The sequence below is a fragment of the Engystomops pustulosus genome, chromosome 3 (genome assembly GCF_040894005.1).
Source record: "Engystomops pustulosus chromosome 3, aEngPut4.maternal, whole genome shotgun sequence".
NCBI lineage: Eukaryota > Metazoa > Chordata > Amphibia > Anura > Leptodactylidae > Engystomops > Engystomops pustulosus.
In genome coordinates this window covers 187,654,797-187,943,154 of record NC_092413.1, presented here as the reverse complement: position 1 = coordinate 187,943,154, position 288,358 = coordinate 187,654,797, and the positions used below count along the sequence as shown (strand labels likewise).

At 42.3% G+C, this 288,358-nt stretch overlaps 4 protein-coding genes across 16 annotated transcripts in view; 3 read left to right on the top strand and 1 right to left on the bottom strand.

Moving 5' to 3' along the window:
* Positions 1-8,035, top strand: part of SLC16A14 (solute carrier family 16 member 14) — a 25,492-nt gene extending 17,457 nt beyond the window's left edge. For all 4 annotated transcript variants that reach the window (XM_072143376.1, XM_072143373.1, XM_072143374.1 and 1 more), the window contains exons 5-6: positions 595-1,569; positions 6,462-8,035. In XM_072143376.1, the coding sequence (XP_071999477.1) occupies positions 595-1,569; positions 6,462-6,613 (1,127 nt within the window). In that variant the 3' untranslated portion in view covers positions 6,614-8,035. The remainder of the gene's footprint in view (positions 1-594; positions 1,570-6,461) is intronic.
* An 11,291-nt stretch (positions 8,036-19,326) lies between these two features.
* FBXO36 (F-box protein 36) lies at positions 19,327-43,701 on the bottom strand. 3 transcript variants are annotated; one of them, XM_072143371.1, is made up of 4 exons: positions 43,566-43,701; positions 36,134-36,242; positions 27,194-27,366; positions 19,327-20,787 (listed from the first exon to the last, which is right to left on the bottom strand). In XM_072143371.1, exons 1-4 carry the CDS (start codon positions 43,575-43,577, stop codon positions 20,599-20,601), a joined length of 483 nt encoding a protein of 160 aa, XP_071999472.1. In that variant the 5' UTR covers positions 43,578-43,701; the 3' UTR covers positions 19,327-20,598. The 3 variants fall into 3 exon arrangements, with proteins under 3 accessions (XP_071999472.1, XP_071999471.1, XP_071999473.1); XM_072143370.1 differs by lacking the exon at positions 43,566-43,701 and adding an exon at positions 43,300-43,519; XM_072143372.1 differs by lacking the exons at positions 36,134-36,242; positions 43,566-43,701 and adding an exon at positions 28,636-28,816.
* TRIP12 (thyroid hormone receptor interactor 12) lies at positions 35,931-100,224 on the top strand. Of its 8 annotated transcripts, none has more exons than XM_072143363.1 (42): positions 35,931-36,098; positions 61,167-61,313; positions 61,741-61,872; positions 63,798-64,594; positions 73,052-73,157; positions 75,118-75,251; positions 76,935-77,060; positions 78,189-78,284; positions 78,458-78,606; positions 78,729-78,764; positions 79,483-79,578; positions 79,688-79,780; positions 79,876-80,037; positions 80,191-80,259; positions 81,004-81,169; positions 81,547-81,664; positions 82,114-82,270; positions 84,095-84,248; positions 84,545-84,773; positions 85,169-85,287; positions 85,443-85,647; positions 85,819-85,919; positions 86,462-86,636; positions 86,761-86,902; positions 87,049-87,240; positions 88,571-88,722; positions 89,071-89,228; positions 89,642-89,715; positions 90,208-90,407; positions 90,515-90,642; positions 91,980-92,131; positions 92,368-92,510; positions 93,140-93,296; positions 93,499-93,597; positions 94,634-94,748; positions 94,939-95,093; positions 95,288-95,452; positions 95,993-96,157; positions 97,229-97,342; positions 97,566-97,660; positions 97,768-97,871; positions 98,827-100,224. In XM_072143363.1, exons 2-42 carry the CDS (start codon positions 61,216-61,218, stop codon positions 99,021-99,023), a joined length of 6,225 nt encoding a protein of 2,074 aa, XP_071999464.1. In that variant the 5' UTR covers positions 35,931-36,098; positions 61,167-61,215; the 3' UTR covers positions 99,024-100,224. The 8 variants fall into 8 exon arrangements, with proteins under 8 accessions (XP_071999464.1, XP_071999467.1, XP_071999465.1 ...); XM_072143366.1 differs by lacking the exon at positions 35,931-36,098 and adding an exon at positions 43,931-44,071 and having other exon boundaries at positions 76,977-77,060; positions 84,176-84,248; XM_072143364.1 differs by lacking the exon at positions 35,931-36,098 and adding an exon at positions 43,931-44,071 and having other exon boundaries at positions 76,977-77,060.
* Positions 100,225-116,674: 16,450 nt separating this feature from the next.
* On the top strand, positions 116,675-287,906 carry DNER (delta/notch like EGF repeat containing). Its single transcript, XM_072143361.1, has 13 exons — positions 116,675-116,929; positions 211,017-211,295; positions 214,225-214,319; positions 216,301-216,467; positions 217,975-218,120; positions 243,778-243,931; positions 244,037-244,150; positions 246,475-246,699; positions 265,971-266,093; positions 274,647-274,760; positions 275,741-275,872; positions 278,624-278,870; positions 286,934-287,906. The coding sequence occupies exons 1-13, from the start codon at positions 116,807-116,809 to the stop codon at positions 287,043-287,045; spliced, it is 2,031 nt and encodes a 676-aa protein (XP_071999462.1). The 5' UTR covers positions 116,675-116,806; the 3' UTR covers positions 287,046-287,906.
* The last annotated feature ends 452 nt before the right edge of the window (positions 287,907-288,358 follow it).

Below are 288,358 nucleotides of genomic sequence, written 5' to 3'. Positions count from 1 at the left end.
ATCACGAAAATATAGAGTTATAGAAGGTATGCAAATTACCCTGGGGCGCTCAGGCTATGTCACCCGAGCTCCTTAGGGAGCCTCATATTTAAATTTATACAACACCGCCCCGTCCCCCCCCCCCTTAGCGCTACCGGTCCTAACCTTCACCTGTTTATGCGCTGTGTTGGGGGAGGTGTATAAATTAAATTACAAGGCTCTCTCAGGCACCCGGGTAATTTTCATAACTTTTATAACTCTATATTTACTGATTGCGGCATATAGAGTTATAATAAAAGAAGTTCCTTAAAAACTTCTTATTAGGAAACATCTACCATCAGTGTAAAATGTCCTATAAATTGAAATGTCATAGCACCATGGCTGAAGCTGTGAGGTCAAGTTGGCAATCTTAATTGGTGTTGCCCCGTGAAACTGAGCAAGAGGGGATTTTCATGTGCATAAACACTGGTAAATAAAAACCCAAGATTTCTCATGATTTAGGCCTTATATTATGCTAAGAAAGACAAGTTTATGACGCAGGACACCTCATTTATTTAGCTTATGTGTGATCTGGGAGCTGGCGGATGTTGACACATATTTTATGCCCCTTTTTAGGTATTGGAAGTGGCATGGTGTATCTCCCCGCAGTGGTGATAGTAGGCCAGTATTTTCAAAAGCGCCGTGCGCTGGCCCAAGGACTTAGCACCACAGGTACTGGGTTTGGGACATTCCTTATTACCGTCCTCTTGAAGTACTTGTGTGCAGAGTTTGGCTGGAGAAATGCCATGATAATCCAGGGAGCAGTCACCCTCAACCTGTGTGTATGTGGAGCACTCATGAGGCCCCTGGAGTCCAGAATGCAATGCAGTGCGGAGACTACAAGAGATCACCAAAATATGAAAGAAGCCTCGCTGCTAGATACTGATACTGTGAAACCCAATAATGTGCTGCACGACGGAGAAGATGGCGAGTTCAGAACGGACAATGGAACATCATGGACTAAGGAGGACACAAGTAACGAGATTGTCATAAAGGACATTAGCAGACTGGGAATCCTGAAGTCCCTGACCCGGATGACTGTGTCCGTGAGATCCGGCTTCTGGACCTGGTATTCGAGTTACTTTGGGGCAGCCTCTCTATTCACTAACAAGGTGTTTGTAGCGTTTGTCCTGTGGGCATTGCTAGCCTACTGCAGCTTTGTCATTCCCTTTATACACCTCCCCGAGATTGTAGAGCTGTATGGGATGTCAGAACAGAACAACATCTTTCCTCTGACCTCAATTATTGCTATCGTGCATATTTTTGGAAAGATTATCTTAGGTTTTCTTGGAGACCTGTCCTGTGTCAGTGCCTGGAATGTCTTTATCGCTTCCAACTTTACCCTCGGTATCTGCATCCTTATTCTCCCTCTTATGCAAGTATATGCCGCCCTGGCCGTGGTCTGTGCACTTATAGGGTTCTCTAGCGGCTACTTCTCTCTCATGCCTGTTGTGACTGAAGATTTGGTGGGCATCAAGCAACTGGCAAATGCCTATGGGATTATCATTTGTGCCAATGGGATATCAGCACTTTTGGGGCCTCCATTTGCAGGTAATTACACAATTTTTGTCACACACAATTCATGTTTACATGTTCATTACATCTAAGATTATGGGGCAGATTTATCAAGCAGTCTGAAAGTCAGAATATTTCTAGTTGCCCATGGCAACCAATCACAGCTCAGCTTTCATTTTTACAGTGTTCATGAATATTTTAAAGGGGAGCTGTGATTGGTTGTCATGGGCAACTAGAAATATTCTGACTTTCAGACACTTGATAAATCTGCCCCTATGTGTAAGTTCTTATTGGTTCAGGGAAGTAAGAAGACTTCTTAGGGACACTTTGCAGTTAAAGGTCGACTTGCAGGCATGTGTAAATTTACAGACATTGATGCTCCACTGGGGGATTCTGGGAAATAGGCATATTCCAGGACTAAGGAAAACATTGCCTCTTGGCTAACTTGTAACTTAATTACACATGCTTCATGACCAGCACAGAGAAGACTATGTTACTTTGACTTGGGGTGTGCATCATTGAGCAGTGACAATACTTACACGATCATAAGGAATTTATAAGTATTACTTGAAGTGTGTGTGGTTCAATTTCCTAGAAAGCAAGTGAAGAAGGCAATAGAAAGCAATGTAGGTAACGTAGGGCAAAATATTAACCCCTACGCGCACAACGACATAATAGTATGTCCTTGCAGGAAAATACTTCCCACACCGGGACCTGGTATTACGTCCAGCTTCTGGCACCGGCTCACACCACATTCTAACACCGAGTGTTAACATGCCGTGGTCAAGTTAGGGTGTTTCCCCTAAGGATCGGACCCCGGGTGCCGCTTACCGGGGATCCGACCCTCTTCAGGTCTGTCAAGTGCCCCGGTCTGGCATCTGAGCATGCGTCAGCCTGTAAAATTTGACAATGCAAATCTGTTCTGATTGACTCTCCTTCCATTTTATGTCCGGCCATGAACCCTTACAGTATCTTACCACCACACATGGGGTATCGGTAAACTCGGGAGAAATTGGGTATCAAACTTTGCAGAGCTTTTTGTCATTTAATCCATTGTGAATATATAATTTTCCGCCCAAAATGAATGTATTATCCAAAAATATTACAATTTGTAGAATGCACCTCTATTTTGTTTTAACCCCTATAAAACACCTAAAGGGTTAGCAAACTTATTAACAGTTCTTAGTTGTATGACAAGGGGCATAGTTTCCATAATGGGGTAATTTACATGTCTTGCTATTATTTAGGCCTCTCGCAGTCAATTTAAAGTTGAGCAGGTCCATCTTAAAAAAATGGCACCCAGATTCTAAGCCTCATAACATTTACTAAATATGTGGAATCTTATAAAAACCAGGCTAACATAGAGCAGACATTTGGGGAATGTAGCTTATGAGTTAATTTGGATGCTATGACTGCTTCAAAAGTATAAAATTTAGAATTTTGAAAATGAGGAATTTTTAAAAATTTTTGTCAAATTTCTTTTTTTCATAACTAAACACAAAAGATATCCAAAATTTTAAACTAATTGTAAGAACAATGGGGGGGATTTACTAATTCTGGCACAAGCATGACTGTCAGCCTCGGAGATCAGTCTCTGGAAAGCACAGACCGACGTATTAAAGTGGTGCACGGCTGTAAGTAAATAATGGGTAAACAGTAATAATCAGTCGTGCGCCATAAAAATGCCGACATCAATGAGATGTGCGCCAAAATCTTACATGGACTGCGCCTTAATTTTACTCTCTTGCACCTAAAAATGCTGACAAAGTACGGACGGATAATCTGGAAAAGTTAGGCCACACCCACTTCCGCCAAAAAAAGACAAAAGAGTCAGGATAGTCAGAAACATCTGTTCTTTATGGCACAAACTCATTATAAATGATCCACAACAGTTCTGCGCCCAAAAAAACTAAAGATTCTGGCATTTTTTAGGTGCAGATACGAAAATACATGCCCCCCAATGTGTCACAAGAAACCATTCTCAAATCCCCTGGATATGCTAAAGCGTTCCAGAGCTATAACCACTTATAGTGACAAGGGGCAGATTTAAAAAATGGGGCTGTGTCCTTGAGGCCATAATAGACCAAATCAGAGTTTTTTTCTCTAGTCTCTGCCTGAACTCCGGCGGAGATTTTAGTAAATGAGGTGAGCCGAATGTTCCTGCCCTGCTCCCGCCCACTCTCTGCACCGACATGCCCATAGTGGTGCGCAGGTCCTGAAGTGATTTATATGGTATGGTAAATCCCGGCCAATGTTTGGTCTGGAAGCTATGGCCTACATACAGTCTGTTTTTTTTTATGGACCTAAAGTCAGGTCAGGTGTGAAACCAAGGGTTTTCCTCTTTAAAATTACTTATGGATTTTTTGTAATAAAACACACAGCTGTATAATCTCCCTATGTGTGTGAGAGGTCAGCTGAATCGTGTTGTATGATGAAAGACATTTTCCAAGGGATTGAGTCACTAACCGTATTAAGATATTATTTAGTAGAACTATGAACCAGTCAGCTATTGAGCTCCCGGCACAGACTTTAATTAGATTTAGAGAAAAAAATCTGAATAAAAGAAAGTGTTATAATGAATCAAGGCCAGGCACAATGTGTACCTGCAGACATTGAACTAGTATCCCATTTAATAGAGACTTCTGGGGTTATTAATCATAGGTTGGCACTCGTGTGCTGGTGTATGGTAGCCCTGCCGAGCATCCGACACAGCCGGACAGATCAAGAGACTCCGGACTCTGAATGTATCTGGTGAGGGCCTGGCATAGGTATAACCATAACTGGTGAATTTTCACCTATGAAAATTCGCCAGCTGCAGCGAGTGCGCAGGTGCCGCTACAGGAACGTCCCACCCCACAATGGCCTCTCCCACTTCTTTACGCCCCACTGGCATTGGAGGTGGTGAAAAGGGGAAAATAATTGCAGGTGCTAGTAGTAAGCCACTGGCGTGGTGCAGAAGCCGTTATAAGTACCACCTTTCAGGGTGATATGATATATGGGCACTGGCTGAAGCTAAAAAATCCTTATTTAGGATTTTTTTTTCAGTATGCTCAACTCACCTAATTATTTCCAGGAACTTCATACTGGCCCTTTTTAGTCTATTGGGGGAATTTAAAGTCCTGTGCAGCCAAACAATTCTACATCAGATCCTGCCTCCCGTAAAATTTTGCTATAACCTGTGCAACGGGTACAGCGAACTCTGCTGCCTATCAACATATACTATACGGACATTTAAACTCTATGTAGAAACCAAACGAAAGAAAACAGAAACGAAACATACCAGTTTTTAATGGACCTGCAGGCCTGTGTGAATGAGCCTCGGGGTGCAGCCACATGTGACATTTGTATTGCGTTTGTAATGCAAACGCTCAGGGCAAACGCATGTGATCAACAACCAGCAACCAGTGGTTCCACTAGGGTAACTTGTTTCTTAGAAGAAATTTTCGGACCCCTTCCCGCAGCTGGGCTGAATGTAAAGTTAGATAAACACTTACCATTAAAGTCTATAAGAGCAACGAAAATAGGTGCGCTTATAGACCTGACTATTTTCGGTGCTCCAATAGACACACTGGGGGTCATTTACAAAGGGCCCGATTCGCGGTTTCCCGACGTGTTACCCGAATATTTCCGATTTGCGCCGATTTACCCTGTATTGCCCTGGGATTTTGCCGCATGCGATCGGATTGTGGCGCATCGGCGCTGGCATGTACGCGACGGAAAACGGGGGGAGTGGCCAATACGAAAACCTGACTGATTCAGAAAAACCGCTGCATTAAAAAAAAAGTGTCGCGGGACTCGCGCTTACCTTCACCAGGAATAGGCCGGTGAACTACCTTAGTGAATCCCGGCCGGACCCGAATCCACCACAGAGAACGCACCGCTGGATCGCGAATGGACCGGGTAAGTAAATCTGCCCCATTGCATGCACAGCAAACTCTGTGGACAGCGGGGGGAGGTGGGACCCGCCTCTTTCATGTCATAAAAAATCTGTGGATATCTCATAAATATTAAAATGAGCATATCCCTTTAAGGCTGATTCAGTAGGAAGTATGAATATAAGTCATTCCTATACATATATCCCATTCCTTTTGAGCACATTTCACCCTCATGTCTTGTTTAAATCCTATAAGAAAGATAAGAATTCCAAAATTTGGCAATTAAAACTGCTATTTGTCCCACAGAAACAAGCCCCGTTTTAGAATTTTTTTTTGAACGGTTAGGACTCTTAAGAGGGGAAAATATAAAGATATTGCATGGTAAGAAATTCCCCCTATTTAGATAAAACATAGTGGGGCACATTTACTTACCCGATCCTGCCGCAGTCCCCGCTGTGTGTTGTCCGATGATTATGCACACGGTCGCGATTCACAAAGATTGTGCGGCCGATTTCCTGCTTGTGTCGCTTCCCCGCTCAGGTCCGCTGGAGTTCACCTTCTTCTTCCCAGTGTATGTAAGTGCATTGTCTTGCGACACAATTTCAGTCCAAATCAGTTGGATCGTCCGACGGCCCGCCCCCTGAAAGTCGGCATGATTGCACCAAAATCCGATCGCGTGCGCCACAATCCCCTTCTCAATAGCTGTCACAGCTGTGCAAATCCCGAATATTTCTAAAAGCCGACGAAAGTGCAGCCGCGGGACCCTTAGGAAATAAGCCCCAGTGGGTCATATTGTGAGGAATTTTACAAGGGGCTCATTCTTAGTTTTGCTGTGGAGCTATATATTTGTACCAGTATGTGAATGGTCCGGCCAATCACTGCAACAGCAGAAAATGAAAAAGTGATCATGCATATTTTTTTATATGTATGAGAGTTTGTTTCTACTGTAGAGCTGATGATTTTTGACTATTCAAAAGCATTTGGATCATGAATATGTATTTATTAGGATACAATTTGATGACAATGACCATAGTTTTTACTTGCCTCCTTTAGGTTGGATATTTGACATAACACAGAAATACGACTACTCTTTCTACGTATGCGGCTTGCTCTACATGCTGGGAATTATCTGTTTGCTGCTGGAGCCTTGCCTACAACCAAAGGAGAAAAATCGTGAAAAACCTGTTGAGAATCGTGAAGTCTGAAACCAAGGAACAGGAAACCTTCATATTTGTAATTCTTATTGAGCTACAAGGCCACAGGAGGTCATATGATGTCTTTATTATGTCTTATATTCTTGGGTTTACATGGGCCGTGGACATTATATATCATCTGAAAAAAAAGACATAATATAAACTATTCAGTGCACTTATAAACTCTGTCTACTCAGATATTCAGAAACCACTTACAATATGCAGATATTTGCAGTCCAAGCCAAATCTAGAACTGTAAGATCCTCCCAGAACCTCGGGGAGGAGATCATAGGGTCGCAGGACAAGTCTGGGTATTTATGACTGGGATGTGTCTGGGTGATACAATGTGGGGAACAGAGATTTACTGCAAATTAATATTGCATATTTTTCTATAATAATGGACACATTTTTATTTCTAAGATAATGGGGCTCATTTACTTACCTGTCCGAGTCACGATCCCCGAGGTGCGTTCCCCGACGATCCTGCACTGTGCCGCGATCCACGTAGATCCTGCACCCAATTTCCTGCATGTGTCGCTCCCCGTTCAGTTCCGCCGGAGTTCACCTTCTTCCCGGTGCATGTAAGTGCTTGGCTTGCGACACAAATTTGAATGTTAAATCCTGTGCTTAGTCCGAATCCATCGGATCGTCTGACTGCCGACCCCCGGATTTCTGTTGCATGAAAGACGCCACTGATGCGCCAAAATCCATTCGCGTGCGCCAAAAAACCCTTCTTAATGCGGAGCACATCGGAAATCGTCGGATATTCTGATCCACGGTCCGCGGACCCTTAGTAAATGAGCCCCATTGTCTCACTGTAATCATTGGCGGTTATTCTGAAAGTCATTGCACAATATAAGTGGCTGCCATTACCAATATGGACTCCATAGACGCTCTACTGAGATATTTATAAAAACTTCCTCCAAAATCAGAATAAAGTGATAATGGGGATAATTAGGAAAGTCGCACCACTTTGTCTTCTGTTAGGACCATCTAGCTGTCCCTGTGCAGACACATGGCTACTCATAGATCAAACGGGGGACATCACTTTGTTTTAAGTATTGGCAGATATCAAAGTGATTAGATTTCCAGCCATTGGAGACATTTACTAGTGACATGTCATCAGTGTCTCTCCAGAGGCAGCTCCGCTAGAGGTTCAGAGGATGAGGGCCAGGGGTGTCTTTATGTGACACCTCTGGCAGGCACAATCCTTGAGTAGACTCTGTGTAGAATATATTTGATGGTGCTGTTTTCAAGCCACGTAAAATTTTTCCCAAACTAAGGGCTCATCTTAAAATAGTTGTCACATGGATGGCTATTACTGTTACCATATTACAAGATATATTGTTCTTAAAGGGACGGGACACATGACTAGAAAGATGCAATCAAGATCATCAATGATCATTTGTGGAATTTAATAGTAACTATCAATAAGAACCTTGGGTCTGGACCCATAGGTCAGCAGAATTTATTATTGGTATTGCTCATTATTCACACCAAAGTATCAGTTCCGCCTAGAACTTAGGTTAAATGGGTATTCCTATCATTGATATTCATATTAAATATCTTTTAAAGGGAACCTGTCATCAGAAATTGGCCTAATAAACCACTAGCAGTATGTTGTTAAGCGGCTGAGCAGCTTCTAGATCATATTTCTTTCAAGGCCTTGTATGGTGACAAAATCCAGAAAATTAACTTTGAAGTGAGATGTTACTTGGTTTTATGAAGTCAAGGAGGCGGAGAGTTTAACACTGAAGTCAAGTTCTCTCTGTCTTAAAATGCCCCTTTCACTGTAGCTGATGGCCCTGCATTTAAGGACATCATTGAGCAGATCTCCTGAAGTCTGGTGCATGATGTCAATCACTTTGGTGGAGGTGTTCAGAGGCAGGGAGAGCTTGACTTCAGTGTTAAACTCTCCTCCTCTCTGATTTTATACTACCAATTAACATCTCATTTAAAGTTCATTTTCTGGATGATGCCACCACCGTGCGTCATGAAAGAAACATGATCTATAAACTGTTCAGCTGCTTGACAACATAATAGTAGTGGATTATTAGGCCTATTTCTGATGACAGGTTCCCTTTAAAATGATGTTGGTCTTTTGACACATGTTTGCCAAATCATAGAGGGATTCAGACAGCTCCTCCATGAAATTACAGGGAAGCTATAGGATAACACCTCTAAGTTTCAACAGAGGGAGACCCTAGCTGTGGATATACCATAATATCATTATGGGAATACATTATCACGGCAATATATAGATAACCCACATGTTATATTCCCGCTAGAAGCAATATTCTTGATGACAATGCTTCCATAATATGACAATTGAAAATTTGGGGACTTCTAGTGGTATAAGTAGGTGTAGTGGTCCTTACAATAAGCAGTGCCAATCAGTGCCATTGGAGAAGACCTGTAAAGGTCATAGCCTCCGCATCCAGAAAGATAACAAGGCAGTTTGTGAGCATGACTGAATCTTGGAGAACAATCAATAATATTGGACCAAATTTTTTGTTTCAATGTGTTTTTTATTTAATTTTAGAATGTGTATTTTTTCCAAAGAATGTGTTTGCTGAGATATTGTTATTTGTAAACCCAACTAGTTCTGCAATCTTCTAGACTGTACTTGTCTTATATTATGCAATACAAGTACTTTGCTCTTCTTATAGGTTTTTCTTGTAAAAGAAAAAAAAACTGACAAGACAATAAACCAGAGGATAACACAGACTGGCCACAATTGTGTGAGTGTTGTGTCAGTTCTGATGGGGTCTTACGTGTCCACATAGATAAGCAGAGATCTTAACCTTTTGTTGTTGTTTTTTTTCTCTATTTATTTATAGTAAACATTTTTATTGATTTTTTTTTCACCTTGTGTTTTACAAACTTTTCAGTTTATTTTCTAATAACTGGGAAAATTGTAGAAAAGAGATTTGAAAATTATTATTATTATTTAACCCCTTTGTCACCCAAACGAATCGCATTAATGTAAGCAGCTCCTATTGCTACCCCATTTTTAGCAGTGATGAACTGCTAGCTTCATGGACCCCTCCGATAAAGCTAGCAGACACTGCAGTGCCATAGCCTCTGAAAACTTGGTCCGGCGTATTCATGAGGGGGCGCTGCTGGGCTTCATGCTGCAGTCAACGCCTCCTCAGACTGCCCCCTCATGAATACACCGGACCGCTGTGAGCTCGGTCTGGCATTCTGAGAGTATGGCGAATCATGAGATGGGGAACCAATAAAACATACTCAACACTGCTATTCAAACACCCCCCCCCCCCTGGATCAAAACGCTTACCTTGTTTGTAGAGCTGGAGAGGAAGTGCCTCTGGCTCTAGTGATCTCTGCTGCCTCCGCCTGCAGTACAGGAGATGTCCTTTCAGTGGTAGAACGTGTGTTTTGTGTTGTTAGTGGGGAAGGAGGGTGAGTGACAGCAGGAGAAGGGGTATATGTGTGGTATATGGAAGTGTGTATTGTCAGCGAGGGGAAGCTTTTGTGTTGTCAGTGGAGGAGGGGGCAGTTTGAATGTTGGCAGCGGGGAGTGGTGTCTTTTGTCAGTAAGGATGGACTTGCGTGTTGTCAGTGGTAGTGATGCTTGGATGTTGGCATTGGGGGATGTAGTCAATGAGGGAGGGGTGTGTGATATAGGCCACATGCACATGACGGTGCACTTTGTGGGCGGCAAACAGGGAAATGTGATCCCTATTTTGCAGCCCATTAGACCATGGTGGATGAGTGCAGCTCACAGTGCTGATTTAAATAGGAAATGCCTGTCCATGTGGTAAATCTGGGCATGTGCAGTACATGCATTAGCCGTGTATATGAGTCCATAGCAGAGCATTTGTCATCTTGTTGTCACTTTTCTTAAAGGCATTCATTTTTTCTTTATATATAGCTCCAGGAGGTATGAAAATAACAAACAACAGATACTCGCGTCTCTGCAGCTCTCATTCACCTGCAGTGCCTCCCTTCACCACCGATCGCTGTATGTATATACTGACTGGCAGTGATGCCACACACCTAATAGAGCAGAAGGTCATGTGTCATGACCGCCGGCCTCTGTATGCAGACAGTGCCGAGTGTTGACAGGTGGTTGAGTGGGAGCATCGTTGTAGGTTAGAATGTGTGATTATTATTTTCTTACTCCCTGTAGCCATATATATATAAAACCCTGGTGCTCAGCAATTTCCATCGACTCCATTGAGATGTATGGAGCAGAGTGGTCAGCGCGGCCGTCTGCTCTAGTGCTCTCCCGGAGTGCCAAGGGGTCCGACTGAGGTAACTGGGACCCCATCAGACCCCTCCGTTTTCGTGATCTGTGGATAGGCCTGAACTTTTTTGTGATGGAAAACCCCTTTAAGGATATAGAGGATATAGAGTGGTAATTAAGTTCTAACATCTGGGCACATGTTGGTTTGGATGCTGGGGGCCCTAGTCATGTGAACAGCCCAGGGCCACTGCCTGCAAACCACCCCCTTTTCTCATTAGTTGGAGTGGAAATAAGCTGCTCATTAATGAATGATCTATCCAGACCCTGTTCACATATGAAATCTTTTACTCTGGAGGGGCAAACAATGGTGCCTTATTTTCTATACAACAAGGTCAAGAATTATTTCTTAGAAAAAAATTTGCCTGCAGAAAACAGCTTCACCACACACCCTTGTGTGAACAAGGCCTCATCCCTGAGTATGAAGCTACATGCCTGGACTAGTCCTCTATAAACTGTGCCACGTAAGTGACATAAGATTGCTCAGGTTGCACAGTGACATCAAGTGACTTGTGTTTTACTCCTATGAGCTGAGATTGGAAGAACCTTCTGCCAGGCTCCTTGGTGGCAGCTTATTTCCTGATTGAACACACAATTGGGTATGTTAAAATAGAATACGCTGATTTCTTATTCTCCAAGACGTCTGCCATTGGTTTGCCACCATACATCATACACATTGAGGAACATTTGCCAAGAGTAGTTGCCAAGTTTAGTACACCGGTCACGATAACAATTTCCTCAGTGGAGCCATGAGGTGCAAGCCTCTTCATTACCTAGGTTCATAGGACGGATATCCATGGACCTTTTGAAACTTCCCGTGATTCGGTGATTTCAATGATAAATCTTTTAACCCATGCAGGACATTCACTGTCCCACACTTAAGTGTTTCCACCAGTTTTCTGTCTGACTTTGCACTAAAAAGAATGTGCAAACTGCTTGCACATGTGTTTATAAAGTGTCTGAGCCCGTTTTCTCTGTGTCCGACAAGACAGAAAAATGTGCACTTAAAGGGGCAAGTTACTGCTTTGTTGGAGATTGCATCACATTTATAACTGACATGCGCCACATTTCTGTCTCTGCCGTAATTCTGCGGAATGAACAAAGCGCACAAAGAAAAAATGATGCATACTTACCCAGTAATGCAGGGGGCGCCATATTCATGAAGACTATGCGCCAGTTATGATGAATCTGGCGCACCCTGCAAGCGGCACCTAGTACAGACTGCACTAGTTTTGATAAATGTGGCCCACGGTGTCTGGACCCACGCTTTCATGTAGCTGTCTCTCTAGCTACATTGCTGGAGGAAGAACCAGAGCTATAGAATGTAGTTTTGTTACATTATGTTTTACCATGATGGGCGCAGCCTGGATGTAGCCCCTACTATTTACCCTCTTAAGACATACTTGTGCAGAACATTCAGATGGCTCCCAATAAAGGGAGGACCTCCCATCATACAATGATTCAACAAATAAGAGGGTTCTCCAGCAATTCCAATCCAGGGGTTGAGAATCTCTGCCAATGAAAGACATAGAACAAAACTTTATATTTGTTTTATGTGGTCAAAACTAAATTAGACTAATTGAAGTTTAAGCAGACCAGTGTTCATGAAGACTAATGTTATTGTGTCCGATATTAGTACCGCTCAATTCACATTGTCATGACGGTAAAAGGAACAGTGACGTGTGCCGCACATCTAAAGAGGATGTGGTGATAGAACAAGGCCCACACACAACAACCCACAACCCACTCTCGCACTGGTTTCCTGAACACCTGCTTTAAAACATGCCCAATGCTGGAGGAGAGGCTACCTGAGCACTTGTGCCCTGTGAAGTCCTTGTGGAACCCTGATTCTAGAATAAGGGTCTCCAGGTTCCAACAGTAAAGAGTTGAAGCTATCACAAAGGTTTTTTCTTATAGGATTATTTACAAAACACTTTATTCCTCAAATTCTGATAAATCACATGATGTCACATTAGGATAGGTGGCTGTAATATAGGGTGACGTTAATGACTGGAGGAGGATACGCATTTTGGATCATATTTAGTAATTATATATTGATTGTACTTATTTTTCTGTATGTGTCTCAAAGGCCATACTAGACCTTTGAGAACTTTATTTTTTTAATTATTTTATTTTTTATAACACTTTTTTCCACTGTAACTGGGGTCACTGTGTATTCCCAGTTACATATAAAAATGGGCATGTGCATACAATAAAATACGAGGCTCCCTGAGGCACTCATGTGACGCGGCCTGAGCCCCCCAGGGTAATTTGCATTCTCTTTATAATTCAATATTTCCGCAATCACAGCATGTAGAGTTATAATAAAAGAAGTCACTCCTCTGGAACTTCTTACTAGGACACATCTACCATCACTTAACTGATAGTAGATGTCTCTTAATGAAAAAAATTAAAAATTAGCGGGACCATAGGCCCAGCCTATCACAAAAGTCATCAACATGATACATAACTTTATCACTCTACCTGCAAAATTTAGGGTTGCCGCCGGAGTAATAACCCCCTCCATTTTCCAGAAGCCACACAGGTCATGTCACCCAGCTGTTCCAGGCGACTTTACAGAAACTTTACCAGGGTAAGTACAATATGGGTGACACTATTGAGTCTTACCCTCTTGTATTTACCCTGTTAAAGCTTTGTGATAGTGGTGCCAAAGTGCAGATGAAAAATCCTGATTGAAGCATTTTTTCTTCCTGTAAAATAAGGGATCATTATGATCCGGAGGAGAGTTTTTCCAATTTTCTGTTCCTATAAAATAATAAACAGAAATGATCTTATCCTTATCTGTATATAAATTATGACCATATTATACTTTTGATATTTTTCTCAACAAAAGTACAAAGAGTGAACTTTGACTAAAACAGTACACAAAGAGTATGCAAAATACTTGATAGGAATTATCTTTAATACCAAAGGTGAACTAAAATGAGGACAGGAAGTCATACAGTCCCAAAGGGCTAAGGAAGAAGAGAGGAGTGGGGACAGAATTGGTGGACGGTTTTTCGTTGCTTGTCTCAGATGTTCTCTAGGCCAGTTCAATACTAACCCAATAACGGAGAGAATGGCTCATGTGCATAACAACAAGAGAAGTCAACCTCGCTCCCAACAAGTTTGCAGATAATGAGGATGCCCGGGTAACACAGAAAGATGTTGATAGGGAGGATTTAATTATTAAGGGAACAGAGTTATCTGTGACACAGACATCTTCTCTGTCACCTTCTGCGGTGCCTACAACGGATTGGGTTAGTAGCTTTCTTGGAATGGCTTGGGGAGGACTTATCGTTCAGGCTACACATTACCACCAATAACAAAGTTAGGGGTAGGTGGAAAGTACTCAATAATGATTTCAGGGGTTGAGGCTGTAAGTCCAGGGAAAGCATTGTTTTCTGAAATACTACTTCTAAGACCTCTCGGACAAGAAAAGGCACAAATATGGTTGTGTGTATGAGGTCTGATAAAATCCATAGCACAGTGGAGGGGAGCGAGCCAGGAGCTGGGACGGGGCGCTGGCGGGGGCAGAGGAGCACGAGTGAGCCCGCGACCTGCGATAATTCTTCCTCGTTTGTTTGTCTTGTTATGTGTTTCACATAAGGTGAGGCTGTCGCTCAGTCACTGGACACCTTTTAGGGTGGTTTCTAGTAACCAGGTAGGGTATTTTGGGGCTCGCCATCCTGTTTTGTCTTCCCTGAACTTAGTCCCTCCCTTTACACTTCTAGTATCCTGAAGATCCAACAATGATTTTAAAACAGCAACGTATATGTCAGGATTCGGGATCAGTGGATCTTTTGGACCACCGCGGGAGGTGGTACTGGCCAACACCTGGGACCGGAAACTAAGTAGCATCTGGTCTTCACCAGAGCCCACTGCAAAGCAGGATGGACTTGCTGTGGCGGGGTACGACCAGGTCATTCCGCGGTGGCAACCAAGGTCGAGGTAACTTAACAGAAGACAGTCTCGTGGTCAGATTCAGGGTCAGGGCAGGAAGCAGAGATGCAAGGTCAAGTCTGCATCTGGGAGGGGTCAGCAATGGGAGGTCCAGGCAGACGGGAAACTAGGAACGGACAGGAACACACTCGAGCATGGGAACAGGAACGCTGGAATACTCAGGAATGTCGCAGGGAAGCTTTCTCAATTGCATAGGCACAAAAATCCAGCAAGGAACACAGGAAGGGGCTATGAATTTATTAGGAAGGGCAGCTGGTCAGCGCCAAATATCGGTGCACTGGCCCTATAAATCTAACAGAGCCGGCGAGGTGAGCAGCGCAGCGAGTGCAGCGCCCCACACGGAGGTACACGGGTGCCCCTGCGACCAGAGAGCAGGGTCGCAGGCACACCCGTGACAGTATATACAACAACCTATTAGTAATGACTCACTCCATTGTGCACCTTCATCACTACTGACTTACTGTATACTATGTGGGTTCTGCACCAACTACCGATTCATAGATCCTGATTGAATTCTGTGCATTTATTCTTTTACATTTCAGGTACAAAATCAGACACATTATACTGAATAATCATTTAAATAATATTGAGGTCCATATATCTCCTGACCACACAAAATTATAGCTGCCTTGAAGAGCCGGTGCCTCCCTGGCATCCCTCCCAGCATGCGAAACCCTGACCTGCTACCTTGGCTGGCGGTCACTGCAGATGTCTAGATGCTCAGCAGCCAGATTATTGACCTTGGTGAATGCAAGACATTAACCCTTTATAGAAAAGGCACATTAAATATGAAAATTAAGGCTTCAAAAGTCATGGGAACAGAAAGCCACGGTAGATTAACGTGCAACAACATCAGATTAATAAATTACTAAGTAAAAGTTAAAATTAGTATATGAGCGTTAAAAAAAAAAAGTTATTCCAGCAATTTAATAAGTAAATATCCAGACTATATACAGGCGGTCTCCGACTTACAGACAACCCCTAGTTACAGACAGACATCTCTGCCCCATGTGACCTCTATGCTATTACTTTAGTCCCAGACTGCAATGATCAGCTGTAAGGTGTCTGTAAAGAAGCTTTATTGATAATCCTTGTTCCCATGACAGCACATTTGTCTCAAACTACAATTATTAAATAGACCAGTTCCGACATACATACAAATTCAACTTAAGTACAAACCTAAAGAACCAATCTCATCCGTAGCCTGGGGACTGCCTGTACAGTACAAATTAAAAGCACAATTGTATTTTCCCATTTCCATAATATAACAGAACTATGGAATATAGGAAACGTTGTAATGGATATCTTAGGGAAAACTTCTTCTCTACTTCCCCTAACTAACCGTTCTCTATATCATTTGCTTCACTGATGGAAAGTAGCATACAAGTCATAAAGACTTAAAGTAGTGCATTTTCCCTATATTTTGCATCTGAACATGCGATCGTTTGATATAATACAATGCTTCTTCATCCACACTAAAAATAATTGAGTACAATATAATATAATACTTCTGTAATACATTATACAGTAGATTTACTGGTGTTAAATGATATGCAGCTTAGGTCAGAGACTGTGGGGGGAACTTATTAAGTGCTGGCGCATTGTGCGTCACCTCTGGATGTTCCCTGTGCCGTGCAGGTTGCTTCGGATATATACCAAGAGGAAGGGATCTTTAATTGTACACAAGGTCTTGTGTGCCACAGAATAACGCTATAATCTGTGCCAGGAGATTGTAATCCTGGAGCAGAAATCATCCCTCCCTAAGGGAAGATACAATGTAAGGACAGGCCTTGGGGCTTTCTATAGCCTCCTGACAACAGGATGGTGCCCCCCCAATGACCACTCTTATACCATAGGATTTAGTGCACAGCCACAATTAAGCTTCATCCTCAGAAAGCAAACTCCGTACATGAAATATACACTCATCGGCCACTTTATTAGGTACACCTGTCCAACTGCTCGTTAACACTTAATTTCTAATCAGCCAATCACATGGCGGCAACTCAGTGCATTTAGGCATGTAGACATGGTCAAGACAAACCCCTGCAGTTCAAACCGAGCATCAGTATGGGGAAGAAAGGTGATTTGAGGCCTTTGAACGTGGCATGGTTGTTGGTGCCAGAAGGGCTGGTCTGAGTATTTCACAAACTGCTGATCTACTGGGATTTTCACGCACAACCATCTCTAGGGTTTACAGAGAATGGTCCGAAAAAGAAAAAACTTCCAGTGAGCGGCAGTTCTGTGGGCGGAAATGCCTTGTTGATGCCAGAGGTCAGAAGAGAATGGGCAGACTGGTTCGAGCTGATAGAAAGGCAACAGTGACTCAAATCGCCACCCGTTACAACCAAGGTAGGCAGAAGAGCATCTCTGAACGCACAGTAAGTCGAACTTTGAGGCAAATGGGCTACAGCAGCAGAAGACCACACCGGGTGCCACTCCTTTCAGCTAAGGAAACTGAGGCTACAATTTGCACAAGCTCATCGAAATTGGACAGTAGAAGATTGGAAAAAACGTTGCCTGGTCTGATGAGTCTCGATTTCTGCTGCGACATTCGGATGGTAGGGTCAGAATTTGGCGTCAACAACATGAAAGCATGGATCCATCCTGCCTTGTATCAACGGTTCAGGCTGGTGGTGGTGGTGTCATGGTGTGGGGAATATTTTCTTGGCACTCTTTGGGCCCCTTGGTACCAATTGAGCATCGTTGCAATGCCACAGCCTACCTGAGTATTGTTACTGACCATGTCCATCCCTTTATGACCACAATGTACCCAACATCTGATGGCTACTTTCAGCAGGATAATGCGCCATGTCATAAAGCTGGAATCATCTCAGACTGGTTTCTTGAACATGACAATGAGTTCACTGGACTCAAATGGCCTCCACAGTCACCAGATCTCAATCCATTAGAGCATCTTTAGGATGTGGTGGAACGGGAGATTCGCATCATGGATGTGCAGCCGACAAATCTGCGGCAACTGTGTGATGCCATCATGTCAATATGGACCAAAATCTCTGAGGAATGCTTCCAGCACCTTGTTGTATCTATGCCACGAAGAATTGAGGCAGTTCTGAAGGCAAAAGGGGGTCCAACCCGTTACTAGCATGGTGTACCTAATAAAGTGGCCAGTGAGTGTAGATCAGAATTAAAGGGGTATTCGGGAATATGAACGTCTGACACAAAAACCAGTGATGATATAAATAAATGAATGTAACAATACTCAATTTCATTAGTCACAAAATGGAGCTCAAATAGTTTGATTTTATGATTTACAAAATGTTATGGCCTCTCTAAAGTAGGTGGAGTTATCACTAAGATGGCCGCCACTGGAAACTACATGTTCCATGATCCTTTAGTTCTCAGTAACTCCTCCTCCCTCTTATGCTCTGCTCCCAGTGATAATGTAACAGACTTTCCTGCTCTGTTACCATAGTAATGATGTATAACTGCCATCTCCACAACACTGGCCATACTGGATGCACTGCAACCAACCAACTACAGGCAGTCCCCGGGTAACATACAAGATAGGTTCTGTAGGTTTGTTCTTAAGTTGAGTTTGTATGTAAGTCGGAACTGGGTTGATTTTGGGTTGTCATAAGAATCAATATTAACACTAAAGCTTAATTACAGACACCTGTGATATATGTTACAGCTGATCATTGTAGCCTAGGACTAAAGTACAATAAATTACCAACATCCAGAGGTCCGTTTGTAACTTACGTATGTAAGTCGAGTGTTCTTAAAGGAAACCTACCACTTGGGATAGGGCTTATAAGCTGGACATGCCGTGCACCAGCTCAGGGTGAGCTGGTGCCGGCGCTTATCTCCGTTATGTTTTTAAACAGTTTTAAAGTGTTTTTACAGTTTATTAATGTTTATATCCTTACTAGCTTTCCCGCACCGGGGTCCGCACTCGGCACACCATACGCGCGACCACTTCCTATTCAGATGCACGCACGGTCGCGCGCATGGTGCGCCGAGCACGGACCCCAGTGCGGGAAAGCCAGTAAGGATATAAACATTAATAAACTGTAAAAACACTTTAAAACTGTTTAAAAACATAACGGAGATAAGCGCCGGCACCAGCTCACCCTGAGCTGGTGCACGGCATGTCCAGCTTATAAGCCCTATCCCAAGTGGTAGGTTTCCTTTAAGTAGGGGACCGCCTGTACAGCCAAACTTAGTGGTGATCACATGACCTGTCCAGGCAGATGCAGGACATGTGATGTGGACATGTGACCAGCGGCCATCTTCTCTCCTGTGTCTGCTCTGCAATGGACCACGCGGAGGAAATTAATGGACTGATTAAAGGGCCAGTAACATTTTAATTCTTCATTACATTGTATGTCACCAGCATTTTCTGCTAAGGGGAGCAAAATTTTAAATAACAACTAATTACACATTAGCTTATATTTTAATGACCGATTTCTATATGAATTACGCTGATTCCTGGAATACCCCTTTAATATCTTCAAGTAAAAAATACAAATGAAAATGTTGCTCAAGTATTTTTTTATTTAGACATTTTTCATCATATTGGCATTTATCACTTACTGAAATATAAAAGATATGCAAAATAAAACTTTTTTTTATTTTTTATATTTTTTTTGTGAAATTTTGGCACGATAAGCAAAGGTGCCTTATAGAGATCGAGAATGTAAACTGCTGGTCACTAACAGCAAAAGTGAAACAAAATGAAATATTATACTTATTTTACATTTATCAAAAGTAGAAAACTTTTAGCCAAAGAAAAACAATAAACCATTTTGAACATTTTTCTCTGAATCCACCGTCAGAGCAGATTTGTAATGTGTCTGTCTCTTTCTCTTTGTCAAGGGGGACATGGCTTATAAGGTAATGGGGATCAATGAGGAGAGGCTGAGGGGTTGTCACATCTAAAGGAACAGTGATGAACATGTGGAGGTGAGCTCCAGTCTATTGGCCTCTGTCTATCGGACCTGTGGATGGTTTAGTAACGCCTGACAGGTTCCCTTTTAAAGGAATTCTACCATCAAAATCCATCATGATAAGCCAGGGACACTTACTCATAGACCCAGGTACCATGACTGTGATAATCTTCTTATAATATTTGTTATCCATGGCCTCTTTCCTTCTAAAATCAGCTTTTAGTATTATGCTAATGAGACAGAAGATCTACCAAAGCCCTTCTGTGCTGTAGCTTTACAGGCTGTTACACTGCGCATGAGCACGTCTCACCCTCCCACTGTGTGAGAATACATCAGGTAGAGGGGGAGTAGGAGACAGTAACAGCCTGTGAAGTTACAGCAAGGAGGGGCTTTAGTAACGCCCCCTAGAGCCCTTCTGGCTCAGCATAATTCTAAAAGTTGATTTTAGAGGGAAGGAGGCCATGGATAACATATATAAGTAGATTAACACTCACAGTGCCTGGATTTATGAGTAAGTGTCCCTGGTTTATCATGATGGATTTTGATGATAAATTTCCTTACAGTTCTAGGGTGTCCCATCACCACATGGAGGATGTATATGACTCTTGATGAAACACATCAGTCCCTTAATTTTGGCAACAGCTTGTTTAAAAGCAATGGTCAGGAAAATTTAAGAAAAAAACAACAAAAACTCCATTTATGTTATGCAGAGGGTTACTTACAAAATAAAACAAAAACCTAGCACCCGAGTTCCAGACAGATGCAGGGTCTGCAAACGGCTCCATCCAGCAGTGGGAACTAGTGCACAGCCTCTGAGCATGAATGGAAGAGCATCCTATCAGTAACATGTGACTCCCCTGCTAGTCCAGGAACACATCCTGCTCCTCCTGCCTCTTCCTTCGTCTCCGGAGCTGGAGCTGAAGTTGTAGTTTGTTAGTGAAGAAGAACTGCTTCCAACCCACGTCATCTGCTAGAGACCTCATCTCCGGAGTAACCCGGTCACAAGACCTCTCCACAATGTGCTCCCACAGCTTGTTCGAATTGCAGATCTGTTAAAGGAAAAATTGGATAATTAGACATTTCTTCAATCTAATTTCTGGGAATAAAATGTAACCATGGAGGGATGTATAATAATGATCATCCATGTCTATTCCTGGACAGACGTTTTTAAACTGGAATCATTCATTTTTGGTTCCAGTTTTTGGTGCAGCATTATTCTACAAATATAATCTTCCATCTTTCTGGATCTGCTAAACAAGCCCCCTTAACCCTTGCATGACCAAGGGTCATTGGTACCTGGAGGTTCAGGCCATATTTTGCAGCTCTGTTCTGCCCTTCTGTAAATTATGATATAATATGTAAAGCGGTTTCAAGGATAACAAGTTTTACTTAGTTTTTTTTTCATGACACGTGACACTCTAGTTACCACGGTTCAGAAGATACGGTCGTTTGAAGTGGGCCAACTGTGATGCCATCTATTCACATGCTATCTGTACGTGGTATATGTTATGTCATATGGCAGTTGTGAAGGGGTTAATGTCCGTATATATGAGGTTACTATTTCTTTGTAAATGGTGTTTAATAATCATTGATGAACATATTCTTCATGAAGACAACAATTAGTCAAAAAAGAAAAATTACAACAGCTGAAGAATCGGTTCCTGACAAAATCCTGGAGCAGGGTGGAGATATAGGGAGGTTTTCTGAACACAGTAACTTTCCATGATAATGATAGAAAATCATGCAGCGATGATGCAATCCTCCAGCTGGACGGAGAGGAAAACATGTAATATTTCTGGAACAACATGCACACTGTATCAGAGATATAGACTGGATGCCAAGGTCAGAGTGATATGATGTAAGGGGGAGAGCGCCCAGCGCCTGGCATTACCAGCATTCACCAGTCTCCCTGCCTGCTCCTTACTTGTAGTAGACACAACCTATATGGGTCCAAGGGCCACATTGTCATACTGCTCAACTTCAAGGGACTGCACCAATAACAAGAACCCTAGATGCGCCAAAAGCCACAGTACAGCACAAATAGCACCCCAGGAAACCAAATACAGACCCCAGAGCAGACTACAGATACAGGGCACAAACCAGATGATAATAATACAGGAGCATGCATGCATAATATTGGAGACTCAATGCAGAACTTTTATACAGGAGACCCCCAGAGCAGATGTATGATACTGCAGACGTATAGTACTGGAGCCAGGGCAGAAGCAGATACCTTTGAGCAGTGGGCTCTAAACCAAAAGAACTCTAAGCCCCTCCCCTCTGCCGTAATATCTCAATGTAGATTTTTTGCATTCACAGTCCTGCTGCTACTAACTACACACACAAGTATGGATGGTTACTTTGGAGGCACCTGGTCAGACAGCAGACAGGTGCACAGCTCGTTATATCACACAGCTCTGATTAACCTCTATGTTACTAACGAGCCGTGCACCTGTGGTCACCTTGGTCGCCTTGGTGGTCAGATTTCTACCCACTGGTAGTAAACATAGAAGCTTTCCATAGCAGGACAGCAAGCAGAGATCTTGAAATCTGTGAGGAATTGATACAGTAAGTATAACAGAAAATTGTATAACTTTTTATGAGGTTTCACTGTAGGTACAAATATCTATAAAACACAAAATGCTGAACATTATACCAGCTCACACAATAGAGAGACCTCCAAACATTCCCATATAATAGGATCCTATTGTATTTGTTCTGGGATAAAGTATAGAGGTGGGGAAAATGATTTTCTTTTTGGGAAATGTATCCTTAAAAATAGATGGGTAAACATCTGCCAACAATAGGAGCGCAGATACAATATGCTGGGCGGGGGATGTCAGTAGATCCACTCTTTTATCTTTCTCAGTTGTCTCTGATTTGGAAATTGGTTATTATTTGGCAACTGATATTAAAAAGGTTATCTGGGTATAAAAAATTACTTATGCCCTGGATGGGGCTATTTAAAAATAATAAACGTGTACTTACCTCCTCTGTCGCCGCTGATGTCCCGCGCTGCGGTCGGTTTGATCTGTGCTGTTTGTTTACAGGGGCACAGAAGCCGCGCTCAGGGAACTTCCGGTCCGCGATGTGGCCGGCTCCTCCCATCCGTCCCTATCTATCAGCATTGTAAGTGCTGGGAGATGGTGTCGGATGGGAGCTTTCGGCCAGCAGGAAGCTCCCTGTGCACCCTTGTAAACAAACCGGCGCACAGAGGAGACGACAGTGGCGCGGGACAACAGCAGCGCCGGATGAGGTAAGTACACGTTTATTATTTGTAAATAGCCCTCCCCAGCCCTAAGTAAATTTTTACACCCGGATAACCCATTCTACTAGTATCTGACAATTAGAGAGAGGCGATAGATCACGAGATGGACATAAGACACAATAACACACTAAGCTCTGCTGCCTCTCCTAATCAATAAAACACATCATAGTATCATAGTTTATACGGTTGAAAAAAAGACACTTGTCCATCAAGTTCAACAAAGGAAACCAACATCAGCTCTGCTATGTCACCCCATTTGGATCCAGAACTTATCTTGTCTGTAGAACTGATGCGGTCTCCTCTGCACACTGCTTCTGGACAGTACAAGAGAAGCTACTCATGCCAGAGGAATCTGCCAACCATATTCAGGAGTTTATGGTAATATTCGGGGACAACCAAAATATAAAAACCAGGATAGAGGCAACTTGGAATTATATCTGTGAAATGCTGTATCTTTGTTAATAACATTGAATTACAGAATGTGTTATTTTGTTATCCTCAGTATAATTAAGAATCTTCTCCTTGTGGGAACACCCTTTTAATGGAGTGGAATACAAGATGGGCATTCACCTTAAGGAGCACTGGCTATAATGAAAATGCAGGCATCATGTGTCAGAGTGATATAGAATACAATACACTAAGTACAATTTGCTCAGCTCCTCCTGCATTATACCAGGCCACCTGTAGACAGGCTCTAGAACAGTGGTGGCTAACCTTTGGCACGGGTGGCAGCGGTGGCACTCGGAGCCCTTTCTGTGGGCACTCAGGCCATCACCAGAGATGACTCCATGTATCTTCCTGCAGTCTCAGACAGCCCAGGACTTGCTGTGGACAGAGCTATTTTAAAGTGACAGTGCTACCTGGGACTACTGGAGGAGTGGGAAGGTGTGGACAGATCTGGATTATCATTGTAGCTCCTGCTCTGGCCGTGACAATTCTTCCTGTTTATGGGATCCTGGAGGGAAGCTACAATAATCATCCAAATTTCTTCAATTTTCTGCTTTGTTGGTGTCCTAAGGGTGCTGATATGAATGAAAGCTGTGACAGAACAGGGAGTATAAATCACATATTAAATTTTTGTGTTGGCACTTTGTGATAAATGAGTGGGTCTTGGTTGTAGTTTGGGCACTCGGTCTCTAAAAGGTTCGCCATCACTGCTCTAGAACATCCTTCATGCATGAAGGACACTATGTACAATCTTCTCAGCTCCTCCTCCTCTATAACATGTCATCTGCAGATAGGACTCTATGTACAATCTGTTCAGCTCCTCCTGCTCTATAACATGCTGCCTGTTGATAGGACACTATTCAATCTGTTCAAATCCTTCTGCTATATAACATGCTGCCCGCAGATAGGACACTATATACAATTTGTTCAGCTCATTCTGCTCTATAACATGCTGCCTACAGATAGGACACTATGTACAATCTGCTCAGCTCCTTTTGCTCTATAACAAGCTGTCTGCAGATAGGACACTATGTACAATCTTCTCAGTTCCTTCTGCTCTATAACACGCTGCCTGTTGATAGGATATTATGTAGAATCTGCTCAGCTCCTCCTGCTCTATTACATGCTGCCTCCAGATAGGACACTATGTACAATCTGCTCAGCTGTTTCTGCTCTATAACATGCTGCCTGTAGATAAGGACTGTACGTTCAACATGTCATTTTTTTGTCAAATTGATGAGTAGCCGTACAAAGAAGCAGCTGTCATGACATGTAACACAGCTGCCTCGCACGCATGCTGCTTGGCCCACAAAAAATAATGTATTATTAATGGCCAGTGAATGTTTGAATTTTACCTGTGTGTTCAGGTAAGTACAAAACTGACACCTGGTTTATAGAGGTAAGTACCTGGTCATTCCCAAATAATAAAAACCTGTCTTTCTGAAAACTGCAGATCTTACAATCTATTACTAAGATAATAGTCCAAAGAAATCTTAGCTCACTCACTCCCCTCAGGACTACACCATGTGATGTCATGGATTTCTGAGCTACAGGAGGATTTGAATAAATCTTTTACCATTTCCTGAGCCAAAACCTCCTGCCAATATGGAAGTTTCTTTTATGTGTACGTTGCTCTCCGCCGATGTAGAAAAAAAAATGAAAAAAAAGTTTTGGCTGGTGCAACAGAGGACAATGCTGCAACCAAGTCATCACTTTACCCCAAATAACCTGGCGTCAGGTAATGGAACGGGCAGATAGCGGAGAGCTGCGCCCTCTGCTGGCTAACTGAACAATTGGCCTCCATTCAATGATTATAACATTATTCTGATATTCTAAAATGATTTAGGATAAAAAATTGAGTACCTGATAGGGCCCAGGTGCTGTCACCTTCATAAACTACTAGAACAAAAAGGCCACAGGAGTCCTAAAAGGAACTTTTAGGGCAATCTTTACGCCCTAAACTGACCCCATTAATGTGACAATACTGAGAGTGTCTATGCAAAGACTGGCACTGATAAGAGCCACACACAAGTGCAAAGCGAAGAAGAGAAGTAAGTACATTTTGTTGGTTTTAAAATATCACTTTGCTAATGGGCTAGTATTTGATAATCCCTGACAACCCCTTGATAGGGGGTCTTACAGACCTTAAATATTAACCCCTTCACAACTGCCATAGGGCTATATACATCCTAACTGAACATATCCCATGCAAATGGAACATGTATGGCCGTCACTTCAAATGGCTATATCATGTGAACAGGTCTGGTGTCATTTTGGAGAATCTCCCCTTTGTATTGCACCATTTGTGTTTCTAGCTGCCACATAACCAGAGATATCGGGAATGTGATTTTCAAATACAGCTCCCACTCCCGACTTTACCTGTGGATATCTCTGTGTCTGTGACACCTGGAAACACAATCTTTATGCAACATTAAAGAGGAGATTCTCCTATTTAAATTACACCAAAACTTGTGCCGTGGTTCAGAAGTTATAACTGACTGAAATGTGTCTGAAAGGATCATGATGGAGGAGGAGGAGGGAGCTGCAGGGAGACAGAACTGACAGTTTGCACAAGCACATGCACTCTCTACATCTGTAACTGCACCTGGGAAACAGTTTGACACCGCACATACTTTGGTAGAGTTTTTTCAATTTACCTGCTTACTAAAAAAACTTTAATGGAAAAAATGTCAAAAAGCGTATATTTTCACATTCTTTAATAATTTCTATAAACAAAGACACATTTAATGGAAAAAAAACTATCCCATAAAGTTAAGGTATTACATGTCATGTAATAATATAAGTAAAACATTGTTGTGATATGTAAAGTGTATACACTTCCTGATGCCTCCTGCACAGTTGAGGCTGTAATTCCTTAGGGTGGATGGATGCATTGTATTGCATCCATCCCCGGCCACCGCTGATCATGGGCTCTGGAAGGTCCCCAGTGATGTAACTTAGGATAGTGACACTGGGGAAACAGGAGCAGCTGATGTTCACTCCTCCTCCCGCATTCAGGAGTTTAGGGGTGGAACAGGACGATGTATCTCACTATATGATCATACATTTAGATACGTCCTAGCCCTCCGTTGTATGGACAAATTGTGAATCCACCCGACATATCCTTACAATGCAGGGAAAAAACATGGTATGAATGTAGTGTTATAGATAAAACTCTGTTAAAATTGCAAGTACAAAATCTGCATGCAATATTTTTTTCTGTTTAGTGCGATGTTCTGCCACTTGCAGACCATAACTGGTATCCTCTGCATCACAAGAGGTCATAGTTTTAAGTTCTTAGACTCTTAATGTGCCTATATTAACATTGGAAGTTCTCCCCAATAATGACCCTTGTATATAACAAATATCAGCTGTTGTCTACAGTGCAAACCCGAAACGTATACAGTGTGGTGTGCGTTGCACAGTGACCCAGTATAAAGGAAAGCACCCTCCTTGCAGTTTTAGGGCGCATTCACATGATGCGTTGCGTCGCGGTTTTTTATACGTTTTTGACGCAATAAAAAGGCTACAGCTTTGATCACAAGCTGAGGTTACATTGTGTTTCCACTGCATCTGCTAAACCGCATTGTAACCGTAGCATGTGATCAAGGCTGAAACCTTTGGAATACGTCAAAAAAGCATCAAAAAAGGTGACGCAACACATCGTGCGAATGCGCCCTGAGTGTGGTTTTGGTGCAAATGATGCACTGTGTGAATGCAACCAAAATAAAAAACTGTACCTTCTGAAATGTATGAGATACTTGGGAGAGTTGGGCAACGTCTTCTAAGTCCAGGAAAGTCAGGATATACAATATCAGTGGCTCGGGAAGACGCTCCAGGAAGTCATACTGTCCACGGCAAAGGTTCATGACATGGCTGAGGGTTTTCTGCCCGAAGATTACACCAATCTGAGCTGCAGAGAGAAAAGTGGAATTACTAATGTATAAATCAGCGACAACACAGAAACCCTAGAAAATGCACAGGTTACAATGATACAGAGGCAGTTCTCACATACATGGAGTGACCTATATATATATGTATATATATATATATATATATATATATATATATATATATATATATATACACACACAGAAAGATCACAGATTCTGAAAACATGAGGAGACAATTTTCTGGTATCAGTCAAGTCTGAACATGTTCAGTAACAGGTCTGGACTAGTCCGGTCTTGTTGCACCCTCCATCTATAAGGGTATATATTTATGGGTGACTATTGAGCTGCGCAGTCAAACAGTGTTGCATTTCTTCAGATTTTTAATGTGAAATACAGAAAGCACATCCCCATGCCATCCATAGCAAGGACATCCACTACGTACAAACTATAGGGGTCCTGTTCATTGTCTGGAAGGAAAAGTATGAATCTGCAACATTTAGAGGGGATTTTGAAAAATAGAAGTAAAAATACATTTAACTGTAAAGCAGCTTCGTTTTTTAATCAATAACATTATAGAAAATCCTGAGAGAAACAGAGAGAAAAATTATATCACTTTGTCGTTGGTGAGAGACAGAAAGCCGCCTATGCAAAAGCAGCCCCTCAGCTAAAGCTCCTTTAGGGCGCCTTCACACGGTGCGTTTTGGTTGCATTTTCATTGCGTTTTGAAACGCATTCGCTGAGGAAAGGTGATTTGCCTAATTACATTATTGTTAACACTTGCATGTACAAAACGCATGCGTTAACATCATGTTTACAATGCTTGTTAACAATAATGTAATTGGGCAAATCACCTCTCCTCAGCTGTTCTAATGTTTTACACGCAGTTGTTACACATAGAGACAGGCTTAACGTTACAGTTACCTACATACACTATTAGAGGCGCATTCTTACATGTTGCTTGTTCCTTAGTTGTAAACATATAGTTACAGGACAGTACAGGTTAACAAGACATTACATTACAGAAGGTGAAACAATTACAGTACGAAATACACTAGTGACAATAACAGATAGACACATGCTAGACAGACATGCATACGGTGTACTACAGAAGGGGTGCCAGTGTGGCGCTAACGATGTTGGGGTGAAACAGTACTGTGCTGCAATTGGTTTGGCAGAAGAGACATTGCCCGTAGCCAAGAACAGGCACTTAAGCTGCCTGGTGCTGGCTACCACTGAAGCCGTGGTGTAGTGTTCCCCCGGACTTGCGATAAGGCATTGGTTGTGATTACATTTCAGGTACTCCGATGACGCCATAACTGGTTCTCTTGGCTGCCAGGATCCAGTTCCGGCACTCTGTTGTACCAAGTCATGCGGCATGCAGCCCATGCTACTGATGATCGTCTGGGTACTGAAAGCGGGGTCACAAGCTAAGTGCCAAGATGGTGCCTCAGAAAATTACATCCTAATCAAGGGTTTCCTAGAATGCAGAAGCAGCAATAAGGAAAAAAATAAACTTATTTTAGCAGCTCAAATATTCATAGATCTGCAATTGTAACAGCCTAATGATAATGCAGGGGAAGAATTAAATAAGGTTTTATCCCCCCTTAAACCAGGTGTCCTGGAGCCTGGAGACAAGAAAGGCTTAAAGGGAACCTGTCACCACATTTTCACATACACAGCTAGTGACAGGTTCCTATAGAGCTCTAATAACTAACTGACACCCTTCTTTTATCTAAAAATTGTTTCCCTTACATCCACATAAACCATCTTTATATTATATTCCCTAGCATCAGAGAAGGCGTGTCCTGATTGTCTACCGCTCTACATGCCCCATGCCTCTTCTCAGCATGTCATGTGACCAGGGTAACATCATCACATCACCTTTAGCTTCCTAACATTAGCAAACTGTACAACATGCATATATCTGATCACATAAAATCACAGCAGACTCCATGGACTCTTACTCCTCCACATCCTCCATGGAGGCTGCTGTGATTTCATGTGGTCAGATATATACATGGGGTAGATGTTGCAGATGTAAGAAGACCTTAGATGATGTCATCCAGGTCCCTTGATTTTAAGTGCCGAATTTGCTCTCTCTCAATGTTCCATACAACAGAATGTCATAGCCCTGAGACCTGTCAATCAGGAGCAAGGAGGCAGAACAACGCAAGTAATTCATGAATATGTAGAGCTTCATAGGACTAACATCAAGTGAGTTGCATATAACTTTACAATCAGAATTTGTAACATTGCAGACATGGAAATAAACCATTTAGGGATAAGGGCAACACTTTTTTAAACATAGTTTTTAATAAAGTCTTTATATTGGGTGGGTTAATTTGCATGATAGGTTCTTTTTAAGGGATGACAATTTAATTTGGGGTTCCCCTACAGGAGTAAGGTTGGGATCATTGAATCATACTTTGTATAATTGGATTCTCGCTGCTCACTAGCACCATCTATTGGCTTCTTCTGATATCTGTAGTTGGCCATTGCTTCCTTTTACTCCTTCAAAACTTTCTCTGTTTTAGTCTTGTATCCTTTTTTATGTACATGCAACCATATTGGATACATTTCAGGTTTCAGGTGAAGAAAAGAAAAATTGTCATATGCAATATTAGAGAATTACAGTATGCTATAAATGAATAAATATAAAATATTATATAATACTGTAGATGAAGAAGTCCAATGGAATTATTTCTGTTCAAAATATTTTTAGGCAATACACAAGCAAACTCATGGACTGGTAGAGACCACCAATTCAGGATATCTTACTCCTAGTTTTGCCAGAAGATGAAGTATAGGTTGCTGTGCCCCAACTATTGCCACCGCTCAATAGCCAAGACTTGCAACGTTAATGATATATGCTCAAAGATTTGCAGTGTAAAATCTACATGCGTACATATGAGATATCATATCTCCCACCATGTGTGTTCTGCACTATGTACCCTGCATCTAATGTAAACAAAGATTGTAAACAAACCTGCAATCCATATATGTGGAGATTTGGGGAACCAAACATATTCCTTTACAAGCCTAAGGGTGAAGACACACGTGGCGTTTTTAAGCCGTTTTTGGGCCATTTTTAGTTTTTGGGTTCCTTTGAAAACGCATGCGTTTTTGACAGGTTTGACCAATTATCTTAATTCAAACTGGTCAAAAGCGCATGCTTTTTTTCTGATCTGAAAATGCTCTACTAAAAACGGCCCAAAAACGGCCTAAAAACGCCACGCGTCTTCACCCTAAAGCCTTCTTAATCCTTTAGATCACAACTTGCAAAGAATAGTGAGTTAAAAGGACTCCCTAGTTCCATATCAGTCCCTAAATCAAAATCTGTGATTCTGCAGAACTTTCTCGCTCTTTCGCTGCACCTCAAGCTGTGTCATAGACTTCTCCCTCCCCTGCCACTGCTCTCCAGACACTATCCTCACAGCAGGGAAGCTGTCAACTATTAATGCTCTCACTATATACATCATGTAACTATTACACTGCTGGTCTCTATTACTTATTCCATGCTCAACACTCCTCCATGTGATGAAAGCCATTGTATGGAATCATGGATAACAAATATAAGAAGATTATCACATTTATGGTGCCTAAATCTAAGTAAGTGCCCCTGGTTTATCATGCTGGATTTTGATGGTTGATATTCTTTAAGGAATGCTGATTGTATATTGTTATTAAACTCAATAGTAACAGTATATTTTTACATAATGACAACAGACTTACAGAGGGACTCCTCTGACCACTGTGACCACTGGTGAAGCTCTCTGGATGCTATTCGTATAGTCCCAGGCTGCAATGATCAGCTGTAAAGTGTCTGCAATGAAGCTTTATTGAAAATCCTTGTTCCCATTACAGCAAAAAATTTTGCCTGTAGCTCCAGACAAATTTTTTTGTCCCAGTTATAAAATATACAGTTCCGACTTACATACAAATTTATAACAAACCCACGGAACCTATCTTGTACGTAACCCGGGGACTGCCTGTACATCTATTAATGTCTGGTTAATGAGGTAAAAGACGGGAGGCTCCATGTAAAAAAAATCAAGAAACAGGTGCAGAACTATTAACCGCGTGTGGCCGAAGCACTTTTTTGTTTTTGCATTTCCATTTTTCACTACTCACCTTCAGACCTTCAAAAATCTATAACTTTTTTATTTTTCCATGTAAAGAGTTTAATGGAAGAATTTAATATTCCATGCCGTGTACTGGGAAGCGGGAAAAACATTTCAAATGCAATGAAATTGGTGAAAAAATATTGTATGTATGTATGTATGTATACAACCTCCAGCCCCCTTATGTATACAGCCTCCAGCCCCCTTATGTATACAGCCTCCAGCCCCCTTAAGTATACAGCCTCCAGCCCCCTTAAGTATACAGCCTCCAGCCCCCTTAAGTATACAGCCTCCAGCCCCCTTATGTATACAGCCTCCAGCCCCCTTATGTATACAGCCTCCAGCCCCCTTATGTATACAGCCTCCAGCCCCCTTATGTATACAGCCTCCAGCCCCCTTATGTATACAGCCTGCAGCCCCGTTATGTATACAGCCTGCAGCCCCCTTATGTATACAGCTTCCAGCCCCCTTATGTATACAGCTTCCAGCCCCCTTATGTATACAGCTTCCAGCCCCCTTATGTATACAGCTTCCAGCCCCGTTCGCCAAGCGGCTTCCTGATGCTCCGTTCCGCGTGGCTGGTCTTCGGTCTCCGGTCTTCTCTGTGTTGTATCAGCCGGCAGATACGCGTACATGCGATCTGCCGGTTGGTGCACAATATCACGTGGGGGTGTCGCCACTGATGACGTCTTCTGAATGATACAACACAGAGAAGACCGGAGACCGAAGACCAGCTGCGGGGAAGACAGAAGCGGAGCCGCTGAACATTGGGAGCCACGCGGACCGTCGGGCCTCCGGAGGGTGAGTATGGAAGTTTTTTGTTTTTTATTGACTCGTGTATAAGCCAAGGAGAGGTTTTTCAGCACATTTTTTCTTTCGGTACATTTTTTAAACTATTTTTCAGACCCCCTAGGGCAGGGGTGGCGAACCTATGGCACTGGTGCCAAAGGCGGCACTCTGAGCCCTTTCTGTGGGCACCCAGGCCTTCACCAGAATGAAGTTCACCAGATAGAACTCAAAGAATCTGCCTGCAGAATCTTCCTACAATTATAGGCAAATTTGCCCTCCTCCTTTCAGCTGCATTGGTGTCTTTAGAAGGCTGAACGATTGAAAGTTGTCAATGAACAAGGAGAAATAAATTACTACTTAAATTGCTGCGCTGGCACTTTGCAATAAATAAGTGGCTTTTGGTTGAAGTTTGGGCACTCAGGCTTTAAAAGGTTCGCCATCACTACCCTAGGGTATTACTGGTGGGTGTTTGCTGTAATATTTGCTGCAGTGAGCATTCTCCATACAGCAGGAGCCAACGTTTGAGGTACAGATATGTTACACGTTGGTAAAGGGTTAGATGTATATTGGTAAATTGCCTTATATCCTGCCCCCCACATTCCAAAACAGGAGGTTAAGTGGCCAACCCCTTAAGACATCTATATAAATTCTGTGAGAATGTGAGAACTAAGGATCTGACATCCTATTTTGTTTTTTAACTAAGTTTACTGTTGACAATACAGGCAGTCCCCGTGTTTCATACAAGATCGGTTCCATAGGTTTGTTCTTAAGATGAATTTGTATGTAAGTCGAAACTGTATATTTTATAATTATAGTTCAAGACCAAAAAATTTTTTGCCCCAGTGACAACTGGAGTTTCAAAATTTTTAGCTGTAATTGGACCAAGGATTATCAATAAAACTTCATTACAGACACCTTACAGCTGATTATTGCAGTCTGGGAATATAGTAACATCCACAGAGCTTCACCAGAGGTCACAGTGGGCAGAGGGGTCCGTCTTTAACTAGGGGTTGTCTGTAGGTTGGGTGTCCTTAAGTAGGGGACCGCCTGTATATCCTGCACAATATATACAATGTACAGAATGTATGTTTATGTTCTTTATACAGCAGCGTAAGACTAGTAATTCTATATAGTTAATAATAATAGTTGCTTCATTAATATGATCAAATTATTGGCAATAATATACGTTCTTAGAAAAAAATCTTTATTTTTCTTGAGCAGCTTTGATAGACAGAATGATCTAACTAGTGGCTATAAGGAATGACATGTTTTACACCAGAGGCCGTCTACCTGATCCACACTAAGACTCTGTTCACATGTACACTGTGTTCTTTTTAATGCTGCTGCCGTTTCCACAATGTTGTCTTCTTCTGATGTGCTGTATGAGGGTAGGTCACTGCTGCAGCCAATCACTGGCCTCAGTAGTGGGGTCCTGTTTATGTAATGGCCCTCAAATAGCACCTCAAAGGATAACAACAACAATAAGGACTGCTCCTATAGACTATTATAATTGTTTATTGACAGTTCCGTACCATTTACAGATTATACAGAGCTGTAACATGTTGCATATGAATGGTGTTCATTCTTTCGGCCTCGTATGTACACTCACCGGCCACTTTATTAGGTACACCATGCTAGTAACGGGTTGGACCCCCTTTTGCCTTCAGAACTGCCTCAATTCTTTGTGGCATAGATTCAACAAGGTGCTGGAAGCATTCCTCAGAGATTTTGGTCCATATTGACATGATGGCATCACACAGTTGCCGCAGATTTGTCGGCTGCACATCCATGATGCGAATCTCCCGTTCCACCACATCCAAAAGATGCTCTATTGGATTGAGGTCTGGTGACTGTGGAGGCCATTTGAGTACAGTGAACTCATTGTCATGTTCAAGAAACCAGTCTGAGATGATTCCAGCTTTATGACATGGCGCATTATCCTGCTGAAAGTAGCCATCAGATGTTGGGTACATTGTGGTCATAAAGGGATGAACATGGTCAGCAACAATACTCAGGTAGGCTGTGGCGTTGCAACGATGCTCAATTGGTACCAAGGGGCCCAAAGAGTGCCAAGAAAATATTCCCCACACCATGACACCATCACCACCAGCCTGAACCGTTGATACAAGGCAGGATGGATCCATGCTTTCATGTTGTTGACGCCAAATTCTGACCCTACCATCCGAATGTCGCAGTAGAAATCGAGACTCATCAGACCAGGCAACGTTTTTCCAATCTTCTACTGTCCAATTTCGATGAGCTTGTGCAAATTGTAGCCTCAGTTTCCTGTTCTTAGCTGAAAGTGGCACCCGGTGTGGTCTTCTGCTGCTGTAGCCCATCTGCCTCAAAGTTCGACGTACTGTGCGTTCAGAGAAGCTCTTCTGCCTACCTTGGTTGTAACGGGTGGCGATTTGAGTCACTGTTGCCTTTTTATCAGCTCGGACCAGTCTGCCCATTCTCTGACCTCTGGCATCAACAAGGCATTTCCGCCCACAGAACTGCTGCTCACTGGATGTTTTTTCTTTTTCGGACCATTCTCTGTAAACCCTAGAGATGGTTGTGCGTGAAAATCCCAGTAGATCAGCAGTTTCTGAAATACTCAGACCAGCCCTTCTGGCACCAACAACCATGCCACGTTCAAAGGCCTCAAATCACCTTTCTTCCCCATACTGATGCTCGGTTTGAACTGCAGGAGATTGTCTTGACCATGTCTACATGCCTAAATGCACTGAGTTGCCGCCATGTGATTGGCTGATTATAAATTAAGTGTTAACAAGTAGTTGGACAGGTGTACCTAATAAAGTGGCCGATGAGTGCACAACTAAAAAAAACAGAGTGAACAAAAGAGGGCTGAACAGTGTCTGAACAACTCTAATCACTACAATGGGGTAACTATTATTTTTTTATAACAAAAAAAGTCCTGCCTAAACTTTTTAACAATATTTGTGACATATTATCCAAAGAAAGGCTCAGTTCCCATATGCAAAATAAAAACCATGATGCGGTACTGGATCTGTTGCTCAATGGATACTACCAGTACCTAAAAATAATAATAATTCCTTTATTTATATAGCGCATACAGATTACGCAGAGCTGCACAGAGCTTTTTTTTTTTGCCAAATCGGTCCCTGACCCCAACCAATGGGGTTCACAATCCAATCAACCTATCAATATGTTTTGGAGTGTGGGAGGAAACCAGAGGACCCTGAGGAAACCCACGCAAACATGGAGAGAACATACAAACTATGAGTTATACTGGGGTCCAACAGGTTCTTGATAAACATTTCTTATCTCGAACCTGAAAGAACATGTTTCGAGGTAATAATAAAAATATAAATAACGTCATATAGTACTGTATACATCCTGAAACTTTCTCCGACATAGTGCTGCCACATCGACACAAAATAACATTGCACTAATTCTTCCATATAGAGTTAATAGAATAATAATAAGGGCTTCTGTTTATTTGTGCAACAGAGAAGCGGAGGTATTTCTGGCACCGCTCCCGTGAAAATAGGGTTTCTGTGATTTTGTCGCTATAAGTTAGACAGACAGAGTGCTTTTCATTCTGAGTGTTAGGGTTTGTTGTGATGTCAGGGAGGTGGAGCCACGTGGAGGAGGGACCATGGGGGAGTTTAGACTGAAAACAAAAAAAAAAAAATCAAGGAAGTTGGTTTGACTACTTCCATGCAAGCGGAATATGAATCAGAGGCTGCACATGAGACGTATTCTACAGACTGCAGGGAAGGGAAGCCTTTCACAACGTGTACACTACGGCTGAAAGAGGAAATCACAAGGACTACACTGTCTCACAACCACTGTGAAGTTTCTCCCGGCAGCAGGTAAGTGACCACCTGGTTACTCATTCTCTACTTACCGTGTAATGTTGAGTCATCCACAAAGTCTTCATGAGATTCTTTCAGCTCCCCCGGTCTTGCTTCACGAAATTCACTTCTAAGGGAGATTTTCCACCATCGCAAAGTAACCTTATAGTCAGAAGGAGAAAACTATGAGACACACCTTACAAATGGGTCACGTGGAAGCTCTCCAACTATATAAAAGACAAATTTACTATGGGTAGGCGGGTGGGCTAGGTTCAGCATCACAGATCTATTACAGTATTATAGATCTATGAGTAGGGGGCGTAATTTAGGATCTATGAATAGGAGGTCAGTTTAGGTTCAGTATCTGAGATCTACAAATAAATGGGTAGTTTAGGTTCAGGATCATTGATCTATGGAGAGGCGGGTGGTTTAGGTTTACTATTACAGATCTACTATAGCATCATAGATCTATTGGTTGGGGGTAGTTTAGGTTAGATATAATAGGTCTGTGGATAAGTTGGGCGGGTTAGTTTCAGTATGATAGATCTATGGGTAGGGGGGTGGTTTAGGTTCATCATTAAAGATCTATTAGAGTTTCATAGATCTATGGGTAGGCGGGTAGTTTAGGTTTGTTATTAAAGATGTATTACAATATGACAAATCTATGGGTAGGTGGGTTATATAATTTAGGGATCATAGATCTATGAGTATGCGGTTAGTATCGGTTAGGTCATGGATCAATGGGTAGTCGGGTATTATAGATTAGGGATCATAGATCTATGGGCAGTCGGGTATTATAGGTTAGGGATCATAGATCAATGGGTAGGCGGGTAGTATAGATTAGGGATCATAGATCTATGGGTAGTCGGGTATTATAGGTTAGAGATCATAGATCAATGGGTAGGCGGGTAGTATAGGTTAGGGATCATAGATCAATGGGCAGTCGGGTATTATAGGTTAGGGATCATAGATCAATGGGTAGGCGGGTATTATAGATTAGGGATCATAGATCAATGGGTAGGCGGGTAGTATAGATTAGGGATCATAGATCTATGGGTAGGCGGGTATTATAGGTTAGGGATCATAGATCAATGGGTAGGCGGGTAGTATAGGTTAGGGATCATAGATCAATGGGCAGTCGGGTATTATAGGTTAGGGATCATAGATCAATGGGTAGGCGGGTATTATAGATTAGGGATCATAGATCTATGGGCAGTCGGGTATTATAGGTTAGGGATATAGATCAATGGGTAGGCGGGTAGTATAGGTTAGGGATCATAGATCAATGGGTAGGCGGGTAGTATAGGTTAGGGATCATAGATCTATGGGTAGTCGGGTATTATAGGTTAGGGATTATAGATCAATGGGTAGGCGGGTAGTATAGGTTAGGGGTCATAGATCTATGGATAGTTTGGGTTCGGTATCATAGATTTATGTATAGGCGAGTGGTTTATGTTAACCATCATCAAACAATAGATAGGCGGATGCTTTAAAATGAAATCTATTATTAAAATCAAGTTTGTTTTAACCAGGGGCACTTACCCATAGATCCATGCACCATGATTTTGGTAATCAAGGCCTCCTTCCTTCTAACATCAACTTTTAAAATTATGATAATGAGTTTATAGGGCTCCTGGGGGTGTTATCAGAGCCCCTCCATACTAAAGTAGACCATGGATAACAAATATACTGTTCCCTTATAAAGAATGGCCGGACCACTATACCTCTCTTCTCAGCACCTTAATCCTCATAGACTGTAAGCTCTTTCGGGCAGGGCCCTCACTCCAATTGTTCCATATGACTGCGTGTCCTGTGCAATATTCACTACTAAGGGACCTACAGGCAGGTGTGTCCACACAGGATGGTGGTAAATCTGCTGATTATCTGCATTGACAAAATTAAAAGGGTTGTCCAAAACATAAAATAGTGAGGTGGCCGGAGTGGAACAGCTTGAAAAAAATAAACCCTCCTGTCCCTCCCGGTGTCCTGCGCCGTGCCCCAGTTTGTTTACAAGGGCACGGAAGCTCCGCTCTTGTAGCTTCTGGATGGCCAAGCACGCCTACCCGTCACCATGTCCCTGCACCTGATACAGCACTGGGAATGGTGTAGGGTGGGCCAGAAGCGGCAGGGGCAGAGCTTCCCTGTTTGTTTACAGGGGCACTGGGTGGGACCAAGGAGGTAAGTATATGTTTAGTTTTTTATGCAGCCCCCCCCTCACTATTTTTTGTTAGTCTCAGATAACCTTTATTAAAATTTTAGACATTCCCAGAGCTAAAACATACAATTATGCTTAGTTTATGCCTCACAAACTTTTTGGTACCCAGTTTTCACAGAACACTGTGCCATGCCGTAATCATGATTTCAGTATTTGGATGCTCGGGAATCCTACCTACAGCACTGGGGTCTGTCTGAGAAATCCGGCCACCACAGAATATGTGATTGATGGACTGAGCATGATTGCGTTTTTTGGGCCCTAAAAGGAATTGTAAATCAAATGGTGCAAGTGTAGCCTTTAGAACAGTGGTTCTCAACCTGGGGGTCGAACGACCAAAACTGGGGGTCACCTAAAGCCATCGAAGCCGCAATTTTATTGTGTTTTTACTGCGAGTTGCATGGTTTGGGGTCACCACAGCATGAGGAACTGTATTGCGGGGTCACAGCATTAGAAAGGTTGAGAACCACTGCTTTAGAAGAACAAATTAAGTACTGCAGTAATTCTGATGTACAAACCGGCCCTTTTCTTTTTTGCAAAGGTGGCAATACGTGCAAATGATCAGGAGGCCCAGACCTTGCTGGTACTCGAACAACTGTGTAAACATTGGAGCTCAGGCTGTGTTCACACCTGCGATTTACATTGCCTTTTGATATGCAATGCGAGGGCTGTGTTGCGGAGATTTGCCTAATTGCATTGTGTTAACATCCCACTAACATATATACAATGCAATTAGGGGAATCTCTCCAAAACCCTGTTTCAATACGCAATGTAAATGTCACGTGTGAACACGGCCTCAGTATTGGTCTTCCTGCACGCGAAGGCCACAAACAACTGATCTGCAGTCCGTATAACCTGCATGCATTGTACATGCTCTAAAATTTGCTCTATTTTTTACGTCAATATTGATTTTGGTGATTTTTGTACCATATGTTTATAACTATGCAGTTTCTTTATCTGCAAATATCTAGTTTTTCTGCAGATAGGACCTTCACTGCATTACAGCTGTGTGTAAGATCTCTGATACACAGAACATAAAATGGCGACTATAGAGATACTATATTCCTAGTTTTATATGGATCAAGATGTTTTTTTTGGATTTATATGGAAACTGATTATAACAAAATGGTATGCGTCATAGTTTGAGGTGTTATATGGGTATTTTTACCAAGGAGTTCTAGGAAAGGTCTGGGAACATGGGCCACAAGCAGATTTGTACCAATAATTGGCTACTGCTCCTTCACTTCACGACACATTTAGATGGCAGTGAACCATCGGAGATACCTGGTCCAAATGGTGCAAGCAGTTTCTGGACAAACTCTGACTGGATGATGCACGAAGGTTGATGCAGCAAGTTCAGCTCAGCCGAAATACAGTGGGTTTAGCACTGTGTCTGTCCCACAGAGTGTTTCCAAAATCCCTCAAGGCCATCTACATGGTCCTCTAAATGACCATGACAGGCTACACGCACGTGAACATTATACATTAATTTACTTTTCTATGGCCTTAGACACGACTGTGGCCCCTTGTGTGAGCCATCTACCAATTGGGCGTGAGCATACATCACACGCTAAACGCCACACGTAGCCGAGAACAGAGCGTATTCATATTTAGGAAGCCTTACAGCCATCATAGATCCCCCAATGGCCTTTATGCTAACAACTTAAGGCCAGTTACCATATGCATTTTGGCTTGCGTTTTGCAGTTTCCACTTAAAAAAAGGATATTAATTTAAACAGATGTCTGGACAGATAAATTAAAGGGGTTATCCGGGTTTAAAAAATTTCTTATGGCCGGGCTGGGGAGGGCTATTTAAACATGTACTTACCTCCTCCGGTGCTGCCGATGTCCCGCGCCGCGGCCCGTCTTCTCTGTGCGCCGGTTTCATTACAAGTGCGCACAGGGAGCTTCCGGACGGCCGGAAGCTCCCATGCGCACCATCTCCCAGCGCTTACAACGCTGAGAGATAGGGAAGGATGGGAGGAGCCGTCCACATCGCGGACCGGAAGCTCCCTGTGTGCGGCTTCCGTGCCTTTGTAAACAAACAGGGACACGGATCGAAGTGACCGCGGCGCGGAAGGTAAGTCCATGTTTATTATGTTTAACTAGCCCTCCCCAGCCCGGCCATAAGAAATTTTTTAAACCCGGATAACCCCTTTAATAGAAAAATATTTTTTTTTTTACGGATACCTTGAACGGATCCATTTGTCATCCACCAAAAACGTGCGATAAACAAGGGATTACGGGCACTCGTTTGCAACTGCAAAAAAACCCAGAGGACCTATGTTTGCATGTGACATATGGCAGTGGTAAAAATCATGCCAGATGTTACATATGTGGTAGAAAGGCTCTGGTTCTGCCTTCTCCATCTAAGGAGGCTCTTAAGGCTCCTTGTAGACGGCCAGATGCAGGAGAGAAGAGAGGTAAGCGCTACTAACTAGAAATAAGCAGAACCAATGTTTGCATTTTTGTTCTGCCCGCACCACATGGACATATTGCCAGATATTTGCAGCCGAACAGAAGCCAACTGGCCAATCAAAGCCATGACTAGTTGTCAGGGACATCGATTTGTTGCATTGGCAGTTTGGCCGCAAAGTGTCCAGGTCATGTGGGCTGAAAACCCAACGGAAACATGAGCCCACCTTATCTGTACTCCCCACCCTTCCCCTCCCCATAGAAAGCTGTAAAATGTAGAACATGTCCCATACTGTGCACGGCAGCCGCCCAGCTCGGTCACTGTACCATAACCAGGTGCCATAGACGTCTATGGGGGCCGTAATCTGGCTGCAAATTTTGCCTCCATATTGATTGCGTGCATGAGGTCTAAAAAAAGGTAAATGGTAAAAAACCTGATAATTAACTGATCATAACTGAAGACAGAGTGTCCGCTAATGCCTTAGTTTTTAATAGTTAAAATACCAGACACTTTGCTTTCAGTAACGTCAGTTATTTGCCGTTCATTAGGAATCTATAGATCTACCTCTCCTATCCATCTAGAAAAATAACACTAGCACTTGTAACTTTGCCTGAGAAAGGCCACCACATTTTTGGTTTAGGTGTGCTGCCTTCTCTCGGGATATCTATCTGTCTCTCCATCTATCTGACAAGTGTATATGCTAACACCTCTATGTTCCTGCCACAAAAAAACCACACAAACATCTTAATTTATATCTATCTATCTATCTATATATATATATAGAGAGAGAGATATTAACTAACATTGCCCATGTATATCTATCTCTCTAGCCATCTGTCTTTCTCTGTAGCTATCTTAAAGGGAACCTGTCAGCAGAAATTGACCTAATAACCACTACCGGTATGTTGTCAAGCAGCTGAACAGCTTCCAGATCATGTTTCTTACATCACCTAATATGCTGGAATCATTGAGAAAATCTGCTTTGACGCAAGATGTAAATCGGTCGTTTAAAGGCAAAGAGGCAGAGGCAAAGAGGCACCAGATACACGATCCGACCTCGTATTTAGTAAGAGGTTGGATCGGTTTAAATTAATTTACTGCACATAAATAAAAAAAAAAATGGCTGGGGGGAGGATTAAGGGGGGGCACATTTGGTGAGTGGGGTTTCCAGGGTGACAGGTCCTCTTTAATGGCCGATCCTCATGTCCCTCCAATCTTTTAATAACTTTTAATTCCCTAACATGCAGATTTTCTAAAGAGACTACTGGGGCATGGAGCAGCCGGAGCGGAGGCTACACGGCGCGGCTACTCCACGCCCCAGTAGCCTCTTTGATCCTCCTACCAGATAGGAGGATGCGTAGAACAGCAGGCCCGCGGCTGTGCAGTCACTGCTCTGAAGCCGGAGATGTGCAGCCGCAGGCCTGCTGTTCTGTGCATGCGCAGATGGCAGGCTTGGCGGACGAGGGCGCGCAGCTACAAAATATCTGGTAGGAGGGTCAAACTACTCCACGCCCCAGTAGCCTAGCCTGCATATTAGGGAATTAAAAGTTATTAACTAGATTGTGGGAGCGTGAGGTTTAGCCCTTAAAAGAGCTATCCTTACATCCTATAGATGCACCTACCACCTAATCTACCTTTAAAGGTAGATCAGTGGTGGGAGGTTTCCTTTAAATGCTGATGACAGGTTCCCTTTAAGAAAAAAAGGATGTAATAACTGACTATAAAAACTGATACTTTTTCTAACTATCCATATCCCATGGACTTTAATGTAAAATTCGTTACACATGTGTGATTTCAAACAGAAAAAAAGGATTTCAGACGCCGTAATTTGCTCCTTCAAAAACCATGTAAACGGATGACGTGATGCTTACATTGATAGCAGTGGGATTTGTAAGCGAAGCCTTAAACCTCCATTCTGTATTTTTTTTTTTAGTGGAGGTGAGGCCGCGATCACACATTCTGCTAGCCAAGTCCCGTCCCCCCCTTGTGTTGCGTTATTAACACAGATCGTGCCTAAGGAATGAATGTTTAAACAGTAGTGTGAACTTGGCCTTAGTGGATCTAGCAGATCTACACACAGAAATGTGCTTTTCTCACACCTCAAACAACTGCTCTGTTGTTGTTTTTTTGGGGTCCATGGGTCCACTTTTGTGGATCTGTAGCCCTTGTAATAATAAAGCTTTATTTATATAGCACCATCATATTCCAGAGTGCTGTACAGCTCATGGGATATAAATACAACAAGACATTACAGTAATAACATCATCAGATAAAACCACAGGATCGAGGGCCCTGCTCTGAAGAGCTTACAATCTATGTGTGTATAGGATAGGGATCCTGATGAGATCTGTACCACCACCTCCATGTCTGATCCTTTGTCACCCAAAATGTCTGCTGTGTTTTAGTCCCCAGCACAGGATCAGATAGGGCTGTTTTCCCCAGAATCTCCTGTGTGTGCACTTTTGCTTGCAGCACTTATTATCAGATGCAGCCCAGTCCCCTCCTCTCCCTCCGCCCCCACTATGTCTCTATATACGCACACACAACTATTCCCTTATCCCTTGCACATACCGCTGCGGTACCGCACTGACCTCGCTGCGGCTGACAATCAGCTGATAGAAATCCTTGTTGGGGGACGGCGCCTGCCCGTTACACTCGTACAAGATCTCCGGCAAGAGAGCCGCCATCTTTAGACGCTGAAGCGGTAACTAGGGTAACAGGGGGGCGGATTACTCCTGCCTATCCACAGGGATCCCTGCGCTGAGAGGCGGAGAACATATGTCCAGATCCCTCCGCCTCGCATACATCCCCCGAACAATAAGCACTGGACACATAACACTTCGTCTTGGGAACTCACAGAGCGACACATCGTGTGTAGTAACCGCCCGCTCGGCAAGGGTGACCCTGGCGGAAATAAACCGAATTCCCCTCCCAGCGGAGGGACATCAGTGAGGAAAAACCAAGTCTGCCGCCACGAAATCCTGTTTTATCTGATGAAAATCGACGGAAATAAAAGACCGAGCTATAAAAGAAATCCTTAAAAAATCCCCACCCCCCCGAGTGAGCGGACGGCAGGGTATTACTCCCAGCAGCCAGAGAGTGAGGAAGCCATTGTTACTAGCATACACCGCACCGGGCACGGTACTCCTCCCGGGAGCTGCGTTTAAAAGTAGTTCGCGGAGGGATCCCGGCTTAGGCCCACCGTGTTATGGGTATTATGAAGTAGTGCGGTTGCTGTTTGCGGAAGGATCCAGAGCTGTAAAGTAGTGCGCGGAGGGATCTGGGCCTCGCGTCCTCAGCTGATCGGTGAGAAGGAGCCGGAGAGCAGCGGAGACATCTGGGGGGAGTGCGGCGGAGACAGAGGTACCCGAGCTGGGCCTTCCAGGGCTCCCCATGTCACTGCTAATGGTGTGAGACATGTAGCAGCCATTGTACACTGTGTTGCCATACTTGAGGACATGGCACCTCCAGCACTGGGGCCTGCCAGGAGGTCATAGCTTGTCTGTAGGCCCCAGTGCACACTAGCAGGATGATCCCAGCCATGCCCTGTATCAGCTCTGTGTATTATGTCTATGACTGCACCTGTGGAGGGTCCTGCCTGTGCCCATTGTGATGCCCCCCATTGGCACTCTAAGGCTTTGTTTATGTCCTGTGCTGTGCCTAGTATTAACCCCTTGCCTGCCAGCTGTCAGCATGTGATAGATGTGGTATGGATGCAGAAAGAACCCCCCTCCTGCATTATGTTTGTGCCCCCCTTGTCCTGTATAATAGGGTCTATATTAATACAATGGTAGTGATATAATAAAATACCGCCCCTCCCCCTATATATATGACACTGTGTGTATATAGGGTTATGTATATTTTAGCTTGCTTGTCTTTGTCACATACAGCTTCCTGTTATTGTTCTTCTAGGAGGATTTGGCCTAGTGACGTTGTAGGTGCTCTCCCTGATCAGATCCCAGGTCACGGTGTGTATGGGAGGCAGTACCTGGCGTGTCACCCGGGTCATGCATTGGCTGATGACTGAATTAGTGCTATTGGGGGGGTTGATGAGAATGGAAATGATTATAATTCTGGAATAGTAGAGAGGAGGAGGCTGCAGTCCCTAAGACGGTGACAGAATGGGATGTGGAGAAGGGGGACAAAGCTCTGCATCTTCCTCTTGTTTTCCTAAGGAGCAATACTGCACTCAGACAGGCCCGGCAGTGATGGATGGAATGACCCTGGTGGGGTCAGGGTCATTGTGCTAGAGAGCTTAAAGGACAGGTCTATCCGAGATACTAACACGGCAGTGAGGAATCTGCATCACCAGAGTCCTACTAGAATATCACTGATGGAGGACTATTACATCACCGATGAGAAAGCCTTGGCCTTGCCAGTCCCTCTACACAACACATTTAGGGTCACGAGCAGAGCACCAGTCATCCTACATATTCTAGAATGTTATGTCTTTATTTGGGTATAATGTAGTTTTTACACTTAAGCAATTCAAATCCAGCTACTGTAAATTTTGGTTCACTCATGTAGTAGGCCTTGAAGATCACATTGTGTGTCTAGAAGGAGATTTGATGCTGTTGTTCAGTGACTTTTTGCTTTGTGTGTTTTGATGCAATTGGATTGGCATGTCCTATGCATAGAGGTGATGAAAATGTTTTAGGCTTTTTATTGTTTGTTTTTTGTCTTTTTTTGTATGTTAAATGTGCACAATATGGACCTTACCCACTGCAGTATGTGTTGTCTATTGTGAATTATACAAAGCAAAGTGAAAAAGTACAGGCAGACCCCAAGTTACATACAAGATAGGTTCCATAGGTTTGTTCTTAAGTTGAATTTGTATGTAAGTAGAAAATGTATATTTTATAATTGTAGTTGTAGGCCCCATTGACAATTGTAGTTTAAAAATTTTAGCTGTAATGGGACCAAGAATTATCAATAAAGCTTCATTACAGACACCTTACAGCTGATCATTGCAGTCTGGGACTATAGTAACATCCAGAGAGCTTCACCAGAGGCCACAGTGGGCAGAGGGGTTCGTCTGTAACTAGGGGTCATCTGTATATCTGGTAGTAGGGACCACCTGTATACTAAAATTAGAAATGAATTGATTATAACAATCTTTATAGCGCCATCACGTTCTGCAGAGCTGTACAGATCATGGGGTTCAAATACGTCCCCAGACGTAAGACATTACAGAGTAATAACTTGGTCATAAGAAACAATGGCAGTGAGGGCCCTGATCACAAGAGCTTACACTCTGAGGGATGTATGCATTGAAACCTCTGAGATGATTGCTGCACATATCTTTGAACGTAGTGTAAACTTGTGGAAAGATGTGTATAAACCATAATAATGTTTATATAGCCCCATCATAATACACAGTGCTATATAGATCATGGCGTTTGTCCATGAAAAAAAAAATATAATATAATATGCAGTCCCCGGGTTACGTACAAGATAGGGTCTGTAGATTTGTTCTTAAGTTGAATTTGTATGTAAGTCGGAACTGTATATTTTATAATTGTAGTTCCAAACAAAAAAAAAAAAAATTTGCCCCAGTGACAATTGGATTTTGAAAATTTTTTGCTGAAATGGGACCAAAGATTATCAATAAAACTTAATAACAGACACCTTACAGCTGATCATTACAGTCCTGAGACTAAAGTAACATCCAGAGACTTCACCAGAGGTCACAGTGGGCAGAGGGGTCCGTCTGTAACTAGGGGTCATCTGTAAGTTGGGTGCACTTAAGTAGGGGACCGCCTGTATATGTCTTTAAAATATATTTTAGTGAAACTGATAATCTGTTCCAGGTAAGGGTCTTGTCTTTGTACAGAGGTGGTAAGTATGTGGATTTAGAGTTGATTATCGGCTTTAGTTTTTTGGTATACAGTTTACAGAACTGCAAAATTTCAGAGGGCTATGAGGTGAATGATATATAGAATATAATTGATTTTACATTTTTATAGCCTGTACACGGTTTCCCTATGCGTATGTCTCCCTTTTTCTCAATTTTTATTCTTAATTTTTTTTTTTCCTCTCGTTCCCCTTGCACCACATTTACATGGGGGTTTCCTGCTTTTTAGAAATGCCACAGAGGAACCCATCAGCAAAGTGGCACAAAAGGATTGGGGACAAAGGATTTTAGGGAGGCACCAGCCAGAAAAAAGGCCTGAAACCATTTTATATTTAAAGGAAACCTCTGAATCCTGCATGAAAAATCGGGACACTCGCTCCTAGATCCAGTGACTGTGGTAACCTTTTTATATTTGTTTAAATTATGCTTATGAGCCTAAAGTGCTGCTACACTGTGAATGAGCACTTCCCCCTCCTACTGCGTGAGATTACAGCTGGGAGGGGAAAAGTGGTGAGGAGGGGGGGACCGTGTAACAGCCTGTGAAGCTACATCACGTGGGGGCACTGGTAACAACCCAAGAGCATGGTTGGCATTCGCATAATTTTAAAAGTTGATAGTAGAAGGAAGGAGGCCATGGATAAGAAGTATAAGATTATCACAGTCACAGTGCCTGGATCTATGAGTAAGTGTCCCTGGTTTATCATGAGGTTGATGGTAGATTTCCTTTTCCTTCTTCTTCTTTTTTTTCTTTCAAATTTATTATAATCTAGTAGTTGTGAGCTCCAATGTTTTTTTTTTTTTTTTTTTTTTTTTTTAGGGTGTGTATGTGTGTATATATTTAGTATAAAACCCGGCACAGACTTTGGTGGCTTTACTTATAGGCAAGCATAAGCAACCAATCAGAGTCCATGTTTCACTTCTCCACAGCAGTTTAGACAATAGCAGCTGTGCTGTGATTGGTACAGTGTAGGATGAGGTCTTTCATTTTCCATGATGTACAGAGGACTTTCAGGTTTGAGGTAAAAGTTTGCTTAAATTTAAGGAAAGACACATTCTTTAGTTTCCTTACGACATTAGGAATTTATGTGACATTGTTAAACAATGCAGGTTACTGACAAAGGAATATGAAAGATGGGAGTTTCAGGTGAGGTCATTTAGGGTATTTTACCTCAGGTAAATCAGGCTCTGCTAGAGAACATAAAGTCCAAGGCCTGAGTATTGATTTTATTTTTGTTATTATTATTATTTTATAAAAAATGTCTGAGAAAAGAACTGTTCTAGCTGCTCATGATGACCAATCAGAGCTGAGCTTTCATTTCCGCACAACGGTTAATAAAATGAAAGCTGTGCTCTAATTTGTTGTCATGAGCAACTAGAACAGTAGAAGCAAGAAGTGCATAAAAATGAAAAAAAAAAAGATGGGTACAGTATTCTACTCCCTAATTTTTTTTCTTTATTTTTTTTTTTCCTAGTTTTCCTTTCGCAAACTTCATCTAGAAACTTGAATATACCCTTACCTTAAGGGCTTATTCACATTTCTATTATTCATATCCTCATGCCATCACATGTCTGTTTTTATCTTCGTAGACCCACGGTCTGCAGAACTTCTTTTTTTATGTTGGCAGAGCATGGAAGTCAATGGGTCAGTAAAAAAAAAAAAAAAATGACCGCCAGCCACACAGTTATTATTTGAGTGTGGTCTTATTTATTCTTAGATGAGAATCTAATCTAGATGCAATCTAATTTTTGCAAACCATCAGTTTTATTTTGCGGACGTGAAAAAAAAAAAGTGGTAAAACAGACGTGGATACAGCATGGACTGCAAATGGACGCACAGAGAGAATGGTCACTTGGAAAAAGTGGGGTTTTCTAAAGCTGATTGTTTGTGTTTTCAAACTTAACAACTTAAGACCTGGCATCATTTCTGGGGAATTTGGCACGAAATCAGCTTTATTTCCAATTTTTTTTTTTAAAGGGGAAGTCCACGTTAAAAAAAAAAAAAAAAAAATTTTAAATGCACAAATCTGTCACACAAGCTTAATTTTTTTTCCCGTATATTGCTTATACATTATTGCTTGCAAAAAAAAAATTTATTTTTCCAATTCTCATTCATTTTTGTGCTACTGAAATACGCAATAGTTTCCAAATGAAGCATCCGGCACGGGGGGCTTGGTGACTATCGCAAGCGTTTCAGTTACAGCCTCCCCCCGCTGCCTTTGAATCATATTGCTAATTTAACGCTGCGTGTGGCCTAACGGTATTTCTCACTTTTGCAGAATTTTTGCTATGTTATTTTTGTTTTCAAGAGTAACTGTAAAGTTGCTCCATAATACCTGTATCATGCTTCTTCCTATTTGATAAAGGGCTAATGGCCATCTTTAAAAGCCTCTCAGCTTTTCCTGAAGTGGGCGGGACTTCCCCGTTGTGACATCAGCTGTGGGCAGCCAGTCGGGACACAGAATCTAGGGTAGAGCAAGGCAGGGAAGATACAGAGCACTGGAGCTCTGTGCTCCTAGTAAGAAATGATCTTACAGTAACACCACAAAGAAATATAAATATTAAAATATGTCCAACTACACCATAAAACACATACATACAAATAAAAAGATAAACACATGTTACATACACATAAATATATACAATAAAATCTATCCAGGAGACCACCTCTCTGGGAGGACCCCCTATTTAAAAGACTGAATTAAAATATACACAACAATCGCCCACCCCTAACGTCTACAATCGGTGCCAAACCCCTGTTTGCCGGCGTTTTGATTGTCACTTCCAGTGATGTCATTGGGGAGTTCTGTTGCCATGACAGATCATACAGAGCCCCGAGGCTGTCTTGTTTTAACCCATGTATTACAATGTGCGATTTGCACATTATAACAGATGGTATGGAAAATCCCCATATACTGCTATGACCTTAGTGAGTCTATAAAATAGTGAAAAAAAAAAAATAATAATAATTAAACCTAAAAGTTCAAATCACCCCCCCCCCCTTTCCTTAGAACTAATATAAAAATAAGGGTAAAAATCATAGACTTGTAAGTTATCTTCGCGTCCCATAATCATGGTTATTCCTGACGTTGAACCCCGTAACGGAAAATGACACCGAAATGTCCAAAATGACTCTTTTTCGCCATTTTGCAACATCTAAAAAATGTAACAAAAAGTGAACAAAAGGTTCACAAAAGTCTGCTCATCTTGCATCATACACAACCCCGTACACCGAAGTGTGGAAAACTTATTAGCGTCAGAAGATGGCGAAATTCCAAATTTTTTTTTTTTCGTACACAAGTTTTTCATTTTTTAAAATGTATTAAAACACAATAAAACCTGTATAAATTTGGCATCCCTGTAATCGCACCGAACCAAAGAATAAAGTAGAGGTGTTATTTGGAGTGCCCTGTGAAAGTCGTAAAAACCAAGGCCACAAGACAGTGGCGCAAATCCTTTTTTTTTTTTTTTTTTTCCCCTACAGATTTCACCACATTTTGGAATTTTTTTTTTTTTTTTTTTCCTCCTTCCCAGTACAGGCGGTCCCCTACTTAAGAACACCCAACTTGCATACGATCCCTAATTACAAATGTATACAATCCTAGTTCTTATGACATTACTACATGTGTAAAATCCAATTGTCACAGAGACCAAAAAAAAAAAATTTGTCGGGAGCTACAATTATAAAATATACAGTTCCGACTTGCATACAAATTCAACTTAAGAACAAACCTACAGAACCTATCCTATACGTAACCCAGGGACTAGCTGTACAAGGCATGGAATAATACATACCATCACTGCGAAGTGCAATTTGTTACGCAGAAATGCACAGAAAAATGAAAAGTTATATTTTATTTTTATTTTTTTTAAGGTGGGGAGCGAAAATTTAAACAAAGGCCGCAGTATTTTCCCTTGGACACTGTAACCCTGCTTCATACGTATTTACTACATATAATAGACCTAGTAGGGATAACCTGACGGAGAATGGACAATTATTCCTGCCTCTGGTACCATGTGATGATCTCATTAGAAGCAGTTTTCATTCCCAATGAGGAGAATTGAAGGCCAGAACACCCTACTTTATTTTCTATTCCTGTCTCTGAAGTTCTCTGGAGAGATTTTCCCAGTAGCTTCTACTATTGCCTTGTGATTTTCTTTCATATCAGTGCCAGGCATGCACAGAAGATATTCTGTAAATAGCACTTCCTGTTTTGCTTTATTGATAAGTGGTATTTCCCTAGTGCTGCTGCTATCAGTGTTTTGACCATTTAGATCTATTATATACAAAGGTGATTTCTGATAGTTTGGCTTTCTAACTTCTTTTCACACCGTATAATATAATGTAATGGTAATATAGGAAATATATAGAGGCGTCGAGGACCTGCACTGATGTATGGTATTTACAGCTTTTGTGCAGGGATGTACAGGTATTTGTAAGTGGGAAAACTTGCCTGGGATCAAAGGATGGAGAGGTCTGTAATTTTTTTATTGAGAGGCGGAATGTAAAAATCCAGAAAATCCGTTTTTATGACTTTATTTAAATAGCTTTTTATTGCATGAAATAAATATTTGATAAATAGAAAAACATTACATAATATTTGTTACAAAAACAAATTACAGGGGTCAGACCTGTATTTTATGACCAAGTTTGCACACATTGCAGCAGGGATTTTAGCCCAGTCTTCCATACAGATCCTCTCCAAAACTTTCAGGTTTTGAGCCTGTTGCTGGACGTGGAGATTTTATTAGTGAAGTTCACAGATGAAAAAAGTGTGCACAAAAAAAAAATGCTAGTGATTTCCCTCTCGATTTACCTCCTGGACACAGGTTGTATCTGGCTAAGGCAGAATTCTCTCTATTTGTCTGCAGTGGTGAACAAAATTTTTTTTTTAACCAAACCCTTTTAGCCAAGTCCTTTCACTCTCCTGGTGAAAATAAAACCCTGGTAGGAGAGAAGCCCATGTGTTCTCTGCCCAAGATTTTATATTAAAGGGGTTCTCAGGAGGTGGAAAAACATGGCTGCAGTCTTCCAAAAACAGCACCACACCGGACCATGGTTACTGCCAGTACTGCAGCTCAGCGCTATAGAAATGAATGGAGCTTAGTTGCAATACCACACACTACCCATGGTCAGGTGAGGCGCTGTTTTTGGAAGCCTGCAGCCATGTTTTTCCACCTCCAGAGAACCCCTTTAAAAGCTCATGGGAAGACCTTACACCAGGCAGCACCATGATCCGCTCCAGGCCTGTGAGGTTGTGTTCATCAGTCACTTTGCCTCTTTATGGCATTCAAGTAAATGGTAGTGTGCGTTATGGATGGAAAAGAAGAACAAGCTATTGTCCAAATGCTGCAGTTTCTTCTAAAACCTTATCAGGGTTCAGGTAGTAAATCCTAGAATACCCCTTTAGCCGCTTGGCAATGTCGGCTTATATATTTATGTTTCTGCATCCAGGGGTATAACTTGTATGGCACAAAATAGATTTCGCAGTTGAATGATAAAGGATGCACTTAGGCCAAGAAAACAAAAGTTTAAAAATAATATATATATTTTTTTTTGTACAATTCAGGTTAAATCCATATTGCTCTAGACAGGTTGGTAGAGTTTTTTAGGGCTGAATTTCTGCAGTCTTCCAGTCATCAATTGACTTCTGAAATGGAAATCTGCGTAAAATTGGCAGCAGAAAATTAACAAAATAAAGTGTAATGTACATAAGTTTTTCCATAATCTCTTTGGCGTGGATGGTACTAGGGTGAGTGTATTATGTGTAACAGACCACGTGTATTCACTTTGTGAAACTGTGTGGCACCAGATGGAAACCAGTGAACAATACTCGGCATGTTATTTCAGATGATTTTTGAGAGCTAAGACGAGGCCAGAATTTCATACTGTGAACTCTGTGTGAAATGGTCCTTAATCACAGATTTTCTGTGCTTATTTTCTTGTGAAAATTCCACCATATAATAAAATAGTTTTCAAGTGAACGTGTTTTTGGCAAAGTAATGTAGACTGTTCTGTGCACATTTTACATACAGAATTCCTGCAGCATTTACCACCGAGGTAATTCTTCTGCCATTCTACCAGCATAAGAAACGAGGTGGAATCAGATGGCTCCTGATTCGTTTTTATGCATTGCAAAAGTTGAGTTCTGCTCCAAGATCTATAGCAAATAAATACCGTATATACTTGAGTATAAGCCGAGGCCTCTAATTTTACCACAAAAACCTGGTAAAACCTATTTCTTTTTTTCTTGAGTATAAGTTGAGTTTGGGTTTTCAGCACATTTTTTTTGTGCTGAAAAACTAGGCTTATACTCGAGTATATATGGTAAGTTGCCAGAAAGCATTTATAAATATTACACACTGCAGAAAAAAAATAAACTACATGTGCAGAAGGCCTCGGGCAGTGTTCACACGTTGCTTCAAATAAGCTTTTTGGTGCACCAGAGGAGTAGCCGTGGCTAGTGTGTTCTTGTTTTTCTTTGTATATTAAATTCATATTAAAATCTACCTACACAACAGTAATGCTGACCAAAAGAAAGATTAGAAAGATTATAAAAATTGGAAGTAAATTTTATGATGAAGGCCTAAAAACAAAATGGCCTATTAACTCTTTGTTCCTGGGACATCCAATCTGTAATCCCTTTGAAGCCCTTGGCGTTTGCGGTTAGCTGTTCTATTTTTAACGTTGCAATCTGCATTCAATATTTATGCTCCACGTGTGAACTTGCAGCAGGTCTGACGATGCATTGGATAGATGGGCTATGCTGCTGTGAATTAACCTGTGCCCTGCCTGGACAGGCTAAGTGATTTCTGATCTATGCCATAGTCTGTCTATATAGTATCAAATCATTTAAAAAGAGTTGCATCTTGACTGGTTTGTCTCGCTGTCTATGTTTTCCAGTTGGGGTCCATGCTTTATATTGCAATGAAACATTTTCTGAGCCAATGATCACCCCCTATGTTCTGTTTCTTGTGTGAGGCTTAATTGCCACAGAATTTTGGACTGAAACCTAAAACTGTAGTTAGTTGGGTCAGCGTGACATGGGTGCATATCTTTTATATGATGAAGCTGTCCTCTGTGGAGATGGTTAGGTTACTTCTACTGGCAAATGGATCCTGTACATCTAAACTTTGCATATACTCTCCATAGGCACTTTCCATCTCCAAAATGTATGGAAAACCGTGCTTTAACTCTGCCTCCTGTCGCAGAATAATTTTAATGGGACTATTAATATTAAAATATCATATTGTGTTGTGTTTGACATAAACTAAGTTTAATAATGTGGCATTGAATAAATAAAAATTCAGAAAGTCATAGGGGCTGTTTTTTACATAAATGTGATCAGGCTAAGATAATACACTTTGTGTATCAGCAGCAAAATTCTGGCCCTAGGTATGAACTGCAAAACTGTAAGCAGGTTTTGTTATTGGCTACTATTGGTTTTATTATTGGCTCTTGAGTGGACCCTGCAGACTGTGCATTATACATCTAATTTCCTGTTTGAGGATTTTCATACAAAAATTCAGCAGCATAATACAGTAACATCAAAGTGGATGTGATTTGAAATAAGTAATGTGTGAACGCATCGTGTGCAGATAGCCTAGCACAGTGCCGCATAGTAAGTGTGCTATGTATAAAAAAAGCGTGTGTTTTGTGCAGATTTACTTAAGTTTCCCTTAACCTCCTAAAGGGCATCCACCACCAGGATTAAGGACTGTATGCAAATAGGTGTTAATGGGGCCCGAGCTAATTTGCATACGTTTTTTTATCCTGGTGAAAGATGTCCTTTTAATGCTTCGCCATACTATTACGGTGTGAAGCTGGGCTTGGGGTGAACCCTTTGTCATACAGACATGGGGTTTGCTACACATATGACTATTTGTACTCTGTAAAGTAGTATTTTATTTGTATGTGTCCCCTATGATTTGTACAGCGCTACAGAATATGTTAGTGCTATATAAATAAAGATTCATTATTATATTGCTAGGACGACATATACTGCAATACTGTACAGGAGCGATCAGATTGTTTAAGGTTAAAAAAAATTATTTAAAATATTCTAATCCCCCCCCCCCCCATTTTTTTCCCCTAGAACTGATACGAAAAATAAACCGTAAAAATCAAACATTTCGATATTGCTGTGCCCCAAAATGCCTGATCTATCAATATAAAAACGGTTATATCCGGCGGTGAACCCCATAAGAAAAAATGGCGTCCAAATGTCTGAAACGCCATCACACAACCTACACAAATTTGGTATCGCCGTGCTTTTACCGACCTAATAAAGCTCACATATCATTTTGAGTGTTCAGTAAAAGTCGTAGAAACTGAGCCCACAAGACAGTGATGCAAATGTGTTGTTTCACCACATTTGGAAACTTTTTTTTTTTTCCAGTATACGGCATGGAACAATAAAGTCACTGAGAAATACAATTTGTAGCGCAAAAAAAGTAATCTCTCTCACATCTCTGTGCAAGGAAATGATCTTTGAAGGTGGGGAGGGAAAAATGAATGAAAAAAGGCTGCGCTGCAAATGGGGTTAAATCTGGGCTTTTGTTTACGAAAGCATTTTTGTTCTAGTTTTTGATTGCTGTATTGTTGTGAGGACCGTGTTTTATAATAAGAAACCTTGGCACCAATCCCATGAATGCGCTTTGTTGGTTGGTTAGACCTCAATGTGAATGTGCCAATTTGTATTTTTTTTATAGAATGGGGAGTTAACAAATTTACCAAGCATCTTTCATATCGAGACTGGAGCACCAGTTGGGCTTGTTTTTACCTCACTTTTTTTTTTTTTTTTCTTTCCCCTCTTGCTATTTACGGAACAGCACATATATGGGGGCACACATGGATAAAATCACCTGTATGTGGTCAGAGTTTGACTTTTGGCTTACCTCTCCCTGATTACATTGAGGCTACTCCCGATTTGTGCATATGTATTGACCTTAACCAATGCGATCAGGAACAACCTATATTGCACTTTACTGTTTGCATTCTTTACATGCGGTACTTGTTCCCCATCATATGGGATTGGAAGTAAATCCTCTCCGTTCCACGTGTGAATGTGGCCTTAATCTCCTTTAAGGCTGCGGTCACACATTGCGTTTTGGTTGTGTTTAACACATGCATTCTCAAACAGCTGAAGAGATTTGCCTAATTACCGTATATCCTTGTGTATAAGCCAAGTTTTTCAACACAAAAAAAAACTGCTGAAAAACCTCACCTTGGCTTATACACGAGTCTATTAAAAAAAAAACTTTGTATACTCCCCCCTCCGGCGGCCCGATGTCGGCTCGTCGTCTTTCTTCCATGCGGCTCCTCTTCTCTCTTCTTCAACAGGCGGCATGGAAGCGGTCATGTTATCTTCTGGCCGGTGCATACTATGACGTCAGCAGCAGCCGCATCATAGTATGCGCCTGCTGGAAGATAACATGGCCGCGTCCATACCGGCTGTTAAAGAAGACAGAAGAAAGAAGACGAGCTGTGCCAACATCGGGAATCCACGCTGATCATCGGAAGGTGAGTATATAAGTGTTTTTTTTTTTTTTGTTTAGTGCTGGGGGCGGGCTGGCTGTATACTAGGCGGGGCTGTGACCAATGCATTTCCCACCCTCGGCTTATACTCGAGTATATACGGTACATTGTTGTTAAAATTGCATTTACAAAACTTGTGTTAACGTTTTAATGCATGTGTTTTTTTAACACATGCATTAACATTACATTAACGCTTGCGTTTTGCGAACGCAGTGTTGACAATGTAATTGGGCAAATCTCCTCAGTGTGCTTCCGTTACAAAGCGAAATCAAATCGCTGACGTGTGACGCCACCCTAAGAGTGATATCACGCGTTGCGTTTATGGACTACTTTAAAGCAGGCGTTTTTGTTTGTTTATCATGTGTTTGGCTGGTTTGAATCTGTTTATCTTCATTTCTAGAAGTGTAGGCAGCTGTGAAATGGATTAAAACCTGCCAAATGCATGGAAAACGTACAGTCTGTCTAGAAAAAACAGACCAACGATGCGCCGTGTGACATCACCTTTAGGCTGGTGCCACGCGCACCGCTTTGTCTGCGTTTGAAAACGCAGACAAAGCCTCACCCACCGCATCGGCGCTTCTATGGAAACGCCTGCGATCGGGAACGAGCCGCCGGTGTTTTCCGTTAATTTAATGCAAACCGCCGGCGGCACACGTGTTTCAAAACGCCATGTGTGGCATCACCCTTAGCCTTCTTTAGGTACAACCTTGTCTGTGCACAGGTGTTGGCACTATTGTGATATGGCTGTTGTATCTATTGCTAAAACTTTCCTTGTAAAATGTATGCTCGTATATAATGTATACATATTTTACAAATGTATACACACACACACACAGCACGACTGACTTTGTTACAACCAGTCCCTGCTATTGTTGGCCGTGTTGTGTAATTGTTAGAGGAAGCTGCCATGAGTCAGCTTGGCAGGCGTGAACATTGTTGTGTAGCAGTAGACTCTCTTAATGACGTGGGGCTCATTGGGACCAATGGATAGATAGTAAGAAATCTGTGGCTTTTATACGTTATGGGTGTGACCGTTTTCCATTGTATTTGGCTATGAACGTAACAAAGTTTGTACAGCTCGCTGGCAGAACAAGTGTTCCCTGAATACTAACCTGACCAGATGTGTGCAACGTTGTACCATTAAATCAATTAAATCAGCTGTTCACCAAAGTTTTTTTTTTTTCAATAGATTTTTTTTTTTATTATAGAATATTTTTTCATGCCCTGTTTACACATTTATTTTAGTATGGGCTGTCTGTCTGACTAGTGTTCCCCAACCACCGGTCCGTAGATCAAGACCTGTCTGTGGGAAACCTGCTTCTGGTCCGCGGCTTACCTCTGTAAAAAGAAAAACTCCCCTTCCCTGTTCCCTTATAGCTTAATTTTCACATCTGTAGCATGCAAACCAAATGATATTTATGAACTGAAAAATGTTGCCAGAGTATTTTTTAATATTTCTTAGGTTCTTGTCTAATAGACAAATAAGTATCTGGGCTGTGATCACGAAGGGTGATGGCAGACGTGTCACCTTGGCTGCGTTTGCAAACGCAGCCAAGACGCACCTACCGGGGCGGGCCGCGGCCCGATTGCATTGGTGTTTCTATGGACCAAAATGCAACGTGTGAACATTAGACCTTGTTCATAGCTGTGTTCAGACCTCCACAATAACTTGTCACTTAAATAATAAAGGATCTAATAGACTCCAATTAAGATGCTTTTTGAGTCTCGTTGCATCTTCTATCCAATTTTCTGTCTCTGGTAACGCTGCATTCACATAACGTTCACGGGCATATAGAAATGCAAGTGAACTGGAGCAGGGAGGGACTTTGCCTGGTATGACAAAACTCAATGTCATTAGTCACAAAATGAAGCTTAAATAGTTTGATTTTATTATTCACAAAATGTTCTGGCCTCTCTAAAGTATAAAGAATTAAAGTTCTACTGGCCCTTTGTCTGTTGATTTTTCTCTGCGTGGAGCAGAGAGAAGATGGCCGCTGGTCAACTGCCTGGGCAGGTCATGTGACCACCACTATGTTTGGCTGTAGTCGGTTGGTTGCAGTACATCCACTATGACCAGTGTTGTGGTGAGACGTCATCTCAGTGCCGCAATGTGCTGTGATGGCAGTTACACGTTATTACTATGGTAAAAGAGCAGAGCATAAGAGGAAGGAGGAGTTACTGAAAACTAAAGGGTCATGGGACTTGTAGTTTCCAGTGGCGGCCATATTGGTGGAAAGTCCACGTTATAGTATATGTCAACAGCATTTTCTGCAAAATTTTAAATAACAACCAATTACATATTGATTTAAATTTTAATTACCCATTTGTATATGAATTATGCTGATTCCTGGAATACCCTATAGTACTATTGACTCGAGTATAAGCCGAGGGTGGGAAATGCATTGGTCCTGCCCCCCCCCCCCTGTAGTATATAGCCTGCCTAGCCCCTATGTGTGTTTTGTGTGTATGTGGGGTTTTTTTTTTTTTTGTAACCTAAATAAGGTTATCCCCACGATCTCCTCACCACTCACACGCAGCACATGTTCTAGGCCACAGGCTTTTGGCACCCGTTGTGTGCATATATTCAGTAATACATTGGGTGGTCTTTAACCAGCTATGTTGCTCCCCTTGCATGTATTGTTTTAGTTTCACTAAATCCTTCTAAAACTTGGAAATGTTAAATTCTTGTTTTTAATATATTGAAAACCATTGGAGCAATTGCAAAAAAAAAAAAAAGATCCCTGCACTGAATAATAATTTGTGCTGGGGGGGTTTTAGCGGTGTTTTTTAATGACTACGAAGTGGAAACTTGTTGTTTTTCTACTGCGTCCATAGTGGGTATTTCCTATAGCAAAACTTCCTGGAATACAGGAGCTTTAGGGCTATTCAATGCTTCAGTTCTGATGTCACCTTTCAGATTCAGCTTTTAGACCTAATTGTTACCAGTCCTGTCCTTGCTAGTTTTCTGCTGCAGGCTGCTCTCCTGAGGATGCGTTCACACTTTCAGGTTTTCAGATGCAGTTTTCTAAGCCAAAAGTAGGTGTGGATGATAATGAGTGAGATAATATCATTAAGAGAAGGTGCTCCTTTTTTTTTTTTTTCCCTTCTTCTTCTCTTCACTCCTGGTTTGAACGTAAGAGAACTGCACCTGAAAAAACGGAACGTATGAACGCACCTATAGGGGAACGTTCACACATTGCACTTTGGCCTATGTTTTTATTCCGATTGAAACGCATTACATCAGCTGAGGAGAGGGGTTTTGCTTAATTACATTACGGTTTACATTTGTCAACACAATGTTAACGTACATGCTAACAAAACACATACGTTGACGCATCGTTACCACCGCGTTTACAATACGTTTTGTAAATGCAAATGTTACCAGTAAATAGGCAAATCGCCTTTCTTCAAATGCAATGAAAACACAGGCCAAAATGCAACGTGTGAACGCGCGCCTTTAGGGTGGTGACACAAATGGTGTTTTTAGGCCGTTTTTGGGCCGTATTTAGTTAATGCGCTTTCAGATCATAAAAATTGCATGCGTTTTTAAAAACGTGTGCGTTTTTGATCAGTTTGAATTAAGATAATTGGTCAAACCTGTAAAAAATGCATGCGGTTTTTAACGCATGGGTATTTTACGATTTGAAAATGGCCTAAAAACGCCATGTTTGTCACCACTTTTAGGCTACTGGGTGCAAATAAATTGATATTAATAAAAACTTGATAGAAATCCCCATTGAGTGCTTTAGATAAATGCCATATATTTATCTCCCTTAGGCCGCCTGTATGGAATTCTATACAGCTAATCCGGAGAGTGTGTTCACACAGTGGATAGAAAAATTGACGCGCAAAAATCTGAGGCTGAGTCTCAAATTTCTACAGCATATTTCCAAACCAGTAGCCTCATTAATAAGTGACCGGTTTCTTCTATGTATACATCTCTTCACAAAAACCTCCACACCTTGTATGTGCTGTGCAGATTTCAATTGAATTTGAAGAGATGTGGATTTTGGGTCCATTTGAAAGTGAACAACATGAATCCTGCTTATAGTATTTTGGCTATCCCAAATTATGGGATGATTTATTTATTTTAAAAAGTTGGTATAGGAAACAATGTGGTAATAAATCTCCCCCAGTACTTATTTATTCTTGCTGCCTCATCTCTCAAATTGTTAATTGAAACAAAAGTATTTCTTGCGCTCTAAGGCTACATTCACACTACCGTATGGGGGAACGTATATACGTCCGCTATACGTCCCCCATAGACGGCAATGGGCACACGGCACCCAACAGGAGCGGCACCGTACCGCTCCGTACCCCGGAAAAAGATAGGACATGTCCTATCTTTCTCGGTAGTACGGCGCTGCTGCGCTCACATCCTCCTCCTCTCCCTGTGCGCTACCGTTGCCTGCCGTGCTACGGTACAGCGGGCAACGGCAGTGTGAATGCAGCCTAAGGCTTCATTCACACGATCGTATGGGAACGTATATACGGCCCCATACACGGCAATGGGCGCACGGCTCTCTACGGGAGCGATATGGTGCAGCACCGTACCGTTCGATAGCCGGGAGATAGATGGGATATGTCCTAACTTTCTCCGGAATGCAGTGCTGTGTGCCGTATATATTACTATGGAGAAGGAAGGGGTGAACAGCTCTCCTCCCCTGCTCCTCTCCCCGGCGCCGGAGTTTGCCTGCAATACTACAGAACGGCGGGGATACATCGTGTGAATGTAGCCTAAAGATAATCTGTGAACAGTGAGAGTTAAGATTCTCCCTTTCCCTTAATGGGTTAATTCCACTAGATTTAAAATACTAGAGACTAAAATCTTCTTTGTAACTTTGTAATTGTCTTTTGGGAATGAGTTCCTGGTTGCAGGGAACCTGTACCAGAAGCAGCACCGTGTAACATGATGACTCCTGTCCTGTCACTTGCAGCTTTCTGAAAAGAAATTTAATGTTTACTTATCCATTTGCTGTAACTGGAGTCAAAGTTGTGCATCTCTGTACTTTGTCTTTTTGTAGTGCTAAAATATATTGACCATTTTTTGTTTTCTTTCTCTTTTGCAGTGAATGGTAGTGTCTAGAAAGGGTATGTCCCTTCAGGAGAGAGGTGCCAATGTCCAGCCGGCCTAATAACAATCCAGGGGGGTCACTGCGACGTTCACAGAGGAACACTGCCGGGGCCCAGCCGCAAGAGGACACTGCAGGAGGAAGGTAAGTAAATGTCACAAAACTGCAGCATCATGGTGTCCCCTCCGGGAGCCTTTCTACCTAGCTTTATGTGATTGTCTAACGTGATGTACATACAAATACTTGGGCTTTTGGCTGAACGTTCTGTCGACATGCTTGCTCTGGATTTTTACAAACTGTTTAGGAGACTTTCTAACCTCTATCTTTTACCTGCTAAATATTCTAAAGATTATAACATTTGTGGGGAGAATAAACTGTAAGTCCAGGACAGTTGCACTTTTCTGTGATAAAGGGGGATTGTCATAGCCATAAACAAATATACATTTGCAGCACAGCCATGTTGCTAGAATTTTATCATGCACCATGGCTACTTCCAAGTCATGTTTCTACACTTGTAGGAGGGATCTGTGTTTCCTGTATCTTCTGATGCAGTTCTCTCTTGGTTTTCCAGCAACAGGTCCCAGTTAGAGCAGGCAGAACATAAGACCCCTAGCCTTCCTGAGAGCAGAAAGGCACTTTCTAAGACCCCCAAAGTGCAGTCTAATACAGCTACTGGCCAGTCCAGGGGAAACAGCTCTAAAAGGTAACTTTACTAACTACTTTATAAACTTGTATAGCATTGGTAGTGAAATGTCTTTGTAGTGATATTGGTGGAGAAATACACCAGGTTTTAGTAAAGGATTCATGCATGTATTTCCTTGTCAGGTCTCCAGTAAATGCTGCATGTTCTTAGGTTGTCTTATTTCAGGAATAGTAATGGCTTGCTCCTTTTTCCTGCTTGCTTTTTTTTCCTGCTAAATAATACACTAAACATTTTTCTTTTTCTGTCAAATGCTTAAAATGAATATATGATGCACCCCCAATGTGGAAACATTTTCTTTTAATGATGCACATAATAAAGTTACTTTAGAATGTAAAAACTACTTTTAGGGTGATGCCACACATGGCGTTTTTGGTCCATTTTTAAGCATGCTTTTTTTTACTGTTTACCATGTGTTTGGTTGTTTTGAAACGCATGGTAAAGCTGCCAATCGGCAATTGCATGCGTTTTTAAACAGATGCCATATTTGGCATCACCTTAAGGCTGCCTCCACAGGTGGCATTTACGCTTTGAAACGGCTGTGAAGATTTACAGAATTTCATTGCTGTTAACATTATGTGAATGCATTGTTATTGAATGTGTACATGTTATAAAACGCAATGTAAACGCCATGTATGAATGCAACATCAAATGAGGGCCGTTCACATCCTTTTCCTCTCCTACCATGTTTGTCTGCAGTTGGTGACATTTCTGCACCCATTGTTATTGAACTCTCATGTGGGATGTATCCCCTATTCAGTTTCTATGATTTGTGAAGGACTCTGAGCAGTGGAGACTTCCACCGAACGCTACACTGGCATTGGGTGCCGAAATTGGCAGCGGTGATTGTAGCTAAGCAGCGGAAGCTAGAAGAGGAAAAAGAAAATATTTCATGTTCCGTGATTATAAAGCTGCAAAGGTCTTGATAGGCCCTCTTTAAAGGGGTTGTCCACTTTAAACAAATTCTAGGCTAATAATTGATATTGTTTATGTAATGAAAAGTTGTACAATTTTTTCCAGTTTACTTTCTCTATCAATTCTTCATGGTTTTTTACATCTCTGCTTGCTGTTTAACAGGAACTTTTATTGTTTACTTCCTGTGGATAAACACAGGTCCCTGTTCATGTGATATCACACAGTTGCACCATTCGTTTGCATCACAAGAGTAATGAGTTGTTTGATATAAGAAGCCATGTACCAGTCAGGGAGTAATGCCTATAGTAAGAATATAGTAGGAATAAACTCCTGCCTAAAATCTATTTATTGTCCAGTTAAATCTTATTTAAAAAAAAAAAAACTGCACATTATTCAAATACCAATTGCTTTTGGTTACAAATTTAAGTTGGTGAATTAGAGTAAAATCTATACAAGTCTTTCTTATAAGATTTTGCTTTCTATTATAATTAATGAATTGTATCCTTAGGATCACAAGAAATTAATTTTCAATTATTACGGGTGCGTTTTAGATGTTAACACAAGGTTTTTAAAACGCGCTGCAACATTTAATTAGTCAAAACTCTGTCTTCTATCTGTTGCAGTCCACGGGTTACGTACAAGATAGGTTCTGTAGGTTTGTTCTTAAGTTGAATTTGTATGCAAGTCGAACTTGTATATTATATAACTGTAATCCCAGCCAAATTTTTTTTTGGTCTTTGTGACAAAAGGATTTTAAAAATGTTAGATTGTGTCACAAGAACCAGAATTAACAAGAAAGCTTCATTGCAGATAACTTTAATAACTATTATAGCAGTCTAAGGTTAAAGTACAATAAATTACCAACATCCAGAGGCCCGTTTGTAACTAGGGGTCGTCTGTAAGTCAGGGGTTCTTAAGTAGGGGACCGCCTGTATACAAATTACAATTGTAACTTCTTTCTGATATTATGAAAAAAACCCTGTATGTTAACTTGTCGTCTCTCCTCCCTGCAGGGGCTGTACCTCCTCTTCTGTTTTAATATCACAACCTGAAGATCCAGAACAAAGTAGCACATCAGAAATTCAAAGGCCTAAGAAAGAAACCTCTCGTGGGGTGAAGCGTAGCGCCAGCCCTGATTATAGCCGGACCAACTCCCCTAGCTCTGCTAAGAAACCCAAAGCACTTCAGCACGTCGAGCCCTCTGCTGGGACGCGGCGACCAAATAATAAACCTAAGAAGAGACAAATTGACCAGGAGCATTCGGCTCCACCTACATCATTGCCATCAACAAGCAAAGCATACGGCAGGAAGGGTGGAGCCCCCGGTACCGCCCCGCTGCACAAAAGAAAAAGGACAGATAATTCCTCTAGTGTGAAGAGCAGCAGTGCAGCCGTACTAGCGACTGGTGCAGAAGACAGGCCTCCTAAACCCACCAAGCTGGCTTCAAAATCGGCCACCTCAGCCAAAGCTGGGTGTAGCAATATTACTGATTCCTCATCTTCTGCTTCTACTTCCTCCTCTTCTTCCTCTGCCGTCGCCTCTGTCTCTTCTACTGCACCCCCAGGAGCCCGTGTTAAACAAGGGAAAGATCAGAACAAGGCCAGACGATCCCGCTCTGCCTCAAGTCCAAGCCCTCGGAGAAGCAGTCGAGAAAAAGAACAGGCCAAAGCCAGCAGCTCTTCAAAGTTTGATTGGACATCTCGATTCAGCCCAAAAGTCAGCCTTCCTAAAACAAAACTTTCCCTTCCGGGATCTTCCAAGGCTGAGACATCAAAACCTGGACCCTCCGGATTACAGGCAAAACTAGCAAGTAAGTTTTTGTCATGATCTCTCTTGCATTGTCATTCTGTGATGAGAGATTATAGGGGCTTTGCTATAAAGCCGTATAGAATTTGATGGTGAGTGACCTGATTGATGCAGAACACCAAGGTTTTATGTAATTTATGAGGCACTTATCTCGGCAATTTACTTGTTAATTTAGGCAAATTTTGATGGTAAATGTTACCAAATGTCGATTTTTGGTACTTTTTTGCTGAATATGCTTGGGTTTGATGTTTGATTTGAAGTGTAGGTTTTTAGACTTGATGAATAGTGGTGATTTGTGGAAAAATACAGGAATTTGTAATTGTTCCTGCAAGGATTTTAATTACATTCTTTCTATGCCCTTAGAAAACTAGTGAACTTTGTTTATGTTGGTTATATTATGTGCATAAAGTAGCTATATCTTATTGGCTATTGCTCCATAGTGGAATAGCTGGTTGTGATGTTCAGGTCTTCTGTCTTTGGCTCTTTGGACATAAATCTACAAGGCTATGTAATTGTCTGCTATTTAACCCACGTTATATACCTTGTTGGAGAATATTTGGTCCATTGATTTGCTGTGCGTTTCCAAAATTTTCTGAAGGTTTAACCCCTTCGGATGCTGACTTAGTGCTCAGCGTCAGATATATGGGACGCAGAGCCGATGCCGGTTCTGCTCAATATCTGAGCCGAACCGGCATCGGGAAATACGGGGTGCCGGCTATAACTAATAGCGGACACTCCAGTGTAACACCTGCGGTCGGAGTGGGCTCTGATAAATTCAATAAAAAATAAAGCAAGAAGTCAATAAAAAAGCCCATAATCCCCATAACACACAAAGAGACATACAACACAAAAAAGTCTAAATCATAACACAAACCCCACATATATGGTATCACCGCGTCCGTAACAACCCATAGAATAACAGTAAATAATTATTGAACCTGCACGATGAACGCTGTGCAAAAAAACTGTTATAAACCCTCCAAAAATAATGATTTTTACCTTTTCAATCTCACAAAAAATGCAATAAGAAAGGGATAAAAAAAAACATGTACTCCAGAATGATACTAATGCAAAGTACAACATGTCCCGCAAAAAAAAGCCATCAACCAGCTCTGTAGCCAAAAAAGTTAAAATTTTATGCCACTTGGAAGACGGCGATGCAAAAATGATAGATTTGTTTTATTTGACAAATTTAGTAAAACTTAAGAAAAAATATTCATGTCTTGTTTCCCTGTATTTGTATCATCCCATAGAATAAAGATAACATGATTATTAAGCTATATGGTGAACACCAAAAAAAGTAAAAAATCCAGTACAGAATTTATGCTTTTCTACTCCTGCCCTAAAAAAAAAAAAAGTTCCCAAATTTTCAACAATAAGGGATACCAACCCCAAAATGGTAACACTGGAAAAAGCATCTCATCCTGCAAAAAAAAAAAATGCCATCACATGGCCCCAATAACGAAAAACTAAAATTTTATAGCCTACAAAAGGGGCCACAATGAGGAAACTAAAATCCTTGCAGCTACAGTCTCTGTACTCGGGAGAAATTGCAGAACAAATTGCATGGTGGGTTTTATCTTTTGGAAATGTGTAAATTTTAGGGCTAAATGAACATATAACCATCTAAATTTCACCATTCTAAATTTCGCCTCCATTTTGATTCAATTACTATGGAGATCTCAAGGGGTTAACAATCTTTGTAAAAGCTGTTTCTGATAGGTTGAGAAAATGGGTTGGATATATGGGGGGTTTTGATGCTAAATATGTAAAATTTCATTCAAAACTGTATTTATCCCCAAAATAGTAAATTCTGAAAATATGGAAAACGATAATCTATTTGTAAGCCGCGTGACATAAAAATAAATTATCCAGACATTTCAAAAATTATGAAAATGTAAAGTAGACATTATGGGAAATGTTATTAAGCAATTTATTTAGGTGGTAAATCTATGTGCCTGAAAACCCAATGATTTCGAAAATGGCACATTTTTTTAAAATACATTTTTTTTTATTTTTTTGTAAATAAACGCAAAACTTATGAGCCAAAATTTACAACTAAAATGAAGTACAACATGTGCGGAAAAACAATCTCAGAATCACTTTGATAAGTAACAGTGTTCAAAAGTTATAACCATATAAAGCGACGCAAGTCAGAATCCAAAAAATGGGACTGAGCCTTAATCTACAAAATGGCTGCGTCCTCAAGGGGTTAAAGTGCTATTCCCACAAAGACAAGATTCTTAAATATACTCAGTGAATTACAGAATGCGTTTTTTTTTTTATCCTGTTATCTCTGAAATGTTATATTTTCGTCAAAAGTCCAACCTGGGGCACATTTACTAAGAATGTAGGAAATGGCACTGATAGTGCTCTGCCCGAGTATAACGCTGGGTGCACCAGATTCATTAAGAACGTGCGCAAGAAATCATGAATCTGTTGCTTCCCTGCACTGGCCCGATGGAGTTCACCACCAACTTTATTTTTCTTTTATGGTGCACCTTAAACAGGGGCGTGGAACAGACTTTGCATGTTAAATCAGGCACAAGGTCCGACTGAGCACAGGAACGCACCCTAATTTGTATCTCATGGTGCCTTGGGCAGCTGTGCGACACATTTGTGGTGCAGACACTACTTAAATACCTGTGCAAGCAGTTTACGCTAGAAAGAACGTGTAAAGCCTATAGTAAATGTGCCCCATTGTTCTTCTGTCTGACTCTGCGCTGAGCCAGAGGACGAGCTCTCACAGACTTTTTGCCGGCAAGCAACACACACATTGGGGCACATTTACTTACGAATTTGGACAGTTCACTAAAAGGGCATTGTCCCTCTATAATGCTGCATGCAGCGATTCACTAAGATCGTGGCCCAGAAATCATTAATCTGGCGTTTCCCTGTAATGGTTCGTCTGAGTTCATCATCTTTTTTTGTGGTGCACCTTTAACATAGGGTGTTTGACACAATTTGAAAGTTAAATACGCACATGGAAGGCAGCTGCGCCCAAAAAGGGTCACATGCGACCCATCTTGACGCAGACACTTAAATACATGTGCGCGTTATTCATGGCGAAAATAGCTTGCACAGTCCAACAAAATTGCACTGCGCAACCCTTAATAAAATTGTGAGGAGAGTAAAGCTACAAGCAGATAAGGCCTTTATCCAGGGGAGGGGGAGGCACGTCAGATCTAATAGTATGTTGTGACAGAGATGTAACAGAGCTAAGAATCTAATATGCACATCATGGATCTCATCTGTCTCATCTCTTTTTCTATGATACTAGTGAATGCTCAGAAGCGAAATGAAAGTGTATATGAACCCTGTACACTGATCATCGAAGCACATTCTCAGCTCACAATCTCACACAGAACTAGAGAGATCAGAATGTGTCTGCTTAGAGAGTTCCTGCCCACACACAAACTTATACTGACCATCAATGAGGAGCTAAAACAGCAATAAAACAGAGTAGCATTGTAAAGTAAGGGGGTTAAAATTTTATCTTTGTGTAATCGTCACAAGGGGGTTTAAATTTGAGAATTTTCTTTCATGGGCAAACCCCTTTATGGTGAAACCTGCATGATTGGTTCTGGGCTCTATATAGTGTTGATGCTGGATGCCTAGGCGTGCTCATCTAAGAAATTCCCCATATACTGCGGTACAGTAGTATTGCAGTAATTGTTAGGATCATGTTGGGTAAAAAAAAAAAGAAAAACTTAAAACAGTGGTGGCGAACCTATGGCACGGGTGCCAGAGGTGGTACTCGGAGCCCTCTATATGGGCACCCGGCCATCACCCCAGGGCAGAGTTCGCCAGACAGGACTCAAGGCCTCTTGCATTCCCAGGCAGCCCAGGATCCTAGAAGGAAGCTACAATGATAATCCAAACCTCTTCTTCTTTCTACTGTATTGGTGTCCTCAGGGTCCTACACAATTTAAACCTGTGAAAGAGCACGGAGTCATAAGTTACTGCGTGTGGGTAGTAGTTACCCATATGTGGGTTTTGGTTGTAGTTTGGGCACTCTGTGTCTAAAAGGTTTGCCATGACTGACCTAAAAGTTCAAATCACTCCCCCTTTCCTTAGATTTGATATAAAAATAAACATTAAAAAGATTGGGTTTGTCTTTCTGTCTTTAGTGGATTTTCACTGATCTCTTACTAAAGCAATTTGTATGTGTCCATAAGCCAAAACTTTTTCGGTGAAAAAAAAAAAAATGCTCATGTGCATCCATGCAATTACTAGGTTATCCAGGCGAGTCAGTTCTTATCACTTTTGAGATGAAGTTAAAATGTGGTGTGTACTCTGTGCCGTAGGATCATAGTGGTGAAGTTGCAACCAAGTATATTGTCAGCTGGATACAATGCATGCGTTTTAAGTGTGGTTGAAAACGATCCAAGAACACACTGTGTGACAGCGCCCTAACCCAATCATGGGGGGGGGGGGGTAGATCAGAAGTGTCTGGGAGCAGAACTGTCCTAGTTGCCCATGGCAACCAATCAGAGTTCAGCTTAATTTTATAAATGGCCGTGGCAAAACAAAAGCTGAGCTCTGATTGGTTTTCATGGGTACCTAGAAAAGTTGTGCCTTGGACACTTCTGATAAATTTCCCCCATAATCTCCCTATCGCAGACGTGTTGAATTTTATCCCACTGAATCTCGGTATGACTTGGTTTAGTATGAAGGTGTCTGCTGTAAAGCAAATCATTGGAATAAGCTGCCCAGACTATATTCATACAGAGAAACAAGAACTGAAAGAACAAGGGGGTAAAAAAAAACTATAAATGAATAACTATAGTTAATATTCCTGTGGCAAGAAGTTTTGCAAAGACTGTAGGATATTTTCATTCACGTGAGGTGTTATCACATGCTTTTTGAGACTCCTTACAAAAGCAGAGAAGAGGAAATTTGCTCATTTACATTGTGTTAATGCAATATTTACACGTGTTAATATACCTGTTTGCTAACGCTGTGTTAATGTGTGCGTTATGTAGGTGCAATGTAATTGGGCAAATCTCCTCTTCTTGGCTGTTTGTATTGCGGTTCAAAACGCATGCGCTTAATGCCACATGTGAACAGAGGGGAGGGAGGCTCGTGTTGTAGTCATAGTCTGGATTGTGAGGAAGGATGCCTGATTTCCAGGAAAGCTTATAAAATTCCCTTTTGTAATTTTATATAGGTCTCCATTTTTATTGTGATATGACAAGGGATAGGATCAAAGTCCAAAAGAATATTGCGTTGCTGGGAATATATATGATTTTTTAAATATTCCTCTGAGAAGTCTCAGATTTTATTGCACTTGTCATAACATCCTAATGTTGAACTTCACATAACTTAAGAATTCTAATAGGCTCAACTCTTTAGATGTCTTTTATTTTGGAAGGGTATTTAAAGCAGGTGTTTACCCTGATATAGACAGGCCATTATTGTGGATGGAAGCATGTATGGGAAAACCATAAAGCCACTGCTATGCCCAGCAGCCAGAGGGCAAAAAATAGTTATCAACATGTGCATAGCCAGGCAGAGGGTGTAAGAATGTGAGATTGTTAATAGTTCAGGATGGGGTGAAATCTAAATAGTCCCCGAATGAGTGTGTGTATTATATGCAGCCTAAACACTATGTTGAGGATCTGAGCTGTTTGTGACTCAGTCTGTCGTCTTCTCTCTGTGTGGTATTTCACTGCATACAATAACTTGTACGACTGGATCATCACTAGTTCTCGGCACTGGCTCTAGAATTGGGATGTTAAATGGTATGTTTTATCAGCCGCTCTCCGTGCTTAGTCCTCAAGAGTCTCAACATGGATCAAATGATAAATTCACCTAAAGCGTTAATTTTGCCCGCTTCCATTGCTACGTGGGACTGTATAGCCTTTCTGTCCTAAAGATGGTTCACTGTTGGTGAGTAAAACTCTTCTGACCCAATAGACGTACTCCGCAAAGTGAGAATATGTTCTCTGTTGACACCCCTCGTTTGTACCCCATTGCATTCAATTAGGGGGCGATTTGCCTAAAATATATAGCATACTAAAGGGGGATGAGTATGAGAGGTAGCCAGCATTATTTATGCCCAATGGAGGATGTGTACAGGCAGTCCCCGGGTTACGTACAAGATAGGGTCTGTAGGTTTGTTCTTAAGTTGAATTTGTATGCAAGTCGGATCTGTATATTTTACAATTGTAGCCCAAGCCAAGCTAAAAATGTTGGGTTGTCATAAGAACCAGGATTAACAATAAAGCTTCATTGCAGACACCTGTGATAACTGTTACAGCTGATTATTATAGTCTAAAGCAAAAGTACAGTAAATTACCAACATCCAGAGGTCCGTTTGTAACTAGGGGTCGTATGTAAGTCGGGTGTTCTTGAGTAGGGGATCGCCTGTATTGTCTATTTTGCTCTGAGATATTCAGATATCCAGGGTATTGACTGAAGTGGCATTATGGTCTCTAGGCAGTCAATATTATACAAAGGATTGTCTGATATAGACAAATATTTGTTCTTTATACCATTATCAGTTTTGCAATTCTGTAAAATGAGGGTGTACCATAAACATAGTTTTCAAACAAAAATGGCAGAAAGCATTAACCAGAGCAAAAGGAGTAAACGAATAGAGTTGGGTGTGAAAATTCTTGATCAATAAAGGGAATGTCATACGTTTTGGCATGTAAGGTTATAGCTATGCTGTTTTTTGTTTGTTGCAAGGGCTTGTTCTTGTGTGAAGGCTTTGTATTTAGTGCCCATACATACAACAATCTGCAATGGAGATGCAATTTAAATGCTAGTTTAGTGGTGGTGAACGGGAGCAGTTGATAATAGTAAACTTTGTAAACTTTGCTTATTTTTCTGCTTATTTCTCCAGTAGTGAGCAGAGTAACCTAATAACTAATCTCCTCAGAGAGCTGACTTATCAGGTTCCTTTATCTCTCCGCTGTTTGTATCAATCTCTTATGTCCTGTATCCACTAACTGCTTAAGGGGGAAAAGGAGGACGCAAACAGATTTGTTTACTACAGTATATTACAAAGTTGACTATGCTCATCTGGAATTTTGGTTTGGCATGCCTTGAACTTCTATGAAGTTCTAAAATTCGAACTAACTTTTAGATTCATTTAATCTTGTACATGTAAATAATGTAGTTTTAATCAAGTTAAGGGTACATTCACACGCGGTATGCCCGCCGTGTGCTGGAGAGGAGGAGGTGACCCCTCCTCCCTCCATAGAAAACAGCATGCTCTATCTTTTTGCGGTGTGCGGCCCGGATCGGTGCCACACAAGTGTGGCACCAGATCCCCGCCATGCCGCTTTTGCCGTCTATAGGGACCTGCAGACGGCAGTGTGAATAAGTCCTAATGCGGTGGCAGTCAGCCATCATGTTACTTTACAGGTCCATGTAAATTGTCGCTTACTCTGTGGCATTGGGGAGGGAGCTCTGTTCTAGACCTGAAACTGCTAATGTTCCCTGTGAGGCAGGTGGGTGATAATTGAAGTAAAGAGAGGTATTTTGGATCTGTTTGGGTCCAGGGAGCATAATTTTGCTTATACTAAACCCCAACTCTAAACTGTCCCTTCCGCTTCTTGCTTGAATAGTCCAATATTCGGAAAGGTCTGGCCTAAGTTGAAATATAATTGGTATATTTGCTTCTTATAAATTCTTTTATAACCTTACGTCCAGACAAACCAGTATTTCCCTGGGGAGTGGTCCACACATTCTTGTGTGATTAATGCCTCGTGAAGATGGGTTGCTACGTCACAAGGTTATCATTAGCTCATTAGTTCAGCACACACAAAGGGCATGCTGTAAGCTGCTGAGAATTAAAATCAGACCGCTCAAGGTATTTGGGTTCTTTGCATCCAATCTTTTGGTTTTGTATCCAATATCTCCCAAAAAAAACCTTGGTTTGTATCCTAAGGCGCCGGAATAGTAAATACACAGCAAAGCAAAAGCAATTAAAGCACTAAGAATGGTTCTGATAGCTCTTATCTAGGTAGATATAAGTGTTAGGTGATGTAATTAAACAAAAAAAAAGCTGAGATGATACACTGCAATCTGGGACACTAAGCACCTGTGAGTGATTTGGTGTCCCCAATCACCCTGATAGGTCCACTTCAAGTAGGTGGCATGGTGGTTGATGAGCATTGTTGTGGACACCAATCTTAAGTGCCCTTTTCTAAAAATCTGTCTTCTGGTCTTCCCCCTATTGTACTAGTTGCTTGCTGTGCTCCACCCTATGACCTTCTATATTCAGAATACCCAACGATTATTGCCTAGACCCAGTTTTGACTCTTTAAGTTTTTGATTTTTGGGTACTGCAACAAACAAGATTTATTCTCTTGCATTCAGTGTTTTTTGTGTGAGTCTGTTTAGAACGGACGTCCAAACTTGTAATATGTGTATCTTGTTACTGTATAAAGTACGTTTTAGATGCTGTAGATGTATATCTTTGCTTACATTATTTTTCCTTGCACTTTAGACTTGAGAAAATCCACTAAAAAGCGCAGTGAGTCGCCGCCTGCTGAGCTCCCCAGTCTGCGGCGGAGCACAAGACAAAAGACCACGGGCTCCTGTGCTAGCACCAGGTATGCTAAAGTCCGTTTTTAAAAGGTTTGATTAGTCTACTATGTTTTGGTATACGCTAGGGCAGTGGTGGCGAACCTTTGGCACGGGTGCCGGAGGTGGCACTCGCAGCCATTTCTGTGGGCACTCAGACCATCACCCCAGGACAGAGTTCACCAAATAGGACCAAATCCAGCAAGTACCTGGCAGTACAGGTGTTGACAGAACTGCAATATCTTTGGAGGTCTTCCTGCTGGACTAACCATTTTTCCTCTACAGAGAGACCCTGGAGAAGAAGCTACAACGAGAGTCTGAATTTGCTCTCCTTCTTTCAACTGTATTGGTGGCCTCAGGGGGTCGATAGGATTGAAAGATGTGGATGAACAGATAACAATAAGTTACTGCTTAAAATGCCATGTTGGCACTTCCCGGTAAATAAGTGGATTTTGGTTGTAGTTTGGGCACTCTGTCTCCAAAAGGTTCGCCACCACTGCGCTAGGGTATTCCTTTATCGACTCTTGGACAATGAATGGTAAATGGAAACTCTTTAATTATTTATAACGCCAAAAAATAGCACTGTAGCCCATATCGCTCACCCCCTCCTCCTCTCCCTGTGCGCTGCCGGTACGGCGGGCAACGGCAGTGTGAATAATGCCTAAGACCGAGAGAAACTCCAGCTCATCTCTAGACCCAGGTCCAGTAAGGCATGAGCCCCCTTGCTGCAAAAGTATAGTAATCCAATGGAGTGCCTGCTACAGCTCCTGTATTTGGGTAGTTTCATATTAGCATGTGAGGGCTGAACGGTAATCTTAACACTTTGGGGGTGATGGGGGAGGGAGTGCAACTCATGCTTTGCATCCCTGATGGTGTGGTCTGTCCATGAAACCATACACTGCACAGTCTGTGATTCACCAAGGCTTCAAGCACACAGCCACATGTCGGAGAGTGGGAGGAGTGCACGGGCGCACTTTTCCCTGTGTACACTATGGATGGATGTATTGCCCATTGAAATGCATGTGGATGCTGCCAGTACAGAGACGGTATGTTACGTACAGCATACAACCAGAAAATTAAAACTTTTGTGTGAAAGGGGCCTTAGGCTGTAGTGGGTGAGCACTGTTGATGTGATGTCACCATTGAGCCTCTGTGTACAAACGCAGACCAGTGAGAATGTGAGGTTGAGTTCTTTGTTAGGCTGCATTCACACTGCCGCATGGGGGACTTGTATACGTCCGATGTATGTACGGCCGATATATGTCCCCCATTGACGACAATGGGCGCACGGCGCCCTACGGGAGCGGTACGGTGCTGCACCGGGTACCGCTCCGTACCCCGTGAAAAAATAGAACATGTCCTATTTTTTCAGGGCATACGGCGCCGTGCGCCATGTTTCCCTATGGAGAGGGGAGAGGGTGAGCAGCGCTCTCCTCCTCTTCCCGCGCGCTGCCGTGCTACTGTACGGCGGGCAACGGTAGTGTGAACCCAGCCTTACTTTTAAAATACCTGAGGTCCATGTTTAAAAAAAAAAAAAAAAAAAGTCTTGTACAAATTCCGCATAGCACGTGTTTATTTCCCACGTATCTGTTTAATTTATAGCTGGCACACAACTGGTACATAAAACTTGACAAAGCAGGTTTTAACAACAATATTTGTGCCTTCCAGACCTGGCTAGAGGGGGAAGCTTCTGCTGCAGCTGGATGTCTTACAACTAGTCACAAGCTTATGAGGAGGAGGGGAACGTGGCTGACAAAAATTGAGAAGCGTTCTTTTATATTTTTCTCAATTAAACAATTAATTGGAGGGGGAAAAATGTACTACTAGTATGGAGTATAGCTGTATGGAAGTTTTGTGGGATTTATAATGGTCTGATGCAATTCTGATGCACATACATAGATCTTGTCTTTTTCATTTTATGTAGTCACTCCTTTTATCAGTCTGGATTCTTTAATATTTGATTTTTTTCTTTCTCTTTCCCCCTTAAAGTCGGCGAGGCTCTGGCCTGGGCAAGCGAGCAGCAGCTGAAGCTCGCCGACAGGAGAAGATGGCAGATCCTGATAATCAGGAAGGGGCCAATTCTTCGGCTGCACGCACAGATGATACTGCCCAGGGAGCAGCAGGTAACCTTTTGTTGAGATTGAATTTACATGTGCCTATCATTTATAAAAAATAGGAATATAAAAATGTCACAAATATGTCACAAATCGTGTTACAATAGAGAGCACACTCAGATATCACATTTATAGAAAATACCCTTATCCAACCACAATCCTTCATCATTGCATCTGTTATTGGCTGTAGACTCAATAGCTTATTATATAATTGTGACCAATGATCCGCTAAGGTGGCAGCCCCCAGAAACATGAACAGAAAATAAAAATTGGTTTGTATTCCACTCATAAAAATAGATCAGAAAAGTATTGCAATCTAGTTGTAAGAAGTTGCAAAGAAATTTGGTGATGCATTCTCTTTAAACCAAGGTGGTGTTACACTCTCAGGCCTTATGCACAAGTCCACAGCAACAAACATTGGGCTGCAAGCCGGCTGGAGGAGGAGGGGGTGTGCGCAACTCATCCCTTTCCTCTCCGTAGGCAAGCCAAGTTGCCATACCGCCATAATTCGGGCAGGTACAGGACCTGCTCTATTTCATGTGGCATTGCCACTCGACTTGGGCACGGTGTGGTGAGATAAAAATGTGCTCCCTGTGCCCACATGTTATGGCAGCTGTGAACTAGCTGCTAGTTTTGCGATTAGCTCATGGCAGCTATCATGCGGACGTGTGCATGGGACCTCACCGCTCACCAAGGTTAACCTTGTTTGTCTCTACACAAAAGAGATACTGGTAAGACATTAGTCAGTGGCCTTGCTGTGTATATCAATGACTTCCCTCAGATGTAAGAGATGCAAAGCGGCACAGTTCTTGGAAAAGTGTAAAATCTCAAAGGACCCATGGCTGTTTGCAGACAGTGTCATTATCGTGTGAGGACCGCTCATGTGATTATGACCGCAGAAGACAATGAGCCGCAGAAACTTGGTTGGAATAGGACCTACTGAGTTTTGCAACCCTGACAGCTCCCACATAGAAAACTAAAGTGTCAGTTTAATTAACAGATGGCACTTTGACAAAATATCACTTGTGTGCAGGCGGCCTAGTGGTACATCCACACAGACGGGCGGGCATACGGCGGCGCCCTGGAGAAGAGGGATAAGCACTGCTCACCCCTCTCTATAGAACATACGGCCACACACACAGGGATAATTAATAATGTTGTTGTTAACTATAATAATAACAAAAATAATCTTTTATATTGGTTTACAATCAATATTTGATAGGTTCTGCTCATAGAATTTACTCCGAATGATTCCACTTTGTAAACCATACCATTAAAAATCCTTATGTGAAAGTCCCACAAAATGGGTATTTCACATTTATAGATGTTTTACCTTCAGTGGTGAAAGCTTTCTGTAAATGAGTACAGGGTGTATGAAAATACATGGCCTTGTTATTGCTTGCACAATGTGATCCATTGAACTTTCTGTGAAGTCGTCTTTTGTGTTGACCTGAAGTGTATTAAATGTACTTGACACAACAGAGTAACAAGTGTCGGGTGTGATGTTACCTAACAAGCGCACTCCTATTACTGCAGGGCTGGCACACGTTATAAGCAAGGGGCTTTGCACTTAACCAAATTTGTTTTATCTTGCTTCTTATTTCCTTTAACTTTTCCATACATATAATCATGAAGGACATGATAAATAAGCTTTCAAATATATTGTAATAGCATGACTTGCAACTTTAACAGGAACCACTGGCGAAAGATCTTCATCTCTTCTCTCCCCTCCAGCCTCTAGCTCTGTAGCTGGTGCTGTGGGGATGACGACATCTGGAGAAAGTGAGAGCGATGACTCTGAAATGGGGAGACTACAAGGTAACCAAGGATCTACCCTGCACTGGTTGTCATTCACGTTATGTCATTAACGCTTATGAATTAAATTTTGCTGCATTGTTAACTGAAATAAAAAAATATTAACTTAATAGATATAGCTATATAGGAGCTGGACTCTAGCAATACAATAGGTATATTCATTAAAGGGGTTTTTCCTGCAACACAAGTTAGGCCCCATCATCTGTATAGGACCTAACTTGCTTATCTGTGGGGTTCCCATCACCAAAACTTCCACAGATCACTAGAACAAGGGGTCTGATGTACCCTTGTCCGACCCCTAGTCGTTCCTTGAGGTGAGCGCAGCACTTTGTGTATGTCCAGTCGGCAATCTCCGTCATCTCTATAGAGATGAACAGGGCAGAGTACGGCGCTCTGCAACCTCCGTCTGTTTCATAGTGATGAATTGGGCAGAACAGACGTTTTTTTCCGCTCATCTTGGGGAAGTAATGAGGGGTCTGACTGGGGTACATCGGACCCCCATTCTTGTGGCTCCCACTGATCAGCAAGTTAGGATGTTTAAGATGTTTTGCTTGCAGTGACACTGACCATATTTAGTGACTTCTCATAATCATATATATGCATAATAGGTCTCACATGGATTATTTTACCTTGTGGCTGTCCCATAAATGGCTGGTAGATTCCTTTCCCTCTTCTGACTCTCACATATATCTAAAAAAAAAAAAAACATGAGTTGGAGTATACCATAAACTTCAATGAGTGGAAAGAACCATATAATGTGTAACTAAATTTTTGTGGGTATGGGTTTAAATGAATAGGTAGAAGTATGCATCTCATTATTGACATCTTTGTCACTGAGCAGTCCATACAATGATTGCTGAGCACATCTGAAGGGCTATGTTTGTTCAGGGGTAGAATCCGGGATCTCTATACCTTGTGCACAGCTATTTAAAACCAAGTAGAACGTATTAAATACATATTTGATCTGCTGTTGCATCAGTCAGTAAGAAGGGGGACCCCTGTTCTTGAGATGGATGGTAGTCCCAACATTTGGAACCCCACGATGCAGTTAGGGGTATATCAAACTTAGAAAATCCCCTTTAAGAGAAATGGTGTTCGACCCACCAAGTATAAGTTTCTTTTCTGATGCAGCTCTCCTTGAAGCCCGAGGCCTTCCTCCTCATCTGTTTGGACCACTTGGGCCTCGTATGTCCCAGCTCTTCCATCGAACAATCGGAAGTGGAGCGAGTAAGTAAACGCTAATGATAACCATGCCTTTGTTGTGCAGTACTGTGTCCTAGCAAAATTATTACTATAATATGTTCCTGTGAACCACAGGTATAGTTCTAGTAGTAGGGGTGCTCTGTTCTAAAATCCTAGACTGTACAAAGAAAGGTATTATAAAGTATTCTGCTTTTTAGGCTCCAAGGCACAGCAGTTGCTACAGGGTCTTCAAGCAACAGATGAGAGTCAGCAGCTTCAAGCTGTCATTGAGATGTGCCAATTACTGGTGATGGGAAACGAAGAAACGCTTGGAGGATTCCCTGTGAAGAATGTAGTGCCTGCACTGGTAGGCTGGGTCATATAATCAAATATGAGAATTTTCTACTTTTATTATTTGGATTTTCCACCTTGATAAACATATAAACCGAATGGCAGTATTTTTTTCTTATTTCTTTTATATTTTTACAGATAACTTTGCTGCAGATGGAACACAACTTTGACATTGTAAGTTCTATTGTTTCCAAGCTAGATTCCCCTTACAGCTAGATGCTGTCTTCTATTACCTTGTCTTGTTGATTAGGTTCATTTTTGTCAAATTTAGCGAGTGCTAAATCTAGGGATTTGGATTAATTACTTTTTCTGAAGTAATACTTTGTCTGGTATTTTAATGCAGTGACATATAATCCTCATAACCATGCAGTCATTGCTTTATCAAGCTAAAGGAACACTAAGCTTAAAATGGAATGATAAAAGTACATGAAGAAATAGTAATATAGTATAGTAAATATAGTAGTCCTGTCCATTTACCAGTCTAAAACCTTTTCCGCATGTAGTGGCTGATTGCAGGGGAGGGGGAAGGTGAGGGGCTGATCTCTTTGGGCGCATAAAGAAGTATTGGGCATCAATAGTTGATCAGTAGAGGACTCAAGTCATAGTCACCAATCAGCCTACTTCAGGTTTGCCACCACTGGAGCTAGGCACTGCACCATACACAGCGTACCAGCCAGATGTAAAGAGATGTATGCCATTATAGCAATGCCTGGCTACTTCCTCTAACTCCCCTTCATTGGAAATAAGCTGTAGTAGCCAGTGCTGAGAATTTATTTCTATGCATTTTATAAGTTGTTTCCTTTAAGCAAAAACTGCATGCATGTTTCCATTTGCAATCTCACGTTGTATTCCTTTTTCTCTTTCTTTCTTTATTTTTTTTTTTTCTATTCAGATGAACCATGCATGTCGGGCCTTAACCTATATGATGGAGGCACTTCCGCGTTCCTCAGCTGTGGTTGTTGATGCTATCCCTGTGTTTTTAGAAAAGGTAAGAATGGTTGTGTTTTTAATATTTGTGTTTAAATATGGCCCCAATGAAATGGAAAAACATTATTATTAATAATAATAATATTATTTTTTTTTACTTTTTTTTTCAGCTGCAAGTCATTCAGTGCATTGATGTAGCAGAACAGGCTCTCACTGCTCTTGAAATGTTATCCCGCAGGCACAGTAAAGCCATTCTACAGGCCGTAAGTACAACTGCAGAAGTTGCACCAGCTGTTTTATTCTATTTTGCATAAGTGTATAAATGGCTGCTCATCCACTAATATCTCTTAATTCACAGGGAGGACTTGCCGACTGCCTCTTATATTTAGAGTTCTTCAGCATCAATGCTCAGAGGAACGCTTTAGCCATAGCAGCAAACTGCTGCCAGAGCATCAGTCCAGATGAGTTTCACTTTGTGGCTGATTCTCTGCCGCTGCTGACACAGAGATTAACACATCAGGTGAGGCTTTTTCTGACAGGTGACTTTTAAAGAATGAAAAACATCTTTTCTTCTAAACAATACGAAATTAGATATGAGAAGTGTTGTTTTATACCAGTCTTATTATGCTTGTTGAATATGACCACTAATTCAATTTTTTTCCTCCCTCAATAGGATAAGAAATCCGTTGAAAGCACTTGCCTCTGTTTTGCACGTCTTGTAGACAATTTCCAGCATGAAGAGGTAGGATTTTATTAGAGCTACTGTAGTACTGTAGGTGATGCATTGAGAGAAGTGGGGTTTTTTGTTCACGTTTAACTTTACTTTGAGATAAACACTTGAAGGGGCTCACCACTAATACAAAATATTTACAAAGTTATATATAAGAACCTAATGGGGTCATCCATATTTTACTATTAAAGCTGGAACGCTTTGTGGTGTCACCGGAAGCCTTGGATTTTCCTGTGATGCCCTGTGTTTTTCTGTTTGACAGAATAGGCAGTGCATTACTGTATGCATGCCCCCTCCATTACCCCCATACCAGGGTAATTAAATACCTGTATCATTACCAGCCTCCATAATTTGGTTGTCCTCTGCAGTATTTCTGGGATCCGGTAATTTTGGTTACCACCTGGGCCCACCTGAGCCTCCTTTGGTACTGTGGTTGACCAGTTGGAGATTGTTATACATAACCCGTTAGTACATGATCTTATGTGTGACGTGTTTTCTGAACACAATTATCAATGACTATCCATAGTTTCTGCGTATTTCTTTTAAAATGCCATAATAAAAATATTATGGAATTTAGTAATTGCTGCCTTGTGAATATTGGTTAATCTTTATCTGTTGTGCTGTGTTAACAGTGTGTTTCTATTATGTTTTGTAACGCATCTTAAAGCACATTGTGTGAACAATGGCTTGTACAAAACAGAATATAAAAGTCCAATAAATTCAGTCTAAGGTTTATATTTCCCCCTTTTGGTGCAGAACCTTCTTCAGCAAGTGGCTTCCAAAGACTTGCTCACTAACATCCAGCAACTTTTGGTAGTGACTCCACCGATCTTGAGCTCGGGCATGTTCATCATGGTAGTAAGGATGTTCTCCTTGATGTGTTCCAACTGCCCCACGCTGGCCGTGCAGCTCATGAAACAAAGTAAGTTCTGTCATTCAGAATAAAGTTACATTTACACAAAAGTGTATTTTGGACGTATATTGTGTGAAAAATGACTTGCAGATGCGTTTATACAGTGGTGTATTTATTGTCTGTAGACTCATTATGCTGCACAGTATATGTTTTGATGGTCTAAAATGAATAGTAGTGTTCTTTTCAAGCAAAAAAGTACATATTTTATACAAATGTATAAAAGAAATTCTTGGCCAGGTAAATTGGGCCTTGAGGATATGTTTTGACATCCGTCAAACTTCAAAAAGTATTTTAAAGGTACACCGCAAGTGCGGTCTGAATGTACCTTTTTGTTTTTTGACACCTTTCTATCACGATTTATACACAAATTCACTTCTGTGTTTTAGACATTGCAGAAACTCTTCACTTTCTTTTGTGTGGGGCTTCAAATGGTAGTTGCCTGGAGCAAATTGACCTGGTCCCTAGAAGTCCCCAAGAGTTGTATGAACTGACTTCTCTCATATGGTATGTATTTATCTTTTTTACTTTTGAATATTAAGGACTGTATGCTTTTGCTAAATGCCAAGTTTAGGATTTATGTACACACGATAGGGGAAATTCTGCAGCTTTTTATCGCTTTTGGATTTATTCAATACAACTAAATTATTGTCTGAATTCTACATGTAGTGTGGACTGGATTTCAGTTGTGTAGTTAAAATTTTTTTAAAAGCCAAGAAATATAGATTTTACTATATAGACTCTTTAGGATAGGGGGGTGGCTTTTAATCTTGATGTATTGTTTCCAGCCAGATATTATCTCTAAGCATGCTGTAGACACCTTGTTATATACATATCTGTAAAAATATGTAATGGAATCTGCAAGTGTGTACTTCACTTTATGAATTGATGGCTGTTTTATTTTTGTATCCATAAAAAGTAATCTATCCTACTAACTGGAAACCCATTTATTGCAGTGAACTGATGCCATGCTTACCAAAAGAAGGTATATTTGCTGTTGATACAATGTTGAAGAAAGGAAATGCCCAAAACACTGACGGGGCCATTTGGCAGTGGAGAGATGATCGTGGGCTTTGGCATCCATACAGTCGTATTGACAGTCGAATTATTGAGGTAACTTTAATCCTGGAGTGTGCAATATTGTCGTTGAGGACTATGCATGCTTCTCAGCATTTTAGTGTATGTATAGATGTTATCCATGGGTTTTGTATGAAGTCATTAACTTATAAGGGTTTTGCCTGACCCCTTTTAACCTATCCATTCACCCATAATGTGCCTGTTCCATCCTTTGGATGTTTGCGTAATCATTTCTGTAAAAGCAATATGGTGCATTTGACTTCTGTTTACATACGTATGGTCACCATGTTATATTACGGATTAATATTTTGGGTAACTGCATAAAGCCATCCTAAGCATTAAATGTTTTTACTGGGCCTTCTGTCTGTTGCTTGCTCTCGCTGCCACAGTCTCGCACATGCTGTCTCTCCCCCTCTCGTGCCTTGGTCTCACGTGTGCTCCAACTTCCAGCCTCTGTCTCGCACATGCTGTCACTCCCACAGCCTTGCTCTGGCATGTGTTCTCTCTCCCTGCCCTTGCAGTCACATCCCAGATTGTCTGCTGTGGAATATTTGATGCTTGCACTGTTCCATAATATCATATCACATTAGATGGTCACTTTTTTTTGTGCAGTCCTGCACTGGGTTTATTAAGGTAGTATGTGTGTTTGTGGCTCACAGTCATCCATATTCAGTCTTGTCTTTGCATGTCTGTGTATGTTCAGCAGCATAAATAATGCTAGGCCATGTTTTGTCCTCTATAGGTGAATATTAAGAGCTAACTTGAGGGGTTTTTCCTTTCTTTACAGAGCTTCTTGACCGTATTCCCCCTTTTTTTTAGTTTTTTATTAAATTAAATCTACTATCAAAATCCAGCATGATTAAGCAGGGGCAATTGCTCATGTATCCAGGCATTGTGACTGTGGCAACCCTCTTATATTTGTTCATCCACGGTCTTCTTCCTTCTAAATTCAACTTTGCTCCCTTGGCACTTCCTCACACAATAGGAGGGGGGGGGGTGCACTTGGGCAGAGTAGCACAGAGGGGCTCTGGTAGAGCCCTTTTGGATCATTGGTATAATTTAAAAGTAGATTTTAGAAGGGAGGCAACCATGGATAACCAATATAAGATTACCACAGTCACGGTACCTGGATCGAGGCATAAGGCCGCTTTCGCACAACCGTATATCGCTGTCATGTACTGGCCGTATGTACAGTGGCTAGCATATGGCCGCCATATAAGTGCATGGTACTGTATTGTGCCACGCCGCAAAAAAGATGGAACATACTCTATCTGCAGCTTAAGTACGGCCGCGCAGCACTGCTTCTTATGGAAAAGTGAGGGGAGAGCAGCACTCATCCCTCCAGCTCTCCAGCCTAAGGTGTGCAACGCCCAGGTCCCCTGCAGGGCATAGCATGCTTTATTGACTTGGCTTATCATGCTTTATTTTGATGGTATTTCCTTCATGGTATATTTAATTTTACTGAAATCTTTTTAGAGATAATTTTAAGAAAATATTAAGACTGTGTATTAATCTTCAGTCTTGAGCAATTACTATTTTTCTCAAGCTAAACACCGTTTATTTCATTATGGTTAGAAATGGGCAAAAAACATCTCGACTTGACGTATATACATACATATGTGTATGTATAACTTAATTACATAGTGTGTATTTTGGAAACATTTTCTAGTTACAGGAGAAATAAAATTTGTAACATAAGTCTCAAATTTGTTTCAGACTTTTAACAATTTTTTTTTTTTAATCTATACCGAAGTCCTTCCCTCACCCAAAGAAGACAAAACACAGTCTAACGTTGTACGTGATAAAGTTCTGTGTTTTCTATTCAAGGATTATCTCTCTGTTTTATATCTGTGTTCTCAGGCAGCCCATCAGGTTGGTGAGGATGAAATAAGTTTGTCTACACTGGGGCGTGTTTATACTATTGATTTTAATTCTATGCAGCAAATCAACGAGGATACCGGAACTGCACGCGCCATTCAGAGAAAACCTAACCCTTTAGCCAATGCTAACACTAGTAAGTAATACTGCAAAATATTGCTTAAATGTTAGTCACCCAATTTTCCATTGAATTTCCCATTTATTTTTGCAAGATAGTGCATGGATACTAGTACTGTGTCCTTCAGATAAAATCAGCCTTGAATATGAAAGAAAAGCTTAAGTTTTGATTCTTTTTGAATTTTTGAACCTTTTATCAGCATGTTCTTTTTTTCCATCTACACCATTAGTTTTGGTTCATCTTCATGTTTTATTTATTTAGCATTCTGTTTCCTGTACAGTCAGGTTTTGACTTTGTGCTTTTTGTCGTCTTAGGTGGTCATTCAGAGCTAAAAAGAGATGATGCCAGGGCGCAGTTGATGAAAGAGGACCCTGAGCTGGCGAAGTCTTTTATTAAGACCTTGTTCGGAGTGCTTTATGAAGTCTATAGCTCTTCGGCGGGACCCGCCGTCAGACACAAGTGCCTTAGAGCAATCCTTAGGATAATTTATTTTGCCGATGCTGAGCTACTCAAAGATGTTTTAAAAAACCATGCTGTGTCCAGGTAAGGCATGCCTTATTCTTTGTAACCTCTTAATTGAGAATTGAATATGTGAGCTGACAGTGACTTTAAGTGACAGGTCACACTATTAACTCTTATTATGTTTAATGTTTTAATACTGTTTTGTAACAATGAATCATTTGTGGGTGATGCATATTCACCCTACCTGTTAATTTGATATACACAGAGGTGTGGCATACTTAAATTGTGTGAGTTAACAAATCTTGAAGATATCACATTTTATAAGTTCACCATTAATCACATTTTTAACTAAATGTATAGTAGAAATGTAAGTTTTTCAGATTTCAAATGCGTATTGAAATTCACATATTTTTTTTTTTTTTTTAAGCTTGCAAATTTGTCGTTTTTTGTTTATAATTCTTTATTCTTTGTGGTAGTCACATTGCATCCATGTTGTCAAGTCAAGACCTCAAAATAGTGGTTGGAGCTCTCCAGATGGCAGAGATACTGATGCAAAAATTGCCAGATATATTCAGTGTGTACTTCAGAAGGGAAGGTAATTTACAGTTGCTTCTCTGATGATGTAATTCCTCTTTTGTACATAGCATATTGTTCAATTTAAATCAATAACTGTTTACCATTTATCAGTTTAATGAGGTATTCTGCATCTTTTTTTCCATGGCTTTTAATGCTCTTTATATCTATTCCTAGGTGTCATGCATCAAGTCAAGAACTTGGCCGAGTCTGAAACACTTTTAACAAGTCCACCAAAGGTCTGCACCAATGGCTCTGGTTCTCTTGCTAGCGCAGCAACCATAAACACTGGAACTGGTACTGCAGCTGGAAATGCAGCAGCTGACCTTGGGTCTCCAAGCCTCCAGCACAGAGATGACTCCTTAGATCTTAGTCCACAAGGGTGAGGAAACATTGCAACTTTATTTTGTAAAATATAAGCAGAGCGTGAAATTGGTCAATAAATATGGAGACTTCACTTTATTCTGTTCCATGGAGAGCAGCCTGTGGGGGAAATAACTCTCATAGTCTTTACTATATTTCATGTAAGCCATAATTCTCTTTTATGCTCAAGACGGCTCAGTGATGTTTTGAAGAGGAAGAGGCTGCCAAAGCGTGGGCCTAGGAGGCCAAAATACTCTCCACCTAGAGATGAAGACAAAGCAGACAATCAAGGTAAGGCTTATAATTTTTTTTCTTTTTTTTTTTAACGTGGGCCATTATTTATTTTTCTTTAAAATGAACCCATTGCCATAAAAATACAGCACATAATTATCATGTTGTAGGCAGATGATGTGGTCAAACAGATAAATATACATTTCACTCCAAACCAATTACATATGATTTGACTATTTCTGCTTATTCTGTGTAGGCGGTAATGGGGCTACCCTCACACATCCGTTTTGGATTTGCACTAGCCGTTGTTTCTACGGCCAGCACATGTCCCCAGTCTTTTCGGTGGGCTCATGCACAGGACTGTTGTTTCCAGGTCCTATTAATGGCTGAGTTTACTGCTTGTACAGTCTTGTATTATTGTCTTTGTCATAAGTGGCACTCGCATGTCAATGTCTGTCGGGCCGCAAACAGAGCAGAAGTTATGCTGCATTTTCTTGCCAACGGGTTCGCTTCAAATTGGTGAAACTCAAATTAATTTAAATCTTCCATTTTAGGACCTTGGTTAATATTTTGATGTTTAGATTTTATTCTCTTCATTTTAGCAAAAAGCCCAACAGCCACACAGTCTCCCAAATCCTCATTTCTGGCTAGCTTAAACCCAAAAACCTGGGGCCGATTGAGCACACAGTCGAACAGCAACAATATAGAACCAGCACGGACAGCGGGAGTTAGTGGATTAGCAAGAACCGCTTCTAAGGATACCATTTCAAACAACCGGTACTATACTCTCACTGTGTTTCTTCTGAAGATGACTAATACATTTGTCCTGTAACCAAGCAGATTTGATGCCTAGTGTCTTGTTGGTCATTATACCTATTTCCTTTTACCCCAATGTTTTCAGAGAGAGAATTCGTGGATGGATAAAGGAGCAGGCACATAAATTTGTGGAACGATATTTTAGCTCAGAGAACATGGATGGCAGCAATCCTGCACTCAATGTGCTCCAGAGACTCTGCAATGCCACAGAGCAGCTCAACCTTCAGGTACTAAAACAAAAATTTCGGTAACTGATGTATAAAATAGTCTGAGGGGGGGGTTTTTGTGTGTCCATGGTGCAATCCACAAATTTAACATGTTGTTGCGGCAATTTTTTTACTGTGATACTGTAACCTTTTTGTACTTTATCCAGGTGGATGGTGGCGTTGAGTGCCTTGTAGAAATCCGCAGCATTGTCTCGGAGTCTGATGTTTCCTCTTTTGAAATCCAGCACAGTGGGTTTGTGAAGCAACTACTTCTGTACTTAACTTCTAAGAGTGAAAAAGATGCCGTTAGCAGAGATATTCGACTTAAAAGGTTTTTGCACGTCTTCTTTGGGTCCCCGGTAAGTAACGAAATACAATTGTGCAAAAGCTTAATTTTATAGATCGTAACAAAGTCCTTTCATTCAGAATTTCATAATCTTTGGCCTGTATGTTGAACCTCTGTGACTATTTGTTACTCAATGCTGACATATACTCGTTTCTTCTCCTGATTCTTTGTTAACATAATCCTAAATATTCACCAGAGTTAAAAGTACAATTTTGTAATATATATATATATATATATATATATATATATATATATATATATATATATATATTTTTTTGTAATCATATTTCTACTCGTTCACGAATAACATGTGTGAAACAAAAATCATATCATTCAGTATCTGTTCATGAATAATCTCTTCCCGCATTCTTTGTCCTATAATACCAAATGTACATTGTTCACTTAATATACAGACTATCAAAATGTATGTACAGGACCTCTCCAATGTATATCTACTGATTTGTTTTAATTACCTCCGAGGTACTTGCTGCCTCTTATTACCACCCCTCGTACAACCAAAACCTGAAAGATGGGACTTGTTCCAATGGACTTAACAGTAATGGTCCAGAGAGCTGCTGCTTTGCCAAATAACTATTTGGATTGATAAGATATTTTATTCTCCCAAAGCGAATTTCGTTTGTACACTTGAACTTTGTACAACCAACAATACATAACGGCAATAAATCTGGAATTGTCTGTAAAGTTTATGTTCCTGTGGGAACACCAAACTGAGCCATGCACTGCAAACTCGTGACCATGAGTCTGCTTCTTGCTGTTCCATGTATCTCACAACATGTAGATAAGTGAAGGGAATAACATTGATGATGCAAACCACACTACAGCAAAAGCCTTCCAGGTACAGGCACAAAGTGGTGATGTGCATTGCATGTGTATCAATGGACCCACGTCTCATACATTTGGGTAATGGTTCTCAGTAAGTGGGAAAACAAGAACTGTGTTGTGTTGTACACTGTGTAGTGGATAAATGTGACTATTTTTGAGCTTCACTAGGTTGATGGTGTAGACTATCGCTCACTACCTTCATCACTGCTATATTGACTTTTTTTATTTGGGATTCCCACACTGGATTTCTCATCAAAACCAGGGATCAAATGGATCAATTTACTGCAATTGGAATACTCCTTCCCTAACCTAAATCTGATCTTAAAAGCAAGTTTTCACTTTTTTTTTTTTTTTTTTTTTTTTTTTTTTTTAAGTCGTCATAAATCAAGGCCCTGATAACTTGAAGTGATCTGGCTGTATAGTAGTGCAGTGTAAACATAATGGCTTTGGTTTTTGCACAAATAGTGACTGTATTTTTATATACTATTAACCGATTATAGCTTCCGGGAGAGGAGCCATTGGGGAGAATAGAGCTGACAGAAAGCGGGCATTTGCTGGCACTTGTGCACAAAATGAATAACTGTCTCAGTCAGATGGAGCAGTTCCCAGTGAAAGTGCACGACTTTCCAAGTGGTAATGGTACCGGGAGCAGGTATGTAACCTTTTAAAGCTTTGTAAATTGATGCATTTCCATTCATTCATTTGTAACTTTGGGGGGGGGGGGAACAGGGGGAAAACATGCCCAAGCATTCTGTGTTTTATCTCCCATCGTGTTGGTCAGTATACTGGTACGTTGCAGAGTGTGATAATTCACAGTAATATTTGTTGTTTCCTAGGCATCAATTCTCATTTGCTATTTGACAGCAGAGAAAGCTATTTAATCTAGTGACAAAAACACAAGACGAATTCATTATACATCAACACATACAGTTGCAAAACGGATTTAACATGCACAATCTGTACAAACATTAACCTAAGGCTGTCTTTTTTTTCTTACCAGAGGGTCTCAAGCTCTGAAGTTTTTCAATACACATCAGCTGAAATGTCAACTACAGAGACATCCAGAATGCACTAATGTAAAGCAGTGGAAAGGTGGACCTGTTAAAATAGATCCCCTGGCTCTTGTCCAAGCTATTGAAAGATATCTGGTGGTTAGAGGTGAGTTTTAATTTTTAACTACCACCAGGATGAAGGATTGTAAACCAGGCTCACTGGCTCTTCTGTTAGCTTCTTGCGGCCTGGTTTTTACACAAATAATGCTTTTAAAATTATGCAAACAAGCCTGAAGGGTTCCATAGGTGGCAATGGAGCCTAGAGACGGTCGGGTTCATTTGCATACTTTTAAAAGCCTTTTTTGTAAAAACAAGGGCATGAGAAGAGTAGAGCCTGCCAGAGGCGGCGCATACCAGTCTATTGGTGTGCTTGGTTTACAATCCTTTATCCGGGTGGTCGATTTCCTTTTAAGGTTTCTTGGTGTGAATACAAGCTGTTCTTGTATGGCTTTTTGTTTCATATAAAATATCCCTTAAATGTTTTCCATGGATTTTCTTTAAAATTTATTTTAATTTTAGGTTATGGAAGGGTGAGAGAAGATGATGAGGACAGTGATGACGATGGCTCTGATGAAGAAATTGACGAGTCATTGGTAAGAGATTTGTGGTTATACATATCCAATAGATAATTGGTTGTATAGTTCTCTGGTATTAGGTAATCAATATTAGAAACTGAACAGTCACCCAGAACCCCCACTGATTAGTTGCTTGAAGTGACCCTCAAGTGAGGCCAGCTTCTGTATATGCACAAAATGTGAAAAGCAGTTCAGATGTACAAATCGGCCAGTAAATGTCTTGTATGGTCAGAGATATTCGTCCAGCTATTGTGGTATTGGTATCTCTCCTCGGGTGCTCTATATGGGGATACTCCTTAACACTTGATATAATTTCCAGTCGCATCTATTACCTCTCATATTAGTGCCATTCCACCACTATATGAGGTACCTCTATGTCTGGAATGTGTATTGCTTTTTCTTTTCCTTCTTTTTTTATTTATTTTTTTTATTTTTATAAATATAGTTGGCCCCATAAATCGTGCTTTGAATACAATACAAAAATTGACACTTGTTTTAATTCTTCACTAGGCTGCACAGTTTTTAAATTCAGGAAATGTGCGACACAGGCTACAGTTTTACATAGGTGATCACTTACTTCCTTACAACATGACTGTGTATCAAGCCGTGAGACAGTATAGTATACAGACAGAGGAGGAAAGAGAGTCTACAGATGATGAAAGTAATCCTCTAGGAAGAGCTGGTATCTGGACCAAGACTCACACTATCTGGTAGGTGCCTCTTTTTGTCATTTGGAACTTTCCGTGAATACTCTAGTTTCTTAAATTTTACTGCTTTCAAAATTGAGAAGTATCTAAGCCTTGTGTGCGGATTGCAGGTACAAACCAGTTAGAGAAGAGGAAGAGAGCACAAAGGATACAGTAGGTGGCAAACGAGGTCGTGCCCAAACTGCACCAACCAAAACCTCTCCTAGGAATTCAAAGAAGCATGATGAGCTGTGGCATGGTAAGCTCACTTCAAAGCACCTTTTTATATATTGGTATTTCTAGTAAGTTTTTAAACTAGTGAAAAATAAGTTCCTGTGGGACTAAAAAGTTGCCAAGTGTAAAAAATTCTCTTCGGACAACCACTACAGAAACTCCACAGTTTGAAACGTGGGATTAATTGTCAGACTTGTTAAAGGAGCTCAGTTCAGAACCAGTCAAACAATGTCGGAATGTCCGTGGGAAGTATGTTAATGAAATTAAGAGGGTTGTCCCAAGTTTTCATGTTCCCAATCCACTGAAAAATACAGACAATGGGGGTCATTTACTAAGGGCCCGATTCGCGTTTTCGCGACGTGTTACCCGAATATTTCCGATTTGCGCCGATTGTACCTGAATTGCCCCGGGATTGTGGCGCACGCGATCGGATTGTGGCGCATCGGCGCCGGCATGCGTGCGACGGAAATCGGGGGGCGTGGCCGAACGAAAACCCGACGTATTCGGAAAAACCGCCGCATTTAAAAAACGAAAAAGTGTCGCTTGGGGAGCGCTTACCTTCACCTGGTCCGAGGTGGTGCATTCCGGCGCGATGAGATGACTTTCAGCGCAACAGCGCCACCTGGTGGACGGCGGAAGAACTACATTCATAAATCCCGGCCGGACCCGAATCCAGAGCAGAGAACGCGCCGCTGGATCGCGACTGGACCGGGTAAGTAAATGTGCCCCAATGTGCTGACCGGCAGGAGTCTGACTGCTGGGTCCCGTTTCCCATAATGGAGCGGTAGGTCAAGCATTAACAGTCCAAAGGATTGCATTGGGTAGCTGAGCAGAGTGCCAAGCTCTCTCCTGTAGTGCTCTAGTGAATACAATTATTAGTAATCAGACCACCATTCTCAACCCAACAATCAGAGCGCTCAACAATCGCCCTGTCCTGTTGATGGGGATAACAGAGAAACATGGGACAAACCTTTTGTCTTGTAATTGAAGACACAAAATTAAAAAAAAAAATCAAACTGCCAAATTGAAGACATCTCATTCTATAAAGCATAGGTTCCTATGGACTTTTATTGTATTCTAGTTTTTCACTTCATACCAGTTTATTGAAAAGGAAAGTCTGTAATGTAGCAAGTTTACCCTCTTCCCATAGTTTTCTTCTTTGCTTTTGGGAGCTGCACTTCCCAGTTGAACTTGTACAGCTATTGTATTAACTTCAGATAGGAATTGGAAGTTGTTTTTGTTTTGTTTTTTCTCCTCTACACAGCCACGTGCCATTCTGTTCTGAGGAGTATATATCTTGTGACATTTAAACTGGTATTTTCATGACTTGTAAGTGTTTTTTTTTTTTTTCTTCCTTTTTAGATGGTGTCTGCCCAAGAATTGCTAGTCCTTTAGACCATTACCTCATTTCCACCCCACCTGAAAACATCACATTTGATGACCCATCCCTTGATGTGGTGATCCTTCTAAGGGTTCTTCACGCCATCAGTAGATACTGGTATTACCTGTTTGATGTAAGTTATGTTTTATAATGTGCGGTGCTTATTTCTTTGTACAACAATTTGCAAGTTTTTCATCTGTTATCTTGAAGTTAGTAAGTGTCAGTGGTGAAAATGTGTGGGTTTTAAATGCATTCATTTAACCTTGACGTGAGAACCTATGTCCTTTTTGTTCAGCTCTGATTGTTATGGGGGAGTGATGTTACGTCTTTTTATGGTGTATTAATAAAATGTTTTTCAATTCCTTTTAGAATGCTGTCTGCAAAGAAATTATTCTTACATCTGAGTTTAACAATAGCAAATTGACTGCAAAGGCAAACAGACAGCTGCAGGATCCTCTGGTTATCATGACAGGGAATATTCCCACTTGGTTAACAGAGCTGGGGAAGAGCTGGTAAGTTGTCATTTTGCCTCCACTGTGTATTTTGTCCATGTTCTAGGACACATTTTATAGAGCAGGTTCTATTCTTGCCTGTGTGTGCGGCTCAGGCCGTCTCTTCTACAACCGGCCATGGGTTGGTTGTTTGTGGGCCATGAAAAGCAAACGGTTTTGTGCAAGTAGTCTTTCTCAAGGGATAATAGCTGAGCCCAATGGAGAATGCTTGCTAATAGTTTATACTTTGGCTTGGTTCCTGCGAAAGTTGGATAGTCAGACCTGTGCATATCCCATCGCTTGTCCATAAATGCTGTAGTAGGTAATATCTTTATTGTGTGATACTTGGCTGTTTGCTGTGTGGACAGAATTATTCTCCAGTAAAAAAAATGTACTGAGTTGGTCTGTAAGTGATTTTATGTATTTGCATGTATTGCATATTGTAACTTTTTAATATGTCTTAATTAGTAAATGCTTGTTAATTCTTATTCACATACAAGGTTTGCCTAGTGATGCTGCTTCCACATATTTATTCACAACCAGTTATTAAGTTGATATAAGAACAGGTTTTTTTTTGTAGCTGTGATGATAATATTACACCTTTTTTTTATGGGTTTTTTTTTTTTTTTTTTTTCTTCTTCTTTCTTCAGCCCATTCTTCTTTCCATTTGACACTCGGCAAATGTTGTTCTACGTGACTGCATTTGACAGGGATCGGGCAATGCAAAGGCTGCTGGACACTAACCCCGAAATTAATCAGTCAGACTCTCAGGACAGCCGAGTAGCTCCTAGACTGGACAGGAAAAAGGTGCGGTCTACATTTAATCCTTTTAAAGTAACTGATCATTTCGCATCAGGTTTATTGCTGCGGTTAAAGCTGTAGGTTATAGTTTTCTTTCTGGGGATGTCCGATAAGGGTTTGAGCCATTTCTGTGGCAAAAAACGTGGGCATAGTTTGATTTTATATTTTTCCATCTGGCTGAGCCCAGCACGTGTCCTTTCTCTTTTAGCGCACTGTGAATAGGGATGATCTTCTGAAACAAGCTGAATCAGTGATGCAGGATCTTGGAAGCTCACGAGCTATGCTGGAGATTCAGTACGAGAATGAAGTAAGTGAATAGCTTCTTATATCAATGCTATGGGGAAGAATAATGTGCCTATACAAGGAAATCTTCCCACACATACTTTTTTATTTTTTTATTTTTTTGTAATTACTAAAAGCCAAAAAACTGTAAAAAGCTGTAGTACAGCAGGAGTAATGACATTCATGTAGTATAAAATAATCCCTCAGTAAACTATAATTCAACAAGGGCAATGACCCTAATAACATTTTCCCAACATAAACATATAACCATAACGAGTACTTATTTTGTTTTGAATTTTTTTTTTTTTTTTAATAAACCTTAAATAGTGGTCTAGGATATTGAGGGTTCCAGGGGTCAGAATTTCCACCAGTTCCACCAGAATTAAAACAGGGTTCCAGCTTTATTCAAATGAATACGGCTGATGTTTTCTGAGCAGCCATGTGACCGGGAGATGGGAAGGCAATTTAACCATAGGAATCAAACCTTAACATGGGTCCTGGAGAGTTTGGTGCTGTAGATAATCACATTGTATTCTTGCTTTTCTACTTTGCAATTTGCTTTGTGCCACCTAAAAGCACTAGAAGAAACACATTGGGAGGGGAGGGGGGATTTATTAAGAGCGGACCTACTTGTTGTGGAGGCGGCATAAGGATGGGGGAATCGCGGCCAAGTTAAATCCGGTACAAGCCATGTCAAATCCACCTCCGTTGTTTAGCCCCACTCCATGCAGTTTATTTGTACCACAATGTGTATTGGCTGTATGTTGATTTACACCTGTTTTATCTTGTTTTAAATCTGTGTCAGATTGGGGATACCTTGGGCCCACCGGGAACATGTGATCTTGGGGCCAACCACAGCTATAAGTTTGTTACATAATCTATTAATATAATCATATAAATTCATAGGATAGTTGAGATTCTCTGCTAATAATATGTATAAATTACAGAGCCGGGTACATTGTTCAGCACTTCTAATGCAGGGCCTAGGGGTCCACCAGTGGATTTACCTGTTGGTCAGTTTGAGCCGGTTTTAAATGTTTGCCTTTCAATTTATGTTTTAGGTTGGAACTGGATTGGGACCTACTTTGGAGTTTTATGCACTTGTATCTCAGGAATTACAAAGAGCCGACCTTGGCCTATGGAGAGGTGAAGAAATCCAACTTGCTAATCCTAAAGGTAAATTGGTTGTTCCGCAAAGGTTAATACCATAAAGAGTTGTAGTTCAGCCCTAAGCGTTCTCGGTGTTTACAGATTGGCAAGTTATTCGGTTAATTTTTCTTAATTTTTTTTTTTTTTCCTGCTATTTGAGATTTTTACTTTTTAGGTTTTCTGAATTTAACCTCTAAAAATCATTTACATTTTTTAGGTAGTCAAGAAGGGACCAAGTACGTTCATAACTTGCAGGGCCTGTTTGCTCTTCCCTTTGGTCGGACCGCTAAACCAGCACATATCGCTAAAGTGAAGATGAAGTTCCGTTTTCTTGGAAAATTAATGGCAAAAGCGATCATGGACTTCAGACTGGTGAGTGGCTTCATGATTTATCCACATGTAATCTAAGTCTCCACCATATTTTCCTGTGTGGATTAAGAAAGCATTCCTCATTGCAATATGTAGTTTTGAAACATCCAGATACAGTTGTTGGAAATTTAGAAAACTATGTTTGCAACTTTTCTTTCAGAATTTGACCAATATTGAATCCTTGTATTTCTCTATAGGTGGACATTCCTCTTGGACTGCCTTTCTACAAATGGATGTTACGGCAGGAATCCTCCTTGGCCTCGCATGATTTGCTAAATGTTGACCCAGTGGTGGCAAAATCTGTTTATCATCTGGAAGAAATTGTGAGGCAGAAAAAGAGACTGGAATTGGATAAGGCGCTGGTAACTATTGTATTACCGTAGTTTAGGATTGGTATAGGTATAACTGTATTCTATATATCTTTTGTTGACGAGGTACCAACAATAGAGCATGACTTTTAAGTTGTAGTGAGTAGAAAATTAACGTTTCAGTTCTTTGTTGATCGTAAAACGCCATAAAAGATTATACACAATCTTTGTTGTGTATAGAATTTGTTTAATGACGGTGCCATCAAATGACCCACAAAAACACTTGTCTGCCACAAGGGGGCATATTCACACATTAAATGTAATATAGCTTTGTTTGTCAGTCTGTTGTATTTGAAGGTTGAATATATTGTACTTATTGGGCTTATTAATAGGGTTCCACAGGATAAGACCTGCTTCATTCCAAAAATGGCATCACAGCAGTCCATGGGACTTGTCTACTCATGTGCAAGTGACTGTGATTATAATGTGGTGTTCATGGCCAAAACACTCCTGTGTTTTGAGGGGTTTTGTTCAACAGTAGAATTTTTTTATTATGCTATGTTTGTTTTTTATTCATATTTATTTTCATCATAGACCAAAGAGAGTCTGCAATTTGCACTTGAAAGTTTGAATATGAATGGCTGCTCTGTAGAAGACCTGGGATTGGATTTTACACTACCAGGATTCCCCAATATTGAGTTGAAGAAGGGAGGGAAGGATGTGCCTGTCACTATTCACAATCTGGATGAATACGTACGGGTGAGTGCTTTTTAAGGTTGTATTTTATATTTGTTTGGCTTTAAATGTCATACTTTGTAGATGGGGTGAAGGTGCTTGGCATATACAATGAAATCTCTTTGACCTTTTAAGCTCTTTGGGGGATGGCCTTTTAGGGATGGGGTCTTTTTAAAGGGTTTGGCCTTCTGGAGAGGTTATCACATTTTAAAATTCTGCTTATGAGCCTGAGGGGCTCTAAAGGTGTTACCAGAGCTTTATGTTGCTGCAGATTCACAGACTTTAACACTGTGCAGTGCGTGTCTCATTCAACTCCCTCCCCCTTTGCCCGCGTAATCTACAGATGCAGGAAGTGCAGGGGGAGGGTAGCGTAACAGTCTGAAGATGGAGGGGCTCTGGTAACACCCCAAGAGCCTTTCATGTTTAATAGCAAAATTGTAAAAGTTGCCATGGATAATAAATATAATAAGATTACCACAGTCGGGGTGCCTGGATCTATGAGTGAGTGCCACTGCTATATCATGCTGGATTTTGAACTGAAAATTTGAATTCGTCTTCAAAACCCTTTTCAAATGTAATATTTGCCTGTAATGTAAAAAGGAATTTTACAGCAAAAAAGTGAAACTTAGTCTCCAATTTTTTGTGCTGAAATTGAACTTCAGATTCACACTTTGGCCACTTGAGTCCCCTGTGGCTTCTATATACAAGGCATTGTAAGAGTTGACTTGCAATTTTAATTGTGAAATAAACATTGTTCTGAAATTTGTGGTGAAATCTGCCTCGTGAAGAGGAATGCAGCCACAGCTGTAGTATTGGATACTCCATTCCCTGATCTATTACAGTTCAATTTACCCTTCATAAGTTAGAGGGAGAAACAAAACTCCAGCAACAACTTTTGCTTCCCAGGCAGTAGCGCTTTGGGGCTTGATGTAATTGAAACGTAGCACAGTATGATGCTGGCCTGCTGGTTTGTCTCATTTAGCAGTGGGGAACCCAGTTCTGCCTAGTGCACTGTCAGGTCATTACGGCGGGAGCTGACATCCAAGGCATATGGGAACTTGATGATAACATGCATCTTCCCGTGTTTCTTTGCAGCTGGTAATTTATTGGGCATTGAATGAAGGAGTCTCCAGGCAGTTGGACTCTTTTCGAGATGGCTTTGAATCCGTCTTCCCTCTTAACCACCTGCAGTATTTTTACCCAGAGGAGGTTTGTAATTTTACTTTGTTCTCTTTGTCTAGTATTTTACGTGTTATCTGGTGACCTCTTAGTCTTTTCTTTACCCTATTTGAACAGAGCAATGGCTTTATAATGACACTCTTCCATACATTTTCCTGTCCACCTATTTTACTAGTCAAATTTTGTAATGCAACATATTTTATTACATATTGAATGATTTCTCGGATCAGTGATTGTTGCTTTCTCTTAACAGCTGGATCAGCTTCTCTGCGGCAGTAAGGCTGATCCTTGGGATGTGAAGACACTTATGGAGTGCTGTAGGCCTGACCATGGATATACACATGATAGGTCAGTAAACACAGTTATTTTTTTTTTATTTTGGTAGCCTGTTATTTTTGTTTTGTCAGCTTCCACGGTATAACTTTACTGTGTTACGTCCTCCACTTCTTTTTCAGTCGAGCTGTGAAGTTCCTCTTCGAAATCCTCAGTAGTTTTGATAATGAACAGCAGAGACTTTTCCTCCAGTTTGTCACAGGGAGCCCAAGACTGCCAGTGGGAGGTGAGTTTCTGCCTCCTGCTTTGCTAAAGCAGCAAATTGTAACAAAAGCAATTGTTTTGGTTTTACAGACAATAGAAAAAAAAGCTGTAGACTACTGAGTGGTTTATCATACACGAGTTAAAAAGGGCCCATCGGGGTTTTTTATTTAATTTGCTTTTAAAAGCTTAAGTTAATTATTGTTTAGGAATATGAAGGTTAGTGGTGGCCGAAATCTTGTGGAGAGTATAGTGTTTTTTTTGTTTGTTTGTTTTTTTTTTTCCATTTATTAAAGGACACCTGTCATCAGGTCTGTGTCACTTGTCCTGTCACTACTACCTGTTGGAGCAGCTCACAAGGATCCCACCCCAGCCTTTATCTAGTTATTTCATTCATTAATCATTATAAAATCATATTTTCTTTATTATGTAAATGAGGCTGGTCACATTGGGCAGAGGCAGTGATGTCACCCCTGTTACCCCTCCCCTCTCCTCCCCCTGCTCATGTCTGTGTGTAATGTATAGTAAAGCATGGCTGGTGTCTGTGCTTTATCTGCTGACATGCTGCATCCTCCTAATACACATGTAAGAGACAGACATGAGCTACACATGTAAAATCGGACCTAAAAATCTTATAATTGATTGAAAGAAGATGATTGTACATTGCCACTTTGTGAATGGCCTAGTAGTATACGCGTGACAGCCACTCTATACACCCCTGTAATTAACTCATTGACTATAGTCAGAATGATTTCTGAAAAAAAATTCTGCCTAGGACTTGCTCTATAACATACCATGGTGTGGTCCATTACAATAACTCCTGTGGGCACGGATCCATTAATAAGTATTGCATTTAAGCACGCAACTAATGGTAAACGCCCCATTCAAGACAAAGGAGGAGACTTGTTACAAGTGTCTGCAAGCAAAATTGTGTCTACTTTGAGTATATAATGTTTCTATATTTGTCTCTTTCACTATAGGCTTCCGCAGCTTGAACCCTCCACTCACCATAGTCCGCAAGACTTTTGAATCCACTGAAAACCCAGATGATTTCTTGCCCTCCGTTATGACGTGCGTCAACTACCTTAAGCTGCCAGACTATTCTAGCATTGATATTATGCGTGAGAAACTGTTAATTGCCGCACGCGAAGGACAACAGTCATTCCACCTTTCCTGATCCGATGGGACTTTACCACGGACCTTGCTTAAGAATAAGGCAAATCGTGCTTACTTTTCTAAACATGTCACCAGAGTCAAGGCGACAAACTCCGCCTTATTGTAGAAAAAAAACAAAAAACCTACTACAAACACAATAAAAATTTAAAGAGACCTTCTAGTTCCATTTAAACAGCCCCCTGGACGTAAAAAAAAAAAACTGATCAGGCTTGAAAGATACATGACATGACATGAGTTTGTTTAGATTTTTTTTCCTTTTGCTTAAATTATCCTTTATTTGAAGAGTGAAGTTTTTAAATTGCTTTGCCGTGTGACTTTAAAAGAGGAGGGATATTAAAGAAAAATTATAAGGAAGATAAAAGGGATGTTTTTGAAGCTGGAAAAAAAAAATAAATATTGCTGTGCAGTTTAAAAATCCCAGTCTGTGTGTATCCATCAAGCTAAATATGAGTCCACTCCCTCCACCACTCGTTCCCATCCGAAAGCAGATTCTGCATACAGGTACATGGAATCGCAAAGCCTGTGACAAATTGTGGTTATGTAGTTGAGTGTATTTTTCTCACTTGACACAACCTCCCTGGTTACTTGTTATGTGCAATTGAGTTCCCTGCAAGTGCAGCCTCGTTGTTAGTTTTTGAGAGAGGAGCAACTTTGTAGTAACCTCTATCCGAGGGCAAGTTTACCAAGAAGCTCCAGAGATATGTGGGCCTGATGTTCTAAGAGGAAGCAAGGTGTCTGATCATTTGTTCTGGCCTTTTTCCAGGATACTTTAAAACTGTTTACACAGTATATAAAAAAAACTGAGTGATGTTTTTGGTTTCTTTTTGATTTGTTTAAAATGTAAAACAAAAAAAAGACAAAAATTAAAACAAATAAAAAAAAAATACAACAACCTCGGCTGGCCTGTATTTATCAGAATACAGCCATAGCATTTCAAGTTAATGTACATTTAAAAACAAAAAAAAATATAAAAAATACAGTTTAATGCCCAGTTTAATTTTCTTCAGATTATTATTATTCTATTTTTTTTCTGGGTCTAGTTTTGGGGTTTGGGGAGGGGGGGATGGAAATGTTTTGACAATGAAAGCAAATGTTCTCAATGTCCTGTTGTATGTGCTGATTTCTCAGATCTGCAATAATCTACTTCATCAGGTTCATGTTTTTACCTGAATATAAATAAAACGGAGAAAAAGTTTGCTTCATGTTTTTAGTTGTATTTTATTTTGTTCCATTTTTCATTTGTTTGCTTGCACATCTTGTTTTTATATTCTTCCTCTTGGTGATGTGAGTTCATCTTTTTAAGATGTAGCTGTTAGTAATTGTCCACCACTGGGATAAAGCCTGTAGCCAACAAGCGAGTTCTGAGAAATTCATTGTGTATTGTGGGATTTTCTGGACCGCACTTTGAATCACTGAATGGACATACTTGCCCACATTTATCAAAAACAGTGCAAACTGTACTATGTGCAGTTGACTGTGTAGGGAGTACTGCTCCAACAGAGTTGCTCCAACTTTTTTTTTTTTTTTTGGTGCACCTTTAACATAGAGCCTGCAACACAATTCTGTTGGACTTTGCATGATAAATATGTTGCACATTTATGTGCATAAATTTGTGTTACGTTGGCTATAGTGTTGCATAAATACATGTGCAAGCAGTTTGCATGGAAAAGAATGTGCAAGGTCGGACAAAAAAACTGGTGCAGGGGCTTTAAAAAAAAAAAAAAAAAAATATGGACCCTGGAGTTCAGTTTACTGATGCAAGTGTGGTCCAGGACATCACACTTGCACACAAAATTGGCTTCTCCGCCAGAACTCTTGTGGGCAACGGGCTTGGGGGAAATCTACCATCACAAACCATCGTGATAAACCAGGGACACTTACTCATAGATCCAGGCACCGTGACTGTGGTAATCTTCTTGTATTATCCATGGCCTCCTTTCTCCTAAAATGAACTTTTAAACTTGTGCTTATGAGCCCCCCCCCCCCCCCCCCCCCTTCGCCCTCTACTGTTAGCGCTGAAACCAACTCTGCTGCAGGGAGATTAAATCCGGGAAGGGAGCAGGGGTGGAGGAGACGGTCTTACAGCCTTTCACGCTACAGCACAGAGGGGCTCTGATAAAATCCCCTTAGCCCTCTAGGATCGTTGGCCTAATTCTAAAAATTGATTTTAGAAGGAAGGAGGCCATAGATAACAAATATAAGACCTAGTCAAGGACCTGGATCCGTGTCCCTGATTTATTAAGTTTGATTGTAGATTTTCTATACAGGTTATTAACAACCACAGTGTTTATGGCATTTCCATAAACTTCAGAGTTCTAGGAGTCCCACTACTAGACCAGACATCTCACTCCAGATCATGGATTTCAACATGTTGTTTTGCACACAGAAAATTATGCAAACTGACAGACTGAGGGCAAGTTCTTGTTTACTTTAATCATTCATTCATTTTTATGTTTAGTGTTCCTTTAAACATTTTGTAAGTTTCCATCTGTCAGAAATTAAGTGAAGTATTCCTAAATTTTTAAATACTTGAACTCTCCTTATAAAGCTGCTTTGAAAAGCCATGATGAGTCTTTCATGAACACTGCTCACTGCAGGAGAAGAAAGGGGCAAAATAGTGTATATTGTTAAATTTCATCCAAATGTCTGTACTATGCAGATTTATAAAAGGTTTAGTTAAGGTTCAGTACTAATTTACAAATCCTAAATTACATTTTAGGGGTCTTTGCAACCCACCTGGAGACCTTGGCTCCAAAGGGTCATGGTAGATCCTGTAAACATTGTGAGGGGTTTCCCCTTCCATAGAATATGGTTTGGCCCTCATCCCGGACAGGAGCCTTCTTAGTATGTAAGGGGGGGGGGGGGTTATGGCTTTTATTTTGTAGGGAAACTCAAACAAAAAAAATTCTCCAAATAACATAGACATAAATGATGATAATTAAGAGCACACACACACACTAACAGGTTGTGGGTTAGTCCTACCCCCCTCTCCCTTCCCCATTGTAATTTGTTACTGTCAGAAGTTATAAGGCAGTGATGGCTAACCTATGGCACTGGTGCCAGAGGTGGCACTCAGAGCCCTTTCTGTGGGCACTCAGGCCAACACCAGAGATGACTCCAGGTATCTTCCTGCAGTCCCAGACAGCCCAGGACTTGCTGTGCACAGAGGTATTTTAAAGTGACAGCTGTACCTGGGACTATTTTCTGCTTTATTGGTGTCCTCCAGGTGCTGGTATCAATGAAAACTGTAACAGAGAAGGGAGTATAAATCACAAATTACATTTCTGTGTTGGCACTTTGCAATAAATAAGCGGGTCTTTGTTGTAGTTTGGGCACTCGGCCTCTAAAAGGTTTGCCATCACTGCTATAAGGCTTCATTAAATCATAAATCAAAGACTCATGCAAAAAGCTGCTCCTTTCACAAGCCAGGGGTAGAAGTAAATACCCACTGGGTGTAAATTAATGCATAGAACACCCAGAAGTTGCCCGCACGGAACACCAGGCAGAGTTTCTTTGGGGATTCCACGTTGTATGGAAGGACTGCCTGGATAATATTTTGCTCTGCCCCACGTACCGGATAACTGCTACTATCAGGGGTGTTACTACAGCCATAGCGGATGCTATGGGGCCCTCGGTGTGAGAAGACCTGGGATGGACAGCTGCATCATAATTAAGGCTGTGCGAGAATTGAGAGGAGACTGCGACAGGCCAAGGAGAGGACAAGAAGCCTGGAGGCGGGGTCTGCTATGGCCACAAAGAGATAAGGACGCGCGGTTATGTAAAGATGTGGCCTTGACTGCTGTGCATGAAACCCCATCCCCCTGACTGGAAGTATTTTTTGAACTATAAGGCGCACCATCAATAAATGGCTGCTAAAACATCTAGGTTCATATATAAGGGTGAATGAGCAGCAGGTGGCAGACCTGTGCACAGTTTAAGGCAGCTGCTGTCTGTAAGTACGGTTCATATATAAGGCGCACCTTTAATTTCTGAGAAAATCAAAGGATTTTTAGTGCGCCTTATAGTCCGAAAAATACGGTAAATACATTTTTCCGGCTGCAGGCAGGGATCTCAACTTATAAAGACATGTCCAGCACACATGCAACCGGCCCTACAAGGTACTTATTGTGGTTTTATATTGATTCGCCTGGTGACAGTTTCCCTTTAAAGGGGTTTTCCCAGGAAAGAAAATTCTCAAATTTCAATCCTCTAGTGATGTTAACACAATAAAGATCGTTTTTAACCCTTTACTTCACAATTTTACTCAGTTTTATTGCTGTTTTATTGCTGTTTTAGCTCCTATCACTACGTGATGATCAATGTAATATTTCAGAGTGTGGGTGGGGACTCTCTAAGCAGACACATTATGATCCCTTTAGTTTTGTGGTGTGACAATGTGGTTAGATTATTGGGGCACAGCTTTGTATACACTTTCATCTGACATTGTACTAACACCCTGAAACATACAGTAGAAAGAGATATGAGACAGATCAGAGATGATAAGATCCATTAGATGCCTATTGCACACAATGGGGGACATGTATCATTTCAGCTAGGCAAATTGTCTAAATTTTGCCGTTTTCTGTGCCATTTTGCGACTTTTAACTCTGACTTTTTTCAAGTACGCCTTAGTTGCACCTTTGTGCAGTGTGCCTTATGTATCATTGTTTCCCAGATGTTCCGTGCAACTTTTCACTCAGGTTTCACTTTTTTGCGCCATTTTTGCTACTTTTTTGGCGCAAATCTGCACCTGGTCCAGGACAGGTACAAAGGAAGGTTTTTTCAAGGACCCTATTTTAACATGTAAATTGGAATTATTTCACATGCTGTAAATGTTTAATTTATTGGTTACTTCTAAGGGTGAGGTCACACGTAGCGGTTCAATTGCATCTTTAATGCATTTTGAAACCAAGTACAACAGCTGAGCAGAGGTGTTATGCCTTAGTTCATAACTGTTAACATTTGCGTTTACAAAAGCAATATAAATGCCACATTAACGCATGTGTTAACATTGCATTTACTATGGGTTTTGTAAATTAAAATGTTAACAGTACTGTAATGTAATTAGGAAAATCAACTCTCCCCAGCTGTTGTAATAGGTTTCAAAATGCATTAAAAATGCAACATGTTAAATCCCAAATTAACAGTAGTGTCCACTCCTGTATATAGCCCCTCAGGTGGCTTGTGTCCACTCCTGTATATAACCCCCTCACGTGGATCTGAGACATTTGCAACAAAAAGTCTCAAAAAGAAGCCAAAATTTGCGCCTGCCAGGATAGGAAAAACTGAACATGTATCACAAGTAAAAAGACATGATCATACATAAGGTGCAAAAAAGAGCCGTCAAATTTCTCTAAAATTCACCTCAGAGAGACAAAACTATGATACATGTGGCCCAATGTCAGCTCTCCTAAATCTCTGCTTTTCCACAACACACTAGATCTGCTGTGCTTTTCTTCCCTACTTATCTGTCTGTAGCTTGTTGTTCTCCTCATGCTGCTGCCAGCTGGATGTCAGTGTATATATCATTGTGAGCCCCTGGACTGCAGGGGTCGGCACTACTGGCACAGAGCAGAGAGAGACAGAAATCTCGGCTCCATTTCCGTCACACAGAAATCCAAGATGGCGTTCCTGACCCTAAAGTCAGAAGTCATGTTTAGGGGCAACTGAAATTGTGTACAGCAGGATTGTTAGAGACAGGTTGGACTTATATATGTGAAATGTGGTATTTTTATTAATATGAGTAAATTAGAGAATGTGTTATTTTGTTATCCTGAGTACATATAAGAAACTTGTTTCTGTGGGAATACCCCTTTAAGTTTCTAAAGGGAAAATGCTACTAGTATTATGTTCAAGAAATCTAATAGCTAATTGATTTAATTTGTATTTTGGCTTATCAAATTTGTGTTTTAATTTACGGGATATAGGTTGGCCCCTATTAACTTAGTAAATAAGTTAAAGGAAATCTATCATTTGATTTGATGCATTATGAAGCAAACATACCTTGAGACTGCTATAGCTACACTGATGCAGGATCATATCTTGGTTAATCACTGATTTGAGTATTTTTGCTGAAAAAAACAATTATAACATTCAGGATCTTGGGAAAGCTGGGTCAGCATGGCTGCCTAGATCACGGAGCTTGAAATTACAAATGGAGGTTAGTCAAGCATGACTAATCAACCTGAGCTGGATCACTCATACACGGCAGCTGGGCGGTGGTGCAGCAAATGATTATTCTGTCTGGCAGGGAGAAGAGTGATTGCATCATATTCTTCTGCAGAGAAAAACTTACAAGTTAGGAGAACCGCTTAAGCAGCCATAGAAGTGAAAGAGCTTCATTATCATAATGTTATATTATATACTTGCAGTCTCAAAGTGTGTTTGTTTCATCATCAGCATCAAGTCAAATGGTAGGTTTCCTTTAAGTAAAGGTGGTGGCAGTGCTATTCTTGTAAATGTTTATCCATTACTGAGGAGCCTGTACGGAGGATTGCTGTTGGCATTGTAGGGCCCGTGGACGTTACTAGCTGCAGGGGTCAAACGCTTCATCCTGAAGGTTGTGGATTATGCCACATGTTACCTGGAAGCTTACAAATTCATATAGTCACTCTTTGTAGACAATCAATTCTTCAGGTAAGGGTACATTCACACGACCGTATGGGGGCATATGTACAACTGCAAGCTTGTGGGCACCCATAGACGACAATGGCTGCACGGGAGGTATGGTACCGCTCCATGCACAGGAAAAAGATAGGTCATGCCCTATCTTTTCCCGTGTGTACGACCCGTACACCGTGCATTTCTATGGAGAGCAGTCACCCCTCCCCCACTCCTCGATGCCGGGCGGGCATACTTTCGTGAAAATGTAGCCTAATACCTTCAGAATGTTGTTGTCATGTGGCCAGATTTCAGTTGCATCTAGTTGTTGAAATGCCTAGTAGTACCTTTACATAAATGGTCCTAAATTCTTACAAAAGAATCGGAAGGTATTATGTGTAGTATTTGGGCAAATACTGGTTATTATAGAATATGAATGAGCATTGTCTCTAAGAAATGAGAAAATTAATATAAACACATCTCCTTTTATTAAAATCGGACCTCATGATCTGTCCCTGAACTAGTCCAATGTTCCTTCCCAAGGATCATAAAACCAGGAGAGACATATTTATAGTCCATCAAAAAAAAAATGTCAGTGAATAACAAACTTAGCACACTACACAGACACAGGAGAGAGCTTCCTAGCTCCATAGAGCTGTGGCGGGAGCAGAGCAGGCATCCATAGTTGGATATTGGAGAAAATGCATTCAAGGAAGATGTGCAAACTGCTGTTTATGGCTGGATTTTCTGAGCAGTGTTCTGTGCCAAACACAACTTCCTGCCAAACAGATCTGTCTGCTTAAAAATCAATGAATTCAATTATAGAATTGTCTTAATTCATGGCAGATGTGAAAAGGGTAAGACAACATCCCTGTAAAGGATCAGGCATTAAGTACTGACATCTTCAATAGAAGCAACGATAGCAATCACCAAACATCTCACCTTAGTTTAGGAGCTGTGACTCTTTTACACCATATAATGATAAGTAGTAATCCACTGACTCCAGGTACATGGTCTCTATGCAGTATGACCTCAAGCATGAAGAGATGCAGCTGCTTGCTGACCAAGAAGCCATTCTAACTAATGGAACCCCAGGGTACTGAACAATTTTTTTGAGTTCAAGTGTGCACCTTTGACATGCTTTGTGCAGCGCTGCGTAATCTGTGTGCGCTATATAAATACAGAATTATTGTTATTATTAATAGGATGTTTGCGACTTACCTTTAGACACAGCTCATGTAAGAACCTCTTTACTACATGGCCATAGTTGCTCATCACTGTTAACTACATGGCCACAGTTGCACATAAGTCTTTACTACATGGCCATAGTTGCAAATAACTCTTTACTACATGGCTACAGTTACACATAATTCTTTACTATATGGCTACAGTTGCACATCACTCTTTACTATATGGCCACAGTTACACATCACTCTTTACTACATGGCCACAGTTGCACATATTTATTTACTACATGGCCACAGTTGCACATAACTCTTTACTACATGGCTACAGTTGCACATCACTCCTTACTACTTGGCCACAGTTGCACTCATTCGTTACTACATGGCCACACTTGCATATGACTCTTTACCAAATGGACACATTTGCATATAAAGATTCCATAGCCCTCGGTGTCTGAGAAAACAACTTTGACTGCCTTATTGAGGAGTAGCATTAAACACATGATCCTGCAGTGAGTCCTGCTACATTACTTAGATGAAAAGCCTTGACAATGTTAAATGCGTCAGTTACAAGGCAAGAATGTAAAAGGCACACATGTAGAGATATTGAAAAAAGATTAAATAGTATTTTGAAAATGACAGATGAATAAGACTTTAACTGAAGGATTAAAAAAAATATATATATTTTTGGATTGAGTTAATAAAATTCATTTGGAGGTGAGATTGGGGGGAGAGGGAGAGAATTCTTTTCTTTTTCTTTTTTTGCTTTGTCTTTGTTTTGGAGGGGAGAAGAAATTATAAATGTTATTAATAAGAAAATAAAGATAGGGTGTAAATAAGAAAATGCTGTGTAAAATGAGATTAAGGCGACATCTATGACGAACAACGTCAGGAATTTATTTGATCATTTACATTTGCATAATTTTTAAATTAAGATGCTGCGTGTGTGCTATCATTGAGTGGGAGATTGAATGTTGCTGGGGAGGAGGGGTAAGTGTTGTCAGAAGAGAGGGAGTATCTTCAGTTGGAAATTAAGTAAAAATTATATATATACAGGCAGTTCCTGGGTTATGTACAGGATAGGTTCTGTAGGTTTGTTCTGAAGTTAAATTTGTATGTAAGTCGGAACTTTATATTTTATAATTTTATAATTTTAATCTTTCCTCATAACTAAGACCCTCCAAAACCCTTATCATTTTTGTGGCTCTACTTTGAACCCTCTCCAGATCCAGGGCATCCTTTTTATGGACCGGTGCCCAGAACTGGACAGCATATTCCAGGTGAGGCTGAACCAATGCCTTGTATAGTGGTAATATTACATCCCTATCACGAGAGTCCATACCACTTTTGATAGATGACAAGATCCTACTGGCTTTAGAGGCAGCTGATTGACATTGCATGCTGTTATTATATTTATGATCTACTAGTACCCCCAGGTCCTTCTCAAAAAGGGACTCTCCCAGATTTACACCCCTAAGGACATATTTTGCCTTTGGATTATTAGCCCCCAGGTGCATAACCTTACATTTATCCATATTAAACCTCTTTTGCCAAGTGGATGACCAAACATTTAGTTTGTCCAAGTCACCCTGCAGCCTATGAACATCCTCCATAGACTGTATTATACTACACAGCTTGGTGTCATCTGCAAAAATAGACACAGTGCTATTAATTCCTACCTCTATATCATTAATAAATATATTAAATAGTAGTGGGCCAAGCACAGAACCCTGAGGTACACCACTCATAACTGGTGACCATTCTGAGTAGGAATCATTGACCACAACTCTCTGGATATCCTTCAACCAGTTCTCAATCCAATTGCAAATTATTCCTGCCAAACTAATAGCCCTAATTTTACCCATCGGGCGTCTATGAGGGACAGTGTCAAATGCCTTTGCAAAGTCCAAGAACACAATATCCACAGCTGCTCCTCCATCCAGGCACCTGCTCACCTCTTCATAGAAGCAGATAAGGTTAGTTTGACAACTTCTATTCTTAGTAACCCCATGCTGGCTGTCACTTATTATACAATTTGATGTCACATACTCCAGTATATAGTCTTTTACAAACCCTTCCAATATTTTCCCCACAATGGAAGTTAAGCTTACAGGTCTGCAATTTCCTGGCGAAGTTCTAGAGCCCTTTTTATATATTGGCACCACATTTGCCTTGCGCCAGTCACTTGGCACCACACCAGACATTACGGAATCCCTGAAGATTTTAGACAGCGGTACAGCAATAACAGAACTGTGTTCTTTAAGAACTCTGGGGTGTAACCCATCTGGTCCAGGAGCTTTGTACACATTGATTTTATTGAGCTATATTGAGCTATATAATTGGATCATGTCTACATTCAGCTAGTCTAGAATATTACAGGATGCATGACCGGTACTGCCTCCACCCACGTCAGAAGTTCTTTCTTCTATTGTATAAACAGAGCTAAAAAACCTATTAAGTATCTCTGCTTTCTCTCGGTCTCCAGTCACCGATGCTCCATTTTCAGAATAAAGGGGTCCAACCTGTTGTGACCCATTTTTTTTTTTTTTGCATTGATATACTTAAAAAATTTCTTGGGATTTGTTTTGCTATCTTTAGCCAGCTGTCTTTCATTTTGTATTTTGGCTGATTTGATTTCCTTCTTACAGATTTTGGTAAATTTTTATAAGTATTGAAAGCCTCAGGTGACCCGTCAGATTTATATTTTTTAAATGCCCTCTTTTTCTCATTAATTGCCCTTCTAACTGTAGCTGTAAGCCACACAGGGTGTAATCTAGCCCGTCTATACTTGTTACCTATAGGAATAAATTTAGAAGTATAAAAACCCAGGATAGATTTGAATTTCTCCCATTTAACATTAGTATCATCATGTGACTGTATCATACCAGTCTATATCCTGTATTGCAGCCCTGAATTTCTGGAAATTAGCCCTCTTAAAATTCAAAGTTTTCTATTTTCCCCCCTGTTTCTGCTTTTTACAGTTTAAGAGGAAAATAATTTCTTTATCAACTTTATCAATCTTCTTTATCAACTTTCTGCAGGATAATTTTATAGTGCAGCTTGTAGAAGATCCCACAAGAGGTGACGCATTGTTGGACCTTATGATTTCTAACAATTAGGAGATTGTCCAAAATGTCAGTGTTTGGGAACCCCTTGGGAACAGCGATCATAATTATTATGATCGCTGTTCCCAAGGGGTTCCCAAACACTGACATTTTGGACAATCTCCTCATTGTTAGAAATCATAAGGTCCAACAATGCGTCACCTCTTGTGGGATCTTCTACAAGCTGCACTATAAAATTATCCTGCAGAAAGTTGATAAAGAAGAGCCCTGACCCCAATTTATATTTGGAAAGTTAAAGTCTCCCATTATCACTACGGTCCCCTCCTGTGCAGCCCGCTCCATCTGTTTATATAGGTGACCCTCTATTTCCTCAGAGATGTTAGGGGGGTCTATAAATTACCATCAACATATAACAATCAAGCACCTTCTGTAATAGTGTGTACACTGGTCTAGTGTCACGGGCTCCCATTAACTATGGTCAGCAATCCATTCAAATAACACTAAGACCAACTGTGCAATCCAAACACTTTCTTTATATCAATCTTGTGACATTTCGGAGGTAATCCCTCTGAGGAAGGAGGGATTACCTCTGAAACGTCACAGGACCCACCGGGCGTTCGGCGTCTCAGTGGAGCCAGGATTCCACAGTGTGGACTTTTAAACGTGGACTTAAGCATATTGAGCCGGGAATTGGTGATGTATATATATGCCATTTATTGCCGTTGTCATCCAAGATTAATATAAAGAAAGTGTTTGGATTGCACAAATAATTAGTATTATTTGAATTGTCTATAAATTACACCAAAAATAGTTTTCTCAAAGCCCTCTTGGCTTTGAATTTCAACCCACAAAGTTTTAGCCTTCTCACACTCTTCTGAGACCACTGCCTAATTCTTAATCACTTTTAAGTCTCTTCTGACATACAGACATATACCACCTCCCCTCCTATTTGCCCCGTCTTTCCGAAAAAGTGTAAAACCTTGAATATTAACACCCCAATCATGCGATGCATCAAGCCATGTCTCTGCTACATCAACAACATCTAACTGTTCCTCTAATATCAGAGCCTCAAGCTCGCCCATTTTGCCCGTGATACTTCTGGCATTTGTGAACATACAGTTTAATTTTCCACAGTTGTTTATCTGATTTAAAGTGATTTTACTGGCACATATATCCTCACTACTGTTTTGTAGCTTGTGGATCTCCTTATCCACTGCCTTAGTCCCCCATACACCCCCACCTCACCACCCACCAACATAACCTGCCCCCTCTCTGACCTGTCTACCCCTTCAGTGTCTTCCTTTTCCTCCTCCCCCGATCCTAGTTTAAATACTCCGCCACCCCTGCTAGGATCTTCTCCCCCAGCACAGCAGCCCCCCTTCCATTTAGGTGCAAGTTATCTGTGGAAAACAGCTTGTACCCCAATGAAAAGTCATCCCAGTGCTCTAGGAACCCAAATCCCTCTGCCCTACACAGGATCTGAGCCATGCATTTAACTGCCTGAGCTCCCACTGTCTGCTCTGTGTAGCGCATGGCACTGGTAGTATTCTAGAGAATACTACCTTGGAGGTCCTTTCCTTAAGCTTTGAACCTAATTATTTAAAATTATTCTTCAGGCTCCTCCACCTATCATCTATTCTGTCATCGGTACCAACATGGACCACGACAGCTGGGTAATCCCCAGCCCCTCCCAGTAATTTATCCACCCTTTCCACCACATGCTGAACCCTGGCACCAGGGAGACAGCAAACCATTCGGTTGAGGCGGTCTTGGCGACAAATTATTCTATCCCTCTTCCTGATTATAAAGTCCCCTACAACCACTAGCTGCCTTGGCTTACCTGCACTCCCATCCACCCTACTACTAGCTGGGCTGCTCCCTCGGCTGTTAGGGAGAGCAGGATCCGCTAGGGCTACCATTTCTGACACTGACGTCCTTACATCATTGCACAATTTTGCAATTTTGCTTGGATGTTCAGACTCAGAGTTGGACTTTCTTTTCTTTGAACCCTTTCTACCCCCTCTATTTACAGTAACAGTAATTGGTGGCTTACTATATACATAGTCAGCCATCAATTGTGCAAGATCTCCCATTTAAAAAGATGAGAGAGGTGTGTAATTGACATCATAGGTAGACCTCAACTATGAAAGACAAAACGAGAAAACAAATCCAGAAAATCGCATTGTCTGATTTTTAAAGAAATTCTTTGCAAATTATGGTGGAAAATAAGTATTTGGTCAATAACAAAAGTTCAGCTCAATACTTTGTTATATATTCTTTGTTCTGTAAGTCTTCACAAGATTGTACGCATTGTTGCTGGTATGTTGACCCAATTCTTCATGCAGATCTCTTCTCATGAACAGTGATGTTTTGGGCTGTTGCTGGGCAATACAGATTTTCAAATCCCACCAAAGGTTTTCTATGGGGTTGAGACCGGCTAGGCTACTCCAGGACCTTGAAATAATTCTTATGCAGCCACTTCTTTGTTGCCCTGGTGGTGTGGCTTGGTATCATTGCCATGCTGAATAACAGAGCTACATTTTATCTTCAATGCCCTTGCTGCAAGGAGGTTTGCTCTTAAACTGTCATTATACATGGCCCCATCCATTTTTTCATGTACACAAATCAGTCATCCTGGTCTATTTGTGGAGAAACAGCCCCAAAGCATGTTGTTGCTGCCTCCATGCTTCACAGTAGGTCTGATGTTCTTTGGATGCAATTCTTCTCCAAACTCAACCAGTTGTGTTTCTACCAAACAGTTCTACTTTGTTTTCACCTGACCATAAGACATTGTCCCAGTACTCTCCAAATTTGGAACATCCAAATGCTCTATAGCAAACTTCAGACAGTTGATCCTGTGCTGCCTGTCTCGACCTCCTGCCTGTTGCCAACCACGATTCTGCCTCATGACTTTGTACCACGGCTTGGCCACCACCACCGGCAAAGTCGCACCTGTGGAGCCATCACTCGCGGTGGTAGAGTGGACCCACTTGCTCAGATCCTGACAATCACTTGGTCATAAGTATTCAGACCCTTTGCTGGGACACTCATATTTAGCTGTCCATTTCCTTCTGATCCTTCATTATATGGTCCTACTCCTTCAGCTGTGTTTAATTAAACTGACTAGACTTGAATAGGAAAGACACACACCTGTCTATATTAGACCTCACAGTACTTGTCAGAGTACATGAGAATCATAAGGTCTAACGAACTGCCCAAGAAGCTCAGAGACAGAGTTGTGGCAAGGCATACATCTGGCCAAGGTTACAAAAGAATTTCTGCAGCAGTCAAGGTTCCTAAAAACACAGTGGCCTCTAAAAACCTTTAATGGAAGAAGTTTTGGATGACCTCAATTCTACCTCAGTATATAGAAAAGAAAGTGAGCCACTAGGAATAGTTTTCTTAAAAAATTTTGTTTTATATACTTCTTATTCACAAGTTAGTTACAAAAATACAAACATGTCGAAAGGGTTTTTTCTTTTATCAATCATTTCTGAGGTATTACCTCTCAATATAGTCCTTTATCACATATAATTTGGGTTGCAAGCAATTCCCATTTTTACAAAAGAAGCAGATAGGAATAATTTGCTTGATCGCAAGAGTTTCCATAATCCCAAAGTGTTTAATGGGATCCCTAGGGGACAGTTCACACGCCTAAGACGCATTTGCGATAGGGATAGTGAATATGAAAAACATAAAGAAAGATTGATTAAGAAATTTGAAGTAAAAGGATATGATTATGTAAATTTAGTTAATACAGCAAACGAAGTGAGCAAACTAGATAACAAAGAACTACGCTTGATAAAACCCAAATGTAAAGAAAAGAAATGTCATATGTTTGTCTCGACATATGATAACCACGCTAACTTAGTTAGGAAAACAATATTAAAACAGTGGGACTTATTGAAATGCGATCAAAAATATAATAAGCTGTTTTTAGACCGTCCACGCTTTGTATATAAAAAAGGCAAATCCATAGCAAATCATATTGTAAGAGCGGACATAAAAAAGAAAAGACTGCCCAAACAAGAATTCTTGCGTCCGAGACATACTGGGACTTTCCCATGTCTCGCATGTCAGAATTGCAGTTCTATAATAAAAGGAGATAAGATCTCCCATCCAAGAAACGGGACTCCAACCCATATTAAAAGTAGATTTACCTGTGATAGCAAAAATGTAATCTATATGATCAAGTGCCCTTGCGGAAAAGCGTACATAGGACAAACATCTAGACAAATCAAAATCTGCATTAATGAACACAGGTCAGCCATTAAAAACTATGAAAAAAACTTAATAAAAACAACAAAAGAAGGGAAAGAAAAAGGAAAGAAACATTATGAAACGTCATTAGCTAGGCATTTCTTTGAATATAGACACAATGGGGCAGATTTATTAAGCTGCCTGAAAGTCAGAATATTTCTAGTTGCCCATGGCAACCAATCACAGCTCAGCTTTCACTTTACCAGTGCTCATGAATATTTTAAAGGAGAGCTGTGATTGGTTGCCATGGGCAACTAGAAATATTCTGACTTTCAGACACTTGATAAATCTACCCCAATGTGTCTGAATTGAAATGGACAGTGCTAGAGGAAGTCGAAGCATACGATAAGGAAAATATAAAAAGACGCCTACTCCAACGTGAAGTCCATTGGATATATAAGTTTGAAACGCTGAATCCGAATGGGATAAACGAAGAATGTAATTTTAATGTGTTTCTCTGATCGCTGTTAGTCCTTCACCCCTCCTCTCCTGTGTTTGGAGGGGTATGATAGCAGTTCACTTTTTCCATGCAAAATTTGAAAAAGAAAAAGAGAAAGGCTCTCTTTTGCATTGTTTGTTATATATATGTAGTAACTGTGCAATAATTGTAAATAGTTTACTGATAGATGAAAGTATATGCAATGAAATGCAAATGCAATGAAATGCAAATGCAATGTTCCGGCTATTTCCGTATAAATGTAAGAGAGAGGTAGAGATCCGCATGTCTGAGGAAGGAGGCGTGACCTCCGAAATGTCACAAGAATCATGCGAGTGTTTTTCTCTGCTAAGAAGTGACTGATGAAAAGACCTACTCCTCTGCTGAAACCCACCTGTGAGAAGTCTCTACAAAGCCACGGTACAGTGAAACTCTAAAAATGGGAATTGCTTGCAACCCAAATTATATGTGATAAAGGACTATATTGAGAGGTAATACCTCAGAAATGATTGATAAAAGAAAAAACCCTTTCGACATGTTTGTATTTTTGTAACTAACTTGTGAATAAGAAGTATATAAAACAAAATTTTTAAAGAAAACTATTCCTAGTGGCTCGCTTTCTTTTCTATATACTGCTGATTCTGGACATTCTAGGGAGTCTAGTGTGTTCCACTATTTTTGTAATTTTGTGCCAAACAATACTTGTATAAAAAACTCAACTCTACCTCAACCTGCCCATCCAGCCAAACTAAGCAATTGTGGGAGAAGAGCATTGCTGAGAGAACTAAAGAAAAACTTCACTTAGAAAATTAGGAACCAACATGGTAGGTGGTGCTCTTGAATAATTTTGGGTATCACTGAAGTAAAATACCCTAAGAAATGGTACAATCACTTGTAATCACCAACGTACAATTTGCTGATACACAATCAAAACCGTGTGTCCAATAAACTATTCCAATGATATTCCATGTTATAGTCTGCATTTTTCAATAAGGGGAGGGTTGCCAAGAACCACTGGAAACGGGTCGCTGTTTGTATATAGAGTCTGGTGGTGATGTACACCTGATACAGCAGGAGTTTTATGCTATAGCGCAGTGATGGCAAACCTTTTAGACACCGAGTGCCCAAACTACAACCAAAACCCACATATTTTTCGCAAAGTGCCGATGCAACAATTTAAACAGTAACTTATTACTTCCTGCTCCGTCACATGTTTAAATTGTATAGGCACCTGAGGACACCAATACAGTAGAAGGAAGAAGTAGAAGTTTGGATTATCATTGTAGCTTCCTTATAGGGTCCTGGGTCCTGCATGAGGCCTTGAGTCCTGTCTGGTGAACTCTGCGCTGGGGGGATGGCGCAGGTGCCCATAGAGAGGGCTCTGAGTGCCACCTCTGGCACCCGTGCCATAGGTTCGCCATCACTGCTATAGCGGATGCAAGTCTATCAAAATGACATCATCGCCAGTGGAGCTGTGACGGAACGGAAGCATCAGAGAGGATGAGTATTATTTTCTTACCCCAGAGCCATATATATATATAAGTCCATAACTCTTTTGAGAAATGTTATACTTGTTGCTGTATATACGTATTATGCTTGGTTATGCTTTTACACTAACTTGTAGGCCTCCTGTACATGAACATGTGCACATCACAGGACGCAAACAACAGATCTGTGGTCTGTTGTTTGAGGTCCTTATGTCATTGGCGTGCTAGGTTTTGCTCATGTGACAATGAAAGGAGAAGAGACTGCCACAAACATGGACAGGAATAGGACCTGCTCTGATTTTTGTGGCTTGGACAGATATATTATACACAGGGAAATGGAAAACTTCACTTAAGTTGTGAGGTATGATAGTGTCTCATGCATTGTTTTTTTTTTATTGCTGTCAGTCCTGTATTAGGTTCAGTGTGGTAGTGTGAACATAGCCTGACAAAGAGAAAAATGGAGATGTTCCTGACAACCAATCAGATTGCAGCTTGTAGTTTCACAGCGCTGGATAAAGCATGGGAGCTTTGATGTGATTGGTTATAATAACAGCGCGGTGTTCTCCTCATCCTCCAGCCGCCCCCGCTCTTGCCCTGTCCCGCCCCCCTGTGCTCCCCTCCCTCCCTCCTGTCAGTCAGCGGGTTGTGATGGTAACAGGAGCCGGCTGGTTGCAGCTCAGTGATCGCAGCATCCAGCACCAGGAGCGGGGACCACAAGCCGCCAGCAGCGGGACCAGCAGCCGCCCTTCTCCATGCCTCCTCCGTGCTCTCCCGCGCCGCTCCCCCATCTCCTCCTGCTCCTGCTCTCCGGGCTTCTTCTGGTCTCCTCGGATCTCCCCGGGGAACTGTGCGGAGGAGAAGCGTGCGACACACAGGTAATGGACGGTGAGGCAGGTGTGAACTGCTCTCTACACAGCACATACATGTACAGAGAGATAATACAATGTGCGGAGATTGTATACATTATCCTTCCATCTCTATCTATCTACATACATGTATAGGTCTATCTGATTATATCTTGTATCTATATGGCCATTCATATGTCCATCTATGTATCCATCCCTCCAATTATCTATGTGTCTGCCTCTAGCTATCTCATTGCTGTCATCACAATATACACAGTAGTCTATATTATAGATAAATACAGCTAAAAGCACAGAATTCACCAAATTGGATCTCCCCTGTCATGGACAGCAGTGAGGTAACCCCTATCTATCTATCTATCTATCTATCTATCTATCTATCTATCTATCAATCATCTATCTATCTATCTATCTATCTATCTATCAATCATCTATCTATCTATCTATCTATCTATCTATCTATCAATCATCTATCTATCTATCTATCTATCTATCAATCAATCACCTATCTATCTATCTATCTATCTATTATCTATCTATCTAACATCTATAAGTCTATATATCCATCCCTCCCATATTTATTTATTCTATGTTTCTTTCTGTCTATCCATCTTATATCTATAAGTCTATCTATTCAATCCATCCATCAATCCCATACCTATCCATCTTATATCTATCCATCCATCCAGCCAACCCATATCTATCTATTTTTGTCTATTTCTCTGTATCTATTTTCCTATCTATATATGATATATTGAATATGTATGTATATATTTATCCACTATTCACCTAATATAATCTCGTATCTATTTTTCCATATATCTATTTCACATTTATATTTCTTTATTTCGTTCTCTATATATATTTCCATCTCAATAAAATATATCTATCAACCTATCCAGCCATCTCTTATCTATCTATATCTCTTTTCATCGATGTCATACCTATCTATATTTATTATCTATCTTTATCATATTTTATTATCGGTCTATTATCTATCTCACCTATCCTTGTTTCTATCTTTCCTTCTTTGTTTCTATCCATCACAATAAGAGAATATTCTATGAACATATGGAGATATTTATAACAAAGTGCTTTCACCAGTCCCTACTTTCAATGATGTCATATGTCTGGTCGCATGGTTTGTATAGGGGCAGTTGTTATGACACCATATATAATATGTGACACTGTACAAGATTTGTGACATTGTACATAATGTGTTACACTGTACATGTGTAACATTGTTCATGATGTGTAACTTTGTACATGATGTGTGACACTGTATGTGATGTGTGACATTGTACATGATGTGTGACTGTATATGATGTATGACACTGTATATGATGTGTGACATTGTACATGATGTGTGACACTGTATGTGATGTGTGACATTGTACATGATGTGTGACACTGTATATGATGTGTGACACTGTACATGATGTGTGACACTGTTCATGATGTGTGACATTGTACATGATGTGTAACGTTGTACATGATGTGTGACACTGTACATGATTTGTGACACTGTATATGATGTGTGACATTGTACATGATGTGTGACACTGTATGTGATGTGTGACATTGTACATGATGTGTGACACTGTATATGATGTGTGACACTGTACATGATGTGTGACACTGTTCATGATGTGTGACATTGTACATGATGTGTAACGTTGTACATGATGTGTGACACTGTACATGATTTGTGACACTGTATATGATGTGTGACATTGTACATGATGTGTGACACTGTAAAAGATGTGTGACACTGTATATGATGTGTGACACTGTACATGATGTGTGACACTGTATATGATGTGTGACATTGTACATGATGTGTGACACTGTATATGATGTGTGACATTGTACATGATGTGTGACACTGTATATGATGTATGACACTGTATATGATGTGTGACACTGTACATGATGTGTGACATTGTACATGATGTGTGACACTGTACATGATGTGTGACACTGTATATGATGTGTGACACTGTATATGATGTGTGACATTGTACATGATGTGTGACTGTATATGATGTATGACACTGTATATGATGTGTGACACTGTACATGATGTGTGACATTGTACATGATGTGTGACACTGTACATGATGTGTGACACTGTATATGATGTGTGACACTGTATATGATGTGTGACATTGTACATGATGTGTGACTGTATATGATGTGCGACATTGTACATGATGTGTGACACTGTATATGATGTGTGACACTGTATATGATGTGTGACACTGTATATGATGTATGACACTGTACATGATGTGTGACACTGTATATGATGTGTGACACTGTACATGATGTGTGACACTGTATATGATGTATGACATTGTACATGATGTGTGACACTGTATATGATGTATGACACTGTATATGATGTGTGACATTGTACATGATGTGTGACACTGTATATGATGTATGACACTGTATATGATGTGTGACACTGTACATGATGTGTGACACTGTATTTGATGTGTGACACTGTATATGATGTGTGACACTGTATATGATGTGTGACATTGTACATGATGTGTGACACTGTACATGATGTGTGACACTGTATATGATGTGTGACACTGTATATGATGTGTGACATTGTACATGATGTGTGACACTGTACATGATGTGTGACACTGTATATGATGCGTGACACTGTATATGATGTGTAACGTTGTACATGTTGTGTGACATTGTACATGATGTGTGACACTGCATGATGTGTGACACTGTATATGATGTGTGACATTGTACAGGATGTGTGACATTGTATATGATGTGTGACACTGTATATGATGTGTGACATTGTACATGATGTGTGAAACTGTATATGATGTGTGACACTGTATATGATGTGTGACATTGTACATGATGTGTGACATTGTACATGATGTGTGACTGTATATGATGTATGACACTGTATATGATGTGTGACATTGTACATGATGTGTGACACTGTACATGATGTGTGACACTGTATATGATGTGTGACATTGTACATGATGTGTGACACTGTATATGATGTATGACACTGTACATGACGTGTGACACTGTATATGATGTGTGACACTGTATATGATGTGTGACATTGTACATGATGTGTGACACTGTATATGATGTGTGACACTTTATATGATGTGTGACATTGTACATGATGTGTGACACTGTATGTGATGTGTGACACTGTATATGATGTGTGACACTGTATATGATGTGTGACATTGTACATGATGTGTGAAACTGTATATGATGTGTGACACTGTATATGATGTGTGACATTGTACATGGTGTGTGACATTGTACATGATGTGTGACACTGTATATGATGCGTGACATTGTACATGATGTGTGACACTGTATGTGATGTGTGACACTGTATATGATGTGTGACACTGTATATGATGTGTGACATTGTACATGGTGTGTGACACTGTATATGATGTGTGACACTGTATATGATGTGTGACATTGTACATGATGTGTGACACTGTATGTGATGTGTGACACTGTATATGATGTGTGACACTGTATATGATGTGTGACATTGTACATGGTGTGTGACACTGTATATGATGTGTGACACTGTATATGATGTGTGACATTGTACATGGTGTGTGACATTGTACATGATATGTGACACTGTATATGATGTATGACACTGTACATGACGTGTGACACTGTATATGATGTGTGACACTGTATATGATGTGTGACATTGTACATGATGTGTGACACTGTATATGATGTGTGACACTGTATATGATGTGTGACACTGTATATGATGTGTGACATTGTACATGATGTGTGACACTGTATGTGATGTGTGACACTGTATATGATGTGTGACACTGTATATGATGTGTGACATTGTACATGATGTGTGACACTGTATATGATGTGTGACATTGTACATGATGTGTGACACTGTATATGATATGTGACACTGTACATGATGTGTGACACTGTATATGATGTGTGACATTGTACATGATGTGTGACATTGTACATGATGTGCGACATTGTACATGATGTGTGACATTGTACATGATGTGTGACATTGTACATGATGTGTGACACTGTATATGATGTGCGACATTGTACATGATGTGTGACATAGTGGCAGTGCCCCGCTGACATGTCAGGTGTAGATACAATGTATCCCCTATACGTTTCTCTCCTTGTAGATGACTCTTCCTTTGTCTCGCAGGTTGTGTTTTTGCCCTTGGGGCTGGTATATAATATATAGATTTGGTGATATTGATGGATATAAGAAGCTGTTGTTGCTGTGCAGGTTATGTTGCTGTGGTGCCTATTAGTCATTGTGCCCGTTAGATGATGTATTGGCTGCGCTGGGTATTGTGCCAGTGCTGAAAATACCCGTCACAATAACAGTTAATTTGTCACGTGGGTGAGATGTGTGAATGAATGGCTTAGTCATACACCTGTGATCGAATCGCACAAACCACATCATGGCTCACGTGTCGTGCTGCGCTGTGTCTCATATTGATGGACTCGGATGGTGCATGTAGGTCATTGAATTATATCGTCCTTCTACCTTGTTCTGAAGACACCGGAATCTAATGGCTGCTCTGCGCCGGCTAAACCCCAGTCAATAAAATTTTATATACAAGGAGATGGAAGCTCCTGGGCGCTCTCATCCTCAATTATCAGAGGCCCGGAAACTCAAAATGTGTTATGAGATTAATATGGAGCTTATTTTGGACCATAACAGCTTGTACATTAGGATACGGCTCACACAGTAGCGTATGTAACCCAAATAAATTCTACAAAACTGTGAGTGAGGCTTGTATTGGGGCTCGCACCCTGCTACAGCATGTAATACAGAGCTATCCCAACAGCTATGTTGCCGCTTATTGGACAGAAGGTCCACGTTTATCGGAAAGGTGCAGATTTACCCCATCTGTGTGATCCAATGTAGAGATCCTCCTCTGTACAAGGACTATATGGAAGGAACCCATCCCACAATCACTCTGCCTAGGAAACCTGTGTCTGATGGGCTCAGAGACCTAAACGAAGACCTGCCAACAGAATTTTACCGCTCACACCGTTTAGACCTGCTGGTAAAGGGTTAAAAGTCCTCCTTATATCACCTAATAGTATCTGCCACTGAGGGTAATTACTACTGATATGCAAATAAGTGAACAAAGAGTCACTTCTGTAGAGAAGAGTCATATTTTCTCCAGGTTTCCAGTGAACACCCCTCCTTTTTGACAGCTCTGTGTCTCTTCATAGCTCAGCCTTATCTCTGTACTGTGACTGTGACTATGTGTATTGTCCCTGTACTGTGACATCACTGTGTGTATTATATCAGTAATGTGACATCACTGTGTATATTATCCCTGTGTGTATTATATCAGTACTGTGACATCACTGTGTGTATTATCTCTGTACTGTGACATCACTGTGTATATTATCCCTGTGCTGTGACATCAATGTGTGTATTATATCAGTACTGTGACATCACTGTGTGTATTATCTCTGTACTGTGACATCACTGTGTGTACTATCCCTGTACTGTAACATCACTGTGTGTATTATCTCTGTACTGTGACATCACTGTGTGTACTATCCCTGTACTGTAACATCACTGTGTGTATTATATCAGTACTGTGACATCACTGTGTATATTATCCCTGTGCTGTGACATCAATGTGTGTATTATATCAGTACTGTGACATCACCGTGTGTACCATTCATGTACTGTGACATCACTGTGTGCATTATCCATGTACTGTGACATCACTGTGTGCATTATCCATGTACTGTGACATCACTGTGTGTATTATCCCTGTACAGTGACATCACTGTGTGTATTATAACAGTACTGTGATATCATTGTGTGTATACTCTCTGTACTGTGACATCGCTGTGTGCATTATCCATGTACTGTGACATCACTGTGTGCATTATCCATGTACTGTGACATCACTGTGTGTATTATCCATGTACTGTGACATCACTGTGTGCATTATCCATGTACTGTGACATCACTGTGTGTATTATCCATGTACTGTGACATCACTGTGTGTATTATCCCTGTACAGCGACATCACTGTGTGTATTATAACAGTACTGTGATATCATTGTGTGTATACTCTCTGTACTGTGACATCACTGTGTGCATTATCCATGTACTGTGACATCACTGTGTGCATTATCCATGTACTGTGACATCACTGTGTGTATTATCCATGTACTGTGACATCACTGTGTGCATTATCCCTGTACAGCGACATCACTGTGTGTATTATAACAGTACTGTGATATTATTGTGTGTATACTCTCTGTACTGTGACATCACTGTGTGTATTATCCATGTACTGTGACATCACTGTGTGCATTATCCCTGTACTGTGACATCACTGTGTGCATTATCCATGTACAGTGACATCACTGTGTGTATTATCCCTGTACTGTGACATCACTGTGTGTATTATCCCTGTACAGTGACATCACTGTGTGTATTATAACAGTACTGTTATATCATTGTGTGTACTATCCATGTACTTTGACAACACTGTGTGTAGTATCCATGTACAGTGACATCACTGTGTGTATTATCCCTGTACTGTGACATCACTGTGTGTATTATCCCTGTACTGTGACATCACTGTGTGTATTATCCCTGTACAGTGACATCACTGTGTGTATTATAACAGTACTGTTATATCATTGTGTGTACTATCCATGTACTTTGACAACACTGTGTGTAGTATCCATGTACAGTGACATCACTGTGTGTATTATCCATGTACAGTGACATCACATACTCACTCTACACCTTACGAGGTACACTCTCCTTTAACTAGTGGTCGCTGAGTATTGTGCTAAAGAATATGAAAATGAATGTGCTATTTTGTGGCTGTAGACTGGAGATTCAGGTCGCTGAAACCTGGTTTCTGTGATTTCCGGTGATGACGTGTTCTTAGACATTTATCAGCCAACATATTTGTATCCCATCTTCCATTGTACTTCTTTCTTGTGGAAACTTCCAACATCTTATAACTTGAGCTACTAGAGAGAAATGGAAAACATTGGAAAAATATGGAAAGAACACAGACATTGGGGCACATTTACTTACCCGGTCCCGTCACCCCGAGGTGCTTTGTCCGATGAGGATGAAGATCATCGCGATTCACTAAGATCGTGCGCCCGATATCCTGCTTCCCGCTCAGGTCCGCTGGAGTTCACCTTCTTCTTCCCGGTGTATGTAAGTGCATTGTCTTGCGACACAATTTGAATGCTAAATCCCGCACTTAGTCCGAATCAGTCGGGTTGTCCAACGGCCATTCCCCCTATTTGTGTTGCATGAAAGTCGGCAAAATCCAATCCCCAAAAACCCTTGTCAAATATGTCGCAAATCGGATATAGTCGGGAAACCCGGCGGAAATGCAGTGTGCAGACCCTTAGTAAATGTGCCCCATTGTGCCTCCTTTACTTACCCGGTCACTGGAGCTCACAGAAAGTGCATTGTCTGTCTATAATGCTGCGTACGACGATTCACTAAGATCGTGCGGCAGAAATCATGAATCTGTCGCTTCCCCGCTCAGCTCATCTTTTTGTGGTACATTTTAAACATAGGGTGGCGACACAATTTAAAAGTTAAATAGAGTGCATGGTCTGAATCAGTCCGATTGTGTGATGTCACGCCCCCTAATCTGTGAAGCATGCAAGCCAGCGCAGCTGCGCCACAAAAAGATCGCATGCGCCACAATCCCAGCGCAGACACTACTTAAATACCTGTGCAAGCCGTTTTAGCCCTGAAAAAGATGCACAGTCCGACAAAAGTGAACAGCGCGACCCTTAGTAAATGAGCCCCACTGTCTATTTCACCTGACGTTGATTTTGTTCAGTTTTCTGGAGGACGGTGCAGCCATCAGATGTGTTTCGCTCTCTTCCACCAGGACGTCACTTATCTCGATGCTTTCTTATTGAGCTCCTGCTATGTTCAGCGTGACTTGGAGGATGGAGGTCACAGCTGTGACAGTAACGTGATTGTCACTGTGATGTGATTCACTTTATCTGGAGTCCAGGCCGGATCAGAGAACTGCGGAATCTCATGGATCTGAAACGGTTAATATCCGTTTGGCGTCTTCGAATATAGTTTGCTTTTTGCAGAATTCCGAAGTTTTGGCTTTCGATCTCTATATCGGATATAGTTGGATTAATATAGACTTTGCCTTTTCAGCAATGGTTCACGTTTGATGAAAAGCTGATATATTCTTGTGTATCTAAAAAAATGAGTTATAAAAGAGGGTACGGAATTTACCTTCAATGGAATGTTATAGAAAAATCAAATGTAACCAGTACCAACCAGTTACCCACCCACTCTGTTCCAGCACCCCTGCATTGGGCGACCCCATTGGTCCTGCAGGCTCCACATACGTGATTAATATGACTACTGTAGCCAGATATTGGACCAGTAGTGGTGCTTAACTATAAGGCAGGTGACTATCAAGATCGAGATTGGCTGCGACAGTTACATAAATATGTACATGTACATAATCATAAACAACCACTGTATTTTTCGTACTATAAGGGGCACCGGATTATAAGGTGCACCATGAATAAATGCCGGCTAAAATATCTAGGTTCATATAAAAGGCGCACCGGATTATAAGGCGCACCTGATTGTATGGATGAATGACCAGCAGGTGGCAGACCTGTGCACAGTTCAAGGCAGCTGTTGTCTGTAAGTACGGTTCATATATAAGGTGCACTGGACTATAAGGTGCACCTTTGATTTCTGAGAAAATCTAAGGATATTTTGTGCGCCTTATAGTCCGAAAAATACGGTACATAGTATTTATAGGATGTGACCGTGGCAGTATGGTGGGGGGCACACTTGTAGTGGCCCTATGTTCTAGTACTTTACAGTTCTTTGTATATCAGTGAATTATCCTGAAGTCCAAATTACGTCAGGAACCCTGAAAAACCACATGGAAACTGGGACAGGAATAAACAAAAGAAAAGTTAGCATCTCCCGATACTTTGCCAAAGCATTGGCTCTATTGGGCCGGTATTGTTGGGTGGCATTGGACACTCTGCAGCCAATCAGTAGCATCACCCCATCCAGTAGCGCTGAAGAACCAAAACCCAATGGGGCAGATTTATCAAGCTGTCTAAAAGTAAGAACATTCTCAGTTGTCCCTGGCAACCCATTACAGCTCAGCTTTCATTTTACCAGTGCTCATAAATATTTTTAAGGGGAGCTGTGATTCTTACTTTTAGACAGCTTGATAAATCTGCCCCATTGTTACTGGGAGCTGGAACAGGGTAAGTAGACTTCTATTTGCTTCTCCTTGCCTCAACCCTTTTGGGGGGTTTATCAGGATTCTTGAAAAAACATTTCAAAAGCAAATTTCTTTTAATGAATTCCTATTATGTCACATGTTTTTACTTTCTGGTTGTAATTTCCTTTTATTTTACATTCTGTATGTGTATGGGGCGGCCATCTTTCCTGAGACAATGACAACAGCATTTAGATATTTGCTTTACAGCAGCCACATACACACCCATGGATAGGTCATTCACAGTATAGTGAGCTGGAAACCCCTTTCAAATGTCCGAATTTTTACCATTGAGGGTTTTCTAAGTGTGACGATATGCAAAGCCATAAGAAAAGATGCTACAGAATTGGATTTTTCACTAGAACAGAGGTATCGTCAGTCGTGGGGGCAGATCTTCTATCATTACTATGATATGAGTTGTATCCAGTACACACAGTTATGTACGAGGTAGGTTCTGTCGGTTTGTTCTTAAGATGAATTTGTATGTAAGTCAGAACTGTATATTTTATAATTGTAACCCCAGACAAATTTTTTTGGATTTTATAAATGTTGGATTAACAATAAAGCTTCATTGCAGACACATGTGATAACTGTTACAGCTGATTATTGTAGCCCATGGCTAAAGTACAGAAAATTCCCAACATCCAGAGGTCCGTTTGTAACTAGGGGTCGTCTGTAAGTCTGTTGTTCTTAAGTAAGGGACCTCCTGTACATGGAAGAGATTGGTTCTGCAAAGTGTACAACCTACTATAGTAGACATCTGCGCCTGTCTGGTGCTGAAGCAGTTAAATCTATTATTGTCATTAAGAATTCTGCTGACCTTGATGATTGTCTATAGGATCCCGGGTTCTGTCTATTTATAGAACGTTCCGGCTTTCTGGAAAAGCTGCCCGGTACAGTTAGGTTTCAGTCTCAGATGTGGGAGATGAAAGGTAGATCTTACAGGGGTAGCTGGGGAGTAGAGCACTTCCCCGGGAGATGGGGGGATATCGCCGGCTTTTATCCGTGTCAGTGTAGTACAGACGTAGAGACTTGATTATACTCCGTCTTTTAAGTCAACTCCAGCGAGGCCTTGTGACGGGAACTAACAAGCCGCTGTTATTATTTGCCTGGCCCACGCCGATTTCACATATCTAGAGACAAGGCCAGCAGCGGGCACGGCTATGCTATCAAGACACGGCGTCTTTTCATGCCCCAACCTAGAGAAATCGTATTAATAAGCGCAGTCTGACGCGGTTTAGATTGCTCCTTCCTTTCATTCTCCCTTCCTCCTTATTTCTGCTCTGAGTTTTTCTTATTGATTGAACGTCCTCCTCCCACCGTCTCTCATCACGTCTCCGGAGGAAGCCGTCACCCTGATCATCCCTACGTAACTTGGCGTCATTACATCTAATGTTACTTTCATACAATACAAGCAATAATGAGTTCTCATAACCATAATTGCCATATTCATATATAATGAAAAGAGCATAGTTGGAAAATAAAAATCTTTCTTTTTACAATGATCTTGCAGAATTTTAGCCGCTTGCTGAGCTTTTCTTAAGTGCGAGGTTGGAGCTATAACATTTCAATAGAAGAATATGGAACTATAACCATTGCCGCTACAGAAGCCACTGTTGCATTTGAGGGTTATGAGAACTCTGGACCAGTCATGAGCTATAGGAAGTGCTCCCATGACCCTCGAGGTTCAGCTTGATGGTTGTCCTAAGCACAACCATACATTTAAAGGAAATCCACCATCAAAATCCAGCATGATAAACCAGGGATCTTACTCATAGATCCAGGCACCGTGACTTCTTATTTTTTTGTTATCAATGGCCTCCGTCTTTCTAAAGTCAACTTTAAAAATTATGCTAATGAGGGCTCTGGGGGTGTTACCAGAGTCCCTCTGTTCTGTAGTTTCCCAGGCTGTTACACTTTCTCATCCAACTTCCTTCTCCTTCGGGCACTTTCCCCCACCCTCTGCCTGATGTAATCTCGCACAGTGGGAGGGGGAGTGCTTCTACTCAGTGTAACAGCCTGTGGCCATGACCCCTGGAGTGATCTATAATAGATGGAGTCCCTTATTCCCTGTGGAACAGCCACCCCAAACTATAATCATGATTACAGCAGGGACTCCTTGTATGATATATGACTATACAGGCAGTCCCCAGGTTACATACAAGATAGGTTCCATAAGTTTGTTCTTAAGTTGAATTTGTATGTAAGTCAGAATTGTATATTTTATAATTTTAGCTCCAGACATTTTTTTTTGGCTCCAGTGACAATTGGATTTTAACATTTTTTGCTGTAATGGGACCAGGGATTATCAATAAATCTTCATTACAGACACCTTACAGCTGATCATTGCAGTCTGGGACTATAGTAAAGCACCCAGAGAGCTTCACCAGAGGTCACAGTGGGCAGAAAGGTCCGTCTATAACTAGGGGTTGTCTGTAAGTCGGGTGTCCTTAAGTAGTGGACCGCCTGTAGAGCATGGAATCCGGTCCTCTGCACTGTGGTTGGTCCTTAAAATCTGGGCATTACATGGAGTGACCACAGTCATCTGCTTGCCACATTGTGCATCCATTGGTCTGACAAGGATGGACGATATTTTAGCCGTGCACGATTATCTTATGGTAGTCACTATGTAAGCTGTCACCTTAAAGGGGCATTCTCATCTGGGCATACACATTCAATTTAATTAATCTGCCATATAAATATAAAAAATTTACCTGTGTGAAGATAATTTCTCATAAATGTAGTCATATGGTCCCTTAGAAACAAGACTGTGTCCTTAGACACGTCCACCTCTGCTGGAGGGTTTGCACAAAGACACAAAGGGGCTTATTTACTAAGGGTCACAGATCGCACTTTCGCCGGACTGTTCATGGTTTTTGGGATTTGCGCAGCTTTGACAAGTATTTTGCAGGGGATTGTGTCGCACATGATCGGATTTTGGCTTTTATGCAACAGAAATAGGGGGGTGGGCTGTCGGACGATCTGACGGATTCGGACTGAGTGCGGAATTTGACTATTAAATTGGGTCTCGAAACAATTCGCTTACATGCACCGGGAAGAAGAAGGTGAACTCCGACAGACCTGAACGGGGAGCGACACATGCAGGATATTGCGTGCACAATTGTAGTGAATCGCGGCACAGTGCATGATCGTGGGAACAATGCACTTTCGGTGAACTCCTCGGACAGGTAAGTAAATGAGCCCCAAAATGTTTTCTGTAAAATCAAATGTCTGGGAGTTTCTGCAGATCCTACAGCCATCCTGTGGTAATGATTGCTGAAGCCAGGTGGTTGGGCAGGATTCTATAGCGCATGTTTGGCCACCGCTGCCAGAGTGTGAGGTGGTCGTATCCAAGGAAGCTATCTTATTTCTAAGGGACAACATGGCGACATTTATGAGAAATTATCACACAGGGACATTTTTTTTAATAACATCCAATTGAAGAAATGTTTACATATGGCAAATGAATTAAATTAAATGTGAATACCCAGATGGGAATACCCCTTTAAGCACGGTGGCCGACATTTACAAAAAACAACGCAATATGTGCAGGATTCAGGATTTCTGGTGCATGTTCTCCATGAATCTGGAGATCCCTACTCTGCTCCGGCAGAGTGTACCAAAGTTTTTGGTGCTCCTTTAACACGGGGCGTGTCCCCTACAGTGCAGAAATTTGTGTTGCAAGAAGAAAAGTGCAGCCGCGACACAAAAGGGTTGCGTGTGACACAAAAGTGGCGCGGACACTTCTTACATACCTGTGCAAGCAGTTTCCATTGAAAAGAACATGCAAAGTCCACTAGAAAACTGGTGCAAGGACCTTAAAGGGAACCTGTCACCAGGAGACCCATTTTTAGCACTCCCCCAGTCCCCACAGAGCATAGTACATACACTGTCAAAGTATTTTTGTATGAAAAATAGCTTTTACAGAAAAAAAGATATGTTATATTGTACCTTTCATTAGCATCTGCTGTGTGACTAGGGAGTTGCCAAATGGGAGGGTCTGGAAAGGAGCATTTCCCCCCACCCTTGGGAAACATGTGACCTTTTCAAATATATGAATAACTCCCCTCACTCGGGATTGGCTGTAGAGGAGCAGGGGGCGTCGCTAAGCCAAGTGATGGGTGTTTTCATATTTTTGAAAAGGTCACATGGAGAAGCTGTTCGCCAAGGGTGGGGGGGGGGGGCTGCTCCTTTCCAGCCCCTCCCAAAAGGCAACTGCCTAGTCACACGGCAGATACTAATGAAAGGTACAATATAACATATCTTTTTTTCTGTAAAACCAATTTTTAACACAAAAACACTTTGGCAGCGTATGTACTATGCTCTGTGGGGACTGCGGGAGTGCTAAAAATTGGTCTCCTGGTGACAGGTTCCCTTTAATAAATGTGGGCCTGGGTCTTTTTGTAGCGGATATTCAGGTGGAATCTGCCTCTCTATTATTTCAATGGTTGTTTTGCAATTGCTAAAAATTGTATGATATGCCTCAGCTGCCACATTGTAAGACAATGCATTCAGTTCACCCCTACAATTAATCGAATGGAAACCAATGAACATACAAGATGGTTCCTTCCCGCGCCTTTGTGTGCGTCTTTCATCATGCTCACCGCTGTGAGAGGCGTACTCTTTGGATGCCTAATAGTTTGCATTTTGTACTTGTTTTTCCCTCTGCGATACGTCTGCAAGAGTAATTGCACATGACTTATTTTTAATTACAATCTAATGGAAATGGCAATTTAACGAAACCCAGGCGGGAGCGGGAGACGTTGCGCATCTCCTTGGAATAAGTGTTTTGGGGCTGTCTCTGATTAGTTGTGACAGTGCGGCGGAGTGAAGAGATGTAATTTCCCACCTGTTTTGTGACAATCGCTCAGATAACACAATGAGGATTATTTTAGACACAAAGCTTTGTTCCCTGCCTTAATATACAGAGAACATCGTCTGATGGAGAAATGTAGAAATATCATGGCACACGTGTCATTCAGGAGAATGACTGTTATGGCTTTGTACATCATTCTGGGTTTATTCCTGAAAAGAATTCCCCTATTCATATTTTCCTGATATATTTGGAGCTGTTTAGCTCCTTAAAGACAAAACTATTTTGGGTCTGCAACCTGAAAACCATGACCATATGTATATTTCTATTTATATAGCAATGTGAGGACTTATTTTTGCAAGATTTGCTATATTTTTAATGGCTTTATTCTTGGAAATGTAAAATTTTTAATGTTTAGTCATTTTTTGGTGAAATAAATAGCTATTTTTATGAAACTTATAATGTATCATAAATAACACGACAAACCATTATTGTCTATCAACAGACAGGGACAGCGGCGTAACTACAGTTATAGCAGTCATAGCAGCTGCTATGGGGCCTACAGTGTCAGGGGGCCCCGGCATCCTGCCTGACACACAGCTGTATCAGCAGTTAAGAAATTTTGGGGGATGGAGAGGGGTATATGTGTATATATGCTGTATGACTGTGTGTGTGTATATGTGATGTGTATATGCTGTATGTTTGTGTATATATAGTATGTGTATATGCTGTTTGTGTGGTGTGTGTATATACACTGTATGTGTTTTTATTTGATGTATGTCTGTATATGGTATAGTTTGTGTGTGTGTTTGCTGTATGTGTTTATATGTGATATATACACTCACCGGCCACTTTATTAGGTACACCATGCTAGTAACGGGTTGGACCCCCTTTTGCCTTCAGAACTGCCTCAATTCTTCGTGGCATAGATTCAACAAGGTGTTGGAAGCTCCTCAGAGATTTTGGTCCATATTGACATGATGGCATCACACAGTTGCCGCAGATTTGTCGGCTGCACATCCATGATGCGAATCTCCCGTTCCACCACATCCCAAAGATGCTCTATTGGATTGAGATCTGGTGACTGTGGAGGCCATTTTAGTACAGTGAACTCATTGTCATGTTCAAGAAACCAGTCTGAGATGATTCCAGCTTTATGACATGGCGCATTATCCTGCTGAAAGTAGCCATCAGATGTTGGGTACATTGTGGTCATAAAGGGATGGACATGGTCAGCAACAATACTCAGGTAGGCTGTGGTGTTGCAACGATGCTCAATTGGTACCAAGGGGCCCAAAGAGTGCCAAGAAAATATTCCCCACACCATGACACCACCACCACCACCAGCCTGAACCGTTGATACAAGGCAGGATGGATCCATGCTTTCATGTTGTTGACACCAAATTCTCACCCTACCATCCGAATGTGGCAGCAGAAATCGAGACTCATCAGACCAGGCAACGTTTTTCCAATCTTCTACTGTCCAATTTCGATGAGCTTGTGCAAATTGTAGCCTCAGTTTCCTGTTCTTAGCTGAAAGGAGTGGCACCCGATGTGGTCTTCTGCTGCTGTAGCCCTTCTGCCTCAAAGTTCGACGTACTGTGCGTTCAGAGATGCTCTTCTGCCTACCTTGGTTGTAACGGGTGGCGATTTGAGTCACTGTTGCCTTTCTATCAGCTCGAACCAGTCTGCCCATTCTCCTCTGACCTCTGGCATCAACAAGGCATTTCCGCCCACAGAACTGCCGCTCACTGGATGTTTTTCTTTTTCGGACCATTCTCTGTAAACCCTAGAGATGGTTGGGCGTGAAAATCCCAGTAGATCAGCAGTTTCTGAAATACTCAGACCAGCCCTTCTGGCACCAACAACCATGCCACGTTCAAAGGCCTCAAATCACCTTTCTTCCCCATACTGATGCTCGGTTTGAACTGCAGGAGATTGTCTTGATCATGTCTACATGCCTAAATGCACTGAGTTGCCGCCATGTGATTGGCTGATTAGAAATTAAGTGTTAACGAGCAGTTGGACAGGTGTACCTAATAAAGTGGCTGGTGAGTGTATATGCTCTATATGTGTGTGCATATGTAATGTGTATATATTATACGTGTGTATTTGACGTGTAAAGACTGTGGGTGTGTATCAGAAGTATATATACGGTCTGTGTGTATAAGATGTGTGTATACTGTATGTATAAGTGAATATAAATCTGCATAATTGTGTGTGTGAGTGTATAAATGTGTGTGTGTAAGATTATTAAAAAATGTGCAGTGAAGAACTCAGGTGTATGTATATAAGTATATAAATGGTTTGTATATATCCCTCACTCCCATAAAATTGACCGAAACCCTCATCCTCTAGATATTCTGTTCTTGTGATCTTTTGTGGATAGAAGATAACTTGCTTACTTGGTACAACCTCTTTAGTTTTGCCACTTAACAGAATCAAAGTGAATGAACAAAAGAGAAACATAAATTGTTAATATCTGGCGTCTTCTAGGTACACATGTACACAGCTTTTGTACTCGGCAGGTAGGTTGTTCCAAACATCTTTGAGAACAAACCACAGATCTTGTGTGAATTAAGGCTTGGTCAAATCCTGCTGCCTCTTTATGTAATCTCTTCTAGCACCTCTGTACTATACAGCAGCGTCCATAGTTTTGTCTCTTCTCTTTATACATTCTCTCTTCTTTACATCCTCTCTTTACCCAATACTGTTATTTTCTTTGTGTTCTTCCCTATCTGACCTTCTCTTTAATAATAACTATCGTGATGTATATAGCACCATCATATTCTGTAGCACTTCACAGATTATGGGGGGACATATACAAACAAAATAAGATAGGCCCTGTTTAGGAACAAGCTCTAGTAGGAACGAGCTTATATTCAGCAATGTATATGTTATGCAAATGTTTACATTTACATATAGGGATATGGGTGCTCTGTATATTACATATATGAAGCAGGGGAGCTACACAGTACGTGCCTACGGCTGGAAAGCTTTGCTCCGAAAGCAATGATCATAGCCATTCCTAAAGAGGTTGAATTGTGATCGTTTGTTAGCTCAAGTGAAATACACTAATAATAAATCCGTATACCAATTCATGCCGAAAAACATCTCCCCTGTGATCTCTGTCAAATGCAGAGTTGAAACGTTTCCTATGGCGGCGCAAGCAAATCCGGAGGTTTTACAGGCACATCCTGAGATCTGACAATGATATTTCATTACTCTGAAGATGAGCACAGGCAATCCGTGGATAGGAAAATGTTACCCCAGATAGAACAGATCTTATTGATGGCAGCCAAGAAATGTATTAGGACTAAGCAGAGTTATTTACGGCCCGACGAGACACATCTGTTACACGTACAGAAAAGAGTCGTAGGGGAGGCGGAAAGATGGGAAGTAGCAAAATGTAACGGAAAATGGGCAAAAACATTATTTAAGGTACTCGGTGCAGTCTTGTAGTCAGATTCTTTGTAGTTTTTTTTACAATTTTTTCCTATTCACGTGAATGGGGCGTGCAAAACAAATGGCAAGAAAGTACTACTACAGCAGGGCTCCGATATAACCACACACATGGATGCTCCAATGGGTTCATGTCCACGGCTGTAGGTTCCACCATCCCGAGCTACTGCCAGAGTCATAAAATATAGAGCAGGTCCTATTCCTGCTGCAGTTTGCACCTCTGGCAGTTGTTTTCTATTGTCATGGGTGCATGGCCATTGTTTGCGCCCAAAGAACTTCATAGATCTTGTGCAGGAAGCCTCATGGGGATTGTCTTAGCAGGCCTCCTTTTCAGGCTTACGGAGATGCACGTGTAACTCATAAGGCTTTTGGTTTGAATTTGTTGCTGATCCTTTTGCTGCTCAGTTAATATTTCATGTCTTCCCTTTAAGGGGTTGTACGGCCACTCACAGGAAAAATCAAGTTTTCTACTATCCATAGGATATGGGGATAGCTTGCTGGTTGGTGGGGGTTTGGGTCTAAAGTAGGACTCCACAGTCTGATACGACTCTGTAACAACTGTGTCAGCGTCATATTCGGTCCATGGTGTGTGTCTGAGGAGGTGCTGATTTTATTTCTGTGTCTCGCATAGCATGAGCATGGGTTTACTTGCTGTGCTGCTTGATTGTTTCTTTCCTGCAGCTTAGGTTTGGACCAGCATTAGTTAACCCATGGTGATTGCCAAGCTTCTCACTCCTCACCTGCTCTGTGCTGTCTGGATCTCTAAACTTTGGCCTACTTGCTATTGGGGATGGGTCTTTGAGATGACATAAATACATTCCACCTACTCTTCAAGAGTATTCTTATTAGCTCCATACCTTCCTTATGACCTGTGTTCTTGACTTCTATTTTCCTGACTTTATCTTGTTTTTCTAACCTTTCTCCTGTCCAGTGATTTTGTACCGCGCTGCCAGCTCTGTCGACTTCTTTTATCTATTTTGTTGGTTTCTTGTGTTCATGCTTTGCACTTTGGCTTAGGGAAGGGACTACATTCTAGTTGTCCCACATCACCTAGAGACCAAGTGCCATCACAGAAATTTAATTAGTGATTTACACTCCTTGCTTTGTCACAGCTTTCATTGATACCAGCACCTGAGGACACCAATAAAGCAAAAAATAGAAGAAATTTGGATGATCATTTTAGCTTCCCTCCAGGGTCCCATAAACAGGAAGAATTGTCAGGGCCGGAGCAAGAGCTACAATGATAATCCAGGTCTGTCCACACCTTCCCACTCCTCCAGTAGTCCCAGGTAGAGCTGTCACTTTAAAATAGCAAGTCCTGGGCCATCTAGGACCGAAGAAAGATACCTGAGTCATCTCTGGTGATGACCTGGGTGCCCACAGAAAGGGCTCTGAGTGCCACCTCTGGCACCCATGCCATAGGTTCGCCACCACTGACCTAGGGTGAGACAAGTATGTAGGGACTTTGGTGGGTTCAGTGTCAGGGCTCACTGTCTTCTGTGTTCCTGTGTCTGCTGCCCGGATTACAGACTATTATCTATAGTGATAAATCTGGTGCAGCATAAGACTGTCTAGTCTGCATTGGTCTTTCCCCCAATGTGAATAGAACTGTAGTGTATATAATATTTTATAACTATTTGTATACTCTACTGGAGTTGTAATGTAGTGTCATGATCCTGCCTCCCCTCCATCCTCTGAAGGTCAGTATATAAAGTATAAATCACACGTCATGTTATATCAGGAATAGCAGTGACACAGATTGATGGCCTTCCCTGTACAGTCCTGAGGAGGTTTACATGTAACAGTACAGTCAGCTCTTTTACGTCTCTCACAGTCAGCAGTTCACGCATGTTCCTTCCCTCACAGCTAAAAAGCTTGTATGTTTTTGCAAACCTAGCATCCCAAATCCCAAATATTGCAACTAAAATATGAAGGCGTTGCATCTTGAGAGGCGACGTCTTCAATCTTCCTCAAGGCCTTTGCCAATTGGAGATTGATGTCTGATACTTTATTACGTGACAGCGAGGTTACAACGCCTCCAGTGTAAATCCTGAAGTATGGAGCCTATTTGGACGCTACAGGCCGCCATAAACGGCCATCTGTAACCTGCAGACTGACAGGGACTCGGAGATCATATGGTGGTTAATTTCGTGTTTCTGTCTCGAAAAATAACATATATTACACAGTTTTGTGTTTGTCTAGTGCTTGTATCTTGTTATTTTACAACAGATGCACCACGATTGACCACACTATAAAGAGACTTTACTTCTGGTGAATAAAATTTATTAGAATAAATGAATAAAAGGAATCAAGTGCCATGTGTTGTTGTTGTTGTGGATGCCGGTACCTCCAGGTTATGTTGCTTCTACAAGCAGAAACAAATTAGCCACAGATTCCCATTGAACTGATGGTTTATGATTCATATCTATGTCTCAGTGTACACCAGGTACCAGCACAAGACTCTCCGATGTGTCTCAGACAATGGGTAAACATCTATGAAATATTCAGGCCTTGTAGTAGTCATTTACCTTTCCTATGCAGATCTGCTGCAGGGATTCATTATATAGCGTCTGGGTAATGAAATATTTAGTAATGTATATGCTACAATGATTCTCCACAACTTGCTGAGCTTTCAGTGCAAGGCGATGTGTAAAGGCCTGGAAAATATGTGACTTTAATATTATACAGTCTGTACATGAGTCCTGCAGAGTTCCCTGCAGTCTGCAAAATCTTTAATGATATCACATTTTTATTAAAAAAAAAAAATCATAAAGCCCCGATGCAGAGTTTACTTAATAAGCCGCCCGTCTAATGTAAGTGATGTTCCCTTTGTCTCCTATATTATGTAACTGCAGTCGGCTTGTTTTCTCCACTGTATATTACTACACTGCGTTATGTATTATTGCTTTCTGATGGCACAAGATGAAGCATGTGTCTATCCTAATGCAGGACGACATTACTTGTAAGTGAGTAGTATCCAGCAGGACCTATTGCTGATGTCCGTGGAGAAATGTTGCCCGACATAAGCACATTTTCCTAATTCTGAACCTGCATCTTTTGCATGTACAAATGTCTCCACTTTGTCACAAATATTTAGCTAGAATTCTGCAATGATCGTTTGTTTTTGTGATCTGTGGGGGTCCCAGCACTGAGACCCTCACTGATCAGCAAATTATGCCCTATCCCGTGAATAGGGCCTAACTTTTGTTCGTGTGCAAACCCCTTTAAAGGACATCTACCACCAGCATGAAGGATTGTAAACCAAGCACACGGACATACTGGTGTGTGCCGCCTCTGGTAGGTTCCACTATTCTTTAAGCTTCCAATGCCCTTTTTTTTTTAAGTAAAAAGGCTTTAATAATTATGCAAATGAGCCTTAGGGGCTCCAAGCTCAATTAACACATTAAGACAAGGAGCCCTGAGCCCCTCAGGCTCATTTGCATAATTTAAAAGCCAGGGAATAAGAAGCTAAGAGTGCAGATCCTGCCAGAGGGGGCCCACACCAGTATTGTCAGTGTGTTTGGTTTGTAAACCCTTTTAAACAGCCTTTGCAGGATTTGTTTGGTTACTAACTCCAGCTACGGAGATTGGTCTCCCTCCATGGTCGGCTTCGGATGGTTCGGAAAAGCAAAGTTTATTCTATTCTTCTTTGGCTCCTTCATTATTGGAGGGGGTCCAAGAGTTTGTCCCAGTAATAAAGTGATGCATATAGCACTGATTTACCATCACTTTATACGGTGGGAATTGCCCTTTAACATGGTCTCGTAACTTTAATTACTTGAGCTTCCAGAAACATTATTTTTCAGAATTGCCCAACCTTGTAAATTGCCTGAGACACCTCACTGCAGGCACATCCCCGGCCGTGTGCTGGATGTCAGAATTATGTATCCCATGCCTCTACCTCTCATCTTCTGCAAGCATTTAATGAGTCGGGAGATTGTTTTAGACGTCAAAATAAGCATCTGAAGAATGTACTAATCTTCTTAAAAAATAAATGAGTGGCCTGTTCCGAAAACGCGGAAACCCCTCAGAGCTGTGTATGTAATGAAAATGAACCGCTGTTTTTACAAGCCTCTGACAAGTTATCAGATGCATGGATGTCATGTGGGAGCCATGGTAGACCAGCGCTGGGATAGACATGATAAATTAGTAATGTCCTTCACACTGTGGATGGGGATTATCTCGCCAAGAACAATACTGGAATATACTGACAGGTCGTACCAAAAACCTAAAAGAGCATGTTCAAACTGGGTCACAGTAGGCAGTCACAGCCCGTAGGGGTCAGCAGTGAGCACTACTAGGATAAAGAACGGACATATACAAAATATATAGTTCTGGCAAATATGACAATGTGAGAATCCGAAACTAAGTCAGAAGGGCTCTGGGGGGAGTGGGGTGTTACCAGGGCCCCTCCATGTTGTAGCTGCACAGGCTGTTAGACTTCCCTGTTCTTCCCTCTCTACTGCAGTGAGATAACATTAGGCAGAGGGAGGGGGAAATTCAGAGGGACTAGGGGGAGACATCTTAACAGCCTATGAATCTGCAGCATGGATGGTCTCTGGTTACACCCCACAGAGCCCTTCAGACTCATTAGCATAATTGTAAATATATATAGTTGTTTTTAGAAGGAAGGAGGCCATATATAACAAATATAAGCAGATTACCATAGTCACGGGGCCTGGATCTATGAGTAAGTGCCCCTGGTTATCCATACTTGATTTTGATGGTAGATTTCAAAGACGCATCACTCCCAGCAGCCGTGACCAAAATAACCTGCCTGAAAGAGAGAATATGTGCTAGAATTGTGCTACAACTTTAGAATATGTTCAGAGAATCGGTGAGGTATGTGTCCGACAGATTGAATGAACTTGAAAATATAAAGAAAAATCTCTTATTTTACAACAGAGCACCACGACCATTCATGGCTTGCCAGGCACAGATCCACACATGTTCTGGTGGCTGAGCATTGTATTGCATATTGATTTGAGCTGCAACACTATGAACAGAGCTGGGCCTGGTAAATATTCAAATAGATGTGACCCTTCATTCAGCGGATTAGTCCTCTTAAGAGATGGACCCCCTCTGACATTACTTGTTCACACAAGGCAGTAGACAAATTCTAACTGCTGGAGGGGAGGAGCTGCTGCTCCCTGCTCACTCTGAAGGAGGTCATGTGACACTCTTCTTGTGTGGTTAGCAGGAGAGCTGTGTCTGTGCAATTATAGATGCATAAGTCTCTTGCAAAGAATAGTGAGGTAGAAGGGATTCCCTATTCCGTATATATGTCCATCCACCCCAGTCTGTGATTCTGTAGAACTTCTCTCTCTGCACCTAATGCTGCGTCATACATTCCTCTCTGAAAACCTACCCCCAGCCTTCACGCTCTGGGCACTATCTTCACAGCAGGGAAGCTGTTAAGTCTTAGTGCTCACAAATCACATATCACATACACTTCATGCAACTATTTCACTGCATCTACTAATTATTCAATGCTATATATTCCTTCTTGTGTCAGCTGTCCAGCTGCCAGGCTAGTCACTATATAGATCCTGTAAGGACAGAGTTAAGTGGATTTACTTGTAGAAATCTTACTGGATTTGCAGTTAGTTCAGTTACTTTCAAAATATTTCTCACCGGAGTTACTTAATTAGAGAACACAAAGCATAATGGGAAGTGAGGGCAGCTTATTGACTCAGCTTTAGGGTAAAGACAGGAAGAAATTAGTCTCCGCCCTGTTTACTACTGCTGAGGAAGATTTCTTACTAGTACCTTCAGCAAATCTGGAAAGAGAAGGGCCACCAGCACAATATGGGCATCCTTCTGTTTGTTTTGAAAGGGGGAATCACATATAACAATCTAGGTTAAATCTGGATGAAATCAGTTACACCTTAATAAAATGATGGAAACTAATTTTCTAGTGATGTGAATCTCAAGAATAAGCCATAAAATGAATGCGGTTTATAGTAATCTTCACGTACTGTTCTCTATAAAATACAGACAGTTATATTGGACTACTCATAGATTTCATTAGTTTAGGAGTCATTGCCTTATTGACTGAAGAAAATAAATGAAAGCATTTTTATCAAGGTTTTGGGAGAAATTGGTGTTTCTCATACACGTTTTATGTGTATGTTTATGTTTCTTTATGTTTTCCCCCTAAAAAGGTATGAAAACTTTTTTCTATTATAAATATATTTCCAACACCTCTGCATGTACCAGCAATATTAATGACCAGTAATTTAACCCCATCAGCTCGTCCCTACATGCAGGTTTTTAGACCCCCCCCTCCCTCCCCCAGGGCCATTTACCATTTTTTCCAATATAAGTTCCCAATCTGTCCCCGATGGGAACACATAGTTCTGCAAAGAAGCCACAGAAATAAAACATTTCTGCAAAGTTGCTTCACTTTGTTGCGTATAAAAATATAACTATAAAAATATGACTTCAAAAGTGTTCATAAATTCATTGGATTTATTAACTACAATAAAGTTCTATCAGCAACACATGAAAAGATATGATAACGGGATATGTAATGGGGAATAGAGCTGACAATATTTTGGAGAAGATACGAGCGAGTGCTAGAAGGCAGTAATCATATACTTTATAGTCATCACTTTCTCCACTGGGAGCCTTACTGAAAGACTCTCATACAGAGTCAATGGCAGGAAGGTACATACGGCTCTCAGGAGAACATCTCACACCTAACTGGTTCGCATTAGGCATGTGGCCGGTACAGCATAAATTGCAGAAGAAGATTTTGTGGAATGCAACTAAAAAATATACAGTTCTCTCATATTAATGAATAATGGGAACCTCTCCGCGGGTTCATGCAGCACAAACCCAGAACAGCATGAAATCCGAAAACAGTTCCTGAGGATAGAGATTTATGTTTTATTCAGAAAATATTGCACATTTTTTGTGACAGCATTGAATGGAGATTGTAGTCCCCTATGTGGCTTCTCCCTACTTTGCTTGGCTTAAAGGGACCCCTCAGCAGAGACTGACCTATTAATCCACTGCCAGTACAGGCAGTCCCCGGGTTACATACAAGATAGGGACTGTAGGTTTGTTCTTAAGTTGAATTTGTATGTAAGTCGAAACTGTATATTTTATCATTGTAGTTCCCGACAATTTTTTTTTTTTTGCCCCAGTGACAATTGGAGTTTCAAATTTTTTTGCTGTAATAGGACCAAGAATTATCAATAAAGCTTCATTACAGACACCTTACAGCTGATCATTTCAGTCTGGGACTATAGTAAAGCATCCAGAGAGCTTCACCAGAGGTCACAGGGGTCTGTCTGTAACTATGGGTTGTCTGTAAGTCGGGTGTCCTTAAGTAGGGGACCGCCTGTATGTTTTCATTAAGGTTAATAACTTTCAGATCATGGCTCAGTGTGGTGGCATCATCTAGAAAATCGATTTTAAATTGAAATGTAAATTGGTTGAAAGAGTTACGGAGGCAGAGAATTTATCACGGAAGTCAAGCTCTCCCCACCTCAGAACGGCTCCTGCTGTGAGTAACATCATGCACCAAAATTCAGAACAGCTGGTTAATGATGTCCCTCAACACTCTCATAATTCCCTCGCTTTCTGTACCCCAACTCACATTGTGTCCCCTCCCTGCTCCCCATTTATTATTATTATTATTTGATTATTGTTGAAAAAGAAAACAACAGACACCTTCCTTTCCATGTCCCTCCGCAGCAGTTCTGGTTGCTACTCTGCCAAGGCTGTGTGAGCTGGCAGATATGATGCTACCCACTGAGATCATCAATAATGGCAGCAAACATTGGAGCAGGAGGCCGGGTATCTCCTGCACTGCTCTGGCTTCTCACGCTGGTGTCAGGACCCAGAGCAGTGCGGCACTCAGAGCAAGAGGAGGTGCTGTACATACATGTCAGCTCTACTGTACTCACCTCTCCCGGGTCCCCTCTTACTCTGGGATCCTCTGGTGCCAGCACATAGAACCAGTGTAAGAAGCCAGAGCAGTGCAGCAGGAGAGAAAACAGATTTTATTTGTTTCATCTGGAGGACTCCTTTACTAATGTCTATTCTAGGGGTCTCCAGTATTATGGGTCTACTCTGGGGGTCTCCAGTATTATAGATCTACTCTGGGGACATTATCTATTATAGTCTGCTCTGTGGGTCTGTATTGTACAGGTGTTTCCCATATTATAGTCTTCTCTATGGGGTGTCCAGTATTATACGTTTGCTCTAAGAGTCTCCAGTATTACAGTATGTATATGTACATGTACCCTAGGAGGTAAGGAGGTTCCATTATTATAGTCTTCTGTGGGCTTTCCACTATTATACGTCTGCTCTATTCCAGTACCAGGGGTCTCCGGTATTATACCATATGTTTGGTGTATGGGGTACGGGGGGGGGGGGGGGGCAGTTTTAAACATCTGCTCTAGGGGATAGAGTGGTCTTCAGTATTATATGTGTGCTCTATGGGGGTCTCTAGTATTATATGTGTGCTCTATGGGGGTCTCTAGTATTATATGTGTGCTCTATGTGGGTCTCTAGTATTATGGGTCTGCTCTTGGGGGGGATTCTAGTATTATACATCTGCTTTAGGGGGGGTCTCTAGTATTATAGGTCTGCTCTCGGGGGGGTCTCTAGTATTATACATCTGCTCTAGTGGGGCTCTCTAGTATTATACATCTGCTGTAGTGGTGGTCTCTAGTATTATACATCTGCTCTAGTGGGGCTCTCTAGTATTATACATCTGCTGTAGTGGGGGTCTCTAGTATTATACATCTGCTGTAGTGGGGGTCTCTAGTATTATACATCTGCTTTAGTGGGGGTCTCTAGTATTATGGGTCTGCTCTAGGGGGGATCTCTAGTATTATGGGTCTGCTCTAGGGGGGGTCTCTAGTATTATGGGTCTGCTCTAGGGGGGGGGTGTCTAGTATTATGGGTTTGCTCTAGGGGGGTATCTATTATTATGGGTCTGCTCTAGGGGGGGTGTCTCTAGTATTATGGGTTTGCTCTAGGGGGGGGTCTCTAGTATTATGGGTCTGCTCTAGGGGGGGTCTCTAGTATTATGGGTTTGCTCTAGGGGGGGTATCTATTATTATGGGACTGCTCTAGGGGGGGGGGGGGTGTCACTAGTATTAAAGGTCTGCTCTCCGGTCTCCAGTATTATTATTGTGCACTGTATTTCATTATAATAATTCCTCTATTTCTATAGCACACACATATTACACAGTATTTATAGTCTGCTCTGGGGCCTGTATTAGTTATTGTAGAAATGCAGTATTTGGTTTCTTTGTGCTGTACTGTGGTTTTTGGAGCATCTATGGTTCTGGTTACTAGCGCAGCCCCTTGGAGTTGAGTGGTGCGACAATGAATCCCTTGGAGCAATAAAGGTTGTGCACCCTTTCTATAGAGGATATATTTGGATTAAGCAAAATAATTGGTTATAGGATTTTTTACATTTGTAAATGCCAGATTTGTAGGGCACATACCTCGCGCTGACAGACAGTACCAGCTCTAAATGGAGCACATTTTCTGAGTGCAGAAGACGCTTCTCTTTTTCCGGCAGGTTATTTTGGTCGCGGCTGCAGAGAGTGATAAGTCTTAGCGTTTGTACCGCTGTCTATTACTATCACCATATTCTGCGCTGCCTGCTTTAATTGGTCGGCTCTTTACACCTCCTGGAGAAGGTTAGCTCTCTGATTTGTAGTACAGTCGAAATGTGTTACTCCTTGACTTAAGGATGGAAGACTTTATGGTAATCCGCTATAGAACAGACATTATGCCTGATATTAACACTGCACAAAATATGTGTTCCTGTAGAAAAATCTCCGCCCCCTCCTCAACTATTGCTACTGGTAACAGTACGGGTATAATGAACACAGTGATGTCACAGTAGAGGGAAAATGCACACAATTATTTTACAGTAAAGAGATAGTACACACATTGATGTCACAGGACAGGGATGATACACACAGTGATGTCACAGTACAGGGATAATACACACAGTGATGTCACAGTACAGGGATAATACACACATTGATGTCACAGGACAGGGATGATACACACAGTGATGTCACAGTACTGATATAATACACACATTGATGTCACAGTACAGGGATAATACACACATTGATGTCACAGTACAGGGATAATACACACATTGATGTCACAGTACAGGGATAATACACACAGTGATGTCACAGTACAGGGATGATACACACAGTGATGTCACAGTACAGAGATAATACACACAGTGATGTCACAGGACAGGGATAATACACACACAGTGATGTCACAGTACAGGGATAATACACACAGTGATGCTACAGTACAGGGATGATACACACAGTGATGTCACAGCACAGGGATGATACACACAGTGATGTCACAGTACAGGGATAATACACACAGTGATGTCACAGTACAGGGATGATACACACAGTGATGTCACAGTACAGGGATAATACACACAGTGATGTCACAGTACAGAGATAATACACACAGTGATGTCACAGGACAGGGATAATACACACATTGATGTCACAGTACAGGGATAATACACACAGTGATTCTACAGTACAGGGATGATACACACAGTGATGTCACAGCACAGGGATGATACACACAGTGATGTCACAGTACAGAGATAATACACACAGTGATGTCACAGTACAGGGATGATACACACAGTGATGTCACAGTACAGGGATAATACACACAGTGATGTCACAGTACAGGGATAATACATACAGTGATGTCACAGTACAGGGATGATACACACAGTGATGTCACAGTACAGGGATGATACACACAGTGATGTCACAGTACAGGGTTAATACACACAGTGATGTCACAGTACAGGGATAATACACACAGTGATGTCACAGTACAGGGATAATATACACAGTGATTGGGAATATGTTCCTGGGAATTCCTGTACCTGATAGCTGTCCCCTGTAATTGGTACTAAGCTATAGAGAGCTGAAGCACTGGGAGCCAAAAGTCGATGCCCCTCCATGTGATATTGATGGTCTGTTGGAAGGATAGGCCAGTGATTTTATCATTGTAGATAATGGGAGGATAAACTCCTTGTCACTAGGTCATATCTTCAATTAGCTTTTTCCCTTTTAGTATTCAGCATGGCTAAACACCATCTGTCGTATCTGAAATTAGCTTGCAACCTACAAAATGCTGTGACCCCCGCGTTACAATTAAGTTATTTCCAATTTCTCTGCTTATTTGAGCTTTTAGGTTACTCTAGTGCATATAACAACATTTACTTCTTAAAATATACATTTATATGACATTGGATACAAGACGATAACTCTGGAAGGTTACAAGGAGATCATAAAGGAAAGGTAAAGGACCGAGAGATGACAATAGAAGGGTACACGGAAATGTCACTTGAACGGTACAAGGAGACAGCACTCGAAGGGTACAAGGTGATCATGCAGGGTAGAGGATACTGGCAGATGACAATAGGAGGGTACAAGGCGAAGACACTAGAAAGATACAAGGGGATGATATGGAAAAGTTACAGGGTAAAACGAGGTGATCATTGGAAGGGTACAAAGAGAAGCCACTGGAAGGGTACAAAGAGAAGCCACTGGAAGGGTACAAGGAGATGGCACTGAATGAATACAATAAGATGATATGGGAATGGTACAGAGAGATGACACTGAAAGGGTAGAGTGAGCTGACACAGGAAGAGTACAAGTGGGTGACACTGAAAGGGTACACGGTGATGTAACTGGAAGCATACAAGGGTTGGTACTGGTAGAGTAGAATGAGACACATAAAGGTGGTGGAAGGGTACAAGGAAATGACACCGGAAGGATACATGGAGCTGACATGGGAAGTTTACAGGGATATGACACTGGAAGGGTACAAGGAGATGACACTGGAAGGGTACAAGAAGATGACACTGGAAGGGTACAAGGAGATGACACCGGAAGGGTACAAGGAGATGACACTGGAAGGGTACAAGGAGATGACACCGGAAGGGTACAAGGAGATGACACCGGAAGGGTACAAGGAGATGACACCGGAAGGGTACAAGAAGATGACACTGGAAGGGTACAAGGAGATGACACTGGAAGGGTACAAGAAGATGACACTGGAAGGGTACAAGGAGATGACAGTGGAATGGTACTAGGGGATGACACTGGAAGGGTACAAGGAGATGACAGTGGAATGGTTTTAGGAGTTGACATTGGAAGGGTACAAGGTGATGACACTGGAATGGTACAAGGAGATGGCACTGAATGAATACAATAAGATGATATGGGAATGGTACAGAGAGATGACACTGAAAGGGTAGAGTGAGCTGACACAGGAAGAGTACAAGTGGGTGACACTGAAAGGGTACACGGTGATGTAACTGGAAGCATACAAGGGTTGGTACTGGTAGAGTAGAATGAGACACATAAAGGTGGTGGAAGGGTACAAGGAAATGACACCGGAAGGATACATGGAGCTGACATGGGAAGTTTACAGGGATATGACACTGGAAGGGTACAAGGAGATGACACTGGAAGGGTACAAGAAGATGACACTGGAAGGGTACAAGGAGATGACACCGGAAGGGTACAAGGAGATGACACTGGAAGGGTACAAGGAGATGACACCGGAAGGGTACAAGGAGATGACACCGGAAGGGTACAAGGAGATGACACCGGAAGGGTACAAGAAGATGACACTGGAAGGGTACAAGGAGATGACACTGGAAGGGTACAAGAAGATGACACTGGAAGGGTACAAGGAGATGACAGTGGAATGGTACTAGGGGATGACACTGGAAGGGTACAAGGAGATGACAGTGGAATGGTTTTAGGAGTTGACATTGGAAGGGTACAAGGTGATGACACTGGAATGGTACAAGGAGATGGCACTGAATGAATACAATAAGATGATATGGGAATGGTACAGAGAGATGACACTGAAAGGGTAGAGTGAGCTGACACAGGAAGAGTACAAGTGGGTGACACTGAAAGGGTACACGGTGATGTAACTGGAAGCATACAAGGGTTGGTACTGGTAGAGTAGAATGAGACACATAAAGGTGGTGGAAGGGTACAAGGAAATGACACCGGAAGGATACATGGAGCTGACATGGGAAGTTTACAGGGATATGACACTGGAAGGGTACAAGGAGATGACACTGGAAGGGTACAAGAAGATGACACTGGAAGGGTACAAGGAGATGACACCGGAAGGGTACAAGGAGATGACACTGGAAGGGTACAAGGAGATGACACCGGAAGGGTACAAGGAGATGACACCGGAAGGGTACAAGGAGATGACACCGGAAGGGTACAAGAAGATGACAGTGGAAGGGTACAAGGAGATGACACTGGAAGGGTACAAGAAGATGACACTGGAAGGGTACAAGGAGATGACAGTGGAATGGTACTAGGGGATGACACTGGAAGGGTACAAGGAGATGACAGTGGAATGGTTTTAGGAGTTGACATTGGAAGGGTACAAGGTGATGACACTGGAATGGTACAAGGAGATGACAGTGGAAGGGTACAAGGAGATGACAGTGGAATGGTTTTAGGAGATGACATTGGAATGGTACTAGGAGATGACACTGGAAGGGTACAAGGAGATGACACTGGAAGGGTACAAGGAGATGACAGTGGAATGGTACTAGGAGATGACACTGGAAGGGTACAAGGAGATGACACTGGAAGGGTACAAGAAGATGACACTGGAAGGGTACAAGGAGATGACACTGGAAGGGTACTAGGATATGACACTGGAAGGGTACAAGGAGATGACAGTGGAATGGTACTAGGAGATGACACTGGAAGGGTACAAGGAGATGACACTGGAAGGGTACAAGGAGATGACACTGGAAGGGTACAAGAAGATGACACTGGAAGGGTACAAGGAGATGACACTGTGTCACGGGCACCCCCGCGATCCATACCACGGATCGCGGGTGCACCCGTGCCTCCGTTGCGGGCACCCCCGCGATCCATATCGCGGATCGCGGGTGCACCCGTGCCTCCCTCCGCTGCCCCACTGCTGCTCCGGTGCACTCACCTCTCCTGGCTCCCGCTCCCGTCCGGACTGGGTCTCGCGCGCGGCCCCGCTCCCTAGGGCGCGCGCGCGGCACTGCCTCAAGATTTAAAGGGCCAGCGCACAGGTGATTAGTATTGGTCATTTCCTGTTTTGTATATAACCCTTTGTTTCCCATCATTCCCTGCCGGATCTTTGTGCCTCTTAGCCTTAGAGAAAGCTTCCTAGCGAGTATTGCTGTGTTCCTGCGTATTCCTGTATTCCTGCGTTCCAGTGTATTCCTGTGTGTTCCCGTTCCTGAGTTCTGTGTTGCCGTGTTACCTGTGTTCCTCCCTGTTGCTGTGTGCCTGTGTTCCCGTTCCCTCCTGCCTGGACCTCCTGTTGCTGACCCCGGACTAGAACCTGACGTTGCATCTCTGCCGCCTGCCCTGACCCTGTGCCTGGACCCGACTACGAGTTTGTCATCCGTTAAGGTACCTCGACCTCGGCTGCCACCGTGGGCTAGTCACACCTGGGAACGACCTAGTGGTATCCTGCCGCAGCAAGTCCAACCCGCTTTGCGGCGGGCTCTGGTGAAAACCAGGTGCCGCTAGGCTCCGGTTCCGGGTGTTGGCTAGTTACATCTCCCGCGGTGGTCCAGAGGATCCACTGATCCTAACAGTAAGATCCGGCCATGGATCCCGCCGAGGCTCCTTCTCCCAGTCAGCCTGATCTCGCCACCATCGTGATCCACCAGTCCCGGCAGATTGCAGCACAGCGGAATCAGCTAGAGCAAGTCACCGCCATGCTCCAACAACTACTTGCTACCCAACATCAGCAACAGTCTCCTGAAGCGGCCGCTGCGACCCCTGCTTCTCCGGCTTATCTTCCTGCTGCTGAACCCAGGCTACGCCTCTCTTTGCCCGGCAAGTATGATGGAGATCCAAAGATGTGCAGGGGCTTCATAACCCAGTGCTCCTTGCACATAGAACTGATGCCGTCGCAATTTGCCACAGAGCGGTCCAAGGTGGCATTTGTCCTCAGCCTTCTTTCCGGGAAAGCCCTGGCCTGGGCTACTCCGCTTTGGGACAGAGATGACCCGGTTGTGTCTAACCTCACTGCGTTTCTGTCAGAGTTCCGGTCTGTCTTCGAGGAACCAGCACGAGCCTCCTCTGCGGAGTCTGCATTGTTGAACTTGCGTCAGGGCAACTCATCGGTGGGAGAGTACGCAGTTCAATTCCGCACCCTGGCTTCTGAACTTGCGTGGAACAATGCAGCCCTCATCGCTACATTTAAGAAAGGGCTCTCTGCGCAGGTCAAGGACGCACTGGCAGCTCGGGATCTTCCATCTACTCTGAGTGACCTCATCACCTTGGCCACTCGAATTGATGTTCGGTTTAAGGAGCGAGCTGAGGAACTACGCTCCGAGTATCCCCAAGGCCGTGTTAGACGCATTCCTCGCCTGGCGCCAGTCTTCCAAAGGCCGCTCCAGGGTCCGCCTGAATCTTCTGCTGAGGAACCCATGCAGGTTGACCGAACCCGGCTCACTCTACGAGAGCGTTCAAGACGCCGACAGGAGAACCTATGTCTGTACTGTGCCAGCCCTGAGCATTTCATCGGTTCCTGTCCTGTCCGTCCTCAACGTCCGGGAAACGCCAGCACCTAGGCTTCTTGGGAGAAGCGTCCCTAGGTGTAAATACAGCTTCTCCACGTCTGACTCTTCCCGTGCTCCTCAGCGTTGGCACCGGTACCCAGATCCAGGTTACTGCCTTCCTGGACTCGGGCTCTACAGCGAACTTCGTGGATGCAGCCTTGGTCTCTCGGCATCACTTCCTGGTGGTTCGTCTTGAGAAGCCATTGTCTATTGCCTCGGTCAATGGTCAGATTCTCTCCGTACCCATCTGGTTTCGCACGGAGCCCCTGCTTCTGCAAGTTGGTGCCCTACATCAAGAGAGACTTTCGTTTTTTGTGCTGCCCCAAAGCACATCTGCTCTACTGCTGGGTCTCCCCTGGTTGCAGCTTCATGCCCCTGTACTGGACTGGTCCTCCGGGCATATCCTCCGTTGGGGTCCGAACTGTGCTTCACGTTGTATGCAGGTTCCCCGTCCGCTACCTGTGAGGACTTCGACTCTGGCTCCCAAGTCTCTGGAGGCTCTGCCAGCTTGTTATCGGGACTTTTCGGACGTTTTCTCCAAGAAGCAGGCGGAGATTCTACCACCACATCGTCCCTATGATTGCCCTGTGGATCTTCTCCCTGGCGCCACTCCTCCCAGAGGTCGTGTCTACCCTCTTTCAGTACCTGAGTCTCTAGCCATGTCCGACTACATCAAGGAGAATCTGCAGAGGGGTTTTATACGCAAGTCCTCCTCTCCGGCTGGCGCTGGGTTTTTCTTCGTTACCAAGAAGGACGGCTCCCTACGTCCCTGTATAGACTATCGTGGGCTGAATAAGATCACGGTAAAAAACCGTTACCCTCTGCCGTTGATTACAGAACTCTTTGATCGCCTACGTGGTTCCAAGGTGTTCTCCAAGCTGGACCTCCGTGGTGCTTACAATCTCATCCGGATCCGCAAAGGTGATGAGTGGAAGACGGCGTTTAACACCCGTGACGGGCACTTTGAGTACCTAGTGATGCCCTTTGGACTGTGTAATGCCCCTGCTGTTTTTCAGGAGTTTGTGAACGACATTTTTCGGGACCTTCTTTATACTTGTGTCGTGGTCTACCTCGATGACATCTTGGTGTACTCTCCAGACCTTGAGTCCCACCAGGCACACGTACGACAAGTTCTAGGTCGACTTCGTGCCAATCACCTCTATGCCAAGTTAGAAAAATGCCTGTTTCACCAGCACTGCCTTCCCTTCCTTGGTTACATAATTTCCAACAGAGGCCTTCAGATGGACCCCGCGAAGCTGTCTGCAGTTCTTCAGTGGCCACGTCCAGAGGGTCTCCGAGCCATACAGAGGTTCCTGGGGTTTGCGAACTATTACCGTCAGTTTATTCCCCATTTCTCCACTCTGGTGTCCCCCATCGTGGCGCTCACCAAGAAGGGTGCCAATCCACGTGCCTGGTCTCCAGCTGCTGAAATGGCCTTCTCCAAGTTAAAGTCTGCTTTCTCCTCGGCTCCCGTACTCTCTAGGCCAGATACGGACAAACGCTTTCTTCTGGAGGTGGACGCTTCCTCCATAGGAGCTGGAGCGGTGCTCACTCAGAAAGGGCCCAAGGGCCGAACTTTGACTTGCGGTTTCTTTTCCAAGACTTTTTCTCCTGCTGAGAGAAATTATTCCATTGGAGACAGAGAACTATTAGCCATCAAACTTGCTCTTGAAGAATGGCGATATCTTCTGGAGGGAGCTCTCCATCCTGTTTGTGTGTACACTGACCACAAGAATCTTCTGTACCTCCAGACAGCCCAGCGCCTGAATCCCAGGCAAGCCCGGTGGTCTTTGTTCTTCTCCCGCTTTGACTTGCTGATTCATTTTCGTCCGGCAGACAAGAATATCAAGGCTGATGCTCTGTCCCGTTCGTCAGATGTTGTTGGAGATGAACCAGTTCCTCGGCACATAATTTCTCCTGATCAGCTTGTTGTTGCAGCTCCGGTGGACCTTCGGCAGCTGCCTCCTGGCAAGACGTATGTTAGACCTGCTCTCAGGAAGAGGATTCTGTCTTGGGGACATTCTTCTCGTCTGGCTGGGCACCCTGGGGTGCAGCGCTCCTTGGCCCTCATCTCCCGCTATTACTGGTGGCCAGACCTGGTCAAAGATGTTCGGGAGTTTGTGGGATCCTGCTCCTCCTGTGCCCGCAATAAAGCCTCTCGTCTCAAACCGGCTGGACTGTTACTCCCGTTGCCGATACCCAGTCGCCCGTGGTCTCACGTGGCAATGGACTTTGTTACTGACTTGCCTGTCTCCTCGGGCAATACTGTCATCTGGGTGGTGACGGACCGGTTTTCCAAGATGTCCCATTTTGTTCCCCTTCCAGGTCTTCCGTCTTCTCCACAGCTTGCCAGTTTGTTCTTCAAACATATCTTCCGTCTGCATGGCCTTCCGCTTCACATTGTGTCCGATCGAGGAGTCCAGTTTGTCTCTAAATTCTGGCGTTCTTTATGTAACCAACTGCAGGTCATCCTTGACTTTTCTTCTGCTTACCACCCTCAGTCGAATGGTCAAGTAGAGAGGGTGAACCAGACTTTGGGCTGCTACTTGCGCCACTTCGTCTCAGCCCGTCAAGACAATTGGACTGACCTTCTACCTTGGGCTGAGTTCTCTTACAATTCTCTGGACTCGGGATCTACTGGTTCGGCTCCGTTCTTCGTGGTCTATGGACGTATTCCTCGCCCACCTCTCCCGCTGTCTACTCCCTCTGTTGTCCCTGCGGTGGAGGATCTGGTGCAGGATCTCAAGGCTGTTTGGGACCAGACCCGCCAGTCCCTTCTACGAGCTTCAGACCGTACCAAGACCCAGGCTGATAAAAGACGTCGAGCTCCTCCTGTCTTCTCTCCTGGTGACAAAGTATGGCTATCCTCCAGATACGTCCGGCTTAAGATACCCAGCTATAAACTTGGGCCCCGGTTCCTTGGCCCCTTTGAGGTAATCAAGCGCATTAATCAAGTGGCATACAAGCTCCGCCTTCCTCCATCTATGCGCATCCCGAACTCCTTTCATGTATCCCTCCTGAAGCCAGTCGTCTTGAACCGCTTCTCCCAGCAATCCCCTCCTCCGGCTCCTGAGGCTGATTCTCCAGATGTATATGAAGTCAAGGAGGTTCTGGACATGAAGTTCGTAAGGGGTAAGCGGTTCTTCCTTGTAGATTGGAAGGGGTTCGGGCCTGAGGAGAGATCCTGGGAGCCTGAAGAGAATATTTTTGATCGGACTCTCCTCCAGAGGTTTCTTGGGTGCAAAAAGAAGAGGGGGAGGCCGAAGGGGGGGGGGTACTGTCACGGGCACCCCCGCGATCCATACCACGGATCGCGGGTGCACCCGTGCCTCCGTTGCGGGCACCCCCGCGAATATCGCGGATCGCGGGTGCACCCGTGCCTCCCTCCGCTGCCCCACTGCTGCTCCGGTGCACTCACCTCTCCTGGCTCCCGCTCCCGTCCGGACTGGGTCTCGCGCGCGGCCCCGCTCCCTAGGGCGCGCGCGCGGCACTGCCTCAAGATTTAAAGGGCCAGCGCACAGGTGATTAGTATTGGTCATTTCCTGTTTTGTATATAACCCTTTGTTTCCCATCATTCCCTGCCGGATCTTTGTGCCTCTTAGCCTTAGAGAAAGCTTCCTAGCGAGTATTGCTGTGTTCCTGCGTATTCCTGTATTCCTGCGTTCCAGTGTATTCCTGTGTGTTCCCGTTCCTGAGTTCTGTGTTGCCGTGTTACCTGTGTTCCTCCCTGTTGCTGTGTGCCTGTGTTCCCGTTCCCTCCTGCCTGGACCTCCTGTTGCTGACCCCGGACTAGAACCTGACGTTGCATCTCTGCCGCCTGCCCTGACCCTGTGCCTGGACCCGACTACGAGTTTGTCATCCGTTAAGGTACCTCGACCTCGGCTGCCACCGTGGGCTAGTCACACCTGGGAACGACCTAGTGGTATCCTGCCGCAGCAAGTCCAACCCGCTTTGCGGCGGGCTCTGGTGAAAACCAGGTGCCGCTAGGCTCCGGTTCCGGGTGTTGGCTAGTTACATCTCCCGCGGTGGTCCAGAGGATCCACTGATCCTAACACACTGGAAGGGTACTAGGATATGACACTGGAAGGGTACAAGGAGATGACACTGGAAGGGTACAAGGAGATGACACTGGAATGGTACAAGGAGATGACAGTGGAAGGGTACAAGGAGATGACACTGGAAGGGTACAAGGAGATGACACTGGAAGGGTTCTAGGATATGACACTAGAAGGTTATCTGGAGCTGAAATAGGAATGCTACAAGGAGATGACACTGGAAGGGTACAAGAAGATGACAGTGGAATGGTTTTAGGAGTTGACATTGGAAGGGTACAAGGTGATGACACTGGAATGGTACAAGGAGATGACAGTGGAAGGGTACAAGGAGATGACAGTGGAATGGTTTTAGGAGATGACATTGGAGGGGTACAAGGCGATGACACTGGAATGGTACAAGGAGATGACACTGGAAGGGTACAAGGAGATGACACTGGAAGGGTACAAGGAGATGACACTGGAAGGGTACAAGGAGATGACACTGGAAGGGTACAAGGAGTTGACACTGGAAGGGTACTAGGATATGACACTAGAAGGTTATCTGGAGCTGAAATAGGAATGCTACAAGGAGATGACACTGGAAGGGTACAACAGATGACACTGGAAGGGTACAAGGAGATGACGCTAGAAGGGTACAGGAAGATGACACAGGAAGGGTGCAAGGAGATGACACTGCAAGGGTAGGCAGATGATATTAAAACAGTACAGGGAGATGACACTGGAAAGATACAGGGGGACATTTACTTACCCATCTGCTAGAGAACCCCGAAAGTGCATTGTCCGACTCCAATGCACTGTGCCGCGATTCACCAAGATCGTTTGCCTGATATCCCGTATGTGTCGCTTCTCCGCTCTATTCCGCCGGAGTACACCATCTTCTTCCTGGTGCATGTAAGTGCATTGGATGCAACACATTTTGAATTTTAAATCCTGCACTCGCCCGATGGTCGCCCATGAACAAGTTTTCTCACCCCCTCTGCTTCATGATCGGAGAGATGGTTGTGGTCCCATAACAGGTGTCACTAATTGCAATCACTTGTCAAAATGACAATGTCGCTTTATACAAAAATATCAGTCCTTTCCCCACTGGGTGATACATCTGCTGCTGCGGGTTGTCTATCACTCAGATGCATGAAAATCAATAGAACTGAACTAGGACAGTAATGATCCAGTCTTATCCCACATCACCTATTTACCCCATAGGGGATCGGGCAAGGGATTGCATTGCACATTATTTTACCATTTATCTTATGTCTTTGCTGTTAGATCATAAGAGACTTGTATGCTCCTGCTAACATTTACTGGGTCACAAAACACTACCTTCTGTGCAGAATCAGAATAATTACTGTGAAGGAACCAGAGACAGGAGAGAAGTAGGTCTTACTTAATTGGATGATACAATGCCTATATCCGTATAAGAGGAGGGCATGCTTGACCAGCTTTCCCCCTCTGTATTACGTACCTGGAAACACAGAACTTGATCTACAATTAATGCAATTATTACCGGGTGTTAGATTGATATTAGTGGTGATATAGAAAGTCCTGTCTTCTGGTTGAATCTTCATTTCTGATTTTATCGGACTCTTGTGTTTTTACTATAAGTAGCCATCAGGAATTTTGACATTCCGTAGTTTTTTAACCTTTTTAACTTTTTTACCAAATACAAAATATAAATATAAAATGCCAGCAGACTCCCTCCAAACTATTACTTATCTCTAACCTGTCCATAGAGGATAAGATTTGTTTTTGGCCAAAGCCATTCAGGGAATATGTGTGTAGTCTTGCAGACTACTATTATTATAAGTATAAACAGGACTGGGAAAAGTTCATTGTTATTCCAGGATTTTAGCTGGACCTTGTGCACTCTGGTGCGCTGGTGTTTGAGATCTCTTCACTGAACACAGCACGGCCCCTCCCTCTGAGTAACTGCTGTAGTATTTAAGCAGTTACTCTGAGCAGTGACTCAGAGTAGAGTAGTAGATTGAAGAGATGTCACACACCGGTGTAGTAGAGTACCCCAGTAGAGTACCCCAATAAAAATCCATTTTCACAGTCCTGCTGCTACCAACAATATACCCACAAATGAATGTTACACAGCTCTCTAGGACCAATGCCTAACACAGTTTGTAGCTTTGTATGTTGAAAACTGTTGACAGATTCCAAGTTCTAACTTATAAGGTTGTGAGACAAATTCCAATATGAAGCACTTTGTATTGTAAGGTATTGTTATACATATGTAATAACTTTATGTGATAAATTTACATTTTCTGGAATAAAATGTTCTTCTGTAAGTCATTGTGATGAAGAAATGTTTGCAGCAAGACAGGCTTTGCACAGCAGAGAACTGAGCTGTACATGGTGAACAGTAAATTATAGCCCTTACATAACTGCACTGGTAAAGCAAGGACTATACTATAGTAATAGAGGAGGGCACAGGACTCTGTATGTATAGAACAGCAATTACTGTACATAGAGGCTGCATCTACAGTACATACATACAATCATATACATACAATGATCAGCCACACACTTTATGGTCTCAAGCTCATGGCCATACTATGGTTCTGTATCATACTGCACCCTAATAGTGCTCCCAATGTAGTGTATAGCACCTTTACTATACCTACATATACATACAGACGTCACAATCTGATGTATTGCCATCCAAAACGTTATGACATGTTCCATCAGATACATAATATATGTGGTATTCTCCTCTAGAAGGATTGTATACGAGATAGCATTTGACATATGACGCACTTGGGGAAGCAGAATAAGGGTTTTGCTTGGCAACAGTAATAATATCAGCAGTGAAAAATAGTTCATGGACCTAAGTATATGGATACCTGAGAAAAATCATGGCACGGCGCTGTCCAACCATCACTTGCCCATGGACACAGTTCTTGTGCTGATGTTGCTTCTGAACATAGTTTGGAAATGTGTAGTAAATGATACAAAAGAAAAGACTGAAACAACAAAAGAGCTAAAGTTCCTAAACAACAAACAAACAAAGAAAATCATGACAAGCGGGTTTATCCTAAACCAGGGGTCAGGAACCTTTTTGGCTGAGAGAGCCATGAATGCCACATGTTTTAAAATGTTATTCCATAAGAGCCGTACCATATGCACATGCCCCCCAGTAGATAAGTAACCACAGCACATGCCTTCAAGTAGATAGTTAGCTATAGCACACGCCCCCAAGTAGACAGGTAGTTACAGCGAATGCCCCAAAGTAGATAGCTAGCTACAGCACGTGCCCCCAAGTAGACAGGTAGTTACAGCACATGCCCCAAAGTAGATAGGTAGCTACAGCACTTGCCCCCAAGTAGACAGGTAGTTACAGCATATGCCCCAAAGTAGATTTAATAGTTACAGAACTTGCCCCCAAGTAGATAGGTAGCCACAGCACATGCCCCCAAGTAGATAGCTAGTCACAGCACATGCCCCCCAGTAGTTAACTAGTCACAGCACATGCCCCCAAGTAGATAGCTAGCCACAGCACATGCCCCCCAGTAGATAGCTAGTCACAGCACATGCCCCCCAGTAGATAGCTAGTCACAGCACATGCCCCCCAGCAGATAGCTAGTCACAGCACATGCCCCCCAGTAGATAGCTAGTCACAGCACATGCCCCCCAGTAGATAGCTAGTCACAGCACATGCCCCCCAGTAGATAGCTAGTCACAGCACATGCCCCCCAGTAGATAGCTAGTCACAGCACATGCCCCCAAGTAGATAGCTAGCCACAGCACATGCCCCCCAGTAGATAGCTAGCCACAGCACATGCCCCCCAGTATATACGTAGTCACAGCACATGCCCCCCAGTAGAAAACTAGTCACAGCCAAAAAAAAAAAAGACTATTCGCCTACCTGCGCTCCCTACAGCCAGCTCCTCATCGCTCCCACGCTCTTTTCTTTGACCCAGGCTTAGACGATGGCGACGATGGTGCCTGGGTCTCACAAAGGACATAGGCAGCAGTAACATCTCTGTCTGTGTCCAGTGATCAGTCTAAGAGACACACAGCTGCCATCACTATTTATTAAAGATCTGTCTGAGAGCCAGATGCAGCCAACAAAAGAGCCATATCTGGCTCCCGAGCCATAGGTTCCCTACCCCTGTCCTAAACGCTCATTTGTTATACATGAACATGAAGTGCTGAACTTTTTTGTATCTCTGTTTGTTGGATCTGCTCTTCTTATAAAGTTTCTAAACATTAGATTTAAATGCGCCGAACCCAACGATCCACGACCATCAGATGTCTATGGGGCAAATATGAGAGTAGAAAAGGAATTCAACTGCCCCATCCTTTTGTTCAGAGGAGAGAAGTCTGGTCACCGTCTATGGGAAATGTGGGCTTAACAATCATTGGACAGACAGATATCTCAGGTATACATAGATTCTCAAAAATAGGATTTATAATTAAAGAGCTACTGTCATTTGTGATCATTTGCAATATTGTATCGGGGGGTGTTCCTGTGAACACTTTTTTCAATATACAGGTGGCCTTGGATTAAAGGGGTATTCCCACGAAGACAAGTTTCTTGTTTGTAACAAAATAACACATTCTCTCATTCACTGTTATTAACAAAAATACAGCATTTCACAGATATAATTCCAACCTGTCTCTATCAGCCCTGGAGTACACAATTTCAGTTGCCCCTAGACATGACCCTGTAACTTCTGACTTTAGGGTCTGGCCACCATCTTGGATTTGTGTGTGACAGCCTGGAGCTGAGTTTCTGTGTCTTTCTGCTCTGTGCCTGGAGCCACGTCCCCTGCATGTAGCATGGAGCTTAAACTGATACACAGAAACTCCCTCACTTCCTGCCAGCACATGGTGAGCAGAGAGAAGCTGCAAGCTACAAACTACAAAGAGATAAGTGATCCTGGGGAAGGGGGAGGCACTCACGCACAGATGTGCTAAAAGTGTAACAATGTAAAAGTCTGTCAGGCTCTGTGTAATAGGTCTCATCATATCTCATCTGTCTCATCTCTTTCTATGTGTCAGTGTGTTAGTACAATGTCAGAGCCAGATAAAAGTGTATATTCTCCTGTACCCTGATAATGTAACCACGTTGTCACCCCACAGAACTAGATGGATCGTAATGTATCTGCTTAGAGAGTCCCCGCCCACACCCTAAGATTTTGCACTGAGCAGCCTAGGGAGTGATATGAGCTAAAATAGCTATAAGACTGAATAAAATTGTAAAGTAAGGGGTTAAAATGATCTTTATTGTGGTAACATCACTGGGGGATTGAGATGTGAGAATATTTTGTTGTGGGAAAATCCCTTTAAGGACACCCAAAGCTCTCTGGATTCTTTACTGTAGTCTCAGACTGCAAAGATCAACTGTAAGGTGTCTATAATGAAGTTTTATTGATAATCATTGTTGCCATGACAGCAGAAAATGTTGAGCATACAAATGTCACAGGCACAAAAAAAATATGTCTGGAGCTACAATTATAAAATATAGAACAAATCTAAAGAACCTATATTGTATGTAACCTGGGGAGTATCTGTACTCTATTATAGAATTCTGCTTAGTTTGTAAATAAACAGGCTGCAAAGTTCCTATTAACAACAGCTTTTATCTCTCTGTTGATAAGGAAGTTCATATTCCAGCCAGACTATAAGTTTGTTTCTGTTCTTACTGTGTTTGCTTATGCAACACTCAGTAGTGAGTTTTAACTCTTTTGCCTCTCTTCTATGCTACAATGTTCAGTGACCACTATTTTCTAATAGAAGTGCTTCTCTCCATCTCTTACTTTCACTTTAAGCTAGATAAGGAAAGACCAGCTGATCAGAGATTCATGAGAGTTTCTGTTAGAAAATAGTGCCTATAGACAGGGAGAGCGCAGAAAGGGTTAATCCTCCCTGCTCAGAACTATATAGACAAATACAGAGAAATGAGATCTTAGCCCAATAGAAACCCACTACACAGGCTGGAATATGGATCTCTACAGAGAGATAAAAGCTGTTACTGGGGGAGGACTCTGCAGCCTGATTTTTTTTTTTAAACGAAGCAGAATTTCTTGATAAAAGGAAAAAATGTTACGACACTAAACCCTGACACAATATTAAAAATGATCTTAATGACCAATTATAAGAGAAGTATATAAAGCACTGTATATATACAATTCTGTAACTTGCGCCTAGCATCCTATGTCATCCTATGACAACCCATTGTGCTATCAACGTCTGTCAGTGGAGATTGCATGGCTGTGCGGTTGATTTTATTCTTGGCGATCTGTCCATATACTTTTGCCATCAAGTGTATGTTGTATATTGGGCACTAAAAACCAGTGCCCGATACACAGTATAATTGCTCTTTTATCCTTTTCTTGATACCCAGAGTAGTATTGGTCAGCACCATCATACTGACCTTTCACCTTATCTCCCCCCATTCCCATTGTCTCTGGTGAGCCCCTCTCATTCTGCATAAAGTGTATGTTACTTGAAGGAATACTGTAGTGATTATGGTAGGGCTGTTGTATTAATAGATGTGGTGAGGCACATTTTATTGGGATTTCTTTTCTGGGACATTAAGTAACAAATGAGCACAAAGTGTGCGGACGAGAAGACTGCATCGATAGATCACGGTACATGGAAAAGTAAAACTGAGACACACAGTAACTGCTCATTGTAAAGGCAGAGCGTTACATATTTTATACAAGATTTGGTTTTACTTATTGAAGAAATCAGAAATATCACAAGTCGACTGGAGAAAAGGTTAATCGTATTAGACAGAGAAAAAGGTATCACTATCCATTTTTTGACTGTGGTAGAGTAAGTATTGTTGTTTAATAATATATGAAAGTTTTACGAATGTCTTAAAGGGGTTGGCCACTTTACCCTTTTTGTTGTAATGTGTGTGTAAGTGTGGGGGGCAGGATATTAGGTAATTTACCAATATAGGAATGGAGGAGATGGTGACCAATGACTTGGCAGACCCGGGTAAGACAATACTGCATGGATCCCATGGGACAGGTGCCAAAGTTCCCAGGAACTTCCTTGCATAATCTGTAAGCGCATCTATCTTGCTAGTCCACTGGACCCCAGTGTTTCGTGTTTCCCATCCCCCTATATGTCTTCCCTACCTTCCCCTGTCTTTTTAAACCTTTACTGTTTCTGTTAATTCATTGATATACTGTGACAGTCATATATTTCTAATGGCATCTTGGTGTATTTCGTTCTATTCTCCATGCTGTGAATTTAGGCCTTTACCTCTAATACACCTGCCTGTCTGATGACATATCTTATCCTGCGTGATCAGTCAAATTGTGCCATTTCTTACTTGTAATTTTCCACTTTTTTCCCCCAATACACACCTATTAATAGTTCTGCTTCGGTTTTTTGACATGTAAAGTGAAGCCTCCTGTCTTTTACCTCATCATCCAGAGATTACTGTCCATAAAATGGCCACAGATGGAGGGTCATGTGATCTCCATCAGTCCATGAAAAATCACCCTGCAAGAACCTTTAATCTTTTATTCATGAAAACTATCAAAAGATTTTGGCAGGGCGATTGCTTATGGACAGATAGAGATCACCTGACCCTCCATCTGCGGCCATTTTATGGACAGGAATCTCTGGCTGATGAGGTAAAAGACAGGAGCATCCACTTTACATATCAAGAAAGCCGAGCAGAACTACTAATAGATGTATATTGGTAAATATCCAAATATCTCCCCACACACACACACACTTACACACACCTTACAAAATACATGAGGTAAAGCGGCCAACCCCTTTAAGTGTTTTGGTTCTTGCCATTTATTAATTTTCTATTAGGCAACTGCTATCTATAAGTCGGTCCACACCCTCTTTTGTTTTAATTTTTACAAACCTTCTGTTTGTATCAACACAAGAAAGAAAATAGATACAAAAATATATACATAACCTTCTATCTACCCTCCTATTGGATTGTCTGGATAACCTTTTTTGGTTTAATCCCATATTGTAGCAGCAAGCTTATTACCGTGTCCTATGAAGTCAGGTCCATAGTGAATAGCCGATCCCTGAGCTGACTTCATATAAAAAAATTGGGTTGTCATAGTAAAGCTTCTTTAAAGTGTGGATAACAGAACAAGCTCTATTTGTGGAAAGTTGGTTCCTCATGTTCACACTGCTGCTGGATATCTTCTCCAGAGACTTCTGGTGTTGTTCCTGCTTTGTGGACTAGTTTAATGCTTCCATACACTGACAGGAAGCAAGGCCACGATGGGCTAATGACCCAACATTGTCTGGCTATTAATGTTGTGATAACGTGGGGTACAGATGAGGTAGGGGGCATCGGAGAGTAACTGTACATGCAAGTTCCTGCACTCCTGGTCATCAGGCATTGACTTGCCGTCTTTAAATTGGTGCAGGAGCCAGGTGTAGGCCCTTAGCTTCCAATAATGGTGCCCTATCCTGAGGACAGGCAGCCCTGGAAGCCACTGACCTGTTTCCACAAACAGATTTATTATGACCAGACATAACCGAAACAATTTTGTCAATTGTTTTTTGAGAAAAGTCGCTTTGTTACTGCTGAATTCCATCTTGCATAACATTGAGAAGTTGACTGATGGAGATGCAAATGGGAAAGAAGTAAGTCACAGCAGCTAGGTTTTCACCTTGTTGCTGAGGGAGAACTGAGGACTGCAGAGGATAGAGATGACAAATGACATAATGACTAGAACTAGTGTTATTCCTCATGTACTATTGATTATGCTAAGTAGTACCAAGGTTAAGAATGCTTTAATGCTCATCTAGCATTACTTATTAGATATCATTAAATCAGTTTATCATGCTTGATTTCAATAGTAGGTTTCCTCTTTAAAGAAAATTTACCATTTGATTTCATGCACTATGAGACAAAAATACCTTGAGAATGCTGTGGCTACACTGATGCAGGATCATATCTTGTTAAATCCCTGAGCTGAATGGTTTTGCTGAAAAACAATTATAAAATTCAGGACCTTGGGAAATCTCAATCCACAAGCTTTCTGAATAGCCAAGACAGGACTAATCAACCTGAGCTAGATCACTCATACACATCAGCTGGGGGATGGGGGAGCAATTGATTATTCTGCCTAGCAGGAAGAACACAGTGATTACATCATCCTCTGATGCAGTGCATCACTAATGTGAAAGGAAAATTGCTGAGCCCAGGCACAGAAGGACAGAGCTTCATTATCATAATTTTATAATTGTTTTTTCAGCAAAACCACTCAGCTCAGGTATTAAACAAGATATGTTTCTGCATCAGTTTACCTACAACATTCTCAAGGTATGTTTGGTTCATAATGAGTGAAATCAAAAGGTAGCTTAGAAGTAGTAATATTTGTTTTATCCATTTATAGCATATTCTTTTCTAGTGTTCATCAGTTCTAATGCTACTGGAAATATTTAGCATGGATGGCCATGATGCACACGCTCTACTATACTTGATCTAAACCCATAAAATGTAAAATGACTGCAAATATCTGTAAGTTGTAACTGTCCAGAATATCATTGTCCTACACGACTACTAATGATCCTTTCTCCTGCTGCTCGCTTTACATCTGGTATTTGAGAAACATGTACGCATGTATCTCATGCTGAAGAGAATGAGTACAAGGTCACCCAGATACATGGAAATCTTCCCATAATAAGTCTCTCTGTTAGGCAAGTTACCCTGATATCTTCATTGTTTACGCAAATTTAAGTTTTTTTCCCAGTTTCCCTATTTGCCTTGATAATTACCATTGTACACTTGTATAATTAATGTTTTCAAAATGAGGAATTAACTTGTGACAAACCAAGTGTAACATGTCTGTGTTTTTATATGCGAACTGAGGAATAATCTTGATAACAGTAATTAGATATAGGATTATATTGTGTGAAAGGGGTTAATTATCATCGGTATTTGTGGTAGTGTTCCTATAGTTGTGACTAGTAAATATACAATTAAAATGTAAAAATAAGTGGCTGCAAAGGAAGAAGAGAAACATTACAGTGTTCCTTTCTTTTCGACAAACAGAAAATACAGGCAGTTCCCTACTTAAGAACACCCGTCTTACAGAAGACCTGTAGTTACAAACGGATCTCTGGATTTTGGTAATTTAGTGTACTTTAGCCTTAGGCTACAATAAACATGTATCACAGTTACATAAGGTGGCTGTAATTAAGCTTTACTGTTAATCCTGGTTCTGGTGACAATCCAACATTTTTCAAATCCAATTGTCACAAAGACCAAAAAGATTTTGGTTGGGGTTACAATTATAAAATATGCAATTCCGGCTTACATGCAAATTCAGCTTAAGAACAAACCTGTGGAACCTATCCTGTAACCCGGAGACTGCCTGTAATGGTACATTGAATGTATATATAGAGTAGAGCCCAGTTCACACCACTATTAGCAGTGTATCCTTACGTTATTTATAATGTCAACAAAGCGAGCAACAATTTTGCTGTTGAAACATGGAGAAAGTTAGCTCTGCACACAGTTCTGGAATAGGGTTCCTTGGGTCCACACGATAAAAGTATTCTTGGGGTACACCTTTCATCATCCCCCTTGAAACAGATCCCAGTAGCCTTAGGTTGCCTACTGCTCTACCTCTGGAATCCAGAATTACATTAAAACCTGGGCCCACCAGAGGATACGATGATGCCCTGGTGGGCCGGTCTGATACTGTCTTCTGATACATGTAACCTATTTAATTTCCCCTATCGAAGAGCATAACAGAAAGCCAGGTGGTGGTGCGAATTAGCATTAGGGCTTATTCACATGACTGTAATGGGCACCCCAATCACGGCCCCCAATGAGGTCTACAGCATCTGGTGCAGAGAGCACACAACGTCATAACCAAGGCTGCCTGTCTTTCTATGGAGAGGGTAGGGGTGGAAGGAGCACTCACCCCCTCCTCCCTTCTCCTCCTGGCTGTGTGCTACGTCAGGGATATGACCAGTCTGAATGTGGCCTTAGACTGTTACTGGTCAATATGCAAACCATACTGTTAGCTGCCGGAAAGAGATTTATTGCTGTGACTTCTATCCTTCCCCTCTGCATAAAGTTTTTATTTACTATGATGTTTTTGTGAGCTTCTTCCTGTTTAGCTAGCAAGATAAAATTCAGCATAAATTAGCAGATTAGGAGGGAGGATGATGTAAATCACTCTACTCTGATGAGAGAGATCACACCGTGTCACTTGTTATTGACTTATTAAACATTTAGAATATGTATGAAGGACCATAATATTAGTTGTATTATTAAAATAAAATTAAGATTAATAACAACCATAATAATAATATTTATAATATCATGGGATACGTATACATGAATACTGATATATCCACGTATCAGTAACTATTTCATTCTCACTCTCAATCCATTTAGTTTCACATGACTCCCTCCTTTGAAGGGCTTAGTGCAGACCATGGGATTTTTACATAATTTTCTGTTATTTAGGGTTTGATTGGATAAGTAGAGACATGTAACGACAGAATATTATTTATTAGTAGGCTCATTTTGTATAACTTTTTGTTTTAGACTGAAATTGAAAAACCATTTTATACAAGAGCTTTTGTTTCAGAAAATTAAATTGCATTAGAAATCTTTTAGAAATGACAGTGTTTATTCCTAACAGTGAAGGTTAAAGTAGACTGAGAAAGAAAATGCAGCCATGATCAAGACAATTGAATCTTTATTCCAGTGGTTTGTAGAGTTCTGTCGTGGCTGAAGATTTGCAAGTTACACTGCAATTTTTCATTCAATCATTGTATCAGTGGACTGATGTTAAAGGGATTGTTCCAACTTAGGAAGTTATGTTGAATCCTCAGGAAACAGGATAGCTTCCTAATTGGTCAGGGTCTGACCAATCCCATAGAAGCGAATAGAGCTACACTCCTCCTGCCACTCCACCCACTAGGGAGAACCCATTCTTTGGATTGCTGGGGGTCTCGTTCTCATGATCAATGGGGTCTCAGCTCACCAATTAGGAAGTCATCCTCTATCCTGTGGATTGGGGATAACCTTCTAAGTTGGACAACCCCTTTAAAGGTCTTATGCTCAAATTTTATTAACTACTTGACAGCAGTAAGTGTGATAAAAAGAAATTTGATTGGCTTCTGTAGCCAATCAAGGGTTTCATCAGTGATGGCTACATGGATGAGACTAGTGGCAAAATACTGTACAGAAATCCCACGGGGTAAAGCATGTAATTTTTACAATAAACTCATTGCCACTGAAGTGGTGGGGGTTTCTTGAAATTTCTTCAGACTCTTCCTGTAGTTTTGGGATCATTTACCACTCTTTATCTTCCTGGTGGATATTGCTCTGGATCTTTCTGTTGGCTCTATGCAAATCATTGTACCATTGAAAAAGTGCTGATGTACCTTCTATTCTTGCAAGCGTAGGTGTAGAGCCCAAAGGCCCAGAGCAATGTGAGCAGCAGAATAATATGTTCCTTAGGATTCAACCTTCATTATCAAATGAACACTATTCCTGTTAATCCAATAATTTAACCTGCTATCTGGTGATATACCTTATCTACTAGAGCAGTGATGGCGAACCTTTTAGAGACCGAGTGCCCAAACTGAAACGCAAAATGTACCTACTTATCGCAAAGTGCCAATAAGGCAATTCACACTCGGGGCTAGTTCCTGATCAGTAGTAACTCCTCTCTAGTGCTTTTAAATTGAATTGCACTTTAAAATGCAAACTGCCCAATAATGCCAAAATAAATAACTAGAAAATCTGCAGCAGTCCTAAGTTAGTAATAAATAAATTAAAAAAAATAGATCACTACATACATAGGGAGCTACTGGGCTTAACAGTCCAGTGTTAAGTTTACACAGAACTGCTGGGATACTAGACCGGATATATTACACAGAACTGCTGGGATACTAGACCAGATATATTACACAGAACTGCTGGGATACTAGACCGGATATATTACACAGGACTGCTGCAGTCTGCCTACTTTCTTTCCTTGCATATGACTGCTACCTTATACATGGCTGCTTTACATGAAGGAAGAGGCAGCAGTCCTATGTAATGAAAAAAAGCTGTCTAGCTACAGAAGTCCTGTGTAACTTATGGTTCAATAAGATGCAGCAGTCTGTTACTCAAATGGCTTTTGCACCATGCAGTGCTGTATTTTACACAGGACTGCTGCAGCCTATTGTCCCATAGTTTACTTAGGACTGTACAGGGCAAAATGTTTTTATACTTTTTACAGGACTGCCTGAGAGAGGGTGAGGCAGCAGTCCTATGCATGTAACTTACATAGGACTGCTGCTTTTCCCTCCATGTAAAGGTGACAGTCCTGTGTAAGTACAATAGTGCAGTTCTATACACAGGACTTTCTGATAGGGATTGGGATTCTGCAGTATGTACACTATACAATGAGTGAATAAGCATCAGGGATGACACAGGAGGCTAAATGTAAGTGGAATGAGCAGAACTGAGAGCTCACCCAGCAGCCATCACCCATCACCCAGCAGCCATCACCCAGCAGCCATCACCCAGAAGCCATCACCCAGAAGCCATCACCCAGCAGCCAGCAGCCATCACCCAGCAGCCATCTCCCATCACTCAGCAGCCATCTCCCAGCAGCCATCTCCCAAAACCCAGCAGCCATCTCCCAGCAGCCATCTCCCAGCAGCCATCACCCAGCAGCCATCACCCAGCAGCCATCACCTAGCAGCCATCTCCAATCACCCAGCAGCCATCACCCAGCAGCCATCTCCCATCACCCAGCAGCCATCTCCCATCACCCAGCAGCCATCTCCCAGCAGCCATCACCCAGCAGCCATCTCCCATCACCCAGCAGCCATCACCCAGCAGCCAGCACCCATCTCCCAGCAGCTACCTCCCAGCCTGGACTCCTGTGCTGCATCGTTCTCTTATCTTCAGGTCTTCCTGATGACAGGCAGGAAGAGAGCAGGGGCTGAGGCAGGAGATGCTGTGTGAGTGTCCAGCGTCAGTGACTCCGCCCACATGCAACCTCTGACCTCTGTGGTCGACTCCGTGCTGCTGCCTGCTGAAGTATGTGTAAGGCTGCGAGCAGACAGCAGCGCTGGAAACCACATCTGACACCTTCACAGCAGGAACATCGGCTGAGCAGGGTCAGTTTCGGTAAGCCTGCTGCAGTGGTTCAGGCATCGGTGCGCGTGCCCACAGAGAGGGCTCTGTGTGCCCTCTCTGGCACGCGTGCCATAGGTTCGCCACCACTGTACTAGAGTATAAGCTGAGTTTTTTAGCTCAATTTTTGGGCTGAAAAAGCCCCATTCAGCTTTAACTCGGCTTTATACTAGGGGTATGTGCTTGGCTACACTGTATACTGGGAGTATGTGCTGGGCTATACTAAATACTAGGGATATGTTCTGGGCTACATTATATACTGGGGGCATGTTCTGAGCTACACTATATACTAGGGATATGTGCTGGGCTACACTGTACACTGAGGGCATGTGCTGGGCTACCCTATATACTAGGGGTATGTGCTGGGTTACTCTATATACTTGGGGCATGTGCTTGGCTACAGTATATACTAGGGGTATGTGCTGGGCTACATTATATACTGGGAGCAAGTGTTGGGCTACACTATATACTAGGGGTATTTGCTGGGCTACACTGTACACTGAGGGCATGTGCTGGGCTACCCTATATACTAGGGGTATGTGCTGGGTTACTCTATATACTTGGGGCATGTGCTTGGCTACAGTATATACTAGGGGTATGTGCTGGGCTACATTATATACTGGGAGCAAGTGTTGGGCTACACTATATACTAGGGGTATGTGCTGGGCTACATTATATACTGGGGGCAAGTGTTAGGCAACCTTATATACTAGGGGCATATGCTGGGCTACCCTACATACTGGGGGCATATGCTGATCTACCCTTTATACTGGGGGCAGTGTGTGTAACTACCCTATATACTGGTGAAAATGTGTTGGCAAACCTATATACTAGGGGAAGACTGCAGGGCATTTAATAAGTGGCAAAAGGCTGCTGGGCATTTTCTCAGTTAGGGGAGGCTGTGACCAATGCACTTCTTCACCTAGGCTTATACTCAAGTCAATAAGGTTTCACATTTTTTTGTGGTAAAATGAGGTGCTTCAGCTGGGTCGGTTTATACTTGAGTTTATACGGTAAAAAAATGTATGTACAGTACAGTAAAATAAATTGTACTCAAATTTTCCATGTTTTTTACCTATAAACCAAAACTGTCAGGTTATGTTGACTATATGTTATGACAGATAGAGAAAGGCTAAGCTTTTAAGTATATAAAGTTTGTATGATTAGGGACACGATTTCTGAATAAAGGTAGAGTAGATCCTGTCAAGTTTCCTAAGAGATAGTGAGAGCCCTAATACCCTTACCCTTAAAGTGTAATTGACAGTGAGTCCTAATTATCCCACCCATACATATGATTGGCAGTGAGAGCTCTGATTACTCCGCCGACAGACAGTTATTGACAGCAATTTCTTGTTTACCCCGCCCAAAGACATTCATTGGCAGTGAGAGTCCTGACTACTCCTCCCACAATTAGTGATTGACAGTGAGAGTCCTGATTACCCCACCCACACAGTGATTGTCAGTGAGTCCTGATTACCCCACCCACACACGGTGATTGTCAAGGAGAGTCCTGATTACTTCACCCACACACAGTGATTGACAGTGAGAGTCCTGATTACCCCAGCCACACACAGTGATTGACAGTGAGAGTCGAGATTACCCCACCCACACACAGTGATTGTCAGGGAGAGTCCTGATTACCCCACCCACACACAGTGATTGAAAGTGAGAGTCCTGATTACCCCACACACGGTGATTGTTAGGGAGAGTCCTGATTACCCCACCCACACACGGTGATTGTTAGGGAGAGTCCTGATTACCCCACACACACACGGTGATTGTCAGGGAGAGTCCTGATTACTTCACCCACACACAGTGATTGACAGTGAGAGTCGAGATTACCCCACCCACACACAGTGATTGTCAGGGAGAGTCCTGATTACCCCACCCACACACAGTGATTGAAAGTGAGAGTCCTGATTACCCCACCCCCACACAGTGATTGACAGTGAGAGTCCTGATTACTTCACCCACACACAGTCATTGACAGTGAGAGTCCTGATTACCCCAGCCACACACAGTGATTGACAGTGATAGTCCTGATTACCCCACCCACACACAGTGATTGAAAGTGAGAGTCCTGATTACCCCACCCACACACGGTGATTGTCAGGGAGAGTCCTGATTACCCACCCACACACAGTGATTGTCAGGGAGAGTCCTGATTACCCCACCCACACACAGTAATTGAAAGTGAGAGTCCTGATTACCCCACCCATCCACAGTGATTGACAGTGAGAGTCGAGATTACCCCACCCACACACAGTGATTGTCAGGGAGAGTCCTGATTACCCCACCCACACACGGTGATTGTCAGGGAGAGTCCTGATTACCCCACCCACACACAGTGATTGTCAGGGAGAGTCCTGATTACCCCACCCACACACAGTAATTGAAAGTGAGAGTCCTGATTACCCCACCCATCCACAGTGATTGACAGTGAGAGTCGAGATTACCCCACCCACACACAGTCATTGTCAGGGAGAGTCCTGATTACCCCAGTCACACACAGTGATTGACAGTGATAGTCCTGATTACCCCACCCACACACAGTGATTGAAAGTGAGAGTCCTGATTACCCCACCCACACACAGTGATTGTCAGGGAGAGTCCTGATTACCCCACCCACACACAGTGATTGTCAGGGAGAGTCCTGATTACCCCACCCACACACAGTAATTGAAAGTGAGAGTCCTGATTACCCCACCCATCCACAGTGATTGACAGTGAGAGTCGAGATTACCCCACCCACACACAGTCATTGTCAGGGAGAGTCCTGATTACCCCAGTCACACACAGTGATTGACAGTGATAGTCCTGATTACCCCACCCACACACAGTGATTGAAAGTGAGAGTCCTGATTACCCCACCCACACACAGTGATTGTCAGGGAGAGTCCTGATTACCCCACCCACACACAGTGATTGTCAGGGAGAGTCCTGATTACCCTACCCACACACAGTGATTGAAAGTGAGAGTCCTGATTACCCCACCAACACACGGTGATTGTCAAGGAGAGTCCTGATTACCCCACCCACACACAGTGATTGACAGTGAGAGTTGAGATTACCCCACCCACACACAGTGATTGTCAGGGAGAGTCCTGATTACCCCACCCACACACAGTGATTGTTAGGGAGAGTCCTGATTACCCCACCCACACACGGTGATTGTCAAGGAGAGTCCTGATTACTTCACCCACACACGGTGATTGACAGTGAGAGTCCTGATTACCCCACCCACACACAGTGATTGACAGTGAGAGTCCTGATTACCCCACCCACACACAGTGATTGAAAGTGAGAGTCCTGATTACCCCACCCACACACGGTGATTGTCAGGGAGAGTCCTTATTACGCCACCGACACAGTGATTGACAGTGAGAGTCGAGATTACCCCACCCACACACAGTGATTGTCAGGGAGAGTCCTGATTACCCCACCCACACACAGTGATTGAGAGCGATCGCCTTGATTACCCCACCCACACAGTGATTGGCCTAATTACGCCACAGTGATTGACAGCTCTCCCTGTATAATAATAATTCTTTATTTATATAGCGCACACATATTACGCAGCGCTGTACAGAGCTTGCCAAATTGGTCCTGTATCAATGTGTATGCACATAAGGCTGTACATCCCTGTGTGTGAGTGGGGTAATTAGGTAATTATTTACTATGTGTGAATCACAATGAAAATAATCTAAGTCTATATATTACAGTCTAGCTTCTCTTTCTTTATCATAACCTGCTCTGGTCACATAAATGATGGGTGTGTAGTCCATCATGATACTTGTTCTTCTCCCACATTCCTGTATCCTGTGAACTTACACTTGTCATATTTTGAGCAAAATGAACCTTTAATGGAGATGGTCACCCTGCTGCTTCCCACCTCCGCAGGCAGTATAATTTGTGGGCAGCATGTTGTACAGAAATGCATTATAATTTCAAAATCACCTTTATTTTTTCTGTCTATTGTGCAGTTTCTGAGAAATTCCCAATGTTATCCGATTGCTAATGAGGCAGTTGGTGCAGGTTGTGTCCTCGCCATCCAGAGCAGCGCCAAGCTTGCCTGTACCACTGCTCTCTCTGTCAGATACGCAGGAGATTTATCTTGTGAGAAGTGTTTGGGACTACACAAAGAGATTCCAAGTGGTATAGGACAATTCTAGGATGTACCAACGTTCTCATTGGCATATGGATTAAGCTCAGACTGACTTGGGGTGCGACCGTACGGCTTAATTTAACCCACTCAAACTTGCGCTCACCTTTCACTCGGGACACAATTTGAGCATAAAAAACACCTCATACAGCACCAGCACCAGACCTGCTGCCACCAATTATTGTATTTATACCAAGACCAATAAGTATCTCACTCTACATCCACTCCTGCTTATCAAGCAGTCACCTTGTTACACCACTAGACATGCACACTCAGCACTCTAGCAGTCACCTTGTTACACCACTAGACATGCACACTCAGCGCTCTAGCAGTCACCTTGTTACACCACTAGACATGCACACTCTAGCGCTCTAGCAGTCACCTTGTTACACCACTAGACATGCACACTCTAGCGCTCTAGCAGTCACCTTGTTACACCACTAGACATGCACACTCAGCGCTCTAGCAGTCACCTTGTTACACCACTAGACATGCATACTCAGTGCTCTAGCAGTCACCTTGTTACACCACTAGACATGCACACTCAGCGCTCTAGCAGTCACCTTGTTACACCACTAGACATGCACACTCTAGCGCTCTAGCAGTCACACAGCTAACCACACTTTACAAGTCTATGAATACAGGGACCAAAATTAAAGTAAAGGCTGTAATTACTAAAGTTGTTCAGTGCTTCCAAAAAGATATTAAAATAAAGGAATTACAAAATAAAATGACACACAACACGGCAAAACAGTTACAAATAAAAAGGGAGAAAAATAAAAGAAACTTACAACTTAAGATATATCCTGATTTTCTGGAGATGGGAGAAATATGGAACACCCAGCTTGTCAGGCAGCCCCCATAAAGTGAACACTGTTTTCCTGAATATCACAATGTTTTATACGGTTTCTATTTGGTTCAGGTTTTAGAACCTCCCATTGGTTAATTAGTTAAAATTGTTTCTCAGGATTGGGCAAAGTGTTAATGAGGGGGAGAATCCAAGAATATTTAAACAGTTTCTTTTTTTTCCAAGTCCTGATGCAGAAGGGGGGGCGGAGGTGACCAAGTGTCCTTTGGGGTCTGCACAGACCAGTCTGCAGGCCAGAGTTTATCAGGCTGTAAAAACTCCTTTAAATGATGCCAATTGTCATATATTTCCCCAATTCTACACACTGAATAAAAGAGTAAAAGTCCTTCCATGACAAGCAAGATGGCCAAAAATAATAAAGGTATCATGGAAATCACCGTGCCTTGCTCTACAACATGCTGGTAGCAGAATTGACTCTTAGTGGAAGAGGTATACTCCCTTTAAAGGGATACAACAATATGGTCTGAACATACCCCAAGTAAGTGACCAAACATGACTGTCCTATGTAAAGAGCAAGCGTAGGAAGACTTGATAGACCAAGTGTAAATTTCTCTCTGCTTAGTCTTCTGGTCAGCTCGAGAAATTCTGGCCAGGTCTCCCATTTTACCTTTAGTCTGCCATCCACTTTAATTCTGGAGATCCCTCGATTGGCGCCTAGCTAATAGTTGTCCTTTGCTTCTACCAACTGCCAAAAGGTAGTATTGACACCTGCAGTACTATATGCCTACTACTGAAGGGTTAACATGTGATGTTTGTGACATTTGTAATCTTTCTTGCAGAATCCCAGGCTGGTGATTTGTTGGTGTCTTGGAGATCCCCAGAACAGAGAGTCTATACGTTCTCACTGTGTCTGGATTCCTGGGTTGGTCTTTGGTCAGTGGTCTTTTCTGTTTAGTTATTGTCACTTTCTCTCAAGAGAAGTGTTTGTCTCTGTGTGCTAATTCCACAGATATTGCCATATTTAAGCCCATGCAGCAGAGTCAATCTGGCTCCTAATAACCAGCCCCCCAAGCACTGGACTAGGGCTAAGGTACTCTTATATTCCTGATCCAAAGTCAAACCCATTCCATCGCCTTTTGTGACACATATCCTGGCGCTAGGGCACAACTACAAGCCACCCACTCCGATCCCTGGCAATCCAGCCTCCCCCACAATGCGGTCAGGTCCATGGTTGGGTAACATTGCATAAGTCATACCATGTGATACTTTTTTAGCAGACAACTGTACATGTGTTTTATGGCCTCTCATAGCAGTAACCGGTTAAATCATTGCTTGTGTTAAAATGTCTGAAAAACCCTTTAGCGTTAGCCCATTACTACATTCACATTCCTTTCCCACAGACAAGACACTAAGTGGAGTTTCCTGCAATAACTTACTTGAAATGTGTTTAAAATGATGATAAAGTGACGGCTGGCCGGATGCTGTAAGTCATATTTCATAGAGGATTTAATCTATGCTCTATGTATTATCAGGGGCTGTAATCTCCACCCTCAAGAAGCAGCAATGTTGTTAATTTGTACTCAAAGACATGAAATATTTGGCGAGAAAGATGATTTTCCACAGTTTTTTACTGAGTATCGACCAGATTGTCGGACATTAATTCAGTTTTTGATCCGTGGTATTACATTTGTTCAGAGATGAGTCAGCCATAACCTGAAGTTTATGATACACTCCTGTTTGTTTTACAATTAATCCCAAAGGTTATAAAAATCCGTCTCCCGTCGCTTAGAAAACTGATTTATTCTAGTTACATGAAAACATTTCGCAGTTACTGCGACCTAGAACATAGAGCGGGGAAAAGGAAGGAATATGGAAACTTTTACTAGATTTAGTACTTTTAAAAAAAGGATTGGTAGATGGACGGCAAGGAAGCAGACGTTCTATGCACTTGTCGAGAGGCAGTTTATACGAAGACAGAACCATTATAATCCCCTACTTAAGAACACCCAACTTACAGATGACTCCTAGTTACAAACGGACCTCTGGATGTTGGTAAGTTACTGTACTTTAGCCTTAGACTACAATAATCATCTATAACAGTTATCACAGGTGTCTGCAATGAAGCTTTATTGTTACCATAATCCAGGTTCTTATGACAATCCAACAAATTTTAAAATTCAATTGTCACAGAGACCAAAAAAAATGTGTCTGGAGCTACAATTATAAAATATACAAGTCCAACTTACATACAAATTCAGTTTAAGAACAAACCTACAGAACCTACCTTGTACTTAGCCCGGGGACTGCCTATACTGGCAAATGCCCAGGACCAGTATCCTACACATATCCATATATGTAGACTCAAAGCTGACTCAAGGTCAGGTCCAGTTCACACTTGCATCTGTTTTTATCTTCCGCCATTAAAATGAAAACAATATGGACCTTATGGATCCATTATAATGCCCATTGATTTCAATGGACTTTAAATGGATGTCGTCAGTGTCCGCTTATACCACTTCTGTTCAGTTATTTGAGAAAATATAGCGCTGCAGCTTCAACATAATTTTCCACTTAAAAAATGGAAGCAATAATAGAAATGATGCAAACAGATACCAATGAAGTCATTAAAAGTCTCATGAAATCAGCGGACATTGTGACACATCTGTTAGACTTCTGTTTTAAGTGATGAAAGATAGGTGTGTACTAGCACTTACAGAGTGACTGTAAGGCCTCCTATTTCTATTTTTCTTGATTTTGTGTGTTTTGTTAATATTCCTGTAATATGACAAAATTTTTTTTTACATGCATCTTGTATTTTTTGAGCAGCTTTACTTTTATGAATAACTGTTCATTTTGAGCCATATTCCTTTTATTATTTTATTGTTATACCAATAAATGTTAGCGCAGGTGTTTTTAGTTTTCTTCTTCGTGCACTGTGTATGATGAAGGCTCCTCCCCTCTGGCACCCCTGGATATGTCTTGAGGCCCTTCCTGGAGTAGAATGGCGCTATTAACAGTAACTGTACAGGTTGAACAGTCGCAGACTATAGGGAGTAGTTCCTGCCCTGCGCCGGCCCACTTTGCCGATGGCCGTGCCCTCTTCAGCCACTACACGCCCACTTATAGTGGAGGTGGCGTAAAGTGGAAAATAATTGTAATGCCTAGCATGAGCGGATTAAGACTGCCATGGGCCCTGTACTGTATGAGTATTATAGCCCCTACACGTCTACAATTCACTTTCTACATATGGTGCTAGAATCAAGCTTCTTGGGGAAATCTCACATGTTTTCCTTCTTCCTGCTTTCATTCTGTGTGTTTATAAAATTTGGTGGCTGGTTTGGGTGGCCATGAGCCCCCTAGAAGTTTGGGCCCCCGGCTAACATCCAAACCGCCTATATTATAATCCACTACTGATGCCTGGTGGTTCGCAAGTGTAGAAGCCCTGATAAAGCTCCCCCATTGATTTTGGATTAAGCTTCCCTATACATCACCAGTGCAGCGATAACACCATTCTTCCTCCATTGAAACACTTGTAGCGCCAGTGCTATTGTATTACGTTTTATATTTATGCCTCTTATTAAACTATTATCATCAATATGTAATATTCTTCATTTTTATAATACATAAGAGATTCTTTTGTATGAAAGATAAACACTTCTTGATAAATATGTAATCATAAGTGTATAAGTAAATTAGCAAAAGGAGCTGAATTTGGGAAACAATGCATCCATCCAATTCTGATATTGGCTGGATAACCAATAAACTTCATGTAGCAGGGATCTGTCCCAGCAGCCACCAGAGCCAGGTCCATTATGATGTGTCGGCTCCTGTTGTCATGGAACTTCATAGTGACGCGTGTAGCATTCTTTCTATGCAAATCAGATTCCAAGTAAAAGTAAATAATTGCATTCTCCATGACTGACTGTGTTCTGCGGGTCCTTTACCAGTTCTTCTAGTGATTTATCAGTTCTTAGCCAAATGGGTGTTACTAGTTTGGGTACCCCAGCATAAGTCCAATTAGATGGCACAGGGGCACAGCTCAGACTTGTAACACCCACTCTACCGCCTAACTACTCTACTAGGAAGGAATCACTAAAGAACAGTACAACGCAGATTTATGATTTGAAAAATTGTTATTTTATAGGAAATTATTGAGTAAAATAGACAAGTCTGGATAGGAGAAGACACCCTGGTGTGTATGTAACATATACTGATCGGGTCAGCATGGCCGCCCTGTATCCTTCCTGCATGGGTGTGAATTATTCTTTAGACAAGAAACAAAAACAATGTAACTACTAATAGTCATGGGATCACAATGATAGGACTAGCACAGTATGATCTGCCTGTGATGTGCTGAGCTGTCCCCTGGTCAGGAGGAGGTCACCACAGTGTGACACCGTGTCTATCATGTTCTAGTAAATGTCACTCAGCTTGTTTTCGGTCTTTACACATGTGAGGCTGTAATTTTTTTATATGCCAATAAAAAAATTCAAAGATAACTCTATGTGCACATCTGTCTCCGGATTCGGAATCTGGTATAAAACACCTGCATGTTACGTTTCAGTCCATCATTACTTTCCTGGTAATTTTCCCCGCCGTTCCTGCACCACCGCTTCGCTGCCGGTCTTTGTTCCCTTGGCTGCGATGACATTATAGCTACAAGTTGTCACCACAGCAACCTGTATATCGCTGGAGAAGGTAATGGGCTGCAACCAGAGGTCGCAATAAAGTCAAAATAGTCTTCTAAGCATATATGAGGAGTGTTTTTTAGTATGAAATTTATAATAATGTAACTAAATGGTACATGATATTAGGAGGTCTCTAGATCTCTACCATAACTGTCCTCCATCTACAAATAGCAAATTGACTCCGCATTTTCCTCACTCTATTTAGATTTGTAGTCAAGTTGCTATTTCTTTCTAAGACTGCTACAAATATGTATCATGTATATGTATTTTCGGCTTGGGGTCCCTCGTATATAATAATAAAAGTGACAGATTTTTGGCTTGGGGTCCTCATAACCTCATAATAAAAAGTAACACATGGTTGGCTCTCCTTTGGGTCCTTCCCATGTAATAATGAGGTATTTCTTCCCTTTGGTTGTGCAGTCATCTCAGATATCATCCAATACCACAGTAGTGTCAGTAATAATGTAGTGTTACATAGTTGCAGCTTGTTGAAGAGCAGCTTCAGTAAAGAAACCACTTCTTCATTGGGTGCTCTATGTCTGTAGGGTTACATGGACGATGCCATCTTCCCCCTCCACCCCGATCAGGTCCCCTGCATATAATTGTATGGTGCCGATTGGACCAGTGATGGTCAGGTGGTCTCCGACTTAAGGACACCCACCTTACAGACGACCCCTAGTTACAGACTGACCTCTCTGCCCACTGTGACCTCTGGTGAAGTCTCTGGATGCTTTAATTTAGTCCCAGACTGCAATGATCAGCTGTAAGGTGTCTGTAATGAAGCTTTATTGGTAATCCTTGCTCCCATAACAGCAAAAAACTTTGAAAATCCAATTGTCACAAAGATGGAAAAAAAATGTTTCTAGAATTATAATTATAAAATATACTGTTACATACAAATTTAGCATAAAGGGACTGGCTACTCTTTTCCATAAGTTGCCCATGTGCCTTTACTGCGATAACATAATTCAATGAATGTTCATCAATTGATTCATCATTTAGTTCTGCATGCAAACTCTCTGCTGCATTAAGAATAGGTTGGAGAGGAGAGAGTTTAGTGACTTACAATAGTCTATAATATATGGATCTATGAATATACGGTGCAAAAGAGAGGTCCAGCACAATCCCAAGACAGCGAGCCTGCTGCCACCGTGTTATAATGATCCCTCAGACCGAGATGGCAAGGTGAGGGTTGGGTTGGTTTGTAGTTGGTGAAACAACAGTTTTAGAAAGATTAAGTTTCAAGAAGAGAGAGGACATGATGTTAGAGACAGCAGAGAGACAGTCACTAGTGTTCTGGATTAAGGCAGGGGTGATGTTACGTGCAGAAGTATATAGCTGGGTATCAGAATAGAAATGATACTGGAAACCAAATCTGCTGATAGCTTGTCCGATGGGGGCAGTATTTAGGAAAAAGAGAAGAGGACCTAGGACTGAGCCCTGAGGAACACCAACAGTAAGAGGATTGAAGGCTGTTCAGTCCATGAATCCCAGATTTCATGGACCAAACGCTGGGGTAGCGGCAGCAAAACCTCTGGACAACAGTGCCGAACAGTAAGCATGATAAAATTAAAGCACTGCTGTTCTGCAGGGAATCAGGGACTCCTTGTATCATATATCACACTGACACTTGTAGTTCCTTTTCCAGCACTGTGTTCTGTTCATAAATTCTGGCCACCACCGGGTCTAGGATTTCAAAAATTAGGAAGTCCTTTGTTAAGGGGGAGAAGGACAGGACAGATGGGATTTAACATACAAACAATTTGATGTGAGGAGGATAGGGTCTTACCATCAGCAAGTGCTGAAGCGGCCAGGGATAGGCTTTAACCAGACCAGAAAGCTGCAGCAGATTGATAAGAGCCCTCTCACAAACACTTTCTGCATGGTACAACCTCTTTTATATATGTATGCACTAAGTTTCTTAGCTCCCTCTAGTGGCAGTTGTATAGTTGTATACACCCACAATATGTAACAGTATGTACTGTATGTATGTAACACATTTGGAGAAGCAGTACTCTATACAATATCTGTACATGTGTAGCCAAAAACAAGGTGCAGATATCCTGTAATACACTACAGTTTGATATTCCTTTAAATTAGTTAGAGGTCTGGTAGAATTGCTGAGTGCAGCTTTGTGGTACCTGAAATCCAATATTTCCCTAGGGAAAAGGGATTAATCAGTACAGTCCAGGAAAGGTGACAGGGGACAAGGCTGGTACATATTGTCTTACCCATAGAGTAACAGTGCATGGTATGGAAAAAGAAACAGAAACTGGCCCAATAAACCTGATCAAAGTATAGACAGCTCGATGGATTCTACATTGACAGGATTGATTTAGCATCAGACTGCAGATTATAAATGACAGCCAAATGCATTTCTCATTTATCACAAGTGAAATGTGCATTGAATAGTACGGAGCCTATTTATATCATCGACCCTACTGGATATTGACATTGGACTCTTAGCCAGTCTATGATTTATTACTGTAATGGTTTTCCTAAAACTGATAGAAAACTTTTTGTCAGAATCCACTGAATGGCCTCTGGCTTCTGAGCTCAGAGCTTCAGAGCCACATCCAGGGCTGCTTTGCTGGGAGATGATTGACAGCTGCCTTGTAGTATCTGATATCTGGAAAGTAGGGTGGTTCAATCTGTGTTGGTATTAGCTGTGGGTTAAGTGATGCAGTGCCTAGCTGCATGTGTGGCGGCCAGGATTTGGATTAAGAGGTTAACTTGGGGCTGGTTATATTTTTCTCCTTTGACCTGAAGTATTACTTTCTGTTTTTGTTTAGCTGCATTTAGGGTTGGCGTCACCCCATGGCAACATGGGCAAATGCCCAGGGGACCCTGGCCATCTGAGCAATGTATGGTGCTATTCCAGGGGTTTCCCTCTGCACAGAGGAGGCCCCTGCCAGAGGCTATAATAGTACTCGATGCAGGAACCGGCCACTCGATAACTTTCTGAGTACAGATGACACCCCGGGAGCGCAACACGACCGGAAGCTGGATGAGCGGTTTGGCCATCATGTCATCACGCAGACGTACATCGCATCCCGTCCGGCAGCATCGAAAGCAGAACAAGGGGAAAGAGGGGGCCCAGTATATAGAATTCATGGGGGTGGGTGGTATACCTGACACCATGTATCCTACCAGATCTGGAACCCCCAGATTGACGCGCTGCCTTTAATGAATGTATTTCAACATGGGTAAGGTGGAATATCTTTATTGGTATATGGGTATCGTGGACAATGCGTTTTGGGGGCGACCTGCCCCTTTCATCAGGTCCAAAAAGGAATTAGGGGTATAACTGGAACCTTGCACCCCCATCGTTATCCAGAAGCCCGAACCTTGTATCTTGACTGATCCAGTACGCTGGACCCATTTAATGAACCTGGATCCTACACCCGTTTCTGGACCCTCTACCCTGATCCTGAGCCTGTACCCTGATCCTGACCTGTTTCTGGATATTGTTGTGTCTGCATGTTAATTTGCCATGACAGTTTCACTAAGATAATAAAAAATGTACACGGTCACTTTCTATTGCTGTTATGCCACATTCCCTCCATTTGGCCAATTTTTTCCAGCTTCCATAGGATATCAGGATTAAATTTAAAGAGCAAGTTCTCTGGCAGTTCTCTGTACTTCAGGGCAGTTAAGGGGGATGTGCATTCCCTCATTCTGTGAATTTCGGGGGGAACACTCATATCCGTGACCAGGTATTTAAATGAAATTAGTGTAAAAAACCAGGGCCACTTACTCATAGATCCAGGCACCACAACTGTGATAATCTTCTTATATTTATATAACCTCCTTCCTTCTAAAATCAACTTGTAAAATTATGACAATGAGTAAGAAGTTATCTGGGGGGTTGCTTACTGTACTCTTCTGTGCTGCAGCTTCACAAGCTGTTACAATGTGCAGGAGCATGTCTCGCCCCACCACTGCTCCCTCACTACCTTCTCTTTCCACTGTGTGCTGAAACTTCCCTGCTACAGATGAAACAATAGAGATCAGTTTCCACTGCTTACAATCTGTGAGAACTATGGGGTCCTTTCTACATTGTGATTATTGGGTGACAGCATCACATCGGTCCCCACTGTAGTCTATCTTTGGCTTCTCAGATGAAGAATATGTTATCCCAGATTGCGGTGATTTCCACCATTATCCCAGTGCATTCATCAGCCCTCCCCGCACATAGAGCAGGTGCAGCCAGTTCCTCTCTATTTACTCTGCTGTCTGTGTCGCTACAAGCAATGTCTATGACATGACGGTGCGTGCTGTCCCTGCCTGCAGATCTCCATTGTACAATAGAGAGAGAATACTCTGTTTCTGTGGTAACTGCTTTGTCAGCGATGTCTGTATCTCGAAAGATCCGGACACTCTCCACTAAGCAGACAAAGGCGGCTCGATTTAGCAGCGGTCTTTTTTTCAGCTTAGAGTCTCAGCAGAAACAAGGGATGACAACAGAGATCATGCTGTATGGAAATGCGGATTCAGAGAGGAGTCAATGGCTGCTGCCGACCTTTCTGTGCACATGTATTACTTGAATCCCCCTTTATGTCCCCAACTGAATTACATGAATCCTCCGTAAAGTCTAAGTGGAAATAAATCCGCCAAGGTCGTACAAACGTAGAGGTAGCTCGTTGTAGAAGATGGATGAGATGGGTGGGATGCAATCTCCAGATGGACCCAGTTTCCTTTTTTAAGTAGAAGGCGCCTGCTCAGAAAGCAAACACGGTACAACTCTCAAAGGAAATCTACCATCAAAACAAAGCATAATAAATCAGGGACACTCATAGATCCAGGCACCATGACTGTGGTAATCTTCTTATATTTGTTATCCATGTCCTCCTTCCTTCTAAAATCAACTGTTAAAATGATGGTAATGAGCCTGAAGTGCTCTGGGGGTTGTTACCAGAGCCCCATCGTTCTGTAGCTTACAAAAGGAATGGTATAGGATAGATTGTTTACATACATATTGATGGAATTTTAAATATCAGCACCCCCACAGTACCCAGCACCCCCACAGATCATGATTTACAGAAGATGGGACAGCTCCATCCTCTGTACTGCATCTTCTATCCCATTTAAATGAATGGGGGTAACCCTGGCTACTAGATAGAGAACTAATTTGTATCAAAATCCAGTTTTTCAATGTGGATTTTGCTGAAAAGGTATCATACGGATCCTATGGGTTGCAAAGAAAATGCTAAATCTGTAACATAAAGTGATATATAGTGGATTTAAAATCTGCCACAGGTCGACATTACTAGAGTTTTGTAATATGCTGCAGATTTTTCACCCACAAAATCTGGCCAGAAAATTAGCAACATATTTCTCCTGTGTTAACGTGCCGTACGGTGGTTCATCCACAAGTGTGAACAGCATCAGTCTACCCATTACTTGGGAGCCTTGAGGCACCCTGATCCCCGTTTGAATGTTTCACTGCAGGTTTCCTTACATAAAGTCACTTCTAACATTACAGCCTTAATTTGTCCTTATCCCTTTGTGCACCTAGTTCCTATAGTGATCCTCTGTTCAAATTCATTGTATGATGGTAGATAAGGTTGAAAATAGACAGTGAGCAGTGTGTAGAGTTCAAGGCAAGGTTTATAGGAAGGGCTTCAGGTGTGACGCCCTGGGGCCCCCACCACTTTACTTTTAAGGGGGCCCCCACCAGCAATACTCTGGGAGTGTTACCTAGCTTCAGTGCCAACGCACCACAAAGTTTAGAATATCAATGATCATTTACAATAGTGATGTGTAACACTGTCTGTGCTACATTCAGGTGGACCTCCACCTACCTTAATGATCTAGCAGCTTCTGAGTGGACCGAGAGACAAGCCTAGAATTAACCACGCTCCTCTCATTCCAGTTGCAAGTGCCATTTCATCTCCCTGTGAAGATTTACTGGTAAGACCTATGTTACAGCAGTGTGTAGGGTTCATGGATTATAGAAAGGGCTCGTGCCCCAGGGCCCCCACCACTTTATTCATAAGGGGGTCCCCACCAGCAATACTCTGGAAATCATATGCCACCACATGTGCAGTGTGACAGGTGTGAAAGTGACTTTCAGGGAAGCAGTGGCGCACAGGACCGGATTAGTAGTCAGTACTACTGCCAATATGCCCGCTAAACAAGCAGCCAGGCTAGCATATTAGTAGGGGAAAGTTTAAAATATTAATGATAATTTACAATAGTAATGTGTACCACTGTCTGGGCTACATTCAGATGAGCCTCCACCTGCCTTAATCCGACCCTGGTAGTGTTAAGCACATCAAGATATGGTCAGACCTCTTATTGTTGGCATTTGATTTGCTGTGTCCATACTGGTTATAACAAGTGGTTCATTGTATTGGATTCGTCTGCGTACCAGCGCTTACACTGTGTGAATATTTAAAGGGGTATTCTCGCCTGGTCTTTCACATTCAGTTTCACTAATCCTCCATATATAAACATTTCTTCAATTAGATGTTATTAAAAAAAGTTTTCCTGTGTGAAGATAATTTGCCATAAACATAGCCATGTTGTCCCTTAGAAACGAGATAGCTTCCTCGGATACGACCACCTCACACTCTGGCAGCGGTGGCCAGGCTTGTGCTATAGAGTCCTGCAGGACCACCAGGATTCAGCGTTCATTACCACAGGACGGCTGAGGGATATGTAGTAACTCCCGGACACATTCATATACAAAAACTTTTTGTTTCTTTGTGCAATCTCTCCAGAAGAGGTGGCCGTATCCGAGGAGTCAGTCTCATTTCGAAGGGACCATATGATTACATTTATGAGAAATTATCTTCACACAGGAACATTTTTTTAATAACATCTAATTGAAGAAATGTTTACATATGGCGGATTTATCAAACTGAATGTGAATGCCCAGATGAGAATACCCCTTTAACTATTCGGTTAATAAAATGGGCATATTCCAAGTTACTGTACCTGCAGAACCTAGACTACTGATCATTCCGGTGCTGTGGCCTGTGTGAACATGCTCTGAGATAGATAGATAGATGAAGGATGGCTGATAACACTCACAGATCAGTGCTGTAGAGATCTCTAATTGAAAGGAGGATTGGAGCGCTTTAGCCACGGAAATTGAATGTCCAATGATCAATATTAGATCTGACTGATAGTAGTGATTGATTCTGAGATTTCAGTGAACCTTGTTTTACCCCCACCATAAAGTCAATATGAGAATAAAGATGGGATTGTGAGGTAAGATGAAGATGGAGATGACTGCTCCTGTCCCTATGGCGCTTGGCTTCTTTCATTGTGCTCAATGATATAGGAAGGTGAATGGATGACATCTATCAGTCATCCTTCCCTGGAAGAGCATAGCCAACCATTGGAATGACATCTCATTGATTGGAGGACAATCGAGTAAGCCTTAAATTATACATTAAATGAAGTTGTCTCAAGAATCCAGACACACACATGTGCCATCCTGAATAGAGAATGTTATACATTACCAGATCTAGAAATCCATTCCAGGATAGCTGTATATTATCTGCTTTACCACCCAAACCGGGGCGGATGCTCCTCCGTCTCTATATATTACTACACATTCGTTATAGGACACTACTGATGACTTAGCATAGGGTCCCTTTTCCAGCTTTTTATTTTTGCGCAATAAAATGATAAATCGATCAACATTTTACTGATTTATTGTGATCAAAGATTGGGGCTCATTTACTAAGGGTCGTGCTGCTCACTTTTGTCGGACTGTTCGCCTTTTTCGGGGATTACACGTCGTGGGCAGGTATTTAACTAGTGTCTGCGCTGGCAATGTGTTGCACAGAATCCTTTTTTGGCGCAGCTGTGCTGGCTTTCATGTGACACAAATCGGGATTAAACTTTCAAATTGTGCCGAAAGTCCAAGCACTTACATTCAACTCTGTCGGAACTGAGTGCCGAAGCGACACATGCAGGATATCGGACGCCACAATCTTAGTGAATCGCAGCACAGTGCGTTATTGACGGATAATGCACATTCGGTGAACTCCAGCGTCCGGGTAAGTAAATGTGCCCCACTGTGCAAGTGCCAGCAATGAGAGACTGAGTGGGTCACACAGGTTTGTCAACACCCAATTGATAAATTTTTTACACTTTGTGATAGGAATGCTAGAGGGATAGCATTGTGCGGAGCTTTAAGAAACAAAGCTCCAACGTTTTTTTTATATCTATAATACTTATAGTTAACAAAGTGGATCGAGAGCTTATGGGGTATCCTTAAATTAACCTGCAGCCACGAATGTAATTTTTAAATGACAGGTACCAATAGCCTCTTTTATGCTGATTATAAAAAATGACTTTGTCAGCATTCTGAATCATTTCAGCACTTTATACAACTTTATTCCCTTTAGGTCACGATAAAAGGTAAGGAAGGGCCGCCAGTATTGTTCCAGATCTTCAATTTGGATGTACACTGAGTTTACGTTTTAGAGACTAAATTGCATCTTGAATGTACTTTGAAGTGAGAGGTCAGCACTGAAGTCAAGCTCTCTATGCTTTAGAACTTGATTGTCCTTATCCACCAGACCTCAAAAGAGCCAATTGTTGATATCCCTGGATACGGGAACATCAATTAGAGCATTATCGACCTTCTGATTTAAGGAGAGCTTGACCTAAGCACTGAGCGCTCCACCTCTGTGACTTTATACAAACATTTTACATCTCACTTCAAAGTAGATCTTCTTGATGATGCCACCACACGAAGCCATGAAGGATACATGATCTTGAAGGTGTTAGTACTGGTAGTGGTTTGATTGTGATGATAGGTTCCCTTTAGGTCACAATAAAAGGTAAAGAAGGACCATGAGTATTATTCCAGATCTTCCATCTGGATGTGCACTGAGTTTATATTTTCGAGACTAAATTGCATCAAAGTCTAAATCATGACAGTAGAGTTTATGTAGTGTTCATTTATCTCAGGATTGCCACACTGGTTATATCTGCACGTGTGCATCACCATTGTTGTGTAGTCCATGTCATCCTGTATTGACAAGTTTCTTCAGACACCAATTAGTGAGACAGCAGCCTATATTTATTACCCCCAGACTAGGATGTATGATGCTCCTAATGATACTAAACACAATACTACTAGGAGAATGCTCCTTGTTCTTTGCTTTATTTCTTCACTGCCGTGATTTACAATGTTTTGCCGCTCAGTAATAGTATTGATGCTTTCAAGAATTAAATCAAAGTCTACAGACATTTTATCATTTTTCCATTGCTGCGCTCCGCACAAACCTACTCCCAATTATACGAGTCAAGGCATTTCCGCAGAGCTGAAAACAAACAAATCTCACTTCCCGGGCAAATTGCTTTTCTTTTAGGAAACTGAGGAGACGTTGGAGGCTTTTATTGTGGTGTTTCTATGAAGTCCCCTTGTGAAGGTCACGCTATTTGCCTGTGTGTTTGGCTGTGTACTTCCCTTGCATTGTAATGCACACACACAGACGAGGGGACCAGACAAGCTCTCAATCTCTCCATCTCTTCTGTGATCATTATCTGCCATTATGTTATTTCCCGTCCCTTCCAAAGCAAATTGAAGACCTGCCAATCCTAAAAATTGATATGTGTAAGAGGAGCATGGACACCAGGCATTAACATCTTCACTTGTTTTTAGAGCCGCATTTATATTTGAAGCATAGAAACTCTTGGGCCTACTGATATCACTTTTATTATCCCATGTGCAGGCTTCTTTAGGTCATCTCCATGCAGGGACGTAACTACAGTGGTAGCAGCCATAGCAGCTGCTATGGGGCCCGCAGTGTCAGAGGGCCCCATAATTCGATCTGACACACTAAAAAGTAGAGCATGAGCACCATTATTTACATATTATGCTGCACATTTTACAGCACAATATGTTTACAGGCGGTCCCCTACTTAAGAACACCCAACTTACAGACAACCCCTAGTTACAAACGGACCTCTGGATGTTGGTAACTTACTGTACTTTAGCCTTAGGCTACAATAAACAGCTATAACAGTTATCACAGGTGTCTGTAATGAAGCTTTATTCTTAATCCTTGTTCTTATGACAACCCAACATTTTTAAAATCCAATTGTCACAGAGACCAAAAAATTTTTGGCTGGGGTTACAATTATAAAGTATACAGTTCCGACTTACATACAAATTCAACTTAAGAACAAACCTCCAGAACCTATCTTGTACGTAACCCAGGGACTGCCTGTATAACATATATATATATATATATATATATATATATATATATATATATATATATATATATATAATATATGGTGTATATACAGAATGCTGTATCTGTGATGTGTGTGTATATACTGAAGATGTGTATATATGCTGTATCTGTGATGTGTGTACATACTGAAGATGTGTATATATGCTGTACGTATGTATATGGCGATGTATGTGTGTGTATATGCTCAATGTTTATGTGCACGAGTGTATGAATGTGTGATTGTAACTCACATGAGTGAGTATATAAGAATATTGGGAAGGAGGGGCTTATTCAGAAGCCTGCTATGGGGCCCTGCCTTTGCTAGTTACGCCACGGTCTCTATGTATACACTTAATCATTTAAAGTTCAGTCTATATGCAATTCAGATGCCCATCCTCATCATACATGATCTGCAGAATAAGTGGTCACCAAGGAGATTCACTTATACCGTCATGTTCTGACAACCTTCAGTACTGTCAAAGCATGGCTCTGCGGGACCTGTCAGAAATCACCATGGCATTCGCGCTCCCATTTTAGCAACTTCTTCTGATTTCTTACCCATTTATGTGCAGACTTGTGGTTATCACATCCACCTACCAGCCATAACACTTAGAATATGCTTCGATTATAAAGGTGTTGTACCAAGTTTTATTGTTTCTCTCCTATCCTATAGATAACACAACATTCTGATGAGTTGGCGTCTGACTACTGGGTCCTAAAAATGGGGATCTAGTTTTTGCTAATCATAGTACTGTAGTAAAAAAAAGTTAGAAAAGACCTCAATCCATCAAGTTTAACCTATACAGGCAGTCCCCGGGATACGTACAAGATAGGGTCCGTAGGTTTGTTCTTAAGTTGAATTTGTATGTAAGTCGATACTATATTTTATAATTGTAGATACAGACAACTTTTTTTTTTTTGCCCCAGTGACAACTGGATTTTCAAAATTTTTTGCTGTAATGGGAACAAGGATTATCCATAAAGCTTCATTACAGACACCTTACAGCAGATCATTGCAGTCTGGGACCATAGTAACATCCAGAGAGCTTCACCAGAGGTCACAGGGGACAGAGGGGTCCTTCTGTAACTATGGGTCGTCCTTAAGTTGGGTGTCCTTAAGTAGGGGACTGCCTGTATATTATATTGCATAGATCCAGAAGGCAAAAACCCTGCGAGTGTGATGCCAATTGGCCCAAAATTATAAAAAAAATAATTCTTTCCTGACCCCTAATATGGTGGGATCATCGATTGAAGCAACAGGCCAAGGGTGAATCCTGCTGATCCAGTTAATTGTTAAGTGCAGAGCTCAGCTATCTCTACAGTCCCAGACTGGCCCACCGGTAAATCCACAAGTGGGCCCCTAAATTTGATGGGTTCCTAGATCCTGGTATGAGTTGAGCAGAACCCTCACAGGATGTTATACAGATATTATTCAGGATACAGCATTTCAACCACCCAATAATAATATGGGGAGGTGATCTAGTTTATTTTTAGATACTGTAGAAGCATTCGATGGTAACATAGAAATATCTAGCCACCAGTATCCTTCCTCCTCGGGCCTTCTCAATCACATTAAGGCCGGCTACTTTACAGACACGTATTCTTGGCTTTACAGAGCAAGGTGGGTCTAAGTTAAAAGCAAAGGCCAGTCAACATATTACTGACAGGGATCCTAGGACCATAGCAGTCCAAGGCAAAGGCTGGAAAGCGAGCTATGAGGCAGCTATGTTTTTGGAATTAGCAAAAGTATATCAGGTAATATGTGCATGTAGTTGTACAGTAGAGGACCCCATGAAAAGATTTTATTGGTGGACCCGACACTTATCTGACATTGATTGTCTATGAGAGTGTCGAAGATATGAGAGTGCTGTGCTTAGTCATTTCCGACTTCTGGCATTGTAATGAATGGAGAGGCAGGCTCAGCATTCAATTAGTGACAACATATATAAAATAAGTGCTACTCCTTTATTTTAATTTTTGCTTAAAGAATACATGCAAAAACCTGACTGGGGAAACCTAAGCTAGATCCCCTGACAGGTGAAGTGGAAAACATCATCTCAAAATGAAACAGATGAGATATATTTTGCAGCAACTAAATAGTTGTGTGGGCAGCAAACAGATATCACACTTACCTAAATGTTTTTTCTAGACCTGGTTCATCCCCTGATGGCAGTGGCCTCTATCGATTTTATCTGGATGAGAGGAGGGACAGGACAAAGAATTTATGTGTTGTCTTGGTCTTTGTGGATTTTAAGCATTCAATATTTTGGGATGTACTCGAAAAAAGTCTCCTTCTTGGAAATGACAGAGCACTGTAGGCTGTTGGAAGCAGTTGGATGTTTAAGGAAATGTCCTGTTGGGTTACCATCAGGGGAATAACGATTACGGTCACAGGGGGTGCGACCACTAGAAAAGAAGGGTCCGGGCCGAGGCTATTATATCTGCTTCGTGTGTGGCAGGATATTGCACTGTGATGACCTGGGCCAGGGGCGTACCTTGAGGGGGTGCAGAGGTTACGGTCGCACCAGGGCCCAAGAGGTTTAGGGGGCCCTTATGGTGTCACTTTCCCATATGAGAAGACTATTACTATAAACCATACATTATAGTCGGGGCCTGGCACAGACTTTGCACTGGGGCCCATCAACTTCTAGTTACGCCTCTGGCCTGGGCCCTCCTGCCACAAAAATGCCGGCCTTCGTGTTAGCTGCAATGGGAATGGGGCCGCCGGCCTAGGACTGCCTCACATAGGCAGGAAAAAGGGGCATTAATATTAAAGAGAACAAGAAAAGGGGCGCAAATAGATTTTCTCTTATTAATCCCTTGCCACTGATACCCTTTTTTGGTTTTTCTGTTTCTATATTTAGCTCCCTTCCTTTAAAAACTTTAACTTTTTATTTTTCCAAGCACAGAGCTTCCTAGTGAAAGTATTTAAAGGGAACCTGTCACCAGGAGACCCATTTTTAGCACTCCCCCAGTCCCCACAGAGCATAGTACATACACTGCCAAAGTGTTTTTGTATAAAAAATAGGTTTTACAGAAAAAAAGATATGTTATATTGTATCTCTCATTAGCATCTGCTGTGTGACTAGGCAGTTGCCAATTGGGAAGGGCTGGAAAGGAGCAGTTCTCCCCCCCCCCCACCCTTGGGAAACATGTGACCTTTTCAAATATATGAATAACTCCCCACACTCGTGATTGGCTGTAGAGGAGCAGGGGGCGTCGCTAAGCCAAGTGATGGGTGTTTTCATATATTTGAAAAGGTCACATGGTTCCCAAGGGTGGGGGTGGGGGAACTGCTCCTTTCCAGCCCCTCCCAAATGGCAACTGCCTAGTCACACAGCAGATGCTAATGAAAGGTACAATATAACATATCTTTTTTTCTGTAAAACCTATTTTTTATACAAAAACGCTTTGGCTGTGTATGTACTATGCTCTGTGGGGACTGGGGGAGTGCTAAAAATGGGTCTCCAGGTGACAGGTTCCCTTTAATATTCCATTCCATTGGAAGTGGGCAATAATTCTAAATGTGGTGAAATTGCGAGAAAATCTACCATTAATATAAAGCATGATAAACCAGGGACACTTACTCATAGATTCAGGGACTGTGGCTGTGGTAATCTTTTTATATTTATCATCCATGGTCTACTTCCTTTGAAAATCAACTTTTATAATTATACTAATGAGGCTGAGAGGCTCCGGTGGGTGTTTTTAGAGCACCTTTAGTGCTGTAGCTTCATAGGCTGTTACAATCAGCAGAGTAGGTCTCCCCTCCGTCTTTACTTCCTGCTGCAGGAGGGTTGGGTGTGTTCTAATTGTAACAACCTGTGAAACTTCAGTACTGAGGGGCTCTGGTAATACTCCCAGAGCCCTTATCGCTCAATAGCATAATCATAAGTTTTAGAAGAAAATAGGCTATTGATAAATATAAGAAAATTACCACAGTCACGGTGCCTGGATCTATGAGTAAGTGCCCCTGGTTAATCAAGCTTGGTTTTGATGGCAGATTTTGTTTAAATAAATATGAAAGTTAATTTTTACCTAAAGGTCCTAATAAACATATTTCTGTATTTAGGCTGCTGGAATCTACCCGGCAGCGTTAATTGTGAATAAAGCCCCTTTGGATTTGTTTTTATGCATTATAAACCAAACATGCCTTGAGAATGCTGTAGCGACACTGATGCAGGAACATATCTTGTTTAATCACTGAACTATGTGGTTTTTCTGAAAAAACAATGATGAAATTATGCTAACAAGGCTCTGTCGCTTCTGTAGCAGCCCCGATGCTTCTCCTCTTACCATAATTATGCACTGCTCCAGAGAATGATGTATTTACTGTGTTGTCCCTGGCAGGCAGAAGTAATCATTCGCTGCACCATCCCCCATCTGCTATGTAGGAGTCATCCAGCTCAGGTTGATAAGTCCTGTCTGGGCAGTTCAGGAAGCTTGTGTGTAATGTGTTTATTTATGGCAGGCAGTCTGCATCCAGCTTTCCCAAGGTCCTGAATTTTATTATTGTTTGTTTTTTGAGCAAAACCACTCGGATCAGGGATTAAATAAGATATGTCTCTGCATCAGTGTAGCTGCAGCATTCTCAAGGCATGTTCGATTCACAATGCATAAAAAACAAATGGTAGATTTCCTTTAATACTATCGAAGGAAACTGTTGATTTTCCTTGTCATCTACAGACAGTTGTCTTACATTTTTATGTAGACATAGAGTAGATTTGTTAGGTGTAACAGGGTATTTGCCGAATCTGCTGAGACAATAGATGAATGTCATATACCGGTATATATTTCTCTATTATAATTACAGTAAGAGACAGAATAAGGACAAAGTGCTGGTTCTTTTTATGGGAGTTTTCTACTTTAAAATTCTCACATCATTATGTCCAGAGTTGCTTATTCCTCCTTTGAAAATGTAACAGTGTGCAAGAAAAGTTTCCATTTTATACGAGTAATTAAAGTAATGATGGCTTCTAGACAAAACAGTGGTGTGCCGTGTTCAGGCCCTCTATTCCCTTGCTGCACCAGGCATCCATCGGCACTGCCTTCAGGCTAATTCAGGCTAGAATTATTTCTCATATACAATAGTGTGTTGATTTTACCGAGAAATCTAAGATTTTTAACTCCATTTTATTGGACAATATTACATTTTTCCATTACTTCACAGCAGTGTTTAGAATCACAAGTTTGGGGAATATATAATCAAAATTGTACACATAAAAAATAGAAGCTATTTAGATGAAAGAACCTTATTGGGTTTCAAGCGAAGATGTAAAAATGTTTTCTCTATCACCACTGGAAGTGACACAATAATTGGTTTCCTCTCATTCGATGAGGCAGGATTCGCCCCGTCACTGATACATAAAGTGTTCACTTCGTCACAGCTTTTAAAGGAGTCAGAATGGAAAACCTGAAAAAGCACAAGGTCCGTGGGTCCAAATTGTTATTATGTGCTTTGTGCTGTTCTTGTATTTTATTATTGTAAAGTATAAGGAAACGCAACAATAACAAATCTTTTCTGTTACCAACGTTTCAGAAAAATGACCCCCCTGAAACCCACTGGAGAATGGAAGGTAAAAAAAGATTGAGCATTTTTGCGTATGGGGTATTTTATCTGCCTGTTAGATTTTTTTTTTTTTTCATTTCAAAATTTCCATTTATGGGAAGAAGGCAGCTTGTTCTCCTCTGATAATTAGAATAGTGGCCCCTACAAGATGGGTAGATGTGGTTGCCGCAAAGAATTGGGGGCATAGACAAATAAGCAATTTATAGCACTATTACTGCATGGCACTATTTCTGTATTGTGGTAATAATTGGGGTGAGGCATTGTTATGGTTACATTTTTGGAAATAATAGTTTGGACTCTACATAGACAGCATAATAGTTTTGTATTAGCAGTAATTTGCTGATAACCTGTTTTCCAGTATAGTAAGGCAGTGTGTAGCAATGTTATTTGGTGGTAACCACCATTTTTCAACTATATTGTCACAAACCGGTCCAGCAAACAGCACAACCACAACCTGACTTGGTGCAAGCTGTCCGACCGGGTACGTGGCAGTGAACTAACCCTACAGAAGATAAGACCGCCCCTGCTACCCGACCCTAAGAGACCCTGCAAGGTGAGAGGGAAACTTACTTTGTCTGGTAGCTGCCTGATGGTAGAGTGGGCCGGTAACAAGAAGTCAGAGACAGGCAAGTGTTCGCATAAGGACACAGAAATATGGCAAGGCAATAACCAAACACAAGCCTGAGTCAGGGAAGAAAGGGTCACAACGGGAGAGACGAGTCACAGAGGAACAAACAACAGATAATAGGATCATAGCAAAGTCAGACAATTCTGGGTCAAATCCAAGATGGTGTTGATGCACTAATAGTAGCAGGCAGAGTTTGTGCATAGTCAGAGTCCAGGCTACAGGGCAGGCAGAGCATATGCATATATCCAAAAATAGGCTGAACTCAGCATATTGGTTCAGTTCCGGTTGCTCAGTGCTCAGGCTGGACGTACCAGTCAGCACATGCTGCAAGTTTGACAAATGAAGGTTTCTGCTGTACAAGCCATAAACAAGTTGCGTGTCGAAAATTTGCACAGGAGTCGACTCCCCTTATGCCACCAACAAGTGTCGGACTGGCCCACCAGAGAATCCTCCGGTGGGCCCTGGCTCAACCCAATACTGAACCCCAGAGGTCCATCAGAAAACACAATTTGGAGACTGCTAGAGTATATTTCCTGGGGAATAATGAAGAATGGGCCCCAGATTGAATTTCTCTGGTGGGCCTAAGGAAAGCCAGTCCGACACTGCCACCAACACACGAATTGGAGGACAGACCTAGCATAGAAGTCATAAAAGCACAAATAGGGGCACATTTACTAAGGGCCGCCCACCAGTTTTTCTGTCGGACTTTGCACGTTCTTTCTAATGCAAACTGCTTGCAAGTGTATTTAACAAGTGTCCAAGAAACAATTGTGGTGCACACTGCACTATTCTTTATGCACAAATTTCTGCACTGAAGGTGCTCAGTTGGACCTTGAGGCAGATTTAACATGCGAAGTCCAACAGAATTGTGTTGCACGCCCCTTGTTAAAGGTGCACCAAAAAAAATTGTGGAACCCTTGGCGGATTAGTGCAGGGGTGCCAGATTCATGGAGAAGGGGTGCCAGAAATCCTGAGACTGGAGGGAAAACTGGACACCTTATGTAAACCAGCTGTAAAGGTACTTTAATAATTTACCCGTGACACAAATATCAGTAAATTTTAACCGTAAAAGTAACTTCCAAAATATGAAAGACACTTCTTGCCGGGTGGAAACTAGGTCACAGCTTTATTTTTTTATACATTAATCTGTAATATCTAGAAACCAGGCACTATAGAATCACACATTTTTGAGCCCTGGAAGCTGTATGCTCAGCTAGAATCCCAGCTGGCAAGTCGGCAAACCGAGCAACCACCATCTCAAATCTTCCATCATTCTGCCTGCTGTGACTTTAAATTAAATATAAAATACAAAGGTAAAACATTACAAAAACATAACATCTCACTAACATAGGGAGGGAGGGACAAGCTTGAGTGTTGCTTCAAAGAGGGAGATTACATTGAGTCATCAGCCATACAAGCCCCCACGTCCGGTAAGCAACAGGGGAGGGTTGAGAACACATCTTAAAGGCACAGATTACCAACCCTATTAAAGTGCAATAGTACCCAAACTTTTAATCTTTGCATCCTATAACCTCATCCCCAAGCTTAGGGGTACCTTCCTTAAACAGTCAGGTGTACCCCACAATCTGACGACCTCTGCACTATACACAGGCAAACTGCCCATAGTACAGACTGCAGTAGTCTCAGTAAATGTGCCCCTTTGTGTGCAGCACAATGCGTCCAGGCATGAAACCCCCCCCCCCCCCCCCACTGTTCTGCATCTTTTGTGCATGATAAAATATTATTAGAAGCATATGTGTAAGCAGTGATTGTTACATCCATAGACTGATGTAAACGTGATTCTTGTCAGTCAGTGCTCATCCCGTCTGCGATCAGCCCGGGTAAAAACCACCTCAAGAGACCTGGATGGATCTTATAAACGTCCACTAGTTCTTACATTTTGTAGGGAGATTATGTTTTTGCTTTACCGTCCCACACCACAGCTGTCAGCGAGCAGCAACTGCAGAAGAAAAGAGATACAAAAAGCAATTATGCAAAGAGAGAACAATATTCAAAGCAGCGGCGTCCCAGAATAGCCCCGAATCCGCGCCTACATCTTTGCATTCAGCCTTTACCATAAGCTGATATCTTCTTGACACATTCTGTTTATTGTAGGACACAAATGACTATTTTACATATATCTCATTATTCCCAGCGTGTGATCTCCGCAGCTCCATTTATCCGGATAGTTATTGTTGGAGTGGAAATGGCCGCTGTGGACTGGGTATTATTCTGGGCTTTTCTCTTAATTCTTTCCCGTTTTCTTCTGGAAATAAGCAGTGGTTTATGCCTGACAGTTTTATATCCATAATATTTCATGTCCATCCTAAACTCGCAGCGAAGATTATCTCCAGCTCCATAATTCTAACTGAGGACATTTTATTTAGATCCGTCTTGTGGCTCCACATCATTCACTATATTAACTTCATAATTCTTCTCTTTCTTATCATTATGGCACGGAGTTCCACAGGGTCTGATAGTAGGCCTAGCGTAGATGATATGTTATCCTGACACTCACTGCTGGATGGAGACAGGGGCACGTACCAAAATCAAGTAGCTAAACCAATACCGTGATTAAAATGTAGTAAAAAGCATTGATTCATTATTATACAGCAGCCGGCATTATATGGAATGTAAGGGATCCCAGCCACACACTGTCGTGTTGGATTATGTTGGCTATTTGGTTATGGATATGGTTATTTGGGGTGGCTAATTTGCATAAACAGAGTAATGTTAATGAGCTTAAATACGCACTAATTAACACTGGTATTTTTTTACCAGTATATACTGTATAGTATATATATATATATATATATATATATATATATATATATATATATATATATATAAAATATATATATTAGTTTTTTTCTAAAAATTACTATTTTGATTTATTGCTTTCTATCTTTCTATAATGAATGGGATCATTACCCAAATTATCTCTGGGGCTCCCGTTTACTGTCAACGAGGGTGCCAAATATAGCAGTGCGCCGTGCTCGGCAATTTCTAGCACTCCCGTAATAGTTCAACTGCAGCTCCATCAATCAGTGAGGAGAGGATATCCATTATCGTGAACTGTGGGGGTCTGTTCCTGTGTATGTTGGGGGTTCAAGTATTCGAACCTTCACCAATCAGAAGGTGCAGGTGCGCTTACTCATAGGTCCAGTGAGCCCAGACCCTAACTATGGTAATCTTCATATATTTGTTATCCATGGCCTTCTTTCTTCTAAAAGCGACTTTTAATATTATGCTAATGAGCCAGATGTGTTTTAAAGGTGTTTGGAGATGCTCCATGCTATAGCTTCACAGTCTGTTACACTGTTTCCCCTTTCCCACTGCTCCCTCGGCACTTCCCACTCTCTCTGCCTGCTGTAATCTCACAGCAACTGAAGATGTTTCAGCACACAATGGAGGGGGAAGTGCTCGTGCACAGTAATGCCCCCCATCAGCTCTTCTGCCTCATTAGCATAATTTTAAAAGTTGATTTGAGAAGGAAGGCGGTCATGGACAATATATATGAAGATTACCACAGTCATAGTTCCTGTACCTATGAGTAATGGTCCCTGTTTATCATGCTTATTTTTGCCATTTCTCTTTTTACATTTTTTTTTAAACAGGGACAAACTAAAAAATAAAAGGTGGACATGTCTCATGTCCAGATGTCTCATTTCCAGCATCACCTAACACGGCCGGTATTTCAATAATAACTACAAATGGCCATGAGACATGTTTGACTATTCACAGTGAGAAATAGCCCCCGGAGGGCCGCTGATGGTCCACAGCAAAAGAGAACGGTTACAAAATATTAACACCAAAAGGAAATGGGGATTTCAGAGGGAGGGAGGAGAGTCCGAATGGAGGGGAAGGGTAAAAGGTACAGGGTAAACCCATTCCTTATAGCCCTAACTATGTGGAGATATAGAAAAATACAAAGTAATGTTTGTCATAGATCTTATTAGATGATCTCTTTATTTTGGTGTGCTGGGCATGAAGCTTGATGGGGCATAGGGCGTGGAATCCCCGATTAAGACCTAATTTATAGAGATCTGAGCCGGTAGTAAGGAATGGTATTACAACCACTGGGCCCATGTTTTAGAGAAACCTTTATAGGTAGGATTTGCCGAGCTGGACAGTTCCTCTAGACGGCACATCTGAGTAACTTTCTTTTTCCAAGCTGTTACTGTAAAAGCTTTGTCTTGTAACCAATATAGTGGGATTAAAGCTTTGGCCGCCATTAGAAGATGGGTGTTTCGATAATCAGGTTTCGATAACCAGAGCCAAGATTGAGAAACCCCAAACCAAATGAGTTTGTGCCTCTTATCATGCTTGTTTTTGATGGTAGATTCCCTTAAATTGGTAAAAAAAATCTCCCTTTTTTTAGAACTAATCTGCATAGACTATACCACACAGTGGGGCACATTTACTTACCCGGTCCTGTCGCGATCCAGCAGTGCGTTCTCCGTCGAGGATTCGGGTCTTTACGGCGATTCACTAAGGTAGTGTGCCCGATGTCCTGGGTGCAGGTAAGCGCCTGTCAAGCGACACTTTTTTTTTAAAAATACAGCGGTCTTTCCGAATCCGTCGGGTTTTCCGTTTTCTGACGCCCACGCCCCTGACTTCCGTCACATGCATGCCGGCACCTATGCGGCACAATCCGATCGCGTGCGCAGAAAACCCGGGGTAATTCGGGCGCAAACCTGTAATTTTCGGGAAAAACGACGAAAAAGAGCGATTCGGGCCCTTAGTAAATGACCCCCAGTGTCTCCACAACTGGGGCATAAACTCATGTTGATGATAAGACAAGCTCCTGTCACACAGTGGATGATGAAGGAGATGACACAACAGCCTCCCTGACTGTATGTTTATGGTCTTTCAGATTATTTAGGAGAACAAAGAGAGATAATCACACAAAGACCCAAACAGGGAGAGAGGGTACTGTCTCTAACTGCCCACGTTAGGCTGAGCTGAGGCAGCATGGGATTGACAGAAGAGCACAGAGAAATATAAATCCAAAAATCAATATGGTGTCTGATGAGACAGGAGGTTGAACTCTAGGGAAATAACTGCAGTGCTGATAACAGAGGTGTATAGGTTGAGATACAATCAGGTGAGTAGTGCAGCTGTGAAAGAAACATTGGGGCACATTTACTTACCCATCCTGCGCGATCCCCGAAAATGCATTGTCCGACCGGAATGCACATCTGCCGCGATTCACTACGATCGTGCGCCCGATATCCTGCAAGTGTCGCTTCCCCCGCTCAGGTCCGACAGAGTTCACCTTCTTCTTCCTGGTGCATGTAAATGCTTGATCTTGCGACACAATTTGAATCTTAAATCCTGCGCTCAGTTCTAATCAGCCGGATAGTCCGACGGCCCGCCCCCCCGATTTCTGTTGCATGAAAGCCGAAGTGGCTGCGCCAAAATCCGATCGCGTGTGACACAATCCCCTGTCATAGCTGCGCAAATCCCGAAAATATTGGGAAGTCCGACGTAAATGCGATCCACGGACCCTTAGTAAATAAGCCCCATTATATTTATTGTGCAACATGTTTCTCCTTTTATCACATTTTAGCATTCAGTCAAAGGGCTGTACTTTACCTTTAACCTGAAAACTTTTAACACCTTCTTTCTCCTCCTTCCGATGACAAGTGCCTGCTGTCTGTGTGCTGCCACTTACATTACACTTTTTATATGCATGACAGAAGCAAACACAATTAAAAATCCCACTTAATTTGATTATATCAGAGATTTATTAATCCGTCAGCGCTATTCTGCCCCAAAGCTATGCCCATATTGTGCCCGCCAAGACTCCAGAATCCATTCTGCCAGCAGATTGTCACAAAAGCAGATTGCAAAGCGATGTAAGGCTGTCTGACTATAATCGCTGAGTATAACGTAATTGGCATTTTACTTGAAGGAATAAACTTAAAAACAATTAGTGGATGGAGCACAATGGCAGATATATGAGGGGACACTAAAACTACACACAGAGTGTGTAGAGAGTCTGAGGCAGCATGGGATAGATTACAGCATTAAAATGGTACATCATACACATTAAAGGAAACCTACCATTTAGAATGGCCGGGGGAAGCTGTAAGTACCGAGCACCAGGTCAGGGTGAGCTGGTGCCGGTACTTACTTTCGTTAGTGTTATAAACCGCGGTATCGCGGTTTTAACACATTTTTAAACTCTAGACCAAAACAAGCTTCGGCTCTGCCAAAGCCTCTCCTGCTCTAAAGTTTAAAAAGTGTTAAAACCGCGATACCGCGGTTTATAACACTAACGAAAGTAAGTACCGGCACCAGCTCACCCTGAGCTGGTGCTTGATACTTACTGCTTACCCCTGCCATTCTAACTGGTAGGTTTCCTTTAAGAAGTTAATTGCTGAATTCAGGAGTCAAAGCGAGTCAGGACACATGTATATAATCCTTCAGGTCTCAAAGATTTGTACGGCGCCCCAAGTATGTACTGTACATGTACATGCATTAGCAATCCATAGTGTCATACAGTGCCCTCATAAGGGTGATGCCACACATGGCGTTTTGAATGCGTTTTTGGGCCGTTTTTACGCAGTCCTTCAAAAAACACATGCGTTAAAAAAAAGCATGCGTTTTTTGAAAACTCATTCATTTTTTACAGGTTTGACGAATTATCTTAATTCAAACTGGTCAAAAACAAATGCGTTTTCAAAAAACGCATGCATTTTTTAACACATGCGTTTTTTGACGGACTGCCTAAACACAGGCCAAAAACGTGTTCAAAACTCCACGTGTGGCATCACCCTAAACATGCTGTTTCCTTATAACAGTGACATAATCTACTACCTGACACAGATTACAAGCACTAAAGGCGGTTTTTGGGCACAATGGGGGACATTAATCATAGTCAGTTAGACTGTTTTGAGCGTCTTTTAGCGCTCAAATCTGGCGCACCTCGTTAATTAGGCGCATTTATGTGCCATTTTCTGGCGCACGGCAAAGTTCGGCACGTAGTGGTTTTGAGTCCCTGCGCCTTATCTGACATAGTGAGTGCGTCCTATACAGATGTTTGCACGGGATCTATCACAAAAGTGCGCCTCAAAAGGCACAAAATTGGCGCAGAAAATGCACCTGCTCTGAGCAGGTGCACTTCCAAAAAAACTTCCCTCTTCATTACTAAAAACATACATTTTAGGTTCCCAAATGAAGAATAACCTCTGTGCAACATGGAAAATACTTCGGAGCAGTTTTAAAATGTAAAATCCAGTGTTCTCCAGTAACGACTTCATCATGTTCCATGGGATCCTCTCTGTGAGTGATTATTGTCTTATTGTACAGATCTGAGAATATTATCAGACTCCATTTCATGTAAATTTTAATAAAAAAGGAAAAGACTCATTTCAGCAAGAATTTTTTTTTTTTTTTACATCTCTGTCACTTTTAGTCCCTGCAGTTACATCACAATGATATTTTTTTTGTGCAGAGATGAAGCCCTGAACGTTCTGTCACATTTTCTCAGTCTCCTTTCATTATTGCTCACAAATGAGATCTAACAATTGCGCCAAATTTGGCGCTAATTTAGGCGCAAATGAATGGGACATGAGACAAATCCAAAGTGCATTTACTAAGGCAGAACTAGATCCATCATAGATCAGGAGCCAAAAAGAAGAGCAAACCAGGCGCAAAAACAGGCGAACCTGAGACCCACTATGATTAATGTCCCCCAATATATTGATATCTGAACATGTATTGAACATATCCATAGAGAAGGTCTTCAATATCAGATTGGTGATAATCCAACAACCAGTATCCCGATAGATAAACTGTTCTCAGTGGCTAATATGCAGGACAATGGGGCTCATTTACTTAGGGTCGTGCGCTGCACTTTTGTCGGACTGTGCACTTCTAGACAGGGCTGAAACGTCTTGCAAAAGGATTTAAGAAGTGTCTGCACTGTGATTGTGGTGCACACGGCCCTTTTATGGCGCAGCTGCGCTGGCCTCTGTGCAACACAAATTAGGGGGCATGCTAGCGGACTGTCCGACTGATTTGGACTGAGCGCCATATTTAACTTTCAAATTGTGCCACACGCCCTATGTTAAAGACGCACCACACAGTGGATGTCTAAATCTCAGCATGTGAGTCCTGCAGCAAATTTATTAAGAACCTCTTAATAATTCTGCTTGTCCCACACAAACTGTGGCCGATTATCAGGACTGGTGCACAAAGCAAGGCTTTTCAGCCCAATGTTTTATCTATAGATGTTATAGAGCAGGAAGAGCTGAGGGATGTCCAGTGTGCAGACATCATGTCATAGAACAAGAGGGACTAAGCAGATTGTACATAGTGGAGCTTATTTACTAAGGGTCCGCGGACCGCACTTTCTTCGGATATTCCGATGATTTCCATTTTGCACTGCATTTAGCAGGGGTTTTTGGCACACGCGATTGGATCTTGGCGCATCGGCGCTGGCTTTCATGCGACACAAATCGACGGGGCAGGCCGCCTAACTATCCGACTGATTCGCACTTAGCGCGGGATTTAACATTTAAATTGTGTTGCAAGACATACACTTACATGCACCAAGAAGAAGTAGGTGAACTCCGGCGGACCTGAGCAGGGAGCGACACATGCAGGATATCGGGCGCACATTCTTAGTGAATCGCAGCACAATCCATGATCATTGGACATTCCGGATCGGGGATCGCGACGTGGACAGGTAAGTAAATGTGCCCCAGTGTCCTATCTGTAGGCAGAATGTTATATAGCAAGAAGAACTAAGTAGATTTTATATACCAAGTCTTGGTATAGAGCAGGAGAAGCTGTGAAAACTGTAGATAGTGCCCTATCTGCAGGCAACATGTTATAGAGCAGGAGGAGCTGAGCAGATTGTACATAGTGTCCTATCTACAGGCACCATGTTATAGAGCAGGAGGAGCTGAGCAGATTGTACATAGTGGGGCTCATTTACTAAGGGTCCGTCGGAGGCATTTTCGTCGGGTTTCCCGACGATCTCTCCGTTTTGCGGCGAATGGCCCAGGATTTTGCCGCACACGATTAGATTTTAGCGCATTGGTGCCGGCCCCATTGTCCTACCTTCAGTTAGTCTGTTAAATAGCCGGAGGAGCTAAGAAGGTTGTATATGTTTTTTTATATATATATATATATTTTTTTTTTTTTTTTTTTTTTTTTGCAGGCAGCATGTTATAGAGCAGGAGGAGCTGAGGAGATTGTACATGGTATCTGTAGACAGAGTGAAGCACATTTACTAAAGCCCTTGCACCAGTTTTCTGTCATACTTTGCACGTCTTTTTAGTGTAAATTGCTTGCAAAGGTATTTAAGAAATTCCTGTGCCCCATTTGTCTTGCACGTGACCCTTTTGTGGCGCAGCTGCACTAGGCATCATGTGACACAAATTAAGGGACGTTCCAGTGCTTAGTTGGACCGTGCGCCAGATTTAACATGCCTGACAGAACTGTTTTGCACGCCCCATGTTAAGGGTGCACGTGCACCACAAAAAAAAAGTTGGTGCACTCTTTCAGGGGGCACCAGATTCATGAAGAACGGGCACCAGAAATGCTGAATCTGGGGCCTTCAGCACTATACACAGGCAAACTGCATGTAAATGTGCCCTAGTATGTTATAGTGCAGGAGGATCAGAGCACAATGATATAATGTATTGGCATAAGATTCCTAATCTGGCTATAGATAAAGTTAGTTCATTGAGTGGAAGGTGCCCCTGGACAATTTATACCATCAAGACAAAATCAGAGTATAAATGCAAAATCTAAATTCTCATTTTCTTTGGTGAGAGTCATTAGACGGGCACATTTTTATTTGGTTAATCTCTGTCACTTCTATTTGTCGTGCGGCGATGTAATTGGAAAAGGTCAGAGCCGTCAAACGAAAAGACTTGAGATGTATTTAATTGAGCTCCGGTTTCGAATGCTTAAATAATATTACTCAATAAATGAGCCATTACACTGATTTATCCTGTGTCTTTGTGACCACAGCAGATAGATAGGAGTATATTTAAAGAGGACCTGTCTCCAGATTTTGACACCCCCCCCCCCTGACTAACAATGCCTGCTGATAAAGGGTTACAATTCCTCCTAAAATTAGCTGCCAGTGGGGTGCGGTACCTTAATTACAGATGTTTTTCTGATATGCAAATTAGCTTTTGTAACTCATGTCTGGTGTTTGTGACTCTTCTCTCTCTCAGGCTGGTAGTGAACCACGCCCCATTATTCTGACTGACAACTCTCTTCTAATCCCTGCTCTGCCCCCTTGTACTTAGGGACCGTCTGCTAATATTCAACTACAGACATGTTAAGCTCTATGTACAGATGGGAAATATTGTGTCAATCTTTTTCCACGGTGCCTTGTGTTACATTCATGACATGTCACCACAGTGACAGAATCACAGTTCCTTTGGCCTTCTTAACAATAGCAAACTGTACACTATGTATGTGATTACATTAAATCACAGCAGCCTCCATGTAGGATGAGTAGAAGTCCCTGGAGGCTGGTGTGATTTCATGTGGTCTGATACATTCATGGGGTACAGTTTTCTATTATTAAGATGCTAAAAGACCTGAGATGATGTTACTCTGGTCACATGACATGAACTGTGACCAGTAAGGAGGCATAAGGCATGGGGAGTATTAGATGGGAGGGGCTGGCCGAGCAGGACACGCCCCCTCTGGTGCCAGGTAATATAAGATAAATGGGGATTTTTAGCTAAAAGAAGGGTGTCAGTCAGTGAATAGAGCTCTATAGGAACCTGTCACTGACTTTATATGGGCACATGTGGGGATGACAGGTTCCCTTTAAATAAGTCACCAGCATATACTGTAGACCACCAGGTATCTTGCTGCTCTGTATGTCTGCATGGGATCTGCGGACCCCCAGGGCATCAGTCCCATTGTCATACTGACATTTATAGACTCTACCACCTAACATTACAGAGATCACTCAATTCATTGTATAACGCGGGATATTATCTCGCTCTTCCGTCCCAATGAAATATCTCCTCCTTTTACCTGTGACTCGCACAGAGAGATAAGAGAGTTAGATTTGTGAAAACTTATGGATACAGCGGATGAGAGTAAAGCGATGAAACAGATTGAGGTAATTTGTTTCATATCGAAGTAAAAACCTCCATAGGGATCTCCAGCTGGAGGGAGAGCGCTGACACAATTTATGTTAGTCATTAGGAGGAAGACGTATATTGGTGCAAAGGGAGGGAACGGGTGAGAACAAAAAATGACAAACGTCTCTCATCCAGAGCGGCTTCTCCTGGAAACGCGTTTTCTGCCTCTTATTTGAGGAATGAACCGTAAACGTTTTCTAATATTGCTTCTTCCCATTCCTGCCACGGCAAGCAGGGATATTTCAGAGGCTGCGAGGTCTCCGAGAAGAGCCATTTGCAGAGAAATAACACAGTTCTCATGATATTTTCCGTGGTGGCTTTTATAGAGCTACTATTAGCCAGTATTTATCTTCAATGAAATTCTGCTTCTTACTGAGATCAGTAATAGACAGTAATAGACAGATACATCACCAAATACAATACAGGCATAAAAGAGTGTGGGGTGATAGAGGCTCATTCTACTGGTGGGAGAAATGTACCCCCTATGTTTACCTGCAGAAGATTGTTTCTATAAATCTTAAAATAAAAAATATTATATATATATAGTAACAATTAGAATTTCATTTCGTTGTGTGTCTCCAGTCTCTGTACAGACCTATGTGTTGTTATGGTAACAGACTCAGACCCTTTTGTTGTTTAATCTTCCATTTTTGATATATAAACCTTACATATTGTCACCCACATATTTTAGAAAGAAGTAGACAAGAGATGAGAGATAATGAGGACATTTATTAAGACATAAAATGACATACATACATTTTCCTCTGCTGGTGCTTCTGCTCTGGCCTGAGCACAAACTCTGCCAATTCAGACTTCAGAGTTTTTTTGGCTATAGTCAGTTTTCCAGTAGAACCTGGTGGGCCGGGTGTTCACACCCCTGCTCGACCTCCCCAAGCCCCGCTCCCAGATACGCCCAAAGTGGTGTGCACATTGGGGAAATAGGATAACTGGTCGGGGAGGGGGAGATTCATGTTCCTTCTCTGCCAGAAAACTGGCACAGAAGGCATAATAAATATTCCCCAATAATGTTAAGGAATTCTACCATCAAAATCATGATAAAGCATAGATCCAAGAACTGTGACTGTGGTAATTTTCATATAATTGTTATCTACTGCCTTCTTCCTTCTAAAATCAACTTTTAAAATTATGCTAAGGAGACAGAAGAGCAATGTTACCAGAGCCCCTCCATGCAGTAGCTTCACAGGCTGTTACACTGTTCAGGAGCACTTCCTCCTCCCACTGTGTGCTAAAACTGTGTGCCATGAGATTACAGAATTACAGTAAAAACTGAAAAAAGTAAGCTATCTTGGGGCGCTAATAACCTACTGAGATGGATTGTCCAGACCAGAAATAACAGATTCTACTCCATCTGAATTAATATCTATTTAATTAAGAAAAAGTTATAAGGACAATGTCCATAAACAATAAAAACATGCTAAGAGATTTTAAAAGGAGGAGAGAGAGAAGTGCTCCTGCACAGTGTAACAGCCTAGTAACAGGAGTGGCTCTAGTAACGCCTCACATAGCACTTTTTGCTCATTCGCATAATTTTAAACATTGCTTTTAGAAGGAAGGAGGTCATGGATAACAAATAGGTAGGTTGTCCATTTTGGCCATAGAAAGCTGCAGTGGTAGCAGCCCTAGAAATGTGTAACTAAAAAATGGATTTATAATATTGTAGCTGGATTTGGAGCAGTCTGGTGCACTATTGTGAGTGAGATTTCATCACTGAACACAGCTCCTCCTTCCTCATCCTGCTGTAGTATTTAAACAGAAGCAGCTATAGCAGTAACTCAGAGCAGTTAAAAGGGTAATACATTTGTATATAGTTTATATTGTGGAAATCAACACAGGTTTGTAAACTTTACAATTGCATTATGTATGATAGACAACCAATGTCTACTGTGGACATTCAAGAATATTATCTATCTAGGGTAGACTGCACTTATAGTAGTACATCCAGTCTCTGGTCTAGCTATACATATATATCTCATCCTAGGCAAGAAACTCTCTCTAGGACCCTTCCATAGTGTCAGGGAGCAGTGTATTTCTGAGTATCAAGGATACAAGGAGATTTGCTGTTTTTTTCCTTTAAATAAAAGTACTAAATATACATAATGCACTATATACAACACAAGAAAAACACAGTAATTATGTAGCTGTCTGTCAAGTACCCATTAAAGGTTATGTCTGTGATATGTTAAACATGCCTTCCATTATGTCTTTTCAGCAGGTTGCCACATTAGAGTTGAGGAACTGTGACGAAAGAGTGTGATTAGTAGCGTGGAATTATAAATAATAAGAAATTGAGTGCCTGACTTTGACAGGTTCGCTATGATGTCCTTCAACTTTTTGGAAAGTTCAGCATCATGCCTGAAAAAATATTTCTTATGCTGTGTTCCTATGCCTGTATAGAGTCACAGGGGTGGAGTTGTTCTTTGGAGTCAGTCTTTGCGGTCTTCTTCTAGCAGAAGCCGGGTGTGTGATCACAAGTCACACCTAGCACATGTGGGGCACCACGATTCCTGGTCTTATCTGTGGTGCCTTGTGTTGCCCACAGCCTCTTGGACACCACTGAACGCTCCACACTCCTTCAAGTGGCTGTAACCCCTTGATTCTGAATGGACCTGGGAACAACAAGTTTGATGCCAAACCTGCCAAACAGTTGAAGTCTTAAGTATGTCTTATCACATTATCCTAAGTCATCAGTATCAGATTGATGGGGGTCCAACACCCAGAACTCCCATAGGTCAGTTGTTATCAATACACATAAAGCGGACAGTGCTGTTCTCTGTGTAGTGGCTGTACCGAGTCACTGCAGCTCATCTCCCATTTTAATGAAGTGCGGCTGATTTGCAGTAACCTGATCTGACCACTACACAGACAATGGAGCTGTCTGCTTCCTGTTAATTTATCTTTTCATATGCTGCTAATAACAGCTGGTATTGAGTGCTGGATGTTGGCCAGCTGAGAACCTAATTCATAGATAATTTAACAATATTTTAGCCCAGAAAGAAGATCTCCATTTATTACACAACTTTCCATTTTCAACTGTATATCACACTGCACTTATTTGCTTCATACAGTACTTATTGTTTCCCTTTCCCTGCTTTCTCTTGTTTGCAGTTTTGCCAAAAATTTCATAATGCTGCAAAATAGCATCACATAAAGATTGAGAGACTTCATCTTCTCCACCGATATTCTCCATACAATAAGTATACAGTCAGGGAGGCTAGAGCTCCTTATACCTGTGTGCCAGGAACCTGCCTAATCCTTTTAGTAATTGTGACTGGAAAGCCTGCATGGTACAGTCATCATGTATAAAGATCTAGGGGGCATTTATCAGTGCTTCTATGCCAGTTTCTTCCGTAGAAGTCCTGAAATAATCAAGAAATCTCAAATATTTTTCGGCTACGCCACCTTCACTCCATGGCCGGCCGGGGGAAGGTTCTACCCGGTGCATGCTTACTTTATAAAATCGTTTGTTCACAATTTTTTTTCACAAAACTACAGAATTGAGCCAAAGGATATATCAAGAGGCATATGCATTTTGATGTTTTCGCCACAATGGGGTGGAGGGTGGCCTTTATCATACGTATAATAAATTAAATATTGTGTATGACGGGTGACAGATAGATCTCCATAAAAAGGGGCAAATACACACTCCTTCAAAACAAACCTTCCAGTCTTCTATATTGAGATATAATGTAGCGCATGGGAATCTTTGTAGTTTTGGGTGAAATTATCCATTAAAGAGGTATTCCGGGAATATGAATCCATAATGCTATAAATAAATGAATGTAAAAAAAACCTTAATGTCATTAGTAACAAAATGGAGCTTAAATAGTTTGATTTTATGATTCACAAAATTTTATGGCCTCTTCAAAGTTATCACCAAGATGGCCACCACTGGAAACTACAAGACCCATGATCCTTTAGTTCTCAGTAACTCCTCCTCCCTCTTATGTTCTGCTCCCAGTGATGATCTAAAAGGTTTTCTTGCTCTGTTACCATAGTAATGATGTGTAACTGCTATCACCAAAACACTGGTCATACTGTATGCACTGCAACCAACCGACTACAGTCAAACTTAGTGGTGATCACATGACCTACCCAGGCAGGTGCAGGACATGTGATGTGGACATGTGACCAGCGGCCATCTTGTGTCCTGTGTCTTCTCCGCAACGGACCGCGCGGAGGAAATTAACGGACCGATTAAAGGGCCAGTAACATTTTAATTCTCCATTACAGTCTATGTCCACAGCATTTTCTGCTAAGGGGAGCAAAATTTTAAATGACAACTATTTACATATTAGCTTTTATTTTAAGGACCCATTTGTATATAGATTATGCTGATTCCTGGAATACCCCTTTAATTAAATATCTTATGCTGATTGGTAAACATGTCTGAGCAGAGTACAGGGCTTCCTGGGGATCAGAGCACAAAAAAACCCATGAATTCTAATTTTGAAGTCACGGCCCTCCACATCTGTCTTTGTAGTAGACATACATAACATACAGTAGGTTAAGAAGAAATAAGAGGCACGTGGATGGTAATATGGCTTTAGGATAAGGATAAACAGGGTTTGTTTGTACCACAAGAATCTGTATACACAAAGAAATAGGAGAAGTTACAAAGTCTCTTCTGTTTTCTCTTGAGATGCTTCAGAATAATAATTAATATTTGTGATGGGGAACATAGTCTCTAAATTACAAATGCTATGCACCTACTTAGGGCTGCCACTAGGAATTTTGGGGCCCTACACAGGCAAATTTTGCCCCCCATCCCGCAATACCCGTTTACACATAAGGCCCCATAAACGCAACTTTATATGAGGACGTGAGCTAGCCAAGCAAATTACAGCTAACTCACAGATGCGATTAAGGTCTACTGTGCAAAGCCCTGTGACCAAGCCAGATGGCCGCTTTGCAAAATATAGTACAGACCTATGACTGCCAGCTCAGCTCCTGTATAGATAAGAGGGGTGAGCAGTGCCGAAACAGGGTAAAATTTGTGGCATGTAGCTGGTAGTAATTTACAGGAGAACAACTGCTCCTTTCAGTACAGTGACTTCTTCCATCCGTAACCTACTAGTGCTGTATTCAACCCCAAATGTCTTCTGCACCGTGCAGCACATCTCCACACTGTGCAACAAAACATATCTCAGTCATTGTGTCCCCCATTATTATTTTGATGTAGAGACCTACGTAATAAAAAATAATCTATATTCTGCCACCCCCCTCATAATAAATTGAGACCTCCCATACTTCACAAGGGGGTCCCTATTATGAAGCATAAAGTCACAGTGCCCCCACTGTAGTCAATATATAAAACATTGCCCCCACAGTAGAGAGATCTTAATATGTCATATTTACTCCTTGTTGAATACATCCTTGTATTTAATTCATTTATTTGTATCACAGATAATTATCTAAAAAGTAAACATTCTCATTGTACTAATAATACTAATAATTGTTTTATTTTCTTGCAGTTTGTCACCAACCCCTGCGCGGAGAAGCCTTGTGTCCATGGGAACTGCAGTGTCAATGGGAATAGTTACCTGTGTATCTGCACTGATGGCTTCACTGGAGTCCACTGTAATACGCCCCTCGCACCCACGGACAACCCCGCCACCGATATACCACAGTTCCATCACACTACAATAGAGCCTACAATGGAAATGCCTCAATCTCCAGCTGTCATGGCACTACCAACGTGGAGGCCAAAGGTCGGGCAAAAGTTGGCAACCCTTCTCTGGGACGAGGTACAGGTAAGTGGCAGAACTAGTAAGGGCAACCATTTTCGAGTTTTCAGCACATTCAGAACTTTGTGAATAAGAAGAAGACAAATAAGTTTTCATACTGCATCTACCACATTTAAAACCTATAGATCATCTGACACACGTGCATCTGAACTTCGGTCCCTGAATGCAGAGGTGGCCAGAATTACAGAAACGATTTAGTTTTTCATCCAAAGAGATGTCTAATGGCTATAATGGTTATTATGCACATTAGTTATGACAAAATTTGTATATTGAACTGAGATAGCCGGACAGCTGAAGAGGAACTATTGACTCCCCTGATGGTGCGTGCGTTCACACGTTCAGTTTTTCAGATGCAGTTTTCATAGTCCAAACCAGGAGTGGAGAGAAAAAAGAAGAGGAGCAGCTTCTCTCAATGTTATGTTCTCACCTATTATGATCCAAACCTACTTTTTGCTTCAAAAACTGCATCTGAAAACTGAACGTGGGGACGCACCCTGACATGCCTGTTTTAATTTATATTTGCACTCAAATATATTGGGGGAATTTATTAAAGCACTTGTGCCACAGTTCTGGTGGTTTTTCGCCCAAAAAACTGTCTGAAATACCTTTTGGCACATTTATCACGGCTTAATGACCTTTTTTCAACACTTTTCGGACTGAGGTTGCATGGTATTTGAAAAATCGGCATTACCTCATGGGAAAGGGCGTGGCTTTTTGAAAATCATCCGTGCACCCAAAATTCTAGCACACAGTTTAGACCGACTAAAAGTAGGAACCGACAGTGTTATACTGCACCAGAATTCATCATCACAGTGATAAATCCGGCGCAGCAATAGACTTGTATTTTCCATCTAGAGACTGGCAGAGCCTGAGACACATTGGTAAATCCACCCCCCCCATTGTGTAATTCCTCTTTTACACCATGTGTAAATATATAAATTATCTGACTTAAATATTCTTTGTTTGGATTGTGTCAGATTGTAAAGAACACACCCCATTAATAGGGGTGATGTAAAACCAAATAGAGATGCGCAAAACTATTTCAGGAACCAATGCAATAAGAATCTTTTCTGCTTTGTTCCAATACTTTTAAAATGGTGTTTAGCTACTGCTGTCACTCATCCCAGAGCTTAGGAAGGGTAAAGGAAAATGAAAAAATGTACAAAAAATGAAGAAATTTATATTGGAGCTTTTCGTGAAAAATCAGTTTTTGGAGCAACACTATTGAGATTGAATAGATTCGGACCCGAAAATTCAGCTAATCAAACCTTGGATGATTTGCTCATCTCTAATTTATTGATTCATACGTTTCCAGAAGTAATAATGAAACCACGGCATCTTTTCTGTGAAAAGATGTTTAGAATTGTGAATTCATGGGAAATCTAAGTACCATATATACTTGAGTATAAGCCTAGTTTTTCAGCACAAAAAAATGTGCTGAAAACCCAAACTCGGCTTATACTCAAGTAAAAAAATATAGGTTTTACCAGGTTTTTGTGGTTAAATTAGGGGCTTATACTTGGGTCGGCTTATACTCGAGTATATACGGTAGTTACTGAGCAGTAGAGCAGCGAGGTCTCCATAATGTAAGTATACAGTATATGGTCAGATCTAGAGGTGATCCAGCACTTCTTCCCCTGCCCAATAAATAAATCACAGCCCGACTATATTTCATTTATGAGCTGCAGCCTTTCTAGCGCCAAATGATTAAGTGTGGTGACAGATCTTTCTTTAGACCAGGGTAGGGAACAAAAAAAACCCTTTCATGTGGAAGGTCCCTTCATCTGCAAGATGAGGAGAAGAAGCTATTACTTAGAAACAGACCTTAGTTTCTGAGCTTGAGACTACAGACATACATCTCCCTTCTCCTATGTATCCAGTCACACACAATTAAAGTTTCCTTCAGAAGTTGTCCTGATATTCAATGAGTGTTGCAATCTCTTCATTTCTTACCCAGCACAGTGCTGTACACTGCATAGTGGCCATGTGTTGTATTACAGCTATGCCCAATTCATTTGCTACCAAGCTGAAACCAGGGCATGTGAAGAATGGCTATTATATCACTGGCTTCAGACAATGAACCGTAGATGTAAGAACTCAGTTATTACAATCCACAGACTACACACAGACCAGAGCCTCTTAACCAGTGGTGGCGAACCTATGGCACGGGTGCCAGAGGTGGCACTCAGAGCCATTTCTCTAGGCACTCAGACCATCGACCCAGGACAGAGTTCACCAAATAGGACCAAATCTTCCTGCATTCCCAGGCAACTTAAGCCACACTTCATTGGCTGTTTGGAACTGCGGAAAAAGGGAGAAGGTGTTGACAGAACTGCATTATCTTTGAAGCTCATCCCGCTGGACCCACCATTCTTTCTCTACAGAGAGACCCTGGAGAGAAGCTACAACGAGAGGCTAAATTTTCCCTCCTTCTTTCAACTATTGATGGCCTCAGGCGGCCGATACGAATGAAAGATGTGAAAGAACAGGTAGCAATAAGTTACTGCTTAAAATGCCATGTTGCCACTCCACGGTAAATAAGTGGATTTTGGTTGTAGTTTGGGCACTCGGTCTCCAAAAGGCTCACCATCACTGCCCAAAACTAATATAAAGGCCAGGACAGTCCCCTTCAGTATAAAGACTTCTAGATACAGACTCTTGACCAGACAACCTATGAACACCTCAATGAACACCGACCCCATACCAAGCATGCATATACACTTCCCAGAATCCTCTTTGTATCGGAGCACCAACACAAGTCCTGAACCCTTCCTTCAAGGTTTGGGCTAAAATCAGACGTCATGCTACACTGGCAGATTTGATAAAATCATAGCAAACAATTTGACACAACCACAACATGTGAACGCTTTCTCTTTGTGTTTTATGCATATTTCATCTCATTTCGAATTTTACTCTAAATTTTATTTTATTTTAGGTCATCCCAGATGTTGTTTGTGGAAATGCGAGCTCCAACACATCCTCAGGAGGACGACTGGTGACATTCGAAGTTCCAGAAAACACGTCTTTAAAGTAAGATGTTTCCTATGTGTTATGTATATTACATAGGGTAATGTTTCAGAAATTAACTTTCCTCTCCTTAGTCCATTTCTCAGTTTTTTGCCGTATCTGTGTATATTTTACTCAATCCCCTTCTGCTCCTCTCACTTTTTTAAACTCGCATCACTCAAATATTCTCCTGCTCTAATCTCACACAATGGTAGGTGGAAGTGTAACAGCCTGTGAAGTTACAGCATGGAGTGCTGCAGACTCATTAGCATAATTATAAAAGTTGATTTTAGAAGGAAGGAGGCCACAAATAGAAAAAGATTACCACAGTCACAGTGCCTGCATCTACAAGTAAATTTTCCCTGAGTTATCAGGGATTTTGATGGATGTTTTATATTTTCACATACAGCTAGTATAGAGCCCAATTAACTAACTGACAGCCTTATTTTAGCTAAAAATCTAAAGATCCCTTACATCCTCATAAATCAACTTTATGTTATATTCCCTGGCTTTAGTGAAGGCTTGTCCTTCTCTACTTACATCTCTACTCCCCTCTAGCCACTCCCATCTAGTCCTCCCCATGTGTCATGCCCCTTCTCAGCATGTCATGTGACCAGGGTCACATCATCTAAGGTCCTGTTACATTTGCAACATCTACCCCATGTATGAATCTGATCACATGAAATCACACCAGCCTTCAATTCTAATCTTGCCCATCCTCCATGAAATTCTACTTCTCCCCATCCTCCATGGAGGCATGTTGTGAGTTTATGTAATCAGATACATACAAAGGGTAGATGTTGCAGATGTAACAGGAACTTAGTTGACGTCATCCTGGTCACATGATGTACCAGAGCTCTGTCTCTCAGTGTTCCATACAGAAGAATAATATATCACTTAGACCTGCCAATTAGGAACAAGGAGGCGGGGCAATGCGAGTAAAATTGAATATGCGTGACTCACTTAGTGTGAATGACTCACATCGGGTGACTTGCATATAAGTTTACAAACTCATTTTTGTAACATTGTAACCATATGAAGTAACCATTTAGGGATAAAGGCAATTAATAAAGGATAAAGGCCCCTTTATTAACACTACCACGCCCCATATTAAAAAGTGTCAAACAAAATGCAAACGAGACACAATAGAGTCACACGCACATAGTAAATACTTGTGCAAGCACCAAAGACACTTTTTACAAACCAGGACAAAAAAAGTCTGCGAATGCAATAATTTATCTGCCCCATTGTGTCCGTCTTATAGAAGTTATTGGATTGGTGGCCTTACATACTCCTGCTCTCAGTATCAGACTGAGGTTCCTGGGGTCCACCAGATAAAATTATTCTGTGGACCCACCCCTCATGATCTCCCTGAGAATAGACCCTACAAATCTGGTATCTACTGCTGTACTTATGGGGTCCTATAACAAGTTATAGCCTGGGCCCACCGTAGGATCCTCTGATACTCTGGTGGGACAGTCCGACACTTCCTTCTCCATTAACACAAGTGAATAGAAGACCCCACTCAACTATTGACCAGTGAGACCCCTAGTAAAGCTCATAAGGTAAGTATAGTTTAAGAGAAATAAAACTTTTAAGCAAACCGTAAAAATGAAAGATTTGCATGCAGTACTAGGAAATGCCAACAAGCATTCATGTATAAAGGTTTGGCTGTGAGGTGCACCCTGCATAGTGACATTCATTTTATACAATGTTTATTCAGGCGTTCACTACCCCCTGTTATTCCCTCCCGCTGTTCCTGTTCTCTCCCGTTCCCTGGAGAGTCACGGCTCACCCCCGGGAAACAACCATTTTTACATTAGGATTTGCAAGTACTTTTTCACCTATGGGATTAATATTCAAAATATGTTGCCAGAAAAATAGGTCAGTTTACTGCTCGAAGCCTGAAACGAATTGCATCAAGGTTGTTATAGCTCCCACTATCTCACCTGATGTGACAATGGGATATTGTGATTTGACACATTTCTGTCCTCTGCTTTCCTAGGATCTCGCAGGATGCCACTGCCTCCCTGATTCTGGTCTGGAAAGTGACCTCCGGAGGCTTCAACCAGTGTTCCCTTATAGATGGCAGAAGTGTTACCCTTCTACAAGCGCCGGGTGGCCTCGTGTTCCCAGATGAAATTTTATCACTTGGAAACAACTATTTCATAGGTGAGGATGGGTGTTTTTGTATATACCATAAAGAAAGCAGGGCTTAAATCATCCATTAACAGCCCTTATTGGGAGTGTGTCACCACATTTTACCCCACTAAACTACTAGCCCCCTCAGGTTGGGTACGAAATTTTCCTTGAATTCCCATTTACCTGTAAAGTAATTTGAAATTAAGCAGAGAAGAGTCATATTTACCTGGGAGTAATAGTGCCTGGAAACATGGTGTCCTGTTTAAGATAAGAATCTTACACATTGTGGTTGTAGTTCTGTGATCTATAGAACCAGAAATAGAATCAGGTAAAGACATATGCGAAGGTGTGTTGCAGAAAAAGATCCAATTCCTGCCAATTTCTTTAATTGCCTGAATCTTCGGATCTGTATCTCACAGAACCACATGCCTGTTGCAGTCTGGAAGATATAAGATTATTATATTTAATATGACACATGTTTCTAGGAAGCATCTTTCTAGGTACTATTGAACCAAAGCTCCTCCTGCAGCTTTTAAAGTGGACTCATCCATGACTCTTCTCTGCTCATTTTCACATAAACATATAGAGGTCATTGCTGCTGAATGATACTCTAAATTCCTCACTTTTGAGTAATATCCCAAATGTAAAAGTGACAAAATCAATGCTTCCACCCTATGGGGCACATTTACTTTTACCCGGTCCAGTCGCGATCCAGCGGCATGTTTTCCGAGGAGGATTTGGGTCTGCCGGGATTCACTAAGGTCGTGCGCCCAATATCCACCAGGTGTCGCTGCTGCGCCGACGTCCGCCGGAGTTCACCTTCTTCTTCCCGGTGCATGTAAGTGCTGATCTTGCAACACAATGGGGCAGATTTATCAAGCAGTCTGAAAGTCAGAATATTTCCAGTTGCCCATGGCAACCAATCACAGCTCAGCTTTAATTTCACCAGTGCTCATGAATATTTTAAAGGGGAGCTGTGATTGGTTGCCATGGGCAATTGGAAATATTCTGACTTTCAGACTGCTTGATAAATCTGCCCCAATATTTTTTAAATTTCCGCGTTTTTTCCGAATCCGTCGGGATGTCCGAGGGCCACGATTTCTGTCGCGTGAAAGCTGGCGCCAATGCGCCAAAATCCGATCGTGTGCGCCAAAGTCCCGGTCATGCAATTTTTCTATATACTTTCTGTAACAATTCATTATGTTTTTCTAGCTCTATGCTTCCTGTCGGTGTATAGGAAACTTCTTTGTTCACCTCCTGTGGATGGGAATCAGTCCCTGGTCATGTGACGTCACACAGGTGCAACACACAGGTCTCTGTTCTGTGTAACATCACATGACCAGGGACTGACTGATTCCCATTGACAGGAAGTGATATTGAATGACAGAAAGCAGAGATCTAGAAAACCATTAGAAATTGATATAGAAAGTATATTGGAAAATTGTATAGATTTCATAACACAAATAATATCAGTTATTTGCTGAATGTGAACAATCCCTTTAAATAATGATGACACTTGTTTGCTCTGGCACTACAGGCTTTGTGAATGACTCTATCAGTAAGTGCATTGTGGCTTTAAGGCTTGTCGTGGTGGTTAAAGTCACTGACTGTATACCTGAAGGAAGCAGCCCAGAGGCCCCGCATTGCTCCGGGAAGGGGGAATGTGTTACCAAGAAGAAAGAGGTAAAAGCAACCATGAATTTTTTGTAGTGTTTTACTATTATACTAATACAGTAAGAGTCTTGCACATAGCACAAAGGTTATATGGCAACTATTTGCCTTTCACTTTCTCTATATCCATTCCTTCTCTAGTGAAATCTGCTTGTTATAGGACTCACTAACGCGTTTTATGTCCTGGTGTATCTTCTATTACCTAAATCCCTTCTCTAACAAACCGCTGTTCAAAATGCACCAAAATCTAATGTATTTACAGCGTCAAATCCTACTCCCTCTGGTGTCATGACCTAAACCAGCTGCATCGTAGGGATGTTAGATGTTGCTAGTTCAGGTTATTAGAACTGTGGTTAGGACAGAATCTGTGACTAATGGTGTGAGATGGCCATAAAAATCAAGAGGTGAAATAATGCATAGTCAGCATAAATACGGCTGATGGTGTTATATGGATGTAAACTGCAAAACAAAAGCTTTAGTCCCAATTTACATACTTTATGCCTGTAACAAATTACAATGTAACAATGGGGACAGTTTATTGAATAATTCCTCTTCATAATGTATTTGCATATTTTGCTCTAATCTTTAAATACTAGTTTCTCTTTGGGAGAAAAAACAAATTCTGTAAATCCACAGCAGAATCCAAGTTAAATATGTCTGTATTACATGTGGATTCACTGTAGATTTATCATTGAATCAGTTCTATGTCTATTTTTGGAGCTCTATGTTTACTACCAGTGGATAGAAGTCTTTACATGGTCACACATTCCTTGTGGTTTACTGGATCTCTGCTTGCTGTGCTTCTATATGAAGCTTTGTTGCTTACTTCCAGTGGATAGAATTCTTTCCATGGTCACACAGGTGCACGGCTCGTTATATCACATGGCTCCGAATACTCTCTGTGATATAACGAGCCGTGCACCTGTGTGACATCACATGACCATGGACAGATTTCTATCCAGCGGAAGTAAACATAGAAGCTTTCTATAGCAGGACAGCGAGCAGAGATCTAGAGAACTGTGAGGAATTGGATACAGAAAGTATATTGGAAAATTGCATAACTTTTCCTTACACAAACCATGTCAAAAAAGTGGACAACCCCTTTAACATAGGACATCCAAGAGGCACACTTTGCCAGGCCCCAGGCTTTTCACATGTAACAGCGAAGCCTATTGTGATAATAGGATTCTCAGTATTAGGACAATTCAATAATCTGAATTATACCAATAGGAATTTATTCTCTTTGTCATTCTGCCAAAATGCACACAGCGCAGTTTTTATATTGAAACCGTCCTGCGTGACACTAACCTTATACGGCTTATTACAGCAGATGTCTAACAACCATTTTAATATTGGTTTTATGCCTTTGAAAATGCACAGATTAACCATCCTGCCTGCGTGGTAAAGAAGCTACTGTAGGTTAATCCTCAAAGCTGTTTATAAATGACAGAGATGTAACATGATAGTGATAGCGAGGATTAAGCTTGGCATCCCTGATACCAGCGCCCGCTGGCAGTATTTCCCGGTGCGTTATCAGTAATCTCGCTGTTTCTAAGCAGGGCTGCCAAATGCAGAATAATACCTTCAGCTAAAATCTGTAATAAACATATTTCAAACAATTTCTTCTAGTTTCCACCATTACTGAAAATGTGTTATTTGCATTGCTTATTTTACCCAATAAAACAGCGCCATTCTGCCCATTAACTCTGTAGGCACTATAGGATCTGCAATTGTACATAAAGCCCAAGGACACACACTCACTGGGGGACATTTATCATGTGCCCCCCCTCCGGATACATAGGGAGGCTCTGGACTGCCTGGCATAGAATTGCTCTATAAAGGTGACGGTGAACTTTTTAGAGACCGAGTGCCCAAACTACAACCAAAACCTATTTATTTTTTACAAATTGTTGCAGCTTTGAATCGTATTGGTTACCAGAGGACACCAGTAGAAAAAAGGAGGAGAAATTTGGATTATCATTGTACCTTCCCTCTAGTGACCCCTGAACAGGTAGAATTGCGGAGTCCGGAGCAGGAGCTCCAGTGATAATCAACACATCCTAGCTCCTCCTGTAGTTACAGTCAGCCAAGGAAAAGTTGCCTTTACTGAGATCTACCACCAGGATGAAGGATTGTAAACCAAGCACACGGACATGCTGGTATGTGCCCCCCCCTGACAGGATCTTCTCTTCTTTTAGATTCTTATGCCCTTATTTTAAAGGAAAATAGCTTTAAAAAATATGCGAACGAGGTTCCATTACCACCTATGGAGCCTGGAGCCTCTCAGGCTCATTTGCATACTTTTAAAAGCCTTTAAAAAAAACCAGGGCATCAGAAACTAAATGAAGAGCAGATTCTGCCAGAGGGGGCACATACCAGCAGGTCTGTGTGCTTGGTTTACAATCCTTCATCCTGGTGGTAGATAACCTGTAACTCCTTAACTCTCTCTGACGCTCACTGTAATACTTTACACAACGGGGCATTGTGCACCAATAGTGATAATCCTCATCCCCCAGCACATGATGCACCCAATATGCACTAATAAATTTTGGTTTCTTGGTACATCAGGCCTAATTCTATGTCAGAATTGCTATGTGACTTCCAGCAGAGCTCACAGGAGGAACAAATGCCAGAAATACAGGACAGTATTCGGCGACTGTTGGTCCCCACTTCAGCCAATCAAGTGGGGCTTGTATAATGGCTGCCCTGTGTGGACACGAAGTCTGGCGATGTGTTATACCTTAATGTCACAATCAGGAATAACACAGTAATTGACCTGTACACAACGAGATCACAGAAAAGTAGGAATGTATACGTTGATGTAACACCAATACACTTAAAGGGGTTGTTTTAAGCACATTCCAGCAAATAAGTCATTTTGTTTGAGTAATAAAAAGTTATACAAATTTCCAATATACACTCACCGGCCACTTTATTAGGTACACCTATCCAACTGCTCATTAACACTTAATTTCTAATCAGCCAATCACATGGCGGCAACTCAGTGCATTTAGGCATGTAGACATGGTCAAGACAATCTCCTGCAGCAAACCGAGCATCAGTATGGGGAAGAAAGGTGATTTGAGGCCTTTGAACGTGGCATGGTTGTTGGTGCCAGAAGGGCTGGTCTGAGTATTTCAGAAACTGCTGATCTACTGGGATTTTCACGCACAACCATCTCTAGGGTTTACAGAGAATGGTCAGAAAAAGAAAAAACATCCAGTGAGCGGCAGTTCTGTGGGCGGAAATGCCTTGTTGATGCCAGAGGTCAGAGGAGAATGGGCAGACTGGTTCGAGCTGATAGAAAGGCAACAGTGACTCAAATCGCCACCCGTTACAACCAAGGTAGGCAGAAGAGCTTCTCTGAACGCACAGTACGTCGAACTTTGAGGCAGATGGGCTACAGCAGCAGAAGACCACACCGGGTGCCACTCCTTTCAGCTAAGAACAGGAAACTGAGGCTACAATTTGCACAAGCTCATCGAAATTGGACAGTAGAAGATTGGAAAAACGTTGCCTGGTCTGATGAGTCTCGATTTCTGCTGCGACATTCGGATGGTAGGGTCAGAATTTGGCGTCAACAACATGAAAGCATGGATCCATTTTGCCTTGTATCAACGGTTCAGGATGGTGGTGGTGGTGTCATGGTGTGGGGAATATTTTCTTGGCACTTCTTGGGCCCCTTGGTACCAATTGAGCATCGTTGCAACGCCACAGCCTACCTGAGTATTGTTGCTGACCATGTCCATCCCTTTATGACCACAATGTACCCTGTAACATCTGATGGCTACTTTCAGCAGGATAATGCGCCATGTCATAAAGCTGGAATCATCTCAGACTGGTTTCTTGAACATGACAATGAGGTCACTGTACTCAAATGGCCTCCACAGTCACCAGATCTCAATCCAATAGAGCATCTTTGGGATGTGGTGGAACGGGAGATTCGCATCATGGATGTGCAGCAGACAAATCTGCGGCAACTGTGTGATGCCATCATGTCAATATGGACCAAAATCTCTGAGGAGCTTCCAGCACCTTGTTGAATCTATGCCACGAAGAATTGAGGCAGTTCTGAAGGCAAAAGGGGGTCCAACCCGTTACTAGCATGGTGTACCTAATAAAGTGGCCGGTGAGTGTACTTTCTATATCATTTCTTAATGTTTTTTTTAGATCTCTGCTTGCTGTTATGTAATAGGAAACGTCATTCTTTATTTCCTGTAGATATACATCGGTCCATGGTCATGTGATGTCACACAGGTGCACGGCTCATTATATCCCTGGTCATGTGATGTCACACAGGTGCACGGCTCATATCCCTGGTCATGTGATGTCGCACAGGTGCACGGTTCGTTATATCAGAGAGAGTAATCAGAGCTGAGTGATACTCACAAGCTGGCCACCTGTGTGACATCACATGGCCATGGAGCAGTTTTTATCTACAGGAAGTAAAGAATGAAGTTTCCTATTACATGACAGCAAGCAGAGATCTAGAAAAACAGTTACGAATTGATACAGAAGCTACAGAAGTAACTTTTCATTACACAAACAATGTCAATTATTTGCTGGAATGTGCTTAAAGTGGACAGCCCTTTAACCCATTAATGTAGCGGGAAAAAATTATTTATAGCCAGAACATAATGTGACTAAATAAAGCTGTGTGGTCTCGTAGAAATAATTAATGTTACTATATCATGTCTTTTTTATATTGTTTTTGAGCACAATAATTTTACTATATTTTTGGGGTATAAAAGCAAGTGTTCCCTAATAGCAGGACAGCAATGGGGTATTTGGGGGTTTCTTGCAGTGACTGTTGTGTCACCTGAAAGGCCAGTAATACAACTGGAGGGGAATTTGGCCATATACTGGTAACAGATCGTACTGATCGAAGGTTTGAGAGGTGTCACCATGAACCGGAGCTATGGTTCCAGCTTCATCCAAAATTTCATTATTCTACCATAATAGTATAAACTAGGACAATGTTCTAGAAAATAAAGTACACAAAATAAATAGGACATTTTTGAAAGCTTTCTAAATAGGTCCTATAAAAGATATATAACTTTTGGGAATAAATGCATTAGAAACAAGAGCAAACCAATGTGGCTATAAAAAAAATGCAAGAAAGGCAATAAATAATAAAAATAGAACATTAACGTTTCTGAAGCAAGACAAAGTAGTAACGAGGCATTAAAGAATTATAAAGACAAAAAAAGTGAAAGTAAAATACACGGAAAAATATTTTCAACAACATAAATAAATGGGAACTTAAAACTGAAAGTGTGGGCTCACAGAGAAGTAATCTGGATGTAAGAGAAAGTGGGAAAAGAGCAATCTAATACACGCCTTCTTATGTACTGTATACAGGGCCGATTCTAGCATATTTGCTGCCTGAGGCGAATATTAAAATGCTGCCCCCCCCCCCCCCGCTCTCTGTTAAGTAAATCCTTAAACTTTACTAACAATTAACAATCCTACAGACAGCTCCCTGACACTGTGTGACTGACTACAGGTTCTGGGAGTCATTAGTGGCATCTAGTACCTTATAGATGACAATCTCTTCCATCAGGAGGACTTTATTCCGGGTTCTCCAATCCATGACGTATCGCGGCTGAGTTCATGGCCGGATATCTTCAGCTCCGTGCAGCATCTCCACCCGGCGTCCCTAAAAATACCACAGTCACTTACAGTATAAAGTCTCCTGGAAAACAACACTGTGCTCCTAAATAATAAATACCCCTCACAACACAACTGACCGCACTCTCCCCACATATAACACATCCCTTCATTATATATATATATATTAGTCTACTGGAATTATAGCATGCTAAGCACCAATCAATATACAACACCCCGAATTTATTATTACAGACCCCCCCCAACATTTGGTTTACATGATGCAAAGTAATCTGTATCCTATAACTAATAAATATATAGCACCCCCTAATGAATATATATATAATACATTTGTTTTTATATATCCCTGCTCTCATATATTTAAAGGCCTCGTTATTCACCACCCAATTAAATTATATACAGATCCCCTACAGCTTAAATAAAATCTTGCCCCACATATACAGCCCCCCCCCCCAGCTTAGTAATATTCTGTATCCCATATACATCCCCCCAGCTTAGTAATATACTGTACCCCATATACAGCCCCCCAGCTTCGTATTATACTGTATCCCATATACAGCCCCCCAGCTTAGTAATATACTGTATCCCATATACAACCCCCAGGCTTAGTAATATACTGTATCCCATATACAGCCCCCCAGCTTAGTAATATACTGTATCCCATATACAGCGCCCCCCCAGCTTAGTAATATACTGTATCCCATATACAGCCCCCAGCTTAGTAATATACTGTATCCCATATACAGCCCTCCAGGTTAGTAATATACTGTATCCCATATACAGCCCCCCCAGCTTAGTGATGTAGTGATATATAATATATAGCATCCCCCCAGTATAAAATAATTATGGCCCCAAATAATATATATGGCACCCCCCCTAGTATAAAATAATTATGGCCCCAAATAATACATATAGCATCCCCCCCCCTAGCATAAAATAATTATGGCCCCAAATAATATATATAGCCCCCCCCCCCCCAGTATAAAATAATTATGGCCCCATATGATATCTATAGCGCCCCCCCCCCAGTATCAAACGTTTTCAAGCCCTATATAGTACCCCCTCCTCCCTCCCTCCCTGTATAACATGAAAACTTCCTAACATTTAATGAAAGTACTTGAAAAATAATAAAATCATAATCTCCTGCAGGCAGCTGCTCCCTCGGCGCGGCTCTGGTGTTCACGCGGCTCTCATGTGAGCCGCCGCTCCGCACAGTGACACAGGCGCGTGACGTCATGGCGCCTGTGTCACTGCTTAGAACGGAGCGACGCAGCTGCCGGAAAGGCGCTGCGTCGCTCCGCATATAAATCGCGCCTGTGTCTTAAAGAGACAGGCGCAATTTATTATAGCTGGTGGGCGATTCGGGCGTTAATGGACGCCCGAATCGCCCACTTTAGAGCGGCAAATTTCGCCGCCCTTTACAGGGACCCGCATTCTGCCGCCTGAGGCGAGATTTTCATCTCGCCTCATGGCAGATGCGGCCCTGGCTGTATATATACAAGAAAGAGAACACTGATCGGGATAAATAAGATCCTTTACTTAAAGGGATTGTCCACTTTCAGCAAAAAATTGATATTGTTTGTGTAAGGAAAAGTGATATAATTTTCCAATATACTTTCTGTATCAATTCCTCGCAGTTTTATAGATCTCTGCTTGCTTTGCTTCTAAAGAAAGCTTCTCTATTTACTTCCAGTGAGTAGAATCTATCCATGGTGATGTGATGTGACATACAATATTTTGTGAAAAAAGATAGGCCAGATAAAGTACCACACGTCAAAAAGACATCAAGTGCACCCAAACAAAGGGACGTGTTATAGGTACTGACACTATACACAGAATGAGTAACAATTATACATCTTTATTTTTACAATATATAAACCAAAAAAATGCCAAACATGTTAAAATCATTTAAAAATCACTATCCATCACTTGTTGCTATAAGAAACCATACAATAATGTGCAAAAATATGGAGTGGTTGCTATGCTCCCAACTCTCCTAATTCCTAACAAAAATAACTGGTGCCTGATTATCTGGGACTAGAATGCAATACCACAGGTAAAATATCATGACAAATAATAATAACAAGATAACTGAGTAAAGCATATAAAATGAAAAAATATCACCGGGTATAGGGAAGGGGCTGGCTCCCCACTCGTTCCGCCACCCAGCCGGGTGGCTTCCTCAGGTGTATGTGACTCTGGACCAAATATGGTCTTCTTATATGCAGTTAAGCTGCTGGCTCACCTGTATGATGCTGTGTTCGATAAGGATCAGCGTCCGAGTGTGGAGTCTGCGCATGCGCCCGTCGCGAGGTCACATGACCGGCCCAAACCTCTTGCCTCCAACTTGGGCTGGCCATGTATGTGTGGTCCAGAATCACATTCCCCTGAGGAAGCCACCCGGCTTGGTGGCAGAACGCGCGGGGAGCCCCCTCCCTCCCTATACCCGGTGTACATTTTGTAGATAAACATGTCTGAAAAGAAATACACTCACCGGCCACTTTATTAGGTACACCCTGCTAGTAACGGGTTGGACCCCCTTTTGCCTTCAGAACTGCCTCAATTCTTCGTGACATCGATTCAACAAGGTGCTGGAAGCATTCCTCAGAGATTTTGGTCCATATTGACATGATGGCATCACATAGTTGCCGCAGATTTGTCGGCTGCACATCCATGATGCGAATCTCCCGTTCCACCACATCCCAAAGATGCTCTATTGGATTGAGATCTGGTGACTGTGGAGGCCATTTGAGTACAGTGACCTCATTGTCATGTTCAAGAAACCAGTCTGAGATGATTCCAGCTTTATGACATGACGCATTATCCTGCTGAAAGTAGCCATCAGATGTTGGGTACATTGTGGTCATAAAGGGATGGACATGGTCAGCAACAATACTCAGGTAGGCTGTGGCGTTGCAACGATGCTCAATTGGTACCAAGGGGCCCAAAGAGTGCCAAGAAAATATTCCCCACACCATGACACCACCACCACCAGCCTGAACCGTTGATACAAGGCAGGATGGATCCATGCTTTCATGTTGTTGACGCCAAATTCTGACCCTACCATCCGAATGTCGCAGCAGAAATCGAGACTCATCAGACCAGGCAACGTTTTTCCAATCTTCTACTGTCCAATTTCGATGAGCTTGTGCAAATTGTAGCCTCAGTTTCCTGTTCTTAGCTGAAAGGAGTGGCACCCGGTGCGGTCTTCTGCTGCTGTAGCCCATCTGCCTCAAAGTTTGACGTACTGTGCGTTCAGAGATGCTCTTCTGCCTACCTTGGTTGTAACGGGTGGCGATTTGAGTCACTGTTGCCTTTCTATCAGCTTGAACCAGTCTGCCCATTCTCCTCTGACTACTGGCATCAACAAGGCATTTCCGCCCACAGAACTGCCGCTCACTGGATGTTTTTTCTTTTTTCGGACCATTCTCTGTAAACTCTAGAGATGGTTGTGTGTGAAAATCCCAGTAGACCAGCCCTTCTGGCACCAACAACCATGCCACATTCAAAGGCACTCAAATCACCTTTCTTCCCCATACTGATGCTCGGTTTGAACTGCAGGAGATTGTCTTGACCATGTCTACATGCCTAAATGCACTGAGTTGCCGCCATGTGATTGGCTGATTAGAAATTAAGTATTAACGAGCAGTTGGACAGGTGTACCTAATAAAGTGGCCCGTGAGTGTAGTTTATGGTTCATTAACCATTTGGGAGAACATCTTGGAGAATGTCCTGGTAAATTCATTATGGCCAATAGCATCACAGTATTCTATCTCCTTGTCACGCCCCTTTGATGACGATGTTTCTGTCTTTTATGTATGCAACTGCGGACTAATAAACTGGGAGAAAATTTCCACATACACTAGAGACTGATGTGTCTAGGTTTGTTCTCTCCTCCCGGTACCAGCCATGAATGAGTTAATTTGAAAGTCACCTTTACAAATGAAGTTATAGGACTGTTTTGAGTCCTAGATAAAAATCTCTAACATGACCAACCCTTTTGATGGCAAAAAAGCAATGGAGTGATATTTTAAAAATACTATATAGAAAAATCAGCCAGTATACAAGGCATATCCCAAGGCCCAGTATCATCACCTCTGAAGTATAGGCCCACCGCCGCTCTCTGCTTTGCTCTAGGACAGTGGTGGCGAACCTATGGCACTGGTACCAGAGGTGGCACTTAGAGCCCTTTCTGTGAGCACCCAGGCCTTCCTGCCAAAAGAGAGTTTGCCAGACAGGATTTAGGGCTTCCTCTTGTGGTCCAAGGAAGCCCAGGATGTGCCACGCTCAGCGCCATTTTGAAGCAATATCCTTGGCTTCCAGCACTACAGGAGGAGTGAGAATCTGTGGATAGATATGGGTTGTCGTTGGAGCTCCTGCTCTGAGTCCCTGATTCTTTCTCTTCTGGGGACCCTGGAAGGAAGCTACAATCCAAATTTCTCTATTATCTTTCTATTGTATTGGTGAACTAAGGACACCTATAAGATTGAAACCTGTGATACGGCAGGTCAATAAGTTACTACTTAAATTGTCATGTTGGCACTTTGTGATATGTAAATGGGTATTGGTTGTAGTTTGGGCACTCTGTCTCCAAAATTTTCACCATCACTGCTCTAGGGAATCCCCTACACAGAGTAGATACCTAACTGCTGGGAATCCCCAAATAAAACAGAAAGCAGCCGCCCTCTTACATTACAGAGGAAACCCAGGGGGAGGCATCAGCTGACTGTGCAGTAGGAATCCCACTGGAATCCCAGAGGAAGGGACATTACTTACATTTTAACAGAATATAACCAGATTATAGCATCATATTAGAGAAGGTTGATAAAAAGTCAACAGTTCAACCCATGAATCCTACAGGGTTGATCTAGAGCAGTGATGGCGAACTTTTTAGAGACTGAGTGCCCAAACTACAACCGAAAGCCAAATATTTTTCACAAAGTGCCAAATGCCAGTTTAAAGTAACTTATTGCTCCCTGCTGTATCACAGGTTCGAACATATTGGCGTCCTGAAAAGTACAGTACAAAGATTATTATTGTAGCTTCCCTCTAAGGTCCCCTTAACAGGATGAAATACAGGCCCTGAGAAGAGGCTTCAATGATAATCCAGCTCTGTCCGCTCCCCCTTGCGCCTCCCTTACTCTTCAAGTCACTTTAAAATAGTGCTGAACATAGCACGTTCTGGGCTGCCTGTGACTGCAGGAGGAGCAGTCCTGAATGTTGACCTTTGTGCTGGGTGATGGCCTGGGTGCCCACAGAGAGGGCTCTGAGGGCCACCTCTGGCACCCGTGCCATAGGTTCGCCACCACTGATCTAGAGGAAGACAAAAACAATACTCAAGTGAACCATAGGGAAAAATGTCTTCCCGACCTCAAGTGTAACAATCAGAACAACTCCCTGGATAGACGTCAACTATTAACAAAATAATTTGAACTTTTGATATTTTTGCTTTCAAATGCGGCATCCAGGCGCCTCCGAAACATGTACAAAGTATCAGTCACCAGAACTTCCTGTGGCAGAGAGAACCCTACAGCTCCTACATGGGGCAACTGGATCAATATCCAGAGGCTTAACCGCTGCCTATGAAAAGACTTTCTCTAACTGAAAATTTGAACATTGTTGTTCTTCCTGGTGCATATCGTACCAGTATATAGCGTTGCACCATTATATGCCAGATCATGTATACAGTATGTATGCTTTGAAAAAAAAAATCAAGCCAAGACTTAATACCTTCCAATAAACTTCCCTCTGGGTGAAGTCAAGACACTTAAAGGGGTTTGTCGATGAAACAATGTCCCAAATTAAACCCCCTTGGTGATATTTACAAAATAAAGTTAATTTTTAACTCCTTTACTTTACAATCTTACTCAGTTTTATTGCTGTTTAGCTGTTATTACTTAGTGATGATCATTGTAAGAATCCAGAATCTAAGCATATACTGCATGATCCCTCTGTGCTATATTATGCTGTGTGCTGACAATGTGCTCAGATTATCAGGTTACAGGTTTATCTACACTTTTATTTTGTTTCTGAACATTCTACTAGCATCTGGCACACAGAAAAAGAAACATGAGACAGATCAGAGACAAGAGATCCATGGGATGGATATAACGCACAATAACCTTCTGCTAACTCACCTACAACACACACTGCCAGCTCTGCTATATGCCTCCACCTCCTGCTATAAAGACCTCATCTTGCCTGTAGCATGTAGATTAGGTCTGTGCACGATGCTGCTTGCTGGCAGGAAGTGTCCGTGAGTGTCTGTGTGTGAGCTCGTCTTGTAATAGAGAGGGAGGGGCAGAGATCACACTATATTATGCAGATAGGAGAAGCTATTCATAAGAAGAATCTGCCCTTCCTGACCATAGAAAATAGAAGATCCAGGGCTGGGTCTAGGGGCAACCAAAATTGTGTACACCAAGACTGATAGAGATAGGTTGGAATTATATCTGTGAAATGCTGTATTTTTGTTTAATTACAGTGAATTAGAGGATGTGTTATTTTGTTATCCTGAGTATATTTAAGAATCTTGTCTTTGTGGGAATACCACTTTAAAGCTTGTTTTAAATACTGATTGGGAAGTGCGCACCATCTTTTTTTGGTGCACCTTTAACATACAGTTAAAGCCACTGTATTAAATGTGCTGCAAACTTCATAAAATAGTTTTATTTTGGGGCCCCACTTTTAGTTTTTGCCAGGGACCCACTTTGTTTAACCCCATAGCGCAATAAGATGTACCCTTACGTCTTACTGCGCATGGGGGAGTATGAAGAGGGCTCACGGGCTGAGCCCTCTTCATACTCACCGGGCATTTGCTTCATAATGAAGCAAACGCCCGTCGCTAACACCCGCGATCGGGTGTTAACCCCCATCTTGGCTCCGATCGTCACTTCCCATGACGTCACCGGGGGGCGGCGATCGGTTGCCATGACAGCCTGGGATCACACAAAGATCCGAGGCTGTCATGATCGAGGCTATCTATTACAATGTGCGATCTGCACATTGTAATAGATGGTATGCAAAATCCCCATATACTGCCATACTGTAGTATGGCAGTATATGGTAGGATCAATCAGACAACCTAGGGTTAAAGTACCCTAGGGAGTCTGAAAAATAGTAAAAAAAATAAATAAAAAAAAGTAAAAAAAAAAAATTATATTAAAAAAACATAAAAATTCAAATCACCCCCCTTTCCCTAGAACTGATATAAATATAAATAAACCGTAAAAATCATAAACACATTAGGTATCGCCGCGTCCGAAAATGCCCGATCTATCAAAATATAATAACCGTTTTTCACTGCGTTTAACCCCGTAGCGGAAAATAGCGCCCGAAGTCGCAAATGGCATTTTTTTGCCATTTTGAAAAATAGAAAAAATTCTATAAAAAGTGATCAAAAGGTCGCACAGTCCTAAAAATGGAATCATTGAAAACGTCATCAGAAGACGCAAAAAATGACACCACTCACAGCTCCATACACCAAAGTATGAAAAAGTTATTAGCGCAAGAACACGGCAAAATGAAGATTTTTTTTTCTGTACAGGAGGTTTTAATTTTTGTAAATGTATGAAAACATTATAAAACCTATCCAAACTTGGTATCCTCGTGATCGTATTGACCCAATGAATGAAATAGACATGTCATTTGGGGCGCACAGTGAAAGCTGTAAAAACCAAGCCCACAAGAAATGGCGCAAATGTGTTTTTTCATCATTTTCACAGCATTTAGAATTTTTTTCCTGCTTCCCAGTACACGGCATGGAATATTTAATACCATCACTACGAAGTGCAATTTGTTACGCAGAAAATAAGCCATCACATAGCTCTGTACACGGAAAAATAAAAAAGTTATAGATTTTTGAAGGTGGGGAGTGAAAAATAAAAACGCAAAAACGAAAAAGGGCCTGGTCCTTAAGGGGTTAAAACCAGCGCTGAACACTGGTATACACTCACCGGCCACTTTATTAGGTACACCTGTCCAACTGCTCGATAACATTAAATTTCTAATCAGCCAATCACATGGCGGCAACTCAGTGCATTTAGGCATGTAGACATGGTCAAGACAATCTCCTGCAGTTCAAACCGAGCATCAGTATGGGGAAGAAAGGTGATTTGAGGCCTTTGAACGTGGCATGGTTGTTGGTGCCAGAAGGGCTGGTCTGAGTATTTCAGAAACTGCTGATCTACTGGGATTTTCACGCACAACCATCTCTAGAGTTTTTGTCCTTCTTTCTTCAACTCAGAGGTTGGGAGGTATGAGTACAATATCTCTGGGAAAAACACATTTTCATACATATATACATGCAAGAGATGGTATAACCAGTGCAGCACCATCTCGGGGTAGGAAGTACGGTATGTAGAGGTTAGTGTCTCTAGAGATTCAGTATTTAATCATAATGCTGCATAGCTCCATCTGTCCTTTGATGATGATGTAGCTGCCAATCAGTGGATGATTAAACATTCATTAGGCCAGAGCTGCTCTCTGCATTTGTCAGCGTCTGTCTACATTGTGTGACACAAAGCCAGCACTAGGCTTATGCAACACCCTCGCCGATGCAATGGCGAGGTAGTGCTTGCGAATACGTCCCACCTGTAGGTAACACCACATTGCACTACATGGTTCTTATATGATCAAAGGGGAAATTGCAGTGGTTAATCCTGCCTGGCAAGGCAGATGTTAATATGTGATGTAATTTCTATTATCCAATGATATGTGTTGCATCCTGTCTCTGTGCACTGAGAGGTAATTGGAGGAGCAGCCACCACCTGACCAAGGGAAGGTAATAAAACCTCTGGCCAGGAATGTTCTAGAGAAGTCTCTCCCAAGAGAGAGAAGAGAGCAGTCTCTCCCAGAAGGGAGAATAGACCGGTCCTAGTCAGGCCCTCTGGGTCTGCAGGACGCAAGCAGTGAGTAGTTAGCTGAGCAGTAGCTCAGAGCCTCTAGCATACCAGACCAGTGCAGGAAGAGCCTAGCCCCTGCCTGAAGTGGAAGATAAGACTAGAGTTAGTGTAGTGAGGAAAAGGGGTATCATCTTACCTTTAAAGGTGATACCTGAAGCCCTCCAGGACCGAGCTGAAGCCTCCTCTAAGGACACAGCTGCCTCCCAGCCTGCCCTATACATCCAGGCTGGTGAACTACATCCTGTGGCTCCCTCCAAATACCTCTCCAGTACTCCACCTGTTAAAGGCACGTTTTCTGCAGTTCCTGCCGGTTGCAATAAACGAACTGTAAGTTGTTTCCTTCAACTTCTGTCTCCGTCTGGTCCCTGCTACTACCCCTGCCTGCATCACCGGGCACCCTGTCCATCACCCAGAGACTCACACTCGGGACATTAAGGGGTTGCCCAAGGGAGATCCGCTATAGCAGCCTCTCCCTCATCTTTTCTTGCCAACACCACCCTGCTGGAGACCTGCCAGGCTGTAGGACAGCCCTCCGGTTCCCCCGTACCAAGCACCGTGACAATAGCGTGCTTAGGCCGCAACCGCCAGCCACTCCGGTACCGCGGGCCCCGGCTGACTCCAGGCCTCACCTCAAGGGCTAGGCCCCGGTGGGGGATGTTGCAAGTGGCGTCACGAACAGGATTGATACTTCTGTGCCTTATTACGGCATTAAAGACTTTCCTTTATTAAAAAGACTGTGTTGCCTAACCCTGCTGCCATCCGGGTTTAGGCCCAAGGACTTGTGTGTTTCTGGAATGAACTGTGTTATACTGCTGCCACGTGCTGTCGAGCGCCGCTCCCGCACTCCAGAGGTTAATCCTGGCAAGAACTGTACCAGCTCTGCTACATCCGGCGCTGCCGCGCCTGAAGATTTTTACCTCAGAAACTGTGGCGCAGCAAATAATTCAAGCCCGCCAAAACCTTCACTGGCGGGAAACCCAGATGACGCATCAAGCTCCACCCACGCGCGAATGGCGCGAACCCCGCCTCCTGTGGCGCAGGAAAAATTAGAGCCCGCCACAGCTCTTGGCGGGAAGGACTTGGACTCCTCCCACTGGCTCGAGGCGGACTTCCTGCCCTGCCTCAGAGAAGCGCCAGAACTGGAGTGGACTTTGGACAGCGAGGACAACGCCATGTGGGGTCCTCCGCCTTTCCCTCCTGTGGAGCGCCCGGAGTTTTACGAGGTCCTAGAGACTATGGTGGTGGTCTCTGCGCAGCCTGTCCGAAGACCCTCCGCTGGACATCGGCTGCACCGAGGATTGACTCGGGCCTTTGTCACCAGGACATGCTACCAAACGGTGACGCAGTACCAAATCCCACCCGGGCGGTTCCTCGTCCCTATCCCGGCTACCATCCCGGTACCGCGGGTCCACGTGGAGGCGCCACGTGGGGAGGCCCCGACTCCTGCTGAGCCAATGCCTGGGCCTAGTGTTGCCGCTCCACCTGCTCCGAGGCCTACTACTCCTGCTGCGCGGCCTGCTAGCCCCGCGGTGGTGGCTCCTGACCCTCCGGTGGTTCCTGCTCCTGTTCCGGCACCTACCTGTCGTCCAAGGAGATCCGAGCCTGAACCGGAGCCACGAGCCCCAGCACCGAAACCTCCGCAGCCTCAAGGCCGAGGTGAGGCCGCCCGCCGGCGACTCCGAGACGCTGTCTCGGACCAGCGACGCCGAGAGAAGGAGGCCCAGCGGTATATGGCCGGCCGATCTACAGCTGGAGCTTGGGTCGAGAAGAATCGCACCACCGGCATGGTCCGGTTCTTCGACAAGCGGAAGGGCTATGGCTTCGCCACCCAGGACTACACCGGACGGGAAGTATTTATACCCCGCCGGTCTGTCAAGAGGCCTGATCTGCCAGAGAGCCTGCACAACCTGAAGCCGGGAGAGTGCATCGAGTTCTCCCTGCAGGAAGGACCTCGAGGACCCTGGGCGGCTGGCGTGATCCGGATCCCCGACTCCGACGAGGACCGTTACTTCCCGCAGGACGACTGGTATGAGGACGACGAGTGGCCGGAGTCTCCGAACACCTCTTCCTCCTCGGCTGCAAGTCCCCGGGCGGTGACCCACGTGAATGCCCCATCCACAGTAATTGTGAGTACGGGTCCCATTGCCATCCATGGGCCGGGCATGATACAGGGCGCCACCCCCACCGGTTCCCCTGCCGGGAGCATTGCCAGGTCCCGCGGCTCTTCTGTGGGAGAAGACATCCCGGCTAGTGAACCTTGTCCGGAGGTTCCATCTAGGCCCGCATCTCCCCGTGTCGGTTACCAATGGGGTGATGACCCGGCCCCGGAAGAACCGGAGCTGGAAGGAGCCGCGGCGCGGCCGCTGGACTCCGTTTATTTTTTCCTGGACCCCTCTGTGGTCCCTGGCTCAGTTGAGCCCCCGGCTGGAACAGCTGACACCCCGGGCGACAGTGCTCCTCCCCCTGAAGGTCCGGAGGATGTTACTGCACCTGCAGTACCCACTGCTGCCACCGGGTGTCCCCAGCCGGCACCTACTCCCGCTGAGGGTGCACAGGATTCCCTGCAGGAGCTGGATCCTGTCTTTGCTGAACCCAGCGATACTGACTAATCCCTGAAGGGCTGTAGCCCTCTCCAGGTACTATGTACATATTGTATATTTATCTCCATTTTCCCCAAAGAGCCAGAGACTTTCCTGAGACTCTCATCCTTATTTATCTCAGTCAAGAGATTATATATTGTCATGTGCTATGATAGCACCCTTCCTCTGCCACAGCAGAGATTGCTTCAAAGGACTCTGTCCCTCTCCAAAAAAAGAGGAGACCCTTTGCTTCTCAGTGCACTTTTCCCCACATCAAGGGCCGTACCCAGAAGATGGACTTTGTCATTAAAGACCTTCTGAGAGACTTTTGCCAACTCCAAGGAAAAGTTGCTATTGAAATGATTATTTTGCACTTAATGCCTTCCTTTTTAGGTATGGACATTCTGCTTGCACTTTTTATGCCTTTCCTTTGCAGGAAAAGAGACATTTACTACCGTGCTACCCTGAGTAGCCTATCTATCTGTAACGTTATGTTATAAGATGTGTACCCATTGGGCTCCTAAGCCAATGTGATTTTTGCCAAGTATTTGCACAACTGTCATATATGCCAGTAGTCTGCATTAACCCTTTCATAGGCTTTTCAGGTTGTAGTGTGGCTGTGTCGGACCGTCTTTTATGTAAAACACTGACCGCTACCTGATCCCTCAAACTGAGGTTTGCACATGGGGGTAGTCCGTAAACTGCGGGTCTTTAGGGGACCGGGGGTGTTACAGAGTTAGCACCTGGATGCCACTCATACATGGGTAAGGTTGTCAGTCAGGAGGTACTCGTGTCGCATATGCTCATGCAATGCAGATAGACACCATATAATTGCCGCCAGGGAAGAAGCGTTGATCAAACAAATATACAGGCCTTGGTGCAAGGAGTGGATTACAGGACATGACACCACACCTTTCCTACTGTACAGTTCGGTTTAATGGCGTCAGCGACCAACTGTCATACAGCTACATTTTTGTCTTAGTCCAACACCAACCCAGGTGCCTGTCTCCAGGACCATGGGCGGTTTGTCCCTACACCTCACACAGCCTGCACTTCCTAGAAGTGCCTTTAGCCCCCTCTGTGCCCCAACACATCTATAGTCGAGCCGAGGGCGGCTCTTTCAATTGCCCCCGGGGTATGCAACACCCTCGCCGATGCAATGGCGAGGTAGTGCTTGCGAATACGTCCCACCTGTAGGTAACACCACATTGCACTACATGGTCCTTATAGGATCAAAGGGGAAATTGCAGTGGTTAATCCTGCCTGGCAAGGCAGATGTTAATATGTGATGTAATTTCTATTATCCAATGATATGTGTTGCATCCTGTCTCTGTGCACTGAGAGGTAATTGGAGGAGCAGCCACCACCTGACCAAGGGAAGGTAATAAAACCTCTGGCCAGGAATGTTCTAGAGAAGTCTCTCCCAAGAGAGAGAGGAGAGCAGTCTCTCCCAGAAGGGAGAATAGACCGGTCCTAGTCAGGCCCTCTGGGTCTGCAGGACGCAAGCAGTGAGTAGTTAGCTGAGCAGTAGCTCAGAGCCTCTAGCATACCAGACCAGTGCAGGAAGAGCCTAGCCCCTGCCTGAAGTGGAAGATAAGACTAGAGTTAGTGTAGTGAGGAAAAGGGGTATCATCTTACCTTTAAAGGTGATACCTGAAGCCCTCCAGGACCGAGCTGAAGCCTCCTCTAAGGACACAGCTGCCTCCCAGCCTGCCCTATACATCCAGGCTGGTGAACTACATCCTGTGGCTCCCTCCAAATACCTCTCCAGTACTCCACCTGTTAAAGGCACGTTTTCTGCAGTTCCTGCCGGTTGCAATAAACGAACTGTAAGTTGTTTCCTTCAACTTCTGTCTCCGTCTGGTCCCTGCTACTACCCCTGCCTGCATCACCGGGCACCCTGTCCATCACCCAGAGACTCACACTCGGGACATTAAGGGGTTGCCCCAGGGAGATCCGCTATAGCAGCCTCTCCCTCATCTTTTCTTGCCAACACCACCCTGCTGGAGACCTGCCAGGCTGTAGGACAGCCCTCCGGTTCCCCCGTACCAAGCACCGTGACAATAGCGTGCTTAGGCCGCAACCGCCAGCCACTCCGGTACCGCGGGCCCCGGCTGACTCCAGGCCTCACCTCAAGGGCTAGGCCCCGGTGGGGGATGTTGCACTTACCTAGGCAAGTGCCGGGGCCCAGAGCTGCTGGGGGGTACCACATAAGGAATCAATAGGGTGTGAGGGCGGCTTATATAAAATCACCATGAGGGGGCTGTTTGGAGTGATAAAGCAGAGAACAGGAGACTGTTTTAGTTTCGGAATTTTTAATGCTGCCACGTCACTGCACAAAGGCTCTGCTGCCCAGGGGCCTACTGCTACCTGGAGCCAACCGTGCACTAAGCTGTCTATGTGGCCATATTTCTGTAGCCATTATTCTGTGTAGTAACACTCTACTACCCAGCTGATGTAGCACATGGATTTGGGGTACCCCGTGGCAACGTTGTATGGGTTTCATTCATATTCACCAAGTTGTTTTTACTTGGAATCTGAAAGGTGTTATAATACACAAAGTTATTCTTCTTCAGAATGACACTCTGTACCGACTTTGTAAAACAAATGCTGCTGTGCCTCGTCCTCTGGAAATTATGCTTTTCCGGGAAAGATTCCTGTTTTTCAGTCCTCCGAGGAGCAGGATGATGAGGAGGGCTCGGCTGCCAGTTCCGCTTTCTTTCCACATTAAAATGACTTGTATTATTTATTCACATTTGCTTCTGCCAGTCCCATCTCATTTTCTGCTCCTGAGATGTAGATCGTGTGCTGGATATTGAGAAGCTTAACCCTTTGTTAGACCCCGGCCCCATATATCAGGAGTTGGCACTGATGACAGCCGTACCCTACAGGAAGATTAATACAACTCCTTATCGGTGATGCAGCTCACACCCGCGCCTCGTGCAGGCGGTCTAATCAGATTATAGCAACTTTTTATTAACAAGCCGTCCTTGTTATCATGTGAAAGGTTTATTTATCACCCCGGAGCATTAGAGCGCTTTGTTATAGATATTGGAAATGATTTTCAGAAAATGAAATCTTTCGTGTAACGCTTCTGTGTGCCCAGACAAAAGACTGTGGAGGATTCCTGGCTAATAATCGTATGTATCAGCCGCGGAATAAAGAAACGCACAATGTTAACTCCATTTTCAATGCAGAAGAGTATTTATGTCTCATATCCATCTTATCCATTGTTGTGGTTCTATTCAGACCATCGACCTCTACTACCAGAGTTTAATAATGCAGGCCATCTAGACTGGTAACATACTAATTTTTAGACGTTGGCAATGGCATTTTTTCTGAGGATTTAAATGCTGCAACATGTCTCCAATCCAGAATCCAGCTTGACAATCTTGCCAATGAATTATCTATCCTATTTCCATAGCTAATTTCCTTTGTAACCCCTTGCTCTTGTGATCCAGAATGTTAGGAGCCATGGAACCAGGGGAGTAGCTACAGGGGTAGCAACCATAGCAGCTGCTATGGGGCCCACAGTGTCAGGTCGCCCCGGCATCTGGGGTATTGGGTGTGTATATGCTGTATGTCTGTACAGGGCCGGATTATAGGGGGGCACCTGGGGCCCGTGTCCCAGGGCCCCCACCACTTTGCCTTTTAATTGGCCTTCACCAAGTGTCAGTGATTCAACCACTATGTGTTTAAACCAGGACTGGCTGACCACCAAATCCCAGCGGTAGCAGGTAGTCTTTAAGGGATGGCAGAGTGAGGGATACGTTCCCTGCTTGTGGCGCAGTGATGTCACACCCCAAGTTATGTGTTACTGGGGCTGGCACTGTGTATACACGTGCTACTGAGAGTGGCGCTGTGTATTTATGTGTTACTGGGGGTGGTGATGTGTATACATGTGCTACTGAGAGTGGCGCTATGTATATATGTGTTACTAGGGGTGACGCTATATATATATATATTTATATATATATATATATATGTATATGTATATGTGTGTTACTGGGTGTGGCGCTGTGTATATATGTGTTACTGGTGGTGGAGCTGTGTATATATGTGTTATTGGCGGTGTTGCTGTATACCGGGGAGCTGTATATATTCATTACTGGGGGTGGCTGTATATTTTACTAGCAACATTTACTGTATTAAACAAAATTGTGGGGAGGGAGGGAATTGTATGTATCTGTGTATTTGCTCTTTGTCTGCTTCTATGATGTATATATACTGTATGCCTGTGTATATGATGCATGGGTGTATATGCTACTTTATGTATGTGTGTATATGTATATATGGTGTGTATATACAGCGTGTGATTGTAACACACATGTGTGAGTATATAAATATGTTTATTATTTTAAGCGGAAAGGGGCCTATTTAAGAAGCCTGCATCTCCTATTTACACCCCTGCGTGAACCAGTTCACTCTGGTGCAGCTTTCACATCTCATGTCTCTTAAGACTGTGGGGCTCACCTATTGATGTGTGAGACAACGTCTGTTTTCTGGTGTATCTTTGGCGCACCGTAACAGGTAAAAATGGCTATCCGAAATTACACTCCACATTCATGAAAGGGTTAAGAAGTTGGCACACTTGCTTTTTGTTGGTCTAAACGCTCACCAAAAAGTGCACCAAAAGTATCAAAAGCTGCGCACAAACTGAGCGTTAGAAAAAAAAGGTTGTGAACTGAGGTTTTTGTGGCGCAATACTCTGTAAATCTGTCAGTACAGGTGCAAAGTAAAAAGCCCGGAGATTACCCAACAAAATACAGGCACTAAGCCATTAATAAATGTGCTCCTGTCCACCCCATCAAAATTCCTCTGAAATGCATAATGTGACACAGTCTAAGGCTACATTCACAAGACCGTTGGGGACCTATATATACGGTCACCAGCTTGCGGCCGTATATTTGTCCCCCATAGGCCGGCAATGGACACACGGAACGGTACGGAGCAGTACGGTGCTGAACATGTGTGGCACCGTACCGCTCCGTACCCGGGGAAAAGATAGGACATGTCCTATCTTTCCCTGTATTATGGTGCCGTGCACCATGTATCTCAATGGGGAGGGGCGGGGGCGGGCAGCGTTCACCCCCTCCTCCTCTCCCATGCACCGACGTGTGCCCGCCTTAGAAAGTACAGAACAGAATCCAAAAAAATTTAACATTCACTTCCTTAATGATTAGCTAGGACTTGGCTGGCAACAAGTTCAACCAACCAGTGTTAGCTGCTAAAATGGGATCAGGTTTCACTCTCTATGCAGCGGAGCTCCTGCACTGCACGCTGCATGCATAATGCCATTGAGTACGGCTGCTTCGGCAAGCTCTCACTGACAGAGACATTCAGTTTGCAGCTGTGAGATGACTGTCGGACATTTTTGGTGGGGGCCCCCTAATGAGTAAAGTCAGCCATACATCAGCCAGCCAATAGTCAGCCATCCATCAGCCAGCCAATAGTCAGCCATACATCAGCCAGCCAATAGTCAGCCATACATCAGCCAGCCAATAGTCAGCCATCCATCAGCCAGCCAATAGTCAGCCAGCCAATAGTCAGCCATCCATCAGCCAGCCAATAGTCAGCCATGCATCAGCCAGCCACTAGTCAGCCATCCATCAGCCAGCCAATAGTCAGCCATCCAATATTCAGCCATCCATCAGCCAGCCAATAGTCAGCCATACATCAGCCAGCCAATAGTCAGCCATACATCAGCCAGCCAATAGTCAGCCATCTATCAGCCAGCCAATAGTCAGCCATCCATCAGCCAGCCAATAGTCAGCCATCCATCAGCCAGCCAATAGTCAGCCATACATCAGCCAGCCAATAGTCAGCCATACATCAGCCAGCCAATAGTCAGCCATCCATCAGCCAGCCAATAGTCAGCCATCCATCAGCCTGCCAATAGTCAGCCATCCATCAGCCAGCCAATAGTCAGCCATACATCAGCCAGCCAATAGTCAGCCATACATCAGCCTGCCAATAGTCAGCCATCCATCAGCCAGCCAATAGTCAGCCATACATCAGCCAGCCAATAGTCAGCCATAAATCAGCCAGCCAATAGTCAGCCATACATCAGCCAGCCAATAGTCAGCCATCCATCAGCCAGCCAATAGTCAGCCATACATCAGCCAGCCAATAGTCAGCCATACATCAGCCAGCCAATAGTCAGCCAGGCAATAGTCAGCCATGCATCAGCCAGCCAATAGTCAGCCATCCATCAGCCAGCCAATAGTCAGTCATCCATCAGCCAGCCAATAGTCAGCCATACATCAGCCAGCCAATAGTCAGCTATCCATCAGCCAGCCAATAGTCAGCCATACATCAGGCAGCCAATAGTCAGCCATCCATCAGCCAGCCAATAGTCAGCCATCCATCAGCCAGCCAATAGTCAGCCATGCATCAGCCAGCCAATAGTCAGCCATCCATCAGCCAGCCAATAGTCAGCAATACATCAGCCAGCCAATAGTCAGCAATACATCAGCCAGCAAATAGTCAGCCATCCATCAGCCAGCCAATAGTCAGCCATACATCAGCAAGCCAATAGTCAGCCATACATCAGCAAGCCAATAGTCAGCCATTCACCAGCCAGCCAATAGTCAGCCATCCATCAGCCAGCCAATAGTCAGCCATACATCAGCCAGCCAATAGTCAGCCATACAGCAGCCAGCCAATAGTCAGCAATACATCAGCCAGCCAATAGTCAGCCATACATCAGCCAGCCAATAGTCAGCAATACATCAGCCAGCCAATAGTCAGCCATACAGCAGCCAGCCAATAGTCAGCCATACAGCAGCCAGCCAATAGTCAGCCTTACATCAGCCAGCCAATAGTCAGCCATGCATCAGCCAGCCAATAGTCAGCCATCCATCAGCCAGCCAATAGTCAGCAATACATCAGCCAGCCAATAGTCAGCAATACATCAGCCAGCAAATAGTCAGCCATCCATCAGCCAGCCAATAGTCAGCCATACATCAGCAAGCCAATAGTCAGCCATACATCAGCAAGCCAATAGTCAGCCATTCACCAGCCAGCCAATAGTCAGCCATCCATCAGCCAGCCAATAGTCAGCCATACATCAGCCAGCCAATAGTCAGCCATACAGCAGCCAGCCAATAGTCAGCAATACATCAGCCAGCCAATAGTCAGCCATACATCAGCCAGCCAATAGTCAGCAATACATCAGCCAGCCAATAGTCAGCCATACAGCAGCCAGCCAATAGTCAGCCATACAGCAGCCAGCCAATAGTCAGCCTTACATCAGCCAGCCAATAGTCAGCCATGCATCAGCCAGCCAATAGTCAGCCATGCATCAGCCAGCCAATAGTCAGCCATACATCAGCCAGCCAATAGTCAGCCATACATCAGCCAGCCAATAGTCAGCCATACATCGGCCAGCCAATAGTCAGCCATCTATCAGCCAGCCAATAGTCAGCCATCTATCAGCCAGCCAATAGTCAGCCATCCACCAGCCAGCCAATAGTCAGCCATCTATCAGCCAGCCAATAGTCAGCCATCCATCAGCCAGCCAATAGTCAGCCATCCATCAGCCAGCCAATAGTCAGCCATCTATCACCCAGCCAATAGTCAGCCATCCATCAGCCAGCCAATAGTCAGCCATCCATCAGCCAGCCAATAGTCAGCCATCTATCACCCAGCCAATAGTCAGCCATCCATCAGCCAGCCAATAGTCAGCCATCCATCAGCCAGCCAATAGTCAGCCTTACATCAGCCAGCCAATAGTCAGCCATGCATCAGCCAGCCAATAGTCAGCCATGCATCAGCCATACATCAGCCAGCCAATAGTCAGCCATACATCAGCCAGCCAATAGTCAGCCATCCATCAGCCAGCCAATAGTCAGCCATACATCAGCCAGCCAATAGTCAGCCATACATCAGCCAGCCAATAGTCAGCCATCCATCAGCCAGCCAATAGTCAGCCATCCATCAGCCAGCCAATAGTCAGCCTTACATCAGCCAGCCAATAGTCAGCCATACATCAGCCAGCCAATAGTCAGCCATACATCAGCCAGCCAATAGTCAGCCATACATCAGCCAGCCAATAGTCAGCCATCTATTATCCAGCCAATAGTCAGTCATACATCAGCCAGCCACTAGTCAGCCATCCATCAGCCAGGCAATAGTCAGCCATACATCAGCCAGCCAATAGTCAGCCATCCATTAGCCAGCCAATAGTCAGCCATCCATCAGCCAGGCAATAGTCAGCCATCCATTAGCCAGCCAATAGTCAGCCATCCATCAGCCAGGCAATAGTCAGCCATCCATCAGCCAGCCAATAGTCAGCCATCCATTAGCCAGCCAATAGTCAGCCATCCATCAGCCAGGCAATAGTCAGCCATCCATCAGCCAGCCAATAGTCAGCCATCCATCAGCCAGCGAATAGTCAGCCATCCATCAGCCAGCCAATAGTCAGCCATACATCAGCCAGCCAATAGTCAGCCATACATCATTTGTTAGCCTACCATATTTTATAGGGATACGGTACAGATACAGATCCTGTTTTTGTTGTGTGTGTCTTACCAGTTTTCCCTTTTCTAACCCCAGGACACTTATTCCTGCCACTGTGAAACTGGATACATTGGTGACTACTGTGAGGAATATGACGCCTGCCACAGCCACCTTTGCCAAAATAATGCCACTTGCAATGACGTCCCACAGAAGCATGATGGGAAAAATGCAACCTGCACGTGCTTGCCTGGTATGTCTTATGTGTCACTAGTGATATCTCGCAGTCCTAGCTGAGATAGCACAACATGATAGGAGCGCTACTCGTCCTGCCAGTTTATAAGTATTCTCTGTGCAGGTTATACCGGGGAGTACTGTCAAACCCTTGTGGATCACTGCTCTCCCCAGCCGTGTAGAAATGGAGCCACCTGTGTGACAAGTCTCAGTGGGTTCAGCTGTCAGTGTCCTGAGGGTAAGTGTTTTCCCTTAAATATATATATTAGTAGTAGAGGTAGATACATAACAAGTCTGGAAATGCCTTAGAAAATCTTCTTTTCAACAGGTTGTAAGCAAAGTTACAAACAAAGTGTGTAGGTTAAGGGTACATCCACACGTTCAGTTTTTCAGATGCAGTTTTTGATGCCCAAACCAGCAGTGGAGTGAAAATAGAGGAGGAGCAGCACTTCTTAATGAGCCGGCAGCGCCTGGGAGCCGCCATCTTGGCACTGATTGTCGCTCCCCATGACGTCATCGGCGAGCGGCGATCCATTGCCATGACAGCCTCAGGTCACACAAAGATCTGAGGCTATCATGTTTTAGGCTATCTAATACAATGTGCGATTTGCACATTCTAAAAAATGCTGTGCAAAATCTCCATATACCCCATACTGGGGTCTGAAAAATAGTAAAAAGTAAAAAAATTTTAAAAATGATATTAAAAAAACCTAAAAATTTAAATCATAAACACATTAGGTATTGCCGCATCCGAAAATGCCCGATCTAACAAAATATAATAACGGTTCTTCAGTGCGTTTAACCCCGTAATGGAAAATAGCGCCCGAAGTCGCAAATGGCATTTCTTTTGCCATTTTGAAAAATATAACACGTTAAATAAAAAGTGATCAAAAGGTCGTACAGTCCTAAAAATAGAAGCATTGAAAACGTCATCAAAAGTCGCAAAAAAATGACAACCACAAAGTATGAAAAAGTTATTAGGGCAAGAAGTCAAAATTAAGAATTTTTTTTTGTACAGGAGGTTTTAATTTTTGTAAATGTATGAAAACATTTTAAAACCTAAACAAATTTGTTATCCTCGTGATCGTACTTACCCAATGAATGAAGTAGAGCTGTCCTTTGGGGCGCACAGTGAAAGCCATAAAATCCAAGCCCACAAGAAATGGTGCAAATGTGGTTTTTCATCATTTTCACTGCATTCAGATTTTTTTTCCCGCTTCCCTGTACAGAGCATGAAATACTAAATACCACCACTATGAAGTGCAATTTGTTACGCAGAAAACAAGCCCATACACAGCTCTTTACATGGAAAAATAAAAAAGTTAAAGATTTTTCAAGGTGAGGAGTGAAAAATAAAGACACAAAATCAAAAAAGGGCTTGGTCCTTAAGGGGTTAATTCTACTTTTCAACTCTACTCCTACACTAGCACTTACTTTGCCATTTTTCGCTTAAACCGCCTTGGTCTCTCATGAGGGACTGCATCTCACAGTTGTACTCGTTTACTTCTCCCCGAAATACAAGGAGATAGGTAGGTAGAATGAGCCCCCAACCTGGTTCACCTAGAGCTATGCAGTATATACTATCCAAGGTTGGTGAAAGTATTTAATACTTAACTTTTAATATCTAATGCTTAAAAAGCAGAAAAAAAAAAATGTGTGTATAGGGTGATGAAAAATGTAGAATTGACCCTACAATCGACCCTTCATGTGATCAGATATATAAATGGTGTACAGTTTGCTTCTGTAAGAAGGCTAAAGGACCTTCAATGATGTCTCCCTGGTCACATGACAGGGTGAGAAGAGGTATTGGACATGGGGAGGAGTAGATGGGAGGGGTCAACGAGGGCAAGCCTTCTCTGATGCCACAGAATATAACATAAATTTAAGGGGATGTAAGGGGAACAAATTTTAGATACAAGAAGGGTGTCATTTAGTTACTAAGACTCTGTAGTAACCCTGAGTCTATATATACTTTATATACCTTCTATAAGTGAGCAATACATATTAAGCTTTCCAATTCCTCACCTAATAAACTCCCATTTCTCCTTCCTAGTTTTTAAACATTTTCTAATTTTAATATAATTTTTCAAAATTCTGGAATACTTGTTCAGTGGAAACGATTTGGCATTATAATGTACTTATGTCCTATTTTATATATCACAAATAATATTTCTAATTTGGTGAATACGGAGCTTTGTTTGTAAATGTACAGGCAGTCCCCGGCCTACGTACAAGATAGGTTCCATGGGTTTATTTTTAAGTTGAATTTGTATGTAAGGCGGAATTCTATATTTTATAATTGTAGATTCAGACAAAATTTATTTTAGCCCCATTGACAATTGGAGTTTAAAATTTTTAGCTGTAATTGGACCAAGGATTATCAATAAAGATTAATTACAGACACCTTACAGCTGAGCATTGCAGTAGACCGCTTCACCAGAGGTCACAGGGAGCAGAGGGGTCCGTCTGTAATTAGGAGTCGTCTGTAAATCGGGTGTTCTTAAGTAGGGGACCGACTGTATTGTTTCTGCCAAATGAAATAGCTGATGTCTTTCTCTGCAGGATATTTGGGCTCCTTCTGTGAGGAGAAGATAGATCCATGTGCCACATCTCCGTGCCTGAACAATGGAAGTTGTTACTCATCCGGCCTCTCCTTCTCCTGCCGCTGTAGCCGAGGATACATGGGTCCCACGTGTGCCCAGCTTGCAGATTTTTGTGCCCTTAGCCCTTGTGCCCATGGGATATGCCGCAGCATAGGAACCAGTTACAAATGCTTATGCATTCCAGGTGAGTTTATTATATCCAATTATCAGGATTTTGTGTTATCATCTTTTTTTTGGTCATTTTTTAACCCCTTAGTGCTCCGCGGTCCTGCGACTAGTGCTCATCACAGTAAAGCTACGTTGTGGAGACAATGCCAGTTCAGATCTGCACCGGAGCCGCGGCGGCATCGGGGGTCGCGGGATGTCAGCAATAATCTGGTCGCGCTGCCTTTGCCTTTGCGGGGTCTTTCCCCCACGATGGCAGCCCCTGCGCCGTTTTTGGGGGGTGCTGATCATTACTATAGGACCCTAAGGGTCCAATTAGGCCATTAAGATGGCGTCAGTGACTTAATCTTAAAGGCATGTGCATAGGCTGACACTAGAAATACCCTGCAATACATGATTATTGCACAGTATTATCATGAACAAGCAATCAGATGATTTCTTGTTCATGTCCCATGGTGGATATAGTCAAAAAGTTAAAAAAAAAATGTTATTCAATTAAAAATAAGTTTATAAATCACTAAAAATGCCCATAAGCCCCAAAACATATAAAGAGACATATAATGCACAAAAAAAGTCCACGTATATAGAATCACTGCGTTTATTCTACAATCCGTAGAATAAAATTAAATAATTATTGAACCTGTACGATGAGCACTGTAAAAAAAAAAACTTTAAAAAGCCGCCAAAAATTATGATAAACAAAACATATGTACTCCAGAATGATACTGGTCCAAAGTACAACATGTCCCGCAAAAAACAAGCCATTAACCAGCTCTGTAGCCAAAAAAGTAACAATGTTATGCCACTTGGAAGACGGCGATGTAAAAATGATAGATTTCCATCCACATTAGGGTTTTATTTGGCAAATTTAGTAAAACATAAGAAAAAATATTCATGTCTGGTATCCCTGTAATCGTATTGACCCATAGAATAAAGATAATATGATTATTAGGCTAAACGGTGAACACGAAAAGTAAAAAATCCAGTACAGAATTGATGCTTTTCTACTCCTGACCTCAAAAAAAGTTCCTAAATTTTCAACAATAGAGGATACCAACCCCAAAATGGTAACACTGGAAAAGGCATTTCACCCCGCAAAAAAAAAGTTGTCACATGGCCCCAATAACGAAAAAGCAAAAATTTTATAGCCCCCAAAAATGGGCCAATGAGGAAACTAAAATCCTGGCAGCTGCAGGTCCCTCCTTCCCTCCTGCGCCTCGCTGTGCACCCATAAAACAAGTAACGGCCACATGTGGGGGGTCTCTGCACTCAGGAGAAATTGTAGAACAAATTTTATGGTGAGTTTTCTCTTTTTAGCATTTGGAAATGTGTAAATTTTAGGGCTAATTGAACGTATAACCGGCACAATTTGACCATTCTAAATTTCACCTCAATTTTGATTCAATTACTATAAATCATCCTAAAAACTGTTTCTGATAGCTTGAGGGGTGCAGATTTAAAAATGGGTTGGTTATATAGGGGGGTTTTGATGCTAAATATGTAAAATGTCATTCAAAACTGTATTTATCCCCAAAATAGTAAATTCTGAAAATCCGGAAAATGATAATCTATTTGTAAGCCGCGTGACATCAACATAAATTATCCAGACCTTGCAAAAATGATGAAAATGTAAAGTAGACAAATGGGAAATGTTATTCAGCAATTTATTTAGGTGGTAAATCTATCTGCCTGAAAACGTGATGATTTCAAATTTCGAAAATGGCTACGTTTTTAAAAAATTCATCATTTTTTCTTTTTTTTTTTGTAAATAAATGCAAAACTTAGCAGCCAAAATTTACCACTAAAATGAAGTACAACATGTGGGGAAAAACATTCTCAGAATCGTTTTGATAAGTAACAGTGTCCAAAACTTATAACCATATAAAGCGACGCAAGTCAGAATCCAAAAAATGGGACTGAGCCTTAAGCTCTGATCTGAAAAGCCAAATCTGTTAAATAGGGGTACTTTCTGACCACTTAATATTGGTGTATTTCAGGTTAAGGTAAACAAAATAGGGTAGATTTACCATTAGTGTATATTAAAGAAGTAGATCTGATTGTAGGTTTCTCCTGCCACCTCTGCCCTAATCTGTATTGTAATAATCCTGGAACCTAACTGGTTAAAAATATTATTTTAGTAATATGTAAATTAACAGCAGAGACTACTGGGGTGTGGAGTAGCCGTTGCTCCCAGTGCCCGGCCTAGTATATACAACTTAGGAAGAGTGGAGGAAGTCCATGCAGATGCCAGACTGGCTACATTACCTCAATTTTGTAGGGTAGAAGAGCTGAGCACTAAGCCAAAATAGACATGGAGTGAGCATAGAAGTGTGCTATGATGCAGAAAATTGTCTGAGGCGGCCAGCGTGCTCTTTCACCTGAAGTTAATAGTATATTATCTAGAAAAGCAGATCTGATGGCCGCCTCTTCCTAGGGCAAACGTCTACTGGTGCATTCTGTGATAGACAGATAGAAAACTTGTGTGGATTTGACTTAGTCGTCACATTGAATCTCCCCACCATAAAAAAAACTCTAAATTGACCATTTGATAAGTTTGGGAGTGAAGAAAATGACTTTTGAAGGATCTCAAACGCTGGTATTTGGTTTTGATCAGGACAGCGGGAAGCCAGGAGCATTAAGATTTCTGTCTGATTTTTTTCCCGTCAAACGGAATATGCCCTCAGTCTCCTGGTCTCACCGGCAGGAGCTCCGACCTTGAGTGACCTATTGTTCTCATTCAGTTTGTGAAAGTGACAGAGTTTTATGTTATTCATGAGAGCATAAATCAGTTTCATATACCTAAGTGGGAAAACATTCACGATATAGGGTCCTGCAGTGTAGGAATATTTTATAGTGCCCTTAAGATGTATAAATGTTCCAGGGAATTGTTACATTATGAATATGTCTGCTGGAATTCATTTTAAGAAACGGCCTCATAATAGAAAAAATATTCAGGACGTGAGATAATGTGGCATATATTTCTGACGGAGCTCCTTATAACCCTCTTAAAATATTGATTCACGCACATCGGTCCTCCAGTTACACTTGAGGACCATATACCATAAAAGTCTGATGCGTTATCACGGCCTATGAACTTTTGTATATGTGTGGGAAGTATCTTGGAGTCGATCCATAAGCAGGATTGACTGTCCTAGTCCCTGGAAGTAACCAGGCTAACTTCGGCTAACTGTTACGGGTGCCCCTGCGACCCATGTCTCGGGTCGCAGGCGCACCCGTGTGTCTTTGTGTGCCCCTCCATGCCAGCTGCAGTCTTAACTCTCTGCGCTCCAGCGGCATCTCCTGCGGCTCGGTGCACACATCCCCGCCTCCTAGGGCACGCGTGCAGGCTCTGTAAAATTTTCCAGTGCGCCGCTAATTGGCGCTGGCCAATTCCTGTGACCCCTGCCGGATCTTTGGGCCCTTATGCTATTGAGAAAGTGTTCCTTAACAGTCTGCCTATTATCCGTTGTGATCTCCAGCTACATTCCTGACTTCAATTCTCTACTGCCTGTCCTGACCTTCCGCTATGTCCCTGACTTCGGTCCTGTGCCGCCTGTCCTGACCTTCTGTCTGACAAAGACTCCGATTTTGCCTGCTGACTCTATACCTTGCCTTAGCCACCACCCCAAGCAAGTTGCGCCTATGGAGCGACCTGGTGGTATCCAGCTGCAGCAAGTCCAACCAGCTTTGTGGCGGGCTCTGGTCAAAACCGGTTGCCACCGGTTGACTCCCAGGTGTCGGCTTATGTCATCACTCGCGGTGGTACAGTGGGTCCACTATCCCTGATCCTTACACTGGCAATATTGCGGCCTCTATTGAAACCATGTGATTGCCGGAGCTGCTTGGTCATGGTAAGACTTGATCAGCTCGGCCAGTGACTGATGTCATGGGCTGTTTTCGTGTTTACTATGGAAAATGTTTCGAAATATTTTTAAGAAAATGCATTCTTTTCTTGTTCTTTCGTGTGAGAGTGTGTTTTGGTCCATAAAAAAGTAGAAAAAAGTAGATTTGAACCTGAAATATTAGGTAGATTTTAACCAGAGCTTATCAATTTTGGGAAAGCTCCACGCTTCTGGAATATTCCTTTCTCCAAAAGTATCCACCAATTACCTTTGGCAATAAGTTATGACCTGGTGGGACAGGCTGTGTGAGCAATTATACATAAAGCATACCAGTATCAGTAACGTTATCGCACAATGAAGTGTTATAAAAAAAAAAGTGTAATAAGAAATTCAAAATGGTTATTTTATGGAAAATATAATAGACAGACAATCCAAGCTATTACACAAGTGTATCACTCAAGATTTACCCCGAATTTATGAAATTACATCTTCAAACATTGAAAAATACAAAGGGAAATCGCAAACCAACAACCCTGATGTAATAGGCTAACTAAAAATTTTTACGTTAGTGACTTTTGAGTAACTTTTCTTATGGCAAAATTTCTGACCTAAAAGATTCATGTTAATAATATTAAAGTATTAAAAGTTATTGGGCCACATTTATTAAAGCCTTTGCCAATTTCTGTTGGAACGTGCAAAGTGGTTACAAAGTGGTTACACATGTATTCAAGAAGCACTATACCCTTTGCCGCGCCACAAATACCTGCTCATAAAGAGGCGTTCCGGTGCACAGTCAGACCATGCAACACATTTATCGTGCGGTGTCCGACATAATCGCACGCCCCATGTTAAAAGTGGACCAAAAAAAAGTTGGTGCACACTTTCCGAGCAGTGCGGGGGGCGCCAGATTCATTAAGAATGTACATTGCCCACTTCTTTTGATAAATGTGGCCCATTGTGTGACGGTCAGGACCCCTTTGTGTAGAATCATAGGTAGACATTGTAACATTTAGCCTTAGCAGAGCTCCAGAGATTCGTGTTAGTAGACAGGAGGCTTATAGAGTCGCTATCTAGGATCAATAACAGTAACATTTATGTCATAAAGACGTCTGGGGGAAAAGGTTAAACGTCAGTGTCTGACTAGTAATTACAGAACATTCGCTACTTTCTATTGTGACTAATCCTTTCATTGAATAATAGCACAGGGAGCGTAGAAGTGAGGAAAGTTCTGTACTCTGTGTGCTGGAAACTTCAAAAACTGGTCTAGTTTTGATGGACTTCATATAAAAAAAAATATTTTCATTAATATAAACTTACAAAAAAAGAACTTGCTGGAATTGAGTGAGACTTTCTATGTGTGAATGTATGTAAGTTAAAGGGGAAGTTTATTGGGGAAACTGTACAATTCAAAAGTAGCTTTAGGACCATGTGGACCACCTGAAGCCTGGATAGAACATAAACTCTCTGCTACATGAAACAAGTTATAGAATGACGCCTCACTCCACCCCATGCAGTAGAGTAATATTACCTTTTCCACGCCCCCCCCCCATTTCCGTCGCATTCATGCCGATGCGCCACAATCTGATCACGTGCGCCAAAAAAACGGGGCAATTCAGGGAAAATCGGCGCAAATCGGTAATATTCGGGTAACCCGATGGTAAAACGCGATTCGGCCCTTTGTAAATGACCCACATTATTTTTAAGTGTCAGGACCTGCTTTGTAGCAGTTGACTGCACCCCTGATGCTGCCCCACCTCCTTGCTTCATGAGTTGCTGCCTGAGGTTAGAGGCTCAACTCACCTCATGGCTGGTGGACTCCTGAGTACTCAACAAAGGATCTCCCATACCAAAACTCAAAATCATTGAACTCCAAACAGATACATACATTGCACAAGACAAAATGGTTCCACAAAGGCGATGGTGTTTGGCTGTAAAAGACAGGACATCTAACGGCCCCATGACACCAAATGTCTTTGGCTTAGTGCCTGGAAATTGGCTGCGCAGGGACATGGGTGGGTTATGAAGAGCTCTCTTCATATTTCGCATGGTCAACCTGCTTACTGATTCCCTTTGAAGGTTTGTACAAATTTTTTAAGTTATTCTCAACTGATCATGATAAGGGGACCCCCAGAAATCCAGAGAATGGGGTCCCATTTTCAGTAATGGGTGGAGAAGCACAATGAGCTTGTGTCTTGTGGATATGGGATAGCTTGAAAACTTGAGGAACTCTTTACGCCAAGCAGCATTATAGTAGAGCATGTGGAATATATGTCATAATACACATTATTCATAGTGTATGCAGATTCTAAAACGATAAATGCGTTTCTCAAAGCTCTGCTACAATATAGTCAGAGATGGGAAAGTTGGGGACAGTTTAGGATGATTAGAATAATTTATTGATGTGGGCATTGAATAATACATTGCTCATTCATCAGTAAGTGGCAGTCAGGCTATGGGTACGACAGTGAATGTGGCAGTGACGTGAATGGCATGTCCCTGGGATTCTTTCACATTGCTGACCTGTACTGCCTTCCCTTACCCCGTGCCATGGTTGGTGATTGTGTCTGTGAGTCACTTATACAAGGCTTTGCTATGAAAGGTTCTTCCATTAGCACCAACACTGGGTCAGGGTCTTTGTGCTGGTTTGAAGATTTGCTCATGAGAAGAATGTTAAGCAGGTAGGATTAGCATGCCGGATCACCCGCAGGCCAGGGGCACCTGACTTATGTGATATTTTAGAATTGGAGCGTTTCTAGATAATGAATCAACTAAACAGGAATAAGAGGAGAGATGATTTTTATAGTCCACACTTCCGCATGAAAATGCTGCTGTAATGCTGGGTGGCCAAATCTGCCTTGTACTACCCAGCGGGCATATGGGATATTTTTATGATACACACAGGGGGAGATTTATCACTGCTTTTACACCAGTTTTCTGCCATAGAAGCAGTGGAATACTCAAAAATTCTTGCACTTCATCATGTGGACGTGGAGGGGGCATATCGGGGCGCGGCAGCTGCTGGAAGGGCTTCTCGCATTCTTTTGCAAAACTTTTGTTTGTTGGTTTTTACGCAAAACTACACCAGGTCCAACCTGCTGTAGTTTTTCTTGTAGACCGTGCCACCCGCCAGTTACATTAAGAGGCCTAAGCCTTGTGATGTATCCAGCGCGACAAGGGGGGGCAAGGCCAATATAATCTGTGCCGGTGTATGATGAGTCTCCCCCATAAACTTTGTGGGCTTTACTCGGAGGATTAATGGAAATTAAATAAATCTTTCTATGAATACAGAGTGCTGGGAAAGTACAGGTGGTCCCCAACTTAAGGACACCCGATTTACAGACGACCCCTAGTTAAAGATGTACGTCTCTGCCCAGTGTGACCTCTGGTGAAGCAGCCTCTGGCTGCAATGATCAGCTGTAAGGTGTCTGTAATGAAGATTCATTGATACAGGCAGTTCCCGGGTCACATACAAGACAGGGTCTGTAGGTTTGTTCTTAAGTTGAATTTGTATGTAAGTCGGAACTGTAGATTTTATCATTGTAATCCTAGCCAGAACTTTTTTGGTCTCTGTGACAATTGGATTTTAAAAATGTTGGGTTGTCATAAGAACCAGGATTAACAATAAAGCTTCATTACAGACACCTGTGATATCTGTTATAGCTGATTATTATAGCCTAGGACTAAAGTACAATAAATTACCAATATCCAGTGGTCCGTTTGTAACTAGGGGTCTTATGTAAGTCGAGTGTTCTTAAGTAGGGGACCACCTGTAATCTTTGTTTCCATTACAGTACAACATTTTTTAATTCTAGTTGTGACCTAGACAAAAAAATTTTTTGTCTGGAGCTACAATTATAAAGTATACATGTCCCAATTTACATACAAATTTAACCTACGAACAAACCTGAAGAAAATTAAAAAACTAAAAATGATCATAATATCATGCATATGTATTTAGCATTAGAGATGAACAGACCCAAAGCCATGGCTAGTTGATAGAGGCGTCAATTTGATGGATTTGCTGTTCGGCTGCCAATCCGGCAATATATCTGGGTCTCATGGGCCGAACCAAGAACACCAAACCCTAAGCCCAATGGAAACCTGCTCATCTCCAATTAGCACCCCTGAATCGATACTTTGTAGGACTAGTTTGTTTCACATCTAGAAGCTGGAATTTTAGCCCTTTCTTTCTTGCAAAATAGTTCCAGCTCATTTAGATTGGATGGAGAACATTTTTCTAATTAAAGATACTAAGATCCTCATCTTGATGCTGCCACCACCATGCTGCCCGGTGGGAATGGTGTGGTCATGGTGCCACTAAGTGTGGGCTCTCCTTCAGATACAGAGTTTTGCATTTAGGCCAGTAAGTTACATTTTACACTCATCTGACCAGAGCAGATCTTCCATATGCTTGCTGTGTCCACTACATAGTTATTTGCAAACTGGACTTCTTATGGGGTTTTTCCTGCCACTCTTCTATAAAGAGCAGATTTTTGGGGTACACAAATAATAGCTGTGGTGAGCTGTGGATCTCTGCAGTTCCTCCAGAGCGATCCTTGGCCACTTAGCTGCTTCTACTTATCTGGGCTGTCAGTTTAGGAGGACAGCCATGTTTTGGTAGGTTAGTAGTTGTGCCCTAGTCCTTCCAGTCATGGATGATGAATTGTACAGATGCACTTTGATACAACTTCACCCCTGTGCTGTCCGGAGTTTTCCATGGTTTTTTATGATGATGAAGATGATTATTATTATGCTGTTTGTAAACTATACTTCTCTAACAAACCTCAGAGGCCTTCACAAAACACCCGGATTTCTACTGAGAATGAATGAGATGCAGATGTATCATTTTCTAATAAGGTAACTTAACAACCGCTGTATCGGGTTCTTTACATCACCCATTCATGGTATCTCTTTTGATGCAATGCCGTATGTTGGTGCCGAATGAGAAAAAGATTGCAGGACCTGCTGCCGGTGTCTGGCCGTGATTGTGGGGTTCTGATGACATCACACAGCAGCCACTGAAAGACCCTATGGCTGTCTGTGTTAAATTTCTATTAGGCCAGGCCCCGAAGACTAATAGATCTCAGTGACCTTGGTGGATTTATTCCATGCAAAAGAGCAACGTTTCGGCTCCAAACCGTGAGCCTTTCTCAAGCCCTTTTACATGGAATAAATCCACCAAGGTATTTTCACTTTGAGCCATGGTGTGCTGCTTTTTTATTATTTGGACTTATGCTTGAAGGACCTGATGCCCGGGCCCTCATGAGTTTGCACCCATATATTACTATTTTGTTTGTCTTGCATAGTCCTGCTTGAATATTTTCTTGATATATATACATAGTTAGAAAAAATACACACAACAATTGCCCGTCCCTTTAAAAAAAAATAATCGGCCATATAAAATATTATATTAAATGCAATCAAAATGCTTTATGAACTCCACATAGAAACTACGTATATACTCAAGTATAAGCCGACCCAGGTATAAGCCGAGGCCCCTAATTTTACCATAAAAACCTGGTAAAACCTATATTTTTTTTACTCGCGTATAAGCCGAGTTTGGGTTTTTTGTGCTGAAAAAACTAGGCTTATACTCGAGTATATATGGTACTTGTCTTAACACACATAGCTCACACAGCTACATTGACAAAATGTTTTAAAAGTTATGTCTCCTAGATGATTCTAAAAGTTTTTCTATCAATTGGACTACATTATGCAAATAAAGGTTGTTTTTTTAAAGAAAAAATATCAATTTTACATTGCTCTATAAATGCTGACCCAGAGAAAAAGGTTTTCATTTCATTTAGGTTCCTTGATAAACATAGAGAATTTTGATTAGAAAAAAACAATGCAACATGTGTGTTCTCTTTTAAGTATACTGTACAGAAAGAGTTAATAATAGTTCATCAATAGGATATACAAAACTGTGCCAAATAAACAAGACCCCGTACGACTACAGTTATAGCTTGTACAAGGCATTGACAAACAAAAACTTCTAAATGGCCTGGACATTAACATGGAAATCAGTTGCTGAGATACATGTACCATTTATACTTGAGTAAGACGAGGCCCCTAATTTTACCACAAATAACTGGGAAAACTAGTTTAAGCCTAGGGTGGAAAATGCATTGGTCACAGCCCCAGTAATGAAATGCCCAGCAACCTCCCCCAGTAATGAAATGCCCAGCAGCCTCCCCCAGTAATGAAATGCCCAGCAGCCTCCCCCAATAATAAAATGCCCAGCAGCCTCCCCCAGTAATAAAAGGCCCAACAGCCTCCCCCAGTAATAAAAAGCCCAACAGCCTCCCCCCGTAATGAAATGCCCAGCAGCCTCCCCCAGTAATGAAATGCCCAGCAGCTTCCCCCGGTAATGAAATGCCCAGCAGCTTCCCCCGGTAATAAAATGCCCAACAGCCTCCCCTCAGTAATGTAATGCCCTCCAGCGTCCCTCAGTAATAAAATGCTCAGCAGCCTCTCCCAGTTATGTAATGCATAGCCGCCTCCCCCAGTAATGTAATGCCCAGCAGCCTCCCTCAGTAATGAAATGCCCAGCAGCCTCCCCCAGTAATGAAATGCCTTAACTCTATAGTGTGTGCTGTCAGTCTCTGCCCGCTCTGTTACACGTGAAGGGGAAAAGGAAGAGGAGCTGCGCGGAGCATCGGGGAGCATTGAAAGGTGAATATGTAAGTTTATTTTTTTTATACACTCATGTAAAAGCCGGGGTTTGTGCTGAAAAACTCGACTTATAAACTATAATTGGATACCATGCATTTTATTTAGAGTTATCAGACTATAGGGGACTGAAAACATTTGCATGTTAGTTTTTTAATTTTGGAAATATTAGGAAAGCGAGTATCATTTCATTTCACAAATCCTTGATACTTTGTGTTGCTCTATTGCACAGATATGAAACAAATACATTAACGTTTGTGGACGTAAAGTTTAAAATAATGAATAGTTTAAGGTGTACCCACAATATAATGCACATACACAATAGGAACATAGAATGCAGGCTTCAAAAAGTACAATAATGGGTTGCTTACATTTTTACTCCTCTCACTCCACTGCAATAACACGTGGTTAGTCTGCAGGGCTCATCTATGCCAGTTTAACAACTTGTTGCAATCTCGCTCCAGTGTTATAACTGAAGTATTACACCTGTTGCAAAATTTCTATAGACCTGAATGCAAACATTGCACAAAAGGTACATTTTGCATAAAACGCACAGTGCTGGGACACATTTCTAAAGATAATACCATGGTTCATTTCTATACAACTATTTAGAGGAAATCTACAAGAAATCCAAGATAAACCTTGGTCACTCACTCAGTGATCCAGGCACCGTTTTATTCTTCATATTTTTGTTATCCATTTTAAAACTCGCTCTTTTCATTCTGGCATGAGGTAAATACAAATAATTTTCGTGATACTAACTGACCTAAAAGGGGAAAGATTTATTCTGATTTCATGTCAGATATTGTGAAAAACATCATATGTGTCTTTCTATATAATGTATGTAATCTTCTGGTTTCAGCTGTAGCTCCAAACTAGATGTGGCCACCATGTGGTCATCCGTTCTAAGCACATTTACTGCTGAGAACAGGTGATCGGTGGGGGTCTGATCTGATATGGATGACCGATTAAAAAGATCATTATATTTCTAGCCCGGGAAACCCCTTTAAGTGGCAGGTAATTGCCACCTTTCAATACAGGTTGATTTCTGGCTGTAGACTTTACAATATATATATTTGCAGAATATAACTTTTGAAAGCCGTCAAACAGAAAGACTAATGAGGCTTTGTGCCTTTTCCTTCTGGAAGAGATTTATTGCTTTGGCTCATTTCCCAAGTCACGGCACAAGGCTTCTTGGAAGCCACAGAGGGAGCCGGCTGCTGAAAGGTGGCGCTGGAGGCACAGTTTTCCTTTTTCCATCCCTACATGAAATATCAAAAAGGAGTGGGGTGGAAATATATAAGTGGGATATAGCAATCATGGTGAACCTTTTAGGAACTGAGTGCCCAAACTACAACCAAAACCCACTTATTTTTGCAATAAGTCAAATAGCAATTAAAGCAGCAACCTATTGCTCCTGCTCTGTCACGAGTTTCTATCAGTGTCTTGAGGACACCCATGCAATAGAAAGATTAGAAATTTGGATTTTAGCTTCCCTCCAGAACAGGGGGAATCACAGGGCCCTGAGTAGGGCTGATTGTGGCACGTCCTGTGCTATCAATGACTGCAGCAGGATACCTTTAGTCCTGTATGCTGTGTGCTGGGTGATGGCCTGGGTGCCCACAGAACTCCCCTTCTGCTCTGAGTTGGGGCTGTCTCAGAATTTTGGTTGGATACTTAGAGCAGTCACTTAACAGAGGGGAGGGGTCGTGGAACAGTTCATTGCAAAGAGCAGAAAGCTTTTCAGGCTGCAAGAACTGCCCATAGCACTTTCAGAAGCTGCAAATCTGGATTAAAAGTCCTGCTGCAACTAACAACAAACAAATGTATGGTACATAAATCTCTATGGTCAATACCTGTCTGCAGTTTATGGTCAAAACGAATTATGGTTTCCCTTTTAAACTGAGTCCTGCGGACAGCCAACAGCAAGAAATTTCTGCAGAGGGTAGCGTATAATTGCTTGCACCCTGTAATTTCACTTGCAGATTATAATTAGTCCTGACTTTTGTGAGAACAGCTAGGCCTGGGGTGGGCAGGAGCTGTTATGTCAGAGCCAGCACATATATCCAGCCGTCAGTAAATCCATCAGGTAATCTTAGCACATCTGCTGAAATAAATTTCCGTACTCACATAATTTACAGAAAGTAAAAGAGCATCTGAGCTCTGCGGGATTGACCTACAAAGTGATGAGAGGGAACTCTATATCTCTGTGTGTAACAACAGTTTGCAGTATGGTTTCCAAGGATATCCCATCATGCCAGTTTTGCAGAACCTGATTAAAGCGTTCACATTATATTGAAATATTTATTCGCAATAAATATCATAAAACCGCAGGAGAATATAAATTGCTTCCAGAAAACCACAATTTCTGTTTCCCAGATGTCAGATAACACAAACTTGGAAGAATTCCACTCATAGATATATGCACAGATTTACCAAAAAAATCGCAGGTTCCATCTTTTTCATAGTAAAACTGTAACTATCGGCCAGAGCTTTGGTTCTTCACCTCCGTTCTCTAATGTTAGTTACTTTTATGGTCTAATTTCTGATTATATCAGAGGTTCTTGCTGTAGCTGTTCCACAGGGCCATGTTTTACACTGCAGCTATATATTCTTGTTTTTAATGTTCCTTTTTTAAGGGTTGGTCGCAAAGTACTGGATATCCACTTTACACAGAATAGGGAATAATGTGATGAATAGGGGGGGTCCCTTACAATTCTTGAGAATGAGGTGCTGATCCTCTCATTGAATGTAGCGACAGATCGAGAGAATGCCAGCCTCTGCCACTACCTAATGAATTGACTGGGGTTGGCCATTAAGTTGTTTTGATGGTCTATTTTAGCCATGTGAACTTGAAGTTTCAGGGACTGTCCACCACACTTTAAACACAGGAGGACCGAGCTGGAAGCTGTTGGCTCCTTGTCCCTGTTGCTGCCGGATCTGTAACTCTAGGCATAACACCCATTCAACATGGGGAGAGAAAAAGAACTGGACGGCGCATCCACACACCACACAATGATCTACTGCCGCTAGGCTACATTATATAACGAACTTGAGGTTCTTAGTTACATTTTGATCAAATTGTATAAGCCCACCAACCACTTCACGGTGACCTTGTTGTAGTGGGTCCCTACGCTATTGTGTGCGACATCACATGGCATCCACTGCTGCTGAAGCACAGCGCCGGCAGGGACCAAGACCCGGTTGCCCCCCAGCATCCATACTGGCAGGCATAGTCCCCGTGGCTTTGGGCCCTGGGTCCTCATCAGAAGCAGCGGACGCCATGCAATACCACACCATGTGAACAGGAAAAAGGGCTCACCATGTGTGAACAGGTGTTGAATACTCACTGTTCCATGTGGAGCTGCAACTGTCTTTGGTCATAAGTAGTCCATACAAACAGCTGTTTCTGGCTCTATAGCTAGGGTCAGGAGGTAAGAGCTCTCCTTACGGAGACTTTGCCAATTATGGCCATCTTGTAGGCATGTGGAGACTTATAGCCATTGATGCTCCACAAGGGAAATCTGGGAAATATGCAAATATGTTTTCCAAGATGGGACAAGGAAACCCACCCCTCTTTTGCTACCTTGAAAGGCAGCCCCCTTCCCATCAAGAATGACTTTCATTAATTCTAATGACATGATGTGGTATTAAAGCCAAACCAGTATATCTATTCCAGAATGAATAGATTTGACCTGGTTGGGTCTCTTCAGTACAGCGTAGGGAGCGTTTGGCTGAGTGAGAAGCTTTTGACTAGGGTCAGGAGGTAAGAATTCTCCTTTTGGAGAGTTTGCCTCCTTGTATGCTCTATAGCTTTCCTTTTTGCAGTCCGGTTAACAACTGATCGGCATGGGGGGATCAGTATCTGCCTCCCATTGAAACTATTGATGGCCTATCCCGAGTATCCACCATGAAAAGAAATTCATGGCTATTGCATCAACCTGGACATCGTACATGGAAATTCTCGATAATTCCCTCTATAAACTAGAATGGATGTTATGGAAGAGCCCAGCAATTCTCATAGTTTTTGGATGATATTCAGAGGAAATCCCTGCCTGGCAGCCACTGAAAAAGTCAGTTGTTGCAGAGGGTAGGACTCTCTAATATTTAAGGCATGCGGCTGATTCCGTACATTTTGGGAATGCACTGCTTGGGAATATTATTCAGCATGGTTCTGGGGTTGGCTCATCGATCCATCAGACTTACCCTAAAACACATTGAAAAACTATGTTCCTTGCATTTAAAAAAAAAAATAAGTGAACTTAATGTACATTTTAAAAAAGTTTCTGAATGAAAGAAAAATGATATTCTCCCTGAACATTTATTACAAATGACAAATAATAAAATATGTCAGTCTAAGTATTATAACCACATAAACTGTTCCTAAATCTAGTGTAAAAGTCTATGGACTCTACAATGATCACCAAGTTTGTGCCGGAAAAATAAGACCTGTTAAATCTACATTCACAAAAATAACGACACCATTATTGCTGTAGCTTTATAGAGTGACAAACACGTTAAAAAAAGGCTTTGGTGTTAATGGAAAACTCCACTATATTAATGTAACAGCCATCCTCATAAAATATAGAATCTATTTTCTTTTGCTTTTACTCATCTTGTGCTGAATTTTAATTTTATGTTTCATTCCCCGTTGCAGCAGTACGCCAAATAAAATGAATGCGGTGTTGCCAGAAAGCAGTGCATTGTGGGAGTTTAGATGACGGCTTTATGGCTGATCCAAGCGTACATGTTTTATTTTAGTAGTGGGAAGGATAAGTGACGCACAGACACCCTCGCTGCCACTTATCTTATAGAAGAGCAAGGCTTCAGGCAGGTTAATAACTTGTCCTATCATTCTTTTCCCCTTCCAGTAGCCACTCAGAAGTACAACATTACTTTGTGGCACAACCCCTTTAAGGGGATAGTTTTTAAAAACCGTATGATAAAAATCACATTCTGCTCCCAGTGCTTTGTAGTCTCATCTTTGTTCCATTCGACCTGTCCTTTGTTTTTAGCTATTGACTGGTCACTTCCATTGACTCTACAGCACTGCCGTGTTCTAGTCTCTGCTGCCTATCTTTGTGTCTTTTGAGGACTATATACAATATAGTTGTATCTGGTTGCCTATAGGCTGGTGTTAGAGGTCCACAGCAGTGATCCAGAGATAATTTTCTAGTGATCGTTTCTAAAACTAGTGCGCTAATAATACCATTTATTGGTGGTGTGGGAAGTACAACAGAACTACTACTATTATTACATCTACTGTAATAACTGACCCATCTGTATACTCAACATTGACCATGGAAACGATGCAATTTGCTATACACCATATATACGCTATAAATACCAATTATACACAGTGAGAGGTGATTACATACCAGTTACTGCAATACGTCATGGGGTATAGAGGTCCCATAACTGGTAATAGGTTAAACCAATCCCCATTCAACTTTAAATTCTTAATTGTGACCTTTACCATCACCTAATGAATATATGAATTATATGAATATAATTAAAGCGCTTATTATTGTTTAAACATACAGGCAGTCCCCTACTTAAGAACACTCGACTTACATACGACCCCTAGTTACAAACGGACCCCTGGATATTGATAATTTATTGTACTTTAGTCCTAGGCTACAATAACAGCTATAACAGTTATCACAGGTGTCTGTAATGAAGCTTTAGTGTTAATATTGATTCTTATGACAACCCAACATTTTTAAAATCCAATTGTCACAGAGACCAAAAAAGTTCTGGCTGGGATTACAATGATAAAATATACAGTTCCGACTTGCATACAAATTCAACTTCAGAACAAACCTACATTCCCTATCTTGTATATAACCCGGGGACTGCCTGTATAGGAAAAGCAAGATCTTGAAAAATAAGAACATTTGGAATTGTAAATTAGATTATAGTACAAATATGGAGAGAAGACTGGATATTGGAAAGAGGACAGTGTATAGGATACGGGCATGTAGCAGAGCTGTCCTACACATTGATGAATAATCCTCAGGGGGGCCATGACTCCATCCAGTCAGTGTACAACAGAAAAACATCAATCTGATTTACTCAATAGGATGTTCCTTTAGAGAAAGGTCAGGTTCTTCATTACGACAACATTGTCTTATTAGCCTTATGGGTTACGTTAGAGTGATGGGAAGGTAATCTGGGGTAAGGGTGGAAGGCGAGAAGATGTAAGGCTATGTCTATACCACATATGTCATGTATATCTATCATGTACACATACACAGTAACCATTTCTGTAGGGTTGTGAACTCCATCTAGCTGGTCTATGTTATTACGCTGAAAAACGTGCATAGTAGTCTATACTATTCCATACTAAAACAGAAACATTAGGGCTCATGTATCAATCTTTAATTTACATTTATTCTGGTGTGATTTGCGGTTTTCTGTTGTATTATTATTTTGGGCTCTTTGCACTCTTTTTACAGTTTTATCATTGTTTTGCTCCTTTTTTCTGTTTTATTATTGCTTTGCTGCTTTTTTTATCCTGTTTTATTATTGTTGTGCTCCTTTTTTCTGTTTTATTCTTGTTTTGCTGCTTTTATCCCCCATTTTATTGTTTTGCTCCTTTTTTCTGTTTTATTATTACTTAGCTGCTTTTTTCTCCCATTTTATTATTGTTGTGCTCCTTTTTTTCTGTTTTATTATTGTTTTGCTCATTTTTTGCACTCTATTATTGTTTTGTGCCCTTTTTTTGGGCTCTGTGCACTTTTGGCAAAATGTTTTCATTGTGGCGTGTTTTGTGGGAGGGAGATTTGATTGACAATATTTTTGAAAAAGTTGCATAAAAAGTCTCAAAGGTATGCCACAGAAAAATTGGTTTAAAAAAACACATTCTAAATCAGTATATCGCCGTGTCAGTGTGGTCAGTTCTAAAATGGTGCGGTACTCCTAACCGATGAGACAAATTCAACAACGACTGTGTGACAATTTGATGAATTAGAGGAAAAGCAAAACGGTTAGAAAGCAAATGCATTAGAAAAGTAGCAGTCAATCAACAGCAGCAGGGGCTCCATGTCACATGCCAAAACTGGATCCTGGCAGCCAAGAGCACCAGTTATGCACCTGAAATGTCAATGATCACAACTAGTGCCTTATCGCAAGTCAGGAGGAACACTATACCAGGGCTCCAGTGGTAGCCAGCACCAGGCAGCTTAAGTGGCGGTACTTGGCAAAATTGGAGTCGGTACTTCACCCCAATCACCGTTAGTGCCACACTGGCACCCCTTCTGTAGTACCCCCTATGCAACATGTAAGAACGTGCCTCTCATAGTGTATGTATGTTACTGTAACGTTAAGCCTTCTGGAATACTATGTACAAAACAATCCCCCCCCTGGGGATCAATAAAGTAGCATTCCAAAAAAGTCTCCTGATAATATATCGGACCTATAGGGGCACATTTACTTACAAGGTCCCTTGAGTTCACTAAAAGTGCATTGTCCATCTATAATGCTGCATGCGGCGATTCACTAAGATCTTGTGCCAGAAATCATTAATCTGGCGCTTCCCTGCACTGGTCGACAGAGTTCACCATATTTTTGTGGTGCACCTTTAACATAGGGCGTGCTACACAATTTGTAAGCTAAATACCGCTCAGTTCGAATCAGTCGGACTGTCCGACAGCACGGCCCCTAATTTGTGTCTCATGGAAGGCAGCGCAGCTACGCAACAAAAGGGTCATGTGCGACACGCAGCGCACACACTTATTAAATACTTGTGCAAGCCGTTTTAGCCATGAAGAACGTGCAGTGTCTGACAAAAGTGCCGCACACAACTCTTAGTAAATGTGCCCCACTGTGTGGAAAGATGGACATTGCCACAGGACCTGCATAAGAAAAGAGGACCTTGGTGCTGAAACAATACAGCATTGCCTGTAGAAAGATACTTGTATTATTGCATCCGGTGTGTCCACGGGGTGTGAGGTCCGCTCACTTGCTGATCACAATAGTAAATGACCGCCATAGCCAAAACCACTGGCTGGCTATGTACCACAGAGATCTGTATGAACCCATAGAAATACATGGGCTGGTTGATGGCTAGCTCATGGTCCACAACAACAGCTAGCAAAGAACCCTAAAATATATTTGTGCGCATATAGCCTTTCTGGGGAAAGGAGCTCACAAGTCACAGAGCAATAAGCTGTAGGGTTCCTGAGCTATGTCTATGTATGCCTGACCCCGGGGTGGGGGTTACACCTAGGTAATAGCTATATGGGAAAGCATGGCACTCTCCAGATTGAGACTTTCCAGATTATGGGATAATGAGGGTCATTTATCTTACCTCGGTTTGTTTTGGCTTGTTTTTGCCTTGTCTTTTTCATCAATCTCACTTTTTCCTTGTGTTGATTGTTTTTGTTTTTCAGATCTCTTTTTGAGACATTTGTTATAAATGTCTCAAAATTGTCACATGAAATGTCTCAAATCACTAGTTTCCATTTTCTAAGTTTTCCTTAAGTATGGTTTCGTCTGGAGTTTTTTTTTGTGCCAAAAAATGGCGCAAATTTTAGACAATTTGAAATGATAAATGTCTCTTGCGCCATTTAGCACATCTGGAATAGAAGATAAATGTGTCTAAATGACGAATTCAAGTGTCCGGCAGACATTTCAAAATGTCCCCAAAAAGGTGCAAAAATTGCAAATTGTCAAAAAATGTCTTGAAAAAACAGGAAGAAAATAAAGATAAATGACCCCCTCTGTCTTCTTTCTTGTCTGAATAATGAGGTCACTTTTCTCTCTATCGATGCAGGTTACCATGGATTGTACTGTGAGGAGGAGTACAACGAGTGTCTATCAGCCCCATGTCAGAACGGAGCATCCTGTAAAGATCTAGTGAATGACTACCAGTGTGTCTGCCCGCCAGAGTATGAAGGTATAGTGATCATTGTCTAACACCAATTGTCTATTTATAATTATGTACGTGTGGAAATCCCACATGGAACTAATAGGATCAGCTATTTTGAAGAGAGCATATGGTTTACAGGAGTGACGTGTCCAATTCACCGCTCACCAAACACAGCGCCATGCATTGTACTGTGGTTGAGTTTGGTATTGCAGCTGAGCCCCAGTCACTTGAATGGCACTTTTTGCATATAAATGTGCATCCTCTTACTTATTTGAGACCCCCTTTTATATATACGGGCTCCGAGCTGACATATATTGAAGTTTTTAGCATATACCTTCTAATAAATTGGATAAATCTCAACTGGAACTCAAGACTGGTGCATGACATGGCAGTTTTCTTATTTCTCAGCTTTCCACTGCTGCACGAAACACATAAGTATCCACCCCCTCCCCCATCCTTCTCATTTAGCTTATTTTTTGTGATTTTCTTCCCGTTATTATAATGAGTGGTGCTGATACCCTGTACTGGTACATGTGCTTCACATATAATTGTACATTTCTACAAATATCTGGTGAGTATCAAACAGTATTACTTACATTTATGGAAATCTGAGTCACAGCTTTTATTTGATTTGTGACCAATATATAATCTGTATGCCCCCCACCCCCTCATGTAATGTTATTAGCCCTGCTGGGAGATCTGAGCCATATTTACAGCTTTGGAGGATGGGAGGCAGCCGTATACATGAGGGAAAGCAGGAATGCTTGGAATCTGTCGTATTCAGGACAGCCGTACATATTCATGTAAAATAGATGCTTCCTGTCTGCTCTGTAGTTCTTGGCTCCGTCTGAATTTTCCTTTTGGAGAGTCTGAGACGTGATGGTTGTCCTTCTTGTGTCCATGTGTTATTACACGGCTCATGTAGGTGTGCAGACCGGCTTCTGTAAAAAGACACAAATGTTCTTATAATTGCTGTAAGTCTAACTAAACTTTAAACAAACATTATTTTAAAAAAAACATTATTTTTTAATGCATAGAGGAGTAAACTTTGTAATATACTTTATTAGAAAAAAATCCTTCCTTTCTTCCCTATTTGAGCAGTTTGTATACATCAGCTCTATACCACTGACATCTCCTCAGACAGAGGAATCATCAAGGGAAATATTCTCTAGGTATGGCAAGAGTTCATTATTAGCCTCCTTATCAGTCTGAAAGGAAATCAATGACTGAGAAAATATTTTTAAAAAAACCTATAAAACCTATAAATACTCCTAGAAAAGAAACTTATAATTAGCAGCACAAAGATGACCAGCGCTCCAGGCTGCGAATTATGCACACCCCGAAATGGGAACATTGCATGGAGTCACCTCCCTCTCACCAGCAGAGCTATTCGAAATTTGTGCAGTGATGATCCAATGATCATCCGTGATGATCCGTCGCCATGACAGCCTGGAGTCTGTAAGAGACTCCAGGTTGTCATTTCTGGGGATCACATTTTAACCGATCAGCACTTACTGCATACAGCTTTATTGCAGTATATTGTAGGAATGATCAGACCCCCTAGGGTTAAAGTACTCAAAGGGTCTGCAAATAAAGTTTAAAAAAAAAGTATAAAAAAAATCGGTAAAAAAACCTTAAAAATCAAAGCACCCCCTTTCCCTAGAACTGATATAAAAATAAACAAATAAAATCATATTGTATCATGTTGTATTGGCACATCCCAAAAATCCTGATTTATCATAACATAAAACCGGTTATTCTTGGCGGTGAAATTTCTGAAATATCAGTTTTCTGCTATTTTGCAACACATGAAAAAATTTATAAAAAGTGATCAAAAGATTGTACCGTCCCCAAATTGGTAGCAATGAAAACGACATCACGTCCTGCAAAAAATGACACCTGACACAGGTCTGTACATGTACACTGAAGTATGGAAAGGTTATGAACGCTAGAATATGGCTAAATGAAGAAAACATTTTTGTACAAAAGGTTTTAATTTTTTCATTTAAACATAATAAACTTTATATGAATTTCGTATCTGAAATTGTAACAACGTAAAGACTAAAGAGAAGGTGTCATTTGCAGCAAACAGTTGAAGTTGGGGAACAAAAAATGGAAACTCAAAAGTGAAAAAAGTCTCCGTCCTCATGCATTTCCCTTGGTTATAGTGAAATCTATACATCATATATACACTGTTAGATCCAGTCTGACTGCAGCTGTATAGGGGGCAATGCACTGAAGAGCTGAAGTTGGGTTGATACCCTGTGTATCATCGGTCACTATGATACAGTAAAATCCATCCATGAAATGCAGCCGCCACATGGATCATTCGTGATGCCTGGAGCCTAAAGAACAAAAATAATGTAATTACCAGGAAACATATGTTCCTTAATCAGTAACAAGCTATTCCGGAGTTTTGTTAGTTCTGTATTGATCTGAGTAAGCTGAACGACGATCAGTATGGCCGCCATTACAAGTCTTGTCTCTTCGCTTTCCTGATCCATCACAGAACATATGGCTTGACTCTAGAAAAGCTTGGTGGCAATCTCTGGGAAAGCTGAGTGAGAATGGGTATTACAGCTTTCCCAGAGATTGGTTTTGGTTTACAGCAGCATATGGTAGCTCCACAAACAATTGTAATAGATGTGGAATTAGAACATAAACAGCAGATGCCGAATTAAAATATTGTGTCTCGAAAAACATAAATCTGTGATGAGGTTTAGGAGGTAGAGTCACGCATCACATGACTACTGAAATGTGCAGCCGCCCCCGGGAGAAGCCATCACTCGGGTTGTCTTTTTGATAGATGAACCTGGTGACGAGTGACTGGCTGCTGGTTCTCTCCTTCCTCGGCTCCTGTGCTCATTAGAAGTATTTTAAATGCATTACTTCCCTGCTAGAGGGCAGTCTCTCACATGCAGATCGATGAGATGGATTGGGTGACAGCCGAATTAGCGCTGCATTGAGCGTCTGCCTTCTTCACTTTATTAGAGGACTGTCTTGTTAACAGTGGATGAAGGCGAACTCAGCATTTAATGGAAATAGAGGATATTGGTTAATAAATTGTTAAAGTAGCCCAGGTAGACATATACTATAAAGAATCATTATGGATTTTGTGTGGGTTCTGTAAAAGGTGTCTGTGTGTGTATATAGTGACAAGCAGTAGGCTTTCAGGCTTCACCATCCGCTACAAAAAAAATCTTGGCTATTTCGACGTGGCGCATTGGTGCCGGCTTTCACGCGACAGATATTGGGGGGCGTGGCCGTCGGACAACCTGACAGATTCTGAACAAACGCGGAACTTAAGAAATGATTTGTGTCGCAAGACACGCACTCACATGCACCGGGAAGAAAAAGGTGAACTCCGGCGGACCTCGATGCAGTAGCGACACCTGCAGGAAATTGGGCACACGACCTTAGTGAATCCCGGGAGACCCGAATCCTCGTCGGACAATGCTCTGCGTGTTCGCGACTGGACCGGGTAAGTAAATGTGCCACAGTGTTACTATTTTGCTACTGGTCGAGAAACCATCTTTTTCATTCACCAGTAGCTCCGTGTGTTATTAGGTTGATTCCAAAACGAAAGGTAATTGACTTGAATTGAAGAGAAGCCACGAAGAAGAAAAGAGAAACCTCATCATCCAGCTCATTCATAGTGGTCTCTCAGCCTAGAAAATAGCCAGACTGCATCATGTGGGCACCATGAAAGCTGGAAGAGAATTAAAGTCAACTTATCCATTCCAAAGCCATGAGGTAGACATTCAAGCAAAATATTGCAGTCAACAAGACGGCTCATCACAAGATCTATCACGTGTGGCAAACATAATAGTGAGATCACAGACATCCATGCAAGCAATGTACATTACACAAGTCGGGAATAGTGGCCCGGAAAAAGTGGAGAAGCCTTGACTTTAATATCTTCATCAGAAATTTCAGCTGGAGTTTGCAAAAAAACGTATGAAAAGTTGACGGTGGAAGATTGGAAACAGGGGATTTGTACCAATCAGTTGAGAGTAAAATGACTGGGCACTAATGGGGGAAAATTGGTTGTGAAGAATCAAGGGAAAAGGGGGCTAAGGATCAAGAAATTAATGTAATATCATGTTGGTGGAGGAAACCTAACGATATGAGGTTGTTTCATAGTCAAAGGTGTTGGATATTTGACAAAGATCGATGGTGGTCTCAATACTGAAACTAGACGTTAGTCTTCTAGAAGAGGTGTTACTTCCACTTGAGTTATATGGGCATGAAAAGAAAGACATAGGGTGAGATTTATTACCGCTTTATGCCAGTTTCTTGCTGGTCATGGGGGTTGTGGCCGCTATGATACGCCGATGCAGGAGCGCTGACTTATTATAAGTCTCCCAAAGAGTGTCCTAGCACGAAAAATACCCAAAGTATTTGTTGAGAATGGGAAGAAATGGTTCCATGACAATGACGTAGAGTTGCAGGATTGGCCTCCACAGTCCTCAGACCTCAACTCAACTGAACACTTGTGGGTAAAGTTGAAGAAAAAAATGTATTCCTACTCAAGTGTGTTGACCAGTATGCACCAACATTGGGAATATGTAGAAGAGACCTGGGATGAGATTTCAGTTGAGACATGGTTGGATCTGATGATCCATGTATAGAATGAGTCATGGAGTGTTAAAAGCCAAATGTGGATTTACAAAATAATAAATGTTAATTTTTAGGAGCAAATTAAAAGCATTGCAGTTACATGAAAAGAATGTGCATAACTAAGCACATACTAAATATCTACAAGTCAAATTTATGTATGAGCTAGCAAAGAGGATCTACAAAACCATGGTGGTCTCAGCTAGTAATAGGTGAGTGGCAAAGGTGGATTAAGACTGCCATGTGCCCTGGGCGGTGGGAATTTTAAACCTCCTACAAGTCTGGAATTCATGTCCTACATATGATACTAGAATTCAAGCTTCTTGTCTCTTGTGTACATGTGTATTGAGTGCAGGAACAGATGAGCAAGGATTTCATGGGTGAAGATCCTTCTAAAAATTGGTGGGTGGTTTGGGTAGCCATGGGCCTGCCAGAATTCTTGGGCCTGAGGCTACCACCTAGACCTCCAATATTATAATCCCTTACGGATGCAGGGATGTATATTTTAGGCTTTGTCTGGTTGCTGTATTGGATTAAAGGCAAGTTTTTTCCAACAGGTAGGGGGTATTGTAACAAATTCAAAAAGTGTATTATCCCCCACCGGGGCCTAGGCTTTTTCTGGCTTGGCAGGTCTCTGGTAGGTGGAAGTACAAGAAAGGAGGGATAGGCTGAAGGAATCGGATGTTTCTCCCTGGGGGAACCCCGATGTAGATGTAGGTATCCCTGGTGTTGGTGAATGGGGCACCCTTGGTGGTATCAGCCTTACCCAGGGATCCCTCAGAGACAGAGAATGTCAATCTTTCAACTTACAGTTTGTTTATACGGAGTCCAGCAAAAGCCCAAACAGCAGTAACAATCAACTCTGTCAAGATGGCTGGTTTGATGGTGTTCCACAGGAGTTGCTCACAGCCTGGTCTAGGTAGCTTTAGGCTGGAGATGGATAGGTGTCTGCTTCATAAAAGGATGTTGCAGACTCCTGAAGTGGATGTCTGCTTGGGCCTGGTCTCCACACAGGGCAGCGTGCCACAGACACATGTACTCCTTATTCCATCCTGGGCAGTAAGCGGTAGTGATGGGTCATTTGCAGATGAGCTGGTAGAAAAAGCTGACTCGTTCGCAAAAACGTTGGGAGTCGGCTCAGTTCAGTGAGCCGATAGTTTGCCTAATTACGCCCCTAAACGGCTCACAAAGCCTTCTTTAACCTGATATAATCGGGTTAAAAGTATAGTGGAGGGGGAACTGGTTGGTATGAGGCTCCCTATTATATATTTAATAGGGAGCCATTCAGGAGCCAGAAGAGCCGGTTCTTCTTAGTAAGCTGAGCCTAATGACCCAGCTCACTAAGAAGAGCTGGACTTCCCATCACTAGTAAGAGGCTAGCTTTCCAGCCACAAGGGGTTTTATAAATTCCCCTTGTGAAGTGGCAAGCTTCTCATCCAACCAGCACTCTCTTTACAATGTAAGAACAACATTAACTAACAACAACTAATTGGTTACAAGAATGATACATTCCTTCTCAGGCGGATACTTAACACCTGCATTACCATTTCCAGATACTTGTGGTCTCCCTAGGGTTGATCAGGCCGAGAGAAACACTAATGTGGGATTTTGATTTTGCAACACTGCGTTGGCAGGGGTGTTGCATAAGATCACAATTAGATTTCCAATTTTCCTTGTGGTTCAAAAGTTATCCACATCGATTGTCATGTGTGTTCATTATGATTGGATCCAGCCCCTTCAGTTGTATGTTCAGCACTAGGGAAGTTGTTATTGCAACTTTCTGTGTTGATAACCTTCGGATTGCGACAATTGATTTCCGAGACAATTGTAGTAACTTTAGGAAATTTGAATCCCCATAATGTGAACCCAAAATTAGCGAATCAGAAAAGTAAGCAAATATATACATAACATGAGCTTCTTCAGGGTCTGTACAATACATGGCATACTAGCCCAAAGTGGGCGCTCATTGTGGCACAGGACTGTACTGTAGATAGGCACTATTAGGGGATGGTTAGTGTCTGTGCCATTATACTGGATGTTGACAATATGGTAACTAGAGACCTCTGTAGTTTAAAGGGCATCTACCACCAAGATGAAGTGTTGTATGCCAATGAGCCTATGGGGCTCCAGGCCTCATAGGTGTTAATGATGCATGGACCCCCTCAGGCTCATTTGCATATAGTCTTCATCCCGGTGGTAGATGCCCTTTAAGGGAGCGCTGCAGTGATATATACACAGTTCTCTCCTCTGGATTATTAGTAAATCCCAGCAGTTTTCAGCCGGTCCTTTGTAAATGGAATATCTCCGCGTCCCGAGTAAACACATCCAGCGCTCTGAAAACCTGCACATTTATTTAGCAGCAGTGACATGTTTTCTTGAGGTGGGTTTATGCCGCTGGGCGTTTGAACAGGGACAAGAGCTTTGATATATCTGTTTGATGTTTATTTGTAGTCGTTTCATTATGTAGATTAATGCAAAGATAAAAAAAGAGACAAAGACCCAGGCTGGGAGCCAGGAGACATATCTAGGCTGCAGGAGGAAGGCATTAACATAAGAAGGATAGAGGAGACATTTATATGCTGCCGCACTTTATTTTTCGGCATTTATTTAGCTTACAGACTAAAACCTCGGTTTACAAACTATTCGGGCATTCATTTAAAGTATGTCAACACCAGTGAATTAGTAATGTGGCTGCCGCCATTTATCTTTCCATTTGCCGGTTTGTAAGATAACTCCAAGATGTTAAAGGGAAACTACCCCCTCCAACAAGGTTTACTCTTCAAGGGGTTTCAGGAATTATTATTGATGTCCTCTCCTCAGGATAGTTGTGTGGACTGGCCCAACACCTCGCCTCCTCACTAATGAGATGTTTGGCACCATATAAACAAAGTGTATCAAACTGAAAGCAGTTCTACTTTAGTCCATCAGTAAGTTGTACATTAAAGGGGTTGTCCACTTTCAGCAATCAATATTGTTTGTGTAATAAAAAGTGATACAATTTTCCAGTAAACTTTCTGTATCAATTCCTCAATTCCTTTTCTAGATCTCTGCTTGTTGGCATTCTATAGGAATCTTTGTGGTCATGTGATGTCACACAGGTGCACTGCACCTTATATCACACGGCTCTGATTAATCTCTGTGATATAACAAGCCGTGCATTTGTGTGACATCACAGGACCAGTGATATAACAAGCCGTGCACCTGTGTGACATTGCATGACCATGGACCCGAGGACTGCCTGTACTTCGTTGAGTTAAGCAGCTTCTCTGTACCATTTTTATGCTCCTTCCTTCTCCCATAGTGAGCAATGTATCTGAAAGCCTTCAGAGCTCCCCACTGCATTAAGATAAAACTACTTAAAGGACATCTAACCAATTGTCTAAGTATTTGCATTACAATATAATTGTGTGTTATAACTTACCTTGCACCCTGAAAAAATCCTGGGGTAGTCCCAGGGGCTGGACTTTGGTTTGGATGCATTTCAAAAAACATGTGCCTTGTCTGTGTTACTCACTCCTCAAAGCTTAGCCCCCATCCTTGTGCTCCTGTACAGCTCCACCTCCTGCTCCTTCTCAGAGGCCACAGTTTGGAGATGACATCAGTGGGGGAGGGACAAGCTGTACAGGAGCACAAAGATGGAGGCAGCCTGCAGCTCAGACAAGTCACATGTTGTTTTGTGAAATGCATCCAAACCAAAGTCCAGACCCTGGGACTACCCCAAGATTTTGTCAGGGTGCAAGAGTAAATTATAACACACAATTATATTGTAATGCAAATGCTTAGAAAAGGCAGAGAGGCATGTTTGCACTGCAGGTGTACAATCTGTCTTCAGTGAAAATGAGGTCCCTGGTGACAGGTTCCCTTTAAGATATAGTCTACTAAACTCATGCACTAACTTAAACTAAAAAGTCTTAGCAATTACTGATATGTGTATTATCAATAAAGTGCTATCGTATCACACAGGTCGTCATTGTGAGCTGTATAAAGACCCCTGTGTGAATGTCAGCTGTCAAAATGGAGGAACTTGCGACAGTGAAGGATTAAACGCTACCTGTGTCTGTGCTTCTGGATTTATGGGTGAGTAAAACACTGAATAGTCACTTGTGTAGTATTTATTGGTTATACATGTTTGATTCTTATCAGGGGCATAACTAGGAAAGGCTGGGCCACATAGCAGACTTCTGCATGGCCCCCCCTTCACCTTAAAACTGTACATATACATATGTATACATAGACATGTTTGTACAATCACACACATTTATGGCATATATACACATACAGCATATACTTTTCATATACACACGCACAGCATATATACACACATACAGCACTTGTATACAGTTCATATATACAGGCAGTCCCCGGGTTACATACAAGATAGGGACTGTAGGTTTGTTCTTAAGTTGAGTTTGTATGTAAATCGGAACTGTATACTTTATCATTGTAACCCCAGACAAATTATTTTTGGTCTCTGTGACAATTGGATTGTAAAAATGTTGGGTTGTCATAAGAATCAGGAGTAACAATAAAGCTTCATTACAGACTCCTGTGATAACTGTTATAGCTATTTATTGTAGCCTAAGGCTAAAGTACAGTAAATTACTAATATCCGTTTGTAACTAGGGGTCGTATGTAAGTCAGGTGTTCTTAAGTAGGGGACCGCCTGTATATATATATACAGCCTTCCTATCCAAGAGGGTGTCAGAGGCCTCAGATATTACTTCATGCAGTCCAGTAGCTGCAGACCACTTGGGAGAAGTAGTTGGCAAGAAGTAGAAGTGAGAGATCCCCAGTCCTGCCGTTCTGCTGTCCCCTCCCTGCTGTTCCTGCCGGCTAAGCTGTGTACTGCGGAAGATGTACAATGTGCAGTATAACAGATATAATGGTGAACATACTCCATTCTTAGTTTGGCAGGTCATATGGCTGGGGCCCCCTGACCCTCCAGGCCCTGTAGCAGCTGCTGTGGCTGCTATTGCGGTAGTTATGACCCTGATTCTTATTTAAAGTTTAAAATGCTCTATGTGTCATCTATGTAATTTTTGTTTCCTTTATTTCAGGAGCGGAGTGTGAGATTGATATCAATGAGTGTGACAGTAACCCATGCCACCACGCTGGCACCTGTGTAGATCAGCCCAATGGCTACATCTGTCACTGTCCTCATGGCTGGGTTGGAGCCAGCTGTGAGATCCGTAAGTATAAAGTAATGAGGGTCCTGAGATCAGCTTTCATTTTGTTATCAGTGTCAACCCTTGCTATAAATTAAACACAATGGAGTGGATAAAACATGGAAGAATAGAATGGCCACAAATTTACAAATGTCACAGCTAGATTTTCAGGCTGTGCTCACATCGCATTACACTTGTGTTCAACATATACATAGCAGGAAAAGGCGCATACATTGTAAGGCGCTTATGCGCATGAACGTATGGGGGCCATTGATATGGCCACACAATGTGACGGTATTCTGTCTCACCACTCTGTGACCGAGCCGTGTGGCCACTTGGCTTTCACTGGGGAGGGGACAGGTGAGGAGCGTTTCTGTGCATGAGGGTCATTAATACATATAAACCCAACCTAAAGATAAAAGTGATGATCTGCTTCCAATACCAGGGAAAGTTTCTTATAAGCAGTTCATTTCATGCGCTAGTTTCATATTTTTTGGGGCCTATAAAAAGTTGCAAAACCCATCTATTCATAAATTCACTCCACAGTTTTTTTTAAAAATTCACGTTGGTCTTTGCCCTCCATTATAAGGATATGTTGGGCTGATTTCTGATTTGTACTGAAAGAGAACCTGCCATTTAAATTAAGTTACCTAAAATGAATACTTAAATTATAAACTATGATTAAAAAGAATTGCCCGTATGAGTGTTAAAAAAAATCTGTTACACCATTGAGTGCTTGGATACACTCATTGGGGCATATTTATCAGGGCCTCTGCACCACTTCAGTGGTGTAAAGGCCCTGAAATAATCACAAATGCCAGCTTATTGCTAGCACTAGCGATTATTTAGCCCAATTTGCCACATTCACGGTAGTGGGGCGTTAAGGGGTTGCGCGGCCGGGCAAGTGGAGGACCGGCGCGGGGCGGAGCCAGTGACTTTTTACATGTGTTTATTTCTATGCCAGTCAGGGCACCAAGAGCAGCGGCGGGGCTATCATGATAAATATTCCCCATTGTTTATGGGGAGCTTTCCTGGAATAAACATGATATGAACCTAGCCTTAACCACTACGTGCACCAGAACGTACTATAATGTCCTGGTGCTGCAGGGTTGTACGGAGGGAGATCACCCGCTGACAGGGAGCTGACGCCCGCCTGTTACTGCCGCGGTCAGTGCTGGCACCAAATGTGGCAGTTAACCTGTTAAGTGGCGTAGTTGACTGTACCTAACCTACAACCCATGGATGCCGCCATCTTGGATTGAGACTTGTAGGCCTGCCATGTGTAATAATCTCTAATAGTAATAGTAGGGTTAAAGTACTCTGGAGGGTATGAAATAATGGTAAGAAAAAATAGAATTTTTTTTTTTAAATATGTAAAAAAAGTAAAGGTTTAAATCACCATCCTTTCCCTAGATTACATATAAAAATAAATAAACAGTAAAAAACATAAACATGATAGATATCGCCACAACCCAAAATTAAAGAAAAAAGATCATTCCCACCCGGGAACACATGTCCGAATAGCCACTTTTCCCAATTGTTTTATCCATGAATATTTTAATAAAAAATTATCGAACAGTCAGATGGGTCCCAATTTGATATTAAGTAATACGCCAGCGCGTACCACAAAAAAATAGGTCCGTTCACAAGTGTGAAAAAGTTATTGGCCTGAGAATTTGGCAAAATGGCAAATATTTTTTATATACAAAAGATTTAAATGTTGTTTCAATCTATTAAAACCTAATAAAACCTTTATAAATTTGGTATCCCTCTGATCATAGTAACACAAAGAATAAAGAGAAAGTGTCATTTGGAGCACAGAATAAAACCCATAAAAACGGAGTCCACAAGAAAATGCCACAAATGTCAATTTCACTACACTTGGATTTTTTTTCCAGCTTTCCAGTACATTGCATGGAATATTAAAGGAAACCTACCACTTGAAGTGGCAGGTTTCAGAAGAAAACACCGAGCACCAGCTCAGGGTGAGCTGGTGCCGGAGCTGATTTTTGTTAGTGTTTTAAACCGCGGTATCGCGATTTAAAACACTTTTTAAACTTTATAGCCGACGCAGGGAGGTACGCGCTCGGCGCTTACCATGCGCGCGGCTCTCCATCACTTCCTATGTAGCCGCGCGCACGGTTGCGCGCATGGTAAGCGCTGAGCGCGTACCTCCCTGCGCTGGCTATAAAGTTTAAAAAGTGTTTTAAACCGCGATACCGCTGTTTAAAACACTAACAAAAATAAGCTCCGGCACCAGCTCACCCTGAGCTGGTGCCCGATATTGCCATCGGAAACCTGCCACTACAAGTGGTAGGTTTCCTTTAAATGGTGCGACTAAAAAGTACAATTTGTCCCATAGATAACAAGCCCTCACACATCTCATTAAATGGAAAGAGTAAAAAAGTTATTGGAATGAGGGGAGTAAAAAACAGAAACACAAAAAGAAAAAAGGGTCCTGTAAATGTTAAAGTGGAGTGAAAAAAGAGGAGGAGCAACTCCTCTCCATGATATGTCCTTGTCCATTATGATCCACGGCTGATTTTGGCTTCAAAAACTGCACCTGAAAAGATTTCTAATAAAATGTCCGAGTTCTGATGCTGATCGTGGACATCGGATTCACAACCAAAAATGTATTATATAGATTTCTCTCCCTTTTGTGAACTCGGGTGTAAGGAATAGTAATTTAGGGGCATAGTCTGGTCTGCACAGATACTTTCAATCCGTAGAGAAACAATAAATTATTGAAATTTTATGTTGTTTTTTTTTTTACAGATTTACAGTGGAAAGCCGGTCACATGGCAGAGAGCCTGACTAACATGCCGCGCCATTCCCTGTACATCATCATAGGAGCGCTGTGCGTGGCCTTCGTGCTGATGCTGATCATACTTATTGTGGGCATCTGCAGGATTAGCCGTATTGAGTACCAGGGATCAGCTCGACCTGCCTACGAGGAGTTCTACAACTGCAGGAGCATCGACAGTGAATTCAGCAGCGCCATTGCATCCATCCGGCATGCACGGTGAGTAAGGAGAGGGAACCGTGATTGGTGTCACATTCACAGTACTGTTACTTCATGTAGGTACTTTTATATAGTTCTGCTGGAGCAGTGACAACATAGTAGAAAATAATTATCTCATAGACAAGACAATATACTTATTGAAGACGGAAATGCAGTTAGGCACATCAGAGGTCAGGGAGTTACTATACGTAGAACCAGGAAAAGGTTATAATTGGGACTGTAGAGAAAGGGTAAGGGGATCCTTTAAAGGGCATCTACCACCAGGATGAAGGATGGTAAACCAAGCACACGGACTTACTGGTGTATGCCCCCTCTGGCAGGATCTGCTCTTCTCTTAGCTTGTTATTTACAGTTTTTTTACAAAACAAGGGCATAGGAAGCTTAAAGAAGAGCAGATCCTGCCAGAGGGGAACACACCAGTATGTCAGTGTGCTTGGTTTACAATCCTTCATCCTGGGGGTAGATATTTTTTTAAGTACAGGAATGTGGGTGATAGTATCAAAACGGAGCACATACTGATATGTTACAGGTGTATATGTGACCAATAGCCGGGAGCAGGCTTCTTTATCTCTTAGCGAGTCTTTTTAGAGTAATTGGCAATTGTGGCAGTCAGGTGATGCATACATATGCAAAATATAGTCTACAGTAAATTTACAATATATCTGTGCAGAGGAGCATTGTTTTATTAGCGCTGGAGAAGTCTGCATATGAATTTATACAGATGGACATAACTCATTAAAAGCTGTATACATTTCTACGCAGTGAGCTCCCCCTAATGGTAGCAGCAGGTTTACAGCTAATAAAAAAGCAGTTTAATGTTCAGCATCCTCCCACCACAAGACTTGTAAAAGTCAAGCTACATATGTTTTAATTACACAACTTACTTCACACAGTATGTACGGTAGTAGTTTTCTGGCCCAAATCATGTATATTTGATAGTTTGAATTGTAAGCCCTTGCACTAAATTTGTAGTATGTCTCTACCAAGAAGATTTTGCTGGGGTGATCAGGAGCTTTAAAGAGGGGGTCCTAGCGGTACTCTTGAAAGAAACCAGTCCTTGACATACTACTAGTATGTTGCCACAAAGGTTAAGATCTTCTAATTCATGTTTCTTAGGCCCAAGTAGTGACAACTTCCAGAAAATCAACTTTGGGGTAAATTTTTCCATAAAGTCACAGAGGTTAGCAATGAAGTCCAGTTCTTCTCCCCTTTGAGTGCCCACTTCACTGAGACCTAAAAGAAACCTGATCTAGCAGGTGTTATTCTTCCTCACAAAATACTGATAGTGGTTTAATAGGTCAATTTCTGCTGACAGGTTCCCTTTATGTGTCCCATTTGAATTCTAAGGGACTTCCAGGACAGATATATCCTGCAGCCCCATATAAGTGAGTTTAGTGGAAGTTGGGCAGTAGACTGGCAGGCAGCCTTTCTCATGATTACTGGGGATCTCTGTGTGTGGATTACCAGCAATTAGACATAACTCATGGAGGGGAGATCAGTGTTATTAGAGGCACAAGGGAAATTGTCATGAGGATTTAGGACCACAAGCTGTTTCCAACCTATCAAAAATTAAAAATGCCCTTTTCGGGGCAGTTCGATAGGGAGAGGAGGCTGCAGTGATTAGGAAAGGTGGAAATCTGAAATAATTGCTCTTTTTAGGGCACTCTGAAGAATTGCATGTTGCTATTGTAGGGATCTTCCCGGGGGATGGTGTGTTAGGACACAGTTCACAGCAGACGTAGATGTATAAAAGATCAACTTGGCGTTTATTTTTAGCATAAACAGTCCAGCAAACATAAATACAGCAACACCGTGCTTTTAAAAGTTCAAACAAAAGACCTACCCGTCTGGGCGCTTACTAACAGGTTGTCTCACCTATCTAACACTCGTAAACACAGCGGCCGCATAGACAGGAAGATGCAGGGCTCCTCCAAACCCACATAGGCTGTTTCCTGGCTGAGAGCCCAGACCTGCAAGCTTTGGAAAGCTTTTACCTTCACAGGCTGATTAGGAGCAGAGCTCACCTGATCCAAAACCCGAACTGGATCGAGGGGAGGGAGTGGCAAGTCCCACTACCAAACCTACCTGCCACTCCATGTAAATCCAGGCCCGGCAAGATTAAACAACAACTCAGCAGCATAATACTGCTGAGCAACAGATCAATCCTGGACTTACCATCTCACACTACGTAGCAACCTAGGTGAGATGTACACCCCCTCGAGCACTTCTCCAGTGAGATGTCTACATATCCCCCCCCTCTTTTTCAGACCGGAGGGCTGAGCATTTTGTCCCCACAGACAATGTACCCTTGACAGTGCATCAGCATTCGCCTGTAATTTCCCTGGTCTGTGTTCCACAGTGAAATTGAAATTTTGTAGGGACAGAAACCATCTAGTCACCCTTGCATTTTTCTCCTTGTTTAGTTTCATCCATGTTAGGGGGGCATGGTCTGTCACTAACTTGAATTTCCTGCCTAGCAAGTAATACTTCAGGGATTCTAGGGCCCACTTCACTGCCAGACATTCACGCTCCACAATAGCATAATTCTTCTCGGCCGGGGTTAACTTCCTACTCAAGTACATCACCGGATGCTCCTCACCATTCACCACCTGTGAGAGAACTGCACCTAACCCTGTGTTAGAGGCATCTGTCTGGACCAGAAATTCTCGCCTGAAATCGGGGGTAACTAGCACAGGTTGTTGGCACAGAGAAGACTTAAGGCTTTGGAAAGCCTTCTCGGCCTCTGGAGTCCACGTCACCATTGCTGACTTTCCGCCCTTTGTCAAGTCAGTTAGCGGGGCTGCAATTGAGGCAAAGTTCGGCACAAACCTACGGTAATAGCCCGTAATACCCAGGAAAGCTCTGACCTGTTTCTTTGACAGGGGTCTAGGCCAATTCTGTATTGCCTCAATTTTATTTAACTGTGGCTTAATCAAACCCCTCCCAATAATGTAACCCAGGTACTTGGCCTCTTCTAGGGCTAGTGCACACTTCTCGGCATTTATGGTCAACCCTGCATCACTTATGGCATTCAACACAACCTGTACCTTACAGAGGTGACTTTCCCAATCGGGACTAAAAATGACCACATCATCGAGGTAGGCAGCTGAATAATCACGATGTGGTCGCAGAATCAAGTCCATCAACCTCTGAAAAGTCGCAGGTGCTCCATGTAACCCGAATGGCATCACTACATACTGGAACAACCCCTCAGGGGTGGAGAATGCAGTTTTCTCTTTAGCCTCATCAGTAAGAGGAATCTGCCAGTAGCCCTTTGTGAGATCGAGGGTGGTTATGTACCTGGCATTACCCATCTTTTCAATCAGCTCATCTACCCTGGGCATAGGATAAGCATCGAACTTGGAGATCTCATTCAACCTTCTGAAATCGTTACAGAACCTCCAAGTTCCATTGGGCTTTGGGATTAGCACAATCGGACTGGACCATTCACTCTGTGAAACTTCAATCACTCCTAGGTCAAGCATACGTTTCACCTCAGCAGACACTGCCTCTCTGCGTGCTTCGGGTATCCTATAGGGCTTGAGGTTTACTCTGCTTCTAGGCCCAGTTTCAATGTGATGACGGATGAGGTGTGTACGCCCTGGAAGGTCAGAAAACTTGTCTTTGTTTTTCTGCAAAAACTCCTTAGCCTCCTGTTTCTGTGACCCTGATAGGGTATCACCAACCTTGACCGAAGGGATTGGTTGTGACAAATTATTACCAGGATTTGTTGCCACCAAGGATTCCCTGTCTTTCCAGGATTTGATCAAGTTTATGTGATAAACTTGGAAAGGCTTCCTTCTACCTGGTTGGTGCACCTTATAATTTACCTCACTGACCTTTTCAACAATTTCATAGGGACCTTGCCACTTCGCTAGGAATTTACTCTCTATAGTGGGAACTAGTATGAGAACCCTGTCACCTGGGTTAAATGTCCTGATTCTCGCAGAACGGTTGTAAATTCTACTTTGGCTCTCTTGCGCCCTCTGGAGGTGTTCCCTTACTAGGGGCATTACAGTGGCTATACGGTCCTGCATTTGTGCTACATGCTCGATAACACTTTTGTATGGGGTGGACTCACTCTCCCATGTCTCCTTTGCAATATCTAATAGACCCCTAGGGTGACGACCATAGACCAACTCAAAGGGAGAGAACCCTGTGGACGCTTGGGGAACTTCCCTCACAGCAAACATCAGGTAAGGTAACAAGTGATCCCAATCACGACCATCTTTTTCTACCACTTTCTTCAACATATGTTTGAGGGTTTTATTAAACCTCTCCACCAATCCGTCTGTCTGGGGGTGATATACAGAGGTGCGTATAGGTGTGATTTTAAATAGCTTACATAGCTCCTTCATCACCTTAGACATAAAGGGCGTACCTTGGTCAGTCAGGATTTCTTTGGGGATCCCAGTCCTAGAGAACATATAAAACAGCTCCCGAGCAATTGTTTTAGATGCAGTGTTTCTTAAGGGCACAGCCTCAGGATAGCGGGTCGCATAGTCTAAGACAACCAAAATGTACTGGTGTCCTCTAGCCGATTTTACAATGGGACCCACTAAATCCATGGCAATACGCTCAAAAGGCACCTCTATAATGGGGAGCGACACCAAAGGACTACGAAAATGTGACACTGGGGCGCTAAGCTGACATGTGGGGCATGACTCGCAGTATTTTTTAATGTCATCATAAATTGCAGGCCAATAAAACCTCTGGAGGACTCTCTCCCGCGTTTTTTCAGTCCCCAAGTGTCCCCCAAGAACATGGTTATGTGCCATGTCAAGCACCTGACGCCGGTACGGCTTAGGGACCAGAAGCTGTTCCACAATTTCATCATTAATTTTAGTGACTCTATAGAAGAAATCATTAGTCACGGAAAAATGTGGAAATTTATTCTCAGCATCTGGTTCCTGAGGTACCCCATTCAAAACAGTAACCTGCTCTCTCGCATTTTTAAGAGTGGGGTCCTGCAACTGTGCAGCCCCAAAATTAACCCTAGACACCTCTAAGTCTGGTATATTTTGCTCAGTGGGAGGAGCTTCCTCCTCCTCTCCAGCCAGGACCTGTAAAGGAAAAGCATCACTTTCATCCTGCACAGTTTTATCATTTACAGTGGGTAATGCAACAACCTTAGGGGTATTCTCACTCCTTTCGGGGGTTTTTCTTTTTCCCCATAAAGCCCAGAACAACGGAAAATCTCGTCCCAATATTACATTATGCATGAGGTTTTTAACCACACCCACTTCATACTGTACGGAGCCTAGTTCAGTCCCGACTTTAGCCAGCACTATAGGGTAAACTTTTGTATCACCATGTATGCAAACCACACTCATGTGTTTTTTTGACCCAAAGTCCCCAGCCACCAGGCTGGCATGCACCAAGGTTACAAGGCTTCCTGAGTCCAGCAACGCCTTAACAGGGAAGTCATTAATGGTAATGTTGCAGACTTGCGGTTCAGTCTCTAGTCCAGGAACTGCAACACAAGATGGTTCCGCAAATAGCGACTGACGCCGGCTAGCGTCACACTCCATTGGCTCAGAGGTAAGGGGGCAATGGGCAGACACGTGTCCCACCTCATGGCATCTCCAGCACTTGATAGGGCCTGGTCTCCCTGGCAGGGAGTCCTTTTTAGGGCCACTTGGCCACCCGGGACCATCGCCAGTCTTTTGCCCCTGAGATACCTCTTGAGCCCTTTTCCCTCGATCAGCACCCCTCCACACTCCCCCAATCGATGGAAGTCTCTTACCAGGTGACGGCACAGACCTGGCACTCCGGGGAGGTGAAGAAGCTGCAGGAACATCACGGAGGTAGTCCTCAGTCGCTTGGAACCTCTCCACAAGGTTGACAAGTTCGTCTGCATTCTTAGGATCACCTTGTCCCACCCAGCGTTGCAGGTCAGCAGGCAGTGCTCGGAGGTAGCGATCCATCACGACCCTCTCTAGGATCTGTGCAGGAGTAGAGGTGTCTGGCTCCAACCACTTTCTTGCCAAATGGATCAGGTCATACATCTGGGACCTCGCAGATTTGTCCAGACTGTAGTTCCAGTTGCGTACCCTCCGGGCACGGACAGCAGCGGTAACTCCTAGTCGGGCAAGTATCTCTGCTTTTAGCCGAGTATAGTCCTTGACCTCCTGCTCACTGAGGTCATAGTAGGCCTTTTGAGGTTCACCTGTTAAATAGGGCGCAATGACCTCTGCCCACTCAGCAGCTGGTAGCTTCTCTCGCTCAGCCACACGCTCAAAGACAGTTAGGTAGGCCTCAACATCGTCCTCAGCAGTCATCTTTTGCAGCGCTCGCTGCACAGCCCGTCTCACATAAAAAGTCTCTGGAGCGGCTGCCACCGCTGGCTGTGGATTAGCCTCTGCAGACGCCTCTTGCTTAGCTATCAGGAGCTCGATGAGTTTTTGTTGTTGAGCCATTGCTTGTTCATGGCGCAGGTTAGCCGCTGTCTGAGCCTGCTGCTGTTGCAAATTCACTTGCATAAACTGCTTCCACATCTCCTCCATGGCGCTTGTCTGTTTTTGGAGTGAAGTAGCAGTCTTCACCCAGGACATAAGCAGCTGTAGCCAAGTTGATACACACCGTTGCCCCTAGCAACCGTTTTTGCCCGCATCCTCCACCAATTGTAGGGATCTTCCCGGGGGATGGTGTGTTAGGACACAGTTCACAGCAGACGTAGATGTATAAAAGATCAACTTGGCGTTTATTTTTAGCATAAACAGTCCAGCAAACATAAATACAGCAACACCGTGCTTTTAAAAGTTCAAACAAAAGACCTACCCGTCTGGGCGCTTACTAACAGGTTGTCTCACCTATCTAACACTCGTAAACACAGCGGCCGCATAGACAGGAAGATGCAGGGCTCCTCCAAACCCACATAGGCTGTTTCCTGGCTGAGAGCCCAGACCTGCAAGCTTTGGAAAGCTTTTACCTTCACAGGCTGATTAGGAGCAGAGCTCACCTGATCCAAAACCCGAACTGGATCGAGGGGAGGGAGTGGCAAGTCCCACTACCAAACCTACCTGCCACTCCATGTAAATCCAGGCCCGGCAAGATTAAACAACAACTCAGCAGCATAATACTGCTGAGCAACAGATCAATCCTGGACTTACCATCTCACACTACGTAGCAACCTAGGTGAGATGTACACCCCCTCGAGCACTTCTCCAGTGAGATGTCTACACTATACATACAGTAAGTTACTATAGCACAGAGCCAGTGTTAGGACTATTTGTAGTTCTATTATACAGCAATATCTTAACATCTTATTGTACGTCCTATTTGCACATGCTCCATGCAGAAAGATGTTTATAAATGTCTTGACAGTGGCCAACGGCTATAACTCCTGAACCCTGGCACCTAGAAACACAGGGTGTCATACTAAACACATATTACACATGAGAACATCCCCTTAAATATTGTGTTTCACAGAACCAGAGATATCTAAACTTAAAGTTGCAGTAAAAATGTAGATTTTTATATACAGCTTTTCTGACTGTAACTTCAACAGTGGATAAAACCAGTTTGCCTACTTATTAAAAAAAAGCTTAAATTGGGAAAATTACAAAAAAAGCTTATTTTTTCAATAATGTAATATGTAAAGCTAATCCGAAAAAAAACATCATTTAAAGAAACACATAGCAGAAGTACAACAGAACAGAACTGCATTGACATTCATACATCAATGACCCCTGCTCACGAAGGACCAGTGTTAGTACAGTGTTAAGTAAAACAACCGGTCTTAGAACGATTTGCATCAGTGTTACCTTACAGTTACAGTCTTAGAAGTATTTGCATCAGTGTTACCTTACAGTTACAGTCTTAGAAGTATTTGCATCAGTGTTACCTTACACTACCAGTCTTGGATTAAAAATTAAAACTGGGGTCAAGTCCAGGAACCAAACCATCGTCAAGAACCAAATTTCTTGACGATGTTCGGACAAACTTAACTAATCACTGATTCTGAATCTCCCAGAATATAGAAGGACATCATTGTGATCCCGTCGCTGTCCTATCACAGAATGTTTTCTTTGGAAATTTCTGATATTACTTTTTTCTTTCAGGTTTGGGAAAAAATCCCGCCCTGCGATGTACGATGCAACTCCAGTAACATATGAAGATTACAGCCCCGATGACAAACCTCTTGTGACGCTGATCAAAACAAAGGATTTGTAGTCCGCCCCCCCTGCTCTTGCTGTGTAGATTTCAGAAGAATCATCTTTTAAAAGGATGAATTACTAAACTGACTAATTATTTTTAAGGAAAAAAAAATGAATCTGAGACCTGATTCTCTGTCGCGGGATTCATTCATTCCATGCATTCTTTGGGGCGTAGTATGAACACAGCTGGAACTAACCCGTTTTCTGCAAGAGGGGCCGTCCGGCTTCCCGTGCAACGAACGGGTTAAAAATAGACCGGAAGTTTATCTAAAAATTCTTTGCAAAATCTACTTGTGTTAGCAATGTTACAGTCAGAACAGTATGCAGGCATTACCCGTAGAGTTAGAAGACGTATATAATACATCATTTATCCGTTGATATATGGCATATAGAGAGTCTACAATGTTTGTGTTGTGAATCAGAGTAATTCAACCCCAGTTGTTAAACTTTCTAACCAGAACTGACTAGACTTGTTCTCTGTTTTTAATTTGTTTGTTTTTTTTACTATTATTACTATTTTATGTGTTTTCTTTTTCTGCATGGTTCGCTAGCAATAACCCTGCCTTGTTTTTTTTTAGAACTGCTCTTGAGTCGATGTCGAGGTCCATTCAACTGTTGTGTTGGTAAAAACCAGCTCTTGTACAGATGATAAGAAGCAGATTAGATCTAGGCCAAGCTCTTATTTTTCTCAGACACAGCCAGGTTTTCTATATCGTGAGTAAGGCTTCTTATTCTAGACATTGCTGAGTTACTTCAGGAGAATCTGCTTCTTAGCTCGTGGATTGCATTGTGCTGTATGATTCATATGTGACCAGCATTTACTTTATTAGAAACTTCTTGAAAACTTCAAATATTCACAATAAATGTTATGAAATAACTCTCTGGTATTTGTTTGATGTGGTGTGAATACCGGTCATGAAAATGGTTACCCCAAAAGTATTTGTGGATGGACACAATCATGTAAGGAAAGAGTACTAGGGATGATTGTATGAGTTGGATAGATAGATAGATAGATAGATAGAGCAGTACACTAAAAATATTTGATTTGCTGCCATTTTATGTGCATTTTAAGTCTTTTCTTGTTGTAATGCTGCCATTTAAGAAATGGACAATAAGATGGAAAAAGAAAGGACAGACACTGACAGTAAGCCATAAAGATAGACTCACCTAGTTGTCCCTACCTCCTAGCTTATCATACTCTAGACAGTAGGTAACAATTGGTCGATGTTCCCTTCCTGTTCCAAAGGGAAATAAACATGGAGACAAAAACAGGACAAACACAGAAGAATGTTCATACAAATATGGGCCAAAACCAAGAGGAAGATGCAG

Coding starts and splice junctions, on each gene's coding strand:
- TRIP12 (XM_072143363.1), top strand. CDS start 61,216: ATGTCCAGCCGGCCTAATAACAATCCAGGGGGGTCACTGCGACGTTCA. Junction 92,511..93,139: donor ACAGAGCTGGGGAAGAGCTG/GTAAGTTGTCAT, acceptor TTCTTTCTTCAG/CCCATTCTTCTTTCCATTTG. Junction 93,598..94,633: donor AGATTCAGTACGAGAATGAA/GTAAGTGAATAG, acceptor TTTATGTTTTAG/GTTGGAACTGGATTGGGACC.
- DNER (XM_072143361.1), top strand. CDS start 116,807: ATGCCTCCTCCGTGCTCTCCCGCGCCGCTCCCCCATCTCCTCCTGCTC. Junction 214,320..216,300: donor CCAGAAAACACGTCTTTAAA/GTAAGATGTTTC, acceptor CTGCTTTCCTAG/GATCTCGCAGGATGCCACTG. Junction 216,468..217,974: donor TGGAAACAACTATTTCATAG/GTGAGGATGGGT, acceptor CTGGCACTACAG/GCTTTGTGAATGACTCTATC.
- FBXO36 (XM_072143370.1), bottom strand. CDS start 43,395: ATGGCGGCTCTCTTGCCGGAGATCTTGTACGAGTGTAACGGGCAGGCG. Junction 36,243..43,299: donor TGATTGTCAGCCGCAGCGAG/GTCAGTGCGGTA, acceptor TCTGACTATAAG/GTTACTTTGCGATGGTGGAA. Junction 20,788..27,193: donor TATCTCATACATTTCAGAAG/GTACAGTTTTTT, acceptor TTCCTTTAACAG/ATCTGCAATTCGAACAAGCT.